The sequence below is a fragment of the Numenius arquata genome, chromosome 19, assembly GCF_964106895.1.
Source record: "Numenius arquata chromosome 19, bNumArq3.hap1.1, whole genome shotgun sequence".
Classification (NCBI taxonomy): domain Eukaryota; kingdom Metazoa; phylum Chordata; class Aves; order Charadriiformes; family Scolopacidae; genus Numenius; species Numenius arquata.
Window position 1 is genome coordinate 5,821,165 of NC_133594.1, and position 212,298 is coordinate 6,033,462.

General features: G+C 44.2%; 11 protein-coding genes across 19 annotated transcripts; 7 read left to right on the plus strand and 4 right to left on the minus strand.

Moving 5' to 3' along the window:
• The first annotated feature begins 7,739 nt into the window (after positions 1 to 7,739).
• On the plus strand, positions 7,740 to 27,447 carry CIZ1 (CDKN1A interacting zinc finger protein 1). Its single transcript, XM_074161116.1, has 16 exons — positions 7,740 to 7,796; positions 8,110 to 8,234; positions 10,133 to 10,248; positions 12,754 to 12,920; positions 13,956 to 14,088; positions 14,787 to 14,847; positions 17,684 to 17,763; positions 18,115 to 18,194; positions 19,254 to 19,436; positions 19,791 to 19,921; positions 20,334 to 20,418; positions 21,018 to 21,131; positions 21,473 to 21,652; positions 22,272 to 22,341; positions 23,424 to 23,545; positions 26,284 to 27,447. Exons 2-16 carry the CDS (start codon positions 8,137 to 8,139, stop codon positions 26,887 to 26,889), a joined length of 2,226 nt encoding a protein of 741 aa, XP_074017217.1. The 5' UTR covers positions 7,740 to 7,796; positions 8,110 to 8,136; the 3' UTR covers positions 26,890 to 27,447.
• Positions 26,975 to 31,748, minus strand: BBLN (bublin coiled coil protein). The gene is made up of 2 exons (XM_074161117.1): positions 31,626 to 31,748; positions 26,975 to 28,564 (listed from the first exon to the last, which is right to left on the minus strand). The coding sequence occupies exons 1-2, from the start codon at positions 31,714 to 31,716 to the stop codon at positions 28,371 to 28,373; spliced, it is 285 nt and encodes a 94-aa protein (XP_074017218.1). The 5' UTR covers positions 31,717 to 31,748; the 3' UTR covers positions 26,975 to 28,370.
• A 1,182-nt stretch (positions 31,749 to 32,930) lies between these two features.
• PTGES2 (prostaglandin E synthase 2) lies at positions 32,931 to 39,406 on the plus strand. Its single transcript, XM_074161109.1, has 7 exons — positions 32,931 to 33,161; positions 34,246 to 34,440; positions 35,109 to 35,164; positions 35,807 to 35,959; positions 36,515 to 36,715; positions 37,031 to 37,148; positions 37,845 to 39,406. The coding sequence occupies exons 1-7, from the start codon at positions 32,946 to 32,948 to the stop codon at positions 37,971 to 37,973; spliced, it is 1,068 nt and encodes a 355-aa protein (XP_074017210.1). The 5' UTR covers positions 32,931 to 32,945; the 3' UTR covers positions 37,974 to 39,406.
• Positions 39,407 to 42,715: 3,309 nt separating this feature from the next.
• ODF2 (outer dense fiber of sperm tails 2) lies at positions 42,716 to 59,490 on the plus strand. Of its 5 annotated transcripts, none has more exons than XM_074161252.1 (19): positions 42,716 to 42,863; positions 44,244 to 44,369; positions 45,056 to 45,226; positions 45,386 to 45,552; positions 46,592 to 46,721; positions 47,009 to 47,140; positions 48,011 to 48,085; positions 49,024 to 49,095; positions 49,688 to 49,804; positions 50,656 to 50,841; positions 51,691 to 51,800; positions 52,753 to 52,888; positions 54,097 to 54,207; positions 54,407 to 54,511; positions 55,071 to 55,229; positions 56,098 to 56,198; positions 56,742 to 56,904; positions 57,249 to 57,374; positions 58,116 to 59,490. In XM_074161252.1, exons 1-19 carry the CDS (start codon positions 42,756 to 42,758, stop codon positions 58,287 to 58,289), a joined length of 2,469 nt encoding a protein of 822 aa, XP_074017353.1. In that variant the 5' UTR covers positions 42,716 to 42,755; the 3' UTR covers positions 58,290 to 59,490. The 5 variants fall into 5 exon arrangements, with proteins under 5 accessions (XP_074017353.1, XP_074017354.1, XP_074017355.1 ...); XM_074161253.1 differs by having other exon boundaries at positions 42,756 to 42,863; positions 48,014 to 48,085; XM_074161254.1 differs by having other exon boundaries at positions 42,756 to 42,863; positions 44,244 to 44,312; positions 48,014 to 48,085.
• Positions 59,491 to 60,076: 586 nt separating this feature from the next.
• On the plus strand, positions 60,077 to 70,960 carry GLE1 (GLE1 RNA export mediator). Its single transcript, XM_074161257.1, has 16 exons — positions 60,077 to 60,219; positions 60,730 to 60,954; positions 62,195 to 62,320; positions 62,528 to 62,676; positions 62,999 to 63,059; positions 63,330 to 63,584; positions 64,365 to 64,593; positions 65,230 to 65,345; positions 65,545 to 65,614; positions 65,965 to 66,107; positions 66,643 to 66,833; positions 67,311 to 67,440; positions 67,772 to 67,876; positions 68,846 to 68,928; positions 69,101 to 69,164; positions 69,837 to 70,960. The coding sequence occupies exons 1-16, from the start codon at positions 60,124 to 60,126 to the stop codon at positions 69,903 to 69,905; spliced, it is 2,112 nt and encodes a 703-aa protein (XP_074017358.1). The 5' UTR covers positions 60,077 to 60,123; the 3' UTR covers positions 69,906 to 70,960.
• A 2,595-nt stretch (positions 70,961 to 73,555) lies between these two features.
• On the plus strand, positions 73,556 to 125,624 carry SPTAN1 (spectrin alpha, non-erythrocytic 1). Of its 3 annotated transcripts, XM_074161247.1 has the most exons (58): positions 76,693 to 76,725; positions 82,128 to 82,367; positions 82,995 to 83,120; positions 85,443 to 85,583; positions 86,748 to 86,894; positions 87,454 to 87,587; positions 88,380 to 88,524; positions 88,619 to 88,773; positions 89,827 to 89,962; positions 90,520 to 90,621; positions 91,399 to 91,536; positions 91,972 to 92,082; positions 92,547 to 92,624; positions 92,785 to 92,940; positions 93,290 to 93,494; positions 93,626 to 93,807; positions 94,387 to 94,630; positions 94,956 to 95,078; positions 95,866 to 96,083; positions 96,828 to 96,920; positions 97,292 to 97,426; positions 97,907 to 98,055; positions 99,391 to 99,450; positions 101,723 to 101,921; positions 103,210 to 103,314; positions 104,079 to 104,102; positions 104,453 to 104,488; positions 106,349 to 106,396; positions 107,063 to 107,154; positions 107,575 to 107,719; positions 107,834 to 108,015; positions 108,174 to 108,273; positions 108,408 to 108,605; positions 108,733 to 108,879; positions 109,222 to 109,325; positions 109,462 to 109,624; positions 110,105 to 110,119; positions 111,755 to 111,886; positions 112,239 to 112,376; positions 112,737 to 112,841; positions 113,066 to 113,274; positions 114,046 to 114,166; positions 114,338 to 114,459; positions 115,010 to 115,142; positions 115,583 to 115,681; positions 115,957 to 116,116; positions 116,343 to 116,419; positions 116,584 to 116,793; positions 117,080 to 117,376; positions 117,873 to 117,985; positions 118,835 to 118,852; positions 120,636 to 120,698; positions 122,139 to 122,193; positions 122,691 to 122,887; positions 123,422 to 123,475; positions 123,955 to 124,101; positions 124,414 to 124,561; positions 125,291 to 125,624. In XM_074161247.1, exons 1-58 carry the CDS (start codon positions 76,693 to 76,695, stop codon positions 125,414 to 125,416), a joined length of 7,533 nt encoding a protein of 2,510 aa, XP_074017348.1. In that variant the 3' UTR covers positions 125,417 to 125,624. The 3 variants fall into 3 exon arrangements, with proteins under 3 accessions (XP_074017350.1, XP_074017348.1, XP_074017349.1); XM_074161248.1 differs by lacking the exon at positions 120,636 to 120,698; XM_074161249.1 differs by lacking the exons at positions 76,693 to 76,725; positions 99,391 to 99,450; positions 110,105 to 110,119; positions 120,636 to 120,698 and adding an exon at positions 73,556 to 73,600.
• On the minus strand, positions 125,608 to 132,894 carry DYNC2I2 (dynein 2 intermediate chain 2). Its single transcript, XM_074161250.1, has 9 exons — positions 132,748 to 132,894; positions 131,847 to 132,101; positions 130,980 to 131,089; positions 129,108 to 129,265; positions 128,468 to 128,577; positions 128,001 to 128,168; positions 127,598 to 127,830; positions 126,615 to 126,772; positions 125,608 to 126,023 (listed from the first exon to the last, which is right to left on the minus strand). The coding sequence occupies exons 1-9, from the start codon at positions 132,880 to 132,882 to the stop codon at positions 125,785 to 125,787; spliced, it is 1,566 nt and encodes a 521-aa protein (XP_074017351.1). The 5' UTR covers positions 132,883 to 132,894; the 3' UTR covers positions 125,608 to 125,784.
• Positions 132,895 to 148,777: 15,883 nt separating this feature from the next.
• On the plus strand, positions 148,778 to 156,629 carry SET (SET nuclear proto-oncogene). The gene is made up of 8 exons (XM_074161097.1): positions 148,778 to 149,118; positions 150,483 to 150,540; positions 151,568 to 151,710; positions 152,393 to 152,496; positions 152,681 to 152,794; positions 154,348 to 154,518; positions 154,619 to 154,765; positions 155,710 to 156,629. Exons 1-8 carry the CDS (start codon positions 149,046 to 149,048, stop codon positions 155,731 to 155,733), a joined length of 834 nt encoding a protein of 277 aa, XP_074017198.1. The 5' UTR covers positions 148,778 to 149,045; the 3' UTR covers positions 155,734 to 156,629.
• Positions 156,630 to 161,973: 5,344 nt separating this feature from the next.
• On the plus strand, positions 161,974 to 181,755 carry PKN3 (protein kinase N3). Its single transcript, XM_074161056.1, has 22 exons — positions 161,974 to 162,162; positions 165,523 to 165,805; positions 166,380 to 166,528; positions 168,062 to 168,191; positions 168,305 to 168,456; positions 168,884 to 169,079; positions 169,365 to 169,556; positions 169,789 to 169,898; positions 170,400 to 170,543; positions 171,554 to 171,629; positions 172,569 to 172,755; positions 173,813 to 173,924; positions 174,789 to 174,865; positions 176,257 to 176,323; positions 176,913 to 177,004; positions 177,377 to 177,553; positions 177,643 to 177,705; positions 178,267 to 178,343; positions 178,884 to 179,026; positions 179,270 to 179,377; positions 179,950 to 180,030; positions 180,867 to 181,755. Exons 1-22 carry the CDS (start codon positions 162,142 to 162,144, stop codon positions 181,077 to 181,079), a joined length of 2,850 nt encoding a protein of 949 aa, XP_074017157.1. The 5' UTR covers positions 161,974 to 162,141; the 3' UTR covers positions 181,080 to 181,755.
• Positions 181,756 to 182,674: 919 nt separating this feature from the next.
• Positions 182,675 to 188,535, minus strand: ZDHHC12 (zDHHC palmitoyltransferase 12). Its single transcript, XM_074161232.1, has 5 exons — positions 188,451 to 188,535; positions 187,943 to 188,079; positions 186,378 to 186,464; positions 184,768 to 184,934; positions 182,675 to 184,158 (listed from the first exon to the last, which is right to left on the minus strand). Exons 1-5 carry the CDS (start codon positions 188,533 to 188,535, stop codon positions 183,849 to 183,851), a joined length of 786 nt encoding a protein of 261 aa, XP_074017333.1. The 3' UTR covers positions 182,675 to 183,848.
• Positions 188,536 to 194,104: 5,569 nt separating this feature from the next.
• Positions 194,105 to 207,447, minus strand: ZER1 (zyg-11 related cell cycle regulator). Of its 3 annotated transcripts, none has more exons than XM_074161134.1 (15): positions 207,290 to 207,447; positions 206,289 to 206,439; positions 205,539 to 205,975; positions 203,806 to 203,982; positions 203,234 to 203,348; positions 202,600 to 202,746; positions 202,162 to 202,329; positions 201,257 to 201,472; positions 200,538 to 200,579; positions 200,078 to 200,197; positions 199,173 to 199,288; positions 198,853 to 199,041; positions 197,782 to 197,879; positions 197,280 to 197,382; positions 194,105 to 196,187 (listed from the first exon to the last, which is right to left on the minus strand). In XM_074161134.1, exons 1-15 carry the CDS (start codon positions 207,445 to 207,447, stop codon positions 196,130 to 196,132), a joined length of 2,295 nt encoding a protein of 764 aa, XP_074017235.1. In that variant the 3' UTR covers positions 194,105 to 196,129. The 3 variants fall into 3 exon arrangements, with proteins under 3 accessions (XP_074017235.1, XP_074017234.1, XP_074017236.1); XM_074161133.1 differs by having other exon boundaries at positions 202,156 to 202,329; XM_074161135.1 differs by lacking the exon at positions 198,853 to 199,041 and having other exon boundaries at positions 202,156 to 202,329.
• Between the last annotated feature and the right edge of the window lie 4,851 nt (positions 207,448 to 212,298).

Consider the following 212,298-nt stretch of genomic DNA (forward strand, 5'->3'; position numbering starts at 1 on the left):
GGTTGATACACTGCTATAGTCAAGCTGGTGTACCTGTATGGCCCAGTCAGCGTGCCCCGTGGTTCCATTGGTAGGTGCACCTGCCTGCTTTGGGGACTTTTTACAAGGGCATGTAGTGGTAGGACAAGGGGTGGTGGCTCCAAACTGGAAGAGGGCAGATTTAGATTACATATTAGGAAGAAATTTTTTACTATGAGGGTGGTGAGACCCTGGCCCAGGTTGCCCAGAGAAGCTGTGGCTGCCCCATCCCTGGAGGGGTTCAAGGCCAGGCTGGAGGGGGCTTTGAGCAACCTGATCTGGTGGGAGGTGTCCCTGCCCAGGGCAGGGGGTTGGAACTGGATGATCTTTAAGATCCCTTCCAACCCAAACTGTTCTATGGTTCTATGATTCTATACCTGTCTGTGAGCCTGTACATCTTGGTCACTATCCCCGTAGGGTTCAGTCACTGTATCTATGCAGTACACTCAAGGTACAGGTATGATTTGGTCAATGTAGCCATGTGGTCTGGTTGCTACACCTGTTTGGTCAATGTAGCCGCATGGTTTGGTTACTACACCTGCACAGCTTGGTCTTTGCACCCATACAGTTTGTTTGATACACCCGTGCAGTTTGGTCACAGTACTGGTGCAGTTGCATGGTACACCAGTATGGGAGGTCTTTGTGCCAGGACAGCACTTGAAGAACATAAAAGAAATACTTGATATGATTAAACTGGAGGCTTGCAAAAACACTACTGAGCTGCTGCTGCTTCATCTTCATTCAAATATGGATGAAAAATACATCAATTTCTGTTTATGGCTGCAAAACAGTACATATTGCCGTTGTTGCTATGTTTGTTTTACAGAAACACAAACAAGTGCTTCACTTTGTGTACATAGATTTTGTTTTTAAAAATAATTTTCTACAGTAAAGAAGAAACTGATTTTAGGCTTTTAAAAGGGCTGAACTTTTAGTAAGAATATAACACGAGTCCATGTTTAATTTGAAAATGTAGCAGTGAAAACAAGCGTTCAGAAAAGAAGCCGATGGCTAGCGGTGACTCAGGAGGATGGAGAATGCTGCATTTCACACACCTCTCAGTTCGTGCTACCCAGCACTCTTGTTCACAGCTCAGAGCGAGCTGGGGGTGGTGGGGGAAAGGAATAACAAAAAATTGCAACAGATTTTCCACTGTATGTTTTGTTTTAAACAGCAACTTTTTAGTTATAGTGATTCTAAGGAAGATTTCATAGATGTCCATCAAGTGTAATCCATGCAGAAATACCTGAGTATACAGAGAAATTGGACAAACCATTTTGAGGTGTCAATTTGCCTCACTGTATTAGTGAAGATGCCCAAGGAAAAGGTTCTGAAAATATCACTACAGTGCAGGTGAAGGAAGGGAAGGGAGCTGCTCCATCTGTATGGGTAACACCATTGTAGGGCATATGTGGGCTGTTTTGGGGGCTGTCAATGCTATTTTTTCCTCTCAGCAAATTGCCTAGCAAATCTCAAGAAACAAGCTTAAGAAACGCAATATAGACTGTGGACAAAAGTCTTTGAGAATCTCTGCAGCCATTCTGATCATTTGTGTTGAAGGAACCTGGAGAAAAAAAAACATTGTTTTCCTTCAGAAGTTGGGTAGCTGCTGCTCGTTAGAGGTCACCACAAAAAGAACAGTGAAGAGTATCAGAGGCTTAAAGAATGGTGTCACCTTCCTCCCTGGATCAGAGCTGATGCTCAGGGAACTTTAGACCATGAGGATCTTTGAAGCTTTATTTAAGGAACCATAAGAAGAGAATTTTCCTTTTCCCAGAGGTTGCTGTAACCTGAAATTCACCCGTACAGTTCTAATTTCAATACAAAGGAAGATTACCCAGCTATGTCACTGCAATCATCTCACATGATTTAATAGCTGCACTAATAACCATTAATGGCCATGACCAGCCTCACCTGGGGCCTCTCCCCACACCTGAGGGCCAAGGAGGTCTATTTAAGCTCAGCCCAGGGCCATTAGTCCCTGATGAATTATGGAGAAGTACTGGTTTCTACCTCAGTTGCAAACTTATATGCTTGTGGCATCCTTGAGTCTGACTTTGACTTGTAGGCTGATTCCTTTGTTATTTTCATTGCTATGGATGTGCCTAGAGATCACTAGATCTGGTCCTAATCCTGGCCTGCAGGTTGGTATCTCTGCTTGACCTTGGACCTGCCTCATTGCCATACTGTTGACTTAGAATCTGAATTTTTTTATTGGGCCTAGCTGTTAGTTTTAGTTTATGCTGCTTGCTTTCCTTGGGTGCTGTGGGACTGGGCCCCAGTTAGGAATAACCTTGGCGACTGTGGGATTTATCCCTTGGCTCTTTTCTCCCCTTTCCCTGGGGAGCAGCCCTGCTCTTGCTGCTCCCTGACAACAGCATTAGCTCTTAGCAGTACATAATATGACTTGACTTGACTTTCCTCCCTTTCTTGTTCCTCTACCCCACCCCATGAATCCACACCTGCCTTTAATACTTCTACAAAAGCAACTATTTGATTGTGGCTACTGACGTTTTTGCTAACAATAGAAACATCAACTTGCAAGTATTGTATTCCACCGGGGTGAGCCCACTTCAGTCAAGGAATAATAATGCAGGATTATACTGATTTCTGGAGAAGCTAAAATTAAATTAATACACTTGCTCTGAGAAATGTTTGTGAAAGAATATCAAAAGTACAGTATGTCAGCAGCTGATATTCAAGACTATGAGGGGGAAATAGGGCTTATTGCTAGTTAAGGAGCTGGTACAGCAGAAAAGGTTAAGTGTAATTTCTCTGCAGGTGTTCTTTCATATGCTCTTTGGTTTTATTTTTCTGTGAAACTGGTATTTGATTCTTGGGAAGTGTCTAAGGGGGTCCTTGGCCTGACTTACTGTACTCAAAGGACAAAAGTACTCTGGAGGGATGGGGAGAGTTAATAGTGAGCTTTCCAGGTAGAGAACAAAGGAAAGGGGTGGCAGAAGTGGTAAAAACCTGCAGAAATATTGGTGAGCTTTACACAGATTTTTCAGCAGATCAATATTAGTGTAAAACTGTAAGATGCACAAAATGTGCTCCTTCTTCCCCTGGCTTGCAGTGATGCTTGTAAGCAAACGAGACCACGGTGTATGCCTGCAGCGTTACCCCCCCCCCAAGAACTCATTAATGTCCCGGAGTCTGTCTAAAAGCTTCTGCAGCAATTGTGATCACACAGCCCGGAGAGACCCAAACTCAGAGTCAGAGTCAGCACGGTTTGGTTTTTAAGAAGCTTTAGAAACCTACACCTCCCACTGATGAAAGAAAGAACTGCAGGCACTCGCGATCACTGCTAAAGCCTTCCATTTTCTCTCCTGCAAGAAACTGAGTTGCAAGGATGTTAGCAGTGAACAGGCCTTTTGATTCTATAATACCTCCCACCTGTGACTTATCCGGCAGCATGGAGCATCCTTCATGGGAAATACTGAAACACTGCAATGTCTGTGAAATAAAAAGGAATTTTATAAACTGGAGTGGACAGGAAAAATCTATTTCTTTCTACCTTGGTAGAAAATCTTAAGACGTGAGTAAAGAAAAACAAGGAGGATGAGAGCTTTTTTTTTCGCCCTGAAAGTGCTATAAATATTTCTGGATGTACTTTAATATGAATCCCTAAAAATGCATATGGGCATAACTACGCATGTTTCTATGTATGGCTATCAAAACGATGACAGCTTTGTACACTGATTTTTGTCACCTCATGCAAATAGAACTCCCAGTTTAGTTAGCATAATTAGAAATAGACACTTGAGTGCTAGTTTCTGTCCCTCATTCCTTGCCCTTGCAAAAATAACACATCTAGTCCTTAGCAAAAAAAAAAAAAAAAAAAAAGAGAGAGAGGTGAAAATGTGGAATACAATCAGTTTAAGATTTTCCTAGTCATCTGCAAACTCTTTCTGTTGACTCCAGGTAGAGCTGTGCATGTTCAGAACACTTTGCAGTGGGTTGTGAAGTGGATGCTCTTGGTCCTTTGGGTTCCTAAGAAATATTTCTGAAGTACAGGTAAGAATTTAAATTAAATGTTTACAAGCAGAGGTTATAATACGAGTTCCATCAAGAATCAGGGCTGGGATTCTCACTGTCTCTATCATTATAGTGTACATTATACAGCTGTCATAGTTAAAAAACTTAATTAAAATTAGCCTCTTAAATTTCCATGACCACATAAAGCTGCCTGTAGAGATAGAAACAATTTAAGTATCTGTTTTATAGGTACTTAAATGCTACTATAGTAGCAATGATACCAGACTAACATTGATCTCTTGTAGTATCAGTTGCTCAGAAAAGGAAAAGTTTCTCTATAATTTCCGTATCGGTTGGAAAAGCTATCGGAAAGAAAAGCAGTCTTTAATTTTTGATTTTCAAACATAGAGCTTTTCTTTGTAGAATAAAATAGTGAAATGCTTCCTCATTTTCTCTTCAGTTCTAAAACAAGAAATTTGCTGAACTGGTCTGATAATCCCTCAAGAAAAGGTAAAATAGGGTAAATCTAGTGTATGAGACACTGGGTCAGGCTTATTTTTGGGGTGACTCCACAGAAGCCAGAATATACATAAGGAAAGAAATAAACTGATTGTTAGAGTCCACTAGGAAAGGGATGTGGACGTGGATGTGAGTTTAAATCAATATTTTAAGAGCAACAAAGCTGAGTTCTCTGTGCTTTCCACATCCAGCGAGATGATACAAAATAACTCCTGGAATAAATTTTCCTTGTGAGACTGAAAATCACTGACAGAAGCTGATTTGCCACATGGCAAATGGGTGTAAAACCAGTATCTTAGTTTATATCCTGTCCTGCCAATCAAGAGATACTGGGAATAGGTTTCTAGAGCAATAGAACAAAGAGTGGGTGCAAATATCCCTTAATGCACAGATCATTTCACTTTGAAACGTTGTGTGCTGTTGCTTTCTCGTGTGTGAATACGGTCTTCCTCCAGATAAAACAGACATGGAAAACAGTGTAACTCCAGTAATTGATATCAGCTGTTTGAGAGCAGGTCTGGTGAAACTTGACCCATTCTTTCAATGGACAGGCCCCAAAAGCAGGAGGAAAAAGTACTTTGAAGTTCCGTATGCCTTTTTATCCAGGGAGTTTGGGAGGTTTAAGGACATTATGGTGAGAACTAGTTGTATCCTAGTGAAACGGATGAGTAATAACACCATCCTTGTGGATAGCAGAGGAAATTGTGGGCATCACAGTTTCTCGGTGCTGTCGTAGGCACTGAGAAACACTTGGATTTTCAAAAGCTATGTGGCTTCACCGAGGGCTACATAACAAGTCTTTTTCAAAGCCAAAATTAAAACCTACAACTGCACAGTCCAGTCACGTGCTGAAAACTAGAAATCCCCAGTTATCTGAACACCTGATCTGGTCCCTGGAACAAATTCATATAGCCCAACAAAAACTTGGCTATTCAATGCAGCCCAGCTCCTGAATAAAAAGCATTCCTGTGGTCTGTCAACAAATCTGCAAGAAATTTCACAACCCTGGTCTAATCATATAGAGGTGTAACGGAGGTTGCCTTATAGTGATGATCCCACAACTCTGCTGATGTTGGTGTCCATATTGCAGGGTACGTTCTGGATCATTTTCTTGCCTCGACCTTCTAATTCTGTTTCATTCACTCCCATTGTCAATGAGGAGCAATCTTTGTGTAACCACCCCTGAGCCTAGTGGATACCTTGGTTGTTATTGAGTAATAATGTTGTAGTCTGTGTTGTAGCACTATGTTTTTAAGGTTCCGTGTATTCTCACATAATGACATGTATTTACCGCTGCGTACTGAACAGCAAGTTGCTTAATAATTGCAAGCTCCTTGCAGGAAAAAACAACCGTCAGTAGATGGGATGTCAAGGGCTGTACAACACTCAGTGGGCACCGACAGCGAGTACCTTTTGGCTGTCAGCTTAAGAGATGCTGTTTTATTGCCTGTAATGGAAGAAGGGATCCTTGCCCAATTTTCTGCGCTGTGACTTTACGTCTCTGTGTGACTTTCAAACTGAACGGTGCGATTGGCTGAATCTGGAACCTTCTCTTCTGGATTCAGTTAAACCATCTCAGGGAGGTGTGATATCTACGTCTGGCACATAAAGATATCTCTGAAAATCAGCCCGTGGATCGTAGGTTGATGGCGCAGCTTGTGTCTCCATTTCCTACAGCCCTAAGCCTGACTTGTGTTGTGTGTGCAGGAGACTGAATCCACATCCAGACTTGGGTGTGACGCAGTAGTGTATCCGTGCATTGAACTGTAGGTTTACTGTTCATAAACTCAAAAAGGCTCTTTATTTAATAACTTGTATATAGGACCTCTCGGAAGAAAGCCCAGTCTTTGAGGAGAAGCCTCTAGGCTATGTCAGAATATAATATTTAACAGTAGATTTAGTTAGTTACCTATCTCATTAACACGGTGCTTTGTAGATTTCCAAAGGTTACATAGAAAGAGCTTACAAGAACTTGAGGTGTAGAATTAAGAACAGAAGACATCCATTTCGGGTTTATATTTATTTATACAACCTGAATTCTGTCTTTCGGGTGTCTGGCTCATATACAGACCAGCTAGACATTTGTAGGGTCATAAAATTAACCCTCTCCCTCCCCCCCCACCTGCAACTAGCCAGGCCGGTAGCTGCTGTAATGGCATGATGACAGGGGCAGAGGATCAATTATGCAAAATGATTTGATAAAGACCCCACGTATGTTTTCTGCTCCATGTCTGTATTCCCTGGGATGATACTTAAGCTTTTTAATGCTTAACAGGAGAGCATTTTCTGTGTGTGCAGACGGCTGTGACTGGATGAAGGACTCTGGGCATTAACATGGTCGGTCATTGATTCATATGGATGGTCATCTCCAAATTGATTATTGCGAAATCGGGATGGTATTAAAATGCCCCAAGGAAAAATCAACATATGCTGCTGCATTGCAAATTATGAATGCTAACTGTATATCACCAGTAACTGTGTTCAGCTTACAATACTTTCAGCTAAAAATCAATTCCAAGGCCCTTAATGAATTGTCTTTATTGGCATGAATAATAAGACCATAAAGTAAATTATTTCAGGATGGATTCTCCGGAACGGCCGAGAGCAGAAATGCATCTTTACTCTTGCTAGGTTTAGTATAAGAAGAAATGACAGTCACAGTATATTTTCATACAGAGGCTGTGAGTACTGAACACCCTTAAAATTAATTTACTTATAGAAAGCAGGTGCTGCAGGAAAGGTTTTGCTGCAAACTCACAAAAAAAAAAAAAAAAAAAGAGAAAAAAAGGATGGACCTGCTAGAAGTGTCACCTCAGTCTACAGCAGAGTGTAATATTGCAGGAGTCCCTGTTTGTTTTCTTGCAGGTTCTCATGGCAGACCTGCCAGGATGTGGCCACAGGCTGTGTTGGGTTTTTTCCATCTCCTCGGCGAGATGGTTACCAAAGATTCCCTTGGACTATTTAAAAAAAAAAAAAAACAAAAACAAAACCCAAAAAACAAAGAGCAGAAAACCCACGCTGTTGGAAGCCATCTGCTCGCCCTCTCCAGCCCTTTATTCCATTCCCCCTGCACAGATGGTGTCCGTCCCCTCCCAGCCCTCTCCGAGGAGAGGGGACGAGACACGGAGGTGCTGCGAGATGGGGCGACCTGAGCGGGGGCTGCGGGGGTGATCCCGCACCTTGCGGGAGCGGGCGGCTCCTCCAGCCCTGCCGGGGGCCGGGCAGGTGGTTATTGTCCCCGGCGGGAAGATGGAGGCGGCCGGCGGGGAGCGGTGAACGCCGTGAGTGCCGGCGAAGAAGGGAAGGGGCTGCGGCGGGCGGCCCGGTGCGTCCCCGCGGCGGGGAGCGGGGCGGGCTGGGCTGGCAGGGGAGGGTGGGGAGCGGGTTTGGGGAGGTGGGGTTTGGAAACCTCCTCCACAAGCTGCCGCTTGCGATGACCCCGGGGGGAAGGAGGAGGAGGAGGCTGGGGGGGATCGGCTCAGTGAATGAATGGGCGGCAGCGGCGGCGGCGGCTCCCCTGCTCAATGGCTGCTGGGCTGCTAGGCGCCAGCCCCGCAACCGGTGCCTCCCTCACCCTCCCGTGTTTTGTCTCAGGCTGGCCCCGCTCGCAGTTCCCCAGACATGTTCAACCAGCAGCAGTTCCAGCAGCAGCTGCTGCAGCTCCAGCACCTCCTCCAGCAGCAGCACCACCACCACCCCTCGGCGCAGCAGGGAGGCCGGTAAGCGCCGCTACGCGAGGCCGGGGATCTGGGGCCTGTCCCGGGGGACCGCTCTCCTCCGCCTCCCGTCCCTCCTCGCCCAGCCAAAGCCGCGGCGAGGCTGGCTGCGGGCCTGTCCTCCCCCGGCGGGGAAGGCGACAAAGGGAGGCCGGGGCGTGGGGGGCGCAGGCCGCCGCCGGGGCAGAGTCGGGGGGCTGGAGGCCTCGGGGAGCAGGGGAGCGGTGCCTGAGGCGGGCGGGCCGGGGGCTGCCGGTACTGCCGCGGCTGTTCGACTCCTCTTCTCCCCACGGAAATGCCGCCCAGCTCCCGCCGCGGAGTCCCCGAGGGCGACCCCGGGCAGGGGGGGATGCTCCTGGGCCGGGCGACCCTCTTCCTGGGGGGGGCTCGGGGGAAAACGCCTTCTCCCGCAGAAATGCTCGTACGCACCGAACCGAGCCGCCCTGAGTAGAGACACACACTTTATTTTATTATCGGACTTCACTTATTTATTTATTTTTGTTCTTTCTCAGGCTGGGTCTCCTGGCCTAGGTGAGATTATTGAACTTATTTCTGCGGTGGCACCAGCGCTGAGGATGTGACTGAGCACTGGGGGGTGGGGGTGGAGAAAATCATGTTTCGTTTGTTAAAAGAAAAATGACAGCTGACAGAAATGAAAAGGCATATAGCTAGGGTTTTCCTAAAAAACGCAACAGATAAAATAACTGTCTTAGGTAGGAGTAGTTGTCTCTGATGAGCTGAGGTTTGTAGAACAAACACAAATTCTCTGAGATGATGCATTTATTGCAGTTACTGTTCTCTGTAAAGCCTCTGGAAATTCAAAGCAATGGGGGCGAATTTAAGAAGAAAATAAATTCCTTATTTAATAAATTGTAGTAATTATTTTATCCATATAAGGCATATATCTCTGAGGTAAACGTGGGAATCTTTCTATTCTGCGAGAAACACAAATATCTCTCAATCTTTTTTTAACATTTTCTTATGTCTTGTACTATAAACAAAGCTGCCCTTAAAATGCCAGTATGGGAGTGACTGCAAGATAGCATGGATGCATCTTACACCTTTAAAAGTACGACTTTTCTGGTATAAATATCTCAGCTCTGAGACTGGAACAATCTGGAGCAGCAAACGTGAAGATGAGCTGCCGTGAATGCTGTTAGGAGGGTTGGGTGTTTTTTTTGTCAGTGTGGATATTTTGATCCATGTTTATCCCTCTTTACAGTCCTAACAGATATAGCTGTGTCAGCAGTCGTGCTTAGAGGTGGGCCTGACCTTGCAATCGCTTGAAGAAGTGCCTGCCAGTTTCTTCAGACTTTTCTCTCGTGTCTGCTCCACCCTCCTTAGGACTGGAGAGTCCTTCTCGCTTCTTCCTCCTTGTGTTTTAAATATGAAGGCTGTGCTTTATTTTTCCATCCGGTTCTTGCAGTTAGGGGGCACCATTTACAGTTATGGCCTGTCTGGCTCCTTGTGGGAGGCATCAGTTTTGGAAAAATGTGCTTTAAGCTACTGAGAAAACTCCCTGGTTTTTAAAACTTCTTTTTTGTTGTTGTGTTAAATTCAGGTGCTGATCTAGATCACTCGTTTCTACTGACAAGTGCTGCATAATTCTGTAGAACTGCAGTCAGCTCCTGGGCTTTTTTTATGCTGCTTGACAGGCTTTATGTGGGCTTGGTGCTAAGGAGTTCTCTCTGACCTCAAATTCCTTGATAGACAATCTGTCAGCTTTGGAAATTCCAGGAGAGTGGAAGAAAGAGGATACAGTGCTGGTGTATGGTATCTTTTAATGCCTGTATATCAGCATTTCAGCTGTTCCTTCCCCCTCTGCTTTATGCTTGTTAGGTGCCTGGAGTTGAAGGGTACTGTTTTTATTGGGTTCTTCTGATTAATGCCTTCTTTTCCAGGGGTTTGCCACCACCGCAACAGCAACAGATGCTGAGCTTACGGGCAACAAATCAACCATCGCTGCTCAATGCCAATCCTATGCTTCAGCGGGCCTTACTCATGCAGCAGATGCAAGGTACTGTCGTTATGGGAGACGCTTACTTATTGGAGTTATTTAATCATCCTTCATGGACTGAAACCCTAGCATGGTTATTTCTTGCCAAACCATTGCAGTCCTTGTATTTGGCAGTTCCGTTTGTCTTTTTTGTTGTTTTTTTTTTTTTCTCTTGTAATTTGTCCATATTTCACATCACAGAGGTTCTTCAGTTGTTGAAAATCCCACGTGCCCAACTGTTCACAACTGGGAATAGCACTAGAAGGTATCAGGTTAGATGCTAAATATGTGCTTTCCCTCTTAGACTTGGTGGAGAGAGTATATTCTTCCATCAATATATTTAGATAAAATACTTAGATTTTTATTATTTGTTTGTCTGTCTTTGTTGGAAGGTTAAAACAATTTATTTCGTTGTCTGTTTCGCATGTGCCAACCTTGTTTGCAGTATATGCTTGTCTTTGTCAAAACTTAGCACAGTACAAACAAATGAAGTATATTGTGGTGGAAAATGGTTCGGGTTTCAATCACCTTGTGAATTTCCTATTCCCTGAAATGATTTGTCATTTGTGTGGTGGATAATATAACTGTTCCTCCATCACTGTGTTTCCACAAGTGGATTTTTTTGCCAGATGTGATGTTTTCAAAACAAATTTATGAAGCTGCCTTAGTAATAGCGTTGCTAACATAAAGATATTGGGAATAAAGCGATGTTTTTTATTTTTGCTTAACGTCTTAACCTGACAGCTCTTTTCAACACAGAAAATCAGTACCTGGGATGGTTTTAAAGTGCCGAGTTTAGATTAATGCCCACAATTTTAATCTTGCCTGTGAATCATGCCCAGATGTGAAGACAATAGATTTATTCTGCATGTCGTTAAGGCTCCTTTTGTTCTCTCTTGCCCATTTAACGGGAGGGCTCTCTAGTGACTCCAGTGGCTCTCTACAGATCTCTCTCAGGTTGTAGGGAAACTGGCAGTGAAAAAGGGCAAGCCCTGCTCTAAAGATTGGTATATGTATTTGTGTTGGGAAAAAAGTCTGGCTCTGCTCGAGTCAGCCATACTCCTTTCCGATATGTTTGATGTTAGCGTGGGCTGACCTTTTCCCTAAAGCAAAATCTCTTACTGAGAAGTTGTATTTAAATAGTATGCCAGGGACCTGAGGCAAATTAGATACGAGAGCAGGATAAGGTGTGTTAATGAACACTCTACATGCGCTTTGACTTAGCGTTTTTCCTCTTTCCACTTCTACATGCAGAGTTGAGTTGTGACTTCTCTTTCAATAACCCATATCAGCTAGCCACAGGTAACATGTCATGTGGTTGCAATGTTCAGTGTGGCCCTTCTTAGGGATCTGAATTTTTTTGGTCATTCAGGTTTGGGTTACATGTAAGAATATCTGATGCTGTAGTACTTCTGTACCTGGGAAACATCAGCATAAATAATTAATTGACTGTATGTGGCTTCAGCAATGGGAATAGGAAAATATAAATACTTCAAGTGGAGATGGATGTATGGTTATTTAAAGGTACTAAACTGAGAGCAGGAGATAACTCTTGCCTTCTAGGTTTCTTTTCAATCTAGCTGTGGCTTTTTACAGCAAGAGATTATTTATGGTAAATAATAAGAGATTAGGTTACTTTTGAAGACAAGCATAGGGGAGTACTTCCTTTTGTGTTGCAGGCTTTAAACAGTGTAGCTTGGATTTTCAGATTTTGGGGTGCCTGTCTCCAAACTTCTCTGGCCTCTTTTGACAGCTTCTAAGAAGCCAGAGTATGCGCTAATTCAAGTGTGAGGTAAAAAATTTGCAATATAAATCCAGGTTCCGAGAATGGTGGACAGCTTCCGAGGGTGTAGCTGAGGCATCTGGTCACTTCCATTCGCTCACCCCTGAAATGGGGATAGCAAGGACTGCCTTCGTGAGAAATTGTTGAGACTTAGTTAATAGTCTGTGGATGCTGAAAAGAACTGTTCAGAAAGCAGAGCATTATAATTGGAAATGGCAGAGTCTCAAGTGTCAGCGTTTAGGTTGACATGTTGAACTTGCATGACAACCAGGTGGCAGAGAGGACTCTGGAATATTTTGTTTGAAAAGTCCAGTGTTGTTTTAAATGAAACGCTGTTACTGGCTTGTGTTGAACAGCATCTGTACTATGGTGGGAGCTGCCAGCTGCACCAATGTGGGATGAATTTTCCTTTTTTTACAGAGAATTTCTGTAAAACGAGACCTTGTTCGTTGCAAACACAAGCGCTAGTGTGCTCAGATCAAATAATTGCTCTAATGATCTTAGCCTGCAGTGACAATTATAATTAAATAGTCTGATACACGGTAATAGTTGCTATCACATCAAATTATTTGGTGGGTGCTGAAGAGGGTAGAGCACAGAGCACCCGTACGGTGCCCAGTGAAGTACAGGCTCTCGCATGGAGGAGCCCTTCCCCTCTCTACCTGATGCTTGTATAGGTGGAAGATTTTCTCTCTCCTTTGCACACTGCAGGGTAGTGATATGCTGTGTGTTTGCATTTATAGGAAACCTGCGTGGATTTAACATGACAGCGCCAGCATTGCAGCAGTTTTTCCCTCAGGCTACAAGACATTCCCTCCTGGGGCCGCCACCTGTTGGGGTCTCATTAAAGCCAGCTCGGCTGGGCTTCCCCAACCTTCCCTTCCAGCGACAGAACCGGACCTTTCGCAAGGTGGGCTTGTGGTTTCCAACTGTTCAGGAGCTTGGTGTTCCTTTTGCGCAGCAGTTGACTGTATTGTAGGTGGAGAACAAAAGAGAAAGAACAGAGCTTTACGATGAAAACTACGTTTTGCACCACGCTGCTGGCACAGAAATGTAGAAATAAGTCCATCCCTAAGGTTCTTGTGGTCCATATTTACTTTTATGATGCAAAGGTTTCTTGTCACTTTTTGCCCAAGAGAGAATTCCTCATAGTAGAACTGTTGAAACCTAAGATATAAATGGAGCCTTGAGAAGTACTAGCTTCAAAGTAATTGTGATAGAAGAAATCCTGGCTGAGTGCTTTGCTCTTTGCAGAGGCCAGAGTTCTGCCCCATTAGCCTTCCAAAGCAGTTTGTTGTTCCCAAACGACTTGCTCCTACCGTGGACGCGTCACTTTGCCTTTTTGGGCTATTTTCCCTCCTTCTAAGATCGTATTTGTTCCTGTGGATTTTGTAAAATCTACAAGTTGTTTTTTTTTTTTTGTAAAAACCTTTCTCACTTTCCACCATTAAGACGTCTTTTGTATCCTGGAAATGGTTCTTGGTTTAATTGACTGGTATTTCCCTCCTCTTTGATTAGCTTTTGCATATTTGGTCCCATTCTGTCAAAAAGATGTGCCGAATAAGGTAGACTTCCACTCTTGGATTGTCTTTTCTCCAGAGTCAAAGCAAAAGGGGATTATTTGGAACTATTCTTTTTCCCTGCCCATGCACCTCTTGCCAGAGTCCCTCTAGAGTGATCCCACTCTCTGCAAGCAGCTGGGTTTCCTAAAGCTGCTACTTAAAGCGCTGGAGAAGTGTCATGGTCTGCCTGTGGAATTCAAGTCCATTGCTCTGTTTAACCATATAAATTTGCCTGAAACAGGACAGTCCGTTGTAAACCATCTCTTCCATTGCCATGTGCTGGAATTCCTGTTCCTGTCCCACAGTAAAAGTCCGGTGCTCTGGGCAGTGTGTTTGGGTTGAGGAAGGACTGAGAGCTGGCAGTGACTCTCTACCCATTGCAGGACTTCCAGAGGGTCCCTGACAGGAAGCGGGAACTGGATCCTGGCTCTTCATCTCAGACACAAGGTGATGAGAGAATGGAAATCCCAGAGGGAGTGCACACAAAGTCAGAGCAGAACAACTCGCCGTCCACAGGTAAAGGGGAGCCTGTAGAGAAACAAATGCTTCTAGACATTATAAATTTCTCTTTGCTATTCCTGCAGTAAGGACGGGAGATGGCTTTAGTCCTAGTCATCTACATTTCGCTCTAATTGTAAATAAACTGCCTGTGGCAGCCCCCTGCTATGTGCTTCATATATACTTTTTTCCTGGGTATTTTGGGGTTTTATAAGCTATTTCCATATTTCTTGCGTGGAAGCCTCTCCGAAGTCACTTTTACAGAGAGCCCCATTTAAAATGGGGATGGGGGGGAAATACAGCTGGTTTTATATTAAAGCTTCCACATTGCCGTACCTGTGCTGAACTCAGCATCTCGTGGAGTCACACGTATGAAGCAGAACCAGTTGCAATCAACATGCGAAGGAAAAGAGGAGTTGAAAGAGTACTTGTGCTCCAGTTGTCAGAACAGAAACTGCTGGCATTGAATCTCTTGCAGTGTCAGATGTGGGAATGTTGGGAATGTTATTTCTGACTGAACAGTGCCTAATCTAAAAGTGCAGGCATATGATGATGTTGTGACTAGCGTATATGCTGTGGGGAAAATTACCTGTCTAAATGGTTGCTGTCAGGTAGATTTTAACAGACCTTTATTGTCATTGGCCATTCAGTTAGGGAATATGCTCAAGGTGGCATAATCTGCTTTGCTAAGGAGATCTCCCTCTGTGTTCCTGCAGAGCCAAGAATTCCAACAGAATCTGTGTTGAACATTGAGCCTGCAGCAAAAAGACTGAAGAGGTATTTATTGAATGGGGTATTGAAATAGTTATTGCCTTTAGAATTATTGTCTATTTTTATTCTCTAATAATGAGGGCTGTACTATATTGGCCTGATGTCTAGCATGTAGGAGGTATTTCAGATGCTTGTGGACAATTCAGAAGATCTCATAATGCTGAGATCCAGGATTGTAGGGTCTCTGCTATGGGTGATCCAACTATGGGAATGAAAAATAAAGAGATGCAGCTCATGTAAATGTGCAATAAAGTGGAGTTTGATCATGTGTTCTCCTGCCAGGATTCTTGTGAGAAACAGAGTTCTTTTCTATTCTGATATATTTCTCTAATTTTCTTCCCCAAATGTCAAAAAGGAAATGAGCAGCCATGTGTCAGCAGACAGGAAAAACCTTGGAATATGTTAGGTTATAGTTGGTGTAGGAGAGGATACCTTATTTAGAGGAATGAGAAAAGGAAGGGAATCAGTACTCCCTAGTATCCAAGCCTGTATCCACGAGTGGTGAGTTCTGTATCCCTTCTGGAAAGATTGTCTTGCCAGTACCCCTGTCTGCTGGGTAAAAATAGACAAAGGCAATCCTATTATCCGCAAGGGATGCGCATCGCAGGCATGTTGGCCATGGCAGGCCCGTCTTGGCACTCCCTGCCTCTCCTGGTGCAGGAAGGAACAGACAAGGCTGTATTGCCATCTAGCGGGAAGGCACATCAGGGAGCTCCTGGTGCCATCTGTATGGTGCTGAACCTCTCAGAACGGTCACTGTTAGCTGGTGCAGAGGGAGAAGAGGAGGGAGTGAATACAGATTTCTGGAGGCATTGATTTAAGAATTCTCCAACATATGTTAATGACTATGAGTCAGGACTCCTGGGTCCTCTTATCTTCCCTGTTAACAATTTACTGCGTGGTTTCAGACAAGTTTCTTCACCTCGCTGTTTCCTGTCTGCAGATTAGAGATTAATGGCTAGCTTTAGGGAGAGTATTCCGGGATTACTTTGATGTTCAGATACTACCTTGATCATGTAAAATATTAAAGAGTGATAAATGCTATGTGAGCAGGGACCATCGTGAATTACGGACTCTGATTAGCCAGAAAGTGAATAAATTCAATTAAAGCTAAGTCGAATGCATTTGAGCATATGCTTTGTTAATCTGTTTGCCAAAGCTAATTTAATTTTAATTACATTAATATTTAGTAGGGTATTAATCAAAGTCCTGTTACATACACTGAAAAAAAGAATAAAGTCTGAGGAATGACAGATCTCACTGCAGCAAGCATGCTACTAGGAAAATCCTTTCCTAAGCAGTAGTTGGGGATTGCCAGATTTGATGCATATATTATGGCTGGTATTTACTTAGAATAGATAATTCCTTAGGTTTTTTGTTTTTTTTTTTTGAAGTGTTTCTGCTTACTTCCAAAGAACAGATGATGGATCTCTGAAAAGAAATAGTTTACTGTTCTCATATTGTCCTTCACAGATGAGAAGGGCATTCCCCCTATCCATGTCACAAACTTTTGTTTCATGCTTCATCGTTCCATTTCCCTTTGGCCAGGAATACCAGCCTCCTTCTTCATTTCAGGTTTTTCCCACTTCTGCCTTTTCTCCTATGTACCATCTGTATGCCTGGAACAACATCCTCATTCCAGTGCAGAAAGCACTCATCATCTTCAAATCCTCCTTGAACACCCACTTCTAGCATGGCCTGACAAGTATCCATATAATACCATTTCCTCCTTAGATCATGCTTGTGATGGCTTTTGCTCCCTTAGAATTGCTCCTTAGATTTGCAGTTTAGACTGCAAACCCTTGCCCTGGAGTGCTGTCACCATCTGTGTGTGGTATAGTGTTGAGCCTGCTGGCAGCACTTGACAAATAATGTTAATGCCAGCCACTCTTGTTTTCTTCGTGTTTGCACTGCCCAACCCCTGCTGCATATTTATAGCCACGTAACCCAGTTACATTATCACTTACCAATCTGGTAAATTATGCGGTGCGTGCGTGTTTGGATCACTGGATGCAGCACCTGCACGGTCTGCGTTCTTGCTCGTGTAGAACGTGCTGCTCCCTGTTGGCAGAAGGACACCAGCAGGTGGGATTCCGAGCTGGCCCGAGAGAGAATACATTCAAGCTATGGTGAAAAGTGTTAGCCCTGATGGAAAAATGGGAATGGAGAAAGGCATTGCAAAGTGCACTTTGTGCCCTCTGCAAATCAATCGTTTATTCTCAGCAGTCCCCTCAGGATCTTTTTTCTCCTTAGCAAATCACCAATACCATAGAAAACAAAGTCTTTTTTTATTGGTGTCTTGTACGGCTCCACTTCCCCCACAAGTAGAACTGTAGGGACTCCAGAGCGAAACACAACTAATGTGAATAGAGCAAGCAGTTACAATGAAATCCCTGTAAGACACCATTGAAAACCAGTTCTGAGAGGTCTCTGCATGTTCCCTCACTCACAGAGCAGCCTGGAGTACTGGCCAGGTATTGCAGTTTCCCGGCAGGTCACCAATCAAGACAGGAGTGAGCTCTCGGAGCTCTTATTAAGAATATTTCCTGTATGAACTTATTTCTCTGCAGGCCTTTTACAGGAGAAGGCAGTGATCCAAAAATCAGTTGTAACCTCCTTGTCTAAATTATTTGGCTGCTGTTTCTGAATATGTTCTAGAATGCCACTCTTCGTTGTTTTTATTTATTTCTGCTGAATCCTTGCCTGAAATACCACTTGCAGTAGCTTGTTGATTTGAGGGTTTAGCGGAGAGTGTGGTAGCTTAGACCCCAGCCCGTGCCTTGGTCTGAATCTCTTTGTCTGTAACATGGAAAATAACCTTATTTTCTTGATATCCTTGAAGTGTAACTGAGGAGTCTGCATTGGCGGATGTAACAGACAGCAAGGAAGCGGAGTCGTCAAGCGCCCTTGTCCAAGCTGATGGTGAGTTGCTGGGCACCATGATTTGCACTTTTAGGGCACTCGTTGCTGGAACTGCACCCGTAGATCCGGTGGGTCTTGCCAGAAATGTCCTTCCTCCAGTCATACAGGATGGGGAAAGGAGGAGAAAAATCTAGGAACCAAATCCCAACCCCTAAAACCTGTTGCCTACTAAATGCAAATGGTGGGAACTTCCCCTCTTTAATAAGGATTTGTTTGGAGAAAGGTTTGTGAGCTGGGCTTATGGCCAACAGCACTGTGAGGAAAGCTCCCTGACTTCACTCACCTGCTGCTTTGTTTTTTCTGTCATTGCTATTTTGATTTAAGGCAGCTAAAAGGACTCTCTCATCCTAGGTACAGGCAACGCAAAGCAGTATACAGCTGAAGATCTCTCTAAAGAGAGGAAATTCTCTGAGGAACCAAAGGCTCCTGAGGTGAGTAGACACCACTCTCTGCAGTCTGGGGTGGTGCAGAACATACAACCACCCCCTCCATCCCAGAGAAGCCCGTTGCCACTGGGAACCAGATGGCACCCACGTCTGGAGCTCTGTCTCCTGCTGTAAGCTATTGTCCCTGGCAATAAGGCATAATATGTCTGCAATTAGTGCGCAGTCTGCTCTGACTCGCTGCTTTTGTACCTCTCCTTGCCTGTACCTTACCTACTGCTGCCTGGTTGTGGATGCCGGGGTTCATTAAGATTTCAGAATTCCTCTGGGAAGATCGAAAGTTGAATTGAAAGAGCCACTGAAAAATACATGTATTGAGGTCCATAGCTAAATGTGTGCCTTATGTTGCTGAAAAGCAGATGTGAAAAAATTCAGGTGACGGTAGTAAAGATGCAGCTGCTGTGGCACTGGTCATCACAGCAGGCAAGAGCAGAATGTGGGAGTCTGTGCTTTTGAAAGGCGGCTTGGACAAATGAGACACAGGTGAAGCCAGCAACCTGAGAGCCTTTTGCATGAAAGACCTTGCCCACATGCTAGATGTTAAACCAGGACCTTATGCTGTGTAAATCTGTAAGCAGACAAAGATTTAATCAATGGTGTGAATCCGACTTGATAGTCTTCCATAATTTAAGACATTAGTTGATGTGGTCGAATGTATCGTCCTGCCCTTGTTTGAGTGCCTTAGTCCATGAGGTGTGGTGCTGGGTTGCCTTCAGTTCTGCAGAGGATAAATGTGAGCTGGTCGTGTCCCTTAACAGTTTGTTGTTTGCTCCAGTCTCCAGAGGCTGGATGACACAGTGTCTACAGAGGGTGTAGAAACAACTGTTTGTATTGATAGGCCTGGTGCTATGACACAGGGATCGCTGATTTAGCAGTGCTGGGAGAAGGAGCGTGTATGAGAGTCTTCCTGATCAGCCTCCTGCGTATTCAAGCTTAAATGCATTTTCTTAAGGAGTAGAGCGCTTAGGTCGTGTACAAAAACCAGGTGTCATTTTTAGTGTCTTCTACTGAGAGATTGGACTTAATCTTGACTTCTCCTTTTGGCAGGTGTTGAGCTCTGGAGGTTCACTGAAAGTGACTATCCAGCAGAGCAGCGAGAGCAGAGCTATCAGTACAACAGCTCTGAAACCAGGGCACTGGACCTGTGAGGTGGGCACAGCCGATCCCAGCCCTGAATCCGTCCTTAAATTCTACTGCTACATCTGCAAGACCAACTGCTGCAGTCAGCAGGTAAAAATCCACAGGTCTGACTGCGATATTGGTGGTCAAAAGAAATGACTTGGATGGCCAGCTGCCATGGGGAGGTGCAGCAGGAGACTTGTTTGCAAGGGCTCATGCTTCGGGAGTAAGGAACATAAAAAAAAGATGACAAGCACGCAGATAAAATAAAATGCTCCTGAGGAGCTGGCAAGCAACCTGCTAGAGAGCGAATGTGGGTGGATCCACAGGCAGCCATGCTCTTAAGCTTTTATACCATTTCATTGTTAAACAGCAGTTGAGAGAACAGAAAGCATAGCTCATACCTATTATTTTCTGTATTTTTGAATACATTAAAATGGATTTTTCTCCTAACCTCTCTCTCAGAATTTCCAGTCCCACATGGCTGGAATTCAGCACCAGCAGCGACTTGGGGAGATTCAGCACATGAGCAATGTTTGTTTTGTTTCACTACTGCCCATGGTGAAGGAGGAGAAGGTGCTGGCAGAGAAAGATGGGTAAGTGTTGGTCTGTGCTAGAAAACACAATCTGAATGCGGACCTACGTGTGTTCTGAAATTCCTCACTGCACCAGGGTGCCCTTAGGTTCTAGGTAAGGTACAAAATCCCTCTGGTTTCAGGGGCCTTAATCTCCTTCAGGTAACTTTCTTCCTGCTGAAGGACACCAGTGTTGACTTTGACGTGCTATGTAGTTTTTAATACAGTAGAACAGGTCAGAGACTTGTTTTAACTAGCACCTTCTTGTCAGCGTGAGCTAAAGCAACCCCTACAAATGGCTGTGAAGGGGAGAAGATAAATCCAAGCCTGTAAAGATAGGAATTCTGGGGAAGACAATGCCGAGAACAGATTGCAGTATTCCATGGAGAATGTCAAAAGGTGTGACTTGCAGATATATCTGTTGTCATTTCAGAGAGACCCAGCAGCGATGGTGTAACACTTGTCAGATACATTTCACAGGAGATCTAATCAAGCATCGCAGGACCCAAGAACACAAGGTAACAATCATAGCATGGATTTCGTCTTTGCACTGACCTTTTGTGGGGACTGAGTGGAAGTGTCTGGCATCTCCTGCTCCCCAAGCACCAAAGGCAAAGTGATTGTAGTGGAGAGATGCACATAAAGTTCTGCCAGTAACATCCTGGCTGTCTAAGGGCACTGCCACGTTACCTCCTGCCTCTGAACACCAGCACTGTTAGAACTCCGGTTGTTGTGCTATGTCAGTGTGGCCTGAAGCGCTTCGAGTTTATAATTCTTGACTTTTCTCAAGAAATATGGCCTGTCGTACTCACCGACTGAATGGAAGGATGGGTGGGCAGCCTGTAAATTTTCAAGCTAAAAATTAGGTGGGCCATCATGTTTATTGGCTCCTAAAGGAGAAGTGTCAGAACACCTTTTATAAGCCACATTTATTTTGCTCTGCATGTTTTCTATCTTTTGGCAGATAAGAGCTAGGAAGTCCTTTCTGCTAAAAAGACAACTCTCTTTGTAGTCTCCCTGTTTTAGATGCAGAACTCTGACTTTGACTTAAGATTTACTTGCATTCCTCCAAAGTTGTGCCTCTTGTGACTTACTTGAATTGTCCCCCTTTCCTTAGCTGGCCAAACGCTCGCTTCGTCCTTTCTGCACTGTCTGCAGCCGCCACTTCAAGACCCCTCGCAAGTTCGTGGAACATATGAAGTCCCCTGAGCACAAACAGAAAGCCAAAGAGGTAATACTGCCTGAGGGGAGAGCTACGCTGGACTGTAGGCAGCTACACTGTGGAGCAGCTTAACTTTCTGCTTCCCTGACTATTGCAGGGATGGAAGGAAGACGTGTGTTCTTCCAACCCTATTTTAATTTTCTATCTTTTGCTGGATTTCAATTGTTAAACCTTAAAGAAATTGAGTGAAAAAGGGACAAGGAGTTAGATGAGTCTAGAAGCAAGATAGCTTTGTGCCTCTCTTGCAGTCCCTTCTACTCATCAGATGCAGTCTGTTGAGAGTCTGGGGGTTTCCTTGGTTAAATGGAGAGTTCAGAGTGGATCTAATGTTTGTTTTCTGTGTCTGACAGGTGAGGCTGGGAGAGAAGGAGTTGGGCAGCCCAGAAGATTCAGAGGAGTTGATCACAGTGGATGCTGTTGGCTGTTTTGAAGATGACGATGATGAAGAGGAGGAGGAGGAGGGAGGAGCTGGTGAGGAGGAAGACCTTGATGTAGTGCTGATAGAGAATGAGGATTCTGCTGCCAAGCAGGTACGCTATGCAAAAGAAGGAATGACCTATCTGAGAATCTGTTGTGGGATCCTGAGACTTAGTTGGTCTTGGCTTGTTGAGCTCAGGGATTCAAGTGTCCGGTCAACCTTGTACCCTGCAGCAGGAGGGTGAGGGCTCTGGGGTTCTTCCAGAGCACAGGATGATGCAAAGATACAGGAGCGTGTTTCTGCCATGCTGTACAGCTCCTACAGGTGTCTTTGTTGAGGAGCATAAGCAATGTTTTTCCAAGGGAAAGAATTTCTGACAAAGACATTGGCATAGTCTCTTTGGATAGCCCAGCAGTAGCTTGGTGTCGTAGCAAATGTATGTGTGGAGGTTTGTCTTGGTGGATATAATTTTCCCAGTAGAGGGGAGTAACCAAGAAGGAGGTGCATGGCTGAGCTACTTCAGGCTTGGAGTGCAAGGGCCGTTTTTAATCCTTGTAATGAATTGGCCTCCTGACACTGGGTTTTGTATCTGGCCCTAACCAGATGCTGTATAACTCCTCCTCTGGTGTGTGAATCCTCTGGTTTGCTGCTAAGCTTACCGGGAAAGTGTAAGAGCCCAGGAAGGGAATTGACATAGATACAGTAGGCACTAATGTTCTTTTGGTTTCCAGACTGGGCTGAAGGAAGTGTCTTTGGAGGATTACGAAGGAAGCGAGAAGTATTGTCCAGACACAGCCTATGGTAAGCAAGCAGAGTTAAGCACAAAGGCCCACAGAACCTTCTCTGGCCACGTGTTGTATCTGTAAGAGAGGACAGTTATCTACCTACTGCTGTAATGAGTTCTTGGGCCATAGTGCTCAGCATCTGCATTGGACTGGTGCAAGTCACTGCTGCCTGGAGAAAGAGCCAAACGTTGCTTTATTACTGTGTGATAAAACAAAAGGATGTGATTGATGTTTGTCAGCTGCCTTTTGCTTTGAAGAAGAAAGAATGAGAGCCAGATCCCTTACTAAGGTAGGAAATGGAGTAAGTAGGACAGGAGTACTGAAGAAAGTAGGTAGCAAATGAAGGATGCTCTGGAAAGATGGAGCCTGAAAGCATATTGATAGAATGCTTTCCAACAGAAATGCAGCTTGTATAGAGATACTGAGCAGTACTGACAGTATCGCGCTCTGTGCCAGAGCCCAAACTGTGCATGTTTCCTCCGCTTCAGAACCCCCACGCTCTACCTAGCGGTTACTCAGACATGTTGCTGGACTGGTGGGCAGTGTTGCCTCCAGATGGCTGTCTCTGGTCCCCACCCTGCAAGCGATTCTGACTTCACACCTCTAACGGCCACTCGTATTGTGGGGAGGGCAGCTCTGCAGAGCCTGTTTTGTGCCCAAGGAGAGCTCTGTTTACACCAATCTTCCATATCGCTGTAACCTTCCACTATCGTGTGGCAGATGGAATAATGATTCATGCTGTGAATGTTCTCTGCGTGTTTCTCTTGCGCGCCTGCTGTCTTCTGCTTGGTTTGATCCCATTACATTAGATCACATGTTCTCTGTAGTTTTCCATTGTATTCTTTTTTCCTTCCCCCCACCCCTTAACGCTCTGTGTAGTTTCTTTGCTCTGGCAGCTAGATTTCTCTCTGAATATCAACCACACAGCCATTCCATGGTAAGATGAGATATTCAGCAAGTCATCTTGCAAATCCCTGATTAACAGAAGCAAAGCTTTCCACTTTTCTTTTTCTCCCTCCCCTTCCCTTTTAACATGCTTTCATTATTTGAGTTCCATTCAATGTGATCTGTGATTTCCCTTCCCCTCCCGTTTCGCAGGCCTGGATTTTCTGGTCCCCGTCGCAGGTTACCTCTGCAGGCTGTGTCACAAATTCTACCATAGCGACTCTGCTGCCCGGCTCGCACACTGCAAGTCCCTGATGCATTTTGAGAACTTTCAGGTTAGACCCTTTGGCGATTGCATGGCCTGGCATTTGTTACCCCCATGCGTGTCTCTTCAAGCGAATCCACCACGTCAAGCTGTCTTGTCTTTGGTTCATTTCCATCATCCTTGGTGTCCGTTGTGCCATAGCTTTCTCCTGGTGTGCTCTCTGTTTGTCTCCCATCACCACTGTAGATCTCAAACTAGTCCAGTCCTGCTTCCTGGCTACTGCTGCTGTCATCTTGTTGCCCATTTCTGGCTGGAGATCTTCTCAGAGTGTCTATTCTGTTTGCTGAACCTGTGGAGTCTGTCGTTCAGTCTAGGCCTCTTCTCTGTTAGACAGATTACAGGTGGGTCAAGGTGGGGAAAGAACAAGAGATAGAGGCTGTTCCTTTTAAAGAAAGGGGGTACATTCGCATCTTTTCATGCGTTACTGCAGGAACAGCTCCTTTAGCCAAAATTGTGGGTGTGATTCATCTGTGAAGGGGCCTGGTAAAATCAGGTATTCACCTTAGAAATCTGGAAATATAACTTTACAGACTCTTTATGTGATGGAAGCCACAAGCTGATGGGAGTCTGTTTGATCCCCAGGGTCAGCCTGCAACAGGAAGTCAGTCTGTCTGTCTGTCTGTTACCCTTTCCTAGAAACTCCTTAGCACAAAGCTCTGCCAGCTGATGCTGTTCCTTTGCTTTACTGGCTCCACCTAAAGAAGCCCTATTGCCCCTTGCTGCTTTTGTATCTAGAAGCTTTTCCTACTGGGCTGGCCTGGAATCTGCCTCCATCGTTCTGTCCTTGTTGACTTGCCAGGGGGTGAGGGGCTTGGATTAGCACCTTGTGGTGGGTCCTCAGGGCTTGCGCTGTCTCTGCCCTCTCCCGTGGCCACTGCCTGGGACCTGCCCGTGCAGGAGAGCAGTGTCCCCTCACCCTGCCAAGGAGGGAGGCTCCCACACTGATTTTGTCCTCTGCCTGCACCCAAAACCTGCTCCAGCAAAAGCCGTTGTGCTTCCCTACCACAGATGTATCCAGCTTTTGTTAGGGTTTAAAAAAAAAATCTTACTGGTTTTCTGCTAGTCTTCAGACAGGTTAACTATTGCTAGTCAATCCTCACTGCCTCCAGAAAGAGGTGTGGTGCTGCAGAAGCCAGCACGTAGAGCAGTGGATTTGGAATGGCAAGGAGCACGAGGAGACCACAGCTGTTCCTTCATGGTTGCTCATCCTCTCCCACTCTTGCAGCTAGTAATTTCGGGAATGAAGGACTCAGGCTTGCAGTTTTCCTGACTTATTTTAGATCAGCTTAAGAGTGAAACTGCAGCAGCAGTGCGTGTGCCTCCCTTCTGGCCCACTTAGAGCTGAAATCATACACTCCTCAAATGGATGCCAGAGTGACCTGGAGGGATTATTGATGATGAGAGTCCAACCTTAAATATCTGCAGGCAGATAATTATTATTCTTGGCTGCCTAGGTGTCTTGGAGTTGCCACAGTCTGAGTTAAATCGTTGCCAGTTTCTGGGGTGCTTGGAGAGTAGCTCGGCAGAGGGTTTCAAAGCAGAGACTTGTCTGCTGGTGAGGCAGTTCATGGCATCGCTCTGAAAACAAACTGGCATGCCTGCGCCTGGCTTAGTTCGGGTACAACATTATGACTTGACTGATGTAGCTCCAATGTGTTACGATATCGTGCATATCCCAGTATTTGAGGACAGAGAAAGAACAAGCCTGCAATGGTAAACTGAATTACAGTGTAAAGCTGCCTGTCTGCCGTGCTGTAATTCCACCACATTGCAGACTCCAGTAGCGCTGCTTAAGGCAGCAGTGAAAGCCAGTGTGCTCAAAATAGTTTCCTTAAATTGTCAGGTTTGATGCTGGTTGCCAGTTCGAGGGACCCTTTAGCAGAAAGCTGAAAGGGAGTTGATTGTGGAGGGAACCGCTGTGGAAAAGAGGGAGCTTTGTTTTATTCCTTTGGCTCATGCTCTGTCTGGGTCTTGAAGACCAGATCCCTGCTGCATGTTAGATAGCTGTACGGAGTTGATGTTTTTCTGAAATCCCATCTTGAAAATGGCTAATAGCCATTTTAATCTCTTTACAGACCTCTACTGGTTCATCACGATAGCAAGTGCAAATGAGTCATTTTATTGATGATAATGCTTACCTTTATTCGGTAGAGAACCTCAGTGCCTTATATCAAGAAGATATTCTTGATATCTTAGTGTTCCTGTCAACAGTTTCACTGACTGCACAGATTGTATCAACAGAGTGAAAAAAATCTTAAGCTTTCAACTTAAGTCTTGCTTTGGCTGATGAACATTAAATCACAGCTCTGGCTGAGGGCGCTGCGCAGCCTCGTGTATCCAGGGTACGTGCCTAGAGTTATGTCCTGGCAGTAGCTGAAGCAAGAGCCGTCACTTGCACTGTTACATCTACACAGTCCTGAGCCTGACTGAGATTAACAGTTGCCAGAACCTGATTTTTGTCTCGGGAGAGCCACAGGTCTGCCATGCACTCGCTCAGCATTGAGTAATGTGAGAGGGACTTCAGTTTTTTTAATATCGCCACTTTTCCTCACAGGAGCTGACCCTTCTCTGCTTAAAAGCCTCAGCAGCCAGGCCAGGAGAGCTGCTGAGACAAGCCGTGCCCCTGCAGATTGTAGCTGCCACTCACCACCGTTTTTGTACAGGTTTTCCTGGACCAGCTGCTGCTTGCTGCAGTGACAGGAGCTGAGCTGGGCTCGTCTCTCACGTTTGGTTTGTTTGTATTTGCAGAGATACAAGGCAGCGAGGCATCGCGCCACAGCTGCCTACCCCGAGGCTCCTTTGCATTCTCAGGGCTCCAGCTCCCAATTGCTGGATGATCCGAAACAGCCTCCTGCTACAACAGCAGATACCAGCAAGAAGTTGAACAATGATCGTGGGATAGACAAGGAGGGTACGGAGCTGTCGGCTCTGCAGGAACAAGCTTTGAGGTCTCCGGAGGGTAAGGGTGAGCTGGCCACCTCTGTAGCAGAGGGGAAAAGCCTAGCCAGCGTGACTGACGACGTGTGCGGAATCATGGTTGTAGAAGAAGAAAATCTACAGGAAGAGAGCAAGTTCACTGCCGCTAGTGCCGATTGCCCACTCCCTGAAGAGAAGCGCACTGTAGGGGAGTTGCTGGGACACGCTGTGTCTAAGGAGGAGGAAGCCAATGCAGCCAGGCAAAAGGAAGGCACAGATGACTGCCAGGATCCAGGGAACAGAGGGGGTTTAGGACAGAATGAGGCAACAAACGCAGGCCAGGAGGCAGAGGCAGAGCCTTCCTCCCTAGCCAAAGGTGAGACAGCCAGTCTTACCTCTGCTGGGTGCAGACGCTCTACTAGGCGCAAACCCAGATAGAGTGGCCTTAAAGGGGAGAGCCCTTTACATATGATATTTGCTGGAAATGTTTATTTTCGGAGTCTTTTAATAGAGCAAAAACCTTCAACTTTACTGCTGTTTTTATTTTAAGAATAAAATAAGCCTGGCTTTAGCGTGTCTAATACAGGATGGTGTTGGTTATTACTTGTACAGTTGGGATACAGCAATTACGTGGAAAGACTGAGGCTTGGATTGTTGAACCCAAAAGAAGATGGTAATGTGATTTCCACAGGGGACAAAGTTCATGAAGCAGATGGATCCAGACTTATTTTTCACTAAGAATTCTTTGTAGTTCCTCTCGTTTCCTTTTCAGGCAGAGGAAAAGTTTCTCTCTTGGGAGACTGTGTGCCCAATTCTGCTTCTCAGTCAGTTTCCTTTCAAAGATGCACCCTCTTGGACACGCGCTGTGTCCCAAGCGAGGCAAGAACGTGCATCTTGGTCCTTTTGTTATTATTACAAGGCTTAATACAATTTGTTCTCATAGTGGAGACTCTCAGGAACAAATTTTGTTTCAAACTGATTTTAATAAAACAGATTTCTTATAAATAACTTCTTTAACTTTCAACAAAACCTCCTTTAACTCTACAGCAGGAGAACAGTAGGACTTGCTTCACGGTGCTGGCCCCAGGCCATCCTGACCAGGTGACAAAGTTTCAGACCAGAATGCTCACGTGTACTCTTGTCAAAACGTACGGGGGGAGACTCCGCTCACAGCCCACGGCAGGGACGCCCCTCTCTCTTTGCTCTGCAGAGCTCATGCTGTGGGGGAGGCTAACCTGGCTGCCCTGCATCCCTGTAACGCCCGAGTCCTTAACGGCAGCTTATGGAGTTGGTAGCTTCCAATTATAACGGTCAAAAGCATTACCCTGGTAGCTTGTCTTAGGTGCTTAGGAGAGGATAGAGGTGTCCAGTGATCTGGGCCCATCTGAAAATATTTCTTACATCACAGTTAATGTGAATAACAGGGAAGCTGTAGTTTTAAGGCAGGAGCTGGTCTAGGGTTCCCCTCTCAAAGTCTGTCACCAGTTACGCTTGGGGGCAAGCCTGGAGTCGGGACAGCCCCTGCCCGCTGTGCTTCTAGAGGGAAGAGGCTGGAGCCATAACACTCCTTGCCTGGATTTAACAGGACAAAAAAGCAGAGATGATTTTTCCCCTTTATGAAGAAGGCCTGCTGGCAAAACCTGCATGGCATCAGGCTTCCTACAGCCGGCTCTAACCAAGTGTCAGTGCCAGGCTCATGGTGGGGAGCAAAAAGAACCAACTCTCCTACATCCCTCTGTGTGCTTCTGCCCCTGCCACACAGCTCAAGAAAAACAGAACATGGAGATGAACAGCAGGACACGACCACGGGAAGGAAAAAGTAACAGGCACAAGGTACCTCTCTATTCAAGTTTTAGGCTAAATTGGTGACCAGTAAATGTCCCCGTAGCAATACCAACTGGGAGTTTGTGGCCAGCACGCTAGGTGGGAGGCTGTGATCCCTGCACATCAGTTTCCATGTTCTGCTGCTCATTCTGCTGCTGGAATTCCAGGCGGGTCTGGCGGTTGGACTCCAGCAGTTCTTTCAAGCAGGCGTGTAGATAATCATTCTTCTCCTCCAGGTGATCCAAGCAGGAGTTGATCTGGTCCAGCATCGAGTTTATTGCTGCATATTCTAAAAGGAAGGGAAACGAGAGACTGAGTAACAGGAGTATATTGTCACTGCAGTTCGTGAAGGCAGCAAGAGCTCTTGCAAAACATACCCACGGCATTTTGGCTGTGCTTTATCTACCACTGGGTGGGTGAAGTAAAATGCAGCTGAATCCTGCGTGTGGTGTGTTCACCGATCCAACAAGACCAATGGGAAGCTGCAGGATTGGTAACAAGATCTAAGGCAAGTTACCTGGCCACTCCAAACGTGTTAACGGGCCTATCCCACAGCCTTTGATCTCACACGTGAATAGCTGATGGCAGGCGAGTGCTGGTGTGCAGTGATGCGCATTGCAACACTACCAAATAAACCCCAAGGACAAGTCAGCTGCCTTTTTAGCTGCCTTAGGGATCATCTTTCCCGAGGAGGGTGCAGGCATTTTGGCAGTGTGCCGAAGCGTCTGCTATATTCTGTGGATTGTTTGTGTAGGGCTCCCAGGGCTGGGGTGTGCTCCACCAGGGCCTGGCTGGGCTCAGGCTGCCGGAACAGCCCGGACGTGGCTGTGGCAGGAGCAGGGATGAGGCCAAAGGTGCTGGTAAGTGGCACCGATATTTCCAAAGGGAAATGAACTGTGGGGCACCAAGTTCAACCGCAGGATTTTCAGGTACCAGTAAGGCTTTGGGTACTTCAGATTAAAACCAAACCAAAACCAAACTCATTTGGGCTGATCCTGACAGTCGGTTCCTCAGGTACAGTTTCTTATTCATGGCATTTGTTTTAAGTTCTTCAAGTGTTTCAAGGCTTTAGCCTCAGTACCATGGCGTTTCACAGCAATGTGTATTAGCGCTGTTAATCAGATGAAGGTATCTGTGCTACTGTGATGAAACACTTGCTTTTGGGCTGCTCCAAGCAATATTCACACAATCCTAAGGAATAACACAAAAAACCAAATTGACAAACCAGGCAAGATAAACCTCTGCTGACAAGTTACTCAGGAACTGGAAGCCTGGCATCCGCTGAAGCCCCGGGGGGTTACGGGAGACCTCGGGCAGAGCCAGTCCCGCGGGCTGACGTTGGTGAGGATCGTGGGCTGCAGGACAAGGAAAGATGCCAGTGTGGGTGGGAAAAGCTCACACCTCGCCGTCTGGGGCTGGCACCTCTCCACCCGGCTCCTCCGGGAACTGCTGGAGCGCTGCTCTGAGCCAATGGAGAATAAGGAAGGAAGCGAGGAGGATTGAGGGTTGAGTTGTGTTGAAATCCTCCAGCCTCATAAGCCAAACTTTACCCCTCTCAGTTGCCCTCTTGATACTTTTGTAGGTCCCTGTGCCCCTGCACACCGGGCCCAGGCGCTGCCACTACCAGCACCTTTAAAAAACAGTGAATACTTAAATATTGCAGTCATTTGCATTTATTAATAGCTAAGGAGAAGTTTCATGATTAAAAAAAGTCCTCCTTTTCTTATCCTACTTTGGAACCATTCACAGCAGCGTCGCAGCCTTTAATTCTTTGGAGAATTGCATATATAACATCTAAGCTTGTTTATAAAAAGTTTAGCCTTGCAGGTGTATGCAGAAGCGGCATTATGAGCCAAGAGCACTGCTGACGCCCTTGCATTTAAAAACCAATCCCACAAACACATTCTTTCCAAGAAGTATTTATCCACTATGAGTATTTTGCAAACCCCGTTTCAAGGTATGTGATGCCTGAATGTCCACGAGTTAGAGCTCTTTACTTCAACCCAGTATTTGTTCTGTGTGTGATGCTCCACGTTCCAATTAAACACTGAGCGGCTCCCAGGCAGATACGGGAACCTCTTCTGACAAGTAACATCATTCATCAAATTGGCAAGTCTGTAATCACTGCAGGAGCCTAATTGTTCTCAGTGCCTAGAGCTCAAGTGAAGGCTACGTAAGTTGTGCAGCTTCAGGAAGTGAAAAAATAAGCTGTAAAATATTTTATTTGATTGTTTTCTGTTAGTTACAAGCTTGGTGTGTTTTTTGTGGAAACGTAACCACGTCCCCTAATGAAAATGTTGACCAGGAGCATGGCAATCGCGCTCTTTACTCCTCTGTGTTCTTACAAGAACAGTTGCCGAAAATAAGGTTTCCTATTTGAGATCAAGGAAGTGATCCACAGCTTCAGCTCCACGAGACCAGGAAATAACTGCAGACCTTATGACCAGCTGCTGCACACAAAGCCCCAGCTAATTACAAGCAGAACAACTGCATAGATCAGATTTAGTGACCCTCTGTCACATCCAGTGTGTCTCCTACATCTTCAAAGAGTTTGAAACAAATCACCGTGACGATGCAAAGCGGTGAACGCTCTTGGGGTGTTTCAGGGCAGAAATGATCCTCCTGTCACTGCAGGTGGATCACAGTCACGGCGACGAGATTCACCTGTGTGGGTAAACTGGATGGTCTTTTGGGAAAAAGAATAACCCAACTCTTAACCATTTTTGAGAGAAGAGTAGCAAAGTGCTTACTCTTTGAAAGATTTCCAATTTTAAGAATGATCCATGCGTGTGCATACATACAGCTCTGCCGTTGTCTCATTTCCTCCACTGGCTTTTTCTAACTGGACAGGGCAGTATCAGAAAGGTCACTCTTAGGCGCTGCAGAAATGCCCAAAAGAGGAATTTGCCAAGCTAATTGCATTAAATTCACTTTTTCCACCCACGACAACTTCTCCCAGACCTGCCTGCGTGATCTGTCCTGCAGTTTCACACTCCGAACGTCCTCTTTCTCCTTGGCCAGCCGTACCCCACACACCAGCGAAACCATGGCCTCGTCTCTCCACACGGGAAAGCTAAAAACCCCAATCCCCCCCCCGAGGCAGCAGCGTGCCGCAGCTCAGCGCCCCATCGCCGATCGGGAATCGTTGGACCAGCCCTGCTCTTGGTTTAAACACCCACCCGCCCCCGCAGCCCTTCACCGTGGCGCCGGGCACCGCTCCCAGCAGAAGCGGCAAAAACATCTGGGAACACCTGGGCCTCGCCAGCAGGCCCACGGGACCGGGCCGGGCCACCCAGCCCCGCCGGGCGGCTGGCAGGCAGGCGGCCTCGCCCCGGGCCGCCCCCACGCACCTTCCTCCCCGAAGCTGTCCCCGTCCCCGTCCTCCTCCTCCTCCTCCTCGCCGCCCACCGGCACATGCGGCTCCCCGTTGGGCCCCGACATCCCGCCGACCCGGAACCGGCCGCACGCCGCCTCGCTGCGCCCCTCAAAGGCCGCTGGCCAATGGGGAAGCTCGGCGCCGCTCGCGTCACGCAAAGCCGGCCGGTCGGCGCTGGGGTAAAGCCTGTGGTTAGCGGACGGGCGGGAGCGGCGGTAACGGGGCGGCAGGGCGGGCGCAGCTCCGTGCTCCCCATTTCTTGGTTGTTTTTTTTTTTTTCCCCCCCCAAACGCGTCCCCGAAGCGAAGCTGTCTCCTTGCCCCGCGGCGTTCTCAGCCCCCGCAAGGCCTCCCTGTCCTCGGGGCTGGCCCAGGCACAGCACACACCAGCACACGCAAGTGCCCTTGGGCACGAAGCTGTCCCGAGGGGCCGCCATCAGCACCCAGTGCTGCTTTCCCCAGGCAGGAGATGGTCTCTGCGAACAGGCCCCCGGTGCTGAGGCCACAGCAGCCAGGGCTTTGCTGCTCAGTGCCAAAACGAAGCCATGTCACCGGCCCCGCTCCGTCCCTGAGCGGCTTGAACCAGCCTCAGGTCACCTTCAGACCTCCTCGATTCGCCCTGCCCTTCCTTGTCTTTGGCCCAGTATTGGTCGTACCTCACGCGCCCTGAGGAGATCTAACCGCTGCGTGGTTTTTTTCATCCCCTAGAGATGTCACCGGGATAATTTGCAATTAGAGCATTAATTCCATCAGCGCTCCTGAGATAAACCCAGTTTGAGCACTCTGTTACTAAGTGGGTATTTGGGGCAAAGAGGAAAGAAAAGGTTATGTCCTCATTTAACACTGTGGCCAGCTCTTCCCTGTGAGGTAACCCTGTTGCGTGTTGCCGAGTTGGGCCCATGTGGTGCCTCAAGTGGGAGAACTGAGTATTAGTGTAATTAATGGACGTAACCACGCTTTAATGAAAAAGACGAGGACTTTCATTGTGAAGCTCTGTGCTCACGCTGTGGGTGCGAGCAGGACGTTCCCTCAGGGAGCGCATTATTTTATTTCCACTTTACACTTTGGCGTCCCCTCAGCGAACCCAGCGTTTACAGTTACCGCGGGGCCGCGCTCGCTGTGGCTCCCGGCAGCCACACGGCCTCACCGAGCCCGCCTGGGTGGAGTTTAACACCCTTTGAGGCCTTTTTGACCTCAGGGAAGAACCGCCGCCGCCATTTTGGGGGCGGGGGCCGCGCGGAGGGGCGGGGCGGGTCCTTTAACCGCGCCCCCCTGCGCCGCGCCGTGCCGGGAAGATGGCCGCCGCCGGCAGGGCCTGGCGAGCCGCCGCGTTGCTGCCGCCCTGGCGGCTGCGGGCCCCGCGCCGAGACTACGGCCGTGCCGCCGCTGCCGCTGTGGCGGGGGGCGGCGGCCGGGGCCGCCTGCTGCTGGGCGCTGCCTTCGCGCTGGGCGGCGGCGCCGGCCTCTACCTGGCGGCGCGGCAGCGCCTGCGGGAGCACTCGGCCGCTGAGGTAACGCGCCGCCGGGCCCCGCTCGCCGCTTAAGGTGGCTCCCCCCGCCCGCGGGCTGCGCTCTCTTCCCCTCCCGGCCCTCTCCATCCCCCCTGGGCTTCCCCGGGTGCCTGCCCGGCCCCAGCCCCCGAGCCCCGGCGAGGCCCGCGCACGGCCGCGGCGGCCAGCCCCTGGCGACAGAGCTTCGGGGGGGCGTGGAGCAGCGTGTTCCGCTCCCGCGGACCAAGCGGTTGCTTTTGGTCCGGTTTCAGCGAGGAAACTGCTTAAAACTGTATAAAAGAGGCCCCGGCAACGCTCTCCTTGAGGAGCTGTAAGGAACGCCTGTCAGAAAGCCAGAGCTTGCTGGGGATGTGAGGCAGCATTGTCTGTTGTTGCTTTTCCCCAGCACCCACGGAGGGTTGTGTAACCCAATAAATCGCAAGTGAGAAGCAAAGTTTTATACGGGAAGTATTTGTTTTATAATGTATGACTAATGATTGGCACGGCCTGTCAGATCTCTGGAGTACAGCGGTGTTGGGAAACATCCCTCACCCAGTGCCTCGCTCTCTGTGTTGCCCAGGTGCTCGCTGCCCTGTCTCAGTTGTGCACAGGTTGGTTAGTGCCAGGAATCTGAATTTGGGCAAACGCACGCCTGAAATCAACAGCAAACTCTCCCTCTGCTCTCCCCATCCTGTGACCTCAACAGAAGTTGTTGGGAGGGAGGGAATTGGATTTAAAAGGCTATATTGGCTTTGATCTAAAAATGATTAGGATACGGTGGTGTTTTTCTTTAGTTTCAGAATTGTGTGTAGAGGAGTAAGCTGTCTGGATTTATCTGCTTTTTTTTTTTTTTTTTTTTTTTTCCTGGCTGTGAGTGGGGAATTCCAGCAGATTAAATAGCTGTTTAGAAAAACAAGTATTTGATCCCAATGGAAGGTGAATATTTGTGATACCGTTTGAAGAAAGCATGTTAGCCAAGATATTTTGATCAGATGTTGAAACTGAAGGTCAATGACCATGACTTTATGACAAAAATAAGGGTGGAAGAAGGTAATATTTTTATTTTTACTAGAAAATGGAAGCTTCTGGTCTTTTCCTTTCCCAGCTGCCTGCAGGGAGGCTACAACTCACTCTCTACCAGTATAAAACGTGTCCTTTCTGCAGCAAAGTCCGAGCTTTTCTTGATTATCATGGACTGCCCTATGAAATTGTGGAAGTGAACCCGATCATGAGGAAAGAGATCAAATTCTCTTCCTACAGAAAGGTGCCTATCCTGCTAGCTAATGCTGGAAGCCCTCTGGTAAGTCATACTGCGATGAAAGCTTGATTTCCCCGCAAGCAGTGTTTTAGAGGCTTTGTCTCTGTCGTGTCTTTGTGGTTTATCATAGGCAGTGTAATCTTTAGATCGTCTTTTATTCTCTCAAGGGTCTAAGATTTTTTTCTTGCTTCGCAATTTCCTGTGCCTTGGCCTTATTAGAGTTTTCTGTTGGCTCTTCTTACAAGGGATGTTGTTTGTGTAGTGACTCTCTAATCCAGTGATTATCTAGCTTCTATCAGCCCTCATGCAGGACATATCATTTGTATCAGCAGTAACAGGAACTGCTTATATCTTGTGGGAAAAGAATGAGATCTCAAGAATACTGAAGATTCAACTTGGCTTTTTTTTTTAATGTTAGTGTTGCTTTTCCTCCTTCGCTGCCAAGAACTTAAACTCCAAACCCACTAGTATTGTACGCGTACCTGACCCTCAGGTCCTCTGTTGTCAGAATGAAAGACAAATTTGAAGTGATACTCTGAAACAATCACAGAAGAGATCTGAACGCAGGGCTGTCTTTAGATGTGCAGAGACTTGTGGAAAGGAGGAAAAGGGACTGCAGTACTAACTTGACAGGGGAAAAGGTTTTGAAGAATTTCCTATTCGATTTCACCAACCTCTTTTAAAAGTTTTGGTTTAATTCTGTTTTTCAGCAATTGAATGACTCATCGGTGATCATCAGTGCAATGAAGACCTATCTCATTTCCAAGTAAGAAAACAGGATGACAGGAGAAGAGTTGCATGTGAATGGCCCTAGAGAACTAGAGATTGAGAAGACTCTCTGAGTCAGTCATAAGTATCTTGGTGACCTTGATCTCTGAAGCTCTGGGTGTTTGGCCCAGCAGGCCTGACCCTGGCTGTGATGGTGTGGATGGTGTCTATATGTGTTGTGATGTGTGTGCAATGAAGCAAAGCTTTTACCTTTCAGAAATACTCTTTTTTTCACCTGTGGGATTCTCTTTGCACAAAACCTACTTAAACATGGACTAGTATTAGTCCTGGAACTAAGCTTACATTTAGCCAGTTATAACATGTAGAATGAAATGAAATTGCTGTGCCTGTGGCTTGTCCTTTAGGTCCATGTTAGAAAGCACTTGAGAATGGTAGGTGGTAGGAAGTTTTATGCCTGCCAAAATTTCTGTTCTAACACAGAGAGAGGTATGTACACTAATAATAGCAATTTGCAAGTGACTGTTCCAGAGTCTTTTCAAAATTTATTTCAAATAGAACTTGGAGCCTCATGCGCTTGTGTTTAGAAGAATACATTTTAAAGAGCGTATCTTTTAGCTGTCCTCTGATCTGCTCGTTTTTGTAGCAGCCAGGTCAGTGCTAACTGTGCTTCTGTCCGCAGGAGGAATAGCTTAGAAGAGATCGTGTCCTTTTATCCTCCTATGAAAACTGTGACCGAGCAAGGCAAGGAGGTATTTGAGTATGGGAATAAGTACTGGCTCATGCTGGATGAGAAGGAGACGAAACGAGTTTATCCTGTCAAAGAAGTGAGAGTGTGAGTGCTCTTAAGTTTTGGGGCTCTCCAAGTGGGGTCACAGCCTCCTCCAGAGGGAACGGTGCAGATACAAAATTCCACTGGTGCTGACAAATCCTGTCACACCCTCCTTGGTGTTTAAAACCTCAGTAGTTAAGAGTGGGTTTGCTGTGTTTCTTAGATAATCTGAAACAATGCTGTTAGATGGCCTGGTTCCCACCGTCATGGTCGTGCCAGCCTTCAGTTGCCTCCAGTTTCCTTCTTGGCTTTTCCTTTATGTCACAGAGGAACGCTATGGAGTGCTATTTTCCTTTTCTGCTTTAATTCTCGTATCGGGAGGAGAAGCTAGTGCTCTGTCTTAGTCTTAATTTTAGCTTGAGATTGGAGGAGCCTTGCCAAAGATGATGATCCTGAGTGCATTTCAGAGAGGTCACCAGAGCACAAGGCTGGGCAGGCGTTTTTGACACATTTGTCCTTGGCGGAACCTCTGGCTAATGCCACTGTCATTCTGTCTGCCTTCTGTAGCCCCACAATTTGTGCCTCGTTCACTGACGAGTCTCTTCTGAATGCTTGCAGGGAAGAAATGAAGTGGAGAAAATGGGCAGACGATTGGCTTGTTCACCTCATCTCCCCCAATGTTTACCGGACCCCCAGAGAAGCCTTGGCATCTTTTGATTACATTGTCCGCGAGGGGAAGTTTGGCACCGTGGAAGGTTTCTTTGCCAAGTACATGGGGGCTGTTGCCATGTTCTTCATTAGCAAGAGGCTGAAGAAAAGGTTGGTACCACCGAGCACCAAGTACACAAGAGAAATAGCTCCTTAGCCTCCCTAGCTGTGAACCCCACATGTCAAAGGGCAGAACCTCAGTGGTTTAAACCAAACCATTTAATCCAATGAGAGTAATGGCTGTACTTCTTTAACGGGAGGTACTGACCCTCTGTACTCATCTACTATTCAATCACTAACTGCCCCCTTCACCCTCAAATACCTTCCTAATTTGCAGGCAAAGATCAGGCTGTAATATGAGAGATGATAGAAGGTTAAAGAAAGGAACGAACCAGTGTCTTCAAACTAGTTCTTTTCTTTATCCAGACATCACCTTCGAGATAATGTCCGAGAAGACTTGTATGAAGCAGTTAATGAGTGGGTAAAAGCTGTTGGCAAACATCGACTGTTCATGGGTGGAAACCAGCCAAACCTTGCTGACTTGGTAAGGGGTTAATTTCTCCATTTATTGTCAGGTATATTACAAATTATCCAGTTGCTTATCTGTGTGAAATGGTTAATACCCATATAGACAGAGAAGGTGAGTTACATGAGCTGCATTGCCCGTGTCCTTTGTGCAGTAATACAATTCCCACATGAAGAAGACTTAGAAATACTTGTTACGTAGGATAGAATTCGTTGTTTTTCTCCAGAGAAATGTTTCCTAAGATGGAACCTGCAGTTCCCATGTGCAGGTGGAAGCCTGATAAAAGCAGGTTACAAGCCAGGACCCTGCTCTGGCTCGTGAGTAAAGCCTTGGACCTGCACAGGTTTCATTGCACGCAGCGCTGCCGGGGTTTCCTGTGCTGGCAGCAGCGGAGAGTGGAGCAGGATTCATGCCCTGCACCAGTGATTCTCCCTGGAATGCAAACGAAGCATTTCATACCAGGGCTCGATGCAAAGATAGGATTAACTTTTTGCCCCATAACTGCGCATGGATCCTGATCTTTCCTTACTGTTTTGTCATGGAAAAACACGCATATTCTTAACTACCTGTCTGCCGTTCAGTCTTCCTTGCTAGTCAGAGCGATGGAGTAGATGTCAGGACAGGGAAGGAGCCTTTCTGGCCAGGCTATTGTGACATTCCTTGATACCCTAAGCCATTCTCCATTGCTGACTCTATCTTTATCCTCTGGCGCAGGCAGTGTATGGGGTCCTCCGAGTCATGGAGGGGCTGGAAGCCTTTGATGACATGATGGTTCACACCAAGATTCAGCCTTGGTACCAGCGTATGGAAGAAGTCATTCAAAAAGCTGAAGCTGCAGTCTGATGCCAGCTGCAGCTGCATTCCTGAAGCACTTGCATGGTAAAAAAAGAAAAAAAACTTCCGAAGGAATGGCATTTATTTTTTAAGAATCGAATGGACTGGTCACGCCTAATGAACTGAGGTGCAGGCACAGAGACTTGTCCCGTTCGGAATATCGTCAGGGTGAGCAGAAGGGATCCAGCCGTGTGTGTGTATTTGAACGTGGTATTTAGAAGGACGGGGGCGAGTAAACGGAAGGGATCTTGGACGCTGCTGGAAAGGAGAAGCTCTGAACTGAAGAAAATGCAGCAAATAGGCTTCTTTCAGGGGAGAGCCGTTCTCAGAGCAGGTTACTGTAAAAGCAAGCGGCTCTCGGCTGGGAAGTGTTACAGCCGTATCAGGTCTGAGCAGCTTTGGCTTCAGGCTGTCTTCCACTACTCATCCATGTCACCTGAAGTGTTTTCCCGACTGAAACACTGGATACTAGTTTTTAAATGACAATTTTTCCTGCAACAGAATCCTGTAAACCCAGTGCTGACGGAACCAGAGGAATCCACGGCGCTGGGAAAGGCCTCCCTCCTATGACAGAAATGATGCTGCGCTCAGCAGATTGTACGCTTTTACTCTTCCATGTAAATGGTTCTTTTGGTACTTGATTCTGTACGGTCTGCAAGGATAAAGGCTTGCTTCTTCCTGTGCCCTGTGCGAGGTCTGTGAGTTCTTCCCTTACCCGTAACGCCCGGAAAGCACACCCCACACAGAAATCACTAATGCCGAGCAGTTATTTGAAAGATTTACTTTGCGTGAAATCTCTCTGGAATACCCCTGAAAGTCAGTTTGTTCTTGTTTTAGGGGGAAAAGAAGGATTAAAGAGCGATCTGCACGCCTGGGGGATCTCTAGATGTTTCTGCTGCGCAAGAGTAATGCGGGATTTGTGGTTGTAGCAATCGGATTAGGAGCCATCGCTGCGGGTAACGTTGTGCAAATACTAAGTCTGCTGAGCTGTGCCCGGTAGAGCGATTGTCGTAGTTGTACCAGGACGATGCAGGTCTGAATGAGAGTGACCCTCTGCGCAGCCCAAGGGCTAAAGTTCCTCAGTTGTCGCCTTGATAAAGTTCTGTTTCCCCAGGAGAAGGGGCAGGTTGCGGGGAGGCTGGTTTGGTGAGATATTTCGGGTGCAGCTGGAGTCGGTCTGTAACTCAGCTGCATGCAGGGGGTGGGTTGTTTTTGGGGGGGGAGAGGTGGGTGGGCACATTTATTGGGTAGGACAGCAGAGGGTGTGATAGAAGGGTTGGGTTTTTCAAAATGTAAGACTAGTTCCAAACTCAGTTACGATGGGACACAGAGAAAATATTTACAGTAAGCCCAGCTGGATTGCTGGTCTGTGACAAACTGGTTTGGTTCGTTAAAGCTGCTCTGTACTGAAAGCTGCGTTCTTTTGAACAAAATTCAAGCTGATAATGTTGGGTGGTTGTGGTTTTTTTTTTTTTTTTAAATATATTGAACATACGTCAACATGAGCTTGAAGAAACCCTTAAATGGAGATTGGAGTGAGTTTAGGGTTTTATCATATATTGAAACTTGTTCGTGTCTGTGATCCACCGGTCTGAGACAGGATCTCGGGCAGAAAACTGGTGGCCTGGGGATGGATGAAAACAGTCAAACTGCTTCTCTCGCTTCTGTAGCAGCAGCTGGAGCTGACTGAGAGGGGTTTGGCTCTGCCCTGACATCTTGGCGAGTCCGGGGCTACTTTTCTTGGGGAATGGGGATGCTGGGAGCCGTCTGCTTTCATGTGGGCTTGGAGAGGGTGCTCAAACCCCGTGGGCTCCTGTGAGGATGGTTGCAGAACCGTCATGTCCCCGAATACAAAACCAGGGCGGGGACACCGTCCCTGAGGTAGATGAAGTCCTCCCTGTCGGTGTGGGCATCCTCCGGCGGCTCCTGGTCGGAGCGGTGCAGGGGTACGATGCTGCCCCTCGATGCGTCTGCCTCTGCGAGAGGTCCCTGCCGGCCGTCACAGGCCGCCGGCGGCTCCTCACGGCCGGCCGGGGGCAGTGTGGCTCCCCTCCGGGGCTGCCCCGCGGTGAGCGCGGCCTGGGCTCCCCGGAGGGAGGAGGGCGGCGCCGGGCCCGGGCCGCTTGGCGTCGCTATGGCGACGGGGCCCGTTGCGGGGCGGGGCCCCGTGACGCGCGGCCGGCGGCGGGTCTTGTCACGAGGAAGGTTTGAATCGCCCAATGGGGGAGCCGCGGACGGCGGCGCGGCGGCGGCCCCGGAAGTGCGGCGGAGCCTGCTGCCCCTGGTGCGGCCACCCGCCGCCCCCCTCGGCCCAGCTGCGGGGTGTCTATGGCAGCGGCAGCGCCTCCCGCCGCCCTCCCGCCGCCGACGAAGATCTGAGGCGGCAGCGGCTGCGGACCCTGCACGGCCCTTCATGGTGAGGGTTCCGGGGCGCGCCCGGGGCCGCTGGGCCCCTGTGAGGGGGGGGGGGCCCGGCCGGGGAGGGCGGGGGTCCCCTCGCCGTGTGGCCGCGGGGATGTCCGAGCCCCCGGGAGTGATTCTTCCGGCACCTTCCCCGCCGTGTCAGCAGTGAGAAGTGCCTCCTGCCTTGGGGTGGTCTCCAGCGGGGAGGCCCCTGAGGGCCGAGTCTCCGTTGAGCAGGAGGCTGGCCCCGGGCTAGGTCCCTGCCGGCCTGAGGTGGCCACGGGCCCTGTGAAAAGCCGCGGAAGAAGCGACTTAGAACTTCTGAAATAAAGCTTGTTGCTAGGGCAAGCTGGGTGACAGCGTTCGAGTTTCACTTGTGGTGATTCCCAAGCTGTGGAAGCTCTCGGTCGGTGCTGTAGCCGGTGTCCACGCTTGGGCCTGGCGAGAGATGAAGCTTTTCTGGGAAAGGAGAGGATTATGGAGTTGTTTGTAGCTCGGAGCTGGGGTTTCCCGGTCCTTCAGGAAACTGTCGCTTCCCTTTCCTGATCAAGGGATGTAGGGATGTGCGGCTGTGTCTTCCCCTCTGTACTTTTCATAAATCTGACATGATATACAGCTATGTTTTGTCTTAAATGCATGCTAATTAAAAACAGATGAAGTATTATTTGTTTTATTTAGAGTAGGTTATTACACGAACCTTGGCAAGCTGACAAATTAACCAACGAGCTGTAAAGAGTGATCTAAATTAGCAGAAGTACTGTATTACCCCAAGATTCTTCTTGTATAAGACGAAGAATTCTTCTTGTTCTTAGGTAGCAAATTAGGAAGGGGTGTTACCATAAAATTAGCTAACTAAGCCTCTCTGCCTCTCTAATAGTTGGACTTCATTGCTCCCCGATAGTCCTTTGGGGATCCCTCCTCCCTCCTTCTCATTTCTTCCAAATCCCCCAGGTACCACCAGGCAAGAAGCTGCTCACGCTGTAGCTGACTCCCACTTCAGTGGGTGACGCTGGTTAGCCGACCAGTACACACAGCAACCCCACTGCAACACGAGTCTGTGTGGTGCTGGGTTTCCTTCAGCGTGAGCGCCAACTTGGATGCACCTCTGCACTCTGCAGAGCTGTATAAAACTAGAACCTCAACATTTCTGTTGAGTTTTACAGAATTTGTCGATAATGGCAGAATTTAAGGAGGGTGTGGGGTTTGGGAGGGCATGTACAGGTAGCCTGGGACTGTTCAAACCTGTTTCCTTATGAAACTGGTTAAAACTGCGGTTAGAATTTGAAGGTCTGTAACTGGGTAAAGCCATCATATATAATTTTGCAAAGCATTTTCCATTGTTTAAACAAACTTTAATTATCAATAAGTAAGGAATTGTAATCTCGGTCCTTCCCTCATCCCGTGTTTGTCAGAGGAAGCCAGGACACATCGACTTTTGTTGTCTGGGTGCATACATTTGATGTGTTTGAGCCCGCACGTTGCCTTAAATCGAAAGGAAGAGGATGTTCAGAAGTTGGCACCTTTTCCTGTTTGTGTTCATTTTACTATTTCTGTATCAGGTGTCCCTCATCCATCAGCAATGAAGTGACTTCAGTCTCTGCACAGAGCACGCTGTCAAGAAGAGCTAAAAGCTTTAGAATAACTGTAAGTAATTTTACCTCAGCTGACAAAACCCCCCCACCTTTCTGCCACAGTCAGATTAGTGCTGCTGGTGGATTTTTGGAAGATTTGCAATTGCATTATACCATTACCTCAACTGAAGCATCAAGCTCAAAGGTGATGACTTTAACCTCGCGTCTCTAGACTTTTCCATGTTGCGTTAGATATTGGTTAAGGTTATGCTTTTTTTTCTGAAGAATAAACAAATGCTGTGATTCAAAAGCTTTTGTTTAACTTCAAAAAGACACTTAAAATTAAACCCGTATGAAAGAGTTTACAGGTTTAGCGCTCTAGGATGGAAGGATCTGATTGTTTCCTGTTGATTTTTCTTAGCTAAACTGTTAATGCTTTTCTCCCCGCTTTGAATTTCTCTTCATAATCAGATTGTGCTGGTTACTGGAACCCTTGATTTGCTCACTTGCTCTAAGATTTTGAATGCCACTGACTCTTACAGGCGCCTGCTATCAATCCAACTGTATTCGGTCTTTAATAACCATATTAAAAGCAAAAAATACCAGAAAAAGAGAAATTACTTGTGTATAATCCTAACTTCGTGACAAAATAGTGTGGAATTCAAAATGGCAGATGCTACTGAAAGAAAGCTCAGGCTTTAATCAAAGCTGGCCATTGTCGCTTTGTGGCACAGAGGGAAATGTTGTTATTTCCAGTTTCCTTATTCACAGGTTTCCTTTCATTGTATTACCCTTTCCCGTTTGTGGGAGAAGAGTCATGAAGAACCGTTCCTCATCTCCCCCTTTGCACGTCCATGTGGATGAAAACACCCCTGTCCATGTCCATATTAAAAAGGGTCAGAAAACCACACCTGCAAAATGCCAGGTAGGAGTGTGCAGCTGGGTGTTTATAAGGGCTACAAAGAGGAAGGTGAATGGTCCTAGAAGCACCACAAAATCTTCAAGGTCTGTTTTACCGTTGTATTAGAACTGTAAGACTTGAAATCATATTCAATGGTGAATTTTCAGTACCACGTCTTCTGTGTTTAAGGGGATTTAAGCATGATATAGAAAGTTACTTCTCATGTTCAAGTGTGTGCTTGTGAGGAGTGTTGCTTCCAGTGTCATGTGGTTTGGGGGAATTTTGTTTTTCGTTTTTATTTCCTGGATTTGTGTCTTGATAATGTTTTTTCTTTGGCTTCATTGCTGGTTTTGTAGAGGAAAGGTTTGGGGAAAGGTAATATCTAGGCATTTCAAATTCCATCTTAAAATAAACATGTTTAGAAAAAAATAATCTGGATTCAAACCATCTTTTGGCATTAATCACCTTCTTGGTCCACTGAGCTATGCGGCAAAGGGGATCTCGTCATAGCCATATCCACAGCAGGTGGAAGGCAATGCTGAAGTTGAGTTTCCAGCTATCTCATATCCTCTTTTGTAGCTGGATGTTTGTGTAAAGTTGTTCTCAAAAGATGATGGAAGTTGCTAGCTCTTTCTTCCTTATGTGCAGACATCCTGTTCCAAGCCCTCTATTAATTTTGTGTTTGTTGCTAATGGCAAATATCAAATGGGATAGGTAAAATCAATGACTCCTGTTAATTAATTGCCTGTAGAGAATATTTAGAATATCTGATTTTTCTCTAAGGTTAGAATTGTGCAAAACCACTAACTTTCTTTCAGTTAAAGCACCTGAGTTCAATACAAATAAATGCAGATCTGTTAGTTGACTGCAAAGCAGGGAAAACCCTTCAGGGGCTTTTCATAACCAGCCACACTGCACTGTTCTTTTTTTCTCTGGTAGTGCTGTTGTCAAATGATAGAGCTGCTCTTTTGTGAGGTGAATTGGGATGGAGAAGGAATCTCTCAGGTTTTTCCTTCTTCACATGAATGGGTTGTATTGCGGGGTTTTTTTGGGTGTCTCCATACAGGGAAGACTTCCTTCCCCAGCGCCCCAATCTCCCACCCTGCCCTGCTGGGTAAGGCTCTCGTCACATCACAAGTGCAGGTATCCCAGTGATATAACACAGCTGCTACATGATAAACAAGAAGAATTTACTGCATCTGGCCATACTGTCAACCGAATGTGCAATAACCTTTCCTTCTGGCTGGCGTCAGCCTCCTCTGATGGCTGCTGGCTCATCTGATCGGATGTATCATGTGAAAAACTACGTGGTATTTTTGTATGAACGGATTTTCATTTGGTTTTGCAGCTCTAAAAATTGCACTTTAAAAAGTCTGTGATTTATTTTATTTTCTCTTTCTCTAGCAAAAGCACAAACAGAAAATTAAAGGGGATACTGTGAACATGTGCCGATCTGTCCGTGTGAAAACTAAGGCCCCCTGGATGCCCCCCGGCAAAACATCTGTCCGGGAGTCCACCTGCAGATTGGAGGTATGGCTGATTTTGTGCTTTAAAACAAACTTTCGGGTTTATTCGAGGTTGAAGAGAGCAGTTGTGTAGTGACAGAGCTGGGTTGATCTGAAAGAAGGCTACTCTGTCGCCTACCATCCATTTTAAGTGTATTCTGTAAGTCTCTTTCACTCTTCAGTATAGGAAAATTGGAAAATAATTAGCAGCTGCTGGCTGTATCATGCCTTTCTGTCTCTAGAAGCCAGACACATTTCTTTGTTTATTGTAGTTTTACTCGTCCCCTTCAAGATCTCATCTGGAGGCACAGCGAAGGGCTGCTGTTCTTGGTCTCTTCCGAAGCATGGAGCATTTGTGTAGTATTGTGTAATATTTTCTTTCTCATGGGTTGATAGTTTTGCCTTTTATGTTCCTGGCTCTTCCTAGATGAGAATTTGAACTTGTGTTATTTTTTTTCTTTTTCTGTTCTAGTCTTTTTGAATTCTTGACCTTTCCCTGATGGAAATGAAAGAGCTGTTTACAAATTCATTTTTTTTTCCTTACTAGCCTTGTTGCAGTGATGTGATCTGGTCTCTGGTTTTGGCAGAGCTAGGGTTAGAGTACTGTTTCACAGAATCACAGAATTCTGTGATTCTGGCAGAGCTAGGGTTAGAATACCGTTTATAACGTTATGCTAAAAAACCTGATGCTCTTTATTGCTTTTCTACCAGGGACCAACTCACCGCCTAGACATGACACCTCCAGATTCAGAACAAAAGGTGTCAGTATTGCGCTTGTGTGACCTCTCTACAGATGAGGAGGGTGCTGCTTGCTGCAAAATGAATGAATACGCGAAGAAGATCGATAGACTGATGAATACGGTGGGAACGCTGAAGAATGAGGTGAGGAGACAGTGTAAAGACTCGCTGTCTTTAAAAAAGCATGGTCCTTTGTTGGTTGGTGCCACTGAAGAGCTGCTTCACTGCTGTAAGATGTGGATTCTGTGTATCACTTCAAAAGCACCTGGTTTGTCTTAAGTTCTATTTCAATATCTTCATCAGGCCAAGCTGCAGAAAAAAGAGGAACAGCAAAAAATGACAAAGCGTCTCCTTGAGGAGCAGAAAGAAGAGCTGAATGAGGTCACGCAAGAGCTGGTAGAAACAGAACATGAGAATACCCTGCTCAGGCGCAATATTGAGCGCATAAAGGAAGAGAAAGATCTGACTGTGTAAGAAAGCTCCAGTTCTTCGTTGCTACTGCAAGCAGTGGTACTTACAGGGCACCTACCTCCCTTATTGCTAACGTTATTTGAGGTCGCAGTTTGTACCCTGGGTTGCAGTGCTGCTGAAGAAGTGATGTTCTTGGATTTTTTTGGGTCACCTTTTAGAAGGGGGACTTCAGAGAAGGGCTCCAGCATCTTTATTGGAATGGAAAAAACTAGTCTGAGAGGAAGCTAAGAGCAGTTGGCTTGTGTGACCTACTGGAGGGTCATCCTAGCTCTGCGATTAATATTTTCAAGGTTAAGAGATGCTGTTTGAATTGTGATGATATTGGTACAACACCAAATGAATAATCACGGAGCTGAAAACTAGAGGAGAATTTTTGGCCTTTGTGAAAATCATACTGAGAGAGGAGCGGCTGCCCCCAAGAGGACTGAATCATGTTTTTTTTTAATTAGTGACCCTGAAGGTGTTCAAGTCTGACATTTTTGCATCTGCTTTGTATCTAAAGAATTAGGGAAGTTTGTGTCTCCGGAGGGACACTAGTGTTTTCAGAGAGTTAGTTTTATTTTTTCCTTTAGAAAGATCACTTGGAAGTTAATACCGTGTATTCCTTTTTCAGAAAACTCTGTGAATTTCAAGCTCTGGCTAAAAACTTCAAGCTGTGTATCTTGGTGTGCTTTCCTGTTTTATGTTCAGCCATTTGGAGCCCTATTTCTGGTATGGCTTCAGTGCCCAGGGAAAGCACAGCATTGTGTTTTGGGTTTAGGTGTGTGTGCAGGCTTTGGGATAAGCCCAGTTTATCCCCTCTGTGAAAATTCCTGTTTCATATCTGTGGGCCTAGTGAGCTCCTGGTGTCTACTTACTGTATTTATCAGAATAACTTCCACGCTGAAAGAGGGTAAATCTTAAGTAGTGTTTGTTTGGAGCTTTTATCCTCTGATTTGATGGTTTTTTATCAGTTTTAACCGAATCGACTGTAATCAAGAGTGGCTGGTACAGCTGTCAAAGCTTCTCGTTTCTCTGATGGCTGACTTCTCATTACAGGCTGCAGAAAAACTACTTGCAGCATGAGAAAGAGTGTTTGATGTCCAAGCTGAGCGAGGCAGAAAGGGATGGAGCAGCAGCAGCCAGGCAGATCCATAGCTTGAAAAATACGATTGGGAGACTCAACATTGTAGGTGTTGTCCTTTTTTGTTCTCACCTTTACCACATTGTCCTGTTATATGGCTGTCTTAAAAATGTAATGTTACAGTTGCTGATCCAGAAAAATGTAAGGAAAAGTGGAGGGATTTAACATGCTTAAGGTGTTTGCTAGTTTTGTTTGGAAGTAGGGTGTTTACTTGCCGCTTCCAGTCACCTTCTGCACACGTGATGCTGGCAGTTGCACTGCTCATGCTTGTATCGGCTTCACACGTTCATTCCATGTGAACAATCCTCTTTTTTTGGTTGTTTTTCTCCTAGGAGAAACACATCAGCAGCTCAGACATTAACTCACTGACAAGGCAAAAAGAGCTGCTTCTCCAGAAATTGAGCACCTTTGAAGAAACCAACCGGACACTGCGAGAACTTCTCAGAGAGCAGCACAACCGGGAGGTGAGCAGTCCTGTGTGTTTGGACTTGGATGATTACAGAAGGCTGTATTGTCTTGTGAACTGAAATGGAATTTGGAGAGCTTTTAACTCCTCTTTTTTTCCTTTTTTCCAATCCTGTTGTTGACCTTGTGTCATAAGGGATGGATAGTTTTGTTTGTCCCTGCCTACATCAGTAGATTCTGCTGTGGGGATGTTAAAGCATCTAGGTCTTTGACTGCATTAAAATGTGTAGGTACTACTGTTTTGCCAGCCCTTTCTCATCTGATTGCGGCTGTATCTGCTGATCGTGTTCATCTGAAATGTTACTGCTGCAGCTGCATTGGTTGAAGTCTGAGGACTAGATGTGGCCTCAGCTAGTGAGGGCCTAAGGATGTTCACAACTTTTATTTTTGTAGCCTGTAAGAGCAATAATAGAGAAATTGAAACAATTCTGTACCTCTTGTGCAGAACAATCCTATATTGCTTGTAAGAGCAATACAGAAATTAAGCTGGTATTCTTCCTGTACTTTATGTTCCATTTGAGCAAACACAGGCCGATGCTAGTGGTTATTTCAGCCACCAGGGAGACTGGATAAAAGGACTGAGTTCTTCCACCTGACTTTCACTGAGTAGTGAGAGAGCTCTGAAAGGCCTTAAATTGCCATCGTGCTTTTTATTATAATCTTTGACTGAGAAGTGGAAAAGCTTTTCTGAGTGGAAAAGCTGAGTGATGATATGGGAAATATTTAGCAAATTTGATGCTTCTGGGTATCTTCTGAGAATTGCTGCTGCAACCGGGGGGGGAAACAGTTGATTTGCCCAGTTCCATCTAAAGAATCTGTATAAAATTGACTTTTCAGTTAGCCATTTTTCTCATGCATTTCTTTTGTAGAAGGGTGCTCAGAAGATATTGGAGCGTCAAGGAGTACTGCTGAAAAGGCTGGCTGACTCAGATGCAGAGAAAATAGTAAGCAAACCAAAATATACCTCTCTTTCTTTCTCTGATAAAGCAGAGATATCTGAAATTAGTAGCCTATCAAGTCTTATACTGTCTTTTAGACCAATTAAAAATATTTTGGCTTTTGTGGTAATCAGAGCCACTACATTGCCCCTCTGGTTAAAAACCTATATTTTGAAGTGGATAGATTTTCATAGCCTTTGAAATACGGAGGCTTAGAATAGGGATAGCACAACCGAGACCTACATATAAGACCACCTTTAGGATTTACAGCATTCAGCTACAAAGGAAAACTTAAGCTTGTTCTCATTATGTTGTTCAATTCAAGCACAAATGATTCTACTTATTTTTTCTTATGGTACTGAATGTACAAAGCAAGAAGTGTACTACATTTTTACTTTAAAAAGAAAACTCTGTGGGTGGAAGAGAAAAAGAAAATCTACCATCAAAATACCCCTGACAGTCAGGATAGAATTCTTCAGTTTGGAAATCATCTTATTGTTTCTGTATGTTTATCATGTTATGCTTAAAGATAGAAGAGCACTAGGAAGATTTTCATCTGTCAGCGAACGAGGGAGTGACCTGGTGCCAGTCTTTGTTCATTTCCTTATCTGTAAACTGAGAAAGGAGTTCTTACATTGACGGAAATTATAAAACTTGCTGTGAGACATAGGAAATGCCCCTTTTTGTCTGTGGAGTCCTGTCAGGTCCTCGTTCTTGACTGGGTATCCTGTGCCCTGCTACACAAATGTTCGTGTAGCCGTTTTGCTTTCTGCTTGAGGAGGACGCAGACTGTTTTTTCTGGGGCTGAGGATGCTGTTGCTGCGGATACCAGAGCGTGCCATGGATGAGGGGGTCTCGGGAGGCAGGCAGTTACACCTCTTTCCCTCCACCTGCCAACCTAAACGTATTTGTTACTTAAAATCTGAGTGGTGTTTGTTTTCCAGGAACTTCAGCTGAGGCTTCAGGAGAAAGAAGAAGAAGTGGACAGTCTCACCATTCAGATACAGACAGAAAAGGTAGTTTCCTTTTTCTGCTTTCCCCTCCCTGCTCCACCTTCCAGTTCTGTAGAAGCACAGATAGCCCAAAATATGGGGTTGTATTTGCAGACAATTACTTTTTAAAGGATCAGATGACTGGCTTGCTTATAAAACTAGACAGACAGCTACCTATTCCCACACAGTTCTGGATTCCATGTTCTGCTAATAAGACATCCATCACAAGGTTGATTAGGTAGTATTCTCTTTCCCTTGGGCTTATCACTGAATTAACTTTCTGTTGAAGATCCTGTTGGTTCCTGATGTCACATTCCAGTCTGTTCCTCTGTTTAGGAAGTAGAAGGAGAATGTAGTGGAAGAGCCCAGATATGAAGGATGTTTTGCCCTAGAACAAATCTTCCAGGCCAGTCGTTCGCATCTGATGTAAAATAAATGGCTACTCATTTGTTCCCCATTTTGTTGGTGTGGAAGAGCTGTGAGGGTCCATCTGAGGAAAGTGGAGGTGGCTGGAGATCATTCAGTGGAGAAATCTGAGACTGTTAACATATTACAAAGTGTTCCTTCTGTTAGCCTGTTGAGGAAAAAGGTGTGTATCTTGGTGCTTCTAATTTAGGACCAGGCAAAGACAGCATGCGAACTCTCCAAATCTATGGAGGCCGTGAGAGGCCATTTACAAGCGCAGCTGCGAAACAAAGAGGCTGAGAACAACCGCCTGACTGTACAGATACGGGTATGTTTTCAGTGGGCCTGGCGGACGGTCTCTTCGTTTACTGTCATGAACGGAATTGGCTGACAGGGGAAGTAGCAAAATTAATGTTTATGCCATTAATTCACACTGTGCTTTTCAAATGAAGTAAGAAAAGAGAAAGCTTTTCAGTTTTGATGCATGAGGCAAAATTGTAGCCTTGAGGTCTATGTGCATTTATTATTTAGATTTATTTTTTTTTCCTAAGTTAATTACTATATAATTATTTAAAAGATGGCTTTGGTTTAGTCAAGCATCAAGACAGATCGTAAACTATTTAATTTGCTTTCTGGGAAAAGCATGGTGCCATGGATTCCTGTGTTTGATCACACTCACGCATGCTTTCTACAGTATTAATGAGGAGGGAAAGTTCCCCTGGTTTATCTTGATGAAACTCTTACGTTTAACATATCTGTTGATGTTGTGATGGTTATGATGAACGTATATGTGCTAATGGTTCAGAAGAGCTTTAATTCTGTTAAACTATATAGCTGTATAAAGTAACATTGTTATATGCGAGCATTTCAATTAATAAAGAGAATGTTTTCGGGTAGATCAAAAGAGTAGCAGAGGTGAGGAAATCAGTATTCTACAGAGCAGCTTATGAAAGAAGAAAGGACTCCTGGAAAGAAAGGAAGATGTCGTGTTAACGTGTCTGTCAGCATTAGGACAGGATTGTGTAGGTGGAATGTGATTGCAAGTAGCTCCAGGCTGAAGTTTGGGGGTTTATGTCCAGCTCTCTCCCCTGTTTGTAGGAAATGAGTTGCTGATTTGGGTATGCAGGTTTAAGGGCATTATTCCGCATGTGTGTTTGCTCCCCCCCCGTCCCACTGCAGAATCTGGAGCGCAGTGAAGCTCAGCACAAGGCAGAGATGGAACATGCCATGGAACAGATGAAAGAACTAAAGCAGAAGGCAGACCGTGATAAAGAGGCCCTGAAGAAAGCCATGCGTGCACAGAAAGAGCGGGCAGAGCGAAGTGAAGCGTACGCGGAGCAATTGACTGTCCAGCTAGCAGAAAAGGTACCTGAGAATACAGGAGGAGAGACCTCATTTCAGGTCATGCATCTAAATCTTTGACTTCTGGGAGCAGCCCTGGGGAGAGTCTCTGCTTTCAACTAATGAGATTTATTTCTGTCTTGATGCTTTGGCCCATTTATGCTAAGTTTAGAAAAAATCCAGTTTTCTCAGCTGTCACTATATTCGCTGCATGTCCTTAACTTAGGACACGCAGTAACTTATATCATTCTAAACTAGCAGATCTGATTTTTCACCTGGCTCTTTCTAACCTTCTGAGAGTTGACAAAAGCCAATAAAATAAAGCCTTGTGGTTTTGGCTGACAATGCTGAATAGAGTTGGTTGTTAATCAAGAAACTAGTCAGAGCAGAAAAGTGCAAAGACTTAGAGGTGTACTAGAATTTCCTGTTGAAAAATGACTGAAGGCTATCAAGAAAAAGTAGAAAACTTTTAAGTTTTAGTAGAAAACTAACTGCTTTAGTAGAAAACTAGGACTAAAACAAATCAGAATGGAATTTTTGTTTTCTCCCTTGTTTCTAGAATTCCAGGGACCGGACCCACTAGTAGAATCTTAGCCATGCTTTGTATTTCTTATAGTTCATCTGCTTTCAGAAGAGGATTGATTCCTCTTTCACTGCTGTTACATCTGTTGGCTGACAGTAGTGTTGGAGAACCCCTCTCGGAAGTAGCAGGAAGAATAAAAATAAATACTTATCCTCAGTATTTTAAAAGTCTTAGTGAAGTCTCTGCGCGTATCATGCTTACCCATATCAGCATCTCTGTGTATTGTCTGCATATCCCGTGTCCAGTGATGTTTTTGTGACTTTTCCTCATGTGTTTCTCTTGTTTGGTAGGACACTTACGTTGCTGACGCAGTGTCCACTCTGGAATCCTGGAGGAATCGCTGCAACAAAGTAGTAAAGGACAAGAGTGACCTCGAACTGGAAATTGTTACGTTGAACAGGTTAAAATAAACTTAGTGTGGAGAAACTGGCATGAGCGGGGATTAGTTCTAAGTTCAAGGATAATTTAATTTAATTTGATAATTGCATTAATTTAAATAATTCAATCGGATTGCCTGTAAATATCCAAACAAAACCAGCACGGCCTAAGGGCTAGAGCACAGTTTGGAGAGATCAAGAGAAGGAAAGAGATGGCTTCTGCTGCTGACTTGCTACAGCAAGGACATGCCTTTTTAGGGTTTGCTGACCCTTAAAACTCTATTCCTTTGCCATTTTGTAATGCTTTGAAATGATTAAGGTTATTCTTCTTTTGAAATCTGTTTGAGAAACTTGAATCTCAAATATGAGAAGAAACTTCTTTACGGTGAGGGTGCCAGAGCCCTGGAACAGGCTGCCCAGGGAGGTTGTGGAGTCCCCTTCTTTGGAGATTTTCAAGACCCGCCTGGATGCAGTCCTGAGTAACATGCTCTGACATGCTCTGGGCAATCCTGCTTCAGCAGGGGAGTTGGACTAGATGATCTTTATGGTCCCTTCCAACTCTAAAAAATTCAATGAAATTCAGTGAAAAATTCAGTGAATGGAAGGGATTAGAAGAGATAGGCAGTATAGTTCATGCCAGTTTTGTTGTGAAAGTAAATAAGTGTGTTGGTATCACTGCAGTACAGTTGCTGCTGCAGGAAAAAATACGTAGGTACGAGACAAAAGAGAGGTAGCTCTTTATCCCGTGTATCTTGGAGGCGATGTGTTTGAGCTCCAAGGGGACAACTCAAGTTAATTTCCATCAGGCTAAGAAGATTGAGGTAGTAGAACAGTGTAACGGATAGGTGTGCACACATGACTGGAGGAGGAAGGTAAAAGGATAGAGAAAAGCCACGTTTCTGAAGCTCATTTTCAAGTGTTAGGAGTCTTATTCTTTCTTGTCACTTAAGGATTAATTTTGTTTCTGTATGGCAGCCGTGTTGCAGACTTGCTGGAACAGCAGGCAACCCTGGAGGACAGGATGCGGGAGGACAGAGAAGCTTTGGTGGAGAGATTGCAACGACAGACTACAGAGAACACTTCTTTCAAAATGGAGAATGAAAGGCTGAAGGTCAGTGATTCTAGGGCTTTGAAGCTGAAGTGCGAGGGAAAACAAGGAGAAATTATAACAAGCTGCTTGGCCTCTGAGGACAGAGTTGAATTGAAACCATTGCTGCTGTTTAGTTTAAAACCAGTTTTACCATAACCTGAGTATGATCAGGAAAGTATACTGGGGAGAGACAGAAAGAAAGAAAGTGAACATTCTGGGAGGACTGGGTTTCTTCCATGTTTTGGCTAGGAGTCTCTCCAATCCAAGTGCTGTTTCTTCCAGCTGGGATCTTATGTCTTGTCCTTACATCTTCACACTGCTGGCCACAGAATTTACAACTAGCTCACGCAGAAAGAATGGTAATCTCCAGAATAAAAAAAAAAAAACCTGCCCTATTTCTCCTGTCATCTCTCTTATCACTGGTGATCTTGTAGGTGACCTACAAAATTTTCTTCTTGGAAAGTTAGGCATTGATCCAAATAAGGAGTGGCCGTAATCCAAGTAGCACAGTCTGCTCAGGCAAATGGAAAGGTTGCACATCTATCCCAAACCTCTGTGCTCTGCTGGTGTAAATTTGTGGCAATTCACAGAATCACAGAATCGCCTAGGTTGGAAAGGACCTTTAAGATCATCTAGTCCAACCTTAAAAAAAAAAAAAACAAAAAACAAACAAACAAACAAAAACCACCACCAACAAAAAAACCCTACCAACAGTATACCATATTCCCAAGCACCGTGTCAACTCATCTTTTGAATATCTCCAGGGATGGGGCCTCAACCATTTCCCTGGGCAGCCCATTCCAATGCTTGATAACCCTTTCAGTGTAAAAATTCTTCCTAATATCCAACCTAAACCTCACCTGGAGCAACTTGAGGCCATTTCCTCTTGTCCTATCACCTGTGACTTGGGAGAAGAGACCGACCCGCCCCTGGCTACACCCTCCTTTCAGGGAGTTGGAGAGAGCGAGAAGGTCTCCCCTCAGCCTCCTTTTCTCCAGGCTGAACACCCCCAGCTCCCTCAGCCTCTCCTCATAAGACTTATTCTCCAGACCCCTCACCAGCTTCGTTGCCCTTCTCTGGACCCACTCCAGCACCTCAATTCACTGAAGTCTGGAAAGTTTTGCCAACTTACAATGACAAAAGTCTTTTTTTCTTAATCTAGACAGTGTTAGACAGCTGGTGTGGCAGTTACTTCCAAGTGCTCGAGGAAAGATGTTTTCTTTTTTCAGGCTAGTGTCATCCCAATGGAGGAAAAGCTGAACCAAGCACAGATGGAAGTGCAGCAGCTCAAGAACTCTGTCAAGAGCTATGAAGAGATGATTGAAAGCTACAAGTCACAGGTAGGCATTTTATCAAAACCTTCCGCCCTTACAGAAACATATTTTCTCCCTTTGCTGTTGTGGTTTATTCTGTAACGCCTTAACCCTTTGTTTGCTCTTGTTGCTGATCCTTGAGCAGTTTTAGTTACTCTAAAGCACTGCACATTTGTTGAAAACTATATATAATAGCTAAAGTTTGTGGGCTTTTTGGTATGTCCAGGTGATGAAGACCCAAATGGAAGCAGATGAAGCGGCAGCAAAACTGGAGGAGTATGATAAAGAGAACAGGACACTAAAAGATGAAATGAACAAGGAGATTGAACTGGTAACTATTCCTCTAAAGACTGATATGTTGTAGATATTCATGTATCTTAATGTTCTGAATGGAGTGAAAAATGGCTGTGAATAGGAAATAAAAATCTTATCTGAGTTTACTTTTTCCAGCAGTTTTTCTCAGGACTTGTTCATTCTGCACAATTTATTGAACATTTAGCAGCTTTCTTTTTTACTATCTGGCATTCTTCAGAAGTGTTTAAATTGCTTAGTGTGTCCTTTGCTGCAGAAATAGTGATTTAGAACAGTGGTGTACACCATTGTCTGATGTGGAACAGTTGTCCTCAAAAAAGAGCTCATACTTCTAGTAAAATTGAAGCCCAGGATCCAAAATACTAACTCATTTTCACTCCATCCGTAGGGAATGCCAAATCCTAAGAGAAAGCCTTTTGGAGTAGAAGACCTTAGGCTTTGAACTCCAACACTGGCCAAATATCCACACAGTGTCATCATGGTTGCAGACTAACAAAGCTTCCTTGAAGTAGAGAATTTTTTTAGTCTTGACATTATGAACATTTGAAAGTTCCTCATCTTCTCTTCTTTGACTGTAGGCACGTAAGCAGTTCCAGAGCCAGCTTGCTGAACTGGAAAAGCTGCCCGAGATCCTAAAGATCACGGAGACACAGCTAGCAGAATGTCAGGACCAACTTCAGAGTTACGAGAAGAAGAACATGGACCTCTCTGTCATGATTGCAGATCTTCGTCAGCGGGTAAGGGACTGGCAGAAAATACCTGCAGCACTGCAATCCACAAGTCTGACACCGAGATGAATTTCTAATCAGAGGAAGGTTCAAACTTCATCTCTGTTCTTTTTTGAAAAGATTAAATGTGCACTGCAAAATAAAGGTGTGTGCTATGTCTTTGTGCGAGAAATTAGCGGCGTAGCAGGTAACATCCCTTACGGTTTGAAAGGTTTGTCATCCCTTGACGCAGAACCTTATTGGGACTTGAGTAGCAGCAGTGACAGCACTTGCTAATGCCGACACTCGCTTCTGTTACTTCCATCGTCTTGTCAGCTTTCCCTCCTGTTGTTTTCTGCTAATAGTGCTGTCTCCACCTTGTTTTCTCACCCTGATTTCAGGTTGTTTTCCCAGTTCCTGTTTTTTTGTCCCAGAAGGACTGCGTAGGTATTGCAGGATAATTATAGACAGGCATGACTTCTACAACCATCCCTCAAGACAAACAGCGAATGATCCTCGCGATCCGACTGCTTTACTCTCATCGGCTTAGAATTATAAACCTTCCTGGCTCTAATGCCTTTGGGGGCTGCTGTCATGTATATGGCTGCTTTTAATGTATGTGCTTCGCTGTACTTACAGGTGGCTGCTCTGCATATAAGTGCTTACGGACCTCGCTTTTCATTTGCAGCATGGAAGAATTTTCTCATACCTTTCCAAACATTAACTACAAGCACCGGCAAAGTGGATGTTTGGCGCTTTGCTTTTCTATCCACTCTTCCTTTTCTGAGGCTCTCCGGGAGTTATGAATTGAACATGTTTCCTTCTGGAGAGTTTTAGGTGGTTGGTTGTGTGGGTGTATTGACTACTCTGTAAAGTAACTACTTACTGTAATTTTTAGATTGAGCTCCAGGGGGACAAAATGGAGATAACAAGAGAGAGGTATCAGTCTGCCCAGGAGGAGAAAAAGCAGCTCACCTTGAAGGTGGAGGAACTAGAAAGGTCAGAAATATTAGGCTTTCTTGTTCTTTTAACCTTCCACTTCATCCTCTTCCCATTGTTTTTTCAGGGGATTGAAACAGCTTCAGTCTTGTTCCAGTCCCCCGCGTGCCTCCAGGATTCTGTGCATTTCTTATCCCACAAGGATCTGTAATCAGTAGCTGTCCACTGGAGAGTTACAGTTTTTTGCAGCACCTTTTATGAATGTTGTTAAAAAGGATGATGACTTACACAGCACATAAACCAGCTCCTGGTCCAATCTAGCCTGACAGTTTTGAGGTTACTGAATATTACAGTGTTTTTACTCATGTTTATAAATTCCTTTTAGTGACAATGTCTGGTAAAACGCGGGTATGTGAATACTCTGTGTGTCCTTCAGTCTTTGAAATTTTGATTTGAGAAATGGAGAAGTGTTTCTTGGGGCTCTCGCCTTTCAAGGGGGAATAGAATTTATTGCCAGCCTAGTCAGGACCTGATAAAAAGGCAGACTGAAACACACTCCATTTAAAATGAATAGGTTTTTCTTCCTGTATTGTCTTAATCTAGAAAACTAGAGACAACGAGCGCCCAGAACATAGAATTCCTTCAGGTCATAGCAAAACGTGAGGAGTCGATCCACCAGTGTCAGCTGCGGTTAGAGGAGAAGACCCGTGAATGTAGCTCTTTGGCACGTCAGCTGGAGATGGCCATTGAGGATGCCAAAAGACAAGTAAGTCATTTTTTTGTGTGTGTGTGAATTTTCCCAAAACTACCCAGACTGTAAAAAGGGAACAGCGAGAATGCTGAAAATACCTCCTCAGCCTATGACCAAATTAATGAAAATCATCATGTGCAGTGAAATACAAATAATAAAATGTACTTAAACCATTGAAAAACTGAACCCGGCGCTCCAGTTTGCAACAGAAGAGAGGAAAGCACAAAACTGAGCTGCTACTTCTGTATGACAATGTGTCCAATTAAACTTTACAGGGCTTTTGTGGGCAGTGGGGTAGGGAAAAATCATTCTTTGATAGACACCCTTTAACAAAGTTGTTGTTCTGTTGTCACATGTAGGTGGAACAGACTCGAGAACGAGCCGCATCTAGAGAGAGGGTAGCCCAGTCCAAGATGTTGGATTTGGAGACCCAGCTGAGTAGGAATAAAACAGAGCTGAACCAGTTGCGCCGGAGCAAAGATGATGTGAGTGACTTGGAAGGGACGCTCTTGCTGTGCTGGTGGTGTCAAGGTCCTATAAATTGCTGCAAAAGTCACACAGAGCTGTGTCTGAACATGAAGTGTTGTTATGTGCGTCCGTGACAGATGTGTGATATGACATGTCTGTTATGTCACTAATTCAGGAATGCGGGCTCTCCTTTGCTTATTACTTACAGCAATGATTGGAATGAACTTACTCAAGACTTACGTGTCTGTAAGAAAAGAACCAGACCTTTCTTACATTCAAATTCGCACCGGATATCACGGACAGGTTTCAGCTTCATTTACTGTGCTTGTTTTTCTGGGAGAGAATGCAATTTCTCTTCTAGAGGAAAGGGTTTCTTCTAAAAGAAAGAAGGGAAATCTTTTCATGATGTCCTGTTTGCCCTGCTTGTTTATTTGAGTTTTACTTGGAATCTGCTTGGCACATGGATCGGGTCAAGCTGCTTTTCAGAAAAGAGTGTGTTTAATTCCCCATAACTACAGCTAATCAGTTTTAAAAGCCTGACGCTGATTAGCTGTGTGGTCTCCTGTTTTTATCAGCGGGTTGCTGAATGGAGTTGGAAACGAGCAGAACAAATTATAAATATCACAGCACCATCTAGGGTAATGTCATCTACTGCTGTGCTAATTCTTGCCATCCTCGGCATGTTTTGGGAGCAGCTTTACTGTGAATAGGGTGAATGTTGCTGTCTTTCAGCCTGTGATTTGTGCTTCTTTGCGCAGGCAGAGCGCCGGTATGAAAGCCGCCTACAGGATTTAAAGGATCGGTTGGAGCAGTCGGAGAGCACCAACCGCAGCATGCAAAACTACGTCCAGTTCCTCAAGTCTTCCTATGCCAATGTTTTTGGAGAAAGTGCCTTGCTGGGCTCCCCCAGCCGCTCTCGTTCTTCTCCATGAGGACAACCCTCTCCCTGCACCTCAGCTTCTAAGCACAGAAGGAGCCCTATTTCAAAGCCATACGGTGTTTGGAAAGTAGGTTGGCATTTCAGGGTCGCTATTAGGAGAAGTTTTCCTCTTTTTCTTGCAGCGTGAGACAAGAACACGATGGTGACATCTGTCCTCAGTGTAGGGTATCGACAATAGTGGTTTGGTGTTAGAGGTTGGCGTTACACCATAAACTGTGCCCCAAAACCAGATGGTTTTGCATATGACAGAAAAGGTCCTTTTCATCCTCTAAGGTCCCGATGTTTTCAGCTCTTAACCCGTCAGTGGTTTGTTGAGCATGTTAATGTTTATAAGAGCTCTTTTCCTTTTCATGCTTCTTTTTTCACTCCGTTTCTGTGTCGGGTAGATCATGTGGGGCTTTTCGTTTATGGGAGTTTTTTATATTTTTTTCAAACTATTGAACATTATATTGATACATTGAACGATAGGATGGTGGGAGAGGGTCCACCCACCAGATGTGTGAAGCTGAAAATAGCTTAAGTGCCTGGACTCTACACTTAGAAGAGATTATCTCCTGAACAGCCACAGTGTTTATAAACAGTTTTATACCAGAAATAATGATTTTGGTTTTTTTTAATTTTACTTGATTCTTGTATACTCTCTGATTCTTACCTTTGTTTCCGAGTGTGATGCTAATGTTGCTTTACTCCTCTCACCCTGCTTTCCTGATCCTGAATATGCCCAGGACTGAGCCAAAACCATCTGAATTCAAAGGAAAGATTGCGGTTTAACCGCAGTAACACTTCAGTTGGGGTCTTGCTGTGAATGCCACACGAGTTCAGGGTGTGCAGGAAATACTGACTTAGTCTTAAGCCAATTAAAGAGCAGCTACAGATACTCAATTTCTTCATCCAACCAGCCTCCACCTTCTCCTGGAAAATCAGGTCTTCATTGTGCTGAGTCCCTAAAACTCATCTGCCCTGTTCTTTCCAGTAAATGGTTCTTATGGGGGCAAAAATAAATACTCTTTTTATCTCTTTTATATCCTATTTATGTGCGGTTACTGGGCAGTATTTGTCATAAAGGTTTTCTAAGTTAATTGTTTTTTGAGAGTTCTGTGATTGCATTGTGTGTGTGTATAACACTTTTTAAAAGTCCTAAAGGTGCTATGGTAAAACAAACAATAAATGGTGTTTTAATTGGTTGTGTTGGGAATTTCCTCTTCTGTGTGCTGTGTCCAGGGTCGTGTCGTGGTTTGACCCTAAGCAGCAACTGGGTGGTGGTTCCCACACAATCCCCCCCGCTCCCAGGGGCACAGGGGAGTTCTTGACTTAATGTAAGCATTACTTAGCAACAACTAAGACAATGTGTTATCAACACTATTCTTGTACTAAATCTAAAAGCACAGCAGCTACTAGGAAGAAAATTAACTCTATTCCAGCTCAAACCAGGACAGGTCTCTGGCCCTTACTTTGGAAAACCAAACGCATCCTGCGCTCCTCACCTTCTTCTATGGTCAGTGGCCTCTCCCTGCCTCTGCAAACCGGGATAAACGCTGTAGCGCTCCCCCCTCCCACGAGAATACAAAAATAAGGGGAAAAGCGGCGAAACTGCTGGGATTTCACGGCCCTGCCCCTTTCCTCACCGGAGCCGCCCGCGGGGAGACTCGAACTCGCGCCCCTGACTCTGGCGGGGAGGGGCGGGGCTCCGCCCGCCCGCCCGCCAGGGGGCAGCCGCCGCCCTTACGGCCCGCTCGGCACAGGGCGGGAAGGCGGCGCCCTGGAAACGGAAGTGCGGAGGGAGAGGGGTGAGCCCGGAGCCGGGCGCGGCGAGAGCGGGCGCCGCCATGCAGCCGCGGGAGCTGCGCTGGGAGACTCTGGAGGCTCTGCGCACCTCCAGCAAGGGCCAGCTGAGCTACTGCCGCCACTGGCTGCGGGATGAGGTGAGAGGGCTGGCTCCCGGCGGGCGGCTGGGAGCCCCCGGGCCGCGGCGGCTCCCGCCTCGCTCCTCGTAGCGGGTCTGTGCGCCCTGTGGGCGGCTGAGGGGGAAAACGGCGACTCGTCCCTTCGGTGCTGCCCCAGTGGTTTCGGCTTCTTGTCTCGTTAACAATCAGGGCTTGAAATACATAAATCTCCCTTGTGGTGGCTCTGCTCCCCGCTCCGCCTCGCCTGTCAGCGGCTGGGCCCCTCTGCTCCCCCGTACCGGCTGAATGGTGCGGGGCTTGGGGGGGAGGAGGTGTGACAGGAGAAGGTTCAAGCGTGGCTGGCTTACAAAACTAGGGGAGCCGGGAAAAAGCGTTGAAAAGAACGGCAAAAGAAAGGCATAAATACTGATCTGCGGTTATAAATCACCTGCTGACCTGTCCAAGTTTTTTTTTTTTTTTTCAATGCGTGTTGATGTTTCATCAATTTCTTGATGCGTTTTGCGTTCATGGAAAATGTGTTCTCTCTAGGATATCTTGGAAGGATGCATGTCTCCTCTTGTGCTGTCGCCGTATTCCGGCTGGGTCTTAGACAGAGTGGTTGGGCAATCGGCCCCAGAAACTGTCCCCTCCAGGAGTTCAACACCTAAAGAATCCCCTCCCCTCACAAACCGGTCACCGTCTCTGGAGAAGATCACGTCTGCGAGCTGCCGGGGCTCTTCACCACTTCTGTCTACAGAGCCAAGTGAAACCAAGGTAGGTCTCTGATTATAATCCACGTGTGAGCAGCTGTGAGAAAAAACATGCGAACTCGCAGCCAGAAATTGTCTGGTAAAAGTAGGTTTGCGCCTTGTTAATTTGTGGGGGAAAAAACATGCTTAGTTTCAACTTTTTAGGATAAATGGGTGATGATAAAATTGGTATTAACAAGGCTTTCATAGAATAACGTTTCATAGTAGGCCAAAAGCAAACTCCTTTTTTAACCATAATTAAGGAAAATTTAGTTGGAATTGTATGATTATATAGATTAGCCATATGGATTCATCCATGCGGAGGGAAGGTCACAGAGTAGGATCAGGCCTGTTGTAGGGGTCTGTGAGTACCCCCTTGGATTCTCTGGAGCCTTTGAATGATTTAGATGTGCTGTGGCTCTCTTCTGCAAGGCGAAAGAGTAGGAAGCTGGGCAATGAGCAGTTGAGTTATGGAGGTAATGAAGTTGATGAAGCACCTAAACTGAAAACAAATGTCCGTTGCTATGCATTAAATTATGAATTCACCACCTAACAATCATAGAATCATATAATTCTCTAGGTTGGAAGGGACCTTTAAGATCATCTAGTCCAGCCATCAACCTAACTCTGATAAAAAACCATCACTAAACCATGTCACTAAGCTCTATGTCAACCCATCTTTTGTTGTCAACCCAGCCCAAAGCTTAATAACCCTTTCAGTGTAAAAATTTTTCCTAATATCCAATTACAAACAATGATACTGAGCAGCAAAGTTTTGCATCATCTTGGCTCCATTTAGACTTAAGAAATATATTGTGAGGAAAAGATCTTAATGAAGCAGCAAGATCTGATAAAAGTTGTAAGAGAGACTCTGAAGACTCCTCCTGAAGAACGACTCGAAGTATAAATCTGTCTTGGCTTATTCTAGTATAACATCTGCACTGAGTGTTAGGAGAACGTGGGGAGCCTGTCCAGCCTTGGCCAGTTGGCTTTCGTGAATGTCCTGTAGGCTCTTGGTATCTCTGCTGCCAATTTTAGTAATTGAGGAAAGTAATTATCCCAACCTCATAGAGGTGCTGGAGGATATTCAAAATGGTGAGGCTCCGCTACTGGGGTATATAACTACTCTAAAAAGTTGTGCGTTGGTTGACTCCTTTATCTGTTTCTCTACAAATAATGTGCAGTTTAGGAGACTTGTTCTACCCGGTTTCCTCCATGAGTTGCTCCATTCAGTCGCTGATTTTGCTTATGTGCTAATCACGCAGGGAAATGAAGATCTTAGTCTGCTGGAAATGGACCAAGAACTCTTTTCAGCAGTTCTGCCGTCTAAAGTTACAGAAGTCGAAGGCTGCATTCGGATGTACGAAGAGATGCACAGGTTGAAAGGAAAGGTAAAAAAGAAAAAAAAAAAAGTTGAACATGTGTGTGAATCAGAGGAGAGCTACATAACCAGACGTAGAAATGCCCTGGTAAAAGTAGCAGGACAGTAAGTTATCCTAAATGTTGGCCCACTTTGGTCAATTTAATTTGTGTTTTCTTTTGTCCAAATTCCGGTGACTGCTACGTCGTGGTGCTTCTGGCACCTCTGCAATCTGCAGGAGGGGCTAAGGCAGCGGCAGGAGCAGCAGGAGCAGATGGTGAGGGCAGTGTATGACCTGGCAAGTGAACAGCTGAAGCGCTTTGATGAACTGAAGGAGCTAAAGCAGCATCAGGAATTCCAAGATTTGCAAGAAGTAATGGAGAAGAGGTGAGATTAGCTCTGGTATCCTTAAAATACAGCATTTAATCAATGTGAGGATTAATTCTTGAGCCTGACAATTCTATCCTAGTCACTTGTGCTTGAATATCTCACCTGCTGCTTTTCTTACATTAACTATGCAGTTACTGTTTGTCTTTCAGAGTAGATCTGTGGCTACTATTGAGGTTTCAGTGGTTACATAAAGACTGTATTTGTGACAGTTAAAGTTCCTTTAAGTTTGGCTTATTTTAAAAGTAACTTGCTGTGTGTTTGTTTGTATTTTGCCTTGTGCATGTCTTGAGTACAGTTTTTCTGCCTTGGTCTGTTGTAGCTCAAAGGAGGCTCAGGGACAGCAAGAGAAGTTGAAGGAAGAACACCGACACCGAGCAAAGGTCTGAGACTTGTAAGAGTTATCTTTCATACAAGACCGTGACTCGGTGGGAACTGGAAAGACCAATTGATTTATTTGTGTTTGCATGGCACCTCTGGAGTGAGAATATATTTTCTGGTGCTGTTCTAGACACCTACTGCATTGTTGTGGAAACGCAGTAAAGGCACATGTGTTGTAGGAGCAGAAGGGATCTGCGAAGCCAGAGCCATCAGACCAGGAAGGGCCTGTAAAGCTGGACTCACTTAAGTATTTTCTGTGTTTTTTTCCCCAGATATTAAACCTAAAACTACGCGAGGCAGAGCAGCAGAGGCAGCGTCAGGAAGAGCTGGAGCGTTTGCGTAAGGAAGAGGGCCAGGAAAGATTGCGTCGCCTTTATTCCATCCAGGAGGAAGTGCTGCAGCTGAACCAGCAGATTGATCCCAATTATAGACACAAAGACTTGCCAAGAATTGATCTTTCTGCGTACAGTAATCGTGGCAACCAAATCTGTGGGCTGGTGTCAGGACTCATCCGCACCACAAGTGAGGTAGAGGCTTTAGGGTTGTGCTTAACTTTGGTTGTCATTTCTTCCTAAAGCTTCCTGTAGTTGTCTTCAAAGGCAGCTTGTTATAAGGCCGTTAAATAAGATGTCACAGAAATGTTTTTAGCTATTCATCCTATAAAGCACCTAATTTAAAAGGAGAATTCTTTTCTATGGCACTTCAGCTGTTCTCTTGAAAATGGCTTATAAAAATGTATGAGGATTTCTACAGGAGAAAGACTCAATATAGAGTATTGTAAACTATTGATGCTGTAAAGCCCCTTTTTGAGACAACCATGGAAGCAGAGTGGTTCATAAATTGTTAAATACTGAACACGTTCTCTTACAAGGCTTTCTGCAGTAACTGAGTTACCTTTAAAGTGTTTTTTTTTTTCTCTGTGTAAAAGTGAGATACAAACCTTGAAAAATAAAACACTATAATAAGGCTAATTTTCTGTTCCAGCTTGTCACAGCTGGCTTTCTGCAGAGGAAGCTGTCTAGGCTTTGCATTGGGGTTCCCTTATACTTATCAAAGTGTGTTATTAGTTTTTGTTTTCCGAGATCTTGTGAGATCTAGTTATGGACTAACATTATTTACAAATGTTATGACCAATGTTCATGTACAATGAAAGGAGAAAAAGATATTTTCACCAAAGAGGATAAAATGTGTAGTTGGGCTCTCAGATTATCTGAAGGCTAATGCTTCAAAGGCTCCTTGCTCTTGCTGTTGGTCCATAGATAACAGAACAAAATACTGATGTGATATTACCCCCTGTTTCTTGACAGAGAGGTTTCCCTACTCAAGTAGATGTGGCCAACACCGAACGAGCGCTGCAGGAGATGCGGGGGTTGATATCCAGCATGCAGCAAGAAATCGCTGCAGCTGTGGAAGAAAAAAGGAGGAGAGATGAAGAGGAAGAGAGACAGAAGCAGAAAGAGTTACTGAAAAAAGAGCAGGTGAAGGCTCAGACCCCTGCCCCTGCCCAGCAGTCAGGTGGAAAGCAGCAGAAGGAAGGTTGGTAAGGCTTTTTTTCCCCTTTTTTGAATTTTCCTTCTTTCCTTCCTTGCAGCAAGGAAATTTCCTTCTTTCCTCCTTCCCTTCTCTTTTACTGTTAGGGTGAATACTGCTTTGGAATCTGATCGTTGTGACAACATACTTTCTCGTAGCCTTTACTTTTAGCACAACTAGCAAAATGGGTTTAGGACAGCTGGCAGCAAACTTTTGAAATTAAACCGATGCAGCATCAATTGGCTGTATTAACTGGAGCAAAACCTGCTCTTCCTAGACAGTACGCCATATTTTGGAATATTAGAGAATAACATTGTGCCTTCTTGGGAGTGTAGAAGGGTCGTGCATGATGTGACAAAACATACAAGCAGAGAGCACTGAAACGGCTTCCTGCTTGAGAGGAAGTCTAGATATCCTGCAGATACAAGCTACTGAGCTGAAGAAGGAGGACTCCTGTATAGCTTGCAAACTTGTAGTTCATTTATGAACATAACTTTTTAAACTCCATCTTGGGGAAAAAAGCACTCGTGAAGTTGCTAGTTCCTTGCAATTTTTCTAAAAAAAAGTTTTCTTAAGGTTTACTAGAGATTTAGGTCTGTCTTAGTCTTCTGTTATTGATTTTTTTTTTTTTTTTAATATCAGGACTTCAAGTCAAGGCAGAAGAAAGTACCATGCAGTGGTACCAGCAGCTTCAAGATGCTGCTGAGCAATGCGTTGCTTCTTTCAGTGGAATCAGCAACTGCAAAGACAACAATGAGGTATGAACAAATGATTAATACTGCTGAAGAGGGATTGCCTTGATTTCTAGGGGAAGTAGAACAGCTTTCATTAAAACAAAACCAAACCACCTTTCTAGACAAGTAGAGTACTATGATAGTTTGCACGAGCAGACTGTTGATAGAACCTGCTAAGTTAGACTTGTTTTTATTTACAGTTGTTTGTTTGTTTGTTCTGCAGGTTAAGAAGATAAAAACAGACTTGCAGAAAGCAGCTACGATCCCTGTGAGCCAGATCTCCAGAATAGCAGGTCAGGAAAACGCCAAGAACCCAATCCAACTGCAATGCCTTTTGCTGTAAAGTTTTTAGGAGGACACAACATATCCAGTGTTTCTCTAATTATCCCTGTAGCAGAAACTGGTGTGCACACAGTCCAGGTCTTTGCAGCACAGTGTTTGCTTATGTTTTGAAGGTCTGTTGCTTCCCTCAGAGGCATCTTGCTTCATCATGGTTAAGTTTCTTTAATCAGATGGGACAAGTATGCAGTTGGAGGTGCCTTGCCCTTCAGGGTGTAGGTCTAGTTTTTGTGATGTTGTCTGGTTAAGACTTGTCTGCTGTTTCCTAATCTTCCGTCTCCGTACATTCTTTATATATTTGCAGGCTCTCAGCTGAGAGAGATATTTGATAAGATCAATAACCTGCTCTCTGGAAAGTCTGTTGTGAGTGGAGGGAGAACTGTATCAGTGACGCAGCATCCACAGGGTCTGGATTTCGTTTATTACAAACTTGCAGAGAAATTCGTGGTGAGAAAATGTTCTCTTTATTGGGGTGGCAAAGGTAGCTAGTGCTTTAAGAAGTTCTTTTGGACACTGTCCTCTTGTCTTCAACTGCTGAGAACAAAATTGTAGTTAGCATCTCCCGAGAAATGAAATGTCACTGTTTAAGTTGCTTTTTGAAGTTGGCAGTATTTTATTCTGTTCTTTATTTGCTAAATTTAGGCTGTTTGAAACTTTCTTTTTCTGTGACAAATAGATGCAAAAATTAGCCCATGGAGTAAAACTGCAACTGATTTAGAAATCAGTTTGATTGCTTGGAGTGAGAATATCTGTGCAGCCTTGCACTTTGTGCCTGTATTCACTAACCCCTTTTTTCTGTCCTGAGCCAAAGTTTATTGTCATCCCCTGTGGCTTCATCAGCTTTTCTGGGCTTGGCTACAGAGCCATGGAAATGTTAGGATCCTTTAGTAGAGGATAATGACACAAAAAAGGAATGTTTTTTTTAGTCTGATAAATGGCTTGAAGGGGTAGGGACTACTTTCCTCACCCCCTCCTCTTTCAGAACCAAGGAGAAGAAGAAGTAGCTTCTCACCATGATGCAGCTTTCCCCATTGCTGTGGTGGCCTCGGGAATCTGGGAAATACACCCTCGAGTTGGAGACCTCTTTTTAGCTCATCTGCACAAAAAGTGCCCTTATTCTGTGCCGTTTTACCCTGCATTGAAAGAGGGGACTTCTATGGAAGAGTATCAGAGGTAATTTTATTACTGTACTTTTTCAGCATGAACCCTGAAAGAGTGAAGACTCTGTTCTTCTGAGTGAACCCCACTTTTCCCTGTCTCCGATGATGTGGGCATGGTGACGTGCTGGCACAGACTGGAGATTCACTCACAAGCGTGCAGCTCCCCTGACCCTGTTTCCCTGGAGGATGCTGTGTCCTTCAGCTTTGGAAGTGCTTTTCTGCTGCTTCTTCCTCGTCCTTCTCAAAGAGCAGTCGATAGCCATAGCTTGATTTAAATTGAAAATATCCAGTACAGAACCTAAATATTCTACGTGGTATAAAATAGTGGAACATATGGTCCAGAGAGTAATGATCAGCCTTGGCAATAATTCTTGTATGGTTTTGGAGTATCTCTAGTCTCAATACAGTTGACTTAAAGTAAACTGAGAACTGCAGGGACTCATTGAATGTGTTTTGCTGTACTAATACTGGAATGTCTTCTCCTGCTTAGGATGCTTGGATATCAGGTTAAGGATTCTAAAGTGGAAGAGCAAGATCATTTTCTTAAACGGATGTCAGGACTGATTCGTCTTTATGCTGCTATCATTCAACTCCGGTGGCCTTATGGAAACAAACAAGGGGTATGTGTGTTTGGAACTGTAATTAAGACCTTGTTACTATCCTAAGAGTATGTATTGTAAACTTCATTCGTAATCAAGGCTGAACTTCAACCAGCCCATAATATATTTGAAGGGAGATGGTCAAAACCATAATCAACAAAGAAACACAAAGTAGTTTGTCGTGTAGACCTTTACTTCCTTCCTTTATATTTTCAAAATGATCAAGTTTTACGTTCGGTTGTTGTAAAATAACTTTATAAAGAAGAAAGTACATCAGAAAACTGCCAGTTTTAATAATAGCATTTTGCAAGACGTAAAACAAGTGGTGAGTAGCTTTTTTGTTGCTTTCTAGCCACATCCTCATGGGCTGAACTATGGATGGCGCTGGCTTGCGCAGATGTTGAATATGGAGCCTCTGGCTGATGTGACAGCTACGCTGCTGCTTGATTTTCTGGAGGTAAGTGATGTGGGTTACTGGTAGCTCAAGGGATCTTAAATTGGTGACATTTTAGTTTCTAAAGGGATTGCTGAGGTGAGGTTCATTGTGATTTTAACAGCAGTTTTTTTTTTTCTTTTTCCTTGTCCTTATTCCGTCAGAAAGGAATGTAAATATTTCCACATTCGTGCAAATACAGCTTTGGAGCTGAATGATTTAAAATCTGAAGTTTTCATACATGCAACTTCTGTTGTTAGATTTGGTTCCATTTAAGGTTCCTGGTAGCGTAAAAATAGTTGCATGGTGCTCTAAGTATAAGGTCTAAGTTCTTGTCATCAGTTTGTACAATGCAGTGAGATCCTGTGGCCTTCCCAGCTGAATTAGTTCAGAAAACAGGAATTTTCAGATTGAAAAAGGCAGAGCCTGATGTATATTAACCGTATATCCTTGGATATAAGCCTGAGCTAATTAAGGGCCAAAGTTAAAGGCTGAAGTCAGGGGAGACACGCGCTGTTGAACCCAAGCAGCTTCTGTGCTTATCAAATGCCTTCTGAAGACCTTTAAAAGTAGAAATGAGAAAGTGCAAAGTGAAACACACCGTGGGGGTTCTGTTAGTGGTGGTGAAGTTTGAGGGACATTCATCCTATAGACTGACTGTGACAAAAGCTGATGAATCCACACTGCAGTTATCAAGGTGGGGAAATGCCCACAACGTGCCCCATCAAATGGTATTAGGGAAGGCTGTTATTTCTGGAGGGAAAGGAAGAATAACAGTCAGTGGCCACCACACAGTCAACAAGAAAAAAAGTGATTGCGGAAGCAGTAATGGCATGTAGAGGATTTGCTTCTTTTATTGTAGGTGTAGATATATTTCTTTAAATGTCTGGGTACAATATTAAGTGGTCGATATCGAACAGGTTCATTGAAGTTGTCATGTCTAGTCTGAAACCCATTTCTGGAACCTGCTCTTTGTGGATTTGTGTACCGTAGGTGTGTGGAAACGCGCTCATGAAACAGTATCAGGTTCAGTTCTGGAAAATGATGTTGCTTATCCGAGAAGACTATATCCCAAGGTACGAGATCTGTGATTAGGAATGGGAAATAATCCTTGGTTTTCACTTCGTGAGTGTTTGCGCTTGAATGACTCATCCATCTTTTCCAATCTCTGCCGTTCACTCCTCCACCCCCTCGTAAATCAAACCCAACTTTCTAAGTAGACTTTGAAACACACTGTTATTTCTGCAGGATTGAAGCAATTACCAGCTCTGGACAGATGGGCTCTTTAATGCGTTTCAAGCAATTCTTGGAGGTAAAGATGGTTGGGTTTTTTTCGATTTTCAAGTGGTTTGGGTTTTTTCCCTTCGTTTGATATATGCATCATTTTGCTAATGAGGCTGGTGCTGCTCACAGCGAACCTGAGAGTCCAGACCTGTCACTGTGGTGTAACCCGTCTTTTATAACTTCTCAGTTACTAAATTACCTCAATGATAGTTACGATGTCAAGCACCTCGCTTCTTTCTTACCTCACATCTAAGTTTTTCTCAGTGAGAGTGTATTTTGATTATAAATGAAGTCCAGTGAGAGAGGATGTGCAGGTTGAGGAGGATTCTGCTGAGTCATTTCTGTAACAGCTTTTTTTTTATCAGTGATTTGCTTGTTTTTTATCTGCTGTCCTGATTAGACACACGAGGAAGCAGACACTTTGAACTGCTCCATGTGGGGTTTGTTTAGCGTTGTATCCTGCATCATTTTTTTAAAAGAGCTTGCAAAACTGTAAAATACTTGATTATTTAAATTCTTTTGTGAATGTTGACTTAGATTATGCTATTAAAATATGATCTCTTCAGAGTTTGTACTTTCATTTCAGAATTAATTTTGGTACATTTTATTAGCAATGCTTTGAATGTGTGCAGTAAGAACCATCAAAATTCCTGAGAAGAGATGACAAATTAAGATATTTTTTTCATTGTTCTTTGTTTAGAAATGTCTACAGCAGAAGGAAATTCCACTACCAAAGGGCTCTCTGCAGTCTTCCTTCTGGAGATCATAAATCAGTTCAGATTTCTTTCCCCCTGGATGTCGGTGCTTTCAGACCTGGCTTCCTGTTTATATGTAAAGGCAAAATAAATGTATTTTGTAAATAGAGGAATCAGGAGAAAATATTCCATCAGCCTGTTAATGTTTAATTCATCACAATTTATGTTGGGCAGAACAAACTTGTGTTTAATTTGTTGCAAATAATGGGAAGCAATTCTTCAGATTTTTATAAGTTTTTGTATAGTAAATTATGGAAAATCAAGGACTCTTCCTTCATATGTTTACACATGCAGAAGATGTTTTAAATACAGTTTCCTGATGACCTCTGGGCTTCAGAGATTAAAGACTCTTGGGCTGAAAATTTGCACCGTGCTGTTCTGTTCATGGAAGTGAAAATACCTCACGACTTTACAAAGTCTTAACAGAGTAACCAATCTCAAAAATTTACCGCTAGAACTTTATTTTTGTATTTATTGCATCTGTCTTTTATAATTCAATTTTAATTACGCTGATGTACTTGCGTCCTGTTTGTCTCAACGTCTTAAGACTACAGGGAGACTGATGAAGGCATTTGGCCGAGCGGTGGTGACGCTTCTCTCTGTTGAATGTAACTTTGCTCCAAGAGGCAGGACTCTCGATTTAAGAGAGAGAGAGACTCACTGCTTCAAAAGGTTTGCACGGGTGATAGTAACTTCATGGGAGAAGAGCAGAGTTCCTGAAACTGCAGAATTTCTGCATCCGTTACCCATCAGATGGATGGAAGCTAATAGTCCATTGTTTTATTTAAAAGAAAAAAAAAACAACCAAAGGTGGCAAAATGGTGCATTCATTCTAGCACTTTTGCTGATGTTCTGCCATCGTTTGAGGGGGAAATGGTACGTGGGGGTTACCTAAGGTGCATTTTATAAGAGCTATTTTTATGTAAATGGAATTTTTCGTTATCAATGTTACGGTGTTTTATGTATCAAGTACTGTAATACTTTTGTACCAATGGTGGATTATTCCGAGAATAGTTCATTCTAGAAATCTGTTTAAATTAATATTAAAGTTGGATATTTTTTTCTTTGTAATTTGAAGTTTATGCAGTTTGTTTTCTCTATTGAAGAGGGATGATCAAGGAAATCTACAGCTCGGTGAAGACAGGAGATAGATAGTATGGGAGCGATGGGAGATCTGGCTGATTTATGGTGCACTTGAACTATTTTGGTGGCCCCTAAGATGAGAAAATTTGCTTCTGAGTTCTAGAAGGTGGTGCGTTATTTTGGCAATACACTGTTGCAAGTTAGAAATTATTATTTTTACCAGATTTTTTTTGTTATTTCCTAGAGGCATCGCAATTTGAAGCTGTAGAAAGGTGAGTTGAGGCCATATGAGAATCTGAGTTTGATTTTTATATAGCTCTTGAGATTTCTGAGAACAGGTCGTAACATACGCTTGGGAATTCAGGCCTTTAAAACCTTTAACCTTGGCTTTATAAAGGACTGGTAAATAAGTTAAGAGGATGATTCAAGGACTGGAGCATCTCCTTTACGAAGAAAGGCTGAGAGAGCTGGGACTCTTTAGCCTGGAGAAGAGAAGGCTGAGGGGAGACCTTATCAATGCTTGTAAGTATCTAAAGGGCGGGTTGAAGGAGAAGGGAGCCAGACTTCAGTGGTTGCCAGTGAGAGGACGAAGGGCAACGGGCACAAGCTGGAACACAGGAGGTTCCACTCAAATATGAGAAAAAACTTCTTCACAGTGAGGGTGCCAGAGCCCTGGAACAGGCTGCCCAGGGAGGTCGTGGAGTCCCCTTCTTTGGAGATTTTCAAGACCCGCCTGGATGCAATCCTAAGTAAACATGCTCTGACATGCTCTGGGCAATCCTGCTTCAGCAGGGGAGTTGGACTAGATGATCTTTATGGTCCCTTCCAACTCTAAAAATTCAGTGAAATTCAGTGAAAGTTAAAATTGTATTTGGTTTATGTGTTTTGTAAACTGACCTTGGAATTCTGGTGGTTGTTCCGGGGTACTGGAAATCTCCTTCCAGTATCCTTTTACCAGACAACACTGAAGCAATATACAACTCCCGTTAGTATACTTGAAAATGTTCAGGTTTTTTTTTTTCATACTGAGTGGAGATGTTTTAATTACATCTTGTGTATGTACAATTATGTTGGAGAGTCACTTTGCCAAGGTAGTAATTGGTACTGTCTGTTAGAAATAAGTGTCTGCCTGTGCCAAAACACAAGGAGAGATTTGATGTATATATAAGATACAATAGCTTTCTTCTCTTTTGCGGACAGGTACTAGGGTTTTCTAACATTTGTAGGGGGAATACAAATATATATTCTTATAAATAACAAACACGGTGTCCTTTTCTTCCTCAGTAAAGGGTATCCAGATTACTTACATACTATTTCAAAAACTCCAATAAGGTTTTCTAATTGAGAAGTGCACTTCAACAGAATCCTAATAAATCAATATTTATTTTTAGATGTAGCTTAAGGTTGCATCTGCTAGTTGAACCGATGGTTAACTTGTATTATGTTACTGTTTCTTTGGTCGTTTTAGCAGCTTTAAATTTTGGTGTTAGGAAGATGCAGTGCATGTAGGGTCTTGTGTATTCATGGTACTGTCATATTTGATACGAATACGCACAGGGCGAAGGAGAGCATCTGGGATGTGAAAATACTGTGCATTCAGGACGAGATGCATTAAAAGTGCCTTGAGTCATACTCTTCCTTGGAGGCAATAGCTGCCGGCAGTCCCAGGGGTTGCCACGCAATGTCACCGCAAGTGTGCTTTTTCCATTTAAGTACTTCTGTTAAAAAGTGTCATTAACTCAAAAATCATTCAAACCCACTCACCGCTTTGATCCTATGAAGTTCTTGCTGCCTTAGAAGACCTTATTTAAAAAAAAAAAAAAAAAAAAAAAATTAGAGTAGAACTTCTTTGTCATGTCTATTTTAAACATCTAGTTTGTACTAAAGGCTCATTTTCCTTTGAATTTATGCATCGGCTTTTCAAAAATAGATCTCTCTTGACAAGCGCTTGCAGCCTTTTGATGCTCTGTCCTTGCCAGGCTGCTTTGTGCTTGTGACACTGCACACTGCTTCAAAAGGAGAGACTTAACCATATATGTTTTTAATAATGTAAAGCTCATGAGGCTGCTGCTTTGAGTCTGGCCTCTTTATTTAAATCGGAGAACCTGCCCCTCTGCCACCACAGCAGCTCGGGCCTTCAGGAGCCCAAACTGACCGTGGCTGAGGAGAAAGGGGCGGAAAACCCAGCTGCCGCCACGCTGCATGGATATTTTAACTGATTCCTGATGTAATCTTGCCTTTTTTTCGTGTCCGTGGCTGGTCACCGTAGGCCACTCCGGCAATGAAGGCCCAACGCTAATGGGGGAATAACGCCGCCACCATCCCTCTTCGTGCTCCGCTCCGGCCCTCGGTTCTTTCCGGGATCGCTCGGCACTTTCCGGAATTCCTCGGCTCGCTCCGGACCTCCCCGCATGCGCCGCTCCGGCAGCTCGGGTGGGTGGGGCCCTCCCTACCCCCCGCTCCCGATTCTCTCCGAAGCCCTTCGGCTCTTTCCGCCGCCCGGCAGGACCGTTCTGCGGCGCTGACGTCACCTCCGGGCCGCCTTATAAAAAGGCGGGTGCAGGCGGCGCGCGGTGTCCGTGGCGGAGGGCGCGGAGCCGGCGGTGGAGTTCTGCGCACCGACCCGGTGAGGCGACGGGCGGGAGGGGGGGGGGCCGCGCCCGCCTTCATCCGACCCCCTTCGAATAGAGACCCCCAACACCCCCACACGCCCGCTCCGCCTTCCGCCGCTGCGGAGACAGGTGTAGAGGTGGGCGCCTCCCTCAGCCGCGGGGGAGGCTGAGGCCGCCGCGCTGAGGCGGGCCCTGCCTCAGGCGGCTCCCCTCGGCGACCGCTCGTCCTCGCCGGCGGCCGTAGGGTTTGTTATCGCGGGTGGCCGCGTCCGCAGAGCTGGGGTCCCCCCCGCGGCCCTCTGAGGAAGGGAGGGGAGGGAAGGGCGGGGGAGCAGCCGCGGGCGCGACGCGGATAAAGGGCAGGCGGTCGAGGAGCGACGGGATCCGCCCTGGGCAGCCTGGACCCGCCGTAGGAATTTCATTCAGCGCCCTGGGGAGGGGATAAAGAGGCGAGTAAATAACAGTGACAGCGGATCTCCGTCCCTCCGAGGCAGAGAGAGGGGTCACCGCTTTGCCCGCCTTTCCCTGCCTTTCCCTTCGCCCCTGTCCGGTGGGGTTTGCGGTAAAACTCCGCCGCCCCCCTTCCCCTGGGGAGAAATGCCGGGGGGAGACGGGGAACCCGGCGCTCTGCGGTAACCCGGCACAGCAATGGCTTCCCTCAGCTCTCCCCAGCCCTGTCCAAGGTCAGGAGATGCAGCAAAGAGTGTGTGTGAGAGGAGAGGAGAAAAGGCAGCGATGGAGGGGCTGGGTGCTCGGTGATGGCTGGAGAACCCCTTCCTCCAGGAGACAGACAGCCGTGTGAAAGGACGAGCACGTCAATACCTTGCATAGCAGAGTTGTCCAGCCAAGCAGGAAGACATTTACAAGAAATCCTCCCAACCTGTGTTCCTTTCACATATGTGTCATTTTGGTATATAGGTCAAGCACTACTGTTTTCCTTTGTAAAAGAATCAAGATTTGTTCCTCTCTTGATTAATTTTTTTTTTTAATTTAAAGTAAATCACAGTAATGACAGTCAAGTTTTTCTCAATTCATTTCCCGTATACACCTTATCTGGTCACAGTGATATACACCTATATTGCTAGATCATAAATATGTACCAATAAGGTACAATTTCCCCTGACATTTAAGGAAAAGCATAAGCAATTATCACTACATTTTTTCGGCAGGTCTGTGTTGACTGTTCAGGATTTTTAGTAGCTATTTTGTTATAAAACAGCTACGTGTTCCAGTCTAAAATGTACGTGACTATTGAGCAGTCTTTCATACATATTTAAATAGGTTCTTAAGAGCAGTTATCTGGAGATGGCGAATGAACACATTGGGGGGGGGGGGGAAAACAGGCAAAAAACCCTAGCTGGGCCTGAAATGGTTCTATTTCTTCCTGGAAAAAAAATAATCCATTTTCTTTTGGTATTTTGTTTTCAGCAAAGTGCCAGAAGATTCTGATGATTGTATTCACTGAAAGGCCTTGGTCAGGGATTCAGATTTGTTCAAAACAAATACCAAATCCCACCGTGTGATTTCTATGCATTTAAATGCAACTAGCAATGGGTTCTTCCATGAAATCTTCATTTGGCCTTACTTATAAATTTTGCAGAGAAAAATAATCAACAGAAGATTGAAAATGGGATATTTTATGCTGCATTGTGTGCTGGATCTACAGCTGTAGTAATGAAATTGTTAAGCTGTGGAAAATACTTGAACTGAGATAACGGGTTGCATTGTTTACAAGAAGTAATTTTTTCTATTCCTATTGAAAAAAAAACCGTATCCGTACTGGTCAAATTGAAATAGAAATTTTATTTTAAAATCAGATTTTTATGCTTTATGAGATCCATAGTTGATGAAGTTAGCAAATGTATTTGTAGTTGGGCTTTTTTAATAACAAAAAAAGGTTGAATGTCAAAGACTGTCTTTTATGTGTTTTTTTACGTATCTTTCCGTCAAGCAGGAGAAAAATAGGAGCAGCCTCCAATCTCTTGAGGCAGGGTGGTACCTCTTGCTGTGAAATTCCTATTTCTCAACTGTTAAATTTATAACTAACCTTAGTAATGTAATGTAATGCAAATAACTTAGTATCTTCGCTCTCTTATTTTTATCTACTTAATGTATTTATGGGGTTGTAATTGTTTTATTCATAAATATGTTACTTTTGAGGGGCAACTAATTGCTTCCCCAGTATTGGAGGAAATAATATGAATTCCTCCCTTTTTTTCTGCTGCATGTTAAGATAGTGTAGGAGTTTGTTTTTCCATTTGTCCCTGGAGTGTAGGCAGTAGAAAAATGGGGTGGAGCAGACTGCAGATGCTGTGGATGGAGGTTGCCAAGCGTAGTCCGGCATTGTGCTCCCATAGCTGACCGTGGATCAAATGGAGTGGCAAGCTGCCTTCTCGCTGCTGCAACCGATACACGTCGAGCTATGCAAATGCCACGAGAGATATGCACTAGCTTCAGCAGGCACAAAGGCACATAACTGCGGTTGTCCATGAACAGCTTCAGGGATTGCAGTGTACCCATGGGGAAAACATAGCATTAGGGGAGGCAAGGAAATTTTCAGTTAAAAATTCGGTGGGTTAGATAGACTTAACAGATGCATAATTAGCCATCTCAGAAAATACCGTCTGTCACAACTGCTACTTGTCTGGTTTTTTTACTGTGGTAATTGAAAGTAAAGATCTTTGTAAATAATTACATTCAAAACCTTATTGAGTTTGTGTCTTTAAATTAAGCAATGCCACTTGATTACGCTGTAGCAGGCAGTGTCATTTGCCAAGTCCAGATAACTTTCTGTTTTGACCTTCAGGTTATGGTAATATTTTTTTTTTAGACTAACTGGAAAGGTTAATACATACCAAATTAAGTTTTCCTGTTGATATTTGTAACCTTTTTTTTTTTTGCATGGGGAGGTCTGTTGCTCGCAGTAGCTTGCGTAACAATAATGTCAAATTGTTGTATGTGGCAGGGAACCAAAAGGAAAGTATGAAACGTGTGCTGTGATGGAATATGTATCTACGAAAAAAAATGAAGCCATGTCCTTATGCTAGTCATTAGTTGAATGTTATCTTGATTTCCCCCTCCCTTTTAGACTCTACATTCCTCCATCATGTTGTCATCGTTTCGTAAACTCAAAGTCCAGGTATTTTTACATACTGCATGAAGTGTCATCACCATACTTGCCTGCCTTTATTGCAATGACCTATTTGTAACAAAAAGCCATTTATTTGAGAGTTTGTTCTATGTAGCAGGTGCTTTGTTTGTACTTGAGTGTTGAGTCTGATCTGCCTTTCCTTTAATACCTTGAATTTCCTAATTTCTGTTTGTGATGCATGATGTGTGAGCATTTTATAGTTGTTATAATTCAGTATCATAGGGTTTTGATGTGGATTAATTTTCTAAGAGAGTTTTGTTTTAAAACGTACTTGAGCAGTATGTTTTTACTTACAGCATCTAAAAATCAACCATGGTAAGATTTGCACTGTAGAACGCTATCCATTTGAAGTGGGCTTTGGTTCCTGTTCCATCCACTTGCACAGATTTATAACCCTTGTATTGTTGTGGTGTAACTGTTTATACGTCTGTGGGGTTTTCCGTTCAGTGATGGTAAAATAAATAGGATGTATGGATCAAATTTCAACTAGGTAACACAAGCAACTAGACTGCGTTTGGAAATGACAGTAATGTTTATACTACAATTAAAATTGCAATGAAAAGATAGCAAATGAGAATGGAAAATGCTGGGATTAATTATATAATATCACATTACCTGTAAACTCTGCGTTTCTGCAATGCAGTCAAGGTAATTTGCTTTCTCAGGAGTCTCGGCAGAGCGCAGCCCTTGCCAGAGCTGCATAGTTTTATCAAAGGTCTTGTGGTGATACTAGAAACGAAACGAAGCCAGAAAACCCCTTGTACATAAAGGCACCAGCTTCAGATTGGCAATTCAGCTGCTCTTATTTGAATAATGGAATTAAAATTTTAAGACTAAATGCCTAAAAGTGAACAGGTCTTTAATCGTCTTCTGTATTTCAAAAGTGCCTGGTTAAGGCTGTGCACAAACCCTCTAATCAGCCTAAATCACTAGCTTGGCAGCCTGCTTTAGTTCAAACAATTTACCCTTCTTTTTTCTTTTAATGCTACAGTTTCTCGTGTCCCCTTAATACCTACTAAATTTTGGGGCTCGTTTGAATTTTACCTGCGCTGTGGTTAGTCTGTGTGAGACTATGGCATTAAGCAGTGACTTCAGCACATCTTGGCTTTGTGTACTGCAGCGCTTGACTGATTTTTCTGGCTTGGAATTTGCAGAGGTTTGAGGCTGTAGGTGACCTTCCTTAGCAGAAACTAGGAGTATTTGGACGCAGGGTTCTGCTGCATGTAGTCCACCCTTAATATTTCTTTATTTTGTCGATTTAAATTCATAACAAACCAAATGACTGGGCATTAATTTTGTCTCAGTAGTGGTTTAAGCCTCCAGTATAGGGTATGTGATATGACGTCTTTCCATTACTTCTTCGTAACACAATATGCTTGTGCAGTTCCCTTCCCAGGAGCAGGAGCCGGTGCTATGCATAGTTTTCCGAAGGATTCTCTTTTATTTACCTGCAGTGCTAGCACCTCCTAACTTAGCTCTAAACTGGAGAGTCGTGGGTTTGTGTTTGAGATATAGGCAGTGGCTTACTTCTTCCCTAGCCTTTTGAGGAAGCTGTGAACGGAAGAAATGAAAGTCGGAAAAGTGTATGGTTTGGTTTTTTTTTTTCCCCTGTGTCCTTTCCTTTTGAAGGTTATTTTCACCTCCAATATTACAATTCAAATTATTTTTTTTGCTTAAAGAAAAAAAAGACCAGCAATCCATTCCTGTTCCCCAGGAGGGAGCAGACGATACCAGTTAAATGCTCTTTTGGCAAGGCTTCGGATGTGTAATATTGATGAATGGAAAAAAATGCATCAAGGTGGGAAGTAGGGAGTGTTCTGACAGGGAAAGTACTTGTCTTACAGGCTGTTACTAGGGCCACGTATGGTGAATATATGTAATGCACATCAGGACTTGTCTTAAGAGAAAGTCATTATTTTACTACATCTTATGGTAGAGATCTTTATATCCTGATATCTGGTTGGGTTTCAGGCAAAGCAGTTTAATTCTTTAACCTTCATATTGTAATCCTTAAAAATACGCTAAATTTTTCTGTCTAGCGCTGCGTGTGTTTTCCATTCAAGTTTTTTAAATCCCAGAAAACATGTTTTGTTAAGGGAAATGCTGACAGCTCTTATGTGCCTCTGCCCTGGTGGCAGCGCTGTAATTCCTGCTTAACCCACCTCGATACCGCTGTTTCCCGAACTTGAATGATGTTGCTGACATCATCGCTGTTGCACTGCGGTGTCTGTAAATATCTGCAGTTGGATATTCCCGTGCAAATTTTAGTGTACCCGTTGTGTAATTCGTATTGTCTGGGGAAGGGTGATCATTTTAGATTGAAGGACGAGAGTAATGAGTTTGTTTTGGGATGTTTTTGTCTTAAATTTACGCCATCTTTATGTTGGCTTTTTTTTTTTTTTTTTTTAATACCACCACAATGGTACATTTTGAAGAATTTCTGACTATTTTTTTAGTTAGGCATAAGCTGACAAGTGGCTTTCTGAAGTTACAGCACCAAAGTACAGTGGCAGATGCCTTTAGGAGAACTAAGACCTGCTGTTTTGGGGCCGTGTTGGCGATGACGCCTGCCGGGGCTGTCGGGAAAGCCGAGGCCATGGGCTGGAGCCGGCTGGTGTCATTCCTTCTGCCAGCACCGCCTGGAAGCTTCTCTCTGTCCGACCTTATCAGCCAACACAGGCAGCGCTGGGAGGGGCTGGAGGCAGCAGAGAGGTGCATGGGGCTGGGGATGAGGCCGTTATCAGGGCATTTGCGTAAAAACCAATATAAGCTATGTTTTTCACATTAAAAACACAAAGCACAACTTCTTATTGGCGCTTCCCTTGCTCAGGATGTATCCTAGCTGCCTTCCAGCCCTGTGGGTTGAACCAAGAGGGTTTAGAAACGTCTCGGAGAGCTGCTTCGTATTCCAGGGGGTAGCACAGCCGGAGCGTGAGACAGTCGGAGGTGGCTGCATCATCCTGCAGCATCGATGACTTTTGAGCTCCGAGCTCCCTGGTGACTGCTGATGGTGCTCTGGCAGAGCGCGGACTTGCTGACGTCAGCTGATCTGCTGCAGGAAAGAACAGTCTATTATTGCTAGACCAAAGCACTTCTTTTACAATTGACTAGCTCGACTTACTGTAGCTATAAAAGGAGCCTTTCTTTTAACGAATTCCAGCAGAAAGATGCGCCAGCTTGCATGACTTGTGTGGTGAGAGGCAAAGCAGCTACGAGGCTAAATTACAGGAGGTCTCTTATTTGTTGGGTTTTTTTTAAATGTTAAATAATTTAATTATTTGAATAATTTAATCATTTAAAGTGATTTAAAATCACTTGGGCTGTGGAGTTTATTCTAATGCTGAAATATAAGTTGACAGCAAAAGGCTGTCCGGTGTTCCAAAGACTAATTAGGATTTCATTTTATCCGGTAGTGCCCGTAACCAGAATAAGCGGAGAGCCAGGCTGCAGCCGTGCAGTACATTTAGACCAACCACCACTTTGTTATTCCTGGAAACGATTCAGTTTAAAAGAAGTGTTGTCGGAATTCAAACACAGTGTGACAGCACGGGAAGGGAAGTTTTTAGCAATAACTTGCTCTCCTGGAGGGAAAAGGCTGTTTGAAACAGGGCTTGAAACAACAGCCGCTTCCTTGGGAAAACAGACCTGTAGTTGAGCTCAAGTTGTGTTCGGGGTTTTGATCTTTTAATACTCGGATACACTAATCAAGTGGAGCTGTTGGTACCACTGCCAGATGAAACCTGGCCTTCATTTATATAATACACTCTACACAGACTGGGCTTTTTTTTTTTTCTTGCCCTCTTTTGACGATAACGAACGAAATGCCCAGGCCTGGAAGAGAAAGCAAAGCTGAATTTTCTTTCCTTCCTTAAAGTGCCGCAATGCAGTTGGGGCTCAGAGTTCACGGGAGTAACAACTGCTGCTGGAACGGCTGTGCTCCTGCAGGGTGGGACTGTTGGAAGAGAGCTTGGGAATGTGTGAATTCGCCCCCATATGTTCCTTTCTATCAGATGGTCCCTTTACAAGTGCTTGGAAACCAAACAGAAAACACGGCCGTATAGATCGCTTTGCAACCTGTGGAGGTTTTCATACAATTATGCAAGATACGTGTCTAATTACAGCATGCGGCTAACCAATGACTAAATAACAATTTAATATTTAACAACGTATTTTAAGAGATTGCCTGTGTCTTTTAGTATGCAGTTGTAGACTGGGTTTCTTCCCTATCTTTGGTAGGATTAATGGGAAATACATTTAGCTTGATGCTTACAGAATTTATAATGAAAGCATTTATTGAGCTATACGTGTAAACACTTGTACATGAAGACATTAATTGCATAATTGTTCAAGCATAGAATGTTTGTTGCAACAGCTTCTTGATGTGCGGAGTGAACTGTCAAATAAATGAGTAAATATCCAAACTCCGATGACAATAATGATATTACTTTTTAAATTTGTGTTGCAATTCTGTTCTAATGCACAGATTTCTTATTGAAAATTAAATTGCTTTTTGAAAGTTTAGGAACTGAAAATTAAAGGTTATGCTAATTTTAATGGAAAGGAGATAAAGCAGAGCAGTAGTCAGTTCTTTGCTGTCTGTGGTAACGATAACGGGTTCCAGTACATGAAGCGATGCGTAAGGATTTTCCAAGTGGTGAGAGGAGGATCACCGGTTACACGAAATGCTCCTTGACCGCCTTGTCTACGGTCAGGACTGTGAAGCAGCGTGAGGCTGTATGGGCTCTTATACATACTCTGTATGGGCTTTTGAAAGGTTATGGAGGGAGTGGCAGGGTGCGGTTGTAACTTTTCTTTAATTGTCTGAGAGAACAACGAGGCGATGCATCGCACAGACAGAAGTGTACCTATGTATCTATATATAATACACATCGATATGTAGACATAAGTACTTATGTGGACCAGGTAGCTGTTGTTCAAACTAAAGTAAGACTATTACTATTTTTTATCAGTATTGAGTATTTTAAATAAAATGTTTCCGGATTTTATACGTGGTACAGGAAACATTTTATGTCTATATGTTTAAATATATATATATGCACAGAAACACATTTTTAACATTTGTATTAGACACTTGCATGCTACAGTTCGAGATGACTTGGCCTTTGTATGACTGCAGCCATATTTTTCCAAAACAAGTAGATGTTAAATGTCTTTGTAAATATTCCTTTCCCATTATTTTCTGTTAGGAGTGTGCATTTCTTTATTTATATGTATAATGTTTATATTTTATATACATACCTGCACACACAGGGTAGGACTGTAAGTAAACCACGTGCAAGTTTAAAAAAGCAGGTTTTTCTTTCATGGATCCCTTCCTACCCTACCATTGTTTTATAATAAAAACAATATGTATTTATTTTGGCTTTCAGAAAATGGATCCGAGTGGTGTAAAAGTGTTGGAAACGGCAGAAGATATCCAAGAAAGGCGTCAACAAGTTTTGGACCGTTACCACAGGTTCAAGGAACTATCTTCTCTAAGGCGCCAAAAACTTGAAGATTCCTATCGATTCCAGTTTTTCCAGCGTGATGCAGATGAGCTTGAAAAATGGATCCAAGAGAAACTGCAGATAGCATCTGATGAAAATTACAAAGACCCAAGCAATTTACAGGCAAGTCCTACTGCCATTTTATGTTCCTGTACTATTAATATTCGGGCGTACCAGGTCAACTGGGATAGACAGAACAAACGCAGAAATGTAACTTGATCTGAGAGTGGTGAAGAAAGATTGATGCGAATACCCACAGCCTTGCAAAGTGTTCTTCAAAAGCCTGGTTTTTTTGCTGATATAATTGGAATATTTCTAATAATGGATTAGATGCTCAATCAGCACAGAAAAAGTTACTCAGTGCAATGTAGCGTAAAAACAGCTTTGTTTAATCCTAAAATTTGTTGGACACTGGCTATGTAAATATATGTGAATTCACTCATTGCTTCCACCAAAAAAAAAAGATATTTTTAGAAAATTAACTTGTGTGGGTGGAACTAGCTGATGGGTTCTCAGATGTTTGAAAGCTCCGGTGTACAAGAGCAAACACAATAATGAAATAACTAAAATGGAGATGTTTGAATACACCCGTGAAACTTATGGTACAGCTGTTATTTCAACTGTGCTATTTTATTGTTTGTTTGTCACTATTGAGTATGCATGAAATACGCTAAAAATCTTGATGCTGGGAAACGTGGAGGAAGGCTGTGCACCAAATCTCAGTCACGTTCTTTGATGTTTTACTTGCAGGGGAAGCTGCAGAAGCACCAAGCCTTTGAAGCTGAGGTGCAGGCCAATTCAGGGGCCATCATTAAACTGGATGAGACTGGAAATCAGATGATTAATGAAGGCCATTTTGCATCTGAAACCATAAGAGTGAGTTTTGGTTTTTTCCTCTTAACAGACTTTTCCTTAAACACTTTGCGCAGATTGCATGGATTCTCTGTATTCTAAAACACCTTTTAAAATTCTGTAAGTGTTTGATTAGTGAAATCACTAGAGAATTTGTATTTGTGAAGCTTAGAGATATTTTTCTCTTTCATGAGCACCTGGCTCTTACCTCTTCTTGGATCCAGTTCTGAGGTGAACTATCTGCCAGTGGAGCCCAGGAACTTGGACTGGAAAATAATCAGTAATTCAAAGATGTTTTGAAAGTCACAAGGCAAATGATTATACTTGTGGTTCTTCCCACCATGGCACAGTATCAAGAAGCAGCAAATTCATCTCAGGGTTGTTGACCGCTCTTTCTTGGTTTTTCTTCTTATATTTAGCATTTTAATTTTCTGCAGTAATAATTATAAGTAGCACAAGCAACCATACCAGTAAATTTCAGACATTTAATTTCTGTGTGCTCTGGCTCAGATCAGGTCTCTGGTGATCTTTACTCTCTGGTTAAGTTGTATTGAATCTCTTTGAATTTGCGTTCCACGGCTTTTTCTGTGAGCTCCAAATACAGTGCTCTGTCTGCTGTGTTTATTCAGCAGTGAACATCTCTTACAACAGCTGCTTCCTCGATAACAAGCAGTGAGCTTTCTTCAGATCCTTTTCCGGGATCTACTGTTGTTTTTTTCTTTCTCTCTAAATCTCCCAACCTGTGTAATGCAATGACAACTGTATTTTTAAAATCTTTGCTGCTGCACTAGATAGGTTTACATTTGGCAGTATTTGAGTGCTTATCATTGTTTTCAAAAATCTGAGCAAACTAAATTTTTAACCTTGAGAGTTTTCTTTTACTCCTCCTCCTATGTATTCTCATTTTTCTCTAGTTGTGTTAGTGTTTTTCTGTCTCATTTCCACACGCATACATGCACGTGTCCCACCGGTAAACACTTGGTTTTGTTCTCTAGAACTCGCTTTTAGATCTGCTGTTTCTGGGCAAAAGGAGAACTCTTGTAATACTGTTGTAGTGATTATCAAACTTAAGCAATATGTTAATTATTTCATTGTAACTAAGAAAAGCAGAATATTTTTCTTTATACATTATATAATAAAAAAAACCCAAGGAAGTGATAATTTCAGAAATCTCATTGTGATCGTATAATCTTTACCACAAATAGGAAGAAAAAATGCTTTGTAGTTGAGTGATCTTAAATAATACTGCTCGATGTAAATTGCTATTTGTGTTCTGTTTGGAGTGGTAATTTGCCTTTTACTGGTTCAGTCTTTCACGCCGTACCGGACTGCACAGCGCCCAATAGTAACGGCTACCCAAGTGGGGTCCCACATACGAGTAGGTGAAACTTCTGGCTGTGCAGTGCAGCTTCTCTTTGCAACGTCTTCTTTCTTCCGTGGTTGACAATTTGCACTATCCTTTTGGGCAGTGCTGGGAAATGGAGTTGTGTGAGCCCTTTCCTCCCCTGAAACCTCCCTACCTGAACTTTCTAAAGGGATTACATGGGTATCCACCCATGCTGGATGTTCAAAAGCTTCTCTAGCGTGACTTTCAAGTTTCAGATCTCGATGAGCAAAGCGTTATAGATGATGGGTGGAGCAGATACTTTCCTGTTTTGCAAGCTGTGTTTCTGTGTGGGAGTGTGGTTTTTCTTTTAATTGTCTATAAAATTTATGGTTGCTCCCAACAGTTTTGAAAGGCAAAGTGCAACCAGAGAGAGACTCAATATTAAAACCAGTAATTACTCCTAGTATTTCGGTAGTATGTTACTTAACAATGTTGGCTAAATATATTAACTGACTAGTGCTAAGAGAAATAGGTAAAGTACTGTAAAGTGGCAAAAGTTTGACTTGAAACAAAATCTGTGGTCTTAAATAAAAATAAATCCCAAAATAAAGACGAGATTCACTTACTGGGAGTTGACTTCCATGTAAAAGACTGAACGTTTGAAGAGAATAGCAGCAGATTTTTGGTCTGACTTCACACTAGCATCAAATTTAAATCAAATTTGATCTCAAAATGTTTACCCCATAGTTATGCAAGCATAACTATTTGATAGCTTCACTAATTGATAACAAGTGTGTAAATAGTTCAGTAATTTCTAGTTTTGTGTTGTTACATCATTTTACATAATTTGAAAACTAATGACTGGAGATGAAATTGTAAGGAGTTTTGTCCACTCTTCGTCTAAATTAAGGTTTAGGATATACATCTTGAGGAAAAAAAATCTTCTGTTAAGGTCAGGAAGGGAATAAATCTAATCTTCTCTCGTACAGGATTTTAATAACAACACCCTATTGTTCTAGACTCGGCTGCAGGAGCTGCACCGACTATGGGAATTACTGTTGGAGAAGATGAGGGAGAAGGGAGTCAAATTGTTGCAAGCTCAGAAGCTGGTGCAATACTTACGGGAATGTGAAGATGTCTTGGACTGGATCAATGACAAGGTATATTATTGCCTGCCTTTACTTGATGGGAAATTTGATGTGTTTGTATGGAAATTTTCTATCAACCAATAGTTGCTCGAGTTCAGGTGATCACAGAGAGCTTTTAAAGGCACCTGTATGTTAGATTATTCATATTGTATAAGCAGTAGGTATGCAAATTACTATTCCTTCTTTTGCAGCCACAAAAAAAAAGGTACTAGGCTAAGGGAGGAAACCTGCATGTTGGAGAGCGCAGTTAAACATAATCAGTTTGGTCTTTGCTTTGAGGAGACCTTTGTATTTCTCACAGTAATCAAATTCCTGTAAGGGAAATCTACGACATGTAAAAGCAAATGTTTTTTATAAATGCTCTAAATGAACTGCTATAGAAATAGCTGGCCTAACCAGCAAGCAGTGGTTATTAGTAATTACAAGTAATTACGTAATTACTTAATGATTGGAATATCGTTAGATATACATAGTAAGGACATCTGCTGCAAGAGAACTGTTGGCTCTTGATTCTTTGAACTCTGAGGAAACACACCACAAACCACACTATCAAGAAAAAAAAGCCACAAAATGATCATACGGGTTTCTTAATGATGGTTTGCTATTTTGTGTCACTCTGGGTTCAAACTGTAAACCCTGTATAACCGTTACTGAATGTGACAGTGCACTTCTTATAGAGAAATCTGGCATCAGAAGCCAGCTGCAAGTGCCCATAAACAATCTTAAAAATGTAAACAAGTTGTGGTCACTGTGTGTACTCCAAAACAGCATAGGCAATTATTTTGTAATTTTAAAAATATGGGGGGTTTTGTGCATATTTTCTTTCAGTAATTTAGGTTGTTGTAGTAGTGATTATCATGCACAGAACAGGAAACTTACGATAGCAGAACTGTTGACATTCAATAACTTGAAAAATGAGTAAGAGCAAGAAAGATGAAAAAATAATAACCTTAGTGATCTTGCATGTTTTCTGCAATAATGAAAAGATGTTGGGAGTGGGGGAAGGTGGAGTTTAATGGAGGAAACTTTGTAGTTTTAAATCTGACTTTGAACACACTGATTGTAACTGTCTTTGACCTGTTCAAAATTAGGACAGTTTGCTTCCTATTTTTAGTCGTGATTTCCCATCGGTTATACTGAAATTGACTTTTTTTTTTTTTCCCCTCAATGTGTTAGGAAGCAATAGTGACCTCAGAAGAACTTGGGCAGGACTTAGAGCATGTTGAAGTTTTGCAAAAGAAGTTTGAAGAGTTCCAGACAGACCTTGCAGCTCATGAGGAGAGAGTAAATGAAGTGAACCAGTTTGCTGGCAAACTTATCCAGGTAAACATTCACGTGTGGTGAAAATCTCTGTTGGCAAGTCTAGTATAGCGCAGCAAGCTTTTGTCTGCAACTTCCTCTTTTTTCCCCCTAATTTAGTAGCAGATGTTTTATCTTTACTCTACCTGTGCCGCTTGAGTAACTGCCCCTGAGAATGTTCCTGGGAATGTGGGGAGTAGTGATTAGTGAGAGAAATTGTCATATTTCGGATTAAGTGTATTTCCCTTGGACAACCAGGATTAATGTATCTTCTCTTGTGATATGTCATCTGGGGCTTGATCAAGGATTGAGATAGGGCAGGAAGTACTGCATTCCAGGACAAAAAAGATTCTGTTTATAGCCCTCTTCCCGTTGACTGATTAGTGCATAGGGAAGCTTAAACTACTGCAAGAGAATTGAATGTTCATGCAGTGAGGTTTCAGGAAAACAATCAAATTGGGTGATCATCTGGAAAGTACAGTTACTATAAATTGATCTCTGGAAAAGCAGCGGTGTTTTGAGGTTTTGTCAATGCATATAAAACCACAGAACATGAAAATAGAATTTTTCCTTTGCTCACTAGGAACAACACCCCGAAGAGGAACTGATTAAGTCCAAACAGGATGAAGTAAATGCAAGTTGGCAGCGTCTCAAGGGGCTTGCCCTTCAGAGGCAAGGAAAACTCTTTGGGGCAGCCGAAGTTCAGCGCTTCAACAGGTATGATCTTGGCTGGATCTGCTGAAGTGATGTAATATTTGTGTGGATGTTTAATGATGCATTCAGCCGCATACAGTACCATGAGAAGAGCTACTGTTGTTTGTTATGTTTTTGCTTTACTGTTCCTCATGACTTGTTGAATGAGGACCTTGTTGTTCTGGAATTACCTTAGAATAGTCATTCTGATTTAGCTTTTCAACACTTGCCAGTTTTGTTCAGTCATGCTAATGGCAGCTTTGCTTCTCTTTCCTCTGAGGGGTTTTCCCTCAGAGGAAAAGCCATGTCCTAGATGAGCCTTAAAAGGGCTGTTTGTTGTCAGATGGATGTCAGTCCAAATGTCCGGAGGTCTTTGAGCAGTGTCTTTCTATCCTCATTTCTATCTGCAGCATTTTGAGATTTGCTGTAATTAAGTCAGAGAGGGGTCCAGAGTGGGAAATGAACCTGTTAGGAGATGGTGCTCAGTGATGCTGTAACTCATTCATATATGGTGACACCATCTGAAAAATGGCCTGCCAATATGCTTCAAGGCTTTTTGAGATTTAAAAAAAAAGCTTAATTTTTGGGGGGTTTGGGGAGTCTTGTTTGTGTTGTTTGGGGTTTGGTTTTTTGTGTGGTTTTGGTTTGTTTTTGTTTTTGTTTTTGTTTTTTTAAAGGGATGATTGTAGTTGGCTGCAGTGTTTATATATATGGGTTTATATGCCAGTACGTCTGGCATACATACAGGAAAACATCCTGCTTTCTTCCCTTTTCCATACAAAATAGACTGCTTTCAATTTGTGCTTTGTTTTGAAGGGATGTGGATGAAACAATCAGCTGGATCAAGGAGAAAGGGCAGTTGATGGCCTCTGATGATTTTGGCAGAGACTTAGCCAGTGTGCAGGCTTTATTGCGTAAGCACGAAGGCCTGGAAAGAGATCTTGCAGCTCTGGAAGATAAGGTACCCATACGAGATGCATTTTACCTACAATTCAAATGAGGTAACGTACTTGTAAAAGGCTAGAAGCTTATTTACTGTTTGTGACTGGGTTTAGGTTAAAGCCCTTTGTGCAGAAGCTGACCGTTTGCAGCAGTCTCACCCCATAAACGCTTCTCAAATTCAAGTGAAACGGGAGGAGCTGATTGCCAACTGGGAACAGATCCGAACTCTGGCAGCAGAGAGGCATGCTCGCCTTAACGACTCCTACAGGTAGGAATACTGTCATGCCAAAATGACCTTCCTTATTCAAATTTAACAGAGGGCTCTTGGGAGGAGAAGAAAGGGATGCTGTTTCCAAAATTTTTGGATGATTCTGGTGTTTCCAGAAGCAGTCTTGTTCACTAAATCATGTTTTACAATAGCATCTTGTAGTAAAAGAAATGTTTATATGATAAATAAATACTTGCAGCTTTTGATCTTTCTCTGGATGTGGCTCCATTATGAAAACAGACACCTTGATGTTTTCGGATGTTTGGGTTTTTCCCCATCTGAGTTGATACCTGCATTTTAAAGTACGGTATCTGACTATATGGAATGTCCTCTGTTAGATCACTGTTGAGAAGCCATACTAAAAGGGAACTAATCCTAATATGGTGGTTAGTTTACATCCTTTCTCGTTTTGTTTTTCTGCTGTTCCCTCCCATGATGCAAGATTTATAATAGTGGAGACTCACACAAGTAATCATTGTTCATTTGCGTTCCCTGTCATAATCTCTTCATATCAATTAACAGCAAATTTAAAAGAGAAACAGAAACAGATCATTTTTGCTGATAAGTGTTACACACGTGCCAAAGGCAATAGCTGTAAAGGGGTGCTGAAAGGAATCTGGGAATTTGTTTGCTTGTTTTAAGGCTGAGGATGTGCAGTTGAAACTTCCTGTCAGTTCCCACACACACGCGCTGTGTTATGGTTGTGACAGAGCCTTCTTGAAACACTCTGCTTGAGAACTGTCATTTGATTTCTGGTATCTTCAACAGACAGGCTTGTAGTTAGGAATATTCCTTTTACTTTCAATATAAGTTATATATAAAACACGTCTTTGAGAAATTGATTTTCAAACCAAGCATTTTCCTAACTTTAAAAGGCTTCTTTTTTTGAATTGGGAGCATATGTAGTTATTTAATATTCTGATTGTATTTTGGTATTGTCTTGTTTTGTTTCTGAGGAACAGCTTTTATGTTTGTAGCCCTTTCTTTGGGGTAAGGATGGAGAAACAATGCAAACAAACTGTTCCCAACCGTTTTTCCTTTTGCGTTCCTAAGGCTGCAGCGCTTTCTTGCGGACTTCAGAGATCTCACCAGCTGGGTGACTGAGATGAAGGCTCTGATAAATGCTGATGAACTTGCCAATGATGTGGCTGGAGCAGAAGCCCTTCTAGATAGACATCAGGAACATAAGGTATCATGGTTATACAGCCAAATCCAGTCAGCAGCACTCAAGGACTGACTTCTATGTACAACATAGTCACCGAGTCAGAACTGCTGATGTTGTATCACTAGAATCCTTTGATCATGCAACTAACACAGTACTAGACTGCTTTCCTGATTTAGTATTTTCGCTTTGTCTCTTGATAGTAGAGATACACTAATAAATAAGTATTTAAGAATGCTTATGATAATATTTTATAAGAAAGAATTAGACCTGATAGCAGTCAGTTGGACTAACGACTCTTATGGTTCTCCATCAGGAGGAATTGCTATAAGTAAGCAGAAAGAGTGCAGCTTAAAACCAACCTTTAGTTTCATTTTAACATATAAATTTATACTTACCTTATCTGCATTGGAAGGTAATACATTTCATTCTAGTTTTCATGTGATGTATTTAAAGATAGTAGAATGTTTATCATTCAGGTGTCCAGTCTGTTGTTTCTATGTTATTTTCAATAGCAGTTTTCATATTCTGGCACTAAGATAAATTTTGGTAACAGCTTAAAGCTTTCATGTGCTCTTTCATAGGGAGAAATTGATGCCCATGAAGATAGCTTCAAATCTGCTGATGAGTCTGGCCAGGCTTTGCTTGCTGCTGGGCACTATGCTTCTGATGAAGTTAAAGAAAAGGTAAGTTGAGAGCAAGAGCTCCTAGAGGAATCTTTCTTCCATGTCCCTTGATTTAAAAGTTAATTTCTTGTTAAGATTCTAAACTGCAAAGTATCATCCCTCTAGATTTCAGGGCTTTTTTCATGTATTTAAGTAATATGTGCTTTTCATTCTCTAATTGACAGCTTCTGCCTATCTGTTAGGAGGAACTATTAGGATTATTACTACTATCTATTAGGAACTATTAGTATATCTTTCTTCCAAAAGAAAAATGGGTTATCTCTTTATCTGAGTTTAGGTTTGCAATCAGAAGTGTCAGTAAATACTTAGTATTTCTAAATTCTCGTTTCAAACTAACTGGGCCTCTCATGAAGTCTCTGTGTTGAAACATTGGTCAATGAGACAGTTCAAATGCCATAAGTGAGAGTGGGCCAAAGAGATTTCAGAGGCTGAGAGCACAGGACAGTCTGCTGAAGAGCTTCTCTTACCAATAGGTCTGCAGTCAAAAAGAACGGTTGCCTATTAAATATCTCTGTGTAGATTTAATTTGGAAAAGGAGAGGTTTCTGACTGAAGTCAGAAGGCTGTAGCCACTACTCAAGCTCAATAAGCTGAGAAAAGACCTGCTCTATATGAGGTGGATGATACCAGTAACAGGAGAATGATCCTTTACAAAGGAGGTTGTTTTCAGTCCTGTGTTAACCACTTCTTTGGAGTCACAACTTGATTTTACATTGAGATGGAAATAAACCAGACTGTTAAATGAAATTATTGTACATTCCTCTTCCCAATCTGTTAGCTCACCATCCTCTCAGATGAAAGATCTGCCTTGCTAGAATTGTGGGAGCTTCGCAGACAGCAGTACGAACAGTGCATGGACCTGCAGCTTTTCTACAGAGATACTGAACAAGTTGACAACTGGATGAGCAAACAAGAAGTGAGTGCATATCTTTGAACTCTCCAGATATGGTTGATTTTCATTTGTGGCTAGTCTTCTGTAGACTTAAACAATTGGTATTTACTAGTCGCCATGACTGCCGCTAAACACGCGCTAGCGAGCAGGGTGCTGTGCAGTTATTTATCTGACTGCCCGAGCTGCCGTGACTGCTTCCATCTGATGCTGAAACTATTAGTTGTGACCAGTTGGTTTGAGATTGCTTTTATGTACGTTTAACTCTTGTAAAATGCTGTTTGAATAAGAAGCTAAAAAGAATTATTCAGAACGTTTGGCCATTAGAGGCATTTAGGGAACACCATCCCCTTCGCAGTAATATCATACGGTCGGAAACATCACTGGCCATGCTGGAGTTGCCTTAGAGCAGCTGGGCATGGAAACATAAAAATCAATGATGTGTTTGTTTCCTCACTTTAGGCATTTCTGTTGAATGAAGACCTTGGTGATTCTCTGGATAGCGTGGAGGCTCTTCTAAAGAAGCATGAAGATTTTGAGAAATCCCTAAGTGCCCAAGAAGAGAAAATCACAGTAAGACATTTACGTTAGGTGATCACTAAATGGGCAAGAAATAAAACAAGTGAATTTGTTGACTGGGGAGGAGGCACTGCTTCAGGATGACAGAGAAGGATGGGGTTTGCTCTGCAGAATGATGCACTGTTACGTGGGACGTATTATCTCTAAATGATGTGTATTGTCTCTAAAATGGAAAATAGTGGAAAAAGATAGGATAGGGATCCACTGCTGCCTCAGAGAGCTGAGTAACCCAGTGCTTGCATGTCATGCCAGCACACGTGTGGATGAAGATTTGTCAAGAATCTGCACTCCTTCCAAATACAAGATGACAGTACAGATAAAAAAGGGTGTAACAACAGCTATCTTGATGGCTTTCTGTTAGTTTTATTGTTATAGACTTTTGAGAATTAATCTACTAAGTAAACTTGCACAGACCATTTTTACTACACCAAATAAATGGAAAACTATTTTCTCTTTAGGCATTGGATGAGTTTGCTACTAAATTGATTCAGAACAACCATTATGCCATGGATGATGTTGCTACACGCAGAGATGCTGTAAGTATCTAAAATAGATTTGGACTGTAGACTTTAAATCATGTCCTGCTTTAGTATTTTAAATGGTATAGGATAAGTCAGCGGAGCTCTCCCAAAAGTACAGATACAGTGATGGTTCTTAGAAGCTTGAGGAATTTAAAAACCTTTACTTTTTCTTCAGCTGCTGAGCCGCCGAAATGCCCTTCATGAAAGAGCTATGTACCGCCGTGCTCAACTGGCAGATTCTTTCCATCTGCAGCAGTTTTTCCGAGACTCTGATGAGCTAAAGAGTTGGGTTAACGAAAAAATGAAAACTGCAACAGATGAGGCATACAAGGTAAACATAAAGACGAATGTTAGAATAAATTTAAGGCAACGACAGGCTTAATGTATAGTCAGTCTAATGATATGAAGCAGTGTCAGCCAAAATGTTGCTGATAGTAGGCAGTATTAATGCCAAAAGGAGGAATTGTAATTTCTTCCTGACCCCAAGGGGGTTTTTCCATCATGCTGTAATCGTGCTTACTCAATAGCTTAAATATTCTGATTTAAGGCATATTTTTGGTACCAAATCCTCTGGTGACATCTTGGTATGTCTTGGAATGTTGTCTAATTTTTAAAATTCCTCAGAGACCTATAGATGCTAATTTTGGGTTAAAAGGTTCTTTTTCTTTCTCCATCTGTAGGATCCATCAAACTTGCAAGGTAAAGTTCAGAAACATCAGGCTTTTGAAGCAGAGCTTTCTGCTAACCAGAGTCGTATTGATGCACTGGAGAAAGCTGGCCAGAAGCTGATCGACGTCAATCACTACGCATCTGATGAAGTGGCAGCTCGCATGAATGAAGTTATCAGCTTGTGGAAAAAACTTCTGGAGGCCACTGAGCTCAAAGGTATGACTTGCTCAGAAGAATTTGGGCAATTCTTTTTTTCTGGAGAGTTCAGCTGGGAGAAGGCAGGAAGTGCGATAAATGAAGTGGAAAACTGAAGTCGTCTTTTCCTCTTGCCCTTCTGTCTCTGTCAGGTATAAAACTGCGTGAAGCCAATCAGCAGCAGCAGTTTAATCGCAATGTAGAAGACATTGAGCTGTGGCTGTATGAAGTAGAGGGACACTTGGCTTCTGATGATTATGGAAAAGATCTTACTAATGTTCAGAACCTTCAGAAGAAACACGCCCTGCTAGAGGCAGATGTTGCTGCCCATCAGGTACGGGAAATAATTTTTCTTCCTGCCCATTTAGATCAGCTCGCTCAAAAGTATTCATTCCGGAGACCTTAGCAGGTCTGTATTTTCATAATTTTTGTAACTTCGGGTTTTACAGTTTATTTATCAGAAATAATTTTGAACTGAAACATAAACTGTGTGTCTCTAAGAGCAACATCTTCATTACTTTGACAAAAATGAGTTGAAAAAGTAAAATGATTCCATACTGTGTGCTGCTCGGGACAGCATTGTTTTGTTTTTTGAGTACCAACTTAAAAAGATGTGGATAGGAAATAATTCCCCCTTAGACTCTCCATTTGCAAACAGCTTGTTCAGTTTGTTTTCATGTAACTCTTAAGAAATTGGAGGAGAGAGAACAGATCAGCTTTTAAATATAGAACTTTACAGCAAATGGTTCCTTCGTTTGCAAATGATCTCTTGCCAAAATTTCTGCACTGGCAGTGTGCAGCTGAGGTTCTCTTCTTCTGTCACAGTATCTTACTAGCTAAGACCTGAAAATGTTTTCAGTCACAGCCATCTTACAGAAATTCTGACATAATGCTATTGCTGAATTAATTTTAGGATCGTATAGATGGCATTACCATCCAGGCACGCCAGTTCCAAGATGCCGGGCACTTTGATGCTGACAATATCAAGAAGAAACAAGAAGCTTTAGTAGCTCGTTACGAAGCTCTGAAGGATCCTATGGTTGCTCGCAAGCAGAAACTTGCAGATTCTCTTCGCCTGCAGCAGCTTTTCCGTGATATTGAGGATGAAGAGACTTGGATTAGGGAAAAAGAACCTATTGCAGCTTCAACAAATCGAGGTTGGTCCATCCTGATATCTCCAGGATTTAGATGTCCAAATTGCTCTGTTACAACTTTTCTCTTCATGGAATATTCCCTGGAAATTTCTAAAATGTTTATTGTAATTAACATTGCCTGGAGTTACATATTTGCCATCACCTGTGGTTCTTTATCTGTTACGTCACTTCTGCAATTTCAGTGGGTGACTTAGTTTTCTGAGTGCTTTGTCTTTATTGTGATAGTACATATTGTGCCAGTTTGCCTAGCGCTGGTAGCAGTTTCCTTGAAATTTTTGTTAAGTCTGATGACTTTGAATTAGCTGATTACCTATTTTGTATCTTTCAGGCAAGGACTTAATTGGTGTCCAGAATCTCCTAAAGAAGCACCAGGCTTTGCAGGCAGAAATTGCAGGCCATGAGCCCCGCATTAAAGCAGTCACACAGAAAGGAAATGCTATGGTGGAAGAGGGTATGTCCTGATGTTTTTTAATTCTTTCTCTTTCAGAAATCAAAAACTCTTAGTGCTGGACTTTGTTCTCTGGCCCTGTACAATTAAGAATTACTGTCTGTTTTTTTATCCAAGCAATAGACAGATACCTGCTGGCAGGGTGGACTTCTAGTCATTCACCTGAAAATAAAAATAGATTTTTTGCTGGGAACCTGTCATGATTTTCACAGATCTTCATCTGTTCTTGAAAAACACGAGAGCCCTGTATTTAACAGCTTTGTGCCTATGATATTTATTCTCCATTTTTAAATCTATGAAAGGCTTGTGTCTGAGACACATAATCATGATGTGAGAGATGATCCTCCACAAAGACAATAACAGTCATTCCTGCTTTTAAATAAGCACGCATCTTTATTTCTGACTGGGTCTTCTTAACACCAGAATACTAAAAAATACTCCCCTGATTCCAGGTTCAGAATGCCTGTCTGAGATAATATTTGTCTGTTATCAAAACTCTGCCACTGGAAAGACCTTTCCTGTTTCCCCATTGACAGGAAATGTTATTATGCGGCTTGTTTTGTTCTTAATGATTCAAATGTTCCTAGTACAGTTGATTGACAGGTACAGAGCTTCCAGTTGGAGGCAAAAGGACAAGCTGAGCTGTGCTTTCATTATTCTACTCAGAATAAGCTACATAGGTTTAAATGGATCTAACTTCTGTGACTTTCAAGAAGTACAAGTAATCTTTTAGTGTGTATTATTTATGTCTCCTTAAGTCCTTCAGTTCCCTCTCCTTTCTGTTACCTAGGACATTTTGCAGCTGAGGATGTGAAAATCAAATTGAATGAGCTAAACCAAAAATGGGACTCTCTGAAAGCTAAAGCATCTCAGCGTCGACAAGACTTGGAGGATTCCCTGCAGGCTCAGCAGTACTTCGCTGACGCTAACGAGGCAGAATCCTGGATGAGGGAAAAGGAGCCCATTGTAGGCAGCACAGACTATGGAAAAGATGAAGATTCTGCTGAGGTATTTGAGATTGTTGTTTGAATCAGTTTTGCATAAACACAGGGAGGACTTGTCCAGTGGTAAAAAAGTAAGGAGCTCTGCTAATTTCAGGATTCTTAAGAAAAAAGGCAAAAGATTCTTGCATCAAGCTGAATTTTGGCTTGGGGTCAAAAGGTGACCCTGATTTTTTTCTGTCCTAGTCATTGCACGTGACATTTTTCTCTTCAGTATACTAAGCCAATTTTGAAGGAACTTTTTATTTGAATTAATTTTTTTAATAGGGTTTTTGTAAAGTGTAATGAGATTAATAGCAGCAAATTCCTCATTTGATGTTGCATTTCAGTGCAAGTCTGATTTTCAGCAGATCGTTGGTCTGGAAGTAATTTTTTGTCTAGAGTTATTTTACTAATAGTGTTCTGTGGCCAAACACAGAGTCCCAGACACTGTTGACTGACATTTCATCAAAGTGAAGTGCAGTTTAAAGGCATACTTTCAAACTTAACACTATTTCCAGAGTGATACGTGGTATTCCTGGTCACAGCAAAAGAATGTGTCTGAGATAAGGTAGAGGAAAAGCACCAGAAGCATTCAGACTACTATCTAGGCTGTGAATAAATAGAAGTGGTTATTCTCATGGGAGTCACAAGTCTGGCAGCTGTGAAAAACCCACATTCCCTGTGTATGGAGCCAAAGTATGTATTTTAAGCAGAGTGGTATGTGTACAATGGCTAAGGTGTGCATGGTGTTTTTATCTTTCACTTTCAGGCTCTTCTGAAGAAACATGAAGCTTTGATGTCTGATCTTTCTGCTTACGGCAGTAGCATACAGGCATTAAGGGAACAGGCCCAGTCATGCAGGGTAAGGAAAGATGCTAATCGTGTTGCTAAAATTCTTGGGTCAGCAGAAGGTAAAGACAAAGTTTAATAACAGTTGGTTTTGAGAGCTTATTGCAGACTGTACTTGATTTTCTCAAAAAACTTAGTGGTCTGGTTTTATACTCATAATAGGCAGCTGTGTTGCCTTGGAAGAAAAAGTGTAATGTGGTGGTTTTCAAGGCTTGAGCCCAGACAGCACCTAAGCTAAGTCTATCTGCATTACATTTATTTCAACAAGAAACATTTTAAGGCAATACAGCAGCTTTAAGAAAGGCTGAAGTATTTTTTAGGACAACTACATTGATTGTAATAGACACAAAGCAACTGATTTCTCTTGTGCTCCTTCTTTGTTAGCAACAAGTTGCTCCCACGGATGATGAAACTGGAAAAGAGCTCGTTCTGGCACTCTATGATTACCAAGAGAAGAGTCCCCGGGAGGTGACTATGAAAAAGGGAGATATCCTCACCTTACTCAACAGCACCAACAAGGTATACTCTTGCCTTCAAGTTTGCTGAACTGCTTGGCCCCCTTGGTGTTGTGTGTTCTGCGGAGCGTTTTTGGTTTTGTTCTTTTGACTAAGAGCATTCAAAGAAGTTAAAGAATTTGCACAATCAGTCCGTGTTCCCATTCAGCGCTTTAGCATAGCTCTTTCTCATGACTGCTCTATAGCTGCCAGCTTTTCAAAGTTAAATAAACAATATACGCTACAGGGCATGTGTCTATGAGAAAACTTACTTCCCTGCTGTTGAGGAATTTTTGACCAAACACAAGGGGAGACATGGAAGTAAGACCTAGATGTCTTCAAGAGACAGTTTGTTTGATCTCCATAAAAAGAGCAAACTGTTGTGAGCGTCACTGCTTTTCTTGTGTTAATAGAAGACTCTAATTTGCAGCTCTCGGTTGCTCAGCATACTTCATGCTTGGTACTTCCCTTACAGAGGTTGCTTTTTTTTTTTTCTCCTTTCCAGGACTGGTGGAAGGTTGAAGTCAATGATCGTCAGGGCTTTGTACCAGCTGCCTATGTGAAAAAACTAGATCCTGCCCAGTCTGCATCCCGAGAGAATCTGCTGGAAGAGCAAGGCAGCATAGCATTGCGGCAGGAGCAAATCGACAACCAGTAAGATCTAACTGATGAGATATGACACCCATCCAGCATTTGCTGGCTTGGCCTTTGCCTTGCATCTGCCAGAAGTTTAGATTGATGCCTCTTACACTAGGGAGTAATTAATTGGAGCAAAACAAAGGGGCTCCTTTACCAGGGGCACCATATTGAGTTGTTTTGTTCTTATTCTAAATTTTCTTGTTGCTTTTCCCATTTTTTAACTGTAAAACTCATGACACTAGACCTCAACTTGCTGTCTGACTCCAGTATTTTATGTGTTCCTTTTGTTGTTGTACCTAACAACTTAAACTTGTTTGTGAGTTATATCTGTCCTAAGCAGCTCTTGTATTTGTAGTTGTCACTCTGAATGTGTGATCTGTTTTGAAAAGCTTTCTTAAATTTGGTTACATAAAGTACAGTACCCTCCCTATATAGGGCTGCCTCTGGAGGTCACCTTCTTAGGAGCTGCCACTATTTTGGTGCTACCGCATTACTTTCTTTTGTTGTGCCATTATTTCTTGCCATTACATAGGCTGAAATGTGCCCCCCCTCCTTTTTTTTTTTTTTTTTTCCTTCTTTCCTCTGTTTTAAAAGAGGAACATGCCATTGCAAATAGAGAAGACTGCATGACTGCTTGGTAATGACCTCCTAAAGCACATGGTAGTTGTAGATTAGTTCAGGCGAGGGCTGCGGGTGATAGCTGTGAGCTACTGGCTCATCTTATCGAGCCACTTGGAAGCCAAAGCTGAAGGTTTTATGCATACTCCCATCTGTTTGCGCAGCTACACTGTTGTTCTACGTGAGAATTTCTTCCTACTCTGTTGTTTTGAAGCACCAGTTATTACGGTGGCATACAATAATTACTAGCTTTAGCTCTAGGATTAAGAAAAAAAAACAAAACAAAACCAAATATTAATAAAAAAAGCTTGTAGCAGTGAGAAGAAAGCACGCTGGAAAATTGTGACACGCTGTGTAGGATTTTAATAATGTGTGACTTTCTCTATGGGTTTGCATGCTGCCTTTTAAGAACCGCAACAGGGGTGCCTTATTTTTGAGCCAAGGAGAGGGGTGCACCCTTTAGTTGACAATCTCATGGCACAACGATCAGGGAACGAGGAGACCTTATAGAGAGAGTTCAACTGTACTGCTGAGGTTTCTTTATGTGAATTGTACTCTTGGTCTGATTTGCTTTGTTTGCTTCTGAAAGACACCTAATTTTCTCCATTTAAATGTGAACTCTTAACCATCTCCTACCACAGACAACCCATGGATGGAGCTGCTGCTTTCATTATTTTTGTTAATCTGACTAATTTTTTGCATGCATTTGCTGTGCTCCCTCTGTCTGTGCAGGACTCTCATAACTAAGGAAGTCGGCAGTGTATCTCTGCGTATGAAACAGGTCGAAGAACTGTGAGTAGGATTAGCCCTTTCTAAACCATGCTGTCTCTGTACTGTCACTGTTCATTCTCCCTCTGTTTCTTTCTTTGGGAAAGCTGCTCCAAAGAGACATGAAGGAAGCAATTTTTGCAATGTGAATTATTTTAGTCTAGATGAGTGTCGTGGTGTGTGTTTTCGTGTGTTCTTACAGCCAGCCAGCCAGCTAGCTGCTTATCTTGTTGGTCACCTCTCTGCTGCTAAATTGGTTGATGGTGTTATTTTCCATTATGCTGATTTTGCTACCAACCGAGGCTTTAGTGATACCTACGCTATTTTCTGTAAAAAGCATCTCTTGCATTTTCTGAGGTGCAGATATATATAACAAAAAACAAACTAACATTTCTAAATATACCTAAAATATATACACCAAGTATTACATCACATATGAATGTCTTAGAGTTTGGGAAGGGTGGGGTTATGTCGGTTTATCATATAAAGTAACATTCACACGTGGTAGTTAAAAAGCATTAGTTTATAGGATGATTGTTTTTTATTGTAACATGAACTTCATTTTCAAACTTGTGTTCCTATCTCCTGGAAAAAATACCAAGTTTGCATTATGGTCCTGGAAGTTGCTGGGAGATCCAAAGCAATAGCATTAGTTGGCTGTGCCTCACTGTCTTTTCATAGAGAATGTATTTCTTGAGAATCAAAAGTGAAAGTGTTACATTAATCTCTGAAGTGTTACAAAGCAACTTTGAGGGAAGGTCTGCTGCTAAAGGGAATTTGTCCCAGATCCTCTCAGAGCTTCACCGGTATTTAATATCTAGGATGTTATGCTGAGGCAAACATCTGCAGTCCAGCCAGGCTTCACAACAGTGTTTTCCCGCTTGCAGTAGCTCATTCACGTCAGGGTAGAATGTTTCTATTCAAACCTAATACGAAAGATTCCTAGTTCCTCTCTGTCCAGCCTTTAAACCAAGATAGACAGGAAACCACAAAGTCTCTGCTTCCGTGGAAAGACTTAGAGTTGATTATCAGTTAGATGTGAAGACATTACAGCCCAGGGTATCAAGAATTTTCTTCGACAGACTTGGTCAGCTCGGAGTTACTGGTTAGCAAAAAGTTACTTCATTGAGTCTTCAAGCTGGGAGGCATAATTGCTGAGTATTTGCCTGTGTGCTCCAGTGTGGGAAATGGAAACACTGTAAGGCTGCCGTTTCCCACTTGAGGACCCTGCAGGTATCTCAGCGGTGTCTTACGGAGTCTGATTTAATAACATCAAAATGGATATCCTCATGGCTTAATAATGGGAATCAGTTGCTGCTGTTGATCGCTGTAGTAGACCAATGTGCAATCTGATGCAGGCTATAAAAAAAGCATCCAGATGCAGCTGGAATATCTCATCTTCCAGAAGACTTAAAATAGGGTAACAGTAAGAATGGCTGCTAAGGGTGGGGCTTCTCTGAATGCAGGTTTTTTTAAAAGCGGTCATTATGCATTGCTAAAGAGATCTGTAATTCAGTATCAATGACTGTAAAACTGTTCGCTTTTTTCAGCAATGGCTTGGGAGAGGTCTTGTAGGATTGTCTCTGTCTAGTTGGTTACCAGGAATTAAATAGGAGACATCAATTTTCCTGTGGTTTTAAATAAATGGCTGGTCTTCTGAGGTTTATTTGCCTGTTCAAACCAATTTAAATATTTTAGAGGTTCTACTTTGCATTTATTCTAATGTAAATGACCAGTAACTTGTTGGGAATTCCACAGGTATAAAAGCAGTGTATGTGAAATGAGTTTGTGGATTTCCCAGTTGAATATAGTTGTGTCATCAAAGAAGTAACACCTATTTTTAAACATTCAGCAGATTTTGCACGGAATAATGGCTGGGTAAGACCTAGCCATTTATGTCCAATGGCTGGGAGGCTAGTGGGTCTTAATCTGATGGCAAACTTGATGTGCTATAGGAAAATACTTCTCAGAAAGTCAGACCTTATGGGATCATTCTTGCACTGTGGTGCTGCTGTAGCTTAAGAGCCTACTTTCACTTAAGCTGTGACTTGGGTTTGCTTTTGCCCAGTGAAGTGTTGCATGTGGGAGGTCTCATTTTGGTGTGCGTACCCACGTAGTGGAGACACATGTAGTTTACATTTACCTTATTGCATACGAGTAGATCAATCTGTAGAAGAACAGTGAGTAGACTGCGGGGATTTCCCTCATCTTTGGTGATACCAGAACTCTGTCAATTACTGTGACTCTGCTCACTTCAACCTGACTGGCCCCTGCTTTCCTCTTCTGCTTATTCCAGGTATCACTCTCTTCTTGAGCTGGGAGAAAAACGTAAAGGCATGCTAGAAAAAAGCTGCAAAAAATTTATGCTTTTCCGTGAAGCTAATGAGCTTCAACAGTGGATTAATGAGAAGGAAGCTGCACTCACAAATGAGGAAGTGGGTGCTGATCTGGAGCAGGTTGAGGTGCTACAGAAGAAATTCGATGATTTTCAGAAGGTATGTTTTAATGCTGCGTAATGTGTGTGTTTGGTTTTGGTCTTTCCCCTCAGGCTTTCTGATCGTATGTCCATTATAGTTTTTCACAGCTAAGCATAGTTGAGAAGGAAACAGCTTTGGAAATAAAAAGGTATATTTATTTTGGGAATAAAAAGGTATATACACTTTTTTTAAAATTTTGGTTTGTGATGATAGAGAGAATCCCACAGTCAAAAGTCTTCAATTTGGTCACACTCTCCTGGTTGCTACGTGCTTCCCAGCTCCCAGAGAACTGAAACTCTCTTTCAGCACATTCAAATATAGAACCTGACACGCTTTGGAGGAATTTCATTTTGTGCAAAGCATAACCTTCAGTTAAGCTGTTGCTCTTTCTTTTAGTTGAAAGGAAAGATGCGTTTTAGTTTCCACCTGTAGAGTTTTTATTCCCAAGATATGAAAAAATAATTCTCTGCTTCAAAATTCTGGTAGGCTTTCAGTTTTATTTTTTCTCCCTATGTTTGCAATACTAGTTAATTATGGGTTGTTTTTTTTCTTTTATTTTGCATGAGGTGTGAAAGAATTGCTTGGACAGATATATTTATTCTGTCCGCTTTGGTAAGATATGGAGCACTGAAATGCAAAGATGCCTGACCTTATGCGTTTGAAAAGATAAGGGTTTGACAGTTCTGTGGACATAGCCAACTTTCAAGCTGTAAACATGACAAACAAACCATTTGAGCCAACCTCATAGTGTAGGTGAGAAGATGATAGCAGTTACTGGATCTTGGGTTCTTTTAAAATAAGCTGATGGTTGAAATTAAAATATGTTATCTATTAAAATTTAAGTCCTAGTTCTCTGCTATTACTTTTTTTAACCAGGTTCCCTTTCTGCCATGTAGAAAGCTCACTGTAAGTCTCTCTGGCTGGAAGCATTGAAGTGTCGCAGTAAAATGACTTTTTTAGCATATTTGTGCAGTAATAAGGATGATAGCTTTTGATCTTCACGTTGGTAATGTTGTATACTTGACAGTTTAAAAGTTTATCCCATTCTTAGTTGTTAATTAACTTGGTGTACAGAAAACCCTGATAGCGTGTTTCCTTAATCCATTGATGCTCGGCGCTGGCAGCTGCGGTTTCTTGGCGTAGACTCTGGTGCATTGTATGTTCCCTGGGAACTGTAAAGGTCAAATGTGCTGAATTCCTGCTGTTCACAAACAGTCTACTTTTCGGCACCCCTGGTGTGCCAGCTTGTTCCACATGTTTTCCTTGTGTGACCGTTAACGCTGTGATATTTTGCTGTTCTGTGCAGGATTTAAAAGCTAACGAGTCACGTCTGAAGGACATAAACAAGGTTGCGAGTGACCTGGAGTCAGAAGGGTTGATGGCAGATGAAGTGCAAGCAGTACAGCAACAGGTCCACTTTTTTCTGACTTATTCTAATCCTCTTGAGAAGCGAAAGACTTTCTTCCTTTCTTTTGCCTGTTGTCTTCCACTTTGTGTGTCATTGCAAGATTCTAGCTGTTCATTTTTGCTCTCTGGTCTGATAATGCTGGTATTTTAACCAGAGATACTTAATGCCTGTTCTGTAACAGTGTGGCCACCACAAGGGTACCCTTTGAGTTGTTTCTTTTTAAATAGTGCTATAGCAAATTGCCCCATCTGGGGCTTTCTTCTTTTCTTTTTTTAGGAATGGCAAGCCTTTAAAATAACATTAAAAGTCATGGAGAATCCATGCATTAGCTTTGCTTCGTATAAATTTGAAATGTCAGCCTTCATTTCTTTGCAGGAAAAATGGTGAGGAATGCTAGGGGAAAAGAGAAATAAAATAGAACTCAACTTACAGTGGAGGAGTTTTGTGGGTTGTCTGGGGTTTTTTTTTATTAATAACATATATTTTTTTTTTCCAGCTTTTCACATACTTGTGCTATTTTTGTAAATAATTCTATCTGGTGCCAACACAGTATTGAAGCAGCTTATTTATTTTCTGAGCCCTAAAATGTGTTGCAGATGGTTGAGTAGTCAAACTCCCATTTCTGCTACGCATTTAGGTTGCGCGAGCACTATTTATTAAGCTTAATGACCTGCTGGTAAGCAATTTCTCAAACGTTCTCAAAAAGAGTAAAAACTTTCTATTAGAAAATAACAAGTTGTTTCTGTTTTGTCCTTTTTCCTTTGCAGGAAGTCTATGGTATGATGCCCAGGGTAAGTGTTGATAGTCTGGCGATTATAACGGGTTTGGGATGTACAAGTAGAAGTTCAGCAATAATTGTAGTCTGTTTCCATGAAGGAACTCAATAGTGACTTTGAATGGACATTAAAAGATTATCTTGCCTTTGATCCCTTTATTTCCTGAGTGTCCTACCCCACATCACAAATCACTGCAGAGCAGGATAACCCAAAATGACAGAAATACTTCCTTGTAAAAATTGATTTATTCTGTTAAGGGTTGAGTATGGCGAACTTTCTTTAGTATAGTTTAGAACCTTTAGTATATTCTGATAGTTTTAGATTTTGCTTCCTACTTAAAGCTGTTTCTTCACATTTTCAAACAGGATGAAACTGACTCTAAGACAGCCTCTCCTTGGAAGGTAGGTGTTGTTACTTAGTAGCACACAACAGGGAAGTAAAACAAAAACTACAGCCCATGATCTGTTTTAGACCGTCCACCTTCTCGTGTGCCCTTTTTTCTTTTTTTTTTTTTTTTTTTTTATTCCTCCCCCCCATTTTTTAAAAGACTATTGAAAATTTATTTTAATGGTGTACTAGTTCAGCAAGTGTTTGAATTGCTATCGATTTAGGGTTATTGATTTTTATTTCACATTGCTTGTTTATTTCAACAAGGATCTTAGAAAAATTTCTTGAGCATTCAGCAGCAATTCACCTTTATATACTTGCATGCAGATTCTCTCAGTATGTAAACATGTCATACAGGTACTACTCTTGGCTTTAAAAATAAAAGCCATCTAAGTGAAGTCAAGTAATGATGTCAGCTCTCTGTTTGCAGGTAAGAGTATGAGAATAGCTGAGATAGGTTTCCAGCAGAATTACTTTAGTCATAGTAATTGCTGACAGTCCATTTATTACCTCTCCACTGCAGAACTCTGTTTTGTTTGGAGCTTGTACTGTAAGACTTATTCCAGTTTTTATACCAATGTTTTTAGGTATTACGTGGTCACTAGAAGTGAAATGGTCCCTGTTCACTTGGAATTAATTCATTTTTTTATGTAGCCAGCAGAAAGAAATGTTTTTATTTCTGAAAGTCAAATCCATTTATGTCAATATTCCCTTAGTAAGGAATATGTTGTGTGTGTACAGCAGTATCTTTGTCTTCCATTATTCATCTCTAGCTCATTTTCCACACTAGTTAGAAGAAGCCTTTCTCCATTCATTAGTGGCTTACAATGGAATAGCTGTCACCTGCTGATGCACAAAAATATCTTGAATATTTTTGACATTATCTAACATTCTGCTTCTGTCTATAATATTTCATTCCCGTCCACCCTCTTAGACTTAAAGCTGCTTGTACATCTTTTAACTGTGTGAATTTTTACTTTTACTTTTAAATGTGGGAGAATCAGAAGTACACGATATATCGACTGCATTGTAGAAAATGCAGCCGTGTCAACAGGAATCGGTGACTTTTTAAAAATTTTTTTTTTTTACACAGATGGTACGCATGTACAGTGAATCGTAAGAGTCTCATAGTAACTTAGCAAACTATAAGTTCTTCTCTGTGTGCATATCTGCAAAGGGATAAATTTTGCAAGTAATCCATCATTGTCAGAAAAGTAGATTGCATATTGGAGGGAATTGGTCATTATTTTTCTAATTAACCACCCATTCTGATGCTCTAGAAATATCTGAATGAATTGCTAAGCTGATTTTGCCAAAAACTCAGCAAAGAGTTAAAATATTTGTGTGGTGGGGGTTTTTGTCCCTGTGACTAAGGGTTTTGGGGGTTTAATTCACTTATTGAATGTTGCCTTGAAAATTTCTCTTTTCTGTCCTTACTAAAGACTATTATTGTTTGTTTCAATTTACAGTAACATTATAGTACACACTTGTGAATTTCTAACTATTCTTACTCTGATCTAGAACACCTTGGGTATTGCAACTAATTATTCTTAGTTGCTTTTGTAATTTACTTGCATTAATTTTCTTATTGGTCACCTTTCTCTTTCGACTTAAACAGTGGTGTATTCAAAGCACTGTTCTACAGAAGTGTATGAAAATTAAAGAATTCAACAGTTTTCACTGAAACCTTTAAAATCTAGGGAGTTTCTCTCTTCTTGCGTTGTGTAGAGTTGTATGTTACAAAGTCTGAATTTTTGACTTAGGCCCAGTCATTATGGATTTTTAAGAAGTTTTCTTTCAGTCTGATTTTTTGCTCTGCTTGGTTAGAGCTGACTTTAATGCAAGATTTTTTTTATTTCTGCCTTTTCATACAGTCGGCACGTATGATGGTACACACAGTGGCAACCTTTAACTCAATCAAGGTAATAATACAAGTTTTTCTGAGCCAATTTAAAAGCTGAGAACGTTTTTGACCCTCCCTTCCTATAGTCTTTGTCTTTCATTACTCTTCATAAACCCTTTTGAATCAATTTATTGAGAGAAGTATTGACATACACAGCATTTGCTTCCCAGGTTAAATCAATTTCTTATTATATATGTAAAATCATTTGGTTTGAAATCTCAGGAGAAAGCCTAAAAATTATTTTATTTAACTAGGCTACTTGAATTTATACATTCTTCTGGAATTAAGCAGAATATAGTAACCCTCACATGTAGCGAGAGGCCAGTCTTGACTTCTCATTTATCTTATCAACTGCTTGATGAAGTTTAAATAGTGCAAAAGAAAGAAGTGTAGCTATTTTAGGAAATCTTCCAGCATTGCTATCGGTATTCTCAGCAGACCCCTGAAATAAAACCAGTAAGAATGGAGATGAGGAAGGGGTTGTTAGCATGTTTGCCAACGTCAGCAGAGTGGAGGAGGCGCAGGTAAGTTGGGTGAACAAAATGTTCCTGGATACTAAAGTTTCCTTTTTGATATCCTAAAGGGTCACTGAGTCCAACAGGAGAGTTTCTTGCGTAAACAGAAATGCTGTAGAACTGTGGTCTGTGATATCAGTGAGGTGGTTTTGTTTGGTTTTGTTCTGCAGGAGCTGAATGAACGCTGGAGATCTTTGCAGCAGTTGGCAGAGGAACGAAGCCAGCTGTTGGGCAGCGCCCACGAAGTCCAGAGATTCCACAGGTGAGGTGTTTGTAGCATATTTGGTCTTAATTCAGTAAAATACTTTTATAGGAGTTCTAGAACACAGTGGAACCTACTCTAAACAAATTATACTTCAACCCCTGTCTTGTTCAGTGGAAGTTAGACCACCAGGAAGGTGGTCTAAGAAATAAGGATTCCTTATATTCTTCCTAGAAAAATAAAGATTTTTTTTTTTTTTTGATTTTTTTTTTAACACAAAAGCATGGAATCGCTGTGGGTTTGGGAGTTCTGGACTACTGTCCTATTTCGCCAAAGGTCACTTGTGACATCTTGGGAAATAACTTAAAACAACCATCAGCTACCTGAGCTTTTCTGGGAATTGGTGACCTGCCAGGTAATGGAAGTCTTAGTGTCACCTCTGTTTTAATTCTGTTTTTGCCTTCCCTTTACTCAAATCAGAGATGCTGATGAAACAAAAGAATGGATAGAGGAGAAGAATCAAGCATTAAATACAGACAACTATGGACATGACTTGGCCAGTGTGCAGGCTCTGCAGCGCAAACACGAAGGCTTCGAGAGAGACTTGGCAGCTCTTGGAGACAAGGTGAGATTGCAAGGACAAAACCAAGAGCTTTCATTTTATCTAGCAGAAATGATGGAGCTACAGAAAAGATTCTTTCTGCCTTCATTGTGTTTATTTCCCTTTCTCTAATTCTAGGTGAATTCTCTTGGTGAAACTGCCCAGCGTCTGATCCAGTCGCATCCAGAATCTGCTGAAGATCTCCAGGAAAAATGTACTGAGTTGAATCAGGCTTGGAATAGTCTGGGAAAACGTGCTGACCAGCGCAAAGAGAAGCTTGGAGATTCTCACGACCTGCAGCGTTTCCTCAGTGACTTCAGGTAAAGATGCTATCCCTCTCCTCCCCAATTCCTCTTCTGGTATATTATTGTTCCACAGGGGTATTTCTGGGGAGGGTTCAAAAAAAAGGACTGTTTTTCCTGTTCTGACTTATTTTGATGGAGAGAGAGAAAAATTCTCTATTAATGTATGTTCACAGGGACCTTATGTCTTGGATCAATGGAATCCGGGGCCTGGTCTCCTCAGATGAACTTGCAAAGGATGTGACCGGAGCTGAAGCTTTATTGGAAAGGCACCAGGTATGTGAAAGATAAGTGTGTATCGTAAACATCAACAAATGCTTCTTCTGACACTTTCCAGTTACAGTTCCAAAAATAGATCAGTTCCAGCTCTGCTGTCTATTTATTTAATAATGCGTCTCTGTACCTTGCAGGAACACCGCACGGAAATAGATGCAAGGGCTGGCACCTTCCAGGCATTTGAACAGTTTGGGCAGCAGCTTCTGGCTCACGGACACTATGCCAGCCCAGAGATCAAGGAGAAACTGGATATTCTAGAGCAAGAACGAACAGACCTGGAGAAGGCCTGGGTCCAGCGCAGAATGATGCTAGACCAGTGCCTAGAACTACAGGTAATGTGCTGCATTTCTTAAAAAATCCAAAATAATTCCTCCTTTCATAAGACAGTTTATTCTTTCATAGTGACAAGCAGTGCTCTTGCTCTGTCTTTCTCATGCTTTGGAGTTTTTTTCTCCCTAGCTGTTTCATCGGGACTGTGAACAAGCTGAAAACTGGATGGCTGCCCGAGAGGCTTTCCTAAATACAGAAGATAAAGGAGATTCCTTAGACAGCGTGGAGGCGCTCATCAAGAAACATGAAGATTTTGATAAGGCAATCAATGTCCAGGTGAGGAGCGTAGCTAAAGCAAGGCTAAAATAGTTTAGTCTTTCTTAGGCAGGTTATTAGCAAAAAAAGCTTATTGTAAAAGAAAGCTGCCTACTTCTATTGAGAGATCATACTGCTGTAGCTTAAAGTCCAAAAGATACTTTTTTCGTAAATGCCACGGATGAAAGATGTTCTGAAGTCGAAATCTCCAGTCCTGTAGAAGACAGACTTTCTTCATAGAGTCACATTTACAATAATGTATATTTAAAGAAGAAAATAAAAACCCTTGTTCCATTCCAGACCCTACTCATCATTTGACTTTAAGAAATCACAATTCTGATTCATGGCTTCTGTTTTTAATAGGAAGAGAAAATTGCTGTCTTGCAGTCCTTTGCTGACCAGCTGATCTCTGCTGATCACTACGCAAAAGGAGTCATTGCGAGCAGGCGCAATGAGGTTCTGGACAGGTCAGTATTGCCCCGTTTCAGGGATGCAGATCCCGACTGAGAGACAATGCTCTTTGGCAACATTTTGTAGCTGTTAAACGTGATGCCATGTGCAGTCCTTGTTTTTCATTCAATGTACGTATTTAATTACATACAGGTGGCTTCGTCTGAAAGCTCAAATGATTGAGAAGAGGTCAAAGCTGGGAGAGTCTCAGACACTCCAGCAGTTCAGTCGTGATGTGGATGAAATAGAAGCTTGGATCAGTGAAAAGCTCCAGACTGCAAGTGATGAGTCATATAAGGATCCTACAAATATCCAGGTGAATATGATTCTCAGCTCAAAAAATCAAAATACAAAGTTTAACTTTGCAAAGCATACACTGGTTTGAAAAAATGTAGTTGGGAATTCTCATTCAGTGATAAGAGTTATACGCCATGTTGGACATGGGCTCCCTTTAACAAGGAGAAAATGGAAGTTACATTATGCATGAAAGGAGACCCAAAATAGAACTCACTTGGTAATTATTGATGCAGATAATTAATAAGATATGTGGTATCTGCAGCAGCAATTTGCCTGAAGAAACCCCTCAGTAGCTATTCTGTCTTTCTCCCAGCATCTAGATAATGAAGTGAGGAAATGGAGTTCTTGGGTCTCATCTCTGTCTTACGTTCTAAAATGTGACGTCTCATTTATTTTTCAGTATTAAGGAATAACTGATTAAAGTTACCACTTATGTTTTAATACTGGTTTATGAGGTAGTATGAATGCACTGAACTACTTCTCTCAATCTGTTTTATAGCTTTCCAAACTGCTGGTAAGTAGTTTGGACTAGCCCTGGTATGTGAATTTGTTTTCCTTCTCTAGCTTATGTGTGAGCACAAGGCCTGGTTGCACTCTGTTGCTCCATCCATCAGTTCATGCAATCTCTTTATTTTCTATTAATTCTTGACCTACATCCAGGTACAGCTGTTGATCTTCATGTTATGGGTGTGGCTTTTTTGTTAATGCCTATTCAGCATCGTTTATTTATGTCTTCATTTTGCAGGTGTTCTGCATGATCTGTTTAATTTGTGGTGCATTAGTGATGTAGTTCGGGGATTTTTAGGAGTTAACCCGTGGAAAAAATGGGTTTCTTTCCTCCTGTTTCAGAAATGTGGCTATCGAGCCTGTTTGGATCTGGAGTGCTGATGATTTAACACACGTAAAATGCCAGTTCTGTTGGCTTGCGTTTGTAGAATCAAATACTGAAGATGGAGGATTCAATAAAATGATAGAACTAGATGGCTTAGCTCTTGCAGCAGTAGCACAGAATGAATAATAGGGAAGGAACACTCCAGAAAAAGATACGCACCAGATGGAAAGCTGACAGGACTTATAAAAATCCAAGCAGTGGAGTAAAATGAGGATATATGGAAGGAGAAGACAGAACAAAGAAAGGGGAAGCTGACTAGAGTAGGAAAGGAAAAAGTCATTGTTTGTCACTTTAGGCTGTGGTACATGAAATTTTTATATTAAACCATTTATATTGGCTGGGATTTGTTGGGGGTGAACAGTTCGCAAAATGAAGCAGTTCATGCAGAATTTCTCATGCCAGCGCTATAGTATTTTCCATCTTTTATTTTTAATCTAACATTTCCTTTCGTTCCATTCTCTCAGGGCATTGTATCCCCATGTCCATTGTTACTAGCATTTCCAGTTAATACTTGTAAATTCTGTCTTGTCATTTTTGTGCTATTGTTATCTTCCTGGTGGGTGGATGGATCATGTATATATGAGAGAGAACTGCATATTTCCTCCCACACCAAGGCTCCTATTGTTCTCATGGTGCTCTCAACTCAGCAGAGAAAAAAAAAATTAACAAATAATTCAGTTGGTTTTTTATAGAGGTTTTTGGTTGTTAATTCATTATTTGAATGTATAATGTGGCCGTGTATGACTTTGACTAAGATCAAAACTATGCAGAAAGCAGACAGGCTGCAGCAGTGATTTAATTTAATTGCCTATAGATTAGGAAGGGGAATAGAAATTTGTGAAATTACTATAGGAGTAGAAAGGATGATCTCCTGAGCTGCTTCTTAGGGTATGTACCACTGCTGCTTTTCAAGGGTGATGGCATTGAAAATGAGGAAGCTTTACTCGAGTAACAGCTAAGCTTAATGCAAGGAATGCTGCGGGGACATCTCTGAAATGCAGGAGGTGTTGCCCGAGTTACACATATCAGCACACTGGCAGTTCTGCTGTGTTAAAGCTTGGTGGTTACACAGATTAATGAGAGTTACTATTTGAGTGAGCAATAAGTATTCTTACTGAGAGAGAGAACTTCTCAGATCAGGCTATACACAGACCCCTTTATGTATGTCGACAGCTCTGGTGCTGTCCTCTCAGCCCATGAGAACAATTTAGGAGCCTTCTGTCCAGTCTCTGACAGTTTTGCTTTTGTCTTGTTCAGAGCAAGCACCAGAAGCACCAGGCCTTTGAAGCTGAGCTCCACGCCAACGCAGATCGCATCCGCGGGGTCATCGACATGGGGAACTCGCTGATCGAAAGAGGAGCCTGTGCCGGCAGCGAGGATGCTGTGAAGGTACAACAGGGCTTAGAAGATTTGCTTAGGTTTTGCTTTGAGAAGTGTTTAGATAATTGGGGGAGGACAGCATCCCTCAAAAACAAATCTTGTTGTATAGAAGCTTTTCTATTTTAATTATGCAGTAGAAATCGGGGTAATAGTTCTGCTTCGTTCTCAAAGGTGAGAAGTTTTCTGATCCGATGATCAGGATGTAAAAGTTGAACTGATTTATGGCCAGGCAGCGTGGAGCAGCGACTGTGTAATTTGCGTATCTGGAATCGGCAGCCAAACTTGTACCTTCTTCTGGTTTTGCATTTTTCAGAACTTATGTTTTTAGTTTGTTGCATTTATCTTTTCCATTTTCTAACAGGCACGCCTGGCTGCCCTGGCTGACCAGTGGCAATTCCTGGTACAGAAATCAGCGGAGAAGAGTCAGAAACTGAAGGAAGCTAATAAGCAACAGAATTTCAATACTGGAATTAAGGACTTTGATTTCTGGCTTTCAGAGGTAACTGAGATTTGGATTATTCACTTGCAAGACTTGTTTTTCTAAGTTTTTTATTCCCTTTGCTGATGTTAGATTTTTGTGGAGCACAGTCCACCTTTGAGCAAGACAGATTTATTTTGAAAAAAATCCTTATTGCAACTAAAATTCTTGTGGATGTTTTCCTGTTACTATTTATATACAATACTGTGAGAAGAAGCATATTTGCATATAATCTGTTAGGAACTGATCAGGTGATTAGGCAAAAGTTTATTCATGCTGTGGAAAATTGAGGAGAGAACTAATTTGCACGGTTTTAAAGACAGTCATGGTTGTGAGATTACAACTCGGTTCTTCATCCCCTTTTTTCTTCCCCACGCACAGGTGGAGGCTTTGTTGGCATCTGAAGACTATGGGAAGGACTTGGCATCAGTTAACAACCTTCTGAAGAAACACCAGTTACTGGAAGCTGATATATCTGCTCATGAGGTACTGCTTTCTCTTTTAGTTTTGGAAGATAAATCAGAGTAATCAGTGAATTCTACAGATGCCACTTCAATACATGCTGCAGTCATAGACCTGCTGAAACACGATTCCTTAATAAAAAACTGTGCTGACTCTGCACAGCAGTTGGATTATGATTTTTATACTGACATAACAAACGCAGAAATGAGATCCAAGCAATTCACACACTTTTTCACCCACCTTTCCAGGATCGTCTGAAGGACCTGAACAGTCAGGCTGACAGTTTGATGACCAGCAGCGCTTTCGATACGTCCCAAGTAAAGGACAAACGTGAGACCATTAATGGGCGCTTCCAGAGGATTAAGAGCATGGCAGCTGCCCGCCGGGCGAAGCTGAACGAGTCCCACCGTTTGCATCAGTTTTTCCGCGATATGGATGATGAGGAGTCCTGGATCAAGTGTGTATTTCGGAATACAGGCTCTGGCAAGGGGGTTATGTGCTCACTGCCAGCCTGCTAACAACATTCATAGTCTGTAGTACGGTTTTATAACTTGCCTTTTCCACAAGTCTGCGTCTCTACAAGAAATCACTTTTGCCCCACATTCAAGGAAAACTGTTCTCAAAAATGGCCTCAGCACTACTTTGGGTGTAACTTCTTATCTACAGGGCTTTTTTGCTCAAACTCCAAGACGAAAAGCTCTGTGCCGGAAAAAGTAATGCTTTAGACCTGGACCAGATAACTGAAATTTGACTCTAGTCTTTTTGGGAAAGCTCCTAGCAAAAATTCAAACTTTACTTTTTCGGTTTGAAGTACTTTAAGTGTTCTAGCCCTCATCTAGCTCTTTCTGTATTGGTGTTAGTATCTTGGGAGGAGGGCGAGAAGTGAGCCTGATAGAAGTTTTTCAGATATAGAGTGCTATTTTTGTTATGCTTGTAAAATAAAAACCAGAATTGGACAGAAGCAGGTAAACCTTACAAAAGGAAGAAAACAATACAGAGAAGCTCCGTTCTTCAGAGAGAAATGATAGGCCCTCTGTGGCTTGCTTTCCCCCACACGTTAACTCCTGAACATGCTGCCGGAAGCAGCTGCCGTTTGCTGATAACTCACGTACACAACTTCTTACATCCAAGATTTTTGTGCTCTGTGGAGCATTTCCTTATCTGCAGTCAGTTTGACCTATAGAAGTAATTTCAAATTTTTTCTTTCTCTCTTCTCTCTTGAACGTAGAGAGAAGAAACTGTTGGTTAGCTCAGAGGACTATGGCAGAGACCTCACCGGTGTGCAGAACCTCAGGAAAAAACACAAGCGCTTAGAAGCAGAATTAGCTGCCCATGAACCTGCTATCCAGGTAAACCTCTCTCCTTGACAGGTTTCTCTGTAGTTACTTACAGAGATGTTGCTATCTCGCTTGTTTGTGGCACGTATGAAAGCCAGAAATAGGTTTGTTTGGAATCCAAACAGACTACGTAAGAAGGGAGCAAGTGATGTTCCTCTAATGGTGTGTCTCACTGCTTTGCAGGGTGTTCTAGACACTGGGAAGAAGCTTTCAGATGATAACACGATTGGAAAGGAGGAGATACAGCAGAGACTGGCCCAGTTTGTGGATCACTGGAAAGAGTTAAAACAGTTGGCAGCTGCTAGGTGTGTGAGACGTGTTTTTGTAAAGTTCAATATTAATTAAAAGCGTTACATAGACTCATAATGACCAGATTTACTGAGTTTCAGGCTTTTAGGATGTGGGTCATTAGTCAGTAATGGGATGTAATAGCACGTGTCACTGATGACAGGCTCTGGAGACTATTGAAAAGAGTTTTAGTGATAACATTCCATAGTAGAAACATGAGGTTTCTGCCTCTTTTATTGAGGTGTGCTGTGTTTAGGCTTTTCTTGCACCAGTTGGAAACCATAGACTTGAAATTAACTTGCCTTAATCCACTTATCAGGGTGTTCTGAGTAGAAGCTGTTGGGAGAAAATGATTCATTTTAGTCCTTCAGTAGCTGCAGGATTTGTGGCCTAGAGCTAGAGATACCACAGGCGGCTGCTGGAGGAGTGAAGTGTGAATGATTGTGCCTTTAGGGTTCAGTCTCCGAACATTCTTAGGTTTTCTGCTGCTGTAATTTGTTTTTACATTTTATATCTTAAAGCTGTAGGGCAACACTGGGGCTAATTTTATCTTTCTTTCCCTTACAGGGGTCAGCGTTTAGAGGAGTCTCTGGAGTACCAGCAGTTCGTAGCAAATGTTGAGGAAGAAGAAGCCTGGATCAATGAGAAGATGACATTAGTAGCCAGCGAGGATTATGGGGACACCCTCGCTGCCATCCAGGTATGGAGTACGCTGTCAGCTCTTTGTTCTTGTTGCGTTATTGTTCGTTAGAGCTTAACAAACCTTTTCTTTAACTGTCTTTCCAATTTAGAGGTTATCGTTGGTCCCTTTTGAAGGCCTATATTGTAAAAAAAACATGAATTAATTTTATAAAAGCATTTCAAGTATGTTACTTCATGTAGAAACAATGCAAAACTTTGCATCTCTTGACCTCTGATGGACAGTCCTGGTTCAATCAAAGGGCTGAATTATATTGGAAGTCAATATCAGTCTCCTTTTGTCCACAGAAAACCCACAAGTTGTGCAAACCAGCTAAGATTAATAGTTTTTCTCAGAAAAAGTTTACACTAGCTGGTTTATAACAATAAATAATTATTTTTATTATTTTTAATAAGTGATGAGAAATTATTTTAAAAAGCAACTGTGTCTCGTATTCGCAGGGCTTGCTGAAAAAGCACGAAGCATTTGAGACTGATTTTACTGTCCACAAAGACAGAGTGAACGATGTTTGTGCTAACGGAGAGGATCTCATTAAAAAGGTGAGCATAAACTGGTAAAGAAAAATAAACCTTCAAAAGCTGCCCAGGACATCTTCATGTCAGTTACTCTTCTTTGAGGACTGATTTGTCATCTCTTTGAAAAGAGCTCTTACTCATGTTTTGCGGCTGAATAAGCTGCTGGTATTAACTGCTTTCAAAGCTATTTCTTGTACGTTGAGAAGAAAACCTTTCAGTTGAAGTCCTTGCATCTGTCAGGATGCCTTGGAAGACCTTAATATCATACGTGTGCTTTTTTTTTTTCTCCTGTAACATAGAACAATCACCACGAGGAGAACATTACTGCCAAGATAAAGGGCCTCAGAGGCAAGGTGTCAGATCTGGAGAAAGCAGCAGCTCAGAGGAAAGCCAAATTGGATGAGAACTCTGCCTTCCTCCAGTTCAATTGGAAAGCAGATGTAGTGGAGTCATGGATAGGTATGTCCTATACTGGGGCACCGTACCCTGGCACAAACAAACAGAAATTCTCCTTCATTTCCAAAGATCTCAAGTAGCTTCTTGCTCGTTGTTATAAAAAGTAGACCTAGACCCGAAGTAATCAGCAGTGCTGTACCTGATTTATGCTTCTGGGGTAACCCTATTTGGAATAGGGGGAACGTTTGAGATAGGTTGACATTTTTACTGAATTTGTTTCATTTTCCAGGCGAGAAGGAAAACAGTCTGAAGACAGATGATTATGGACGTGACCTCTCTTCTGTACAAACGCTACTCACCAAACAGGTTAGTGCTAACGCTGCTGCCACCCCGTAAGTGGTGGAGAGAACAGGGCAACTCTTCTGGAATACACAAGAATCTAGTATTTATGTGTGAAATACATGCATGATATTGGAATGGTTAAATAAAAATACAATCTAAAATGTTTTCTTTTTCTTTTAATGCTTCAGGAAACTTTTGACGCTGGACTTCAGGCTTTCCAGCAGGAGGGAATTGCAAACATCACTGCACTGAAAGACCAGCTACTGGCAGCCAAACACATCCAGTCAAAGGCCATTGAGGCTCGGCACGCGTCCCTGATGAAACGCTGGAATCAGCTGCTTGCTAATTCTGCTGCCAGGAAAAAGAAACTCCTGGAGGCTCAGGAGCATTTCAGAAAGGTAAGTGGCCAAACCACAGGGCTACAAAAATCTAATTGTGCTCTTTGAAAGAACTCATACAATGCTTGTAACTGCTGCAGCTTTTTCACTTGTGGCTGATGATTATGGAGACCCTAGAGACTTGTCTTAAGAATTTGAGATGTTTGCAAGAAATAAGTATTAAAAGCATTGCAAGAAATAAATATTAAAGGCAAACCATCACTGATGCATGTTATTCCAGATCAACTTGTACGGAATATTTGCATTGCTGCATAACTGACCAGCTGGATTGTTTTCTCTTGTCAAGGTTGAGGATCTGTTCCTGACTTTTGCTAAGAAGGCATCTGCTTTCAACAGTTGGTTTGAGAACGCTGAAGAGGACTTGACAGATCCTGTGCGCTGTAACTCACTGGAAGAAATCAAAGCACTGCGAGAAGCTCATGACGCTTTCCGTTCCTCACTTAGCTCTGCCCAGGCTGACTTCAACCAGCTGGCAGAGCTCGATCGCCAGATCAAGAGCTTCCGTGTAGCCTCCAACCCATACACGTGGTTTACTATGGAGGCTCTTGAAGAAACCTGGAGGAATCTGCAGAAAATTATCAAGGCAAGTCAGACAGAGAGAGACTCTCTTCGTAGTTTATGGACTTTAGAGTCTTTCCTGGAAATTGCTCTCCAAGATAATCAGTACAAGAGTTTGTCGCTACACTACAGATTGAAATATCTCAAAATTAGGGGGCAAAGAAAAAATCCATTAGCTATAAATTTGTTCTCGTAGTCTTCCATTTGCGGTCTTTCAAAAGACAAAGCACTTGTCCCTCGCTTCCAAACTATAAAATGTTTAATGTCCACGTAAAGGGACAACAGTAAAGTAACTGCTGGTTCAATTCCAGTTCTCAAAACTTCAGTAGGAGTGTTCTGTGTTGTCACCTCAGATGATTTTGTCTAGATACCCAGGAGACTCTTGAGCCCTCAGTCTTGTTTTGAGCGTCAGACCTGTGCTGCTCTGAACAGCTGGACAGCTCGTAGTTTGGGGGTTTTACTACAGGATGAGGACAATCACGTTATTTCTCTGTTTGAAATGATTTCTGTTCATTTCTCAGGAACGTGAATTGGAGCTGCAGAAGGAACAGCGAAGGCAGGAAGAAAATGACAAACTGCGGCAGGAATTTGCTCAGCATGCTAATGCTTTCCACCAGTGGATTCAGGAGACCAGGTACAGTTTGTCTTTGCAGGAGCTGCCCTTGGAGAACTCCTCAGCCAGTATTTGTATCCACCCTCCATCTCTTTGGTCTGTTGAAGTTGTAAATGTCTCCTGCTGGAAAACAGCTACTCAGGGCTTCTTCAGTTCCTGCAGCTGGGATTTGAGGGAGGCCCTGTTAGCCACAGGGAGGAGGAGAGCCCTGAAACACCAGACTTTAAAAACATTTCTGCTTCTGAATGAATTTTCCTGCAGTAATTCCAGTTATCCAGGACTTCACTCTTCTCCAGTTGCTCCTGAACTAGTCTGCAGTTCAGCTGGGGGTGGGGAACAAGTAGCTTGAAGCAGAGTGTGTGAAATGCCGGTGGCGGTTCTGTTAATGCTCCTTTTGTATTGAGCAGTAAATTAGAAATCTCTCTAGAATTTCAACAGAAGCCATTAAAAAGCTTGAGACTACTTTGTAATGACTTACCCAGGGTGCTGTCTAATGATATCCTTGCCCAGGGCGAGGGATTAAAGGTTTTAACAACTGCATTAGAAATAAAAAATCTTAAGGTCGAGAATTGCAGTGAGCTGAAGAGCATGTTTGTAGAAAACAGAGGTGACGGTGCTCAGACAGTGCTGTTGGCCAGTGCTGACGCTCTCGGGTTGTGGTTCAGAGGGGGTGAGTTCTGGTTTCATGTGATCCTGTGATTCTCTGTCTCTCTGTGTTTACAGATAGTTCTGTATGTGTCTTCATGAAACAATGAAATATAAATATGATTTTTAACTTTTTGATGTTTGCTTCCCACCCGAATCTCTGTCCCTCTCTTACTGTCTTGTCTCTGTCCTGCTGCCTGATGTTTGGATCTTCACATTCCACAGGACTTACCTGCTAGATGGGTTAGTATTGAATTTTATATCCTTAAACGTTTGGTGGTGTGTTCTCCTCCGTCTGCGTGTTTTCTTCTCTCGCTACATTGCTTGTGAAAGCTGCGCTGCAACCCCTTTTATTTGAAAAGAGCAATCCTAGGCTGAGGTGCATGGACAGAGGAAACAAAATTTTGCCGTAGATTCAGTAGAAACATAACAATTTCCTAGTCAAAAGCAGAAGAAATTGGGGTAGCCAATGGGAAGTGAATGGGTAGCCACTGGCGTACCATGGAAGTCCTAACTTTTGTCCTTGCTTTCTCTGAGGGCTTGCCCAAGAAAAGGCTCTTACTCTGATGAGATACATGAGAAATAGAATAGTCTGCCTTTGGGAAAGAGCTGCCATTCCTACTTTCCCAGCATTCAGAGACTTGCTTAGTGAAATAAACTCTTTTATAACTGTTCTCAAAGCTCCAAAGCATTGACCGTTTCTGGTAAGGAGGAGGGAAGAGTCCTATGAAGAGGCTTCACTGAAATTACGTGTCTTCAAACCCTGCAGTATGGCAAATACAAACTGCCCGTTCGTTAATCTGCTGCATGACCGTACCCCAGAAAGATTATGTTCTTGACAGCCAAAACCTGCCAGGAGGACCCCACAGGCGGTCTGGGTCTGGGTTTGCAGGTGGTTGGACGTCCGCTGGTTTAAGTCCACTTTGTGTCTGTGGGGGTAGTTCCTGATGAGGACCCAGGCTGGTCATTCGTCAAGGAGTGGAAAGGAAATAATAAGATCTTTAAATGTCTCCAGACTGTCAAACCCTCTGAGAGTGTCTCTGTCCATTTAAATTTCTTCAGTATTAGGAGTCTGCAGCACAATGGGAGCTTTGTAATAAGGCACAGTGTAAAATGCTAACGAACGGTGTCCGGGCCTGGTCAGCGGCCTGTGTGTCAGCCCTGGGTAAAGTGCTGGAGAGGAGGCCGGGCCTTCCTCACAAAGAGAGAAAAAAGGCTTTTCATAATAAAAGGGTGGAATCTTCGCTGATAACTGTGCTTTTTATTGGCTCTGTAATGATCACAGCATCCTTGTTCTGCTGTTTCTGCCAGATAAAAATAATTTGCCCCATTTTTAATGGAACCGAGCAGATTTTCCTGGAACGGATGCTGAATTCTCCGCTCCTTTGTAAGGCAGTGTTGTAGATTAGTTCTGGTACCCAAGAACGAGCGAACAGAAAGGAGCCATTTACGAAAAGACGTAGGGTCAGAGTTGGAGATCACCCTGCCAAGCGCTTTTGTTGAACCAATTACCAGGAGGCCGCTGATATGCCGGGCAGAGCTTGTCCTTAATTCCGCATGAATAGATTAAAAACGCAGATTTAGCTCCGGCGTTGGCCTTCCTTGGCAAGAGGGCAGGCAGAGCCTCAGGGAAGTTTCAAGACGAGAGTTGCCGTGCGCACACCATGCTTTTCAGCGACCCGGAGCTGCTTGTGTGCACCCAGCACTGCCGGGAGGGAGAAGAATTTGGAGTTTAGGAAGAAGAACGCCTTTAAAGAATCTGTAGATGAGTTAACTGCAAGGCTTCAATTCGTCTCTTAGCGAGACTCACTTTTTTGTGATTTACACAAAAATAATAACAGATTATTTTTGCGTATGTGCAACTGGCGTTTGAATAATTTTCTTTCATTAAGCACTTGCTTTTGTTTGCTGCAAGGTGGTGCTGGCTTGGAGTGTGGCTCCACTGCAGTGGCCGTTTTTGGGTGTGTTCTTTCCTCTGTTCTTTTTCTCCCTTTTGGAATTTACTTGATTTCTTTTCTTTGACTAGCATAGCATATCGTCGTGTCATTCGTGTCTATCAGTATGAAGTTGGGGATGATCTATCTGGAAGGTTTTTTCCTCTTATTTTCTTACTTCACTTTGGTTTTCAAATGCACCCTTTAATTCCAAGGCTCGCTTCCCTTCCGACTAACTCTCATGGCTTAGAGATGCTTGGAGGTTTGTTTCCCTGTTGACTCTTTCCGTGACACAGCTGGTTCCCAGTTTCCTGCGCAGGGTTCTGGGCGTGCGCTTCATCTCTTAGATGTGTGTTGAACCCGAACCTTAACCCTGTGGTGAGAAACACCCAGACCTTTGGTGCGTTTTCATTGCTACAGAGTGATTCAGCGCTTGAAACCCCCTTCTTGGGAAGCTCAAAAGCACGTAGGGTAGATTTCAGTGGGGATGAAAACCCAGTTTTAGTGGCTTTAAATACCAATGACTTAAGTTTTAGGAACTTAAATGCGACAGGGTCAAAGGTGAGGACAGCCCACCTGCACGGCTGCCCCTCTGCAGCCCATTCAGTGTGAACTCTCCCTGTACGTGTTGGAAGGACAGAGGAAACGCTGCGGCTTAAAGGTTTCACTGAATTTTTTAGAGTTGGAAGGGACCATAAAGATCATCTAGTCCAACTCCCCTGCCGAAGCAGGATTGCCCAGAGCATGTCAGAGCATGTTACTCAGGACTGCATCCAGGCGGGTCTTGAAAATCTCCAAAGAAGGGGACTCCACAACCTCCCTGGGCAGCCTGTTCCAGGGATCTTGGGATCTTCAGGGGGGAAAAAAAGCAGCATCCAGAGACTGCCCGTAGCTGGTCCGTGTGCACTAGGTCTCGGAGGCCATCGCTGCAGTGGGGGCTGCGGGGTGCCTAGAAGCTCCATGTGGAAATCGGACTGAGGAACGGCCGTGCCTCAGTTTCTCTGGGTGCAGGGATGGGAGAGGTGGGGTGGGAAAGACAACTCTCCACCAGCTGCTGCTGTGTAGGAGAGGGCTATAGTTTTCTGCACGGATTATGCTATATTAAGATTGCTTTTAAACCAAACCAGTAGTTTTCAAGGTCTTTTTCCCCCATTTTATCCCCACGTAACACACCTCTGTACCTTCCTGGCGAATAGAGCCCATCTCCAGTGAATCACCTGTAGTTGGCGTGTGCGTGTGTGTGCGGGGCACGGTGGGGTGGGGGGGGACTGCACTACGTCTAATTTCATCAGGTCCAGTAAAGCGAGCGCTTTGGATCTGGCATGAAGTGTGGCTGCTGATCACGTTGCCTTTCAAATGGGGCTAGAAATTAACTATATAAAGAAATAAGAACCAAACAAGACGTAAACGTGTCGGTCTGAAATAGGATGAGTCAGAATAAACGCAACACCAAAAAAAAAATAGTGTTTAAATATCTACAAGAGGATAATACTTCTGTAAGGATTTTTAATTTCGAGGAAGGACTGTTAATTTCAAGCCCCACCTGCCATTTTTTATGGGATAAGTGCGCGCTCTCACTGTGGTTCTGTGTTTAGGTCTTGCATGGTGGAGGAATCGGGAACACTGGAATCACAGCTGGAAGCCACTAAAGTAAGCGATGCTCAGCTATTGCTGAAACACCTTTCCCAGCTCAGGAACACAGGGTGGGAATGGAAATGCATGTAATTATATGATAAAATCGTAATTGATTTTACACATTTTGAGTACTGAGGAGACTTTTGGGATTACCTATTTACATATCTGATGTCTACTTATATCACAAGCCATTTAACTGCCATCTGATGTAGTTTTCCTTTTTGTCCTTTTTTCTGAATGAGCGGGGAAGGGCAGGTCGGATACAGGATTTTCAGCACATTTCCTAATAAGAGGGGTTTTTGTCTCAAGAATTGGTTTGCGAGCCCTCTTGGTTTCCAGTACCGTGCATGAAGAGAAACATTGTTTTGAGTACTATTTTACAAATCCCAGTAGAAGAAGAAGAGTTATAACCCTTCCTCCCTGCCAGCCTGTGTTCTAACTTTTAACTCCTAAGGGTTTGTTGGTTTTTTTTACACTCCTTGATTTTTCTCCTCTCCCCTCCTTCCTAACAGCGCAAGCACCAGGAGATCCGAGCTATGAGGAGCCAGCTGAAGAAGATTGAGGACCTTGGGGCAGCCATGGAAGAGGCCCTTATCTTGGACAACAAATACACAGAGCACAGCACGGTGGGGCTGGCGCAGCAGTGGGACCAGCTCGACCAGCTGGGGATGAGAATGCAGCACAACCTGGAGCAGCAGATCCAAGCTCGGTACTGCCCAACCCTCCTGCAGCGTAAAGGGGGATGGAAGAGGGGAGACCCATCTGCCTGTGTCTGAAAACAAACCTCCCGCGCTCCGTGTTAATGAGTCTCCTGTGCTCTGACGAATGGGCGCAGTGAGGCTGGGAATCCCCACCACCTCCTGGCTCTCTTCAGAGGGATAAAGTTACCGGTTTTGGAAATAGTTCCCGTTGGCCATTAGCAATGGCAGGAGCCGGCCCCATCCCCGGAGGGGTTCAAGACCAGGCTGGACGGAGCTTTGAGCAACCTGGTCTGGTGGGAGGTGTCCCTGCCCAGGGCAGGGGGGTTGGAACTCAATGACCTTTAAGGTCCCTTCCAACCCAAACCATTCTATGATTCTATCTTAGAGGAATTGATTTATTCCATTGAGCCGTGGGGATGTAATGTATTGTTTGCTCGTTTCTCCTCGCCTGCTGCTGCATTCGCTGGCTTGGGACAGACGGACTCCAGCAGAGTTCTGCAGTTCAGGAACTGTTCATGAGCTTTTTGGTTCTTCCTTTTCAGAAACACGACCGGAGTCACCGAGGAGGCCCTGAAGGAGTTCAGCATGATGTTCAAGTGAGTGGCAGGGAACGCGTGCCAGAGGAATGCTCCCGAGATATGTCTGGCGCACGGATGGCTCCTGTTCACGGGATTCTCTGGCCGATTGTGTTTGTAGCTCCTTTGTTGCCTGCCCGGTTTGTGCTGAGCTCTCTGATCCCTGCCAGATGGCAGGAGCCTGCAGGGACACCCGCTGCTGGCTGGGTGCAGCCACGGCCGCACCAGAGCCTCTGCTGGGCACAGTGGGGTAGGAACTGGGAGCACCAATGAATTCCAGCTGCCAGTGTAGCCATTTTTGAATGCTTTTCAAGCAAAGTAAAGAATTTGTCCTCACGTTTATGTATGTTAGATAGGGACTGTTTGCTGAGTTGCTGATTTGCCCAGAGTAGGGGCTGGTTATAATCTGTTCTAGTTTTCAGCCCAGCGTGTAGCTTTCGGTCAGATACTCAACAACGGACACTTAAAAAAAAATATGGGGTTTGTTTTTATGTTTTTAGGCACTTTGATAAGGACAAATCTGGACGACTTAATCACCAGGAGTTTAAGTCTTGCTTGCGCTCTCTCGGCTACGACCTGCCCATGGTTGAGGAAGGAGAGCCAGACCCAGAGTTTGAGTCTATTCTTGACACTGTGGATCCCAACAGGTGAGTGGGTTGGACCTTTTATTCTTACATTGCAAAATACCCGTATTCTTTGGGGAGTTTGGCTGGAAGGTCTCTCACACGCTGTGAGCTTCCTTCTGCTGGGAAGAAGCTATGGTTGTTTTCACAACAATTCCATCTAAAAGAGTCTTTATGAAGGTGAGACTGATGCTCACGAAGACGAAATTCCCTTTAGAAAATGATCTGGTGTTGACAGTCTTCTGCACTAAGACTCACTCCTCTGGGGAGGGTTGCGAAGGGCTGTGCTCGGGTGTTACTGGACGGCAGCGCTCACAGGCTGTGTTTCACCGGCAGGGATGGACACGTCTCGCTGCAGGAGTACATGGCGTTCATGATCAGCAGGGAAACGGAGAATGTGAAATCCAGCGAGGAGATCGAGAGCGCTTTCCGCGCCCTCAGCTCGGAGGGGAAGCCATACGTGACCAAGGAGGAGCTCTACCAGGTGCGTGCTGGTTGGGGCCCAACAGGGAGGAACAGAGGGAGGCTTTTTGGTTACAGACTGTTCACAAGGACCAGCACTAGTTGCTTGGAGGTTCATGTCACTGCAGTTGAGTCAGTTCTGAACCCGCAGAGGAGAGGTGTCCTCAGCAGCAAACAGAGATGACGGTAACAGCCCTACCCAGCTGCTTTCTTGGCTCTACAGGGGAAGAGGAAAAGCTCTAACTGCCAAAGAACTACTCGGGTTGAGTAAAACAAGAGCCACTCAAAGCCCTGGGAAGGGGGTGCCTTTACTGTGTCCGTCCTCAGAAACTCATGCTTTCCTTGAATCACTTGGAGACTAGAGGGAGATGTTTCTCCAGACAGTGATTCAAAGGAGAAACTTAAGCCTACGCTCAGACAGTATGAACATCTCCTCCCTCTCACGGCCCTGCCAAGGCAGCAAGTTTTTCCTGTCTGAATCCCACCAGCTGGCAGAGAAATAAAGAGGTTGCACAGCTTCCTCCTATCACTTACCTCTTCTGCCTTCTCTTTGGTGGGAAGACTCGGGTCAGAGCTCCCAAGCCTCAACCAAACAGTGCGAACAGCCAAGAGCGTTTCTGCGCCGGGCGCAGTTCTGCTGCTCTGGCTTCTGCCCCGAGCTGTGCCCCCGGGGACGGGAGGGATCCTTGTGAGCGCCCCATCCCCAGCCTCCCCGTGCCCATCTCCACCTCCTCGTCTCCTTGTCTTTCAGAACCTGACCCGGGAACAAGCCGATTACTGCATTTCTCACATGAAGCCCTACATGGACGGCAAGGGCAGAGAACTTCCTTCTGCCTACGACTACATAGAATTTACGCGTTCACTCTTTGTGAATTGATCTAAAACACTAGTACCAAAAGATGCAAAGAACATGCTCACGTTTGCTGGCTGTAGCTCTGCATGTGTCTCCCTCTCTCTCTCTCTTTGTGCTCTACAATAATCAATGTTATTTTATGATGTAACCTTAACGTGCTTAGCTTGAAACTCTTAGGGAAAACAAACATATTGCAGTGTGCTTCAATAAAAGTTACTGGTCGAACCACATCATCTTGTGTTTAATGGCTGAATGCAAATGTTACGTGGGTGAAACTCCAGCTGTTGTAGTTAGGTGTGTTTTACAGGCCAACACCGTGGAAGAGGTGAGTGGGCAACTTTTCCTGGAGTCGGGGTAGTAACGAGCTTCACGCAGCTGGTCGTGTGGCTGCCTTAGTCCGTGATCTCGCTTGCCAGCTGCTCCAGGTGATTCATTTCCCTGGGTCCCTGCTCGGTGAAGTCCGAGCTCAGCTGCCAGACTCTGACCGTACCGGCAGCATCCCCTGCTGCCAGGAGCCGAGTTTGCTTGGGGTTAAATTCTACAGAGTACACGGGACGGTCACCCGCGGCCTGCTTTATGGAAAGGGCCGGCTTCTGCGAACTCTTCTCGAAGTCAAACAGGTGCACGTCTCCTGTAAAACAGGAACACTTATTGCAGCTTTATGGTAACGGATTTTGTGTTTAACAGCTGATTAAGTATCTACTTAATCTGGAAGTTTCTTTTTAGCCTGTTTCCCCTTCCCTCTGATGGTGTCCAGGCTGTGACAGGCAGCCAACAGCACTGCAGGACAGCACAGATCTAGTCTGCTGTCAGAGACCTGAAACCAGCTCGCCAAATTCTGTGAAATCTCCACTCCTTAACTCAAAAATGTTTGGGCACTTTTCTAAGGAAAAAGTTCTTGTTTTAAACCATTAGCTCTAGAAGTAAATAGGAAAACCAAAGAAGCTGGAAGTAACTTTCAGCCACGATCGTCTTGCCACGTTATATCCCCATGAATGGCACCAGAAGTAAAGGTGTCGTCAACAGCGAAAAATAACTCTGACTGAAGTCGTCTTGTGAGTGAGAAGTGACTCTGTTACACTAATTGCACAGTACAAACCATGGTCACTGCTCTCCGCTTGTGGGAAGTGCTAATCAGTACAATTAACTTGTACTAATTAACACCCAGCATGAGCATGATGTTAATTTTTATATCTAAGAGTAGGCGCCTGCTGTTACTTGCCTTCCCCAGAGGCAGCTGCGAAGACCAGTGGTCGAACTGGAGACCAGCGGACACAGAAGAGGTATTTCTTTGATAACTGAAGGGAAAGGAGGGGTTGTGTCTGCAACATGGAGTGCAAATGAACTTGTCCGTCAGTCCCACAGCTCAGAAAGAGGTTCCTGGGGGAGGGAGGATGCAAAAAAATAGCTTTTTTAACTTTATTGTTCAAGTTAGAGAACAAAAAAAAATCAGTCACGGAGCATGACCCTGGACAATATTGCTGGTTTGCAAAGGTCCGAATGCGTTTCCTAAAGCAGCGATTTCCAAGCCGTAGCCTGGGATGTGTCTGTAGAGACACAGCTTTGTTACTGCCCTCAATTAAGTTTAATGAGGGCTCGTGTTGTCCCCCGAGTACTGGTGGTGGGTTGTGGGCTGAGGATGCCTGAGAACCGCTGATCTAGAGATGAGCGTTGTTAAGAGCCGGGTTTGTCTCATGCAAATTAAATGCCAACCTGGGCCCTCAGCAAGATGCTTCACAGAAACACGGCTTGGGGCCTCTTCCACGGGCGGTGGGTAAAGGCTGGCAGAGATCTGAGCTGCTCGTTTCAATTCGGGCAGCTACTGGTAAGATTTGTGACGGGCAAATCACTGAAGCGCTGGTATAAATGACTTTTTCAGCTCCTCCCCTCCCCTTGTCTTTAAATTGATCTTTAATATTAACATCTAGGATGTTGTAAGGAAGGTGCGGATGTTCCGTGCTGGCCTGAGAGCAGATGCTGTTTGGCGTTAATCCTGCTCTGCCCGCACACAGCTTCACCAGAGCCAATGGACTTTTGTTTCTCCTACAGTGGGAAGTGCCTTGATGAAGTTCCCAATGCCAGGTGACCCTTTTTTGGAACTGGTCGTACACACCCTCCCCCAGGGACTACTTGACAAACGTGTGTTTAGAGCCAGGCAGCGATCGTGTCCAACGCGCAGCACCGGTGTTAGCTGGCGGCACTTGCCTGTGGAAGGGCGAGCAGCTCACGGAGTAGACGGGGCCACCGTGTGGGGAGAAGGCGAGCTCTGCCGGTGCCCTGAGGGGAACAGAACTGCCCGTGCGATGGAGAGCCGGCGTCTCTGCTGCCATGGAGCACTTGAGGGAATATCCGCCTTCCACACCCACAACGAACACGCGGGGATCAAAGTGTGAGAAGGAGAGGGAGGTCACACCCACGGCCGCCTCTCCCCAGGCCAACTGGGAGAAAAAGGGACAAAGCTGCTGTGAGATTTGGGCTCCAGTGAAACACACGTGTGGTTGGAGCAGCAGGGCCTTCTCCTGTGAAGGCCCATGTGAAGGGCAAGCTCTGCCACGTGGGCTCCAGGGTGTTTTTGTCACATCAGCCCTCTTTGAACCGCTGAACTCACCTTCTTCAGCTGAGCGTTGCGCGGGACCTGCTGAGCCACCACGGCGAACCCTTCGGCCAAGGCCAGACGACCATCTCGCTCCTCCTTCCACACCAGGATCTTTCCGTCCGTCGACACGCTCAACAGCCGGTGGTGGTTTCTGTGCTTGGCGTCAGGTAACCAGTCAACCTGTGCCAAACACCACGAGGGCGCGACGAGGGGGACTGTCACAACCTGCACTCAGCAGCCTGCAGTCCCCTGACCCGCCAAAACACAAAGCTGGGCCGGGCGGCAGCCAGTGATGATGGTACCAAACCAGCTTCTGCTGGGAGCTGGCACATGGGTGCTGGGGGAGAATTCTGGGCTGAATTCCATACTGGGGTTTCTGTGGTTCACCAGTAAGGTGAACAACAATTGAAGGGATGAAATAGAGCAATGGCAACTCTCACCTCCCCGAGTTGCGTCTGCTGTTAGATGTTCTCCGTTACCTGATAGACTGGATCGGTGTGAGTATCATCCGTCAGCCCCGTCCTCCAGAGCACGGGGTCTTCTGTTCTGCTGGTGTCCCACACCACCAGCTCCCCGCTGAACAGGCCACCTGAAAGGACAAAGATGCCAATAAAACATCTACGGGGTAACAGCGCGTAAACACGAGTAACGCAAGGGACAGCTGGTGCTGTTACTGCTACAGAACTGGGGATAACTTTTCTTATTGCCAGTGAGTGTGACCCGAGTTCTGGGACGAGCAATCCCCAGCAGAAAGAGTGACAAACACACAGGCCCCCAGCCTCAGAGGACTGGCAGCCATATAGAGGGCCCAGTCAGCGCTGGTGTAAGAGGATGCAGCTCTCAAAGTATGTACTCTCCTCCCACTTACACCCAGGGCTGAATTTCCTTCTACCATCTCTCTCTGAGAAGATGCCACTGGAAGAGCAGCAAGTCCCAGTCTGGAACCAACAGTTCCACTCGTTGATGTTGTGAGCATTGGCTCCTCAGTTTGAGGAGCTGCAGCACTGTCACTGCTGCAAGAAATCTTAGGCTGAGCTGAGAGAGAGAGAAAAAAAATGATCTAAGCTGAAGGAAATAAGGGTAGACTTCAGGTAGGATCTAAGGTAAGAACAACCTTACCAGCAATCAGCGCCGGCTGGGAGGGATGGAAAGCCAGGCACATGACAGAACTGGGAACATCCACCACCAGGTCAGGGCGCTGCGGCTTCAACCCCCTTCTGTCCAGATTCCAGGTACAGACGTAGGATTTTTCTGTGCTCCAGTCCCCACCATCCAACCTGAAGAGGAGAAAGCTACGTCTTGCCTTGTCTGTTCCGCAGAGAGTCCCAGTCCAGCAGAGCTCCGGTGTGCCCCACTCATCGTTTAAACATGCTGCTTTGTGGCTTGAAGGAAAACTGGGGTGACGGGATCATGAGGTGATGACACTCCTCTGCAGGCTGGTGTATATACAGTGCGTGTCAGTGTCCTTGCACAACAAAGCAGCTGCAAGTAAATCTCAGACGAGTCGCTATTCCAAGACCTACAAACCGCTCAAATAATGGGGACAATCTGAAGGGAGCATAGAGAAAGCTGCTATGAGTATTTGGGAATGAAAAATCTAAAGAGACCCGAGTTACCGCTGATTTGCAGACTGGCTGAGCTGCAAACCACGCTTCCTCTAAACGGGCAGTGCAGGGTCTGAGACTACACAGCAAGAAAATACTAGCATCTGGAGGACTGACAGGGGCTGAAAAGACTTGAGTATAAGCAGCGTGATTTGAAGTTCAGGTGCCTCCACAGGAACAGAGAACATTCTCCACAACCACCAAATGGTGTCGGTGACCCTGCACAAATCACACCACACGCTCCAGCTCTAGAGATTTCAATCCAGTCCTGTGCCCATCATACTTGTTTGCCGCAAGAGGCTCATGAATTAATAGTCTGGGATGCTGAAAGACACCTACTAATCTACTCCCTCCGTTATTTCTAGCTGTTTCACTCGCAGCACGTTTACCAGAACGTTACATGGATTCTGTCACTAGCACCACACTGACCGAGGTGGTGTCCTGTCTTGCTACAGGGAGACAATTTGGAGGACAGACCTACAGAACAGTCAGGGGCCAGGACAGGAAGCAATTATTTTGAGCCTGACTTCTACTGCCTTTATCTGATGCTCTTAATTCTTTTATTGGACAAGATATGATCAAATAAAAGGAGAAATTTTTCTTCCAATGGGTAGCTGATTCGTGAAACTCCTTATTAAAGGATGTTGTAGATGCCAAAAGTTTACAGAGATTGTATAAACTCATGGAAGGGAATTCTCCTGAGGGTAACCACAGATATAGAAACCACATTCTAATCTGAAAACAGCTGTAGACTGGGAGAGCAGAAGGGGCAGGTAACGTACAGGTTTGCCCTGTTTTGCTTTTCCCTGTGCATTAAGCTAATGGATCCCCTTTTTGCTGGGGCTCTTAATCTAAGGAAGGAAAAAGTAACAAGGGCAGCAGCAGGGCACAGAAAGGAGAGGCTGCTACAGACATTCACTGGATTAGATGATCGTTTTGTCCAACCCTCAATTCAAAAATTCTTAAGTGTTTGTCAGTGCACGTCCGTGGCACCAGGCGCAGGCGTGAATGGGTGCCAGGTTCATTCGAGGTGCTAAGAGACCACATTAAAACAACATGATCTTCAATAAAGATAAGCACGTACTTCCAAGCCTCCCCCACGTATATTTGCATTTTCTCTCCAAATAAAAATCTATCTAGAAATAAATCAGTAAGAGTAAATGCATCCACTTTTGGGGTAGAGGCAGGGGGAGGTAGAAGAAATAAAAGCCGTAATTTAAAATTGCCCTAAGATTTTGTTTCTTTGAATATGAATTATTTAAATTGCTTAAGGTGTATGCATATGTCTAGTTTATTACTAAAGAGAAAGCAAACGTATGTAAAACTCGGGTCAGCCTGAGATGTCACATCAACCTCTGTTGTGCTCTCAATCCAGTCAGATACTCACCGGCCATAGGAACATGCGACAACGGCTCCGGTTGCATTCCATGAGACGCTGGTAACCTGTAGGTTTTGATCCTGAGCCTCTGGGTATGACAACGTATGCAAACACAACACCTGGAACAGATCAAATTCAACCACTGAAGCGATAATCTCCGAGCACAGAGACGTGAGATCTGTGCACAGCCCTGTGTGTGATCCTATGGTTACAGCGTTGCCTTCCCCTCTCTCCACATAGATATTGGTGAAAAAGTTGTTAATTTCCTACTGGGGAAAAAAAAACCCACAACACACAACCCTACCAAACCAACTGTCGCCTCATAATTAACTCTCACAGACTGCACACTTCAGGGGCTGCACGACAGCTCTGGCAGGCTGTGTCTTGAGGATTTACAGCAGCCCCCCCAGGCAGGAGTCTAGCACTCACTAAGCTTCACAAGCAATGGTTTGAAAATGACTGTACCAACACATACCGACTGATACAAATCGCACCCACTCTTGAGCACCGTACACTACACAAACATCATCTAAGTAGGAAGAGCTGCCAAATCACTGACTTCAACTGTTCCTAGGTAACTGCTAGGCTGGGATGCTCTAAAAGGGCTACTGGAAGCTGAAGATAAGCCTACACCAACTGCAGGCTTCCTTCTCACAAAGCTGCTGCAACACACTCACTAGCAGGAAGAACAGCTTTCCCAAGCAAGGCCAGGCCACAAGCAAGGAAGGAAGCTGGAGGAAAAAAACAACCTGTATTTTCTAATTACTAGAATCTGGCAAGAACAACCACAGCAGTAAGAGATAGAACTAACGAGTTAGAGCTGCTGCAACCAGCTCTGCTTGGGTACTGACAAGGATCTGAATTCTGTCAACTTACTGTTTCGTTCTGATCTGTCCAGTTCACTGCAAAGCCATCAAAGGCACGGCTCTTCCAGTTCTTATTTAGCTCTTTGATAACGGCATCCTCCACGCTCTGAAGGAACGACAGAAGGCTAGTGTAGTCCACTTGGACTTCTTGCTGGAAGTCTTGGACAGCATCTTTACTTTGATCTGTCTGCACACCAGCATCTCGGCTACTATGAGATTGTACAGCAGCTTCTACTGTCGAAATTTTCCCAGTCTGGCAGCTTTTCTAGTAAAAGAAGACAGAGAGCCTATAATCCAAACAGGGAAAAAAAGAGAGTGCTGCACAAAACATTCAAAGTGTCTTCCCTTTTGGGCACTTCATAGAGACATTCAAATACATTTGCACATCTCTGATTCACGGTTAAAAGCAGGGTGTCCCTGTAACTGTCAGACTGTCGGTGATTTATTTGTGACCTTCGTGGGACGGGCTGGAGCAGAGAAAGCAGAAGGGCAGAGAGCCTCCTGAGGAAATCGCTAACGCCGAACATGGTGACAAGTGCTACTACCTTTGTGGCAGATGCACGTGTGTTTCTTTGCCGATTTGTATAAAGGGCCTAAACTAGTCAAACGCTACGAAAGGGGCAGAGCCAGCAGACAGACACCGGCACCTCGGGCCCACCCGCCACCGGCAGCGATGCAACCCCCCCGCGGGGAAGGTCTCCGTCCCGGGCCGCGCCGGAGCAGCGGGACCCGCGCCGCTGGGTTCACCGGGCACGGAGGGGACGCGCCAGGGCCCGGCCACCCCTTCAGCAGGACCAGGGGGAGCGAAGGCGCAGGCCGCCTCCGACGGCCGCCCCCGGCCCGGCCCCTCCGGCGGTATAAGAGCGCGGGGCAAGGCCGCGGCCGCCCCGGGGTCCCTCAGGGTCTCTCACCGCCTCGCAGCGCGCAGTCCGGGCGCTCCTCCACAGCGACTCCACCTCGGCGCCGGCCACCGTCCGGTCCGCGAACATGGCGGCGAGCGGGGGTCGCGGCCCGAGGAGTCCCACCGCCGCTCCGCCGGTTCCCATGGAAACGGGTGAGGCGCCGAGTGATGACGCCACCCGAGCGACGGAGCCGCCGACCTGCGGGCGGTAAACGAAGCCGGCCGGGTGCCATGTTGGGGAAGGGCGTGGAGGGTTTGTGCGGTTTCGTGTGGGAGAGGGGCGTGGGGATGGCTCCAGCGGGGGCGGCCCGGCTGGGGCTTCTCCTTCCCCTGCGGCTGCCCCAGCCGTTCCTCCGCGGGGCCTCGGCTGGTCCCGCCGCGCCGCTGGGGACACGAGTGGCAGCAGAGGCGGGAGGGCACGGGGGCTGCCAGGAGTTAAGATGGTGCCGGGGGGGGGGCGGGCTGTGGGTTGAGGGGAGAGGTGTCGGGCGGCGCAGAAGGGAAGGGAAGGGAAGGGAAGGGTGGGCCGCATTGTGAGAAAAAGGATGTTTGAGGAGAAATGCGATATTCGGCGACTGGCGGCGCAAAACTCCCGCAGCGCTGAGCGGCGCAAGCTGCGGCCCCTGCGGAGCCGTTCCTGGGTGCAGCTGGGAAACGGGCCTGGGCTCCGCTCCGCAGCCCTCCGCCCGCGGAGGAGGAATTATTTATAATGCTAGAAATATAATTTTTAAGTACGGCACTTTGGTTAGCGTGTGTGGCGTGCGCTGGTTGAGGAGATGGGGTAGGGGAGTCAACTTCAAAAAAAAGCCTGGGGTGCACGTCTTTTTACGTTTGTTGGTGTTGATGAGGGAATTACAGTAATTTGTGCTGTGGGTGAATTACTGTTTACCCTCGCCCTGAGCTTGCCCCGTGCCAGCAGCCGGGCAGCTCCTCCCGGGAGCACCGGAGAGCTGTAGGGAACCGGACGCAACATCTGCCCATCGGCGTGGCTGCAGCTGGATAACGGTTGTGCTGCGTTTACTGGTGTCGCAGCTTCCTTCAGCATAGTCATACCTGTTGGGAGCAATTACTTAGAGGGTTTTTTCCAATTGTAACTCCACTGGAACAACTTAATGATGAACACACAGGCTAAATTTAGCGCTGGCATCAGCAGGCACAGACGCACGGACTTCAGCGGAGTTATTCCTGCTGCTGGGAAGGAGTCTGGGCCGCATGTAAAAATCCAGATTACAGCACACGGGGTAGGCGCTCGTGAGAACGGACGTAGTGCCGCTTCGGCACATGTGAGTCTGTTTATGTCAGAGACGAGTGCTGCAGTTCTGCTGAGGGACTTAAAGTACTTCACAAATAATAGTGAAATAAGATTCCCTAGAACTCATGATAAAGAACTGTTACAGCCGTGTTACAGGTAGTGAAACTGGAGCAGAAAGAGGTTCAGTGGCACCTCCTTCAAAAGCAAGGAAAACAAGTCCCGATGGAACTGAAGCCTCCAGATTTCAGATCCCGCACTGTGTATCTGCTGTGGTTCTTCCCCTGGTTTGTGCAGACCTTCGTGATACTCCGTAGTACAGCTAAGAACACAAATGCGTTCTCGGGTTGGACCGATGGTGCTGTTAGCCCTGAGGTCTCTCTCTGATTAGCACAGGAGTTAATCTGAATTTCCAGAGTTCAAGTTCGGCATCTCCTGCAGTGGGAGGTTGCTGGTACCTGTGGAAGCTCTAACAGTGTCAGGAGACAGCTTTTTTAGTGACAGGCTGAGTCTGACCACTTTCATAGTCCACTTCGCTTGCAGGCAGGCCCCTGGCACCTCTCTTTTGGTCACTGCCATATGGACTAGATTGACCACTGGCTTGACCATGAAGAGTATTTTTCTTATGTCCTTTTTTTTGTGGTATGGCTTATTTTCTGTCAGGTCAAATGTCAGGATGTGAATTACGATACTTAATGACTAAGTATACTCTGCTGTTCTTTTTCTACCAATTTTAACACATATGAAACATCTCAAAAGCCGCAGCTCTAGAACTCTCATTTATATTTTCAACCAGGTGTCTGTAGCCGTGGGTTCGAGATGACTTTATTTCTCATCCAGCTTTGTTTCCACCTTGTTTTAAACATCCATTCCCAAAGCAGCTTTAAATACGAGTATTGGAAACAATGTACTGGTTTTGTCCCAGCAGGATTCCAGTCCCTCCTCTGGAGGAAATACTTGGTGTTCTGCCTCAGTGCATTCATTCGAGAACTTGACTGCTATATCATAAACCAAGCGCTCTGCTGCTGTTATTGGTGACATCCTAGTACAGCACTTACTCAGAAATGCTTATTTTTTAAGAGATCAGTAGATTGTCCTGCTTGAAGATGCAAAATGGTGACAAGATAATCTCTCCCTTAATAAGGGAAATAAATATATTTTCTATTCAAATTCAACAACCCTATTAAAAGTACATAAAGTAAGCATTGTTAGATGAGTTTTTCTACTGCAAATAGTTAAATGCAGTAAGTAGGGGGATTTTTTATCTCAATTTACTTTATGTTGAATAACTGATACTAAATATTTGAACCCAATAGCAGAGTGTTTTTTAAGAGGTTCTTGATGTTTAATATTTGTCATCTATAAATAGATCATCTTAAGTCATCACTAAATTATCTTTAATTGGTATGATTAGAACTGCCAAGGAATATTACTGTTTGGAAGTAGAGTAAATATTGCAAGTGTGAATTTATATACAGTCTGCATCATAAAAAAAAAAAAGGCTAAGCGCAAACTGCAATTTAAAAACATTAAATAACTTGTCAGGGGGAATTTATAGAGAAAAGTTTGTGTTTTATGAGATGGCGAAGTGAGATAAGAAAACTGGAATTTGAATATGTGAAACACCACAAATAAATCAATGTGGTTTTCAGCAACTAATATGCGAAGTTCCTGCAAACGTAGGACGTTCCCTGTATCGTGGTGCATGTCTGGACTTTTCCTTCCCTGAGGATAAGAAAGGAGCAAACAGCTCCAAAAGGACTGTTCTAAGAAACTGCAGTTTCATCCTCCTTTATTCCAGTAGCTCTGATTTGCTGGGGTTTCAATATATCAACAGTATTTCAGTAAATCATACCTTGCTTTTTCTTTCTGCCATGGCAGTATCAGATACGTAGAGATTTTTGGTTTGACATAGCAACACTATGTTAGAAATAAGGTAAAATCAGGGATAACTGGGGGAGGGCTGTTAGTAGCCTGAGGCCACTAAGTGTCTCTAAAGTGACTATTATCATTCAGTGCCGATCTGTGCTTTTTCTTTTTATGTTTCATGAGACAAAGTCTTAATAAGTTTTCACTTTCACATAGTAGAGCAAATCAGCATCAGAAACCAAGAACAAGAGAAGACTGAGGTAAAGAGAGAGCAGTGTGAGAAGCAGCACTGGGGGAGAAATTATCAGGGGAAAAAAAACCAATGAGCTATAACAACAAGCGTGCACACCGAGGGGATGATTTCTAGGACCTGGAGCAAAACAAATGCTCTAAGCTGAATCTCGGTAAAATTCACCCACTAGTGGGTGCAATAGCTGCCCTTTATTTGTGATAAATGAAACAATTGAGTTCTGCTGACACTCCAGAGAGCTGAAACAGCAGTCTCTACCCAAAAATAGAGATGGATAACTGAGCCTTCCCCTTTTATACCTCCCCATTCCCTCCACCCCAAACGGATGCAAGTAAGGATGAAGAAAACTACGTACATAGTTCAAACAAGGATGGAGTGTCTGGCCATGGGAGAGAGCTCTTGGGGCTTAGATTGGCAGCGAGAGGGGATCAAAATCATTGCCTTTTACTGATTGATGGCTCTGTTCAGAGCAACAGAACTTACTGCAGTCTCATTTATTAAAAACCAAAACAAAACGCAGCCAAACAACAAAACTCTTCAAACAATAAAAGGGGTTTGTACCAAAGAATTGTCACTCCAGAACCTACTTGTCTCCCCAGCGAGCAGAACCAGCAAGACCGAATTCTGATTCCCTGATCATTCATTTCAAACCCGTGCACTCCTCTATTGCCTGGCAGGACAGATCAGGTTTGGATGAGGCCTGGGTACTTAACTGCACCGCCTCTGAATTAACACATTTTATGCTTGTTATTTGGGTACAGACAATACCTGATCAGTTACTCCTATACTGTTTAGCTTTGAACTAGGTCTTGAGTGTCGTTTGCTTTAGAGTGAGGTGGTTGGCTCTACTGATCTAGAAGTTGGTCTCACAGAGGCTCAGAGGTTTGGGTTAAATGGAAATATCCCCAGAGGAAAATAATTGAGGTACTACCCAAAGGAAAATTACTGGAAAGCCTCCTCTATCTGCACCATTATTTAAAAGGACACCTCTAGTTTCATCAATAGTTTGGTGTAGTTTGTTTCCTAGTTTTTTTATCGACAGCAGAACTCTCTTGTGCTATTGTAGATGGTGATTTTGGAGTTCAAATGCAAGCCCAAGAAGCAAGGAGTTGACTGAAGTCTGTTTATCGGCAGTGCTGCCGGTGATAGCCCTCTCATCTCATACTCGGAATATACCACAAGCATCTATTTCACCATTCCCAAGGTAGAGACCAGTTGGTGCCATTTTTTGACAGGGAAAATGTCAGGTTTAAGGGTTAGATGACTCGCTGGATCGTGCTGGGAGTTTATGGCAGAAAGAACAGGATGCAACTGCAGAGAGGTGTTTCAGCCCTATCTGATAGACATTTTGTGGATGTGTTGCTAATGTACACATCTTATTTCTTTTTGTTAGAGATTTGTGATTTTAAAACATCAGGTATTCACACACTCACCAAACCTGAAGGAAAGAAAGGTCACCATGACTGTTGCGTGTGGAGAACAGAGTGTCTATGTAGCCAACCAGATGCTCAGTAGCTTAATGCGGGTTCAGGTCCTTGCGTGGACTCGGTGTTTCCTCAAGCTGTGTGAATCTCCAGCTCTTGCTTCTCCAGTGCCATTCGTAAAGGGCTCACGCATTTTTCTCTCATTTCTGACCTCCTTTTCCCTCTCCCTCCTCCCAAAAGTCCCTGCAAATGCTCTGTCCTTTTTGCTTTGAAAACCGTACTTCAGGCAAAAAACATGTTGCCTCATTTCTGAAGCTCTGTTACACCTGGAGACATGATACCTTTTACAAATAATCCATCTCCATTAAAATCATAGCTCTATTATGCTTTGTAGAATGAAGAGTTTGGGCGGGGGGGGTCCTTATTAAATATTATGGGTATGATTTCTTGCACTGTACAGGTATTGCCTATCCCATATTCATTCCTACGTTGATAATAAGACAAAGATTTTAGTCAATTGTAACCAGAATGGGAAGGAGCAGGGGGAAAGCTGGCGTTGTTGCAGGTGTCAGCAAGCTGCCACCACAGGGGCGCAAAGACACCGTGCGGTGGGTTCTGAATGGCAAGCGAGAACTGGCACAGGGCCAGGAGCCAGGGCATATCGAAAGAGGCATCTGTGATGGGCTCAGGATCCCCATTCCTGGTGCTCCGAACTCGGGTGGCAGCTGGGAGCCTCTGCCTTGGACAGAGGCTTGATGCTGTCAGCAGGGTGATTGGCAGCATCTCTCTCTCTCCCTTTAGACTCAGCAGCCTCCAGTTCCTGCTGAGTTTATACCAGCGTGCCCAGCAGCTCATCTCAGAAATAAAAGTACAATCTGGCATGCCACTCTTAAAAGGTAGCTGACCCTTTGCAGTGCTGACAACGTGGAAGAAAACGCTGAGAAATCCCTGAAATTAATCCTGTATTCCATAACCATGTATGGCTAAGAATTAGCGATCTGTTCTGTGCATCACTTCATGAACTCATATTATGCCTACAGTTGTTGGAATTTTAATTGATATGTATAAAGGAAATGGCTACCTCAAAAAGGACAGGTATTATTCATCTGAATAGAATTGCCTACCCTTTGCAGAAGTGTTGTTTCAAAAAAGGACATTCAGAAATAAGTCGTTACATTCCACTCAGTACCATCGGATTTGTACTTACCTAAAGCAAGCAGGCAGCATTTGCGTGATAGTTCTTGATCACTCTTCAGCAATATGTATTTTTATTTAATTTCAAGCATGCTACTTTCATTTCTTATACGTGGTTTCTGTGAACACTGAATGATCAGTGAATACATCATAGCTTTACTGGGGTACAGGTATGTAATTTAAGAGTGGAGAATAAAATAATGTTCCTACCAGGTTCGCTAATACGGTAGGAAAGACAGATTTGCAAGGACTCTTTTTATTGATCTAACTTTCACCTCAATTTAGAGAGTTTGCATATGGTCAGTTTAGCGAGACCTGGAAAATCATCTTACACTTGGTGTGAAAGCCACTTCCAAAATGACAAATAAAAATACCCCATTTTGATTTGGTCTGTTATCCCACATATAAAAAGGATCCCGGAGCATATCATACAAACACACGGAGAGAGAACTTTACAAAATTACGCACTGCAAAAAGATGATCGTCTTCTCAAAAGCACGTGGAAGATAAAGGGAAGCAGAGTATCTTGTACAGACAAATTGGATCTGTCAGGGTGAGTGTTTCGACGGCTGCAGAAAATGCCAAGTGATTTGTAATGATCACTTTCTTTTTATCACCTCTAAAAGACGGCACCTTTATCTTTTAGGAGAATGACAGGATAGTAGTCCGGTACTCAGAAATAACTGAATGAACCACCAATATACCCAGTTTGTGTAACTTTTTTCTTTAGTGTTTATGTAGGGTTCCCAACACAAGTATTGATGCTGGTCTCACTTATTAAAAAAAAAAAAAAAAAAAAAGAGTGGGAATAGGACAAAACAGGGCTTGAGAAGGCATGAATGTGGCGCTCTGTGGCGAAGTGTAAAAGACAATTGCACCAATTACATGCTGGTTTTGGAACTCCATGTAGCCTAAGTCTATTGAAATATATATTTGTAAGCGGGAGTGGTGGGGAGGGAGGCTGCCCTGGAATGAGGCCTGGAGCTGAAATGCTGTTGTAAAGGCACTAGGAGGAGGGAGAGCTAGAAACCGGCTGCGATCCTCAAATTTAAAAAAAAAAAAAAAGGTTCAGAAACATTTTAATGCTAAATTATGTGACACCTTTCATTCCTGTTTTTTCTTTTGTGCTTAGTTTTCCCTTTAATTGACTCAAACTTTTCCTATTTATGCTACCAATTGGGGAAGCTGGGTTTACTAAAGGCATTTTCATTTTGCTCTATTCTAGCCCGAAAAACTCCTGCTTATGCAACAGCCTATATCTTTAATAACACCACTATAACTGCATCAGTACTAAAAAAAAAAAAAAAAAAAGCCCCCAGATTTCTTAGCATCAACAAGGCCTGAGAGAACTTGCTGCAGTTCTGGGATGTGACAGGAGGCAATTTATAAGGAATTAACTCTGACAGTCACTTTATACAGCTGATTTTCAAAGATCTAGGCACTAAAGATGTGTTAATGAGGGTACTGAGGCTTCATAATTAATTATATTAGCATCTCTTTGTTACTCTCTACAACAGTAGTGCCTGGTTGACATTTCAATAGGAGTCTGGTAGTATTCTTTGTTATTATTATCCAGGAGTACAGTTATACCTTGGCTCCCAGAGGGCAACGTTGCATGTAAATGCCTCTGTGAATTGCAAGGGCCTTTGGATCTCAGTAAAAGCCCTTGAAGGAGACCCTGCTGGATACTGAATGGATGTCAGTAAAATTTCTCTAGTCTGGAGTCTCTCTTCAGATATGGACTCTCCTCCCCTTTCATTTCTCCCTTCCCTTCCCTCCCCCCTTCCTTTCCACTGTGCCGGTCCTTCTCGCAAGGCTTAAGAACAGCAATATCCAGCACTTTCTGAATGTTGAGTTCCAAACCTCTAAAGGAAGGAATACTGACCTGAACGAAACAGTGAACAAAGTAACCTGAAAACAGGGAATATTTTCACATGCTTGAATTTTCAGTGCAATAAAACCAGTGCTGCCAGAAGGAATCCCAGAAGCGGTGAGTCAGATAATAGATGTACGACTGTGGTGGGAGGGAAATGGGCTTTACTTTGTTTTACATTCTCCCCCCCTCCTTTGTAAAGGCAGATGAAATTATTTTCCAGTCATACCACTGCAAAAACAAACACGGAGTTTAAAGGTTATTTCCTTTGTGTGCTTCTGTGAGACATTTTGGAATCCAGAAGGGGAAGGATGACTTTTTGTCAATGATCTCAAATTCTGCTCTGAAATGTTTTACAGTATCACCCGAGGTGGCAGATCTGCTATTTTTTTATTTATTTATATACTCCACTTGCTTGTGTTAATTTAAACAAAACTTACATAAAAATATTGCTGCTTTTTCACACCAGTTACAGTTGCAACCTTGTCATGGTTAGGTTAAGGGCACAGTTTGACAAACACTTCTAAGAAAGCAAGACTTAGGCAACCTCTTCCTTACCCTTTTCTTGTTCATTCTTGCCTTGATGGGACCCCCTTTCTTGTAACATTTTTCAGGCATCTGCACGAGGGAACCAGATCAGAGTACTAGTCTGAGTTAAAAATAAATGGTTTTATGGGGACTATTTCTAATTGAAATCAGTTTCCTGATTCAATTTAACATGGGGTTACACAAAAAACCCAGCACTGGCACAATTCAGGGACAGTGTGAAGGGGAAGAGGGGAGGAATGCGTGGTGAGGAATGCATAAATAGGAACTTCTACCAAAAAATCGTTTATCAAACTACGTCCTGAAAGACTTTACATTCTTCCAGGCCAGAACCACCTCTTTGCTTTCTGTTCAGATAGCACCTTACACGAAGGGATCACAATTGCAGAACTCTCAGGACTCTCAGAGCTATTGTAATACCAAAAAATAATAAGCGTTCCTACAGACTGACACAATTAACCAAATTCCACTTGCAGATCTTCATTGTTGGCAACTCGTGCAGCATTTTATGTAGCCGAAGTTGGAGACTAGTTCTATTCCTGAGTTCTGTCTCCAGCTTTAATGAGGAATAACTCTCAATAACTCTGGTATTCAGTTAACCTACCAATAAAAGAATAACTTTCCTCACAGAGCTTTTTATATTTAACAAGATTTTTTTTAATGAGCTTTGACATTCTCAGATAAAAGGAATAATGTGTACAATGGATTATTACAGCAAGAACTGTATATGACAGATCCCTACATATTTTCCTCTCTTTTGTTTCACCTTTTCTGTCACTATACTCCTACACAAGACTCAAGACACGCTGCAAATGTCTGAATAATGCCAACTTGAAACTACAGAATTGTAAATAACGTACTCGCTCTTTGCTGAGCAACGTTGCATGTGTTTATTGTAATCTGGTATTTTCTGGATAGAAACAGAGGTTACTCCCCCTGACAGTTCAGATATCGATAGCACTCTCCATAACAAGGGAAGTTTTTAATGATTCTCACAAAACCAGCTGCCGCTTGGTAACAAGACAATGGATGGAATAAGGATAATGTAAAATTTTAGTCTCTACTGCTATTCCTGAGGGACAAAATCTCAAAGTGTTACTCAACTTTGTTTAGGATTCAGCAAGCATTTTCCTGCTGTAGGACTGAGGAGATGGTAAAGAAGAGTTTCAGGAATTGGCCAGAGATAAAATCCTGGAAAGCAAACGTTTATAAATTGTCTTTGTAGAAATGTTGTCTCCCTCTTAATTTTCCCAAGAGTGGAGAGGAGGGAGAGGATCATCTGGAAGTCTCCTTGCAGGAGAACCCACAGAAGCACAGAGTATGGTTTTTCCTACTCCTCAACAGTGCTCTTCCTCTGCTGCTTAGTTACCCTAAAACTTCCATTCAGCATCCATATAAATTTATAATACTGTAACTTCCAGAAATTTTTATCTATCTCTATTGTGTCTCATTAGAAAGACTCTATCTAGCACCAGAGCTTCTGCCCTAGCTGTGAGGAAACTGTAGCCTTTCTTCAGACAGAGCACCACCGAAGGAAATCAAAGACTAGCAGCTAGTTCCCTATGAATTATTTCAGGACCTTCTACATAAAAATCTGGTTGGCACAGCTATTCCAGAATAACAGTCAGCATTAATACTGTAGTATTCCAACTTGAAAGTATCTTTATTTGTGATTGATCATTCCACTCAGGAATACTTCTTTTAAGTGGTCAGTTTTTCTAACAACTTCTGTTTAGAGCTTTCATTACGCAGGAGTGTATGTAGTAAAATAAAGCCTCAAACGTAAAAACAAAGCCAACTGCAATATATATAATTTAATACCCGGATTTTAAAGAAACATCTTGGTTTTCAGACATTTTCTGTGACAGTGTAGCTCTATTAAGCTTGGTTGAAAGTCTTCCATTGCCTCAGTGCAGGATGGATTGGCTCTAATACCGTCCTGCAAAACTAACAATTTTGTATCCCTACAGATAGCTTTTGAACATTGACTGGTGTGAATGCATCAATGAAATCTAAATAGCTGCCTTTGTAACACCCTGCAGGTGTTGCAGATAGCAAAGAGACACGTTTGCATACGCCAATACATGTTTTCAAACAAAACTTTTGCACATTTCAGATCCTATCTTGGGCTGTGAACTCCTCGGGCAAGAGGAGACGGATATTCACATCTGGAAGCAGTAGTAGCGTATCTGGACAAGTTGATATTTAAACATTTTTTTGGTTTTAGAGACTGCAATTCAGTAGTTCTGGATTTAAAACAGCATCTAGTATGTGTCAGTTGGCACACTTTATCAGAAGTTAACAGCCACAAAGCTCCATCTAAGCCAAGGAACGGGACAACATCAGTGTCTGAGATGATAGATGTAAAATCTGAATGAAAGTCAAGAAGGGCAGGAAACTTCTCCAATCAAATATGTCTTTGGGCAAGGACTCTTAGTTTCACAACGCAGAATGTAACTTCAAGAGAATTTTCCAATAAACAACTTCCCCTGACACTCTGGAAGGCACAGGTCAGTTCAGTTCCCTACAAAATTCCCAACTGTACACCTTGGGTGAAAAATATGAGCAAAACATTCTTAACCACCCACATATCTGAAAAGCTTATGTCTCGTGTTGAGAAGTGTCTTAGGTTTTATTGACTTTGAATTTCATTTAAGATTTTTAAGAATATTTTGACTGTCTCTTTGTCTCTAGTATCCGAGAACGAGCATAAACGTAACATGACCATTCGGCTCTTCATAGATTACAAGCAAGTGCTCTGGTAAGTTAAAAACATTGGTATAGGGAAAAAAAAAAAATCAGGTTTAGCAACTATGCCTAATGGGAACCTTACCAAAAATAAATTAAAAAAAATCCAAATAGATTCACTGGATTTATTCAACTACACACTATTAGTCACTCCCTGTCATCTGTGTTACTGAACCACCATCCTGCTTCAAAGGCAGTTATCAGCCCAGAAATATTTTCATCCAAGGGTTTAAACTGCAACAACTGTGAGGACACGTGGAAGATTCTTCCGTCATTATCTAACCATTCAGTTCTAATGTGAGTGCTCGACTGGGAAGGTCTGTGAGTAGTGGAGCTGGATAAACAGTTGGAGGGGAGGCATTTGACTGTTTAATATATGTGCCAAACTGTCTTTCTAGGGTCATGGAGACTCGGCAATTCCTGGGGGCTGTCAAACTGATTACACGCAGCAAACCAGCCGGTGTGGCTCTGCCTGCTGCTCAGAGCAAGCACTGATATGCTAGTCAGGCTTTACTATCAAGTACAAGCTTATGTGTGCTTGAGATGTTGGGCAGCCTTCAACTCGCTGGTGTACTCAATAATTTAAAAGCTTTCACATACTCAAAACAAAATTTTGTCTTGCACTCCAAGGGGGGTCTTTGTTCCTAATACAGAGCCCAAGTCTGCAAGTTCTTTGTGGAAGACCAGGCTCCCAGCATAGATGTACAATTGTTAAGCAGTTGGTTGCATTTCAGCAATGGTAAAATGATCCTTGTTTTATATTTCTGTACAATAATTTCTGTAAAGGCTGTGAGATTCTTTGGGATGGAAGGCTATAAAAACGTAAGTTGCTATTAATTATATTGACTTGCATGATTTTATGTATGCCCATTTTGCATTGCAGAAATACTTAGAAGGAACTGTACTCTTCTACTTTTTCACACATCATTACATTGTATTTGAGAGGATTTAGCACATTTTCTGATTTCACTTGCCAAATCGGGCGTTTGTGTTTAAAATTTACAGCTGACTTGACATTCCAGAAACTAAGCATGATTACCAATTATGTCTCTGTCTTGCAGTAACATACCTCACTAAGGAAAGAAATATTAGGAGATCTGAACTTTTACATCAAGGAGCAAATATGAGATTATCTTTATGAAGAAGCTCTTTAATCAATTCTTGAGAAAAATGTGCAGTTACTGCTACCCTCTCTGTAAATTGTAAGGCCATTGATCATTATCAGCTGCTGCCAAACCCCCATATATCCAAATATACATAAAGGAAAACTAACACAAATTTTCTTCATTCATCTGAAAAAATCATTGCCATCTGAAAGGCTGCGAAGATCTAACTCCCTCTGTTATTTGTCAACACCAGAGTACTCACGCACCGAGTTTGAAAGATGCCACACACAGTATAGTTTTGCAACTTGAACTGTGCAACCTGAAGTTCAGACAAAAGCAGGAATACTAGCGCTGTTATATGGAGGGAAAAGAGCTATTTGTGATACAGGCAGCATAGCTACTTGGACAGTATAGTTCAGGAAAACATGTTACTATTCTATTATATTTGATGTAATCAGAGCTGAGAAAGGTCTTAGAATAAGATGAGAGGAGGAGGACACCATCTACTCTAAATACATTCACACACACACACCCCTAATCATAGGATTATAACTCTACATTTTAACCCCTCAACAGTTATTCAGGGACTAAAACTGCCTTAGAGGTTAGTTACAGATAATGAAAAACATTAGAAAGAAGTGACAGGAGGTAACTGAATAGTTATCAATTAAACCTCTAAGTAATTATTATTTTTTTGTTATAGTGTCAGGGATAGTAAACACAGTTGCTTAATAGGTCTAAGCATCGCATGTCATTTCTGAAAGTCTTGTGTAATGGCAGGTAACTGATGTAACAACAAGGCTTTATACCACCTAGATGCCATTTTCCTTCCTTTGTAATGAAACTACATGGGGCTTGGGGTACCTACGCAGAGGAACAGTTTTAGACCAAGCTGAGAGTTGTGTTGCTACTTGCTTCTTCACAAATATTTGAGTCATATTCCTCCTGAACGTACATGTTAACCATTCAGCAAGAACAAACAGTAAATCAATTCAGCTGCAAAAGCCACTGGGTGTTCTCCTCTCGCCCTTCCTAGGGCTCAAAGCTACTCTAACTCAGTGGCTTAGATTTACTTCTTCATTTCTCTGTAAAGCAAGGGAGGAAAGTGCAGAGAGGGCATCAGCCTGTGAATTGTTGTCAAATTCTTTGAGCCAAGCCCCAGAAGCATGTAAGCACCTATTGTTTTGCGACCTTTTGTGAAACGTACCCTGAAGTTAGACCACTGTTGTACCGTGTAAGAGAGTCTCTCTTTTGAAAAGCAGAAAAGAAAGGCTGCTAACACAATTGTACCTGGTCAGTTGGAGTGAAAGGATGTATAATTGGGAAGAAGTACCGGTGCTAACATAACTTTTCTAACAGGAAAAGAACTGAGGAAGAGTTAAGACAAAAGGCTTATTAGGAAGCTGGGAACAGCACATCACCAGCACTAAATCGAAGCAAGCAAACAAAGAAAGGAAAGTAACTATGTGAAAGAACACTACTTCCTCCAAAAAAAAACCATTGAACTCTCTGCTTTCTCTTTTCGCATGAAAGCATAGGTTTGTATTTTGTCTCAAAATTAAATATATTTTAAAAGTGGTTCTTTTAATATTAATGTATAATTAATATATACTCTTTCTGTGTATATATATATACTTTTTTTTTATAATAGCTAGTTTTAGGGTAGGATAAACAAATTGTGGAAATGTTTTTAACAGCACAGCACTTAAAATTCATGATTACTTTAGATACATCAGCAGAACACCTTAATCACGTACTTCAGGAATACCTAGTCATTTATAGACTCAACAAGGGATTCTAGTAGGGAGCAGGCAGATGCCACTTGGATCATCATGTTCCTGCTTGGAACTGGCTTTCAAACATATGGCCCATATTTTCAAATTGTGGATCTTCAAAGGCTAAGCTAAAGAAAGACAATATAATAGTAAATGACAGGTGAGAAAAAGAGGGGGGAAAATCAAGCAGATAGATACAAATGCATAGTAAAGAGACTCAAGGGCTACAGAAGGAAGAAAACCAAGCCAGACAAATGAGCTTACCTTGTCTGAATATGAAGATATCCATTATTAATTGATCTTGGGAGATGCAGACAGAGTATGAGGGAAGTTATCCTCACTGTGATGGGCTTCAGGAAGGCCTTGAGACATCCCTCTTGGGAAGGACATCATAATCTTGCATTTATAAAGTTGCAATGCTTTCCGTACCTTTTGTGCCCAGCAGTTAAGAGAGCTCACTGCTGTACGTGAAAGCAGAGGACTAACGGATGGCAGCTCCTCTCCTGCTGTTTGCACGGGGAAGCACAATACAAATTGTGGACATGCGGCAGCAGTTGTGGGTGGCAATAGAAGCAAGGACATAGCTGGTGGGAAGTGACAGCTGGGAATACAAAAGAAAAAGCAATTGGGATTTGAAAGCAACAGGTGGGAGCAGGAATCAGAAAACTATAGTTAAGACCTCTGCGGAGACAGGAACTATTCCAGGCCTTGTTGAATAAGTCCATTGGAAGGGCAACTTGAAGAGACAAAGAGGGAGCAGGGAGAATATGGTAATATTGTGTGACTGGAAAGCAAACACAAAAGGCAAGTTCTTACTTCACTAAAGTTGTACTTGTTTCTTAGCCTGATCTATATCGTAATATTCATCTGTGAATAATATGCTGCGTGCTTTGTTAGAAAAGAGTGGCTCAGCTGTTACTTTAAGAGCGAAACAGAGCTCGCTGTAGCTGCGAAGCTGCAATGAGCTCTTCCATGACAGGTGGACAGGAAAGGGACAAAAAGGGTTATTTAAAGTCTGCTTGCTCTTGGTGCAGTGGCAGGTGTGCTGGCAGACGGCTGGGCTCAATGACCTTCTAGAGTTGTGCTGCCACATTAACCGAGTGGGCTGAGTATGACTGACAGGGCCTCTGTGCCCTGAAAATGTAACGTCTGAAGTTAGTGCATTGGGTCATGTTCCAGCCAAGGGAAGCAGTGCGGTGACATGGGGGTCGCCATGTCCCCTGAGCAGGGCAGGGTGGAAATACGACCTCGCCTCATGCAGCCTGTCACGGACAGGAGGTGCTGGGGCCGGTCCGCAGGTGCCACCTCAGGCAGTGGGGCTGCCCGGGACGGCTGCCGTTCCGGGCCCATTTGGCGATCGGTGGTCTCAAACACCCCCCCTCACACCCCCCCCCCATTTCCCCTGGGGGACCGTACCCACCCCTACGCGAGGCGAGGGACCGACCCTGTCACTGACCGCGGCTCCACAAGGGGCGCGGGGGGGGGGGGGGGGGCTGAGGCGACGGGCTGGCCTCGAGCGGGGCGCCCGCGCTCAGGGCGCGCGCGGCCACGTGCGCCAGGCAACGGCCGCGGCGCGCGCGCGGGCACGCATGCGCGCTCCCCCGCACATGCACACCTGCGCGCGCCGCCGCCCTACTCCCCCCTCCCCCTCCCTTCTCCCGCCTCTCGCGCCGTCCTCTGTGTCTCCGCGCCGAGGCCCGCCTCCCGCTCCTCCCGAGGGCCAATGGGCGCCCGGCGTGGGGCGCCCGGCGGGGGCGGGGCCGTCCGGCCACCTCTCTGCGCCTGCGCGCCGGCCGCCCGCGGCGAGGAGGCGGGGCCAGCGCCTGCGCAGAGCGGCGCGTTCCCCTTCTCCGGAGGAGGGGAGAGAAACGCGCCTGCGCGTCGCGCCGCCCGCTGCCCAGCGCCCGTGAGGGGGGCTCGGCGCGCCTGCGCGCTGCCGCCGCCGTCCCCCCCGTGCCCCGGAGGGGGGGGTTGCTGCGCATGCGCGCCGCGCTGCCCGCCCCTCGCCAGCAGCAGGAGGAGGAGGCGGCGGCGGTGGTGATTCTGGCTGTGGAGAGCGTGAGGCAGTGCGAGCGCCGCTGCCGCCCCCTGTTATCCGGCAGCTCCAGGTCCGGGCGGAGGAGGCGGCAGCGCCCCGGCGGCGGCGGGAGCCAGAGCGGCGGCGGTGGCAGCAGCAGCGGCAGGAGGAGTCTGTGCCCGGCCCCCCTTCCCCCCCCCCCCGCTCAGTCCCGTTACAGCCCCCCTCCCTCCGCGCTCCGCTCTGCAGCCACCAACATGTCGGCGCCGGCGGCCAAAGTCAGTAAGAAGGAGCTGAACTCCAACCACGATGGGGCCGACGAGACCTCAGGTGAGGCGGCGCCGGGGGCGGGAAGGGAATGGCGGCAGCCGCCGCGGCCTCCGCCTCGCACCGCGCCGCACCGACCGCCATTTTCCCCAGCCACACGGGCCGCGGCCGGGCCGGAGGCGGGAAGAGCGCGGGGTCGGCCGGGCGGATGTGCAGGCCCCAGCAGCAGCAGGAGGAGGCCATGTTAGCGCCCTTTTGTCTCCGCTCCCCGGCCCGGCCTCCTTCCCCACGGGCGCAGGCGGGGCCGGGCGGGGGGCGCTGCGGCCTTGGCGGAGCAGCGGGACCCCCCCCGCCCCCCCTCCCGGAGCAGCATCCGCGGAGCCTCATTGTGCTCCGCCGCCGCCGCCATGATGCTTCGCCGCCTCCCGCTCTCGGCGGCGCCGCCGCGGCCGCGTGGTGCTGCCCCGCCGGGCGGGGATGGAGCGGCCGCCGGGGCCTGCCCGCCCGGGCGGGGAAAGCCACGCGGTGCTCGGGCGGCGCCGGCGATGGATCCCGCCCGCCCCGTCCCCACGTGCGATCGCGGCAGCGCCGGGATTTTTTAAAGGTCGCCGCGCCGTGGGGTTTCCTCCCGGCCGCCGCGGGAAGGGGCGCAGCGCTCTCCTTCCTCCTTCCACCGGGTCGCGCCGGCTCCGGTCACGCACGTGCTGCTCTCCGTTAACGCCGTGGCGGGGGAGCGGGGCAGCCCATCCACCCGCGCCACCGGGCAGAGCTGTCCCCGAGGGCGGGCTGAGCCCTACCGGGGAGGCGTGAGCGTCCCGCGCCGCGCCGGCCGCCTCCCGCCGCCGCTCATTCATCCCCCGGCGCGGGGGTTAGACGGTCCTCCGGTAACCCGGCCTTCACCGAGGAAATACCTTCCAAACGGCGGCTTTGAAGTTGGGTCTTTTTTGCTTGTTACCGTCCTTTCCGAACGTGGTTGTTTTTTGTTTGTTTTTTTTTTTTTTTGTTATGTTGGCGCGTTCCCGTTTGTGCTATTTCTATTGATATTCTGTCCGATCTGAATTATTTAGCGTTCCTTCAAATGTGTTTGGTTTTAGGAGATACGGCTTGCAACTTTTCAGTTAAATTGTTATTAATCTCTCGTGATTGACTTATCGTTTAAGTCGACTCGTAAAACTGTGGAGGGGAGCGTGAGCTGCGATTTGTAGGGCATGAACTCGCTTTGAGGGCTGTTTTGTCAAACTTTTCTGCACTTCTGCCATAAAACACCCTGGAAGTAGCTGAAGCTTTAAGGCCTGGGAACACTTAGGACATTTAATAGAAATACCTGCGTGCTTCTAAAGTAGATGATTAGAAAAAGGTCTTAAGCGAAAACCCCGGGTGATTTGTCAGAATGAAGGGTTTTTGATGCATTTTCGTTTGTTTTTCAGAAAAAGAGCAACAGGAAGCAATTGAACACATTGATGAAGTACAGAATGAAATAGACAGGTAAAGGAACTTGAAATGTTTTAGCAGAAATTAAAATGTAACTTTCAAAAATCAATAGATCTGTTAAAGTAAGCACTCAGGAGTAGTTCTTGCTCCCTTTAAACTCCACCAAGATATACTTGTGTTCTGACTTGATTAGATGTAAGAAGTATTTGTGTATGATAAAAACCCCTGAAGTCGTATGCTGGTTTCTTGCTTAATTGTGTAAAATTAAAAAAGTAGAAACTTGAGTTTAAAATTTTAAATCAATTCTGGTGGTTTTGATAATAGAAATTTATTTCGTATTGGTTTTTCAGGTTAATGCGTTTGCTGTTCTACGAAAGTATTTTTGTGTTTGTAAGCAGAACCAGAAACTTGGTTGAAAAGTTAGCTTTTATTATGCATTTTTTTTGTTATATACTCTCGCGCTTGTAGAACAATACATAGGAAGCATTGCTGAAACATTAAGTTTCGTATGCCAAAATCTCTGTGGGCTCTGTCGGTATTTGCCTGGATCTTTCTGCTGTCCGACAGAGCCTGCAGGTGACTGTTGAGGCTCTGGCCAGTGAAGCTGTTGCAGTATCAGGGCTCTGCCTGTTTACAAAACCAATTAAATGTGATGTCTTCAGATTTTACTTGCGTGGGGCACAAAATTGCTTTGCTGTAGCTTGTTTGCCCGCTCAAAAGTTACAAAGAGCAGGTGATGGCATTATGTGTTACCCGTCTTCAGGTCTTTTGCAAACAAAATGTTTTAAGAGGTAAAATACTACTTGGCTTTGTATAAATAAGGGACCGTCCCTCCTGTAATGCTGCAAAACATACAATGTGTTAAGAACGTTTCATTTGTTTCATTAAGATCGGTGTGATTGCTTCTGGTAGGGTGTTTGTTAATAGCGGCTACAGGCTTGGGGCTCGGTTTTGCGTTAGAAAGCTCAGTTGTTGGATGTGGCAGTCTAGTCTCATCACACCCATTTTGGCGAAGTACTGATGATGCGGCTTTGAGTTTCAGTTCTCTCTCCCGTGGTTAACGTGGCTCTTTCTGTTACAGACTGAATGAACAAGCCAGTGAGGAAATTTTGAAAGTAGAACAGAAATACAACAAACTCCGCCAACCATTCTTCCAGAAGAGGTCAGAATTGATCGCCAAAATCCCAAACTTCTGGGTAACAACATTTGTCAACCACCCACAAGGTACATTCTTAATAGCCCTCTTTTTTTTTTTTCTGTAAATTCAGCGTTTGCTTTCTTATGTGCTTTGCAGCTCTGAGGGTTTTCTAGAATTTTGGTTGGGTATACATTTAAACAGAAGCCTGCTTCATGTGCAAACACTTGTGTTTTGTCCTAGAGTACATTTTAGAAGCTTTTTCTTTCTTGCACTTGTTGACCAAAAGAACATCTCATTCACTAAAATCCCCTGGTGGTTGTATTTCTGCATTTTAAATGATAAGTTTCCCACTTTTTTTTCAGTTAATTGGGCCTTTTAAGCTGGGGCGGGGAGGGGGATTCTAGTTTTTTGGGTTTTTTTTAATTGGAGGTGAGCTCCTTAGGACTCTTGACAATAAAGTGTTTCTACAAAACAAGTTTGTAGACTGCTTAGATTGGGCAAGCTACATGCATGAAAATCTGCTTCAGAGAGAAGGGCAGATGTAAACATTGAACTACAACAAGTGAACACGATGTTTTCTCAGCAAATGCAAATCACACAAAAGCTAATAGTCTTTTGGCTGGTAACTTGAACAAAATGGGCCACAAGAAGTTGGCTTGGAGAGATGCGTTGCTTTTCAAATCTTTCGTACTATCAATTTCCTGTATTTCACCTGCACGATACACGTTTTGTAGCTTTGTTAATGTGGGATTCCTGATTCTGTCTTAGTATCTGCACTGCTGGGAGAAGAAGATGAGGAAGCACTGCATTATTTGACCAGAGTTGAGGTGACAGAATTTGAAGACATCAAATCAGGTTACAGAATAGATTTTGTAAGTACTTTAAATAATCCTTCACTTGTGATTTTTCTGTTTGTTTTTTTTTTTTTTTAATGTAATTGCGTATTGGGTTGTAGTTTGTAACATAATCTCTTCAATTATCCATTTAGTACTAAGTTTGACTTGGCACATGTGTTTACGTGATGTGGGTTCTAATTTTTTGTTTTCAACTCTGCAGTATTTTGATGAGAATCCATACTTTGAAAATAAAGTTCTCTCCAAAGAGTTTCACCTCAATGAAAGTGGAGACCCATCTTCAAAATCAACTGAGATCAAATGGAAATCTGGGAAGGTATGTATCTGTGTATCTGGGAAAGATGATTGCTGCTCTGTGTGATACTCTTTACTTGAATTATGTTCCTTTTACTTTTTTTTTTTTTTCTGTTTGGAATTGCTTTGTCCACCCTCTTCTTCCTCTCTCAACCCCCTTGCCACTTCTCTACATAGTTCATGCCCATCTTGCAGGGTTTGGAATACCCCCTTTACGTGGAGATCTATAGTGAATTCTTTTGCCCAGTTGAGCACCACCATGAAAACAGTAAAAGTACAAGTATGACCAGATGGAGAGAGTAACAAGTGCATTGGCTTGTCTGTCTTTGGCGTGGATCTAGACTGTGTTTTGTTGTTTTCTTAAGATAAATATCGAATGAGGAATTCCGAGGACAGCAGGGTTTGGGGGATCAGATGGGGGGGGTGTCCAGACATTGTATCTTAGCAGAAGTTGCAGCCACACAACAATGTGAGCATATCTTTCATCCAGGCAGTATTGAAACATAATTAATTTGCTGTAGTTTCTGTAAAAGTTTGGAACACTTTCATGTTATCCTGAAGATTTTGAAATGAGTATTTAAAAGTAGAATTGAGGGCTGCAGTTAAGTCGCTGCTTTGTTTTGTCATCCTTGGATTGAGAAGAAAACTTCATCTTTTTTTTTCATTGAGAACTAGAACTTTTCCTCCTGTACAAGAAGTTACGGTCTAGTACAAACTAGCTGAATGCAATCTTTACAACATACCACAAAATCGATGTGAATTCTGTGGTGTTCTTCATTAAATGGTCTAAATCTATAAATGTTGTGATTCTATCAAGAAAGCAAATACTAGAAGTTTGGAATTACCATGTGATCAGAGAAAGAATGCATTTAAATAGCAGATAGTAATCTTCTTTTTAGACTTAGCAAACAGATCGTTGCAAACTTACTAAACTTCTGGGGTAAGGGGGTATATACAGAACTCATGTATGCTCTTGTGACCATGTGTTTTAGGAGTTTGTGTACTTTTTTCATTTTGCTACAAAGAATGGCCTGAAGACACCTTAAAGCGGGAAATCTTAGGATAAGAAGTCTAGGCATTTCTTTATCTCAAGTTAAAGACAGGGCTTAGAGGTGTGGAGACTGAGTGTTTCTTAAATTGCGTGTATGTAGCAGTCATAGCATTTAACTACAATTACAGCAATTCCCAGAGTAGCGTTTAGCAATTGTGAGATCTTCTAAGTTCAGTGTATCATTAAACACTTGTCATATTTGTGCTTCCCTGTGACAGGGGAGCATAAATCAAATGCAAGATCCTGTGAATTTTCAGTTTTTTGGTGGAGGTCATTAAAAGAAACGGGTGGTTTTACTGTTTTCTTGTGTTTGTGAGAAATGGAAGTGACTGAGTGGTGCCTTTTTCTGTGAGTCATTTGCGTTCCAAACATTTCTTAAAGACTTCTCCCTGAAAGAGGGAGTAGTAAGTGACTTCTTGTAGTTGTTTAGACAAGTAAATTTCTAAATGATGCTTATTTGAAACAAACAAACAAAAAAAGCCATCTAAAGACCACTTACTTAGGGAACTCAACTTTCTTTTCAGGATCTGACAAAACGTTCAAGCCAGACACAGAACAAAGCCAGTAGGAAGAGGCAGCATGAAGAGCCAGAAAGTTTCTTTACTTGGTTCACTGACCACTCCGATGCAGGGGCTGATGAACTAGGAGAAGTCATCAAGGATGACATCTGGCCAAACCCATTACAGTACTACTTGGTGAGCGTAGCACTGAGTTGTTGATCCGTCCCTGTAACGGCACTGTGCAAGTGAAAGCGAGTTCGATCACTGTTGTTAATGTCGCATATGTGTTTTTAAGGTTCCTGATATGGATGACGAAGAAGGGGAGGGAGAGGAAGATGATGATGATGATGAAGAGGAAGAAGGATTGGAGGATATTGATGAAGAAGGAGATGAAGATGAGGGGGAGGAAGATGAAGATGATGATGAGGGAGAGGAAGGAGAGGTGAGTAACCTTACCCCTTCCGTCTCTGGTGTATGAGGATGGAAAGAAATTTCTAAGAGGGATTTTGTAAGAATACTGAGCCATTGCTACAAAGGTAAAATGGTTCTTTACCGTACAATCACTGACGGTGTTTGGAGGGGAGAAACAGAACTGTCACTACCTTAACTTGTGGAGTGGTTTCAGTGTAGGAATGTTTGTGTATATGACAGACAATGCAAATAAGTAGTTTTGGCAAACTTGTAAGAAGTGCTCTAGCAGAACTAGGATATTAGCATAACAAAATTCTCATTTAATTAGTGAACATTCTAGCAAGACTTGACTTTTGTTGATACATCCAGTTCTGTTATCCTCCCACTTGTTGGTTTACTTCTCTGCCTACGGCCAGCTTAGCTCAGACTCGGGAATTACAAATTTTCTTTAGTGGCAAGTGGGATTCCAGGGACAGCATTCAGGGTGTTGGTAACTTAAAGTATAGAATGTCTTTGTTTCTGGTAATTGGGTGTGGTGTGTCTGAATTTCAGAAGCAAAAAAATTACTTGTATTGAGGTAGGGTTGTTGAGCCCAGTACTCTGGTGCCCACTATTATGTCATCTGGAACTTAGTATCTGAAAGCATTTTGCTTTTGAAACAACCCCTTCACTTTGTAAATGGTAAGGTTCTGTAAATGTTTGTAGTGATTCTAAGTCACAGTAGTTTTTCAAACTTGATATTTTTTTTCAATGGGACATCTGATTATTAACTGATTTTTATGTAGATGGGAACTCACAGCAAGTGTTACTACTCCTTAGTGAAGAGAGAGGTCATCATAGAGCATGCCATGAGTAATGCTGTAGGGCCGTAGTCCGCAGGGTAGTGAAACAACATTCTGGTAATCGCATTTGATAGTTCGTGCTATCTGAAGTTTAGTGATTAGATTTTTTTAATTGTTGCTTATCTTTCAACAGGAGGATGAAGGAGAAGATGACTAATTGAACACTGATGGATTCCAAACCCCCTTTTTACCTTTTTAATTTTTCTCCAGTCCCTGGGAGCAAGTTGCTGTCTTTTATTTCTTGTGCTCAGTCGCCTTGTTCTCTTGAGGTCTCTTTTTCTCTCCTCTACGCCATGGTTCACAATTTATTTTGGGGGAAATACCTTGAGCAGAATACAGTGGAAAAGAATCTCTACCAGTTTCTGTTTCAAGTTAATTTTTATCCCTTTCTGTCTCAAAACAAAAACTGTTTATGGAATCAACACACCATGTTCTGTGGGAAAAAAGAAAACCTTCTGCTCCCTTCACTCTGCTGGAAGCTGAAGAGTGCTAGGCCCCTGTGTAGTAGTGCATAGAATCTAGCTTTTTTCCTTCTTTCTCTGTATATTGGGCTCAGAGATTACACTGTGTCTCTATGTGAATATGGACAGTTAGCATTTACCAACATGTATCTGTCTACTTTCTCTTGTTTAAAAAAAAGAAAAAAACCTAAAAAAAAAATAAAAATAAAAATAAATGGGGTTATAGAAGGTCAGCCGGGGTGGGTTTCAGATGTTTGGGTGGGTTAAGTGGGCATTTTGACAACATGGCTTCTTCTCCTTTGGCATGTTTAATTGTGATGTTTAACAAACATCCTTGCAGTTTAAGATGACACTTTTAAAATAAAATCTTATCCTAATGATGACTTTGAGCCCTGCCACTTGATGGGGGAATCAGCAGAACCTGTAGGATCTTATTTGGAATTGACATTCTCTATTGTAATTTTGTTCTTGTTTATTTTTAAATTCTTTTTTTTTTTTTTTTTTTGTTTCACTGGAAAGGAAAGAAAGATGCTCAGTTTTAAACGTTAAAGTGTACAAGTTGCTTTGTTACAATAAAACTAAATGTGTACACAAAGGGACTGGTTGGTCTTCACTGAAAGAAACAGTTTTAATATCCCGTTTTGAACTTGCTTGTAGGTTCTTGGCATTTTTGGGGGCATTTGGTCAGTATTTATGTAGTGCGATGCAACCTTGTGGCTGCATGGACTGATAAATCAGTTCATTTAGTTTCCACTATTTCAGTACCTGGAGGATGTTTCTTTTGGTAGTTCCTACTGCACACTCCATTTCTTGAATTACCTGTATTCAGGGCTGTAGGGTGCATATGCCTTGTGTGAAGACAGAGGTTTATATTCATGTTTTGCAAAAAGAAAAATCACTTGCATAGTCTTTTCTTTTTTGAAGTAGTAATGTGCAGTACTGTATCTCCAGTAAATCAGTTTGCATGAAAATATCATGCAAGCTCAGAATAAAAAGACCAAGAGGTCTTATTATAAGATTTGGGTGTTTTTGTAAGTCTTTCCAGTTGAAAATAAATCTTAAGTGCAAGCTAATTTTTGGGCTATTTCAAAGGGCAAGTTTCTTAGCAAAGCTTGTGTATAAAAAAGTTGCTACTTCACTGCTTTCTTTCCTTGGTAGCAGCATGTATATATGCTTTAGATATACTCTTCTCTTTTCTTTTTAAGAGACTGCATTTGAGTAGCTTGTAACAATTTCACATAGAGGTTGTTGGTACTGGTATTCCACAAAGTGTAATGAAAGTTGTTTTAACATGCTGTGCTTTTGAAATATTTAAAAAAATGTTGTATCAGCTAATCTAAAATTCAAACAGCTAGTTCTCTTTGGATGTGTAGAAAAGACTGTCTTCTGGGAAGACTTGCTGTTTTATTCTCTGATTCCTTTTCCTCACAGAATTTGCTATAGTCAAATTCAGCTTTTTTTTTTTTTGATGCTTAAGAATACACTTAGCAGATCAAGATTAATCTCTATTTGAGACATGCCCAAATGACATGTGTGGGGTGAACGCTCTCTTAAGTGTCTAGTCCAGCTTGGATTCAATCCAGTTTCAGAGACAATGCAACATCCAGTCTGCATGTGATCAATGCAAAAATAAGACAACCGTTTACTTTATTCCATCTCAACAAAAGCTTCTGCCCTGATCCTGCTTGCAGAGCAAAGTAAAATGTTAATTGGTAATGGTTTCTTACCACCTAGAGAGAAGGAACAAAACCTATGAAGTCTATAAATTTTAGATTCTTTTTCATTTGATTCCATTTTGTAAGACTGAAAACCGCTTCCTGTTGTGGTAGAGGGTCGATGTGCTATTACTTGCCATGATGCCTCGTTACTTAATTTTTATGTGGTCCTAATTGATTGTAGTTCTTCAAGGAAAATAATATTTTCCTAGGCTTTAATGCTTCAGGAAAAATACTGTGTCATTGTTACACCCCTGTTGGTTACTAGCAGAAAAGCTATAAAAACTGTTTTGAAAGTAATCAAAGCTTCAGGTTCTGTAAAGTCAAATACCATGAACAAGAAATGAGAAGTTGGATAATGAAATACTACTTCTGAGATTTTTTTTTTTTTTTCTTGCACATTCTTTAGGATTTTACAGGGTGCCAAAACACTACTGATAATAGTGAATTTCCTGTGAAACTTAAGGGCTTATTCCTGGCAGAGGCTAAAGAGTGCTCCTGGCTAACGTGCTAAAAGAATAAACCATATTTGTTAAGTGTAATCTTAATTATTTTTTTTTCCTAGCAATGGAAATGAGTAGGGATTAACAAATCTCTCTGCAATGCTGAAGAAATACTACAGATGGCCATCATGTGCTCTGACTGTTCACTTAATGTCTCTAATTTGGCTGATAGATGTAATGGGTGTCCATTTTTACTTGATTTAATTTGTATATGCACGTAAAAAGCATTTAGAGGTAGACATCCACCTTGGATAAGAATGGGAGATTCATTCTTATTAAATATCTATCTGTATCTCTCATTAATTCCCCACAGCTGCTTGATCTCCTTGCATCCAGTTAATCCTGCCAAGTGAAATTTGTCAGAGGTGGAAGCTGAATTCAGGCTTTGCAGCCTGGATTTCCAGGGTTAGAATATAGACTTGGTGGCAATTTAATAAAGGTGAAGCTACTGTGCTGGGGCTGTATGACTTAAATGACTCAAAGGTTATTTTTATTTTGTTTGAAGTTCAATTGCTATAAAATGACATCTTTTGTCTGTAATTTCTAGTGCTAAAGGAAAGCAAGTACATCCATGTGTGTGTAAATACAGTTAGAAAGGTTTGTTTTTTTAAAACATTATCTGTGTGCTTATTCATACTTGTCAACATAGTTTTTGTCCCTGTAAACAAGCATTATCTGAATTGATTTCTCAGTCATTTATGCCATTCATTTGAATCTGTAAATTTCTCTTTGTACCGCACTAAAACAGGTGCATAATGATAGTACTTTTGTTTATTGGATACTGTTCCTCAATTTTGAAGCCATGCTTTTTTTTTTTTTTTTAAAGAGACTGAAATCAATGAAATAATTTCTCTGATGTACCTTCAAGATATCCTTCTGTTTGAAGGAATTAAAGTACATTTAACTGTTACTTGATGTTACCATTTCTAAGAGTCTTTTTCAAAAGAATCAGTTACTAGTCCCAAACTCATCTTTCACAAGTGAGGTTGATAGTGCTCCCTTCTCTTATGGATATCAGTGACAGGAGCTCCCAAGTGACTCTGAAACAAGATGCTTGCCTCTTCCGGGGATCAGATTTATGCTTATCTCTTGCCCTCCCTCTCCTGGATTAAAAATAGAAACTTCTAAGACTTTTTCTTTTGATCATCACCTTCTCTGAGTGTATGTACTCTAGTGGAGGGAGTCCTGTAAGACGTATAACTCCCAGAACCTTAGCATCTTCGCGCAGCGGAACCGGTGGGGCTCTGACCTCCCCAGGCAGAGCCGTGCCCGCTGGGGCCGGCTCTCCGCGGCACCGTGTCCCCGGGAGCTACCGGGAGGGTTCCTGCAGCCCCCGACACGGGCTGTAGCAGCGCTCCCCCGGGGTGTTCCTGCCTGCTGACCCGGGAGGGCTGTTCCCCCGGCCGGGAAGGAGCGTAAAACGGGAAGGTTGCCCACGGTGAGAGGCAGAGGGCTCCGGGAAGCGAGGGCATCCTTCCCCTGCGTTTCTTCCCCCCTTTTTACGCGCTCGCATACCCGCAAGCAAAACGGCGAGAGGCTTTCCTGCAGCCGTAATTCGTCTACGAGCCGGCGCCGCACACGTCCCTTCTCCTCGGGTCTAGCGGAGGGCAGGGGCTGCCGGTTCACCGGTAGGGCATGCCTAAACCCCCGGCAACCCCTCCGGGAGGCGCCCGAAAGAGACCGTACAGCTCGATCCCGGGGAGGCTGGGAAACCGCGGCGCGCCCGCCCCCGGGGCCGCTCACACGCTCCCCCTTCCCGGCGGCGGCACCACCGCACCTGGCCCGGGACCCGCAGTGTCCCCGGTGCCCGGAGGAGTCGTGCCCTGCGGGATCTTGGAAGGGCTGGACAGGCAAGTTGTGTGCTCCCCTCTGTGACACTCGTTTTCCCGTGGGACATAGGTTACCGGGTGGGCAGGAACTGCTGATCCCACGCACCGGCCCCTCTCTATCCGCAGGGGACGGCTGAACCATGCCCGTGGGATCGGCTGAGGCCCCAGCTGGGATGGTGGTGGCCAGGGACATCTCTGACCAGGGTGGAGAAAAAGGGCTGCAAAGCCAGAGGACGCATCCTCCTTGCTCCGGGATAGCTCTGATCCCCCCCAGCCTGGGGAGCTCCTTCAGCCACATGGTCCTCAGCCTGCTCCGGGTCCCCAGACTCCCTGAACTGTCTCCCCGGCCCTTCCTCTGCCTCACCTGGAGGGTATGAGACCTGGAGGAAAGAGGGGGAGTCCCCGTGTGAACCCCGAGGGCAGTGGGGGGCAAACCAACCTCTGCTGAGGGCTCCCACCAAACCTCTCTCCAGCTGATGGAGCCCTGATTCCTGCCTGCTGGGCTGGGCTTTGCCCGCTGCAGGTACAGTGGCGTCCCCCGCTCCTCCCAAAACTCAATCCACACCTACTAGTTTGACTTTCCCCCTTCCAGTATTTCCACTGAAAGAACAGGCTAATTAAAATCATTCCTTAAACACTAAACAGGGCCTGGACCATGTTACAAATAGCAACAGGTTTCAGAAGAGTTTATATTAATCTAATGCACTTGCTTTATTAACAACAGGAGCATGTTCAAAGGTTTTATAGAAGTTTAAGGCTTTATTACTTCAACTCAGTGAAGCTAGACTTAGATTTTACATTTTCTGGTGATTTCCTTTTACTAATTATTCAGTTGCAGATCGTTTACAAAATGCTTATGCTAGAAAAAAAAACCAAAACAAACTGTTCTAATTAAATAAAAGGAAAACATTTCTGTTTATTAGTATATTTCTAAATTTGTATGCGGGAATACTATTACCTCTAGATGCCTTCTGACTCAAAGCTGTGTATTGCTCCAGGACTGCAAAAGCATAATAGTGCGATAATAGTATTAGGTAATACTGCCGAGGAGGGATCTTACAAGCGGTGGTCTTTACCACCTGAAAGCAATAATTATCTTTTTCACTTGTTTTAAACACTGGGCCTCTGGCACGCAGCGAATCAGTTCTGGGTGACGTGATGGCAGTACAGCAGCACGGTGTGTTTTTCGCTCAGGAGAGCTGGGGGATTACTGCCAGCTTTGTCAGTGCGTTCGAGTTATTTTTTTTCACTCAAATATTGAGCTGAAACCCCAGATCCTAAATGTAGAGGGGCAGTTCTGCAGAGAAAAAGTCAGAAACCAGCACTGGAGACGGGCATGGCCCCCTTTTCCAGGGATGCATCCTATCTAAAGGGGAGTTGTGGTTTACTCCTTCCCTTTCGAACAAACACCGATTACGAGTCAATCTGGAGAACTAAAATTGGAAACCACCTGATCGATTCACCACAGCAAACCGGGCCCAGGCTGGGGCCCAGGGATTTCTCCTCACGGTGCCCAGCTCCCTCAGGAGGTGTCGGGAACCGAGCGGGACCCGACTCACGGAGATCTGTCACTGCGTTCATCCCCGCACCGTCCCCTTTGGCACAAACCCACAATTTTTGTGCCCACAGAGGACAATCACCCCCTAAAGCCCGAGGCGGAGGGCGATGTCCACGCTGGGAAGCGGGAGGTACCTCAGTCTCCTCAGCGTCCGGCCTGTCGCGCCTCTCCTTTCCCGCCGCCATCCCGGCCGGGCTGTGGGACCTCGCCGCTAGGTCTCGGCTGCGCATTTCCCCTCAGGGCGGGCGAAGGCAGAGGGACGACCTCCCTCCAGGCAGGGGCGGGAGCCGCGCCTGGCCCAGGACCCCGCGGGGCAGGGCAGGGCCGGGCCGGGCCGGGCGGCGTGTGGCCAAGGGAGGCTGCCCGCTCCCTCAGGGCCGCCCGCCGGCAGCTCTCCCGGGCCCGGACCCCGCGAGAGGGCGCTGGCGGCGGCGGGCCGCTTCCCGGGAAGGCTGAAGTTTGAAAAAAGTGCCGGTTGCTGGCGGTGCCGTACGGAGCAATGGCGGCGGGGACCCCGCAGGTGAGCGCCGCGCCGAGGGCTTGGAGGGGCCGCCAGCATGGCGGGCGGGGCAAGCCTCGCCTCAGGCGAGCGGGCTCCTGGGTGGCCCTCTTGGGTGGCCCCCTCCGCCCTTTGGGGGCCCCCTCCATCCTCCCACCGGGAAAGCACAGCTCCCTGTTCCGCCGGTAGCCCCCGGCCCCGGGGAGGGAGAGGGCGGCGGCGGGGGCAGAGGGGCTTCCCGCCGTCTTCTCCGCCTCCCGCCGTGGCCGCGCCCCGGGGAGCTGGGAGAGCCTTTGCGAAGCAGGTGGGATACCCTCAAAACGTCCCTCCTCGCCTCAGGGGAAATGGGGTTCGGGCCAAGTTGGTGCTCTCTGAGGAAATCCCCTCTCGGCATCGAGGGGGTGTGGGAGGCGAGGCGGCTGCCGGGGCTGGCAGACGGGAGCCGGGGGAGGGCAGCCAGCCTCCGTGCTTGGGAAAAACATTCATTTCTGGAATAAGCGCCCCGGAGCGGAGGAGATGCCCTCCCCTCTTTCCTTGAGGCGTTTCAAGCCTAATCTGGGAAAGAATGGATGGAGAGACCGCCACAAAGAGCACTTGCTGCCAGCCCTGTGTCTCAGCCCGCTCTCCTGGGCTCGCCGCTTTCCGCCCTCACCAGCCCTGAACACCAGTTGGAAAGGGGAACTGGCTCCAGACAGGGTTGCAGTTGCTTTTTTTCCAAACCTTGAGGTGACTTTTTTTTCTCATAAAGAGTGAATGTGGCTAGTGTGAGTCTGTCTGACGCAGGCCTCGTCCCTGCAGCGCAAAGTTGCCATGAAGTATGTGATTTAAAATGTCCTGTGAACACGTGTGGGCTGCCAGGGGGGAAGGCCTCCTTGTCGCTAGCTCCTTAAATTGAATCGTAAATCAATTTCTGTGTCAGTGGTGAAACTGTAAGGGCAGGGTTGACTCTGGGCTTTGTGCAGGTGAAGCTCGTTGCCAGGCCGGGCATAATGAGGGGATGGGACCTCCCTGGGCTGCAATCCAAAGGATTGAGCATGACTTTGATACCACTGAAATTTTTGCTAGTTAGGAAGCAGTCTAGACACTTTGGTACAATGTAAGTCCGGCGGAAGCCCTGGTTGAGTTCTGGCAGCCCCACTATAAGTACCAAAAGCAAGCTAATTTAAGCTATCCTGGGTGTTTCTCCGCGAGCTGTGAACGTGTTTTGGGATTGTGTTGGAGACGTACCCTGAAGGACTGACCTTCCCAGGGAACCCAGGAACAGCTACACCATGGGCTGGGGTGGGATCCTGACACCCCACCGAAATTCCTGAGTCAGAATGCAAAATGCAAAAACCCAAATGTAAATTCAGCTTTCCTATCCTCCTAGATAATAGAATATTTTATCTTCCTGGTGCTAACAACGTCAATGTTATGTCACTCTGATCCGTAGAGGGGAAGAAGGATCCAGTAAAACTTTACCATGCTTACATTCTAAATATATTTAGAAAATTAGTGTGGTGTTTTAACTAGTATTCAAACTAGGTTTTGGCAAAGAGTAATGTGGGGAACAAATGACCTGAAAACTGCCTGGACTGTACCTGTTCTCTGAATCAAAACTGAGTTTGCCATATTCAGCACTTTTTATTGATATTACTGTTGCGTCGCTACTCATTCCATTGCTCTGGGCAGATCCAGGGGGTGGATTGCTTGCAGCCATTTGCATAGTTTGGATGGAAAATAAATCTGTATGCTTTTTTCCTAATTATTTAATTGAGAATTGCAACCAGCAGACTGCTTTTAGTCACTTGCTACAGACTGGATAAAGAGCTTTCTGATTTGCCAACTTTTAGCTAGTAAAGGTTGCCTATGACTCAGGAACTCCATGATTTAAGTTCTTCCTTAGAAAACTTGGGATGTTTTTCAAAGCTCTGGCTTAGTTCCTGGCTTTACTAATTGGGCGAGAACTTCCTGAAACCAGGATGTTAATCTGAACCTTTTTGTTTTGTTACCGATCTGAACAACTCCTATTTTGGTTATTGTGTATCTGTTGCAGACCCAGCTTGGTTTTAGGCCAACTTTAAAATAATTTTTTTTCCTTCTTCTTGACTTACTTTGCTATTAGACTGAAATCATAGCAAAAACTGATCAAGGATGTTTGGTTGGGTCTTTGAGGTGTGAAACAAAGTACACAGATACGATTAAATAATTGTTTCTGTGTGAGTGACATAGGCTTTGGATGCACAGCACACTCTTAAAGTGCAGTAATATACACAAATAACACAAAACCAGTGTGGTTTATTGTTGGAAATGTGGTCAACCGATGAAAGAGTGTGAAAACAAGTTGGGATTCCTGTCTTTAGTCACTGACATGCTGTATGACATTAAGTCGGTTAGTGTAGTGTAGTTTGACTGTGCAACCATTTCTTTTGCATTTAAGCAGGGAGCATGATGAGTCGTTAATGTTAGGTTATTAGTATATTAATTGCTCTGAACAATTAAAGCCTTAAAGCCACTCTTCCTGTTGAAGAGAAAAGCATAACCTCTTGCTTGGATCTGTTTCCTACAGTGTAAACATCTTTGTGCTTATTTGTTCAGTGAGATATACCTCTGCTGCTACTGCCAATACTGTGTATGTCCAGAGTCTATAAAGAGAGCATCTCTGTCCAGAGCCATTGATGAGGCATACATCACTAGAACAAGTAGTAGTGAAAATGATGTAAAACAAAGCCCAGAACAAGCTTGAATGCTACTAAAGCAACTTAAAATAATCAGTGCTTTTAAGCAGCCTTATTTCCTGTAAATCACAAGAGGAATAGAGATTGAGTCAACAGTTTGGTTCCCTTTTCAGATATGGCAGAAAGTGAAGCTTACTCTTGTGCGTTTTTAGAAACAGCTGTACATTTTACTTCCTCAGGGGTAACAGCTGAGAGTTAATGCACGCTTGTGACATTCCTAAAAAGCTCTAACAGTTGAGATGTGTCTTCGAACAGTTGGCATCAAGACATGTTCAGATTAAAATCTGTATCTCCTACAGCATACCAGTAAAAGTTAATGTTGATCAAAACAAGGGCAAATATTGGCTGGGCTTTGATACTTGGAGAACAAAGGTGTGTGTAGACATTAAATAACAAGGAGACAAGTAAGGTGAAGGTTTTTCTCCAGTATGGTTTGAAACCAAATTAAGGCATGTTAAGATCAAAGTTATATTCTGTCTTCTGCAATTTAAGTGCAGGTCTCATCTTCTTGAAAATTTGGTGAAAAGGTTGGCTTCAGAATTTGTATGAACCAGTTTCTAAATGAAATGAAGGAGTGGAATCTTACAAGGGTATTGCTATATCATAAAAATGGTTTAACTGTGTTATCTCTGAAATCGTCTTGCCCAATGCTGCTCGATTGCAGGGCAGTTGTCTCTTGCAGCTGGGCAATGGTGTGAACTTAATGGATCCAAGCTTCCAGCAAAAACTGGAGGGTGAGAAGGAACTGCTTCGCCGTGCAATACAGAAGGAACTGAAGATTAAAGAGGGAGCAGAAAACCTGCGCAAAGCAACAACAGACAGAAAGAATCTTGTTCATATAGAGCACGTGCTGAAATCTTCCAACCGAAAACTGGAGCAACTACATTGGGAACTTCAGGAACTTAATGCAAGGATTGTAATAACAGACAAAGAGGAGAGTAAGACAGGTAGGTCTTGGGTCATGATTGACAGGAAAATTGTGTTACAGTGATTCAGTATTTATATATATTGAGCTGATATACATATATTTTTCTGTTGAGGGCTCACAAGCAGTGGGAGTTTCTTCTGTTGGTAGTGAGCTGATGGAATGATTTGTGCAGTGAAAAGTTGAGAATGGGGCAATAAAGGTGAGAAGAAGCAACAGGAGAGATCAGTGTAGGGAGAAGACCAGCTGAGAATGCTGGGCATGGACAGCATTCAGGAGCAGGCTGTAGCTGGAATTGAAGAGATTTGAATAGAGTTTCTGGGCAGTTGAACATCCAAGTATTTTACAAGATGAATGAGTATAAAATTGGCAGAGTGCTTGTTAGAGTGTTTCACTGATAAACTAAGAAATACTTATGGCTATGAGCTTGAGCTTAGTTTGAAAGTGTTTTGCAGTCAGTTTTGTAGATGAGGCCTTTTTGTACTTTTTAGTTTTATTTTATAGGCTAACCTTCTTTTATAGAGTCACCCATCTATAACCCAGTGAAATGACACAAGAAAAGATGACTAATGGTTTTGATTGTATTGTTTGTGCAGATGGATCCGTATCTCCAGATCCTTGTCTCTGGGAAAGAAACCCAGACCCCATGGCAAGGAAAGTTGAAGCTCTGAAAAAGCAGCTCCATGTTGAAATGAAAGTGAAACAAGGAGCTGAGAACATGATCCAGATGTATTCAACATCCAAGGTAAGCAAGAATAAGCAATCATTTGGAAACGTGGATTCCTGGATCAAAATTTGTATTTAAAGTCCATACACAAAACCTCTCTCTGGTGGTTGGTATGTGAAAGAAATTCATTTGCGGAGCTTACTTGACTGAGTCCTAGCTGTGCATTTTGGTGCTCAGCATGGTGACAGCGTGTCATGTTACTGCACAGGACAACCAGTACTGTGACTGTGCATTAGACTTACTGTGACTCTGCATTAGACTTACTGCAACAGGTTACAGATTCCAGGAATTTAGCCGGAATCAAAAAGGAATTGGACGGCACTTCTTTCATTTGCCAAGAGCTTAAGCTAATCTGTAATTACTGGATGTTAGGAAAAGGCTTTTCCGAAAGTGTAGTTTATTCCACTTTGGCCCATGATGAAGTTTCCTATGTCTTTTTCTGAAGCATCTGGTGGTGATCACTATTAAAGGGGAGTTATTAGACCGGACAGACGGGCATAGTCTGGCAGTTTGGGTCTTTTTTGGCAATTCTTACTTGGCAGATGCTGATTGTGCTTCTGCTCTCGAATGTTGCTTAGTGGTGTTAATGATAGAATTGGGAATCAAGTTGTTTTAACTTAACCATGTGAATCCTTCTCTAGTCTCCGTGGAAAGTGCTAGGTACCTATAGAATAGCTCGTGTTATCATTCTTGAATAGTTGAATGGCCTGTGGAAAGACCTACCTCTCTCTACCAGCTACAGACTCTGTCATTTCTTTGATCTAGATGCTTAACTTAGCTGTCTGAATGCCAACACGGAGGTGTTAATGCATCCAACTTCAATGCTCACGGTGATTCTAGAGGCATATTGGAGCCAGAGAAAAGTATCACATAGAAAGTGGTGTGGTAGAAGTGTTATCTCTAGAAAAACTGTTGCAAGCCTGTGAAGGTAGTGAGGGTAGTAGAAGAGGTACATTCAATCGCTGACTTGAGGAAAGAAAGTTAAAAAAGCATTGGTACTGCACCTTGAGTTGATGTGATGTTTTGCTATGACTAGGTTGTTTAGGATAGAGCATGGCATGTGATATCTTCATGTGAGAAAAAATTTCAGAGGTTTACTGGTTTCATAGTCATCCCACTTCTTAAGTTTGGGATAATCATATTTAAAAGTCAAAGGATAATTAAAAAAAAAAATCCAAGCTTATTATGAAGCTTAATTCAGTAAGACTAGCAGTGTAGAGGGTTATTATATTTTCATTTGTTCAAAACCTCTGTGCTCACAGAACAGTGTAAGCACAGTTGACCAGTGAACCACGAGTCTCAGTGACTGTAAAGTTTGGTATTAACTGGACATGTCCTTGACCTGCCCTTTCCCTTTACAAATGAAGATCGTGGTCTCAAAGTCCTTCATCCTCAGCGGTGTCTCCTTTACAGAGCTGCTTATTTATGCCATGTCAGAATCATTTATGACCCTTCTTGCAGTTACCACCTCAACCTCCTATGAGAACACATCATTATAACCCATTTTTAATGAGCGTGGTTCTCTCTCTGCATATGCTTTCTTTTTGGCAGGAGCGGAAGCTGCTGGCTACAGCTCAGCAGATGCTTCAGGACAGCAAGACAAAGATTGAAATAATCCGCATGCACATCGTGAAAGTATCTCAGTCAGCAGGAGGGATGGAAGATACAGTGGATCCAGCAGGTAAGGTGTTTTAAGTAACCAATACAGCCCAGAACAGATGTGGTCAAAGCCCCAAGATCCAGAATACTCAGTCAATTTTCATCCATGCCATGTTTTATCTCCAAAATGGCCAGTGAGGATGGGGACCACCATCAGTGCTTTGGAGCTGCGTATTGAGGAGCTGAGACATCACCTGCGCATTGAAGCTGCTGTGGCTGAGGGGGCAAAAAATGTGCTGAAGATCCTAGGAGGCAGTCGGGTACAGGATCGCAAGTTTTTAGCTGAGGTAAGCACTTACTCAGGCCTTTTTGAGAGCGTGCTTTCTTGCCTCAACATTAGTGGTTTAGCATGAATGGAGTTAACCAAGGGTTATTAATTTGGGAAGGACCTTTGGGGAAGGTCTGTGAGGACAGACTGATTGGAATCACTTTCCCTTCTAAGGAAAACGTTCCTTGTTTTGGTGGTGAAATTTCTCAGAAACATCACAAGTGACACTGGGGTGGTCAGGATCTATGCGAAAATATTTTTATCTTGTTCCTTTATTCGTAAGATGTTATCTGGTTGGTTTTTTTTTTTTTGTTTGGTTGGGGTTTTTTTGTTTTTTTTCTTTTTTTAAAGCTTACTGTAGTAGTTCATAAAGGATTAATAGTACCTGGTCTGGGGCTGTACATTGAAAATTTCTGCCTGCTTTCTGTTTTACTTCATATTGCTAGGCTCAGGGTCGTTTGCAAGAATCCTCTCAGAAGATTGACCTGCTGCGCTTGTCCTTGGAACGTCAACTTAGTGAGCTTTCTCCAGACCACCCAAAAAGAGCGCTCATCAAGCAGGAGCTAGTAAATACTTCCTCCCTGGGAGCTCAGCATGGCAGCATCCAACCCACTTCGGTCATCAAACCTACAGCCCTTACAGGTACATCACTCCTGCACGGCATGTTGTTGTGAGGTCAGAGTTGCATTTCTTCTCATTGTTGTAATGCCTCTTGTTACATGGACACTTGATTTTCTAGGAACTGGATGCTTTTCTTCTAGGCCAGACAGAGCTTTCTGATCATATCGATTTGCAGTCTATTAATCTGGGGTAGATTTGAGCTGTTAACCAATAAATCATGAATCTGAGAAATTCTTGGACCCCTGTGAGGACAAGCCGACTGGAATCACTTTATCTAATATTCTTTACTCTCCTCAAATTCCTCAGGAACATTGGAAGTGAGACTGATGGGGTGTCAGGACCTACTGGAAAATGTTCCGGGACGTTCCCGAATGACTAGTTCTTCTCCCATTGGTGGCAGCCCAAGTGATTTGAGGTCTCTTTCCCGAACACGAGTTGGCCTGGGCATCCATGGCCGTAGTGTTGCAGGAAAGTACCTGCGGAATGAAGAGCCGTGTAGTGAGTATGGGGTTCCCCGTTGAATTGTGAGTGACATGTAGGGGCTTCTTATCAAGGTGTTAGTGTAATTATAAGAAACTTGGTTTCTGCAAAACTAAGAGAGAGAACGAATTGCATTATACATGGTCCTCCTAGTGCTCTCCTGGAAACTACATTTGATTGGGATATTCACCCTCAGCATGAGAGATTTTTTTTGGTAAAAGATTATAATCCGTGTTTTCTCCTTGTTCAGATGAGGTCCTTGCTGTGCTCAAAGTGGACAATAAAGTGGTTGGCCAGACAAACTGGGGACCAGTTAATAACCAGGCATGGGACCAGAGCTTTGTCATTGAGCTGGACCGGGTAAGTCTGCTCCAGATTCCCTGTGTTGTGTTTATTTTTCCATTTCACTTTACCCGATTTGCTCGTTTAGCTGCCATTCCACTTGATTCAACTGTGTATTGCTGCTGTCCCCATGTCCTTTCATGTGCCAGTTATTGTAGTCTTCCCCTGAAGGCAGTGCAGCTATGGGCAGATTCAGCCTGAACAGCATCTGTTGTCCTTCTCTCCTTATCTGAGCAGTTTTATTTCATCTTACCAGCAAAGTGGCTCTCAGGGATTTCTGAAATGAGGAGCCAAGACAGCCATCTCCACAAGGGACTGTAGCTAAGAAAACTGGAAAACACCAGAGAAAGCAAGGAACAGAAGGATTAAAGAAGTTTCTTGTGCATACTGTTTAGTTTACTGATTTTATTTTTTATTTTTTTTTTTACAACAGCCTGTGTGTGCTATTTCTGGAGCATGGGGCAGCATGTAACTCTTCTGTTTTCTTTTTTCTCCCTCACCGCTCATGCATCCCACCAGTCTCGTGAGCTAGAAATTGCAATTTATTGGAGAGACTGGAGAGAACTATGCGCTGTGAAGTTTTTACGTTTGGATGATTTCCTTGATAACGAACGTCACGGGATGTGCCTCTCGCTCGAACCCCAAGGAATGCTTTTTGCAGAGGTATAAATGTCAGCTTTGTTTCTTTTTCAGAGAACTCTGCCTGCTTAGGGTGCCTGCCCTGAAAGCAGCTGTTCAACCCAGGATACAAGGAATGGAAGGAACAATAATCTAGAAGGGTAGAATGACTCCTGAAATCCTTTTGCATCAAAATCTCACATATAAGAATAAGGAACAACATGATATAATAGATGTGCACATGCCATAGCCCAGAGTGACTCTTCAGCTGCTCCTCTGTAATTATATGTGTGTGTGCTGTGAAATCCGTTGGTTTTTATTTACTCTAATTATGACTCATTGGTGATACTTTAATTAAGCATATGGCTTAATGGTCACATTTGAATCACGGAGAATGTAGAATCAGAGATCCAAGTTCCCTTTGGGTATGCTTATTTTATCATCTTTCTGAGGCTAATAATAAAGAGTTTGAAGTACCATCAATGAAGGGATCATCCAGATAATCCCTTAAAAGCCTCATCGCTTTCTCCTTTGTGTTGTGGTGAAAGTTCCTGTGGTTATCTTCCCAGAAGTGGGATCTTGACCTCACGTACGCAAATTTGCCTCCTCTCCCTGCCTTGGTTTTTTGTGGTTTGGTGTTGTTGGGGCTGGGGTGGGTTGCTTTTGGGGTTGGTGTTTGTTTTGGGTTTTGTTTTTTTGGTTTTTTTACTTCTATGCCATGGAATACTACTTTTTTTTTTTTTTTCCTTACAAATGGCTATATTCTTTATGTGTGGTTTTACAGATTAGATTAATTCTGTTTGGGATATAAATTGGTCATAATTTGGGGGGGGGGTTGCAGTTCAGGTAGCAGAAAATTCCAATGTTTGAAACCACAGCTGAAGTATCGGGTGAAGCTAGAATAACGCAGTCTGGAGCCTGTCTATGGGAGTGACTCCTAATTTACCAAACGGATACGAATGGAGAATTTGATTAGAGAACAGGCACGTGTGAAAGTTTTTGTGTTCACGGTGTAAACAAAGTATCCTGACAAATCCTCTTTGCTTCTCTGACAGGTGATGTTCTGTAATCCTGTCATTGTGAGAAAGCCAAAACTGCAGCGACAGAAACGCATTTTCCCCAAACAGAAAGGTAATCAGCTAGAGAACCGATTGTTTACTATCTAGCGTGTGTAGGTGAGGGCACTCCTATCCCATTAAATTTGTGAGACATTAAAATGCTTGCTAATTACTGTAAGTAGGTGGGCTTTATTAGAATGTGAATGTTTGTTCAGTCACAAAAAGTGCAGGCAGCCTGGCCGCAGCATGGTGTGTAATGTGATATTGTTGCCAGTGTTTCTAGTCACAATTAACATTGTTAGGAAGGTATAATTACTAGTTATTTAACAGGTTTCTCAGCAAGATCCAGGACTCAAGCTGTACTAATTTAAACAGCAATTGGTTTAACCAGCTATTGGAAGGTTTTCTGGAAAACTCTAAATTATAGAAAACTATAGAATGAACAGGCTATTGATTGTCTGTCAAGTCTTTAGAGCTGGCATCTCAGATGAATAGTTTAGGGACTGGAATAACTTGCACGTTTTCTTTTTTTGTCTGCAAATTCTTTCTTGTGAAGTTGAATAAGGTAAGACTTTACATACTGAGGACCCCTAGCAGTGAGGACAAATGAGATTTTTGTATTTAATTCTTCAGGAAGTAGTAAAAATAATGAAAACATCCCAAATGTTTTATTCTTTTTAAAGACGTTTTCAGAAACTTTCTGTTAACAGGCTGCGCGATTAAAATGCAGTGTTGAAATAACGTGACTTAGGAAAACCTGACAGAATAAAATAAATTTTTAATGTTTTATGCAATTTCTACTCGAGGATTATTATTATGGAGCTAATGTAGGTAATGTTTCATCATCATCATTGTTAAACTTTCTTCCCTGAAATAAAGCCCATTCTCCCTAGGGTGGCCTACCTGTATGAGTAACCCACAGGTGTTTGGGTGAAAATGATAATTTAACAGTACATTAGATTGTAATTTGTGCATTGTAATCTCAGTGGTGTTTTAACTGTGACTCCTCCAGGAAAGGAATTTCTCCGAGCTCCTCAAATGAACATAAACGTTGCAGCTTGGGGTCGCCTGATGATGAGTTTCCTCCCTCCGTGTAGTTCCATGAGCACTCTGAGTCCACCACTTCATGATCCCATTCAAACAGACTTCTCTCCAGTTCCCCCACAAAGTCACATTGATTCAGTGACCAAACTGAGTCGGTAAGTTGTGTTTTGAGTGTTGCTGGATGGCACTCTGGAATGGGTGTAGGATAGACCTTAAAATCAAGTTGCACCTTACTAAGGTGGAAGAAGATATTGATGTGCAGATTGTATCTATGGAACTTAATTTAGGATTTTAAGAAAAGCCAATGCTGCCTGAAACGATGTGGGTTTAGTGGGGTGTTCAATATGCTGTGGCTGGCTCTGATTTATTGTTAGCAGTTGGACTGAATTTCCAGAATTGCTCTCCTAACAGGCAGTGTGTTCCAGAGCCAAGGAAACTTAATCGGCTTTCCTTTCCTCTGCGATGAGAACTGTGGGCATAAAAGTGGTCATAAGTAAACACCACGATACGGGAAAAAAACCCAAAAAGCAGATTTTCAAAAGTTATTTTATATACACAGAAAGATGTACTGGTTCTACACTGTAAAGGAAAGAAAATTCCCTCATTAAATGTCTCCACTAGTACAGTAACTCAACTCTAATCAAGGTCACAATGTGATTGTTGTTAAAATGACTCTTCTTTCATGAGGTTACATGTACCCCACCCACCCACTAGTATAATGTAGTGTTCAGAAGCTTCATAGATAAGCTTTTAAATATGCTGTAGAAGAAAATTCTCTGAATAATAATTTTCTAAAATTGTGGGAATTAATTTTTAGAGAATTAGTCATTCTCTAAAAGAGAGTATTCCCTGATTCACAAGCCCTAGGGGGAAAAAAAAAAAATCAAGTCAACTACTGTGTTGCTATTAAAATCAAGACTTCCTTTAAATTCTTGATCATAGTGACTTACTTCTGCAAACCTGTGTTTCAGAGCTAGTGTTGAAACATGACTCTAACCATCACCAACTTAATAGCTCATTTTCTTTTCATTCATTTTGGAGAGCATGTGTCTTGTTGATACTTCACAGACTTGTGGTGTGAATCAAGGAATTCTGTTGTCCAGTGTATTGGACTGAATTAAACTTTTCTTATATAGAAAAGTGATCCAAAGATGTCTATGTACAATGTTCTGCTCTAAGGCAATCTCCTTCGATTTTGTCTTACAAATGCAGTGACTTTCCTGTGGCTAAGCTTACATTTGCTGATGAAGCACCACCCAAGCCCCCACGACTCCTTTTGCTGGCCAACTCCAAAGAATCAACACCGTCTCCTGCAGATTCTCCGGTAATAGGGAGACTAATGGGCTAATAGAGAGACTTTTCTTTGTTGATGTTCTTTCAAGCCTGGTTCTTCTTATTTGTTTATTACTGGCTAAATTAACTTGAGGCAGATTCCTTATTATCCTTATTAGCTGGCTGATCTCCAGGGATTCAGAGTCTAGTGAGCTATTTTGGCATGGAGTCTTCATGAAAGTGTTGCACCGATTGTTTTTTCCTTTCCCCTTTTTTTTTTTTTTTTTTTTTTTTAAATTTTAAGTTCCTTTTCTTGGAGAAGCAAAATGAGAGGTAGGTCAGCATTGGGAGTTCAGGCCAAGAGTACAGAACACATGAATGCACAGAGAAAGCAGGAAGGGAGGGTTGGCAGGCTTTTAGGACCAGATGAAGTTCTCTGTCATTAAAGAAACTGGGCAAAACCAAGAAGAGCTCTACTTTTCTGACAGGAAGGAGCAGGAAAATTGTTTTGAGTGGTATAATGGTTAATGATACTGACCTGTGTTCTACCACTTCTTACCCTTTCTCCTTTGGCTTTGGTGACTGAGGAAACTGCATTCTTTGATCATTGTGACTCTTTTTAAGACATGAGATGCCTTTTTTCTAGAAAGGAAATGTTTTATCCTAGACTTTTAAAAAGCATTTATTTTAAAGCATTTGACCCTGTCAAAAAACATTGAACATGGAAATAGTTTTGTGTGACCACAGACAACCTGTTTTCATGCTATTTCCCTCCAAGCAGAGGTGATGACCAACTGCAAGAAGTTGTCTGTGGTTATGCTGGATCATGACAGAGGAGAAAATTTGGATGCAAGTGTTCAGGTCTGACGTGGTGATTCCAGAGGATGACGCACCATAATTCTCTTTCTGTCCCTAGTGTCTGAAGAGGCTGCATGTTGAGGAGAAGCCTTGCGGCTCTGCGCTAACAGAATTTCCGACCCCGGCATCTCCAAGGTAACTATGGACAGTATGGGCTATCTTGGGTCACAGATTAAAGAGGCACTGGGCTGAAAGTTTTGAGCATGCAGTCTAAAATCCTGCTCTGGGTATGCTTTGGTTTCTGAGCAGCAGAATCATAGTGTTGAGTGTAGACAATACCATGAAAAGTCTGCTCTGAACTTCGCTGGTCCAAATGTCTGCTGTGCCTTATCTGCTTATTAACCCTGATACTGAGCCTGTTGATGGGCTGTACACTGCAATGTAATAGATGACTTTAGTAGAAGGTAAAGTCGCTTAACTGTCTTCAAGTGCTTCCTTGTGTTTGAAGTTTTACGGTGTAGCACATTTAGACGTGTCTGTGTTCTAAGTAACACATTTCAGAAACACTTTTGGCATCCCTCACACTTCTATTTCTATTGATGTGCAAGATACACTGACTTTCCTTACATAGGGAGGCATAAACTAGTAGGTTGTTTATAGTCTATGACAGTTGTATATACACAATTTGTGTGTAGCAAGGATATACAGTAGTAAGTATACCAAAAACAAGTAAAAAAAAAAATAATAAAAATTGTTGAACTAATACTGACCAAAAAAGCACAAATAGCAAATTCTATCTAAGCTGATCTTGCAGGTCAGATGATAGAATTATGTTCATAACTTCTTCATAACTTCATCATCATTTTTGAGGGGTTCCATGTTCAAACCCCTGTAATCAGGACGCAGTCAGGCACCTTCCTGCCTTTTCTCTAAGAAGGCTGAGGAGGGAGTTGAGTCCTTCATGAGCAGATACTTAGGCCTTCATTTCACTCGGTGGTGGAGTATGGAAGGTGCGCTGTCTTTTAAAGATGATTCTGGACTAAAGCATCTAGGGTGTGGGTTGTTTGTTTTTTTTAAAATTCTTTCCAAGCAATTCTCTAGCCTTAGTTTCCTTGGTAACGCTTTGTGGCTGACATAACATTTTATAGCATCTCTTTATTCAGCTACTTATTTTCCAGCAACATCTTATGTCTGTTGTCTCATTGCATTTCATTTCTAATTCCTGTTTGAGAACTTATCCTTATGCCCTTGTCTATGCACTAGACATGTTCATGTCTGATTAACACAATTGCTGTTGAGCCTGCTGGAAGGAGTGTTGGCAAAATTGAATTTTACTGCCCCCCAAGGATGGGGTTGAAGGGGAACTAATCCTATTATGGGAGGCAACAGAGAGAGCAAGCCTTGGAGAGTCAGAACTGTTGCTCCTGTTGCCAGCACAGATGGAAGTCACACTGCTGCCACTGAAAGCAGTTTCCTCAGTTTATTGTTACCTGCTCCTTTCTTCAGTGACAGAACAGCAGCTGCAAGCCTAAGTTTTCGGGATCTTTTGTTTATTGTCTCAGGAATTCTTCTCTGTGTGTTTGCAGGAAAAGGACAGTTCAGCTTGAGGATTTTCACTGTATAGCCATGCTGGGACGCGGCCACTTTGGGAAGGTAGTGTATAACTGTACACTCTGTGGAGCAGGGCAGTAGGACTGTGGATATGAAGATGGGCTTCTGCCTTAGAGTCTGAATAGAACTGTTGCAGTATGGAAGAGATTTGTTGCAGTGCAGGTATACAAAACAAACCCAACCACATAAGCAGCTGATAACTCCTGTTAAGTCAAAACTCCTGAAGATTTATGGCTTCAAAGCTCGGAGAAAACCATCCAGGGAGTGCTAAGTCATTTCATAAAGCATGTTATTATGGTTCCTTTCATTATCGTTATGATCACTAGTGGAATAGCTCCGTTCTCAAAAACTGTGTGCATAGTTACATGTTGTGAGAGCTCTTAGGTGCTCATAAAGCACTTGGCCAGCTGCGATACTACTGTTTGTGAAAAGAATAGAACTTACACTGACATCCTTCTGGACTGCTGCAGTGCAAGGAGCAGAAAAAATGCTCTCCATTTCTGGAGTTACTTGAGCTTGGTTTTGAGAATGACTGTCTGGAGTGGATGGAAATGACTTGTGTCAATGGGAGTCAAAGTAATCCAATAAGGAAATAACGCGTTTGAAGTACAGCTTTTCTGTTGTCTTTCAGGTACTGCTGGCCCAATACAAGGCAACTGGGAAGCTGTATGCTATCAAAGCCTTGAAGAAAAAAGATATTATTAGGAGAGATGAAATTGATAGGTGAGCTTTGTTTAGAGATGGTACCATCTATTGCCAGAGGCTACATTAACACATCTGTAATCAAGTGTTAGTAGGTATGATGTGTACCGGTCATGGCACTACTAAGGTTACACATGACCTTAAGGCTTGGGTAACAAAATCAGGAATAAGGAAAGTTATAACAGCGCTGCTTTTTAGCTTCTGGTGGAATAACACCTGAAGAACACTCTAAACCTCAAGGTTTGGAAGTATGTAGGATAAATATGTATTAACCCTTCCTTTTTATTTCTCTAACTTAAGATGTAAAGATTTTCTTCTTCATCCTGTCTTTCTCAAAACAGGTTTTTCTGCCAAGTTTTAACGTTGATGTTTTCTTTCTTTGAATCCTGGCAGCTTGAACTGTGAGAAGCGAATATTTGAAGTGGTCAATTCTTCTGATCATCCATTCCTCGTGAACATGTTTGCGTGTTTCCAGACACCTCATCATGCTTGTTTTGTGATGGAATATACCCCAGGTGGTGATCTTATGATGCGCATACATGAAGATGTTTTTCCAGAGCATACGGCACGGTGAGTTAGAATTAGTGTAGTTTCCAGGCATTATGAATTTATAACTTGATTCTCATAGATATTTCCTGATAAATGTTTCTCTCTTTTAGATTTTATACAGCCTGCGTAGTCTTGGGGCTCCAGTTCTTGCATGAGAAGAAAATTGTTTATAGGTAATGCAGCAAAGAATCAAGTAAAAGACAGTTCAGCAACTTGAAAGTTTATTTTTCCTGTAGCTGTATATCTGGAGGTCGCTATCTCGCTGGGGTTTCTAATCTTTCTGTCTGTCTTTATTTTCCTTGTCGCCTGTTGCTATCAGCATGTTCATCGTGCTTACAGTAAAGAAAGTCATCTAGAAGCTATTCATCTGACATGTTGCAGGTGATTAATCCTCTGTGACATGCCAATACATTCAGGGGGGCACCTGTAAGTCACTGCTTTCTTTTTTTTACTGTGATAGTCAAGTAATTTGTCACACTGTTGTGGGATGCTCTTCTCCAGATGAATAAGCCCCACCCAGCTCAAAGCTGCTTTGTGAGCCTTTCATTAAGAGGAAAAATATCAATAAATTAAGGAGACTCTTCCAAATAATAGATTATTTAAACCAAGTGTAAACTTTACTAAATTTAGATTTTATTCTCTTTATTAACATAGAGTTCCTGCCTCTTGCAAAAAAATTATGTTGGATGACAATCCTTAGGCTTCATCCACCATTTTCTTTCCTTTGCCTGCAGGGACTTGAAACTGGATAATCTACTTTTAGATGCTGAAGGATTTGTGAAGATTGCAGATTTTGGATTGTGTAAGGAAGGTGGGTGACTGGTGAAGCCAATATTGAACCATCAGAACCAGTTTAGGATGTGGGCTGTAGTAGGTGCTGAGGTGGCTGTGCGCAACTTGCATTCATTCCCATCTTAAAAATAAAACAAAACCCACCAAAACATACACACACCCCCCAACAAACCAAATAACAAAAAAAATCCCACCTGTCTGGCCATGATAAATTTGGAAAGAATATTTTGTCCTTTAATCTTCAGGAGACTTATGAAGGTGTTTACAATGTGCTCCTTTGCTCAAAGGAGCCAGAACAAAACATGTACTTGAGTAAATGAGCAATGGAGTCTGCAGGAAGTTTCCATGGTTTTGCTGTTTATTTAAGTATTGTCTGTATATTTCTTATTTGGAATTTTTAGGGGCCTCGTGTTTCATACTTCCTTATTGGTATTTACAAGCATTGCCCAGTTAACAACATTAGACTCTCAAATGGTAATCTATGGCTTTCAGAAGGGGAGACCGCACGTGATCCATTTAGTAAAGTGCGCGGGATTTTGCAAGTGTTCTCTTCCTACAGGAATAGGTTTTGGAGACCGCACAAACACCTTCTGTGGCACTCCTGAATTCCTGGCTCCAGAAGTCCTGACGGACATCTCCTATACCCGGGCAGTAGACTGGTGGGGACTGGGTGTACTCATTTATGAGATGCTTGTTGGTGAGGTAAGACCACCTTCCTCTCGGAAGGTCTCACTAAGCAGTCTTGGGGAGAGTAGTACTTGACCACCCAAGATAAAATTTTGCTGAATGTAGCCAACTATTTATTAGTACTTAAATTACATTTTTCTTATTCATAGTACTTGCCAAACAGTAATTAATTCATACAACTCCCTGCTATTCTCATCCCTATTTAATAGTGAGGAATTGGTGCTATGTGGATTAAATAATAAAATGTCACAATTGCAGTCACCATTCCCTGGAGATGATGAGGAAGAAGTCTTTGACAGTATTGTCAACGATGAAGTCCGGTATCCACGATTCCTTTCGTCTGAGGCACTTTCTATAATCCGTAAGGTAATGGGCTTGATGGGTCTCTGGGAGCCTGAGGAATTTGCATTTACTGTGTAAGTGGATCCAGAGGGACTCTATCAGGATGGAATAGCATTTGTGTGTATAATCTGGAGCTGCCCACACAGTCTAAGGAAACATTTACAATTTACACATATTTTTCCTTTGTCTTTACATGAGTGCTACTCTTCTGTCCAAGGATGACTAAGCAGGCTTCTTACTGAGGCCTGTTGCTGCTAACTCTGAAATGGAGAAGTGTTTATGCAAGGGCAGGAATGTCAGAGTCATTCAGTGGAGATGGCTTGATTCAGTTTTTGAATGTGACCCAGCAGTCACAGGTGCACAGTTGAGATGAGATGCTTCATGCGGTTTAGAGCAGGTATCTTACTCATGTTGGCAAGTTGTTTACAAGGAACCAGGTCTGAGCTATTAATAACAGATTATGACCTTGCTGCAAAGGGAGAATGAGAAGATACTGAGGGGTCAGTCCATCTCCTTCCTTTTGCTTTTCTCTCTGGAACATTATTTCTGTCCATCCTTGTTCCAGTTTTTTAATTTTGAACTGATATTTCCTGCAGCTTCTTCGGAAATGCCCAGAGCGTAGACTGGGAGCAGGGGAAAAAGATGCAGAAGAGATTAAAATCCAGGCCTTTTTTAAGGTAGGAACTCACCTTATTCCTCCTCCTCATGTCTTTTGTTTGAGTTGAGAGTGATTTTGCTTTCTGTTGCTATTGAGACCTATTTCCATTAGTTACCAGTGAGATCTTAGTGTTGGGTTCTGTTGCACCTCATTGCTGTATTCAGGAATATGGGTTTCAATTCATGTTTGAAATGACAGTCCCCATGTGTGTTTTGTGGGATCTGTAAACTTCCAGAGCCAGTTTGTTATTTCTGATTGTGCTGCTTCTATATACAAATATACCTACATTTTGAGCCATCGATAGACATCCCTTTTTAAATCAAACTGCAGCAGCCAAAGATACTGTCTGGTGATGGCAGTTGATGGCCAGTCTATTTGATGGCACCTGCACTTGCAGGATACACATGAATCCTAAGAGAAATCGAGGTTAAGGACATATTTGCTTTGGGTCAAGGGTTCCAGACAAAGGTGTTGCCATTCCTCCTTGTCATTACCTGTCTGCCAGAAGTTATTAGCCTTATAGCCCCTGGCTGGCTTTGCATTGGAGTGAGAAAAAAAACTTGGATGTCAGCAGAAATTGCTGGGAAGTCCACAGATCCACCTGGACGCAGCTGCACTTTAGTTTTGTCCCTCCTAAATATAGTTTGAGCTGTAACTTTGTTTCTTGGTGTTGTTGGAGTTAGACTGTATGGAATCTCTGTACTAACTGGTCTGCACCCACTATGCTGGCCTTTTTTCAGTTGTCTCAGTAGAAATCAGACATGTTGCAAGGGAGGCTGCAGTCCTTCCTCTTACTTTCACATCTCATAAATAATCTTAGTGTTGATCTGGCCTGTTCACCTCCTTCTCTTACAGGAAATTGATTGGGATGCCTTGTTTGCCAGGACGCTGAAGCCCCCTTTTGTGCCCACTCTAAGAGATCCCACCGACATCAGCAACTTTGATGAAGAGTTTACATCACAAAAGCCAATCCTTACCCCTCCAGAGGAGGTTGCTCTCCTGACCCGTAAGGAGCAGGCTGTCTTCAAGGACTTTGACTTTGTCTCCAGGCACCTTTTAAATGTTTGATTCCTGTGCTTATAGAAACACGAACAGATTGTTGCCACCTTGAGAGAGTGTGGAAAGGACTTGGCATGGGCAATGGAAAAGTCAACAAAATTTGTGGCACTGGTTGTGCTGTTGACCCCAGGAAGAGAGCGCTCTGTAAGCTGAGTTAACCTACTGCAGTTTTATTCAGCCTCATTTGTTGGAGGGACACTGGATGTCAATTATTTTTATGGAGTAATTAATGTTTGACTGGATGTATCTTCTACTGCCATTGAGTATAGATGGAAATTTGGAATTTAAGCTGGACTTAATGAAATCAAATCACCTGTGCAACCCAGGTTACTTGTTGCAAAAAGCCTAAGTAAGTAGCACAGCTTTTTAAAGTTGCAGAGTAGCAGGAGAATGGCTGCTTCTCACCTCTTCTCTAGAAAAGATATGCAGCATTCCCTCTTTGTAATGATTTTATGCCCGTTCCCACTCAGAATTATGTACGCCAGGGATGGAATGTATTTTAACACAACCAAGGTAATGAAGTTGGGGTTTGATAATGATCCAAGTGATATATCTTAAGGAAAAAGAGTCTCTCTTTACTTCTTCGAGGATGCTAAATCTTAGCTATTGTTTTTAATGATATGAAAAAGCCACAGCTTTGCACATGCATTTTTTTTGGAAAATAAAGATACCTTTTCTTATAACGAAATTTCAGCTTTTCATCTCCTTGGTGTTAGCTGAATGTTTCCGATCAGGGATAACCATATTCTGCTCAACAGGCAGGATTTTAGTTTTCTCTGTAAATGTCAATCATAATATTTTCTTCCTTCATTCCTTCTCACTCGTCTGTGTACATACTACGTGGTGTCATCAGCTGTCACATACAAATGATTGCAGTCAAGTTGTCTCTCCACAGATTTTATCGATGTGTATATCCTGTATCTTTTTTGGGATGGCTAAATAACGACAGTGTTAATATTGGAATATCAGTAAGTTAAAGGTGATTTCATTTGCCTGGTAACATATTTCGTAATTATACTTGATAAGATAAATTTTCTTCTCTTAAATTCATAATGTTAGCTTGTTGGGCAAAAAAAGGAAGGGTATATTTGTCCCTGACGACAAATAGGGACGCACAGCTATTACTCTTTCAGTTTGTCTTCAGCAGAGGTAGACAGAAGTTGAACTAACACGATGGTGCTGTACCTGGAGATAAGGTCTGGGTGCAGCTCATGAGTCGTCATTATTAAATCCAGGCTGGTCTAAGTGCTTCAGAATTCAGAGAGGTAAGAGCTTTTTTTTTTTTTTTTTTTTTTGGTGCAAATAGAAATAATTCACACCAAAACTGGATTTCCTAATTTCAGAGCCAAGTTAACTCCTGCTGAAAATTCCCGCATGCAAATATCCTTTCAACCTCCTGCTCTGCCTTGCCATGTAATGCCCCGTTTAAAGCAGGATACGCATTTTCCTCACCCTTGTTTGAACAGTAGCGGTTGGCTTGCTGTTGGCCCCTAGCACGGTTTGCGACTTTTCTTAAGCTCAAGGCCTCTGTAAAGCGGCGAGTAGCCCCGTGATTTTCAGCACAGGTGAAACCTAGCACTTGGGTTCAAAGAGAGAGGCATAATGAACCAAAAATGCATGTTTAATCTTTTAATTTACAGTAAAGTAAAAAAGACTGTAAATTATCATCCCAGTGCATTTAAAAAAGAATTACCAAACAGAGCAAAACTGTGTGGTTTGAGCTGTAGTACCTGCTGACAGATTTTTCTTTGACTGATACCTGAAGAACCAGAAATTGCGAAGTGGCAGATGAGCCATACTTCAGCAGGCACTGCAGTGCCACAAACAAACTGCAGAATCCTTTCTGGATGGTATAAAATTTATGAGAACAATTCTTAGTGTTCTGATATCCCTCTGATAGGAGTTTCTGCCCTGAACAAACCAGACTGGAGACAGGTTACCAACTCTGGCATTGGTCAAAAAAGGGATCCTTCTGCTGTTTTTGGACTATGATGCTGTATTAGTGATTACACTGTCCTTTCGTGAGCGCTCATCAACTGTAATCCCTGAGTGCATCCTACCAGCCAGATGTGCTCTTAAGCTGGTGTTAATTCCTGAGCCAAGGCAATTAAGGCACAAAACAATTTTAACTAAGGTTTTGTTGTGGTGCTGATTTTTGGTTTGTTTTTTTTTTTTTTTTTTAATCTGAGAAGGGGCGGGACTAAAATCCACACCACAGCCTTTTCTGTTTTTAAAGCTAAAACCGATCACCCCAAACTTCCTTTTAGTTCCTCATGGAAACTTAAAGTATGACCTTTTCGTTGTAATGGATAGCAGCAAGCTTATTATCTTGGAAAGCTATGGGCACCCCCTAATCCTAATGAAACAAACCAGATCTAGAATCTTTCCTCTTGCATTGAAACTTTGTATTCTTCTATTACACTTTCCCTAAGTCTGCTGAGGTAGCAGGATGACCAACAGCATTGCTGGAGCGGAGAGATGTGGATGCAATTAGCAAAAGGAAGTAAATTTAGAGATACCTTTGCTCAGGCCAGAAGTCAGCCCTGCTGGCCTTCCCCAAACCAGTGTTTCCCCTTTAACAGTGTTATTCCTATATATAAAAAATAACCCTGACTATCCTCAAAATGTAATTTGCAGGATGAACCGGTTGTGGAACAGGCTGCATAGTTCGTGATGTATTAAAGTTCCGTGCAAGGAAGCGGCAGCAGTTGCATCAGCAAAGCTTTACCCAGCAACCTGCCGCCGTATTGGCGCTCCACCAGGCAGGGACTGCTGTGACTAGACAGGCTCACTGTTCCTCTGGAAATAGATGTTCTCCCATGCAGTGAGGTGGCTCGAACAGAAGAATGTCCAGAGATTGAGGATTACCCCTTGGTCAAAGGGATTCTCCAACTCAGAGTGTCGCAGGTAGGAGATGCGATGGTGTGACATGAATTCCCAGGTGGTTGTGTTGCACGAGATCAGATAGAGGTGTGAAATAAGCAGCAGCAGGACAACAATGGTGAATATGACTATCAGGAGGAAGGACATGAGGAGGAAAATGTTGTGCTGCAGCCAGTCCCAGGACTGTTCAAAGTAGAGGCCTGACCTTGCAGTTCAAAGAGAAATAAAGTCATGGTTAAAGATGCAGAACTAGTTACCTGAACCAAGCAAACTTGATGGCACATTTAAGTTTGATTCATCACTAGTTTCTGATAGTCGTATACTACAGGGAGTTAATATACTACACACTCTTTTAAGAGACCGCACCAGTAGTGACTTAGATATTAAGAAGTTTAGGAGATGCTGGTTCCCCTGACAACTGAGAGATACAGTCATCGTCAGTTAACTCCTCTCCTGCACAGGTGCACAGCTGAAACCCTGCTGGGCTTCCAGTACTTTAGTTTGTAAACAAAGATAGTATTACAGTAACTGAAGCAAAATTAGTTCAGCTTCTTTTACTGTTGTTAATTCTGTTAATTTAAGCTTAAAACAAAGATGAACAATGAAACCCAAATGATGAGATTCTGCTCAACCATTGATCAGCTCCGTTGTCCCTCAGCAGATCAGGGGGCTCGGAAGAGCTGATCTCCAGGGTGCAAAAGAGGGTGAAGATACAAAGCCAAACCAGTCTCTGCTCTAAACCGTTCAGTGAGGCTCTTGTAGCACCAAAACTTCTAGCAATCTCAGAGGTCAAAGTGCTGGCTACAGGCCTTACCAAGCAACGTGACCTCCCCACAGCAGAACTACAAGCTGCACGCTCAAGTAGGCGATGAAGAGGGGGTGATTCTTCTCTCCTACGCAATTCTCAATCCAGGGGCAGTGATGGTCGTAACGCCGCACGCAGTGTTGGCACAGCTGGCAGTGCCTGGCTCGCATTGGTTGCTACAAAACAAAAACCAAACAACCTCTAGAATAGTGCCCTGCTGTTTGACTCCCTCTTTGGTAGAAGAGAGCACTGTGTAATACCATCCTCCTCCACAGCAGTACTGTCCCAAAAGCACTCCATAGTCATAGAAGGGTTTGGGTTGGAAGGGACCTTAAAGATCATCCCATTCCAAACCCCTTGCCCTGGGCAGGGACACCTCCCATGAGACCAGTGCTCAACCTAGTCTATATTGCGTTACGTTAGTCTAGATTATATTTGAGATAACAGCACAATGTGAACACTAAGACAACTAAAGGGGATCATGATTCCCCTGGTACGGACCCAAATGACCAAGATTCAAATTAAATTACTCTCCCACACTACTTCTATCTATACATTTTCTTTATTATCTACCGATTTATAAGAAGCCCAGCGTGCAGAGGTGGGAGATAGAGCCAATCAGTCTATTCAGGAAAGCATGAACAGTGCTGAGGTGAAAAACTAGAACCGCAGCTATTGAAGAAAGCGGGCAGGGATGGGATGTCTTTATGGGACTACTTAGAGGAGGGAGGTGTCTCCACTTCTATGTGAATGCAAGACACTCGCACAGAAAGCAGCTCAGGTACCAGGAACAGAGAAGATGAAAGACCTGGTTGAGAGAAGTAGTGTGAGTGTGACTCCTAGGATTTGTTTCCCTGAAGCGTATATATGTTTTGCCAGCTTTTCCTCTTGCAATAAGCTCACTTCTCCTCATAGATATTCTTCAGGAATTTATGGAAGCCGGGATAATGCTGGATTTTATTAAACTGATAAGAACTGCTCTGAAAACGCACTTCTAGGCTTTAGGCAAACTGTTTTAAGAGCTAATTTAATTGCTCTAATTTTTCCTTCATGCTATCTTTTACAATTCAGGCTAATGCTTTGTTGTTTTCAGGCCTCTGAACAATCTCACAGCTACCAGCGGTTCTTATTTGTCATGCTCAACTGCTTTTCTAACTCTCTATCAAGATATCTCCAAAATAAGCTTTTTGACAATACTGTAAGGTCTGACGGACATGGCAGTAAGAATGTAGAACACAATTTTCCCGTGGCAATAGAAGATCCTTGTTTCTATGAGCCAGCGAGGACTTGTTTCAACCTTGGAAAACCAGCAACATGCCAGTGTCCATCACTACTACATCTATAGCTACACAATCAGTTTGGATCGCTTTTCGATTCAGGACTGCACGTGAATTCAATTTGCTAGTTGTGTTTACTTTTTCTGTGAGTTTTTCAGCAGGAGGGTGACTCTTTGACAGAATTAATCAGATCTGCCATGCCTCCCAACCACTGAGCAGTGAGCAGCAGTGACAGAGCAGAAAAACAAAGCCAAGAGCAGCTGAACAAAGACGTTGCCAAAAAATGTAAGCTTGCGAATCGCTCATCCCGTTTGGGTCCTCCACATTTTTATGAATGCCTACCTTCACCATGCAGTAGCCACAACGACGCATCTTAATATTGCTTGGAACTTGGGGTGTCACCATTCTTTGTTCTTCACTGTTGCCTGCCTGCAAAATAGAGAAAGGGAGTGACTAAGGAGGTTTTGTGTGCTGCTGTCTCAAGTATGGTGGCTATTAGCCCACTTGGCACGACTGAGCCGCCTGGATCCTTTTACAGTTACACAGTGCTGGCTGTCTCTATCATTAGGAAAGGGAAAATAATTCCTTAGAATTCCTACAGAAGCTGCTATATAAATACTGTGGCATGAAATTCCACTGCACACAGTTAAGGTAGGGTGAGAGAACAGGCTACTGTAACCATCAAAAGAACGTTTGCACAGAGGCAGAAATAATTGTGGACAAGATACTACACTGATCCCAACACTACGCTTTGGGACAAAAATAAACAAGGTTAGACTTCACTTCCAAACACAACAATGATGTTTTTTCAGTATAAGCAGTGCTACTTATTCATAACGCAGCCAACATTTACATTAACGGTGCACAATTAAAATCGATAATGCTCTGTCTCTTTTGTCCTAGGCAATCTGTGAGGCAGTGAACCCGCAGTACCTTACCTCTCGGTTACTGTAACTCTGCATCTCCGTTTACCTCACTCTGTTGTTTGTGTATCTGTCCTCCCAGAGGGCAACAAATCTATAAACAGTTCGATAAATAGAGTAGCAGAGAGCACTTTCTTCCAAGCTTGCCATTCGATTCGGGCTTTTTGCACTTAGCGGTGGTTCGCATAAAATAGGTCATGTATATAGAATCACAGAATATTTTTGGTTGGATGGGACCTTTGAGATCATAGAGTCCAACCACCACCAACAACAAAAAAAAAAACAAAAACAAAAAACCAAACAAAAAAAACAAACCAAAAAACCAACAAAAAAAAAAACCAAAACAAAAAACCAACCAACCAACCAAAAAAACCCCACCACACCCAAAAAATCCCAGGACACCAAAACCAAACCAAACACCCACAACCCCACCCCACCCACAAACAGACACAAACCAACAATCTCGGGCACTAGAGCATGCCCTGAAGTGCCATGTCTACACGTTTCTTAAATACCTCCAGGGATGGCAACTCCACCACCTCCCTGGGCAGGCTGTTCCAGTGCCTGACCACTCTCTCAGTAAAGTAATTCTTCCTAATACCTAATCTAAACCTCCCCTGCTGCAACTTCAGACCATTTCCTCTGGTCCTGCCATTATTCCCTTGGGAGAAGAGGCCAACAAACGTTCCATGGGGTACTGCAGCCTCAGAGTGCAAGGCAGGATTTATGCTCAAATGGCGCAGTGTGGGACCAACAGGAGCGTGGTGGAAAATACACAGTTAAAGTCTGTGAACCCCACTGCGGTTACAGAGCATGAATCGGAGACTGCCCGGGCTAATCCTCAATGGTCTGTGCACGCTTCCTTTAACGCCAAGCGCAACAGAGACTGTTTCAGATTGTTTTTATCGAGCAGAGTGGGGAAAAGAAATAAAGCCTATAGATTTTATAGCCTCGCCACTTTCTTCCATTCCTCAAGTGATATACCTCCACTTCCTCTTCAGATTTAACAAAACCCGGATCCATGAGAGACACCTTAAAGTATAGCAGGACGGAGCACAGCACCAGTAAGGCGAAGATCAGCGGCTGCAGCAGCTCTCCCTGCTCCTCTTGCTTTTGCAGCTCTGGAAGGTACCCCCCAAAAAAAAAAAAAAAGAAGAGCAGTTCCTTGTGAAGCGTTTAGGATTTTTCTCTCTGGCCTTAACGAAGGGGTTAAGGAGAAGGGGAGAAAACGGGGAGAAACCAGGCGGCGAGAGGGCACGGGGTGAGAAGGGGAGAAGCAGGCCACGGAAGGGGCTCCCGACGGCCCTACAGCCCTCAGGGCACCCCCGGGGCCGGGCGAACACCCGCGCTGTCCCCCCCGCCGCTGCCCGGGCTCAGGCGGCCGGCACAGTCCGAGTCCGGGTCGTTGCCGCCTCTCCTCAGGGGCGGGTCGCCCCCTTCCCCGGGGCGGGCCGCCTCCCCCGGCCGGGGCTGAGGGAGGGCCGCGCCTCACCTGTGCGGTGCAGGAAGAGCCCCAGCGTCAAGGCCCCGCTGAGGGCGGTGTGCGCCGCCCGCACCCACGGCCCGCCGGCCCCCATGGCGCCCGGAAGGGCGGGCGGTGCCCGGAGGCGGGGCCGGGGCCGGGGCCGGGCGCGGCGGGCGGTGGCTCGGCGGGGGCGGCGGGGACCGTTGCTCCCCCCTCAGCGCGGTTCCCTCGGGAGGCCCGGCCCCGCTGCGGGCCCTCGGCTCCCCCTTGGCGGGCCGGGTGGTGACCCATCAGGGTCGGCTTCCCCTGAGTGGGAAGCGGGGTCTCTCTCCTCCCTCCCTGGCTGCGGCCCGCGGGCTCCTTTCTTCCCTCACAACCCCCTGCCTGTGCTTTCCCCTTTGCCTCCGCTTCGGGGGCTTTCTCCAGGAGAAAAGCCTTTCCTGCAGCCCCCACCGTCCCGGCTTGTCCCCTCACCCTGAGCCCCCCGGGCCGTCAGCCATTTTTCGATGTGGTGGGTATTGTGGGGAACACGGGGCTGGGGTAAAACTCTGCAACACCCGAAGCGATGGTGCTAAACGTGCCTGTGAGGAATGGAGGGGGTCTCGCTGTTGGAAGGCGTTGTCTGGGTGAGACCCCGGTGTGTTAACTCTGGTCTCGCCAATTTGATTATTTCACCTGTTGATTCCCAGCCCCCCAGAGAGAAATGCAGAGGTTGTGCCTGGCTGAGCCCACGCAGACAGCCTGATTAACGCAAACGGGGCTTGTAAATGTCTGACATAACTTCAGTAGGAGGCTGCCGGAGCGGGATTTGATCGAGGTTCAGGTGTCGGCAGCAAAGGCGTTGGTTGGTGTTGGAGCCAGGCCATTAGATTCGCCCCGACAGCCACAGAGGGAAATGGGCACGTCTGGAGAACGGGCCTGCTCATCTGAAAGCAGACATCTAAAAGGAGTTGAATTGCACCCTAGATGTGTTTTCGTCTCTTGCTAACAATAAAAGCCAAGAAGGCTAGCTTAGATGTACACATTTACACGTTGAGTGCCTGTCTATTTAGGGGAGATGAATCTCACCACAGGCCTGTAAAAGTTCTGAAATCTGTTTTCTCTTTAATCTCTTTTCAGTTTTAACATAGATGTATCTTGCTGCTTTTCTTACCTTCTTTCCCAGTAAAAACTTGGAAAGAAAAACCACGTTCTCTGCAAATTTATCCTCCAGCACCTGAAAAGTAGCTGATTCCTTGGTATTGTTTAACCACAAATGGAATATTCTTGTTTATTTCAGTCTCTTTTAAGTAAGTTAATGGCCACCTGCTGATTCCAGGAAAGCACCTGGCTGCACAGGTCACTTAAATGGTTTACCTGAGACAGCTGTGTTGAAATGTTAATAAAAATTGTAGTCTAAATTTCCAACAATAATTCAAATCCTTTTGCTTTTTTTTTTAATTATTATTCTAGATAAATGCAAAACCTACAGAAATCCTCCCTCAGACACCTAACTCATAGCCTGCATCAGTGCTTGTCAAAGCTCATATATTTTATACGCAAGATGGCCCTGCTACTGTCTGCCTACTTTAAATATCCTGAAAATCTTTCTGTTCCTTGAGTTGCAAAGGAAGCCTTTCAGAACAGTAGGAAGCTCAGAACATCAGGCTCTGTCTACAAACAGGGAAAAAAAAAAAAAAGAAGGTGGGTAGTGTCTTTCCTTTCTTTGCAGAGAAGTGTAAATTTTTATGCTTAATGAAGGCAATTTGAGTGGTAACAATATTACCCACTTGAAAGTAGAAACATTTTGGTATTCTAGACTAATCTGTCCTAAGGAATGTATTCTCACTTTCTTTGTGATTAGAATAATTTGGTGCGTGTTATGTTTTTTATCTTTTCTTACAGCTTTGAAACCTGTCTTGGAGAGATCAGAGCTTATCTCTGTCTCAAGGGTTTCAACCTAAATGACTGGCTGAAATTAGGCTTAGTTCCAAAAAGTCTATACTAGCAAGTTTCTGAGTGGAGAATCTAGATTCTTATGGCATTCCAGCTAGGAATTTCATGCTGCTGGAAGCCTAAGGTAGCTCTCCGTACTCTTACAATGTGGTACATCTTCAGCTTCCGAGAGGCAGTTCGGTTTCACACGGTTCCTCCTCCTACTTCAGCCACCTGGAGTCTGATCCTTTAGAGAGCTTACGATGACCATTGAATTAACTGGTAGTTGAACCCTTGCAGGACCAGGGTCTTAAGAAGAAAGTCACGCTGGCCTTAAAGCAGATTGGCTGTTTTGAGCTAAAGTCTTTTCTTAAGTACTCAGCTTCTGCCCACTTAAAAAGCTTAGGCTGTGGAATGCAAGCCGCAGAGCCGTTACAGAGTTCAGAGGCACGCTGTACAGTCAAATATTGTTCTGGGTTGTTTTTTTTCTCCTCTCACATAATTTCATAACAATACTCTCTTCCTCCACGCCTCTTTTCTATTGACAAACAGTATTATGTCTCTTGGAGTGATGAGAGGAAAAGCCACTGAACTGCATCATCAACACATGGCAGTTCCTTTCATTTTTAATGAAATATATGACAGCAAATAGACCAGTAATGTATCTAAATAAACCACATTCATAGACCAAAGGCAGAAGACATTGTTAAGCACTAGGTTTAATACACAGCGGGTATCCAATGGATACAACAGAAAAGTTAATTCATTCAGAATTGTAAGGAAGCAACAGTTGTGCATTATTATTTTTTTGCTTGGTTTCACCGTGTACAAACATTTGAACCAGGCCTCTCAACATCAGGCAGGTCAATGGACAGAGTAAAAGCAGACGCTTGCTCATTATAACTGAGGTTATTTTCTTTAAGCAAAACAAGGAAATACATACTTAGCTTAAAAACTTTTTTTTAAAACAAGAAAATAATTACAGAGAGGATCAGTGACAACTATATGAAATCAAAATATCGTCTGCTAAAGCAGAAGTGCTTCAGTTCAGCAGGAAGTCTCCCTAATTCCTTTTTTTCTTTTTTTTTTTAAGTGCTGTCTTCTTATCCAGCCCCCATGTTGCTTTTCATCCATTCCTGATGACCATTACCCTCTGTGCTTCATACACATGGTTGTCATGGAGACCAGCTGTTTCCCTACTTTTAATTTTCTTTTTTTTTTCCAGCACAAGCTACCCCCCAACACCTGAGCTGTTGCAGGCTCCTCCTTAAACAGTCTCAAGAAAATGTATTTTCTATGGAGTAGTGCCTGAATGCATTGCCCCTATAGTTCTTGAACTACTGGTAATTAATTGCCACCTTCAAGTGATGAGTGGGAAATAGGCTCACAGCTCCAAGACTTCTCCTCCCACCCATCTTTTGCAGAGACCAGAGTGACTGCAGCAGAAGCCCAGCCAAGCTGACGAGTGGGGTAGGATTCAGCGCTGAACAGATACCATTTCAGCCAACACGTAGGTGCAGGGTAATCGCAGCCACCGTGCAGATGGGGCAGATGAATTATCTGCAATGTTACTAATTGCCACAAATATCAGTGCTAAACTTTCTTGGCTTGGTCTAGATGAGAAAGTCTGGTGCTGCTGGGTGTTAAACATCATACAAGTAGATACCAATCATGGAATCATGGAATTGTGAGAGTTGGAAGGGACCTCTAGAGATCATCTAGTCCAACTCCCCTGCTAAAGCAGGATTGCCCAGAGCACATTCCTCAGGACTGCAATCGTTATAAGCAATTCCTCCCACAGGTCTTGTAAAATGGAAGCACTTGTGGAAAGTTGCCCACCAATTTGCTCTTATCTATTGCAGAGACAATGGCAGACACCCGACAGCCTGTGTGCTGAGGTGTGCTGAGGTGTGCTGTGTCATTGACTTGGGCCACCCAACCACGAGGCATCCTTCAGCCAGGAAGGAAACTACATCCAGTCAAGGTAAAGGGTTCCTTTGGTGGCCCAGTCTCTGCAGAGAACTGTCCAGTTGTGTTTGTGCTCTGCTTGCCAAGCTTGTGAATAGTAAAGGAAATGTAGTAGTGAAAATAAAAATAAGAATCTGAGTGGGACAACAGCTACAGAGCACAAGGAGCTCCTCTGCCATATCTTTACACACTATGAACTTATTTCCAGGCAGGTTTTCATTTGGCAGATAGAACCCTGTTCTAGTTTTCTGGGCAGGGTTGGTCGTTAGCTCTTATAATTCTGTGTGGAGTTGAGGTCTCCTGGTTCATTCCTTTGCTCCAGCAAAGCTGGAAGGCCTGAGAAGCTTCTCTGTAGCAGTCAAGCATTTCAGGATATCCAACTTCTCCTTTTACATTAGACCTTCAGAACAAATCAGCCACTTTGCCCTCCCCTCCTGTGCAGAATGTTGGTCTGATGGCTGCAGACAACTATCCTGTTCTGTCCCGAGTGTTGGATCTACAGCAGCGATTCATTAACTCCTCTTTGCCTCCCAAAAGTGCTTTTGGGTCATGGTACCTGCACTATGCCTAGGGTGCAACAACGCCTGCTGTTTCAGCCAGAGAAACTGAGGTACAAACTAGCTTCAAACTCCCCATTACAGGAATTCCTGGATTATGCTCAGGTACTTGGAGGACACCTTTCTCTCTTTTGCTCCCTGCTGAAAGAGAAATGTTATTATTTTAGCTCGCAAAGTTTGTTGGCTTGAAGACATTGAAGCTTGTAGCTGAAGCTCATGTTACTCTAGCAGGGATGCTATTTGTTTTAAAATGCTGTCTCGGGAATTTACCTTTCTGGTGGCCTGACTCAAGCTCTTCTGTGTAGCCAGCAGTAACAGAGCAGTTAGTTTCCCCTCCCCCCTGGGATTGGTACAGATTTCAGAAAGCTAAGCTTTTCTGGCTGCTGGCCTGACTCCAGTAATCTACATGTTGCTGGGAATTTGAAATCTTCTTGTTCTGGTTCAGGCTCAGGCACAGCTCGATGAGGGTACGTGAGCAGTGAGGATAGAGCTTATCTTTACAGTGTGGAACAAAGGTTTGGATCTTGTCTGTTCAGGATACCACGGTCCAGCTTGCAGCGGGGGAGGCCTCAGTAACAGCTGAACTTACAGGGGCACCGGTTTGAAAACCCCAAAACTTTAGTGTCTTGAGGCAGATGGAACCATCCGTTAACCTTGATGTAGTTGTGCCAAAATCTCAGCATAAAGCCTGACTGTTTGGCTCTGATTACAGTGCAAGGCTGAGGTCTGCTCTAGCTGAGATGGGAGCTCCTGAGCTCCAGAGGTGTCCCAACACAGGTCTCTGATACCTCTCACATCTGTGACGTGTCCCCTTCTGCTCCGCTCCCACCTTGCCAACACAGTCAGAAGTTTGAGTGCTCTTTGTCTCGTGATTCAAGATTTTAGTGGTAGGAGCTTTCACTATATGGGCATTAGAAAGGAAGAAAGCCTAGTGGGTGGCACCGTCACATGAAACAACTTCAAAAGGACAGCAGCACTAAATGGAGAATTAAACGAGCAAAACCTGACTCCCCTAATGCTCCGAGGCAGTATTTGGAGCCTCTCTTAGGTTTTGCATCTAGAGGGAAGATTAGTAAGTGTTATACAGAAAACAGATCTTGAAATAAGCTTTCCCCGTCTCAAAGCTCACAGGGACACAAATTCTTGGGGAACAGGAATAAGAGAGAGAAAAATACATTTCAATCAAACAACTGCAAAAAAAGTATAATTTGTCAAGTTTTGCAAACTGTATGAAAACAATTCAAAAGTGACACAAAAATATATATAAGGTTGAAAAATACTTAAAGAAAAAAAGTACAGATCTCACAATATCAAAACAAATGACGTATGGTTAAGAAGAAAAAAAAAACAGACATTGAGTAACACCATATTGGCAGAAGAAGTAAACCTCTGCAGGGCAGCTGTGTTCTGTCATTTAAAGTGTCAGTTTGTGTATCTAGGATCCGTCTATAATGTGCTCAGCAACGACAACATTAGCTCTGAGCATTAGAAGAACCTCATAGCAGCGAGTCAAATCTGAGAGCAACGTATACAAGGGAAGAGAGCAGCGAGGGTTACTGTGCTCGGAGGCCTGAAATGTCCCAGCTCCCATGGCCATGGTCTCCTCTTACTGCTACCAGACACAAAATCTTTTCTAAATCCCTTCGAAGGGAAGATTTGTGAACTGTGAAAGAACCGTGGCAAGCAGAGTGCTCTAAGGATGGACTGCACACTGTGGTGTTGAGTACCTGGTTGTGGGGCAAACCTTGGCCTTTGGTTTCTTGACTCTTTAGAGGTCTGGAGTTACAGGTGAAGACCACCTCAGTGGGACTCAGTGCTGCTGACGTGAGGGGGACTGCACTGGTAAGTGCTAGTGGGAGTCATGTAAGAACAGGGCGTTTTGCTTCCCAGAAGAGGAGGAAGATGTTGGGATGGAACCAGAGGTGCTATTTTATGGGATCACCCTCCAAAGGGTGCCTGGAGACTCCCCAGACTTTAGCACCTCCAATTGCAGCATTTGTGCTGCAGTGAGCTTCCTGTAAAGGGAGATTACTTTGCCACTGAGCACAGTTTCATAGAATCATAGAATGGTTAGAGTTGGAAGGGACCTTAAAGATCATCCAGTTCCAACCCCCTGCCATGGGCAGGGCCACCTCCCACCAGACCAGGTTGCTCAAAGCCCCGTCCAGCCTGGCCTTGCATCTTTGCACTGATGCAGACTGAAAAAGAGCAGAGAGCTCCAGGCCATTACTGGGATTTGCACAAGTGGTAGAAGCCGCTCTGGACTGGGGCCCAGTAGAGCTTATTATGCAGAGGGGAAATATGCTCTCTGGCATTTGTAGCCCTTCCCCATAAATAGAACACAATTAAAAAGGTGGTGAAGGACTGGAATGAAGATGTGTAGCCCTTTGTGAACACACCTTGTTCCTTGTTGCACAGACTCCCTTAGAAAGACAAGATCTGCGTTAGCAAGGATGTGTAACTGGATTTACTGGTCATCCCTGACCTTATGAAGCTGGGTGGGCTGGCAGGTCCTACTGTGCTGCCAAAGGGGACAAAACAGACCTCTTGACTTTAATGGGAATGTTTTACTTCCGAACTACCCAGATAGAGTGAGCAATGCTTCCATTAATGTGAGTCTTGTATAAAAAAAATCCTTAAGGGAGTGAATTGACTTGAAAGATCTTTCTTCTCCGTTTCCTCCATTTACAAATATCACTAAAAAGGCCAGTTCTTTTGGTCTAACTCTCTGGTGTTGCGTCTCCCAACCTCTCTAACCAAATAAATAACTTGTTGCTGCCTGTAACCCCATTGAGCAGCCAATACCAATTCAGGACTGGTGTTCTTGCAGACATGACAGGACCTCATGCAATACAGCAAAAGGGAATTTTCTAAAAAATGGGAAATAAAAACATCACACTAGCGATCACACAACTAGGTCTTCAAGCTCATGATCATTTGAGGCTCTCTGTGTGGTCTAAAATAAAAAGGTTAAAAGATACATAATGTACTTGTCTTTGTTTTTTGTTTTCTTTTTATACAGAAATCATACACACAGAACTTCAACCTGAAACTTCATAACAAAAAAGTCCACTAATTTAAGGAAAGCATTTTGTTGTGCAAAAAGTCCCTCCCCCCTCCCCTGTTCACCTTCATCTACTGAGGGTCTCACACACACACATAAAGTTTCCTTCCAACGGGCGAGTTGGTAAGAAAGAGTCCTCCCTATATACAGTGAATTAGAGAGAAGCTGGATACAGTGCTGGCAAGAGGCATTAGATGAGGCCTCTATCTGGAAGTGTCCATGTTCTCCTCCTTAAAGTTACTGCAGTGCTCTATAACTTTCCTACGGATAAAACAAGGACAAGAAGAGAGGGTTTAGTTTAAAGCTTTTTGCATGACACCTGTGGGACAGTAATGTAAGGACTGTCCAACTGCTCGAGCTCTATGTAAATGTTTGCTATTTGCAGCAGGCAGTGTCTTCTGAGATACACATCAACCTCTATTTGTGTCAAAACCAGTATATTCCCCAGCAGCAGCTTAGAGCTCCCAGTTCATCCCCTCGGAATTTCCAGTCATGTTAACATACACCCACATCCACATGCGACCGTTCATTCATCGCCCCCGTATCCAAATCATCAGGTAACTCTGGGTCCCATCAGCAAAGCCCTGCACATAGACGTTTGTCCTTCACTCTGCTGTCGCCTGTCCCTGCTTTTCCTGTTCTTTCCATTTATCGTGCTTGCACTGTCCCATCACTGTACGCAATCCTCTAACTGTGAGAGTCTCTGCAGGCTTGTCACCTCCAGCCACCTCCAGCTGTGGGGACTGCCTGCCCCCACCCTCAAGGGACCTGATCTCAGCTGATCTCTGCCTCTCTTTTATATTTATCCTGCAGGTATGACATCGTAGCTCTCAGTTTGCCAATGATTAGAAACTGCAGCTGGCTTTTAAACCTTGGAAAGAAAGACTCCAAAGGAAGGTGACAGAGCAGAGTAAGTTGGGGAAGCTCACAAAGGTGATGGACTCTCTCCACCTTTTGAAAAACCCTCTCATCGTAACTGTGCGGTCAGGAATTTTAGGGACAGGCCAGAATGATTCTGGACAGGGAGCCCACATAAGCAGGGAGAACCGTGATGACTGGTGACTATCGGTGTGAGATGCAAAGAGGCACATGGCTCCCTGGTCCAACCAGCCACTTCTAAAACCAATTTGTGCCCATCATCCATCACCCCTGAACGATCTGTGTGTATTGCCCACCTATAAACACCTCTCTACTCTTCTCTTTTCATCCTCTTTTTCCTGCTCTTCTGTGTTCACTTCTCACCCCTCATACATATCAGTACAGGCCTTTCTTTGGTAGCCTTACTTGATGTAGAAGAATAAAAACTAAACTGAAGCTAAATTGGATGTTGATGGTAGAGTATCGGTTTCCTACCGGGCCATTTCCTTGGTCTCTTGCCGTGCTGAGGCCATTTTGATCATGTCCTTCAGAAGGGGGATCCCACCTTCTTTGATCAGCAGCGGGCAGTACTTGTCAGCTGCAGGGAAAAGAATAAAACAGGTCCTTGTGAACCCTTACAGGAGTGGTATAAAGGGGGACAGGAGGGGAAAGAGAAGCCTGCGGCCTGAGAAGCCACAAAGCTTTCTTTTTTTTAATGGAGGCAGCCTGCTGGGGGTGCCCTGGTGTGAAAACAACAGGCACAAAACGTCTGAGAACACAAGAGCAAAGCCAGCAGGATCAGAATATTGAAGGAATTTCCTACGCAGTGAGTCTCGTGGTTTTTGTTTGGCTGTGCTGCCTGGACATTCCTGCAGCACTCAAAGAAGGTTCTCACCACCCACATAGCTAAGCTGGGAAGGCTTTTTCTGCTAACGAGCTCAGATCCACACCCTCAGCTTTTACATGCAGTGGATGTGATTTCAAAAAGGGAACTTACGGTAGACAGAGACCAGGTTATAGAGTGCCCAGGTGGCCCAGTGCTGGCTGACTGGGGAGATCCCTTGTGGAAGAAGTCGAAGGATTGGTTCAAATGACCTGCGCAGAAACATTGCAGAAGTCGTTAAAAATCCAAGAGCTGCTTCTTTCAGCACCTTTGCCACTCAGAGCAACACAAACGCTGCGCTCACAGATACCACAGCAGTAAATCCATTGCACGTCAAAGATTCTGGCACCAAAGACTATGTCTGTGTCACAAGGCAGGACTGGCAGCCTCACCGGCCCTGCCACTTTGGCACAAACACGCTGCCCGGATAAACAGCTGCAACGAATGCAACCGAGTCCAGGAACCGATTTCCATCCTCTGCCAGTCATTTCCTCAGGATGGCTGAAACCCGGCAGCGCTGATCTTTCTGTAGAGGGGCAAAATTATACCCAGCAAAAGCTGGCTGCTCACGTGCAAGGGTTGCTGTGATTCCTCTGACAACAATAATGTCAGGCATTAGATGCTGTTCATTCTGGACCCCTGGCAGGCACAATGGGAATAGAGAGTACCCGATACCCTCTTACAGGAAGGGCTTTGGAGGATTCCACCAGTTACATTAACCCTTGAGGGGATTTCTGGGAACTGTTTCTAACTGTCCCTCAGAGGAGAGTGAAAGCTACAGCAACCCATGTGACTTTCAGAAGCCAAGGCGAACAGACTTAAGGAGGCGCAAAGGACAGCAGCCTCAGAGGAAAATACTTAGGCAGCCCCAGACAGTCAGATCATGGGTTTCCTGAACTACTCAATTTCACCAGAAACAAGCAGGAGAAAATCTGTTGGGCTCCCTCAGGGATCCTCTCCCACAGGGATCACCAGGCGAGGTGTCTAAATTCAGCAGCCTGTGTAACACGTTTCAAAGGAAGATGTAAAACCCTCACTAAAGAGTATGTCCCTGAGGATGCTTCTCCTTCACTCTGAACAGAGCCTCCAAGCTGGGCTATACCTCTTCCCTTCTCTCTGTCGGCGCTTGCTTCCTGTGACAATCCTGGCTCCCTGGTGGGAGGGCCAAACTCTTCTATTCCTCACCTGTAGTTGATATTTCTCCTGGAGTTGATATCCCAGCTCTGGATGGCTGCCCACATCCTCTTTACAACTTCCTCTCGATGGGGCTCACATATACCCCAAGCCTCTGGACCATCAAACATGATATGGGAGAGCACACCACAGGCATTGTAGGATACCTCAATCCCATCTGCTTTGCTCTCCAGCAGGTTGCTGCCAAGAGAAAAGAGAACATTTAGAGATGTTGATGCACTAGGGGTTTGAAAGTCTCCAGGTGATTCAGGAGCAGAGTTCCAGGGCGTTCGCCTTGCCCCAGCTCAGCCGTTCGTTAGCTGGGCGCTCACCTGAACACACTGATGAACTGGGAGGTCATGAGCTGTGGGCGGAGCTCCTTCACCTCTGCTACATTGCCCAGGAGGCCCAGCATGTTCCGATGCAGCTCCTGTTTCTCTGGGAATTCCTAAACAAGCAAAGAACAGGATTATACAAGAGAAGGGCTGTGGCGACGCTGAGAACAAGCAACCCTGGAGAAAGATTGTACAGTATTGTAGATTGTAGAAAGGCTGGGTATTTTTGAGTAGTCAGTAATTGTTCTTTAGCAGATGCCAAAAGGGAACTCTGGTGTTCAAGATACAAGTGAAACAAGAGAATTGAGGCCAGGACCTACTATTCACTGCTGCTCTGCTTAAGGGGGACTGTGCACAAGATGTGGAAAGAGGAAAATGCATTGAGTGTAAGTTTCTCTGTTTTTCTGCTGTTTGGGTGGATGGATAACAGAAAGAAGAAAATATGCAAGCTTTTTTGTTTCTGTTTATGCAACATAGTAAGTCCTGCTTATGGATTAGCATAGCCAGGGATCCTGCCTCTCCACTACTAGTATCAGTATCTCTCTGGAGGAAACCAGACATACCACCCAATATCTGAAGGGAGCCTACAGGAGAGCCGGAGAGGGACTCTTTGTCAGGAAGAGTAGTGACAGGACAAGGGGTAATGGTTTTAAATTGGAAGAGGGGAGATTTAGATTAGATATTAGGACGAAATTCTTTACTGTGAGGGTGGTGAAGCACTGGAACAGGTTGCCCAGGGAAGTTGTGGATGCCCCATCCCTGGAGGGGTTCAAGACCAGGCTGGAGGGGGCTTGGAGCAACGTGGTCTAGTGGGAGGTGTCCCTGCCTATGGCAGGGGGGTTGGAACTCGATGATCTTTAAGGTCCCTTCCAACTCTAACCATTCTATGATTCTATACTCACTTTCAAGCACTCCAAGAACAGTTTCATGCCGCTGTAGTTAAGGAACATCTCACAGTTATCAGGGGTCTCATCAGTGATGTTCCAGAGGGCACTCCAGGAGAACTCCATCACCTGATCGCACTACAGAGCCAAGGGGACAGAAACAGAGCTTCACTGACATGGGAGCTCAGTGCAAACTAACCACTTGTGTTTCCTCTCTGGTATCGCCCTAAATGGCCCCAGAGGTAAGCAAACCTTGTTATTCACTTTCAACTTGTCAGCGAGTGGGTTTTCTGTTTAATATGTTTGCCTCCCTGTCACGTTCCCCTGCCCTCACCCTGGGACAGGAAATTCTGCAGCATCAGCTGAGATGTCTTGTGTTTGTTAGAGAAGCTGAGCTGGCACTCTGGACTGATCTCCATGCCTAAGCCAAACTGAGGAGAAAGTGCTCTATGCATATGTTTTTTGGGGAAACACTCACCGTTTTATCAGCCAACTTCTTCTGAATCAACTTCAGCATTGTCTGTGGGCAGAGGAAAGGGAAGAGTAAGAAACAGTTCAAGAATCACAGAGCTAAAACTAACTGCTGGAGTACTGGCCGATTTGCAGGTGTGTGCAGTTCTGAGCCTTTGCAGATAACCTACTTGGTATCTCTGTCTCTAAACCAGTCCCACCGGTTTAATGTTCAGTGTTTCAAGTATTCACAGAGCTGCACCATGTCATAGTCCCCGAGCCGTCGATTTTGCAGTCAAGTCAGTTTTGAGCTGTATGACAAAGTCTGGAATGTGGTATAACCGCACCAAAGCGGTGGCCTCTGCAGCTCTTTGAAAAGGTGAGGGATATGGGTTGACATGAGTTGGGAACCTGAGGCAAGCAAGCTCAGGGAGATGCAGGAGGAGCTAGTGACAAGGTGGTACCAGTTCTGGCAATGATATGGTGTGGTGAAGAGGTAAAGATATGAGGTTGCACTGCTTCCCTGCTCTCGCAGAGACAGCCTGTCTCTGAGATCATGACCTCCAGTGCTGGCAAGCCAGTAAAAGATGTCACATGGAAGGGTAGGTTCCAGGAAAGGCTGGCATTGCTGGGATGCTAGTCCCTTCCTGTGATACTGCAAGGCTTGGATGGCGTTTGGTGGCCTGCTGCAAGGCAATTGTGCTAGCCTGGGTTAAGGATAAGTAGACACCTTGGGACCATACCAACCATGACAAACCCCATCTTGCCCACAGCTTCTTTATGATCGTTGTCCACCTGACAGACCAGAGCGTTACAGAGGTGCACAGCAATGCGCTGGATTGACTCATCCTGCCGGCTCTGGTTGAGGATGTTCAGCAGCAGCTCGTTAACTCGGCGGTACTGGAACTCCAGCTCCTCGGGAATGCTGAAGTTACACAGCGTCAGGCAGCAGTTTCGCTGTACCTGGGTCAAAACAAAGTAAACCACATGGCTACAGAAACACAGACCCCCATCACCTCATCTTTCCTTGCTGCTTGGTACTGAAACCATCTTCTTGCTTGACTACGACCACTAAGATTTCTGTTACTCCCCTCCCATCTAGTGCTGTGCTTTAGCCAGGCTCTGTCAGTACCCTCTTCTGTCTCCCTGTCACTCTGTTCTCACAGGGCCACACTATCACCCAATGCCATCGCTTTCCAAGCCAGCTTCTCACTGCCTGTAAGCTCTCTATGCAACACTGGCCATTCTGCACCCCAGTGCCATCACAGCATCAGGCAGCTTCCAGTGTAGCGCGTTGCAATAACATTTCTTTCTATTGACTCAACACCCCCCGACACCCACATCCTTTTCACCCCACAGTCAGTGCTGGATATCTGTGGTGTGTGTTGTATACACTCTTTGACCGCTATCATCAGATAAAAAGGAGCCTTGCTTTCCCTTTGCTCTGGAGAACATCGCGTGGATAAGGAGCACCCTGCATGTTATCACTGAGTGAAGGCAAGGAACAGATCTGGGCAATAGCTGCTCTGGAGTCTGCCTTGGCTCACAACCTGGAGGCTTAGAAGTCCCAGATGCTACCACTGGGTTAAAGACTTAATATAGGGAAGGAGGACTGTGGGAGCCAAAGAAAACTGGGCTGCTCTTACTGTGACCTCCTGGTAGGACTCCATGCCGTTCAGCACCACCTGGATGACCTGGCGCCGCAGTTTCACGCTCTGCTCCATGCGGTACTCGGAGTTGGTCAGGTAGAACAGCGCAGCACTCCCTGTCACCTGAATGTTTTTGTCATCCTTGTGGCACTTGAGGGCTGTGATCACCAGCTGCAGAGAAAGCAAAATGAAGCTTCAGTGCCACTGACTTGCTGTTGAGTCTTGGAGTGACTGTTATGCTGTGTGGGGCAAAGACTGTTACAAGCCTGGAAGGAATGCGTGGCCCTGGCATTGCAGGAATGTGCTTATGGAATGAAGGTACCTGCTGCACTACTGGAACTTTCTCCAGAATAGCCTGATATGGTGTCCCAGGGTGAAGAAAAGACTGGGACTGCAGAATTTCCCTTGTAAGGGTGAGGTAAATGCTCGCGTGGGGCTTACCTGGAGGGCTCGCAGCAGCTGGCTGCAGCGTTCGATACGGGCAATGTCAAAAAGGAGGTTGATGGCCCGGGAAGTGATTTCTGGCCGATGTTCAGTGTAAGCCTCAATAGCATTCAGGACTTGCTCTTCGTTCTTGTCTCCGCTCACCTGGCAGGGAGGAACAAAAAGAGTCAAGGAAGAAATGATGGAGGAAAACCCACATGAGAAGGGAACTCTGAAAGATCGAAGGGTACAACTTCCCTCTGCCCTGCTAGTAGGATTAGGCCTAGAATGAGAGCAAAGAGTCACTTCTCAGCCCAGGGGGACCAGAAATGGCACCTTTGGGGCAGGAGGATGCTATTCACAAGTAAGACTCCTTTTCTTGCAGCCACAGACATCCTGATCCTTCAGCCAAGATGGTTTTTCCAGGCTCTTCTCTAAGAGGCATGGTTTTTTTTAACGGTTGTAAAAACAACGTGGGGCACAGATCTTGCCTTCTGGTAGTTCTCCTCCATTATCAAATAGCTATTAAAAGGTCAGAGCTCAGTTGTCACACCCGAGACCCTAAGAACTCCATTCTACCAGCAGCCAGTAATTTTCATGTTCTTTCAACTTCTACCAAGTACCTACTGCGGATGTTCTTGGGCCTCGTTACCTTGTAGGCTGGAATATGTGTCAGGCGGCAAAGAGATGTTTCAAAAAGACCCAAGAACTGGAGCGGTCGTTTCAGACCCCGGAAGGGAGCGATGCTGCTCTTTGCTGGCTCAATGCTGAGGGGGGGGGGGAAAAAAAAGAGATCACTCATGTTGGTACCGTGTTTCTTCAGGTGTCTCCTGCCACAGAGACAGCTGTCAGCTCTCCATTCACTCTGTCTGTACTGCTCCATCACCAGAGTAACAGCTACACTTCAGTTGTATGCCAGTCAGCTTCTAAACGTAACAGTAGACACTCATCCCAGGCAATCCTGAGTGAAGGGCTAAATGTGTTCCAACAGAAACAGCAGTAAGAATTCACGCAGACAGAATGCAGCTTTCCCAGGGGGAATTTGTCCTGGAAATTCACTAGCTGGGGTGAAAATTTCCTCTTAGAAAAGGGCTATGGATTTCACTGATTGGAAATATTTGCAAACAGGACTGTGTGTCATCTGATAGATGTGTTAGTCTGCTTCTGTGATAATTCAAGAACACTAGTTTTATTGCCAAGACCACAGTAATTGCTGTTTCCTACCTCGTCTGGCCCATCTTCTCCTCCATGCTTGGGATAGTGCAGTTTTCCAGCATGGTGTGCCCTGAGATATCGAGCGAAGTGAGGTTTACCAAGTTTTCCACAAACAGGTTTAGAACCCGCCGGGTCAGCTTGAATTTGTAATAACTGGACAGATGGTCTCGGGAGATATCCAAGTGCCTGCAAAGGACAGAGAGCGGCTCAGAGTCTGGAAAATGTAAACTGGGGCTTCTGCCTCTCTACCAGAGGAAGACAATGAGCTAAGTGTGATCATTATTTTTTATTTAATTATTATTATTATTATTTCCCTTACAAGATACAGGAATGCGGTTCTGTAGGATCTGGCAGCAGGATCTGGCCCTGTGTCTAACCAAAGCACACAAGTATCTGGTAGAGGTCTATTCAGAACGGAGCACAATGACTCATTTGGCCACACATCACAAAGGAAATTGCTCCAGGCTCAGGAACTGCTTTTCCCAGGCTCCATCCCAGCAGCCACCTGAGCTTTTTCCTCCTGGTGATTACGATGCACTAGAGGATCTTTGCATCCCCAGAAACAAATGTTGCGTCATCCCACAAATTAAGTTACACAAGTTTTTGTCTGCTTATATCTTACATTTTTTTCCCCACCCCAGGCTATTACGCTGCCCTGGTTTCATTCAGATATTTAAACGCCCAGGCTTTGGGGAAACCCCAATGCTAAAGGAGTGGTGGGACACGCTGACCAGCCATCACATGCAGGTGGGGTCCCGTACAGGACAGGGGTTGCTCTTGCTGGCCAAGCAGTAGCTAAGACTCTTGGGAGAGACTTTTCTGAACTGCCTAAGACAGGAGCCAACATCCCACTCACAAAAGTGTCTCCTACCCATTGTGGACACTGGGAGTTAAAGTTCTTGGATTTAGAAAATGTTATCCAGGATGTTCCCTGAGACTCCCTGGTCGTATGTTAACGTGGTACCCCCTAGTGTCTGCAGTCAGTAGAGACGACACTAAAGCCACTGCAAAGCATCCTTTGTGTGAATAGTAAGGCTCTTGGGCTTGGAAAGTCCTGGATCCCTTTCCTGATACCGCTGTGCAGTTTGAATAGCAATTGCCTCGACTCTGTTTTGGGAAGTCATTTCACTGTCAGCACTGTTAAGTCAGGAGCGCCTATTTATTTATGCTGCTCATTCCCCTGGTTGCACCATCCACGCACCGTGAGCTGCCATGGAGCACAGCAAGCAGTCTGAGCTCACAGTTTTTCCTAGTTTTACCTCAGAGCCAGGCTTAAACTTTGGACATTCCTGTTTGAGAAGTGGTTTGGAGGACTGAGTTTCACAGTGTGATTATTGCTACATTATATATGTACACATCTGTAGTATTTTATTTTTTTTTTGCCATTTCTCAGGTATTCAGCTGTTCTTTTTTGTTTGGCTGCAGGGGGGTGGTAGTGTTTTGGGTGTGGTTTTTTTTTTTTTCTTTTTTTGGTGTGTGTGGTTGTGGTGTGTGGGTTTTGGTTTTTTGTTTTTCCACGAAGGAGTTTTTGCTAAGTGGTGCCCTTTTGCAAGCAAAACGCAGGCTGGCTTCAGACATGTTAGATATGTATCACGAGTCAATGAATGAGCCTGCTCATGGGAAGGTTTAGAACTTGAAACTAGCAGTGGGTGGCTCTCCCATTAGCAGGCAAGCAGAGCATTCCAAAAGACCTTTCCCTATCAGTGGGAAAAGGATAAACAAGGAAGAACGGATCTGCTGACCTGAGCTTGCGAAGCTGAGCGATCACTTGGATGTGCTCCTCTGAAAGGTCCATGTTGTAAAGCACTAAGGAAACCAGACTGTCCTTCCACTGGGTCAGAAACCCCACATCGTTCAGCTGGATCCCAGAGAGATCAAGAGCTGCGAGGGAGGCCAAAGGCCGAAGCAACGTCTCCACATTTACCCCTTCGATCAAGCGGCCCAGGTTCAGGAAGCGCAAGCGGCTAAAGCCTTCAAAAGTAAAGTCCTTGACCAAGACCTGGCGAGTGGGGTTCACCAAACAGTCATCTTCACAGCCTCCAGGGTTCTCCTCCTCGTAGAAGATATTGCAGCAGCCAAAGAGGCTGAGGGAGATAAGTGTGGGGCTGAAGCTCACCAAGGTTTGCAGACTCTTGGCTGTCAGCTTCTCACAGTTAGTCAAGTAGAGCTCAACAAGATCCTGGAAGATGGGAAATCAAAGTTAGAAGTATTTCACAGGTAGAGTGCCCACCCGGTTGCTGCAACACCTCCCACTGGGACAGCCTGAGACCACATATCACCCAACTTGACCAGTGTCCCCTTCCCATTCCCTACAGTGGCTTGGGGAGCTGAGAAGGGAGAAGCTGAGGTTCTCCCAAAGAAAATTTGGCTGGTGAAGGATGAAGTCTTGGGAATCTCTTGGCTAAGGGATCGGAGCCTGGGATTCTATCTGGTGCCCGTGCAGCAGCGCTGCTATGCCAAGTGGCAGCTGGAGGCTGTCAGTGCAATACCACCTGCTTCCTGATGGCTTCCAGGTCCTGGTCCTGCACAATCTGCTCCCGCAAGTGGATCCGGGCTAGCCTGGTGCTCCGGGGATCTGAGAACAGGGTGAAGAAGCTTTCATGGGGTTCAAAGATGCTGTCCGTCTTCACCAACTCCACGTACCTGTATTGGGGCAATGGCATTAGCACAGGGTGACACAAAGGTTCAGTTACAGCTCTAGCACCGTCACTGGTTATGAGAAAATGTGACTCTGTGCACATGCAGAGTCCCTTCTGATCATCCAGAATAGCCCTTGGGGTAATGGGAGCTGCCCTATTACCTCTTCTTGCACAGAACTAACAACCCTCATGAAAATCCCAGGGAAAGATTTGTGCAAGGTCGTGTGTGTGTGAGCAAACTGGATTCTGGCAAGCACAGACTCTGGGATTCTTTTTCCCTAGCTGTTTAAAGCTAATAATTTGATTTTTCATTTTCAGAAAATCAGCCGGCCAAGGTTCTCTGCCAGACTTTGTGGGCAGGAGTTCAGCCAAGAGAGACTGTGACAGCCAAATTATAAATCCCTGGAAACAGGTTGCTTTGTAAAGCTATGGGAGCAGCAGCCTTAAAATTTAACATCTGTTAGCACTTTGCACTCTTAGCTCTCTGGTTTGAGAGAGAGCTGTACTGCTTCGGTGGTGGGAAATGGGAAGGCTCCTTTGTTGCTTATTGATGTTCTTGGAAGCAGCAGTGACTGTTTCCGTCTGGGTTTACCTGTGTGGAAACAGTGATTTCCACAGAAACTAGAATGATTTATAGCAGTACAATACCCCCTGGGGACACTTCCTTCTGAAGTCAATGCAAATCCTTATTTCAAATATGAGGATCAATGGGAAAAAAAAACCAGCCCTATGAATTCTTCCCCATTTTCCCCCTCTTTCCCATCAGTCTTCCTAGAGAGCTATACTCTCCCTTCCTTGAGCTCCTAGCGCCTTCCCGAATCACACAGCTGCTTCTCCGCAGCCCTGAAACGTACTCATTGACGAGTTTGTCACAAATCTCGCTTGGCAAGAAGATGTCGGGATGGAGCCGGAGAGTTTCGTTGTCCAGGAGGTAGCAGAGAGTCCCCTCCAAGTTGCGAAGGCAATAATCTGTGCACAACGTCATCAGCGACTCGGGGCTGTCGGATGCCATCTTGAGGGAAGTTATGGGAAGGGGAAGAGCCAGAAGGAAGCTTTTGATCCAGTAGATCCTTTCCTCAAATGAAGTTCCAGGACGAATTTACAGGGACATCAGGACACCTATAAGGGTGGGGGGAAGATGCATTGAGAAAGGTCCATTGGCAAGTGTCCGGCAAAGCTGTTGCACCAGCAGGATGGCGACAGTTGTGTTTACAGCCCATTACTTGCTGACCTCAAAAGAACCTGCAGCATTTTGGCCTCTCTGGCAGTATGCCCTTAATTCCATGGTATCCCCATCCCCAGGGGACACTGCGGGAATGAGTTAACACGAAACGTGTTTGGAAATGAGGCTACACAGCAAGAAAACGCTTCCTCATTGCCGGGGTTATCTGGCTGACAACGGCCCTCTGAAAGGGAACTGGCAGAAACCACATCGCTTGGTTTCCTTTGGGGTGGGTTTGATAAACCACCAGACAATTTACTGTCGGGAAGATCCTTTGGACAGCCCCAGTGGGATCTGGTGGCCCCGCATCTCATGCCTGTAATTCCGTTTGCCATTGTTCCAAGTGAAATTTCATGTTGAAGCTAAATGTTTTTTCTGTAGCACCAAGCCAGAAGCTTCACACAAGTCCTTGAACTAGAGCGTGAAGTGGATCGGATGCCAGAGGGAAACACACAGAGTGATTTGGCTTCACTTTGAGCGCAGTGTAAAGCAAGGGTTATGCTGGCCACCTGTACCTGTAGCTCCCTAGGACACCCTCACCCAAACCATTTCAAATCTGTCACCAAAAAGTACAAGTGACTGACCTGGAAAAAGGTAAGACACTTTTGCCCTTCTTCGTTTTTAGTACAGGATAAAGAAGGATGGGTGAGGCAGGTAATTAGGGGATGCTATTCCTGTCTATATTCTTATTTGAAAAGTCTCATGGCTCTAGTACTGAGACTCGCTCACTGGCGCTGAGGGAGGGCTTGCTGGAGACTTGGAAGCATTTAGCAGAAGTGACTGAAGACCAACAACGCCATTTCACTTACAAAGGGTCACATCACATTAGAAGCAACTCTAATGTGAACCCTTCTACGTATTTCCACGGGCACAAAAAAATTTGCGTTGAAATGTTTATTTTTTGATGTAAAACCTGTGTCTTATCAATAAGTACATCCCTGCTGGAGTGAGAACACGGGTGCTGTGGAGTCAGTTACTCTCCTCTGTGCCACAGCTGAGCAGCCATTGCTGGGGAAGTTGTTGCCCTCAACTATACTCCATTTCTGACCTTTATCCTGCAGCTGCAAAGATTGGGACACTTGTCTGTGTCTCCAGCTCTCTGCTTCTCTGAAGCCTTCAGTGCTCTGTCTTTCCTTCATTCCCGCACCATCAGTACAAGGTGGAAGAGTTTAACTCAGTTTCTGTGCCTTAATCACTATCCCTGAAGGCAACAGGGTGGATCTGGCACCTTCCCTCCTCCCCTTTCACGTGCTCTGCTCAGCCACTGCCTGGGCGATGACACCCGTATGAAGGATCAGTTAAGGCTGTGGACAAGGTAACTTTTCAAATTCAGGCACCAAATGGTCTCTGCGGGTGACGGGAGCAGAGCTGTGACTGAGCCTGCCCGGCAGCCCAGGCTCCCAGCCCTCTGATGCCTCCCTGTGCTGTGGAATGGATTTCCATGCAAACACAAAGGCAGCGCAAGTTGGAAATCAAAGCTCTTTTCTTCTTTCCTTCTGTGCTTTATTAATTCTTTTTTTTTTTCTGAGGGTGTGCTTCCATGCCAGGGACAAAGACTTGGCCAAGGAATTAACCCAAGACAGAAAGGAGCCTCTCAAAAAGCTCAGATCAGCAGAACGGCTCCTCGCTCAGCATTGGAGGAAGAGCCGTGCTGGATGGCTCCTGCGGTCCGGCCACCCCAGGCCTCCTCTCCCTGGGCCAAATCTCGTTCTAGTGTCAGAACTGGCAGAAGCAGGCACAGGCGATGAACTTGACTCGTCTTTTGGCTTTACTTAAATTTGATCGATAGTTTCTCCTTCCTACGAGTACCTTTGGGAACTATACCTGCAGGCAACAGGCAGGATCGTGTTCCAACCCCAAATTCCCTTCTAACCCACCGTGTTCTGACCTACAGCTTTCAACAGCCTTTCCAGTGGGGATCTCGGACAGGTTCTCTGCTGGTTTTGGCCCAAGAAGCAAAAAGTCTCCAGGCAAAAGCAGACACTGAGGAAAATAAAACAAACGCAAAAACTCAGCAATCCCAAAAACTGTACTAAACATCCTGATCAGAGATAGTTTAAAGGGTGTAACCTGCTCTTCTGGGATAATCCCCAGCCCTCTCCTTTGCAGGTAAGTCACGAGAGAAGTCAAGGATGAAAAGGGCCACTGAGCAGAGAGTATCATCTCACTGACTGGGGAATGCAGGTGGGAGGAAGCTGTCCTGAGCTCTGCACTGTCTGCTTTGGAGACTAATCGGCTTCACCTCCAGAACGAGTCCCTTTCGCGGATTTTGCCTGGAGCTTGCTTGAGAAAATCCTTCCAGAAAGGCGAGATCAACAGGAAGATCTGAACCAGTTGGGAAACGTGTTCTGCTATCCCTACCCATTCCCCTGTGCCATCAGACAGGAGGTCCCTGCAGCCAGTGTTCTTCCACTGTTTACTACTGATGGCAAGAGAACTCGAAAACAAATTCCCATTGACAATCTATTATCACGTGCAGCTGGAAACGGCCAGTGCTTGGGACTTGTCCAAGCAGCTTAGAGCACTAAAGGGCAAGGACTGCCTTCCTGTGGCTCTGACAATCCCCTGTTCCCCCTCTGCTGAGACCAGCACAATGTAACCGGTTGATGCCAGCCCTGGAGAAATCAGCTGCCCTTTAACTTCTGAGCTCCCCGTGATCCACCACCAAAATCCTATACAGAAGGTTAATATAGAGGAAAGCGGTTAAACCGTCCCAGTAAAACAGCACCAAAGCAGAGCGTTCATCCTCATGATTTATTAGGGATATCTGAGTAGCACCCAGAGCTGCTGCTGCGACCTTTCGTACAGGACGGGACACAACCCAGCCTCCCCCTCCTCAGACTCGAGATGTGACACGTGAGCAGGAGGGGATTTAAGTAAGAGTGTCAGTAGCTGCACTGATCAATATTGCCTCTAGTTATAAGCTCAGTGTGTTGATAAAAATAAACGAAGTAGAGATGCTGACAAATCATTAACATGTGCCTAACGGTTATCCTCAGGCAGCTTTCCACAGGCAATAGATCAGCAAGTTGCCTGCCTGACAGCCTGTCACCAGCGCTCTCCAACGATGGGCAATGAGCTCTGCTGCGTGTGTGGTTATGAAGGGTCAAAGACAGATAGATGTGAAACGCGCCGAAAAGTCAAGTGCAGGAATCGAGAAGTGACTACAACTGCAGCTGCCAATATTTTTTCCAATTTATTTCCTCTAATAGATTTGCTTCCACCTTAATGCACAAAGGAATTGAGCCCCTTGGAGAGACAGGAGCAGGCGTATAAAAGCCTGTACACCCAACTGCCCGCAGACGCAGCCCTCTCCCTGAGCTAACAGCACCTCCCACCATCCCCGGACCCGAAGGAAGGCGCAGTATGTGCAGCCTCGCTCTCCCCCATCACCAGCCTCCCAGGTCCAGCCACCCTCTTTGGCAAATATTGCTCATTTGTAGGCTACATCCGTATTGTTACGGCATTTCACGCTGCGCTGGCACGCAAAACCCGGGACCACTCCCGGGGCCATCTGTGCCAATATTCTCTACCTTGGACTTCAGAACCATCTTCTCTCCCAGTCTCTCTCTCTCTCTCTCCAGGCAGCTGCCCAAAGCCAAGCCTGACTCACCGTGGCTCCACGCCAACGACATAACGTTGACGCCGTTGCTACAAAAACGATCGGCCAAGCTGACTTTTTCCAGCATTGGGGGCTTGTCCGAGGAGAGGGCAAACAATACGCACCGGCGTGACCTGATTACGATGACTTTAGAATAACCAATGTAACGAAAAACGCAGAGTTGGGCGCAGGTTACGTTTTGAAGGAAAAGTGCATTGTCATTTTAGCTGGCATCTTGCAGCCGCGCGATGCTGTTTTTATTAATTGATGGGTCATCGCCGCTTGCGCGGGGGAAACACCATCCCTGCCTTACAGCTGGGGAACTGAACTCAGAGGGGACTGAACTGTTCTGTGGCCCAGCAAAGCCTGCGATGGCCAAACTTGTCAGCCTCCCGAGACCCGCATCGTAACTGAGCCGACTCGTGCTGGCCGGGGAACACGCTGATCTTTGTACCCGCCTGCAATAAAGAAGCTCCTTCGGGTGACTGAATTATAGCATGGATTTTTCATTCCAAAAGGTCACCTGCCCACGAGGACACCCCTGGCGTTCCCGTTCCCGGGACACTGGGGATCCGCCACCGCCAGACCGCGATGGTCTCCCGCTCTCGGACAGCCCCACCAGCTGCTCCACCGCCCTGCGGGCAGGTCTGGCCACAAACTCCAACCCGCCACCGCTCCCCCGACACGGGGCGGCTTTCCCTTCCCGGTCCCGGAGGTCACCTCGCCCGGCAGCGCCGGGGCTTCTCCCGGACCGGCTGCCGCGGCCCGGCTGCTCCCGGTGGTCCCGGTGAGGGGATGGGGGCTCCGCCGGGGGGCACCGGGCGGCGCTGCCGGAGGCGGCCGTTCAGCCCCCCCCGCCTCGGTGTCCAGGCCCGGTGCCCTCGGGCGAGGGCGATCCCCGCGGGTGGGACTGGGGAGGGGGACGCCGGCACTCACCTGGCGCCAGGCCCCCGCCCGGCGCGGCGGATGGGGGGCGGCGGGAGTCCCGGCTGGTCCCGGCGCCGCTCCCCGGGGCGGGCAGGGGCTCGGCCTCCTCCTCG

Coding starts and splice junctions, on each gene's coding strand:
- ZER1 (XM_074161133.1), bottom strand. CDS start 207,447: ATGGCATCCGACAGCCCCGAGTCGCTGATGACGTTGTGCACAGATTAT. Junction 201,473..202,155: donor AGTCCTACCAGGAGGTCACA/GTAAGAGCAGCC, acceptor GTTTTGACCCAG/GTACAGCGAAACTGCTGCCT. Junction 200,198..200,537: donor AGAAGTTGGCTGATAAAACG/GTGAGTGTTTCC, acceptor TTGGCTCTGTAG/TGCGATCAGGTGATGGAGTT.
- SET (XM_074161097.1), top strand. CDS start 149,046: ATGTCGGCGCCGGCGGCCAAAGTCAGTAAGAAGGAGCTGAACTCCAAC. Junction 154,519..154,618: donor ACCCATTACAGTACTACTTG/GTGAGCGTAGCA, acceptor TGTGTTTTTAAG/GTTCCTGATATGGATGACGA. Junction 154,766..155,709: donor ATGAGGGAGAGGAAGGAGAG/GTGAGTAACCTT, acceptor ATCTTTCAACAG/GAGGATGAAGGAGAAGATGA.
- GLE1 (XM_074161257.1), top strand. CDS start 60,124: ATGCAGCCGCGGGAGCTGCGCTGGGAGACTCTGGAGGCTCTGCGCACC. Junction 62,677..62,998: donor CAAGAAGTAATGGAGAAGAG/GTGAGATTAGCT, acceptor GGTCTGTTGTAG/CTCAAAGGAGGCTCAGGGAC. Junction 65,346..65,544: donor ACTGCAAAGACAACAATGAG/GTATGAACAAAT, acceptor TTTGTTCTGCAG/GTTAAGAAGATAAAAACAGA.
- DYNC2I2 (XM_074161250.1), bottom strand. CDS start 132,882: ATGGGAACCGGCGGAGCGGCGGTGGGACTCCTCGGGCCGCGACCCCCG. Junction 128,169..128,467: donor ACACCGATCCAGTCTATCAG/GTAACGGAGAAC, acceptor TGTTTGGCACAG/GTTGACTGGTTACCTGACGC. Junction 126,773..127,597: donor AGCTGCTCGCCCTTCCACAG/GCAAGTGCCGCC, acceptor TCCCTCCCCCAG/GAACCTCTTTCTGAGCTGTG.
- SPTAN1 (XM_074161247.1), top strand. CDS start 76,693: ATGTTGTCATCGTTTCGTAAACTCAAAGTCCAG. Junction 109,326..109,461: donor CGCAATGAGGTTCTGGACAG/GTCAGTATTGCC, acceptor AATTACATACAG/GTGGCTTCGTCTGAAAGCTC. Junction 123,476..123,954: donor GAGTTCAGCATGATGTTCAA/GTGAGTGGCAGG, acceptor TTATGTTTTTAG/GCACTTTGATAAGGACAAAT.
- PKN3 (XM_074161056.1), top strand. CDS start 162,142: ATGGCGGCGGGGACCCCGCAG. Junction 169,899..170,399: donor TTGTCATTGAGCTGGACCGG/GTAAGTCTGCTC, acceptor GCATCCCACCAG/TCTCGTGAGCTAGAAATTGC. Junction 179,027..179,269: donor ATGAGATGCTTGTTGGTGAG/GTAAGACCACCT, acceptor TCACAATTGCAG/TCACCATTCCCTGGAGATGA.
- BBLN (XM_074161117.1), bottom strand. CDS start 31,716: ATGTCGGGGCCCAACGGGGAGCCGCATGTGCCGGTGGGCGGCGAGGAG. Junction 28,565..31,625: donor GGACAGCTTCGGGGAGGAAG/GTGCGTGGGGGC, acceptor CCTTCCTTTTAG/AATATGCAGCAATAAACTCG.
- PTGES2 (XM_074161109.1), top strand. CDS start 32,946: ATGGCCGCCGCCGGCAGGGCCTGGCGAGCCGCCGCGTTGCTGCCGCCC. Junction 35,165..35,806: donor AAGACCTATCTCATTTCCAA/GTAAGAAAACAG, acceptor TTCTGTCCGCAG/GAGGAATAGCTTAGAAGAGA. Junction 37,149..37,844: donor AGCCAAACCTTGCTGACTTG/GTAAGGGGTTAA, acceptor CCTCTGGCGCAG/GCAGTGTATGGGGTCCTCCG.
- ZDHHC12 (XM_074161232.1), bottom strand. CDS start 188,535: ATGGGGGCCGGCGGGCCGTGGGTGCGGGCGGCGCACACCGCCCTCAGC. Junction 188,080..188,450: donor GCTCTTCCTGCACCGCACAG/GTGAGGCGCGGC, acceptor GGTACCTTCCAG/AGCTGCAAAAGCAAGAGGAG. Junction 184,159..184,767: donor TGGGGAGGTCACGTTGCTTG/GTAAGGCCTGTA, acceptor TTGAACTGCAAG/GTCAGGCCTCTACTTTGAAC.
- CIZ1 (XM_074161116.1), top strand. CDS start 8,137: ATGTTCAACCAGCAGCAGTTCCAGCAGCAGCTGCTGCAGCTCCAGCAC. Junction 18,195..19,253: donor AGGAACCAAAGGCTCCTGAG/GTGAGTAGACAC, acceptor TCCTTTTGGCAG/GTGTTGAGCTCTGGAGGTTC. Junction 20,419..21,017: donor GCAGGACCCAAGAACACAAG/GTAACAATCATA, acceptor CCCTTTCCTTAG/CTGGCCAAACGCTCGCTTCG.
- ODF2 (XM_074161252.1), top strand. CDS start 42,756: ATGAAGAACCGTTCCTCATCTCCCCCTTTGCACGTCCATGTGGATGAA. Junction 51,801..52,752: donor GAAATTGTTACGTTGAACAG/GTTAAAATAAAC, acceptor TCTGTATGGCAG/CCGTGTTGCAGACTTGCTGG. Junction 55,230..56,097: donor TTGCAGATCTTCGTCAGCGG/GTAAGGGACTGG, acceptor TGTAATTTTTAG/ATTGAGCTCCAGGGGGACAA.